Source organism: Tenrec ecaudatus, chromosome 9, assembly GCF_050624435.1.
Source record: "Tenrec ecaudatus isolate mTenEca1 chromosome 9, mTenEca1.hap1, whole genome shotgun sequence".
NCBI lineage: Eukaryota > Metazoa > Chordata > Mammalia > Afrosoricida > Tenrecidae > Tenrec > Tenrec ecaudatus.
In genome coordinates, this window is record NC_134538.1 from 62,468,142 (window position 1) to 62,756,499 (window position 288,358).

General features: G+C 46.8%; 2 protein-coding genes and 1 non-coding gene across 5 annotated transcripts; all 3 read right to left on the bottom strand.

Moving 5' to 3' along the window:
* Positions 1-25,157: 25,157 nt before the first annotated feature.
* Positions 25,158-154,770, bottom strand: VOPP1 (VOPP1 WW domain binding protein). The gene is made up of 5 exons (XM_075558158.1): positions 154,571-154,770; positions 89,147-89,205; positions 52,599-52,676; positions 43,798-43,934; positions 25,158-28,055 (listed from the first exon to the last, which is right to left on the bottom strand). Exons 1-5 carry the CDS (start codon positions 154,622-154,624, stop codon positions 27,865-27,867), a joined length of 519 nt encoding a protein of 172 aa, XP_075414273.1. The 5' UTR covers positions 154,625-154,770; the 3' UTR covers positions 25,158-27,864.
* On the bottom strand, positions 121,452-121,586 carry LOC142457657 (small Cajal body-specific RNA 14). The gene has a single exon (XR_012786355.1).
* A 72,354-nt stretch (positions 154,771-227,124) lies between the features above and the next one.
* Positions 227,125-271,028, bottom strand: BLVRA (biliverdin reductase A). 3 transcript variants are annotated; one of them, XM_075558161.1, is made up of 8 exons: positions 270,953-271,028; positions 251,023-251,055; positions 242,268-242,389; positions 241,383-241,502; positions 237,634-237,731; positions 231,237-231,344; positions 228,932-229,103; positions 227,126-227,428 (listed from the first exon to the last, which is right to left on the bottom strand). In XM_075558161.1, exons 2-8 carry the CDS (start codon positions 251,032-251,034, stop codon positions 227,170-227,172), a joined length of 891 nt encoding a protein of 296 aa, XP_075414276.1. In that variant the 5' UTR covers positions 251,035-251,055; positions 270,953-271,028; the 3' UTR covers positions 227,126-227,169. The 3 variants fall into 3 exon arrangements, with proteins under 3 accessions (XP_075414275.1, XP_075414276.1, XP_075414274.1); XM_075558159.1 differs by having other exon boundaries at positions 270,745-271,008; XM_075558160.1 differs by lacking the exon at positions 251,023-251,055 and having other exon boundaries at positions 227,125-227,428; positions 270,745-271,009.
* Positions 271,029-288,358: the final 17,330 nt, after the last annotated feature.

The window sequence follows — 288,358 nt, forward strand, 5'->3', positions numbered from 1 at the left end:
GTTTTGTTTTGTTTTTTAGTTACCATTGAGTTATGTCAAACAAAATAGCAGAGTCTAATGGAAGTTACAAGTGAAGAGCTTTTATTGAGAAGCAAGGCAATTTTCCTTTCTTTTTTGAGACTGGAACAGAAGGAGTGAGTTTACTGATGGGGGATAGTGTGGAACAAAAGTCCAAAGGGGGCTTACTCAAAAAACTCACTGCCACTGAGTCAATTCCATCGTGTCCCCATAGGGCAGAATAAACCTGCCCTGCTGCGTTCTAAGACTATAACTCTTTTTTATTTTATTGGGAGCCCTTACAGATGTCATAACATTCCATAATTCAAATAGATCACACATAGTTGTTTAGAAACTGATTGTAGTAGCAATGGTACATTTGTTTACTTCATGAACTCGTTCATATCAGCTCCCCTTTATCCCCTCCCTCCCCCACTCTTCCCCCTAGGAACCCTTAATATTGTTATTATTGTTGCTATTACTTATTATTATTACTATTTATTTAGTCATGTCTTACCCCATCCATTATATCCATTCACCCACAATTCTGTTATTCGCTCCCCTCGAGCGGGGTTATACAGTCATCACTGCTATCAGCTCCCCACCCCCTCTCTCCTACCTTCCGTATCCTCGGGGAATCCTTACTCCTGTTGCTGTTTCTGGAGGGTTATCCATCCTGGCTTTCCTACATCGAACGATCTTAATTATACACATGAGCATATGTAGGTCCAGCAAGATTAATGAGGTAAGACACAAACCTTAACAGTAGCGGGAGGAAATATTAAAGAACCAGAGTATAGGCATGTGCCTCAGCAGTACCACACCACACCCTGGATTCGCCATCCCCTCAGCATGGCCCTTCTGTGAGTGATTGTCCAGTTGTTTTACAGGTGGGTTTGGGGTCTCTACTTTGTCCACACTCCATCACATCAATTTGATTGCTTGTTTTTGAACTTCTGATACCCATTCCCATCAACACTTCATGATCACACAGGCTAGTGTGCTTCTTCCATGAGGCTTTGCTGCTTCCCTGCTAGATGACTACTTGTTTTAACTGCAAACCTTTAAGACCCCAAATGCTATGTCTTTTGATAGCCGGGCACCATGAGCTCTCTTCACCACATTTGCTTATGCACCCATTTTGCTTCAGTGCTCATGTCGGGAAGGTGAGTATCATACTGAAGCAAGGCAACTTTTGAATTGGGAATCATGAAGTCCAGGGGATTCTGAACTAAGTGGTCTGAGAAGAAGACCATCCCGGGAGTTTTTATAAGAAAATGCAGAGTTTTAATAAAATTTCAGTGATTTATTGACAGATGATGGTTATAAAATTTGGTCCACCTGGTCTCAAAACTAGACACCCTCCTTGGTTGACTGCGGGGAGGACGTGCTTAGATACAGGGTTGATCATGAGTAAGTAACTCTTCTGAGAATTGTTTTGAGCCCCAGTTTCCTGAACAGGACGTCTCCTTAAACAAGCAGAACTCTTAAGCAAACATAATCCATTCTTCTGGAAAATTATTTACTAAGAAATTTTATCAGTGGAATCACAAAAATGACAGTTTGCATGTCTTTGTACAGAAGTTGCTTTTAATTCAAATTGGAGTTTTTGGACTAAGCTCTTAGCTCAGCCACACATCCTGGTGGGAGCCCTCAGTTAATTTGGAATGCCCTGTTGAGTTCTGACTCATGGTGATATGTGTGTGTCAGAGTAGAGCTGTGGTCCACAGAATTTTCAAGGTCGTGACCTTTTGGAGGCAGATCACCAGGCTTTTATTCTGAGGCACCTAATGCCTAGGATCTACCTGCCACCTTTTAGTGTGTAGTCAAGGACTTAACCATCGTGCAACTCAGAGACTCGGAGAATTATGTGCCAGGTTGTGAACATTGACTGTCTCCTGTGGCCTTCTGAAAGCCTACACATAGCACAGTCTGTAGAGGCTGGGGCAGGCAGTTCTGTATAGCGTTCGTACTTCCAGGTTGCACACAATGATCCCGAATGCACAACAGAGTAGATGAGGATGGGAAACCTAGAAGAGGATCCGTGACTTGGTCTTAAGCCCTCGACTAGGAGATGGTGAAGCAGGAGTGTACACACAGCTCTTTCCCTCTGTTCCCGTCCACACTACTGCCCACTGCCGACTGCTGGGAAGTCACAACCACCATTCAAGGCATTTTTATGCCATTTTGAGCTCTGAAGTTCAGGGTCCCTATAACAGCCACTTAATCCTAGGCCCCTCACTCCCTCTTCTGGGCCTTTCCTCCAAAGGGCCTCCCAGCCTGGCATGAAGCTGGGCATGTAGAAATGGGGCCAGGGTGGTCTTCAAAAGACTGATGCCATCAGATTTTATGTGCACAAAAATATGGAAATTTATCGAGAGACGGCGTCTCACTTCATCAGCGTGTCAAAATGGTCTATGATCCCGAAAGGTGAAAGTCAAGTTTGGGAGTAGAAAGTAACGGGAACCGAGCATCCAGGTGGGGAACAAGGCATCCTGAGGAAGGTGCTCATGGCCTCGCTCAGGAGGCACCGGACTCAGGATGGCCTCTCCCACCCAAGAAGAGCTTTTCCTCCAGGTCTTAATGTTTCCACATCAGCACTTCCAAGATCTAGACTGCTCTTGGTTGCCATCCCAGAAGCCCGTGGCTGCTCCTTGGTGCCCAGCTGCTAGAGAGAGGACATGAGAAGAGTGGACATCCAGACTACAACCATGCAGCTGTCGGTGTGATCTGGCCAGTGACCCCTCACCTCAGAATGAGAGCAGAGATTCTTTTAAGGCCCAGGCTAAAGAAGACTTTGGCTCCCTGAAGTTAGCTCACCAGAGAAAAGTGGTGACTTAAGGTAGCTGGGGACATCACAAAACCTAGTCATCATCTTTGCAGATATCCTTTCCCCATATCCCTCTCCCACGTGGACATGGAAGGCCTGACTCGTTCATTCAACAAATGAGTGAGCACCCATCGAATGCCTGGCATTGTACGAAGTGCTGAGAGTGAAATGATTTAAAAAACAAAACAAAAACCACCTCATGGAGTCCGCCGTCCTGCAGCTAGCTCAGCTGTACACTGGGTGCAGCGGCCATAGGAGAGTAGTCTCGGCCCAGACTCCCAGCAGCGGCGGTCTCTCAGTGGCAGGGTCCCAGAGGCAGCAAGCCTCCGGGCAGGAGGAGGGGGAGGCTGCAAGCTAAGTGGTGTCAGACTGAAGCTTACAGTGTACAAGGAAGCAGGTAAACTTTGCCCTCTGAAATCTATGGAAAAGTCTCCATTTTACAGCCAGCCTGGTGTCTTTGCAGTGTTAGAAGGTTCAGAGTATAAACTCGGGGGTCAGAAAGCTGTGTTTTACCTTCCAACTCAATCACTTACTGTGTGAACTTGGGTAAGCAATTTTCTAAGCTCAGTTTCTAGTCTATAAAATAGGGCAACGATAACATCTACCGTATTTGGTTGGATGGTTAAAATGCAGTAATATATGGAAGGAGCGTTGAGCATGTGCCTGTACTCAGTAAATGAGGGACAGTGTAGGCGCTGGTGTGCTGCTTTTTATATAAAGAAACAAGCTTGCTGCTCATGGGTAGTGGAAAGTAGTGGATTGAAAACCCAGATCTGTGGGGCTAACAGTCTGAGACTTTCAGCCAGCCCTAGTTACTTTACAAACGAAGGCACAGGACCTTCCTCAGACGAAGCTTTTGGATGGTAGTGCTCGCCCCGTGTTGACAGGGAGCTTATCCAAATTTTAAATGATTGCCTATAGAAGAACAAGTGTGGAACAATGCACTCATTCATTCATTCATCTTTTATAGCAGCAATCTGCAGTTGCCCTCATCCCAACTGCTATAGTGAAATATCCCACTCAGTTTTGAAACTTTCATGAAAGGATTTATTCAGGAAAAAAGAAATAAGGCACATTCAAATGTAGGGACACAGCAGTTTATATAAGTGATAACTAATGACTTCAACTAGAGTACTTCTAACAAAGACAGAGTCCAGGGAACAAAGGAAACTATAAAACAGTCATTTGATGGGTAGTCTTGGTTGAAAGCAGGATGGGCTTCTATTGGATCATTGAGTATAGAGTGATTGATTTCAGGAACTTATTACACAGGTGTTCGATCATCATCATACATACTACAGGTAGGGTCATGAAAACTTGCTAGTGGATGTTTAAGCAGCTTTAACCTGGTGTCAAAAATGAAGACTACTCTGAGACCAGGACCTCGTTTCCTTGAAACAGATTGCCAAACAAAAACCCTTCAAGTTTTCTGGGAGATTTTAGACAAGGGTAGCTCCAAGCTTCCTTCAAATAATTCTCTTTATTACATCCTTTTAAACAGTTTCCTATTGGAGGCCACAGTGAGGGTGACAAACACTTCATAGTGGACAACTGGGAATCAGCTGTAATATCCCTGGTAAGGGAGAGGCTATGCATATTCTACCCAAGAAGAAGAACCCTGCTATCCTGGACCCCTCCTGAGCTGCCCTGCCCCAGCTCCTCCAGTTCTCTGGAGCAGGAGGAGGGGCCCTGTGTATCCCAAGAGTTCTGCTTCCTTTCTGCCACTGAGGTCAATTTTTTGAGATTTTGCATGCCTGAAAGATATCTTTATTTTACTCTGGAATTAAATTCATTCTTTGGCTATTTATAAAATTCGGGTTGAAATGGCTTCCTACTGACATTAGAAGGCATTATTGCTCTACTGTCCAACTTCTGTCTTGTCTTTGAGAAATCTACAGCCACTGTGATCCGTGTTTCCTTGAACGCTGTGTACGTGGTCACTGACAGTTGTAGGACTGTGTCTCCTCCCCTCTTGTGATGCTCGACCTAATCTGGGTGCTCAGTGGGACCTTTCACTTGGAAACAGTCTTTTCATTCTAGTAAATTTTCTTCAATGATTTCTTTAATGATTTCCTCCCATCTCTTTAAGGAACATCTATTATTTGGGTATTAAATCTCCTAATATGGTGCCCATTTTTCTTTTTTTCACCCCTTTGATTTTTGTTTCAGTTTGCTTTGCTTTCTAAGAGATTTCAACTTTACCTTCCAATCCTATTGTTTCATTTGTTTTTCTTTTAAAAATTTTTCCAAGGCACTTGGCAGAGTTTATCTTAAAAAGAAATATTGTTCTTACTTCTTGGCTGTAATATCTTATTTATCAATGAATGTTGATTCATTCAACACATTTTCATTAAGTGCCTATTCAGGAATTTGAGATTGAGTTGGACCTAGGTCTATGCTGGGGGTGGGGTTGGGGGAAGCTGATTCCTAGAGAAGAGAAACCTTTGAAATCCTGCCTTATTAGAGCAAGCCATTTCTGCATTCTCGTTTCTAGCCACTTAGGATCTTTCAGTGAACAAGACCTGGTAGACAGTGGTAAGCAATGGAGAAAAGGTAAAGACTGGCAGAGGAAGGGGTGCTGACAGTGGTAGAGGATGTAGGTGACTGTTTTAAACCGGATGAACAAGTTACAACTAGAGATGACGTTTGAGCCAAGACTAGAAGAAAGTGAGGGAGTTGGCCAAATAAATATTTTCTGAAAATTCCTCTCAAACAGGACATAGCTCCTGAAGGAACAAAGTTCTTATATTCAAGGAAACGTGGTGGAGCCAGTGCGAAGAGGAGAGGCGCACTACCCAGAGCAGGACGAGGCAGAGAGAGGTAAGGCATGGAAGACCATCATTAGTTTAGACTTAATGCCGGGAGAGGTTTAAGCAAAAGCAGGCAATCCTTGATTGTCTTTTAGAGGGATCCCTGGAAGCATGCGTGGCCGCAGGGAAACCAGAAGGCTCAGACAGGTAGGTAGGGAAGCAGAGGTGGTAGGACTGGTTGGACTCCAAATACATCTTGAAGCTAGAGCCAAGAGAACAGAGGATGAAAGGCTGGACAAATGGCCTCAGAGTTTGAGGCCTGAGCAACTGGAGAAAGCGAGTTACCAGAAGCTGGGATATGGAAGGCTAGGCTGCTGGTAGAGGGGGTCAAGCAGGAAGATCCAGGGCCTTGTGTTAAGCAGATTGAGTGGGGGTGGGTGGGGGGCGGTGTCTAGTGCACAAGGACTGAGCACAAATAGGCAGGCTGCTGGACAAGTTTGGGATTTGGAGAGACTGTTGGAGACAGCAATTTTGAGCCATTGGTGTATTGATAGTGCTTAAGCCCATGAGACAAGATGAGGTCGGAAAGGAAGTGGAGGGACACGCCAACATTAAGCAGTCGGGAAGATAAAGACCCAGCAACGACGGGAGCAGGAACAGCCACCAAGGTAAGAGGAGAGTCTCCCCAGAGCATGTTTTCCCAGAAGTGGAAGCCACCGGAAGGGAGTAGCCACTGATGTCGCCTGCTGCTACTAAGTAAGGTAAAACCAACTTACTGCCACTGAGTCCATTCCAGCTCAGCCAACCGAGAGGACAGGGTAGAACTGAGAGTTTCCGGGAGTGTAGCTTTTGTGGGAGTAGAAAGCCTCATCTCCCGTGGAGCAGCTGCTGATTTTGAATGGCTGGCCTTGAAGGTAGCAGCCCAACTCGTGACGCAGTATGCAAGGTTCTGAGAATTGACCACTGGATCTAGCAGCACGGTGGTCATTGGTGAATTTGCCACAGACATTTTGGCCGAGTGGTGAGATTGAAGGGCTGGTGAGGGGAAAACCAGAGGAACTGGGAGCAGCAGAGACACTGCTTCAGAGGAACCTTGCTGCAGAGGAGAGAGAAATGGAACCGCCGCCAATGAGAGAAGTGGGATCCAAAAAAGCCTGGTTCTTACCTGGTTCTTCCAGCTCTTCACGTGGTTCTTAGCCTGGTTCTTACCTGGGGAAAAGAACAGGATGTGTGTGGTGATGGGTGGTGAAAAATGCAGGGATGCTGCAGGCCAGGAAAAGGAGTTGGGGAGTGATGTCTTCAAGGAGAGAGCAGGAGTCCAAGCAGCGCAGGCTGAAGTGGAGCGTGGACTGCCCACCGTGGCTAAGACGTGGGTGCAGGTATTGGGGCGTGGCTAGTGTCGTGGGCATTGTGCAAGTTCTCATCTGATGATTTCCGCTTCCTCCGCAGAGTAGGAAGGCAGGCAGCATCTGCGGAGTGAAACTGGAGGGGGCAGGTGCTGGGATTTGAAAACGGGAAAGTGTGAAATATTGAGCCTAAGAGAGTGGATGGCCCAGCAGGGTTCCCAGCATGCTGCGGGCACAAGAAATGAGAAGCAGGCCTGGTTAGAATGCAGATGGCAGCGCAAGGGTCTGGTTCAGTGGGTCTGGGCAGGGCCTGAGGATCCGCGTTTCTACAAAGTTCCCGGTAATGCTGATGCAACGTTGCTGACACAACACGCGTGCAGGAAAACGTTATCTTGCTCCTCCTCCTGGTGTGTCTGGTTCCTCCTAACAGCAGAGGCTAGGAAGCATGAGGGGAGAGCCCTGCAGGACCCAGGCCAGGACTGTCAAAGGAGGCCACTGTGTGTGTGTGTGTGTGTGTGTGTGTGTGTGTGTGTGTGTGTGTGCTGTCACATCAGGTGTGTGTTTTTCAGAGTATTCACGTTGCTGTTTGCAGGCTGTACTTTGTGTTTTTCACGTTAAAGTGTCCGCAGAAGGCTGTCGGGGTAGCTGAGTACACCCCACGTGTGTGAGCTTGCTGGATAAACTTTGCTTGGTTTCCCTTTATAGGTAGTGTCTCTGGGGGCTACTGGGTCAGCCGCACCACTAGGTGAACACGCTATCATTTCCCCCAAATTAAAAAAAAAGGCTTTTCACTCAATCTACTTGTCTCACCAGTGATGGCCTCATTTATTTCTTTGGGTTTTTTGGCAACAAAACAGACTCCAGTTTCCTGCTGCCAATGGCAGCAGCCTGTGTGTCAGGGGAGAGTGAGACCCAGGCAGTGAGCTTTTCTAGACTGGGGAGGTCTGCTCACCCCTCTTGCACTGGCCTTCCTCATCCTGCCATGACCCTCAGTTTAGCTCTCCTGGAAAGGAGCCTTGACCTCTGACTGACTGATTATTGCATCGTGGCCCTCTAGAAGCGCTGGCTGCTGCTGACCCAGGCCGCTGATATTGTTCAGTGGCTTTGCTCTCTTTGTGGTGGGATCAGAGCTTGCTCTCTCTCCTCCTGTCTCCTCCTACCACTTAGTCATTATACCTGTTCATCTGCTTTCCAGCTTCCCGATCCGCGGGGCTGGTTTTTGTTTGGGGCCTCCCCTGATCTCCCAGTCCTCTGCAGTTATATGTGGGGCATAGGGGTAGAGGGGAGTGAGGGAGGAGGTCCCCTGTTCGGGGAGAGAGCCAAACTGTGCTGTTCTCTGGCTTTTATACCCATACTGACTAACTTTCCTGGGATCGCTGCAGTTCTTGTTTTTAGCATAAGACAGCTTTGGTCTCAGTAGTTTTTCTGGACTCATCCTGGAAAGTATTAAAGGCTGCCCAGTCATCATAGTCACAATACATTTACAAAATGTAAGCATCTCTTTACCCTAAGGAGACCTGGTGGCACAGTGGGTTAAGCACCAGGTTCCTAAATTCGAAGTCAAGGGTTCAAACCCTCCAGCCACTCTGAGGAAAACAAAGCTGAAGCTGTCTGCTCCTATAAAGATTAACAATCTTGGAAACCCTAAGGTTGAGGTTGGCCCACCCTACAGGGTGACTGTGAGTGGAAATCAACTCTATGGCAGTGGGTTTGTTTATTTAGGTTTTACTCCTGGTCACCAGTAGCAACATTACTGTAATACGTTCAGGGCCTATTGGCCTACTTAGTGTGTTTTTTGGCACACTAAATATATACTGTGATCCAAGGCCTAAAATGAGCATCCAATATTAATAGGAATGCTTCGATATCTGTGGTGAACCAGAAAAGCCCTAATCGCCTAGCTGCAAGGTCTCCTCCCGCTCTGCGCCTGCGGGGAGGCCCCTGTGTGAGTTCCCTGTGGCTGGCTGCCCTCCAGTCTGTTCTGATGCCCAACAGCACAGGAGACTGCCTGGTCCCGCACCATCTTCCCATCTCATCGCAGGAATTTGTGTTTGAGTGTTACTACCATACCATTTTACAAATGGGCTGGCTACTAGCACAGAGAGTTGTTTCTCCTACTTCCGGAGCCTCGAGTCCAACTCCGGGGTGTTGGTCGGGCCATGATCAATATCAGATCTCTCAAGGAGGAGCCAAAGGAAAATCCACTCTTCCAGCTTTGGGTAGCCCCAGGGAGCACACGGCACTCCTCGGGGGACATGCCTCATCACGTGGCCATTTTTCCTCTCTGTGGGACTCTTCTCTTTCATAAGAACATCACTCAGATGGGATTACAGCCCTCCCTGCATTAATATTATTCCTATGAATTGAAAAGATCTTTGAAGACTCTTTTTCTACCCAACACCACATTCACAGGTACCAGGGTTAGGACTTGAACATATTTTTTTTCCTTGAGGTGAAGTGGGGGAGGGTGCATTCCAATTATTAAAAGGACCAAGACAAATCCGAAGGACCAGGCTTCAATTCCCTTCTAGCCTGCGAAGTTATTCAAACAAGCCAGTCACATACGCCTTCTGGAACCAGGGCCACTTCCCCAAGCCCTTCCTGAGTGCAACCTCAGGGTGGCCCCGCAGGGCCTGTGGCGTCCTCCGTCCTCCATGTGAGGCTGGTGATCAGCCCTCCCAGAGCCCTAGCGCATGAAGGAGAGGCCTTCCAAATGCCACCAGGTCACTCTAAATTCTTAAAATAATCATCACACGTTGAATTATTCTGTTAATATCTGTTGTCTTATTTGGAAAGACTATTTTTGTCAGATGAAAAAAATTTCACCAATGCAGGCTGTGTAGTGTTTATAAGACATCCAAGTCCCCCTTGTGTTACCATCGCAACTGCAGATGGCTCTGTGCTGCTTCGGGAAGTCTGGAAGAAACGGACCTGGAGCAAGGTGGTAGTGAGGTTGTTGGAGGAGGGGGAAAGAGGAAGAAAATGGGACAGGGGAAGGGCAGTGACAGGTTTGTAAAAAATATTTAAAAGACCACCATTCCCTCCTTCTCCTGGCCTCCCCAACTAAAAAAAAATCAGGTCTCATATGCATACATATTCTGCTGATGTATGAAATTCCGTTATGAGGGAGCAAGGCCTTCATTCCATGTCCAGAGAGAAATGATAAGACCAAGGCAACTTGGGGAGATGAAAATGTGGTTTGATTAGTCGCTCAGTCCGTCTTTCTGTGTGCAAACGTTCACCTACCAGCTGCTCACCAAAAGGCTGGTGGCAGGCGTCCACCCAGAGATCGGTGAGAAGAACACCCGATGGAGCACAGGCCAATGCGCCCGGGTCAACTCGCGGGCAGTGGTGGCGTGTGCCAGGCGCCGAGGGGAGAAGAGTGAGTGCCGTCAGGCTTCCTGAGCCCCTCAGTGCTGCATTACAGGCTAACGGCGACGAGTTGATATGATCATCTGTGTAGCGTGTCCAGGACAGCATTGAGGAGCTGACTACAGTCCAATGCTAGGAAACAGGTTGGTGGTAAAGGCACTGGTTACTTCTGCGGGAAGTGCTCCCATAGAGAGCAACCCAGGCCCTAGCAGACACGGTTCTCTGTGCCAGCCCGGCCCCAATTCCCTGTTTCTCCTGGTAATGACAACTCTTTCTTCAGGGATCTGCCCCTCTCATCTAGAAGCTGCAACTTGAGCACACACACACCCGACATATGGTCCATTCTTCCTGAGGAAGATGCTATTTAATTTTAAATCAGCACATGTTGAGTCATCGGTAATGTTCCCAATGGCCTACTCAAGAGAAACAGCAAAAGGGATTCTTTAGTATCTTCATTTCAGGCTCTCAGATATTTAATGGGTTTAATCGCTCGGGTGCAGTTCATTTCTAACGTGTAATAAAAAAATTGACCATTTATTGAGCCAGGCATGGTACAAAGCACTTGACAAGCATCACCACATTCAATTATTCATGTGGCCCCTACAAAGGCCCGTGCCTGGGACTCCTCGCCACGTTTTGCCACAGGTGCGGCCACTGCGGGTGGAGAGAATGGTCTGGGATCCTTCAGCTAGTGAGCATGGAAGAGTGATCCAAACCAGTTCGGCTTTTACAAAAGTGGCATCCAACTCTAACAAGGCCAAGGGGGGAAATGGGATTAATCTGCATTCTCACTGAAAGGTTAGGATAGTGGGGAGCCGTCACCCTGAACCGTAGAGCAATCCCACAGCATCAGCAAGCATAGCAGGCGGAGACAACGAAGCATGTTCAAGGTCGAAGTGTTAGATCATTTACGGGAACTTGCTATTCTTATTTTTAAAAATTACGGCCTCAGTGCTTCAGCTCCACAATGTATTTGAAGGAATAGTAGAATGCATATATTATACATTTGTCCATTAATTAATGATTCAAAATTGGAATCAGTGATCACCAGGGGCTGTCTGGGGATAAATAGACAGTGTAGGCTTGCCTACTATTGGAAATGCACAACCCCACCTGAAACAGATCTTTAAATAAGTTAAAATCAAGTCTGAATAGGATTATGCTGCTCTGACTACCAATTTACAAGAAATATAGGGCAGAGATTAATTTTATACTGTATTTCTAACAACACGTAGCCCCAGTTAGAGTAGAGCGACTCCACAGTATTTTCTGGGAGAAAGAAGAGATTTTCCACCCCAGTAAAGGGTTACAGTCTTGGAAACCCACAGGAACAGTTCTGCCCTATCCTATAAGGTCTATCTGAGTCAGAGCCAAATTGACAGCAGCGAGTTTTTATAGAAGCAAATCCCCAGGCCTTGGCAGCACTGATGAATGGGTTCAAATCTCCAGCCTTTAAGGTGAGTCCAGGACAAAACATCTGTACCACCTGAGGACCAAGATAACACCACAGAGATGCAGGTCTTAGACCAATCTATAAGACTAACTTACTGCCATCATGCCAACTCCAACTCATAGTGACCCCACAGGACAGAGTAGAACTGCCCCTGGGGAGTTTCAAGGCCATCAGCCTTTTCAAAGGCAGAGAGCCTCATCTTTTTCCCTCAAAGTGACTGGTAGATTTGAACTGCAGACCTTGTGGTTAGCGACTCAACACGTCTTAACCCACTATGTCACCAGAGCACCTTAGACAAATTATTAGGTTTCTTGAAAAAGAAAAAGGCAAGGAGATAAATAAGATGGGGGTTGGGGGGAGAGCCGAATAGCTTCAGAGATGGAAATAATTTTCTCAATATGAATCCTCTTTAGATCCTGATATAAAACTATTTTTTAAAAATTGAGAGACATTCACAAGAAAGTGAACACTGATTAGGTCTGTAAAGATACTTCAGAGAATTACTGATAAGTATAATTAAGTCAACCCAGACACAGAAGTATCCAAAGTAAAACAGTAAGACTGAATAGGGAAACACAACAAGGCAATCAGAAAAATCAATTTGTAACAAAGACAATGATTAAGTACAAGGGGCTAGTAACAAAGACAATGATTAAGTACAAGGGGCAAGTAACAAAGACAATGATTAAGTATAAGGGGCATAGTTATAGAACTTTCAAATGAAGGGGAAGCCTAGTAGATTTAACTCAGGGGAGACCAAGTCTCAACCTGTTGCTGTTGAGTTGATCCTGACTCATAAACCACCAAATATAGGAGCTTTTAAGGATGCAAATCTTTATGGGATCAGATAGCCTCTTCTTTCTCCCAGGATCAGTTGTTGAATTTGAACAACCAGCCTTGTGGTTAGCAATCTGGTGCTTATGCAACAATGTCACCAGAGCTGAGGAAAGTCATAGACAAGAAGAGAGAGGTTGGCAAAAAAAAAAAAAAAGACAGAAGCAATGAAAGACACTGGGATTTGCAAGCATTAAAGGCAACAATGGTAAATATTGCTGGACACATACTTCTTCAATAGCAGGGTCTGCAATTACTGCAGGAGCAGCTGCATGGATGTGCCACGCAGCATGAACAAGGGTGGGAGGTAACCCCACAAAATACATATAGGTTTCACCTAGGCTATTTGCATGTGCATATTTACCTTTGCTGCAAATAGCTCCATGAATGTGGTAGAGCATACCGTGTGATTTACGAAAACTTTTTAGACGTCACCAAACCCTTGGAGGGAGCGAGTCACTGGGCCCGCATGTGGGGCGGTGAGGGCCATAGTCTTCCTTGACGTCCGTTTGAATAACATAGTTCACAAGACAGTGTTCTACATGCTTCTTGGGGGAGTAGCCACTGTAGTCTTAAATGCTTGTTAGCAGACATCTAAGGTCTGTCTCTCCCTGCTCACAGGGAAAAGAGTCATGGAAATGGAAAGACACCTGGACACAATTAGTCCAATGGACTAATGCACCTGACTCAACTCATAACTGAAATATCAGTCTTCACCACCCTGAGCCCTGAAGAACTAGATGGTGCCTGGCTGTGGTGTGAATTTGGGGGGAGCCAGCTCCCCACCACTAATCACAGGTTCAATAAGCACAATTGTACGGTTGAGATATATAAATATATTAAAGTCATTGAGAGCATGAGCGATAGAAGAGACATTACAATAATGCAGTCAGACACATTCCATGGGAGCATGCTCACCTCAGCCCTGCTTGGTGGTCCACGTGGAGAGAGTGGGAAGGGAAGGAGGACACAGGGAAAGGGAAACAGGGAAGGAGAGGGAGCCCACAAGAGAGGTGGCGGGGAGAGACCAGGGAGCAAGGGGGCAAGAGGAAGAGAGCTCTCTATTGCTAACCCCCGGCCTATATACCTTTGGGGGGGGGGGAGGCGTGCAAGCCCACTAATTACAGGTGGATATGCATCACAGGAAGGGGTTGCACTGCAGGTTCTCCAGCAATGAGGAGTGGTCTAGGGACATACAAGCATTAGGAAGAGGAGGGGTTGGGGTATACATGTGACAAGGTCTGCGGATCCTAGATTTGGGATGGCAGCTTAACCTTGACCTGTTCTCTGGATCTCCATAGGAACCATTAGCAGTAGGGTGTGAACTCCACCTAAAGGAACCAAATAGATGACTGCAGGTGTCCTTAACAGCAGGGAGTGAGACCTACTGCAGTCTGACAAGTGATTGCCCTCAGGGAGGATGCCTGTGAGCATCTGACCTCCACCACACCTGGTTACCACTACCAACTGCTCTTAAAGGAGTCACATGAAAAGATCTTCAATGGAGTGAAAGGAAAATAGGAATTCAAAACCATAAAACAGAACCGCACTCACTGGTTAGATAGCGGTTGCTGGGATCCCCAAGACTATACCCCTTAGTTGCCTTTCAGATTTGGAATTGAAATCACCCTAATTTTCCAACAGGATCCCTTCAGATCAAGGATATAAGCCGTCCTCCTGTATCTGACCTGGCATAGGGAGTTACACTGTACCCCGCAAGTTTAGGAGCATTGAGGTCCTCAGAATGCACTTGCAATTACAGCGCCAGCCCCAAGTTCAGCCGCTCTAGTCAACCAATGTGGCCAAAAGGTGTGATGCCTCTCAGCTTCTTAGGAGCTCGTGTGTTTACCTGAAGAATGACCTTACATTTTCTGGACTCTTAACTGAAGATTTTATTACCGCTCCCCCACACCACTCCCCACCCCATCCCTGTCTTCATCTTTATACCATCCTTTCCTGATGGTTCTTGCTTTGGTTGTTGCTAATTGCCCTTGAGTATATTTTAATGCAGGGTGCAATGAGCAAATGGCGTAGGGGCCATGTCTGACCTCCTCCGGCTACAGGAGAAAGAAAATGCAGCCCCCACCCCCCCGCAGCCCAAGGCCAGTCGTCACCAAGCAAAGGGCAGACTGACCTCAGCCCTCCATCCTTTGTGCAACGGTACCCTTCTCTTCCGCTACATCATTTATGTGTTGTGATAACGAAACAAAAAATACTCACAACTGTGGGGATTGATTATGGAAGTTAACAGGTTACCAAGTGGTGAGAATAATAAGTTCTTTTGTCTATAAGGCCTCTTCTTAGCCATACTGGCAGGTTTTCCCTCTCTGATTCTTAGCTTCTTAGCCATATGGTCCCTTGGTCTCAGTACAGATCCTCTGCCGTGCTTCATGGTCTGCCTGCTGCTCCTCGGCTGTGTCTCCGGATCTTAATGCTGTGCTCTCTGGGGCCTCTGCCCCTTCCGACAGGGTTCCCACACGGGCTCTGCTGGTGGCTCTTCTTCCTTGATGATCATGCGAGTCTTTCTTCCTGCATCTGAGATGCCACACTCTTCTACCCACTAATCCACGTGACTCGCATGCCCCTAGTCAATCATTTGATGAGAATTACAAAGACATGGGGAGACGAACCAAAGGCAACTCATTTCATTTCCCCACAGTGACCTTAGGAGCATGGATGTCATCCTTGCCGAGGTGCCATTTTGTTTTTATTTTACGCCAAGCACTTCATAAACAGTTCACTTGATATTTTTTGTTGTTAGGTGGTTGAGTTGTTTCACCCATAGCAACCGTATGTACAACAGAAAGAAACATTATTCTGTCCGGTGCCATCCGTACAAGCGTTACATTTAAGCCCATTGTTAAGCCACTCTCTCTTGTGCTTAGTCTCTCTCTCTCTCTCTCTCTCTCTCTCTCTCTCTATATATATATATATATATATATATATATATATATATATATATATACACACACACACACAGTATATACTTTAATATAAGCCGAGTTTTTCAGCACATTTTTAATGCAGTTTGTGTGGTAAAATTAGGTGCCTCAACTGATAGTCCAGTTGGGTTATGTTCGAGTATATACGGTGTATGTGTGTGTGTGTGTGTGTGTGTATATATATATATATATATCTTTGTTGTGAATTGGGTGAAGGTTTACACAGAAAATCATCTGTTTTATATCCACAGTTCGTTCACATTTTATATCCTCTCATTCACTGAAATCACCTCAATGACCCCTTACCCCTACTTTCTTCTTGTATTTCCTGCTCACTCACCCACCCATTCTCTCTCTCTATCTTTCTCTCTCACACACACATACACTTTCCTTTTCAGAAGAGGTACCATGAATGACATTACACACACACACACACACACACACACGCACACATACACACACTGGATGCACAGAACTAGGCTCACCGGCCTGTAATCTTCCTGCTTCCTGCCTCACCTGTGCCCTTGTCTCACTGGTTTGCACCTCCGTGACTCTGAGGGGCACTTAGGGACTAGTGTCAGATTTAAGGACTTGCGTCAGACTAGGCAGGGATTCCTTCTTGATGTGTAATCACTTCTTGATACAAAGCTCTTTCTTACACACATGTCAGTGCCACTGGATTTGTTTCTCCAGACCAGTGATCTCAACCTGTGTGTCGCTACCCCCTTGGGGGTTGAACGACCCTTTCACAGGGTCGCCCGATTCATAACAGCAGCAAAGTGACAGTGCTGAAGTAGCAACGAAAAGAATTGGATGGCTGAGGGGTCACCACACCTGAGGAACTGTATGAAAGGATTAGGAAGGTTGAGAACCACTGCTCTAGACCAAAGGTCGGCAAACCTTTGAGATGGAAGAGCCAATCCTGCCTCTCACAACAATTCAAAAAATATTTGAGAGCCATAAATATGCTTTTACAAACAAACGAAATCACCAGTGTATGAATAATATTCTTTAGAAAATTTCCATTTTATTTCAGAGCCACAGGTACATACATTGGCACTTTGCCATCCCCTGCTCTTCACCACCCCCGCCTAAGCCACTGGACCTCCAGAGGCCTTCCTCTGAGCCCTCTGTCCTCTCTGAAATCTCCCAAGCATGCTGGAGAGTAAGCACTCCCTCCTCCCTGACCACGGAGTCATGTAAGATACAAACAACCCGCATGAGATAATTCACTCATATTGCAATCCGTACCGCCCATCCGAAGAGAACAAGCTGAGAGCCAGATACACTGTCTGAAGCCTGTTGACGGAAGTTTTTCGACCGCTCCTGAGACTCCTTTTTTCCTTGCTTATAGCCCCTTACCTTTCTGCTGCTCCAGGGGGCAGGGTTTGTTCAACAAGATCGCTCTGTTTCCTAGAACAGTGGTACCCAACACTTAGGTTGGGTTCTTTAAAGAAGCAAAAAGAGTGACACATGTGTTTGTATACAAAACCAAAACCAAGCTCACTGCCATTGCGTCCACATCAATTCACAGCGACCCTCTAGGATGGGATAGAAATGGCTGTTACCTTTGTAGAAGTAGGTATGCCTGGGCCGGCTCAAGTCAGGCTTCTCCTGAGTCCTGTAGCTGTGGAAGCTGATGAGCAAGAAGCATGATGACAAAGTGGGGTGGTTGGGGGGCACACACAGCTTGTGGATGTAGACGTGGATGAGAACAAGGCTGGCTAAGTGACTCTATCATTGGTGGTAGTCCACTGAGGGTTTCTGGGATCGGCAAGCAATTCAACAGGACATCAAGGAACCAGATGCAGGATGCAGCTCCAGCAGAAGGTGAAGAACCAAAGAGAACTCGGTTCTGCTTATACAAAAGGCTGTGCCCCAAGGAGGTGTCATCAGACTGCCGCCTGACTGATAGGTTGGGCTCCACCCTACTTCACCCAGGAATGCCTCGCTGACATAGATTCATAACTATCACACTCTCCCGTTGGTCCCTGTCTCATGAACTCAGTTACTCATGACAGGCTGCTCAAACCACCCATGTTAGGTAAACACCTGGATAGTGTAGATGGATAGGAAATGAGCTACTAAGTAAAAATTTGCCCATTCAGATCCACATAGAAGTGCCTTGGAAATAAAGCTAACAACAACAGCTATGTCCCAAATAAAATCCAATTGTCGCAGTGGTGAAGGATTCTCCTACAAACCAAAAGTTTGTTGGTTCAAACCTACCAGTTGCTTCATGGGACAAAGATGTGGCAATCTGCTTCTGTACAGATTACAGTCATGGAAATCCTACGACAAATTTCCACTCTGTTCTGCAGGGTCTCTATGAGTCAGAATTCACATGCAAGGTCTCTATGAGTCAGAATTCACATGCAAGGTCTCTATGAGTCAGAATTCACATGCAGGGTCTCTATGAGTCAGAATTCACATGCAGGGTCTCTATGAGTCAGAATTCACATGCAGGGTCTCTATGAGTCAGAATTCACATGCAGGGTCTCTATGAGTCAGAATTCACATGCAAGGTCTCTATGAGTCAGAATTCACATGCAAGGTCTCTATGAGTCAGAATTCAATGGGGTAGGCTTGGTTTTTATGATTCAATTATGTGAGTGTAAGTTCAGAAGACAACATGAGTTGCTGTGCATTTTCTAGAGAGTGTGGTGAAGAAATGAGTTATCTCTATTTTCAGTAAAGAGCAGAGAAGCCAGGGACACCTGCCTGGAATACAAGATCATGGCCTAACAGCCAGGTGAGCAGAGAGGCTTACAAAGGAGTGGAGTGGGAAGCTGAGAACAAGGTAAATACCTGCGGAACGTACATCAAATGCACAGGCCCTGGGCTGGCTTAGGAAGAACTGGTGCTTGCCTCTCCTTGAAGAACATTGAAGAGTCTGCCCCCACAGCGACGCCGTGGCTAGGCATCTCCTGGATAATGAAGAGAATTCAGGAGGACGTTGACTGCAGAGAATCAACAGGTGTGGTCGGGAAGTGGCTACTTGACGACTTTCAATGTACTCCACTTTTCATATAGACAGAATGCTGTAGTTCTGTGTATAAGCTTACTGAAGTTATATGTGTCAAAGGCCTGGGGGGCAGGGGGGATGTACCTGTACAGGAAGTTAAATCTAAGATTTTATCTTGAAGAAACCAAGGTGGATGTGCACATAAAATAGCAACAGAAGACTCACTGCATTATTTATAATAGAGACAAATAAGCAACAAAATGAGGAAAGACAAATGTTTAAAAATCTGTGAATACTATAAAGCTCAAAGTGAAACACAACAAAATAAAATGAAACATCCTGATTCCAACTCAATAGGCAGCTTTATTGAGTCTGGAATAGTACTTCTAGAAGGTAGCACACAGCCTCATCGGTAACTTTCAACCGTCAATTTTGCAGTCAGTAGCCCAGTGCCAAACCCACAGCGCCACAGACAGTAAAACCACGGGGAAAAAAAAGCAAGAGGAGAGTAACCAAACTCAGAGGAATTGTGGTGGTGGGGACACGAGTCCATGTTATTACGTGGAGTCTTCATTACTCATGCCATGCTAACAAGCTCTGGCCACCACAGGAGTCGCAGTCTGAATGGGAACTGGCAGGAGATCGGGGCTCCACACAACCACCCAGCCGCAGCCTCTGCCATCTTCCACGTCTGGGCAAGGAGCGTCTTCTGGGGACGGTCCACTAAGGCTCTACTCGATCCTAAGGCTTCAGGCTCAGGCAAGGAAGGAGAGCCCCCACCACCTTGACCGGGGTTGTAGGACCAAGCCCCGGGGGGCTTAGGCCAACTGGTTTTCAGTCCAGCGCCCCGCAGAGCCCCACATTGTTGGTGGGGCGGAGAAGGTGAGGCTGCAGTACTGCCCAGACAGGAACTAGCTTCAGGTGTTAAGCATGGGATGATGGCCTCCAAAAATATTTCAGGGTGCAAACTCCTACACCTGTGACTCTAACCTGTTTGGGGAACAGACTTTTCTGTGTTAAGTGAACGAGGCCACTTCCAGGGTGAAGTGTTTTCTACACCTCATCCCTCCAAGAAGGAGTATCACAGACACAGAGAGAAGCAGCGGGGTCCAGGGACTCCGGGCCTTAGGGAGATTGCCACGGATGGAGAGCGGCTGGGGCTCGAGAGAGGAGCCTCTCCCAGCACCTGCCCCCACTCCCATCGGGTGAGGTCCCCAAGATCAAGATCGGGTGCCCTGATTTTGAACTTCAGCCATCAGGACTGAGTAAAGGCCTTTCTGTCCTTTAACTCCCCACCGTGCACTTTGAGAAAAGCAAGACACGAAGCATCTAACAGCCAGCATGTCTGACATCGCCTTCACACCCATGCTCAATGCAGACCCTGGTGTTCTAAACTGAAAAAGAAAGTGGAGGAACCAAGGCTAGTCACATACGGCGGGCACAGAGCACCGCGTGAGGGCCGCTAGTCGTCCTCAGCGGGAGAGTGTGGAAATGCCCTGGAATTGGGGGCGGAAAGGCCTACGGGGGGGGGGGGGGGGGTTGAGGGGGTGGGGTGTGTGTGTGTGTGTGTTTTCAAAGCAAGATTTCCTTTTTCTTCTTGCTTCTCTGGAGTCCACCACATTATCTGAAATGCGCATGTATTGCTTTCGTAACCAGATAGGAAAAACATCTGGGTTTTATTTTGTTTAGAATAAAGATTAGCGGAACCATGACTCAGTAGAGGTGCTGCTAAAGACGCCGCGCCCCTCCCCTTGTCCCCCGCCCTGTCTCTCCCCCCCCCCCCCCGAGGGCGGCCAGGTGGGCCTGCGCAGATGGCGGGCAAGAGGCGCCCACGGGGCAGAGCTGCCCCCTCCCGCCCTGCCCGGAAGTTTCCTGCGCCTGCGGGCCCTCCTGCTGGGCTGGCCGGGGGGGGGGGGGGGGGGGGCTCCCCGAGCTCCGCCCCCCCGCCCCCCCCCTCCGCAACCGCACAGCCAGGCAGCATCTCCAGGAACCTTTTGGGCATCTGCTTTACAGATCCATCTGCTTTACAGATCTGGAAAGGCGATTCAGAAAGCCCCCACCCCCTCCCGGGGCAGTTCTGACTGCGTCCCCTCCGCGGGTGTCAGCAGTGCTGCGGTGCCTGATTGTGTCCCCCTGGCCACTCGGGAGGCAGGTCGCAGGAGCAGGGAGGTGGAGGGGAAGAGTCCAGGGTGGGGGCAAACTTGGTTGGTGCCAGAAGGCGATAAAGAAAATGACACGGCCCCCAAGGTGTAAGATGGCCAGAAATGATGGACTCTTCGGGCTGGCTGCTGAGGGTATTGCCTGCAAGGTCCCGTGGAGCGTGCATCCTGGTCTGGAGACTCCGTGCCACGGAGGAGATGTGGGCTCCTCGATTCTAGGGGGGCAGGGTAGAACTGCCCTGTCGGTTTCAGAGACTGAGAACACAAAGCCCCGTCTTTTCTCCCACGGTGGTCTCGAATTGCAGACCTTGCATGTAACTACTCAGCCAGCCAGGGCCCAACTCCCTCAAATGAGCTTCTGGTCACTGACTTTCATCCAGCCCCTTCATGCAAAGGATCCTGTCACCCACCTACCTATATCCACTTCTCTTCTTGCCAAGCCCTAGGGAACAAAGGTGGTGGAAGAGGCCCTTGAGACCTTTGAGGTCCCCTTTGCCTGGAGAGTTGAGGCCAGATGACCGAGGGTTTGAGAGGCCTGATGAGACGGCGAGTCTGGGATCTGTGTCCTAGATCTCTTTGTTTGCCCAGATTGGGCCTGTGGCCAATAGGGTGTTAAGCTGATGAAGATGAGGAAGGCTGTTGTCACATACTCCCTTCAGTGTGCTGATAGCAACTTCCTCCTTCCGGGAACATCTGAGTTGCTTTGGAGACCTTGGTGCAGATCCAAGTAGTGACAGCCATATGGCTGGATTCACGTGGGGGACAGGTGACCACAGGATTGGCCCTGAGTTTAACAGACCCAAAGCACTTGCTCTCAGGAATGCGCCTGAGGCTACACTAGAGCAGCTGTCTCTTTTCTGGGGTGCTCCTGAGCAGCAGCAGATGCCACTTCCAAATTGACCACCTTTGGAAAGTGGAATGAATGCGGACCTGCACATGGAGTGCAGCCAGCCCTGGCTAAGGAGCGCCAGGAACTCACTCACTTTAACTCCAGGCACTGCGTGACCTTCAGACTCAGGATATGGGTTACAGGCATTTGACTGTTTAGAGACTTGTGTTGGTTCATTCGCTCAGTTGACGGGCATAGAGGGGGCGGGGGCATCAGGAAGTTTGAATGTTTTCCACAGTCTTTTTAGAATAGGCTGGATGGTGTTATAATTAACCCACAAGAAAGCTAAGTAATTTCTCACTCTAGATCTGCTGTCTCAAAAGTAACCAGTAGCCAGGAGGAGGTTTGTGTGCCTGAAATGACGTGCAACTGAGAAGAGCTCGTGAGCACAAAACATGCACTGGATTTTGGAGGCCATATGGACCAGAGGGAGCCCACAGGTGGGGCAAACAGAGGAGACGCTCAGCTGCTAATGGAAAGGGGGGCACTTTGAGTCTGTCCAGACACCTTGGCAGTAAAAGGCCTAGTGGTCTAGTTTTGCAGAACCACCCATTGACAGAGTGTTATCTTGACACACAAGGTCATCAGGAAATAGGGTTTGGCTTGGTGACAACTGGTGGTGATAGAAATAGGGTGGAAAGTCTTTCATGAACTATGGTTTACATTGTTTGCAGGTTGAAATGGTAGTGCTTTAGTACATTAGATTGAATAGGTTTAAAATACTTTTTTAAAATGTGGTTGATAAAAATTTTGAATGAACTAGCTACTCCTTGGAAGAAAGAGACGTTCTGCTCTCCCCAGGAGTTGCCGTCTTGGAAACCCTAGAGAGCAGTTCTCCTCTGCCCTGTCGGTCCAGATTGAGTTTGAATCCACTTGCTGGCAGTGGGTAGTGGATGCAGAGGGCCGAGTCCCTCAGTGGCACAAATGATTAAGTGCTTGATTACCAGCCAAAAGGATGGTGGCTCGAAGCCACCCAGAGGTCTGAACCCAGGTGCAGAAGGTCTGGGGATTTGCTTTCCAAACGCCACAGACGTGAAAAGTCTATGGAACAGTTCTGCTCTGCACCCACAGGTGAGTCAATGACACCGGTACAGGAAGGGAATAAGGTCCTGCCAGCACAGCCAAGCTGGAAGAGGAGCGGGGTAATACAAAGGTGAGTGTAAGCTTGGGATACTCACAGGTCTTGTCATGAAAAGATTATTCTCAAGCTGTGGTAGTTACATAATCTTGTGTCAATGTGAGGGTAGGGAGAGTAAAGGGGTGAAGTCTAGCCGTTCAATCAGGCCACAGCCTGATGATGTCTCCTTGTGGGCATGGCCTTCACATGAAGATTCTGGGAAGTTCCTCTCTGACTTTGTCTTCCTGTTGAAAAGCCACATGGAGACTTGATGAGACCTGCGAGAGGAAAGCTCTCTCTTTTACTTTCCTGTTGAGGAGCCACTTGGAGACCTGGAGGAGCCTTGGGGAGACCCGTGCCAGTGCCGAGGTGCTTTCACCACCACTGGATCCACAAGACTTTCCACCCACCGGCCTGTGATCTTCCTGCATTCGGCATCATTGCATGTGCTGCCTTAGTCTGAAGAGAAATTTATGGACTAGTATCAGACATATGCACTACTATTGGACTTATGGACCTGATCTGGACTGGGCTGTTTTCTAAATATACAACTGCTCTTTGATATAAAGCTCTCTCTTACACACTTATGAGTGTCTCTGGATTTGTTTCCCTAGTCAATCCGGACTAACACACAAGAGTGTCTCCTTTTCAGCTCTATAGGTTTAGCACCCACCACTGCAGGTTGCTCTGCGTCTGAACCCAGTTGACAGCACCTCACAGTACAGAGCGATGCACACCATGCTAGACTGGAAGCATGGTGAGGTGGTGGTGTGTGTGGTACCCACGGGTTTCCTTCTGTACACAATCCTGGTCTAAGAAGGCACTGTGTTTGGAGAATGTACTCAGAGGAAATCACTGCATTAGAACATGTCTAACCCATTGTAAGAAGTTAACTAGGCTAACAGCCCACCTTCCAGCACTTGTGCCAGGAGCTAACTCTGGGAGAAAGCCTGCTCTCATGTCATTCAGCCCTGCAGCCAGCTGCTCCGTGAACATGGGGGCAGGCATGGAGACACAGGCCACCACTGGCATTGCTGTCCCCGGAACTTGCAGATTGTCAGCTGGGAGCTTCTGAGTAGTTCTAATCTCTGTGGCCACCCCACTGTCCCCTCCCTCTTTGCCAGTCTGCTTCACCACAGCATTCCCACCTGCTCTCTGCATTTCAGAAGTCACTCCACTTCTCTGCTTGGGTACATTTTTATTTAACAAGCTGGTAAGAATTTTTTGGAGTTCAGGGAAACTTTGAAAGGACAAATAAAAGTGAGGGCTTATTTGCCATCTCCAGTCAAGAGCTAGACTTGTGACACAGCCAGCCATTTCACTGGGATCTGGGAATTGATTCCAACCTGACCACTGTTGTTGTCAGGTACTGTTGAGTCAGCTTTAACTCAGAGCAACAGCAGAAATACTGTGCACCATCTTCACGCCTGTTGTATTTGAGCCCGTGGCTGCAGCCACTATGTCACTCCATTGCATTAAGGGTCTCCCTATGCTTCGATGACCTTCTACTAGTATGTTGAGTGTCTTCCAGCCTGCCTTCCAGCACTGGATTGGACAGTGTTCTCTTGCAAGTCAGTTTTTAGTGGTGAACCCCTCAGAAGAGTAATATTGGGCAAGTTGACTGCTTCCATCTTGCACCCTGCTGCCACCAGGAGGATCTTGGCAAGTTCAGTATTGGCTTCCTGGGTGGTACAATGGTTACCATACTTGGCAGCTAGCCAGGTTGGCATTCACGCCAAAGGGTCTCGGGAGAAAGGCCTGGTGACCAGCTTCTACATAATCCACCAAGGAACGTCCCATGGTGCACAGTTCTCCTACCAACAGAGCCTCTGTCGGGAAGCTGGAGCCAATCTGACAGCAACCTGTTTTTGTGAGTTCTTTGGGGTAGGTATTGGGAGTGCCAGATTAAACAGCATGATGTTTCTCAGACGGCTGGACAGGGCAGTGTGTGCTAGGCCATCTCCCAGGATAGGTAGAAGGATGTCCTCAAGCTTGTGTCCACAGTAGGATGGCAGGGACCATTCCCTTGAACTAGGGTTTTAAGAAGGCAAAGTATAAAATGCTTCCTTACAAACTTCATCTCATTGAGTTAATTTATTTAAAATGCAGTGTAACGGGAGCAGCTGTGCCCTGCCATTCTGTCTATGGTAGAAATATCATTTCTGACCTAGCAGAGCTGGGCTGTAAAATGCAAGGTTCACCTACACACCAGAAAACAGATGGAGGCCTGGGTTCCCTAATGCCAGCGTGCATCATCTGCGAGTTTGCTTCTGTCCTTCTGTCGGCCTTCGTTGTTGCTTGTCCCTTCGCATCGTTTCTTACAATGCGAACAGGAAGTACTCTATGTTCTTCGATGCTATCTCACTTCCAGCATTCCAGCTTCCCTGAGAATGGACCAAACACTTGGCCCACTCCTCCCCACCCTCAGTGGACCGGATGCACTGCGAGTCCTCCTGCGGCGTCACCCCTCCTCCTTCCCCTCCCCGACAAAACAATCCAGGCACACGCCCAAATGTGTTTTATTTTGCATACATAGGAAACAGTACCCTATCAAAAGAACGAAAACTAAGGAAATGAGCCAGGGTTGCAGAGGGAGAACATGCACAGGTCAACTTCAAGTTTACTCCTGACCACAGCCCCCTTCGAGGGGGGACAGCCCACTGGGAACACACAGGAAACAAGAATGGCCAGGGAAGGTCACCAGAGGTGGGGTTTCAGTACACGGTACCAGTGTCCTCGGGAGCACATGTCTTTCACACAAACACGGGATATACAATGCCCAGCACTGCCCGGCACGCGGTCTCTGTGTATGATGTGCTTTCAAAATAAGGAGCACAATTCAGCCAGAGGCTTTGGGGCGCCTGCACAGCCAGACCCTGCGTCCCTCCTTCCGAGGGAGCGCTTCCCATGCTTCTTGATTTAAAAAGGAGGAGGGAGGAGGTGAAGTAAAAAACACAAAATAAACGGCCTGAAGGAAGGGGAATTGTGGGGCCCATGGAGTTGTTCCTTGGTGGTAAACAGCAAGACATTGTGCTTTGTTTTCTCACTTAACACAAGGAGCCGAGCATGGGGAGGTATTGCCATCAGTGACAAGAGGTCAGAGGTCACAATAAAAGTGGTCAAAGACACTGGCGGCATCTGTGTTCACAAACTTCATGCCCAAGGGGTGTCATCGCTGCCCCCACCCCCAACCCCACCCCAAGCGTCTCCCATGCAATTCTCTAGGAGACCCCAAGACGCTATGGTCAGGGGAGTCTGAGAGCAGTGGTGTCTGCCCCATCCCAAGCCCTCAATCCTCTCCTCTCACTAGAAGCCCCTGGGTGGTGCCCATGGTCGACGTGCTCAGCTGCTAACTGAAAGATGGGCGATTCAAGTCCACTCAGAGGCACGTTGGAAGAAAGGCCTGGCCATCTGCTTCTGAAAATGGACCTCTGAAAATGGCACGGGGCCCAGTTCTACTCTGACACCCCTGGGGTCGCGCTGACTCAAAGGCAATTGTGTTGTTACCCCATACAAATACCCCAGGGGAGCATGGACACCACCTGGTCCAGGGCAATGAGAACCCAGCATCCTACAGTGGACTGCTAGAGCTCACAGTCAGTGAGGAACAGCTCTTCCAGAGGCTCCACTTGGATCATTTCTCAAGGAAGTACCACCCCTCCCTTCCCACTACACTACACACACCACACATGGGCGTTCAGGGAGCCTGGCTACACAGTTTTGCCCTCACACTACATGACACATCAAGCCTACATCTGGGTAGACGTACACTATCAACACTACTCTCTACGTCGAGACACAGAACAGCCACCACGCTCACTGCCAGTGATTCCAGGTGAGTCAGGCTTCTTTGCCAGGGATTTGCATGTCTAAGCACCTCCTTTATTCTAATCCCATTACATGCTCAGGAACAATGACTTCAGTGGTTTTTGAAGAATTCTCTCTGCACCCCCAGATGTCTGCGTTCTTAGCTTGCTCCTGGTCCCCCAGGCCCCGCACACATGGCTGAGATTAGCTGCTGCCACCATTGCCCCAAAGGAGGCCTGGGGGTGCTGTGGATTAGGCACTGGTCTGCTAACCACAAAGTCAGTGGTTCAAATCCACCAGAGAAAGATGAGGCTGTCTTCTCCTATGAAGATTCACAGCCTCAGACACCCTATCTAGGGTCACTGTGAGTCGGAACAGAATAGATCGTGTGTTGTTTTTTTTTGGTGGGGGGAGGGTTCCCATTGCCCCAGGCTGAGCATGTTCAAATGTCCCTGCTCCCACAGAAACCCTCTCCTGCTCCCCCCACTAAAGTCTGCTCACGCCTCTGCTAAACATGCCCCGGAGGGGAGCAGCTATGCTCTGAGGGCGGCCAGCAAGTGAGCATCCCAGAAAGACACCCTCCTCCGCTGACCATCCAAGTGCTTCTTCAAGTGCTTCTGAGAGCGGGAAGCCTTTTCTCCAGAGTCCGACCAAATGCTCATCAAAGCAGCCTTCCTGCTTGGGCAGGGAGCGTGATTTCCAGTGCATGAAAGTCACACTCTGTAGTGGCTCTTGGGAACCTGTAGACACCCATTTCACTGCCCGGAGCTGGAAGCCGGGAACATCTGCTTTTCCCAGCTGTGGTGCAAGGGAGGCCCCGCTTCAGCAGGAGCCACTGCGGTGGCTCTGGGGACACAGAGGAGCTGAGGCGCGTCCTCTCTGCTGCGGGTCTCCCTCAGCATGTCCTAAAAGAGCAGCACGGCTCAGAGTCAGTGTCTGCAAGTCCCCCTGCACAAGCTGCTGGTCCACTTCACTGGAGAGCCAGGCTTCCAGTCCTCTGGAGGGAGGCTGGCCCAGGCCAGGGCGCCATGGGCTCGCCAGTCAGGTGGGCTCCCCCGGACCCTCCTCCTCCCAGCCTCTCTTTTGAAGATCTGGGTTTGCCACGTTCAGACCTGCAACCTTGGGGCGGTCACCACACTGGCAGAGAGCACAGATTACAGTAGAAGAGACACGAGAGAGGAGACACGGTGTGAATTCAAACACTGGTCCTCCGTGGAAAACTTGAAAGGGCGCTGTGCTTGCTTTGAAGAGATCAAAGAGAAAGTTGTCCTTAGTGGGCGCATCGGGCCACTCCTTACGGGAAATGTGACGGGGACAGCGAGGCCCGGGTGAGCCCTCCTGTCTACTGCAGTGGGGCCGTGTTGCTTCCCTCCTTCACACCTGCAGGTGTCGTCGACCCCCACTTACTTGGCCTTCACCACCTGTTCGTAGGGGGGTGGGGGGGTGTTGCAATAGGATGGGGGTGGTGGGTAGGCTGTACTGCCCTGGGGAGAATTGGGTTGGACCTGGAAAGCCATCGCCATGGGATTCCCGACGGGGTTCATGCCTGGTCCTCCGGGGTCGGTGTAATACGGTGGCCCTGGCTGCTGGATTCCTGAAAGATGGAAAGGCAAACAGATTTGAGCACAAAAGAGAACAGCCAGCCAGCACACCTAGGACCATGATGCCTAATCCAGTATTTAACTTGTATGTCTTGAGGGACTGGTGAACTCGGACACAATGGAGTCACGGGGTTATAGGGCCAAGCGAGAGCGACCCGCATGGTGCAGAGCAGTCCGTGCAGAGCACCCATTCTACGGGAGGGCGACAGCGAATGACAGCTGGGACCCAAAGTCACAGAAGGTGGCTACAGCAGGGAGGGAGAGTCCACAGGATCGGGGATGGTACGGGGCCTAAGGCTCAGCTGTCACCAGCCCCAAACCAGAGCACTGAAAAGAAAATGAGAGAGAGAGAGAGAGAGAGAGAGAGAGAGAGAGAGAGAGAGAGAGAGAGAGAGAGAGAGAGAGAGAGAGAGAGAAGGAAATCTGCAGCTCCTTGTTGGGAAAACTAGAAAGAGAACCACAATTTCCTGACTGACTGACTCATAGCCTAGAATTATCACTGGCAGCTCCGCCCCTGCTTTGAGAGCACAGTTGACAGGAGACAGGTTCAGAGGAACACGCTCATTCCCACCTGCTGAGCTAAGATAGACTAGGCCAGTTTTGTCAGGGCAGGGAGTACCTGTCCTCCAGGTGAGTGCCAGGTGAGTTCTAGTCCCCAGCGAGAAAACCTCCCTTGCTGGCAGGGCAGCACAGGGCTGGGTGGTCCCGTCCACAGAGCCTCTCCTGATCACTCCTGATCATTGACGTGCCTCTCCTCCGCTACACTCCCAGCTGCTGACCCCATAGCCTCCCACACATCCACTGGCCTATAAGCTGGCCTCCCCTGAGGCTCCTGGCTACCTGCAAGTCTCCTTTCATAGCACCTTCCCTGGTTCTTTCTTTCCAACCACCACCAGGTTGCTGGCATCCTGTTCATGCCGTTAGGCAAGGTCCTTCCTTTGCACTCAGGAGTAAACTGAGGCCAGCTTTACGGCGACAGACGATGCGTTCTTCCTGGAAGACCTTTGTCACCCACAACATCCTCTTCCCCAACTCATTTCTTCCTCAGTCACATTTGTCTTTCAGATCTCAGTTCAGAACCATCCCCTCGAAGATGCGACATCAGGTGACCTCGTTCCTGGCTGAACAAGACACTCTCTCCTCTTAGCATTGGGACCCATGCAAGTACCTCTGTATCCAGGCACTCCCCACAGGGAGAGCCGCTCTGCTGAGCTTTCTGTACATGGCGATAGGCTGTCATGTGGTTTATGGATACTGGTTTTCATCTGGGTTTGGTGTCTGCCATCTCATCTGGTGCAGGGCACATGCTGATTCCAGAGACTGGCCTTTAGCAAAAGGTGCTCCACCCACCAACCTATGTTAACGCCACCCAGCACTCTGGAGATCAGGTATAACAAGTCGACCTCAGCTCGCTCTTGCAGTGAGCTGCTCCAATCTTCTCCTGGGCAGGGGCAGTGAGGTACCACAGGCTGTGTCTGCCTTGTACAGCAGCCTGGACCAGCCCGCCCTGGAGAATGATAAGCAACACTGGCTAATGTGTACTACCAGTTAACAGTCATCACTCATGGCTACTGGCAGGAACTAGAGGAGAGAATTTAAATATTTGACCATGGAAATGAAGAGGCCTTTGGAATATAAGGAATAATACACAAGAGGTGGATCAATTCTATACTTGTTGAAATATAAGAAATGTAAGGTGTTGGAATATAAGAAATGTAAGCCTAGGTGAAATCACCTGGCAGCCACAGCGATGGAAATCTGTGATGGAGACCCCGGGAGAAAATGAGCCAAAGCTGGGTCTTGAGGGGGCAGCTCCTGGTGCCTCGGGCAGATGGAGGCAATGAGACAGAGCACAAGCAGCGCAGGCAGGGAAGCACCCCACAGAGCTGTCCATGGCCCAGACATCTGGCAGGCTTCTGCTTCTTTGGCTGAAAGTAGAACTCTGGCAAGATGTGGGCCGTGCTGAACTATTCCATCCCCCACAGGAAGGAGAAACAGGAGAACTGGCACGGCCAGCTTGATTCCTACTGCGGAGGGCAGGCTCCGAGAGTACAGAGAAAGCAGGGAGACTTCAGCACATGTGTAAACCCGTGAGGGTAGGGCCAGGCCAGGTCAGGTGGAGTCCAGTAGACATAAGCTGCCTGGAATCAAAAGCACCTTAACACTCGTAAGTCCCTGTAACAGAGACGTGTGTGGAAATCTGCCCTGCAGCATCATTCCCCATGCCGCACAGGTGGAAGCAATTGAGATGGCCACTGACGACTGGCTATGCAAAATGTGGTGTACATTGTGTGTACACACAGTGGAATAGTGCGCGGCCATAAAGAGAAACGAGGTCTTGAGAGATGCTACAACATGGATAACCTTTGTTAATGTGCTGAGTGAAATAAGCCAATCAGGACGAAGGTGGTGGAACTTCACAAATATGAAGTATATGGAGGCTCTGTCTCTGCTTCACACTGATGGTTTCCCTCACCTGAATGCCTGTCTTGTCTTTGTGCTGTTTAAAGCTTAATAAGAAGACTTCTATTTGGTATATTTGAATCTGGGGTCATTTATTTTTTAATCCCATAGAAAAAATTCACAATTTTAGTGGAATCCAAAGCTGTCTTAGGGTTCAAGGAATGGAATAGGTACCAAACAAAGGGGGGTTCAACTACCCAGCCATTTTTCATGGATCGCTGAGGGACTCCCAGAGGGAAGTGATCTTGGATGTTGCGCCCTATGTTTTGGGGTGACTCTATAAGTCTTGCTGTGTGAGTTTTCTGTGTATTTGTTGGCAATCACTACCTCCAGGTGCAGGTAAGGATGTCGTTCGTAATCTCTTAAAGAACTCTTGAAAAGACAGCAGTTTGGCTAAAACTGAAATTAGATTCTAAGATACAGCTTCTGCATCGGTCTCAAGATCATGTTTTATGTGGATTGAGTCTCCGATGACTCCCCTCTGAACATAGACCAGGGCTATGAACAGCCTGGCTACCAGGCAGAGCACACTGCAAAGTGGATTATGGCCGATGCAGCTCGGTTAAAACTTATTACTTTATCACTTGATTTTCCCTAGTTTGACCCATTTTAAAGTTCTTGTTTTTAACCTTTTGTGCTTTCTTTTCGATTGAGGTTTTTCTCTCTTTCATTAGTGCTGTTAGCTTTTCTGCCCCTTTGGGCATGTTTTCCATTAAAGGAAGTCCAAGATGGGTGACTCTACAGCGAGAGGAGATGGATTAAGGGTTTCTCACAGGTATGGAGGGGAGGTTGGGGTAATGAGCTAATAATGAGTAAAAGAAAGAAGAAAATGGTCCAAGATTGATTGTGCTAATGATTCTACAACTCTTCTCGATACGATTGAACTAATGAATTGTATGATCTATGAATCATGTCCTAATAAAACTGATTTTTTAAAATTGTGTTTTATCACCCATAGGAGTGCTTGAATGTATTTATAGATTTATAAATTTTAAAAGAAATTGCACATGCTGAATGAACTCTGCCCTTAAGTGTTGGTGTACCACCCCCACCTCCACCCCTTTTCTTTTCTTTCTCTCTACCTGACTGGCAATGGTCCTGATTTACCACTACTGATGGCACTGAGTGGGGTTCTGGTTCTACCTTTTGAAAAAGATTTGTCTCTGCTAGTGAGAAATCCAAAGCTCTGCATACATCACTCTCCTAAAAGATTTTGAGTTTGTGGATTTCTATGCTCTTTGAGTTTCAAGAAGTGGGTGGGGGTACAAAGCTGGGCTTTTCTCTGCAGTTGGGAAAATGCTACATCTGGAGACACTATAGTAGTCTGCCTGCTAAGTCCTTCCCAAGACACAAATAAACACAGTGCCCCCCCCCCCCCGCCACTGCTTTTACATAGCTGCTTGGCACAGTCTTATTACAAATAAATGAATGCAGTTATTTTTGAAATTCTCTACATAGATAAGAGATCTCAGATCGACTCTCCTAGGATTTTTATTTGTGGAAAATCAGAAAATCTAACCTAATTCTTAACAACTCTGATAAATGAGCCTAGACTTTCCTCTCTATGGTTTGGGTTTGGGGTTTCAATTGGATATACTGGCATTAATTTAGAACTTGAGGGATCACTTCAAGTAAATTGGTCTCTAACTGTACATTTTTTGGGAAAAGTTGTTTAATATTTGTACTGTGTGGTATTGCAAACTTAAGGGGAATTTGGCTTCTGCTTGTTCTATTTGCAAACACTGTAATCTGCTCTCTTGCAGAATTTCTTTTCTCCAGAACACCAGTTCGATGACCCAGGTTTTAGCATACCTTGGTAGGGGGTGTTACAAGGGATCTCAATCTTTTGGGCAATACACAAATATAAATGCACGTCTTCACTGTGGCCAAAGGTTGCCATTGGATTATGTTCATTTTGGGCAAAATAACCAAATTGTGCAAAAAATTTGCAGAAGGAGCTGAAACAATTCTGTCTATTTTGTGAAATCGAAAGAGTAAACCAACAGTTTCAAGCCTGCCTTACAGAAACTTTGATGTAAATCAGTCTGCTTGAAAAATGCACTGAATTCGGGAATTGCAACCCATCTGACCCCACCAAACCGGGGCAAAACTCTAAAGGTATGCAACAGAGCAGCCAGGGGAGCAAAGCAATGAAATCCCTGGGGAATACCCAAAATAGACTTTGGGCCCAGGGCATGGCATCCCATCAGACTCGACTGGAAAACATTCCTAAATTTCAACAAATAGACCTGGAACTATTTATAGGCTTTTTTTTTTTTTTTGTGGCCGCTGTTTATTTTGTTGTTGTTTATTTTGTTGCTTTGTTTTGTTCTGTCTTGTTTTTGTGCTTACTATTGTCTCTGCATGTCTACCTAGATAAGATGGGGGGGGGGTAAACAATCTAGAGGAGAAACCAACGGGACCGATGGTTCCAGGGGTACACAGGAGAAGGAGAGGCAGGGAAGCCAACCAACCCAGTGACAAGGGAACAAGTTAGCTAAAATAAATGTTGAGGAGGGTATAGGATGCCTGGTGGGGCTTGATCAAAGGCAATGTAGCCAAGAGGAATTAGTTAAACCCGAATGAAGGCCGAACATGATAGTAGGACAAGAGGAAAGTACAATAAGAGGAAAGAACTAGGAGGCAAAGGACATAGAGGTCTAAATACAGGCATGTACATATGTAAATATATTTATATATAATGATAGGAAAATAGATCTATGTACATTTACTTATATGTTAAGTATTAAGGTAGCAGATGGACATTGGGCCTCAACTCAAGTACTCACTCCCTCAACGCAAGAACACTTTGTTCTAATAAGCTGGCATTCCATGATGCTCACCTTCCTGACCCGATTGCTGAAGACAAAATGGGTGCATAAGCAAATGTGGTGAAGAAATCTAATGGTGTCTGGCTATCAAAAGATATAGCGTCTGGGGTCTTAAAGACTTGAAGATAAGCAGGCAGCCATCTAGCTCAGAAGCAACAAAGTCCACATGGAAGAAGCACACTAGCCTGTGTGATCATGAGGTGTTGATGGGATCAGATATCAAGCATCAAAGACCCAGAACAGAAAATCATATCATTGTTAATGAGGGGGAGTGTGGAGTGGAGACCCAAAGCCCATCTGTAGGAAACTGGACATCCCCTTACAGATTGGTCATGGGGAGGAGACAAGCCATAACAAACACCGACGAAACATACAACTTTCTTCTAGTTCTTTAATACTTCTTTCCCCCACCACTATCATGATCCCAATTCTACCTTACAAATCTGGTTAGACCAGAGGATGTACATGGATACAGATAAGAGCTGGAAACACATGACGTCCAGGTCAGATAAACCCCTCAGTGTAAGACATTAAAAAATAATAACAATTTATAAATTATCAAGGGTTCATGAGAGAGGGAGGGTGAAGGAGGGAGGGAAAAAATGAGGAGCTGATATCAAGGGCTCAAGTAGAAAGAAAACGTTTTGAGAATGATGATGGCAACAAATGCACAAATGTGATTGACACAATGGATGGATGTATGGATTGTGATAAGAGCTCTATGAGCCCCCAATAAAATGATTTTAAAAAAAAGAAAAATTCACTGAAAAAGATAAATTGGTTATTTTGCTTAGTATAAAAAAGGCCTTCACAAAAACAAATTATTCTAAAATTGTTTTCTCTAGAAAATATAATACAGCATATAAAATATAGGATTATGAAAATATAATTTTTTACCTCTGGATGGTATTATTAATTTAGTTGATAATATTTCTTCAAGAAATTCAAACTTATTTGGTGCTTATGAATTGGTTTTAGTATTGTAAATAATTGATTAATGAATTCATTTTCACAGAGTTTTGGTGTTTATGACAAGTTTGAAAATGAAGTCTTTCCCAGTAGCTTAAATTAGATTTTAGTGAATGTTACTCATTTAAGGAAGAGAATTTTGTCTTAAATTGAAACTAGTAGTTTCAGAGGCCTAGCCCCAGGAAATCCACTGCTATAGAATTCAGTCTGATCCATAGCACGCCATAAAGTGTTTCTGAGGCAGCAAATCTTTACTGAAGCAGATAACCTCATCTTTCTTCTTTGAAGAAGCTGGTGGATTTGAAGTGTTGACCTGTGGGTAGGAACCCAACATAACACCGAGATAGGAAAATCATAACAGATTTAAAAAAAAAAGGTAAAGAGAGAATTGGTCTAATTCTAACATTGCCATTAATATTTCTGTTCTATTTCCCAGTCTCCATCACTCCTTTGTCAGTTTGCCAGACCGGCTGGTTTCCATGTTGCTGGAAGCTATGCCTCCAGTATTTTAAGTTATAATAGCAGGATCACCCATGTAGCCTGACTTTAGCAAAGTCTCCAGAATAATTGGACAGACTGGGGAGAAGGAAGAGCCAGGTTGTTTCTGAAAAAGTAGCCACTGAAAAATCTTATAAATTGCCCTACTGGTGAAGTGGTTATGCATTGGGCTGCTAACTGCAAGGTCAACAATTCAGAAACCACCAGCCACTTCATGGGAGAAAGATAGGGCTTTCTACTCCCAGAAAGAGTTAGTCTTAGAAACGGACCAGCGCAGTTCTACAGTTGTACAGGGTCGCTATGAGTTGACATTGACTCGATGGCAGTGATTTTAGTTTGGGGTCTTTGAATCCTTATGAATGGCAGCCGAGCACTGTCTGGTATAGCACTGAAAGATGAGCCCTTCCAGGTTGAAAGGCCCTCACAATAGGAATGGGAGAGAGGTGGCTCTTAACAACATGGGTAGCTATGAGTCTGAAATAACTCAATGGCAGTGAGTTTGAGTTTTTGATAATGTGTTTGTTGCCTGACACTAAAGAAAAAACATAAGAGGAAACATAAACATCGGCATTTTTAACTCAAAAGAGAACCAGGCGCTTCTTTTCATGTAAATCCGTAACCTGTAAAAGGAAACCATTTCAGCAGTTTCCTTACAAACAGAAAAAGTCTTTTGTGACTTTTCTTGAAGCTTCAAATTGTCATTGGTAAGCAACACTTAAGTTATTTAACTAAAAATCTTAAAGGTAAAACCTTAGCTTTTGAGACCTTCATTTGCTGATGGGACATGACTCAAAAATGAAATGGCTGCAAATATCTATTAATAATTGGATTATGGAATGTACAAAGTATGAATCTATGAAAACTGGGAGTTGTCAAAAATTAAATAGAAAGCTACTTGGAGATCAGCATCTTATGCATTAATGAGTAAAAGTGGACTTTTATTGGCTATATTGAGTCAGACAAGTGTATTGTTTACTGTCCTAGCAATGACAAGTGGAAGAACAGTGCTACACTCACTCATTGTTGAAAAGAACACTTCAAGACCTCTCCTAGCATAGTATCCACACATCTACGCAAAGGCGGTTACTATGACTATTATTCACATTTACACCAGAGACTGGTTAGTTTTATTTTTATCCACTTCTATAGTATGAAATTGCTCAAACATTCAATCAAGATTTATTGATAATTACTGGTGATTGGAATGTGAAAGTTGGAGGGGAAAAAAAGGCATCATCAATTGCAAAATATGGCCTGGCTGACAGAATAACCCCAATTATATGAAGAATTTTGCAAGACCAATGACAATTAGCAAGACCTTTTTGAAACAACATAAATGGAGACTATATACGAGACTGTCACCAGATATAAAACACAGGAATCAAATCACTCTTTGAAAATGATGATAGGCTCAATACCATCAGCCAAAACAAGGCCAGGGGCCCACTCTGAAGCAGACCATCAATTGCTCATATGCAAGTTCAGTTGTACCTGCAGAAAATTAATGAGTATTTGGTGAATGGCTGAACGTCTTCATATCCATGCCCCTTGGCCTCTGCAACAAGGAGCCCTCCCCATCTAGTTCAGCCGGGATGTCTCCTTATTCCACCACCAGGAGGCACCAGTCAGAGCCATTCAATACATTTCGGGAGGACAGGTCACAAGGGCAGACTCAGATGGCAGGGTCGCTTTGAGACCTGAATTGGATGAGGAAAGCAATGGAGGGAAGGCCCCCTGCCTTGAATGGAGAAGAATGCAAAGGAGGTGGATGGGGGACAGTGTGTCAAGCTTTGCACTGACGAACACGAATGAGCCAGAGGCTTCAGCCTTGCATGACCTCCTGAGATAGCAGGATTTTCTATGGACGTGGAACCCCACTGGTAAAGGGCCCAGGCTCCATGTCCTTCCTCACCCACAGGCAAATCTGAAAACAGCCGAGGAGTTCAGAGACTTTCCTTTGCTAGAGGTTTCTGTTGCCAGGGATCAAAGAAGCCTACAGACGCCAAGGCTATTTGTTGTGATTAAATTAATAACACCAACTGCCTACCAAAGGGAGACACTGTCAAAAGTACCTTTCATGTTGAGATACGCTCATCATAAAGTGGGTTTATAGTGGCCAAGGACACGAAATGCCTTTACAAACAACAACCAAAACCTCACATTTTTATATGACGGAAGATTCTCAATATTTCTACGTGTGTACACTGGATAATGTAAGCCAAGAGAAATAGAGATTGCGCTACGTGAGAAAGGGAAACAGTAGCATTAGTGTAGAGAAGGGCCAGGAAAGAATGACAGAGGAGACGGGGGGGGGGGGGGGGGGGAAGAGAGAATAAGACAGTGACACACACTGAATTTTGTGGGCAGAAAATGTTCCAAGCCAGCAGAGGGGCATTCTTCTGCTGTGACCCAGTAGCGATTCTGGAGCAGCGCTCCATGAAACTGCTCTCAAATACCCCACCCGGAGTCACGCCCTAAGGACGTGGTCAACCAGTCAGTCAGTTACCTTTAGCTATCAGGATGAACTGGTACCGCATCTCCTGGTAGCAGGGAAGGTACATTAATAGACAGGTGTGTGTGACTATTGAATAAATCATCTTCCTTAATAAATATTTCCTGTGATTTTTCTTTCACTAGAACCGCACATTCCAATGTCCCTCCCTATCTTCACCTCTTGCTGAGGCTACGTGGGGAGCAGAGGCCAGAGAAAGGCTTTCCACAGGAGCACGGTCCCTAATCTGAAGCAGCCGGCATTCTGGGGCTCCCCCCAGGCTGCAGTCTCTTGAGAGGAAAACCAGAGGGACTCCACAGTGCGGGGGAGCGCCGGGCTGTCAAAGGGATGTTAGACGGCAGAAGAATACCATGTATTGCACAGCTCTGTAAACCAACTATCCTCACGACTGCGGCAGCCCTATTCGTGTTTCAGCTTTGATTACAGGCTCAGGACACCGGGAAAACATGTTCCCGACGGTTTCCATTTTCCCTGGGTGGCGGCGTTAGGCAGGCCAGTCTTCACTGGGGGCTGACAAGCTTGTCCTGGGATTGAGCCATCAGAGCAGCCGGAGAACCATACGGGACATCAGTACAAACCTACTGTGCGAAAAGAAGGCCGATGGACCTCCCACAGTGCGCGCCTCCTTCCCTTCCAACTACTGCATCAGAAAAAGTCCAACCGTGTCAGTCCCATGAAAGGAGACCTTGTAAAGAAGAGCTAGGTTCATCTAGCAGATTTCAACGTTGACGATGCTCTGCGTTCTGTCTCTAAGCGTGTGTTGGCTCCTGCGGTTGGAAGCAGGGCTGCCCACTGTGTTCTCATCACTAACAGGCTTTACAAGTACTTTGCCATATGGATTATGTGCCCTTAGTGATAAGGAGAATCCACTTCAGTGGGCTACACAATCTTCTACAGGGAAGAGCCCCTGCGGTTCCACCATTGACTTAAGCCCTCTGCCCACATTCAAGGTGATTCCTATGCAGCTCTGCCCTGAGGGGGCATCAGGGGAGGAGAGGCTGGTCCCCCTCAGCAGCATGACATGATTGAGGGCAGCGGTTCTCACCTCCCTAATGCCGCGACCCTTTCACACAGTTCCTCATGTTGGGGTGACCCCCAACCATAAAACTATTTTGTTGCTAGTTCATCACTGTAATGTTGCTACAGTTATGAATCATAATGGAAATATCTGATATGCAGGATGTATTTTCATTGTTACAAATTGAACATAATTAAAGCAGAGTGTCTAATCACAAAAGCAATATGTATGTGAAATTTTGTCTTGAAGCATGGTCTAGCAAGGGTAACAGTCTTCCTGCCGGGTGCTCCTATGTGGGTGTATCTGCATGCGGGTGGACCCACCTGGAGGTGGATAGAGGAGCGCTGTCTCGGTACCTAAGACCATCAGAAATATGTGTTTTCTGATGGTCTTACGCGACTCCTGTGAAAGGGTCGTTTGACCCCCAAAGGGGTTGCAACTCTCAGGTTGAGAACTGCTGATTGAAGGCATCGGTTCAAAACTTATGTGGACCCCTTTTCCAGAAAATAATGACTCGGCACCCCCCTGGTAATGAAACACTTTTCAACTCTAGCCAATAATCGAGGCCAAAGGGCACGTATCTGCTTTTGCAGCCCCTTCTGGGTCATTCCAGGCCCCCAGGAAGCACTACCACCCACTTTGGGAAGCACTGATTGGGAGGGATGCTAGAATGACCTAACCAGAGGTGTGACTTTCTCATGTCCTTCTGCAGACCCAGACCAAATGAGACAGGCTTTTCATCATCTGGTGTCATTTTCAGGTACATTCTGAGACCCCTCTAACGCTTGAGCACTCGGGGCCTCTGAGCTATGTGTCCTTGAGTTGCCGTGTGTTGCCCTGTGCCCCAGATGCTGGCTACTCAGCACAGGTGGCGTCCATCTTTGGCACACGCCCACCAAACGTGGGCCCAAGCCGGCTGAAGACCTTCAACCAGCGGCTTCTGGCTTTGTTCCTTTTGGATCCTGGGCTGAGCTCATGCCTATCTATGCAGAGTGTTGCTCCAACCACTAAGCACCCGACCCCTGAACTATCATCTTCCATATTCTGCCCTGGCCCCCAGTGGGAAGCATGTTTTACAATATGCAAATCCTGTGCTTTTCTGGACCTTTCAGGTGATGTTGGACTTGGAGTTGGTCTCAAGGCTAAGTAAGGGTGGATGCGCTCTCCATGGAGAAGGCCAGACCTACAGTGGACATCGGCCATCCAAATCCAGCCACGTGCTCTTTTTCATTCCTAAGCCAAGCTCCCCAGAACCCATCTCCATCCCACTGACAGGAAGAAAGGCATCATGGGGCACACTAGAAAATCCAAACACATATATCCATCCATACCATATGTCTGTACTGCTACTGGGGCGGGGGACAGGGGCAGTGGGCTAGCCTATCATCTTTAGGGCAGTAGGTTCCTCTCTTTCCTTAGACTGTAAACCTCCAAGAGGCATCTTCTTTAGTTCTGTCAGCCCCATGGGCACAGAATTCTGATTGTGACAACATTTCAATAAACATCTGTCAGTGATGAATCCACACAAGGATCAGGTATGTCTCCAGCACCTCACAGCTAGGGAAATCATTTGGAAAACAACAGACTCTAATTCCTTTTCAATGATGCTATTTCTATCTACTGAAATAAAAGCAATTAAACTCTTCCCAAACTTGGTGCTGTTCACAAAAGACACGGCTCTTGATGTGTAGTGAAATTATAGAAAGTCTAGCCTCATGGAACAAAGCCAGCTTTAATTTCCTATGACGCTCCGGTCTATTTTGGGATTGACTATGTCATACTTGCTACCAGAGGGTGAGAAGCATTAAAACAGACAGTGATGGAAAAGGAAGGCTATAGTTTGGCAGGAGAAATGGCCACGTTGGATACCAGAAGCCACTGTGATGGGACAAAGGGATGGCCGGGTGTACGGCCAGTGCCGCCCAGGGCTGTAGCTGGTGACATCATGCTGCCAGCCATGGCCTCTGCAGTGCAGACCATCTTGGAACCAAATAAAGGACACCCATTTTCCTGAGGGCTCTAAAAGTCCACCACAGTCAGGGGTCCATTGCCTGGTTCCCTCAGCCTCACGCCTCCCTTCTACCTCTTCCTCAGGAGTGTTCTAAAAGGCTTGGGCCTCTCACGGGCAGCATCACCTCTGGCTCCCCTCTGCGGTTCTCAGTGGTACTCAAGTGCACTAGAGACTCATATGTCTCCCCCATGAGCGGACCCTGCATTCAGTCCTGTGGCTGGTGTTAGGGCAGCTGCCTGGTGAGGAAGGCTGGCCAGGTTTTCCCAGCCAGGCCCCAGGTCACCCTCCCTCTCTCCAAGTTCTCCTCTCCTGCTCCAAGGAGCCTTGTGCAGGTGTTAGGGGCTGAACTATAGTCCAGAAAAGACGGGCTAAAGTCCGAATCCCTGTATCTATGAATGCCATCCAGGGTGGGAATAAGGTTATTCTTACCAGCTAATAGAAGTCAGGCACACCCGAGTAGGATGGTACTGATCTGAGCCATGTCTTACCAGCAGGGAAACCAATAGGTGGTCAGTCGCCTAGAGGGAAGCCAAGTGCCATGTGACGATGGACACCCAGATCAGCAGAAACTAGGAAAGGGGCAAGAATAGCTACTCTGTGAACCCGCACAAGGAACAGACATAGCTGGTCCTTGGATTTGGTGTTCTCCCCTTGGGATCACCCACTGCTGATCTTAAAAGCTAGTGCCCACTTTGGGGTGCTTTGCATGGCTGCCCTAGGAGACTCAGACAACGGGGAAGTCCCCCTTGCTTGGAAAGATCAAGTTTCCCTCTTTCCTGGTCTCCCAGCCTCGGGAGTATTCTCTCCACAGCTTTATGCTTCCATGGAGGTTGACAGCCTTGGAAACTCTGTGGAGCGGTTGTAGTTTCCCCTTTGCGTTACCACGAGTTGGAACCGACAGCAGGGGTTAAGGTGGGTGCTATCAAAACAGCAACCCACCATCTAAGTGCTGCCAATGCACCTGGCCGAGCACACAGCAGAGGGCGCTGGCTCCAGGATGGGGAAGGGAATGACCCATGTTGGTTCACTGTAGATGTAATACAGGGGGGCGGGACCTTGAAGGAGGGGCGGGGTTCCCAGGCACATGGAGCACACTTGGAAGGCACACCCTGGCAGGACTGCAGAGAGATAAGAGCAGGTAAGAGCAAGGCATCGGGCTCAGAGGCGCCTCTGAAGGACTCTGTGCACTTAGCCATGCTGCATGGGCTTGATTCTGTGAACCAGCTGCTCGCCAAGATCCTTAAGCAAAAGAATGACGTGAGCTGTGTGCTTTCTGGGGGCAATGTAGAGGCCAGAGATGAGTTGGAAACAACCAGTGACTGGGAAAACACTTAGTAATAGGCATGGCTCAGGCCAAGGGTCGAAAGTAAGACTTAGCAGGCTGTGATGACTCGTTTAAGGAGGCCTCATGATGCGAAGGATAAGCATGGGGCTGCTAGCCACGTGATCTGAAGTTCAAATATACCAGTCACTCTCTAAGGAGGGAAAAAAAGTAAGGCTGTCTACTCCCTCCAAAAGACTTACCGTCTCAGAAGCCCTACCAGGCAGTTCTACTCTGTCCTATAGGGTCCCAATGAGTTGGAATCAGCCTGATGGCAGAACTTTTATTTCTTTTGTTTTGTTGACCTATTTACTGGGTGTGGTTGATGAGGTGGCTTTCCACTGGGTTTGATGGGGCGGGCGCAGAAGAAGAGTGAGACAAGTGGTGAGTAGCTAACATTCTGGGAACAAAACAAGACAAGGTCCCTACAGGTCAGAGAGTTAGGAAGCCTGGGCTCTGGGGCCCTCCAGCAGGCCTCAGAACTTACCTGGAAAATGAAATCTTAAGAAAAATAAACAAACAAACCCCTCCTTATTTTAGCTTGTATATGCAGAGGGACAAGGCACATCAAGTGAAAGCCATAACTCTGGATATTGTATTAACGCCTGAGTCACCTCCCTTATCTACAGGGAGATCAGATACACAGCTATGCGGGAAAGAGAGACAAGGGACACGGAAAGGTAGCAGACAGGGGACGCTCACCTTGGTATAGAGATGCCCATAGGGCATGTTCACTGAATCTGGACACCTAATGAGGGGCAAAGTATGCCAATCGGCCAGTGTTAGGGGTCAGGGCACTTGGTAATCTAACCTGGTGGGTGCTGGAGGCTCAGGGGAGAGGGGAGGGTGTGCATGTCCCCTCTACACATACGCAAAGAAGGGGAGAAGACATGCAGGAACTGAAAACTCCTTTCTCTCTTTGCAACTGACTTTCCCCCCAATCAACTCTTTCCATCTGAGCTGAAAGAAAGCATAAATGCATAAGAAAATTGGTAATCCTCTGGTTCACTTTAGAGACATCATTCTCATTTAATGACCGGAAAATGATAAATCTCCCATGGGGCACAAGGGTCATTAATTTAGCCAATGGCACAGAATTTAAAATACTGCTGAGAAAAGGAAACTATACAAGTATAGGTCAGCTTCAGACTGCAAGGCATCTGTTTATGAATGGATTTGGGGTTTGCACTTAATTCTAGCCCCAAACTAAGAACAATAGTTCTTATGGTGTGGCCCTGCTCACTACTGGCCCTCAGTACTAGAGATCACTGAAGATGTGGCTGCTATACCAAAGTGCGGTACACAAACAAGACAGGGCCCACCTATCAGAAAGAATAGCATCTGGGGTCTTAAAAGGCTTGTCTAAAAACAAGCAGCCATCTAAATCTTCATGGAAGATGTACACCAGCCTGTGTGATCCAAGGGCTGTAAGTAACAAAATCCAAAGGAAGGAATGGTGTCAGAGCTTAAATTATAAACACTCAGTTTAAATTATAAACACCCAGTTTGCAGAAGGCTATGGATGACAAATGGAATCCCCAAATCCATTTTTAGGGTTCTCCCGTGGATTAAGGCTCAGTGAATCCCTTCTGGTCAAAGTCTATCAGACAGAGAGTATTGTAGCTAATTATGGAGGATGCAGCTAGGTGAAAATATAGCACCTTATCTAGGCTCCCCTTTGACCCATTCTAAAGTTGTCTCTTGTTTCCGTTTTTAATATTTTCTGCTTTCTGTTCACTTGAGTTTATTCTGTGTTGCCTAGTTATTGTTGGTGGTTTTTGTTTGTTTGTTTGCTTCCTGTTTGTGTTTCATTTGATTGTCTGTGGCACCTAGGGGCCTGGCCGGGGAGGCCCCGGAGAAACGGGGCACTAACAACAACAAGGACGAGAAGAAAGGCTCTGAGGTTGATTGTGGAGATGACTGCACAACTCTTCTTCAGATGTGGGCACGATGAAACTGTATGATATGTGACGCATCTACCAATAAAATTATTTTAGAAAGTTGATCCTCCTAACTTGAGTAAGCAGAGGCTCAGCACACAATGAAGTGGCTTGAATACTACATGTAACCAGTACGACGGATGAGAGACAAGGATGGAGGGGGCAAGCTGACCTGCAGCAGGATTGGGGGGCTGCCTGGTGTAGGACACGTTGAACGCGGGCTCCTCGATCAGTGGTGGGGGGTACATCCGCCTCCGGATGAAGAAGCCGGCGCCACAGCAGAAGAGCACACCCATCATCAAGAGGAACCTGAGTGAGAACACAGATGTGAGTGAGGCATGGAGCAGACAGGAGGTCAAATAGGTAGAAGAGACCCGAAGGTCAGCCTGGTGACCCAACGCCTATGCAGAGCCCTCTGCGATCCATCAGCTCAGACCCTGCAAAATCAAGTAACTCCTGAGAGGATGGGGCGTGTGATGTGTAACTTTTGTATCAGCTTAGCTGTACTATGATGTCCGCTGATTTTACCCAACACTAGACTACTTGCTATTCCATAATGGAATCTAATATGATGTAAGCACCTCTCACAACATAATCAATCAGTCAAAAGGGGGTTTCCTTCCACTGCTGTCCGCCCCCAGAGTATGAATAAATGTTTTTTCAGAACGCATACTCTCTGAATTCTGTATTCTTTTCATCACCTGACCTACAAGGTTTAGGATGCGAGGCTGTGTGAGTCTCCAGCCTGCTGCCCAAACTATAGAATGGGAACTTGTCAGCCCCCTACAATCCCAAGAGCCAGCCAAGGTCTCCCGCGTGCCACCTGACCGACAGATTTGGGACTTAGACGTCAATGGTGTGAGCCTACTCTGTGAAGTAAATCTGTGCTATGTATGTGCATGTGTATCTACACACATCTATATACATAGACATATACACATCTTGTCATCCATTTCCCCACTTGTTCCATTCTTCACTGTCAAGGCGACAAGAGTGAACACACGTACCCCTCCTAACAGCTCTCGCTCCACTATTCTGTGAGAACACATAAAGAAACAGGTGTCCTTTTCAAAGCATGCCTTCCCTATACAAAAATGACAGGAGCAGAGTGAGAGAATACTTACAATCAACACAAAGACTCCAGATTTATAAATCTCCAGTTGTTATGTCTAGCTGAGTATAGACTCCCACACTGTGACCTGAGGTCTAACAAACACTAGCACAGGATCTTTAGTTAATTCATCTAAGAATTCTCACTGATGATTACGTGAGTGGCATTTAATTCCTTATCAATGACTGAATAAATAGCCTCTTCTCATCTCACATTTGCACTAATGTTTTGTCACTAGGAAAAGCAGGTTTACTCTGAAAAGGACCACACTGGCTGTGTGACACAGACATAAGAGGAAGCTCTGGCCCATTTCAGAACTGGAACTATTATGGGATTTGTGGAAACCTCACAGAACTTCACACAAAAATATTCACTCAGTGTGTGGGTTACACAGTCTCTTATGAACCATAAGCACACACCACAATGGGTTACGTCATGACCAAAGGCACTTGTACACATGTAAAAAAACTTAGGGAAAAAGCAGATGATAAAGTCATCAAGAAGATTCAAATTTCAACATTAGTAAGCTAAGAATTCAAGTCTATCAATAAGTGTTTACTGACATGTTTGGAAATGTTAAGCAGGAGAAAGGTCAGAGGCACAAGAAAGGAAATAACTCAGTGCAGGGCTAAAAGTATGTCCCTTCTGGTTTGCCTTCCAGTTCACTGTTTATTCCACGATTGACTCTGAAGTACTTGGTATGCTACCAGCAACGGGTAACAAGACAGCTGTCGCCGTCTCTGCTGATTACATAGCCAACTTACATGAGACAAAGTCTCGCCATCCTTGCCTCTAAGGAACTCTCTGGCTGTACTTCTTCCAAGACAGATTTGTTTGCTCCTTTCGATATTTTTCAAAAATACCACAGCTCAAATGTGATCCTCTTCTTCAGTCTTGCTGATTCAATGTCCTAATTTCCTAGGCTGAAGAGGAGATTTTAAACACCATGGCTTGGGTCCACGGTGCTGGCGTCCTTAAAGCACCATCCTTGTCCTTGAACACTTTCCTTTAAAGAGGTGTGGTGCCGTGGTTTCACCCAAAAGAATGGGTCTGAACTCTGCCTGCTGCTTCTGTGAGCATGCATGGTGCATGCAAGCAAGATGAAGTCTGCGAGGTCAATCTTTTCTCCGTTTATCATGATGTTACCTCCCGGTCCAGTTGGGGGGAGTTTTGCTTTCTTCTCATTGAGCGGTCACCCACCTTGAAGGCCTCGGTCCTTGATCTTCAACAGCAGTGCTCCCAGCCTTCCGCCCTTTCAGCTGGCAAGGTTTCATCATCCGCATATCGAAGAGTGTTAATAAGTCTTCCTTCAATTCTGACAGCACATTCTTATTCATATAACTCAGCTTCTCTGATTATTTTCTCAGCATACAGATTGAATAGGTATGGTGAGAGGATACCACCCTTTCATACACCTTTCCTGATGGTAAACCATCAACAGTTCAGTCCCTTGTTCTGTGGCCACAACTGCCATGTAAAAGTTCTGCATAAGCACAATGGAGTGTTCTGGAATTCCCATTCTTCTCAAAACTATCTACAGTTTGCCATGAGCCACACAATCAAATGATTTTGCATAGTCAATGAAACACAAGTAAAACTTCTTTCCAGTAGGCTCACTTCCAGCCCAGCTCCATCTGACATCAGCAATGATATCCCTTGTTCCGTGACCGCTTCTGAATCCAGCCTGAACATCTAGCAGCTCCCTGTTAATGTACTGTTGAAACCGTTGTTGGATGATCCTCGGCAAAATTTTACTGGCACGTGAGATGATACTGTTCTCTGATTTGCCTACCTGATGAGTCATCTTTCTCTGGAATGGGCACAAAGATGGATCTCTTTCAGTCCGTTGGCCAAGTAGCTTTCATCCAAATGTCCTGGCATAGATGAGTCAGTGCTTTCAGTGCTTCATCGGCTTGTTAAGGCGTTGTAATTCACATTCCATCAATTCCTGGAACCTTGATTTTTGGCTAATATGTTCAGTGCAGCTTGGACTTGTTCCTTCAGTACCATTGGTTCTTGATCACATTCTATCACTTGAAATGGTGGAATGTCGACTACATCTGGGGACAGTGACTACGTTCATTCTTTCTGTATTTTTCTTTAATGCTCTCTACATCATTCAATATTTTACCCATAGGATCTTCCAATATCACAACTCAAGGCTTGAATATTAACTTTAGTTATTTCAGTTTAAGATATGCTGAGCTAGTTCTTCCTTTTCTAGTTTTCTAATTCTAGGTCTTTGTACATTTCATTACATTAGTTTACTTTGTCTTCTCAAGTTGTCCTTTGACATTTTCTTTTAAACACTTTGACTTTAGGGAAATAGAGGAAAGAGCTGGGAGGCAAAGGTCGTTTATAGAGGTCTAGATAAAGACATGGACCTATGCAAATATATTTATATATGAGGATGGGGAAATAGGAGCTATGTGCCTATATTTATAGGTTTAGTATTAAGGTAGCAGAAGGACATTGGACCTCCACTCAAGTACTCTCTAAATGCAAGAATACTTTCTTCTATTAAATTGTCACTCTATGATGCTCACCTTCCGAACACAACCACTGAAGACAAAGCGGGTGAATAAGCAAATGTGGTGAAGAAAGCTGATGGTGCCCGGCTATCAAAAGACATAGTGTCTGGGGTCTTAAAAGCTTGAGGGTAAGCAAGCAGCTATCTAGCTCAGAAGAAAGCCCACCAGCCTGTGAGACCACGAGGTGTCGAAGGGATCAGGTATAAAGCATCATCAGGACAAAAATATCTTACCATAGTGAATGGGGGGTGGGGGGGAGGGCAGAGTGGAAACCCAAAGCCCATTTAGGGGCCACTGGAGATCCCCTTGCAGAGGGGTCTAGGGGAGGAGACTAGCCAGTCAAGGTGCGATGTAGCAATGATGAAAAACACAACTTTCCTCTAGTTCCTAAATGCTTCCTCTCCCCACTCCCCACTCTCATGATCCCAATTCTCCCTTGCAAGTCTGGCTAGACCAGAGGATGTACACTGGTACAGATAGGAACTGGAAACACAGGGAATCCAGGCGGATACTCCCGTCAGGACCAGTGGTGTGAGTGGCGATACTGGGAGGGTAGAAGGAGAGTGGGTTGGAAAGGGGGACCCGATTACAAGGATCTACATGTGACCTCCTCCCTGGGGGATGGACAACAGAAAAGTGGGTGAAGGGAGACATTGGACAGGGCAAGATATGACAAAATAATAATTTATAAATTATCAAGGGCTCATGAGGGAGGGGGGAGCAGGGAGGGAGGGGAAAAATAAGGACCTGATGCCAGGGACTTAAGTGGAGAGCAAACGTTTTGCGAATAATGAGGGCAATGAATGTACAGATGTGTTTTACACAACTGATGCATGTATGGATTCTGATAAGAGTTGTATAAGCCCCTAATATAACGATTAAAAAAAACCACTTTGACATTATCATTTCTTACAAGTCCTTTGCTATTTTACAATTAAGAACAATTTTCAGAGTCTTATCTGACATCCACTTTTTTTTTTTCCTTCCATCCTGCCTTCTACCTGCTCTTGTTTCCCTCCTGCTATCATCCCACAGCTCATCAGGTCTTCTATAATTAATGTTTAATAGATCAAATCTGTTAAATCTGTTCTTGAGATTTTTCTCAAAATTAGGGTGGCATGGACTCAAAGTCCTATTTGGGCTCTGAAAGACTTGTTTTTATTTTCTTCAACTTCACCCCAAACTCATGTAGGAGTCATTCATTGATGGTCTGTTCCATCGTGAACCCTTGGCGGGATTTTAGCTGCTACTATTGAGCTTCTCCATCGTGTCTTCCCACAGATGTCATCAATTTGATTTCTGGGTATTCCATCTGGGAAGACCATACATATAGTCGTTGAAAAAAAGGTATTTTCTATGAAAAAAATCATTGGTGTTGCTACATTGTCATGCAATCTACAGTTTTATTTCTATCACTGAGACTATATTTTCCAACTACTGTTCCTTCCTGTTTGTTTCCAATTTTTGCATACTAGCAGCCAACAATTATCAATGCATCTTAATTGTATGTTTGATTAACTTCAGACTGAAGACATTAGAATTCTTCAATTTCTGCATAAGTAATTTCTTCTTTGAAATCTTAGTCTGGAAGCTTTGCTGAAACCTGTTCACTGTGGGTGACCCTGATAATATTTGAAACCCCAGTGACGTGGCTTCCAGCATCACAACAAACAAGCCACCACAGTGCAATGCATTGACAGCCACACGGTGATACAACTCTAGTCAGTGCTAAGAAAGAAAAGGGAGGAATTCAAGAGGAAGCTTTAAAAGGGTGTGATAGGTAGGTTTACTGTGCCAACCTGGCCAATAGGAACATGTGGATTAATTAGGTTGCAGTTTGATTGGAGGGCAAAGAGAGAAATGGCTCTGCAAGGCCCCCGCTCCCCACGCGATCTTTTGCTCTCTGTTAATAGGAACAGGGTCTGTCTCAACCCGTGTGCTACACTACCTTGGGGCCAAGTCAACACATGGATCCTGTCGCTAGAGTTTGAGGCAACTTCCAGACCTGCTTCACCACACTGCTGGTGCATACATCTCTTGAGCCTGAGGCTGGTGGATCCTGTCACCTTGCATTGCTTGAGTTTGATATCTCATCTGGACCTGCATTGGTAAGCAACCAAGTTACTATTACTGACCCACCATGCTGTTTACTGTCTGTGGGCAAACTCTGCCTGCCTTTTGTGAGACTCAGCTGTCTGCTTCCTTGACTTGAACCCAGCATCCCACGTGAGTTGAAGGACTTCCAGCATATTAACTGTTGCACAAAAGTGAGTTGAACTGAGACCTCTGTACTGCTGTATGGACTTATTAGCTGTCATACTCCTTCTCGATATATATGTGTGTGTGTGTATGTGTATATATATACACACAAACACATACATGTATATATATATACATACACACACTTATGATTATATATATATTTGGTTTTGTTTCTCTAGAAAACTCTGCCTAACATGATTAATTCATAATTAATGTGAGGTACATAAAGCAATTTGGCCTTTTGTTTTAGGTTTCTGGGAACAAGAATACATGTGAGACTAGTGAATGGAAACTAGTAAGACCAAAAGGGACCACCTACGGACATGATGCTGAATAACTTCATTACGTGTGATGTAATTTATCATAGGCCTATAAGGAGGCTGACAAGAATCCTGAGTTCTGAGGCTTAGCTGGAGCTTCCTGATTGGTTAGGGTAGCATATTATGTTGGAAAATGAAAGCTACACACTGGGAGCCCTCCTGGACCTCACTCTCTGCATCTTCATTTGTAACCTTATTTTGCTACATTAAGTGGTTATTTCATTTAGGGCTTTTCTTGTGTCTTTTGAGAGTGAATCCAGTTAATTTTAGCAGTGAATTTTGAATAGGGAGGCTTGGATGATCTGAAATGGAGGGAGTTGTATATATCCCCAAGTACCCTGAGGAGGTAGAAAAATGTGTGGCTGATTTGTCTAAAATGAAATAATCACGTGGACTAGTACCAAGCTTGAGGTCAGAACCTGCTGATCCAGGCCTCGGTGACTAGGAATGAGAAGGGCAAGGGGTATGTGTGCTGCTGGGATCTGAACTGAACGGTGAGCGGAAGCAGAGATTTCCACAGGGTACAGGGGGGGTTGCTGTCAACCATACAAATCGGGTCAGAAGTGGGAGATCTCAGTCTCCCTGGACTGGTGTGTGCAATTGGTAGAGCTGGCGAGATTCACTAGTGGCCCAGCTCTGTGAGGAAGATGGGGAATGCTTCTTCTCCTTCAAAGTGACATCTGAGCAGAGCGCTGGAGGATGGGAAGGATGCGAGCAGCTGCAGGGGAAGAATAGAACATGCTAAGTGGAAAATCAGCACAGGTCCTTTATCATAGGCATAGGAGCCCGATGCTGGTGTGGCTGGAGTCAGCGGAGGGAGGACGGCAAGGGTACCATCTCTGAGATCTCCAAAGATCCAGATTGTGCAGGGCGTGGCCAAGGAAGGCGACTCTCAGCAATGCATGCTGTAAACGCAAAAGGAACAGCTCAGGCTCTTAAAGCTAATTTTTCTAGGATGAACCCAGTCATGTCTTACACCAGCCCTGGCCCCAACACACATATACTAGTAGAAATAGAAATATTAGCAGGCTTTCTCAAAAATGTTATTGGTTACTCCAAGTAGTCTGGCCTGGAATAGGTAGAAGTTATCTGAGATCTTGGCTCAATGCCCAAGATAAGCTAAAATGTTGGTTTATAACAAATAATACTTTTTCTTGAACTTATCAAAATGGCACCACTGCAGAGGCGCAGAGGCAGGTAGCTTATATTCAAGCTCCCTGTGTGTACCTAGCCTTATCCCGACAGAGAGCAAGGAAGGGCAGAGCAGTCCCATAGAAACAACTTACCACCTGCTCAGGTTATCAGTCAATAGACCCATTCAGTATTGAGGTACGGGCCTGAAAGGAGCCTATTTTACAAGATAAGATCTGATGGTGGAAGGGAACGAGCTTATTACAAGGAAAATGAGGACCTGGCTGTCAGCTCAGGGAGCGCTGATAAAAGCTCCTTGAACACGTGATCAGGAGAGACCAGGCCTTGGAGAAGGAGATCATGCTAGGGAGAGAGGCAGTAGAAAAGAGGAGGTCCCTCAATGAGACAGACTGACCCAGCAGCTGCAACAATGTGGTTAAACGTAGCAGCGTTTGTGACCATGAGAGAGGAGCAGGCAGTTTTCCTGCTCTTGTACACAGGGGTCAAGATGAATGTGAGCCAACTCAATGGTGAACAAGCTCCTAAAAGGGCGATGAGCTACACACGAATTGTTCCCCTTTGTCGCTCCGGTTTCTTGCTCAGTGGGTTGGGGATGTTTTCCAAGGATTACAAGAAACAAATATCTGGGACGTAGTTTGACTTTTCAGTGCTCTCGCTCCCTCTCTCTCTCCAGGACTTGGAGTGAAACCAGGGCACACCCAATCACCTGTGGAAAGGACACTCTCAGAGTCCCTGGCAACTGGAAAGTTCACAGTAATCATTAACCGAGAAGGTCAGCTATCCCAATCTGGGCGCCAACACCAGGAGTACAGCAGGTTGCCTAGGAGAGCCCCGGGCAGAGATGGAGACACAGGGAGAGAGAAGGAAGCCTGCAGTGCCGGGGCCGCTCTAGGGCTCCGACCCCACAGGTCTCAGGCACTTTAACAGTGGATGCGCACGTGAGTTGACCATGTTAAGGAAACCCTTTCCTACACATCCACATCATCCCTGACATCATCTCCATCAACTACTGAGTCTAATCAATTTTAAAGACACACCCCAACACAATATGCATTTGTCCTAAGTGTAAATTCTGGACCACATGCTTTCTGAGGGATTCTTCCTGCATCGTGCTCTGGTGCCTTTTCAGAGTCTGGTTTTAGAGCGTTCTGAAAAGTCACTGGACTTGCTTTGCGGCCGTGGGAGGTGGACCGAGGCTGAGGCTGCCGACTGGAACGTTAGCACCCGGTTGAAATAGCCGCAAAGGGAAGACTTTCCAAAAGAGAAATCGTATTACAGGCCTGCATTTTTGAAGACTGGTTCTGTAGGACGGCGGCTTCAACTCCAGGTCAGCACTTACTCAAGAGCTGATGAAGGAGGAAGTCAACTCACTCTTCTTGCCTAGCTCCACACCCGAGGAAATGGGGATGAAGTGATGGCAAAAGCCACCATCGCCTTCCCTGCAGCCGACCTCAATATGCTCATGTTCAAGACCAAAGCTGTCCCCAAACCACAGTCCCAGGGGTCTGCCTGAGGTTAGTGATGCTAGCAAAGGTTACAGGGAGAGCCCTCCGGGGGCAGAGAGGGGCATCCAAGAACAAGCCGATGTGGGACGTACCAGAAATACCACAGCCTCTGGATGGAGAGAGCCCGCACACAGCACTTGGACCCGCAGCAGTCCTCGAAGGAGCGGCATCTGTGGAGAGAAGGCACAGGGGTGACACTTGGGCCTGGAAAGGAAGCCACTGGGCCAGGCTAGGTTGTGTAAATGATGTCGTTCCTAAACCCGAAGTGGTCCAGCCAACGCCACCTCTCTGCACCTCCATGCAGTTCACCTGGTACCCCCCCCCCCCCCGTGCGAGGGTGGCAGTGTGCTCCATAGGGGCTTTCACGGGCTGGTTTCTTGGAAGTAGATAGCCAGGTCTTTCTTCTGAGGAGCCCCCTGGTACCAATCTGCAACTTTGGGACTAGCAGCCAAGTAGGCAAGCCATTTACCCCATCCAGGGACTCCCTTCTTGGGTATGTGTGGGGCGGGGGCGGGCATGTGGAGGAGACGCCAGAGTGGAAGCTGGTGGGGGTGGGTGGTGACCACGAAGATGACTGGTCACCACTGCATCCCACAAAACTAGCAGAACTGACCACTGCCAATCTCGTGACCCAAACGGGAGAGGCTAAGGTGGATAAAGTCACTTCAAACATGGTTTGTGCCCCAGTTTTAAACGGGCATCTTCCTCTGCATGCATCATGGCAAAGACAAGTGTGAGACTTGTCAGTGCTGCAGTGGGAAGGAAGGCCCATGACACTGATCCTTACAGGGTCTGTCTCCAGTCTCCCCGGCCCCCACCCCTGGTCTCAAGATGAAAACGCTGGAGCTGGTTCCCTAGGGTGCTGGAACTGCAGGTTCCCCCAATCCTGGCTACACAGGTCCCATGCCTATACTTTTCCCAGGAGCAGGTAAGCAGAGACTGTGAGATAAGGTCAGTGTCCGATATGGGGGGCCCTACTGGGTCTAGGCTGCTCAGACAGCACTCTGTGAAAACAGTACAGAAATATCGTCAACAGCAACCCCTTGGGTTCTCCTCCTCCAGGAGAATGTGAATGGTCCTGGAGAACTGGTATTCCCGTGTGTGAAGGTGCAGAGGAGGGCGGGGGGAGACTCAAGGGAGAGATAATGGACTTCTTCATTTTAGGGTACATGGAGCACAAATGAGGTCCCTGTGTGGTGAAATGATTTGAGCTCCTCTATTAACCTAAAGCAGTGCAACCGCGACCCTTTCGTATAGTCCCTCATGTTGTGGTGACCCCCAACCATAAAGTGAATTTCGTTGCTACTTCATCACTGTGATTTTGCTACTGTTATGAATTGGGCAATCCCTGTGAGAGGGTCATTCAACCCCCAAAGGGGTCATGACCATAGGTTAAGAACCACTGCCCTGAAGGCTGATAGTTCAAACCCGCCCAGAAGTGCTGGGAATAAGGCTGGGCAATCATTCTTTGTACAGATTACAGCCAAAGAGAACCCCATTGTGGTAGTTATATAATTGTCAATTTAAGAATTAAGCATTTAGGGGTGGAGTCTAGCCTGTCAATCAGATCATAGCCAATGAGGCCTCTCTGTGGGCATGACCTTCTCCTGAGAATTCTGGGAAATCCTGATTTTCCTCCTTGGAGGTGGGAGACTCTCTGCCACTCCCTGGGAGACATTGCAGCTTACAAGACACATGGAACTACACTAGTGCCCTGAGCTGGAGAAGCTGCATGGACCTACCCTGATACAACCAGACCTCTGGAGCTGGAGAAGCCCCATAGAGACCCCTGTGAGTGCTGAGATGCTTACAGCGCCACTGGATCCAAACATTTTCTACCCACATTGCCTGTGTTTCATGAGTCTGAAGAGGACTTTATAGATTGGTATCAGACATATGAGCTAATATTGGACTTACAGACTTGATCTGGACCAGGATGTTTTCTCAATGTTCATTTGCTCTTGAATATAAATCTCTTTCTTATACATAGATGTGTGTCCACTGATTTATTTCTCTAGTCTACCCAGACCAACACATCCATGAAGCAGAAACCCATAGCTTATTATGAATCAGAACTGACTAGGCAATAATGGGTTTGGTTTTCAGTTGGAGTTTAGGGAATTAATAGAAAACTAGACGAGAAGGGACAGTTTCCCTTCAGGAATTTGCAAAGAGTCTTTAGCATTTACGTTATATTCAGGGTGCGATGATGTGGTTGGCACAATTCAGAGATGACCCCCAAGATTTACGTTCCCTTGTATACATCACATACTCTATACAATTCCCTTCCTTTAACATGTGAAGGGCACTGCCAATAGGTTGATGGTTGCTCTCTTGATTAGGCTACTCCTCAATGCAAAGCTGATGGGACAGTCACTTCCATGCCTACAGAACATTATCTCAGGCTAAGTCACAAAACATTTCTCTTAGGATTCCAGTCCACACAGTCATCCTTTTATGGTACACAACATGTTTGCACATGTCTCTGGGATCAGTTCCATCAATAATATACTTGTCTTGGTCTTGACAGGGTCCCTTTAAAAATAAGATCCAATCAGAACAGTGGTTTCCAGAGATCTCTGCCTTTTAACTTAGGCAGAGAGGTCAGCTCTCAAAGTTATGCTGACTTTGGGGGGGGGGGGAGATTCCAATGAGGTACTCTTGGTAGATTTTCTCCAAGGGCCCAGAGTGATCAGAGGGACTTACGAAGAACAAAAAAGTTTAAGAAAGAGGAAACTGCTTTGGTGAGAAAAGAGCCAGGACAGTTGCACCAAGAATTTTTTTCCCATTGTGACAACACACTTGCTCATTCTTCGAGGGCAGCGAGGACTGTCCTTGGATCATTTCACTGGGAACCCTCACATCCCGAAGCCCTGATCTGTTGTTCCATTCAGTGTTCGTTGTGTGCCCTAAACTCAAAGCACACTGAAATTCAACACAATGTTGAGTCTCCTGAGAATACCCAAACCCCCTCCTCACAGAATTCTACAGGAAGAGTTAGAGATGGAAATGCTGTCTTCAGAAACGTACAGACCGAGACAGAGGGCATGCTGATAAACAGAGAGATTCACATTTTGATTGTTATTTAATGAAAGGCTCTATAATGTTGTCGCAATGCCTTTTGACTTACACTCGTGTAAGTACTTTCTATGAAACTGCTGTCTCGAGCTGGAGATGCTCTGCTGGGTTTGAAGAGTCAGCGGCCAGGCAAGGGGAGCCCCAAGTCAAGCACCTGAGGTGGTCTCTAGGAGCTGAGCCTGATCTGATCCTCGGCTGGCCAACCAGAGCACAAACCTTGGCCGTACAGCACATGGAGCTGAATTCTGCCACCTGAAGGAACCCCAAGAGAGCCTGAAGCTTCAGATAAGCATGCGGCCCAACCAACACCTGCTGTTAGCCTTGTGAGACCCTGAGAAGAGGCCTCTGTGTTTAGATACCTGACCTAGAGGGACTAGAGAGTAATACAGTGTGTCATTTTAATTTCCTAAGTTTGTGGTGATTTGTTACAAGGCAATAAAATGTATGCAGATGAGAGCAGCGTGTACAGGCTATGAGCACTGGCTGCCTCTGTTCCAGACATAGGTGAAGAGCTTCACAAATACTCCGTGAATATTCAAGGCCTCCTGATAGGAGGTAAGCAATATTACCTCCACGTCTGAAATAAGCTTAGAAAATAAGACAGCTCTATTGCTGTGCCTCCTCCCAGCCCAGGGCAGTTGGCTGCAACCAGGAATGGACTCAGCCAGCATTTCAGGGGTGCATTTGACAGGCAGCACTCTGGCAACTAGGTCTTTTGCTATTAAAATGCAACTTGCTCTATCTCCACTTGATTCTGCTATTTTTCCTTGGCCTGCTCTTATACATCGGTGCGGGCCAAGTCTCTGGAGCAATCTGCTAGGAGTGTGTTGTGATTGCACTCGTTAGCAGCCATCCGTGTAAGGCTCCAATAACCATTTGGCATGTGCTGAAGACCCCACTGGAGAAGACAGCACTGGAGGAATGACAAAGAACAACAAAGAGGCGTGTGTGTGTGTGTGTGTGTGTACACAGACAAGGACAGGGGGTTGGGATTGGGGCAGGGATTTAAGGCAACCATAAAGGAAGGAGCAAGGGGTGGGGGGAGGGGCAGTGGGGGGGGGTGTAGGGGTGTAGACAGGTGTTGGGATTAGCTTCTCATGAGAAGGCTGGAGGTTGAGTTTACCTAGAGGTACCTTGGCAGAAAGGCCTTGTAATCTTCATCTGAGAACACCTGCCATTGAAAGTCTGTGGAGCACCAAGCAACTGTGACATATATGACATTGCCAGGAACCCAGAATCAACTGGAAAGAAGCTGGTTTTCATATTTGGGGGCTATGTGTTATTTTTTTCATAATGGACATGATATGAAGAATGCACAGCGATTCCTTGGGCAAATGGCAGGGCGGTGCATTCCTCCACTTACACACAGTGCAGTCCCTACAACAGTCCACAAGCAACCATCCCCCACGTTCAGAGAGGTTCTTTGTTGTTTAAATGGGAGTTTTGCATGGGCCATAAAGATGTCCAGAAGAGCCTATGTCCTTTTGTGTTAGTAATTCAAAACAGGAAGCAGACAATTTAATCCAAAAAAGACAAATAATACAGTAAGACATGACAATAGGCAAGAGTATTGGGTTGATTTAGAGTGGTGTTTTCCAAAGTGGGCAATATTGCCTACTGGAGAATGCTACAATGATCCAAAGTCAAGATAATCAATCTCACTGCCATCAAGTTGATGCTGACTCACAGTGACCCTATAGAACAAGACAGAACTAACCTTGTGTGTTTAAATACTGTAATTCTTCATAGGAGTAGAGCACCCCATCTTTCTCCTGGGGGAAATGAGGTAGTTACATAATCTGGTGTTAATTTGGGACTTGAGAGGATTAAGAGTGAAGGGGTGGACTCTCTGAGTCATAGCCAATGAAGCCTCTGTGTGGGGCTGGCTCCTTCTCTTGAGGATTCTGGGAATTCCTATATTTCCTCCTTGGAGGTGACTCTCTCTCTCTCAGCTCACTCCCTGAGAGACGCTCTACTGACAAGACATGGGGGACTATGCTGATAGACCCCATGCCCTGGGAACTGGAGGAACCACATGAAGACCCCTGCCAGTGCTGAGATGTTTCTACCACCACTGGATCCGCAAGAGTTTACACCCACTGTCCTATGATCTTCTTGCATTCAGCGTCATTGCATGTGTTTCATGAGTCTGAAGAGGACTTTATAGATTGGTATTGGACATATGGGCTAATATCTGGACTTGATCCATAAATTATGGACTTGATCTGGACTGGGCTGGGATGTTTTCTCAATATTCAACTGTTCTCGTATATAAAACTCTTTCATATATGCATATGAGTGTCTATGAATTTGTTTCTCTAGTCTGCTGACCAGGCTATCACAGGAAAGAACCAAGGGCCTGCAAAAGCAGCTATCTAAACTTTATCCTGGATTATGGGCGATAGTGCAAAAGATTTGAATTGCCAAAGGAGTGCTGAGTCATATCTTTAAATACAGAGTGGTAGGCCACATAAGTTTGAGAATCCATGATTTAGAATAAAGGGCCAGTCATTGCCACTACAATATTATAAAGAGCAACAGTGTTCTTAACTATTGTGAGTCACTGGTGCGTTGTGAAATCAAATTATTTATTCATTTTATAAAGGTCAACACTGACTTTGAAAAATTAGATGGTATCACACATAACTACGCTTCCGGGAGCTTGTTTCAGTTGTACATACAAATACATGTATACAAATGTGGATTATACAGTTTGCTCTCAACCACTAACCTAAAGGTTAAACATCCATCGAGAACAGTGGTTCTCAACCTTCCGAATGCCACAACCCTTTAGTTCCTTCTGTTGTGGTGAACACCACCCCCCCAACCATAAAATTATTTTTGTTGATACTTCATAACTATAATTTTGCTACTATTATGAATTGGGTGACCCCTGTGAAAGGGTCATTCAACCCCCCCAAAGGGCTCGTGACCCATAGGGTGAAAATCACTGATCTAGAAGGTCTGATGGTTTCATTCTGTAAGATTCCAGTCATAAACATTGGGGGATGCAAAGCCTCCAGGAATTGGCAGAATAGGAATTAAAATGTTTCAACAAATGGATTCAATACCAGTAGTACTCAGTTGTCTATAACAAGAACTATAGAAGACAGCTACCTGGTCAACCCAGTGGATTAGGTTCATATTTGTGTCTATTCCAAAGAAAGGTCATCTAACTGAATAGGTTTTCACCTATCAAATACTATCAACATGAAATGTAAGTAAAATATAGCTGAAGCTATTTTAAAATTGATTGCTGTACTACATCAACAGGGAACTACCAGAAATTCAAGATGATTTAGAAAGGCTATGGGATTAAAGGTACACCTGCTGATGTCAGATGGATCTTGGCTGAAAGCAGAGAATACCAGAAAGATGTTTACTTGTGTCTCACTGACTATGCAAACCATTCAACTGTGTGCATGAGAACAAAGGAAAGGTAACATTGCAAAGAACACAAGTTCCAGAATATTTCATGGTGGTCATGTGGAACCTGTACATAATCCAGGCATAAAGCAAAGTGATACTGCATGGTTTAAAATTAGAAAGAAGTACATCTGGGTTGTATGTCTTCCCAATAGTTACTTAACCTACAGAGCAAATAACGAGAGAAGGTGGGCTATAAGAAGGAGGATAGGGCATCAGGGTGAAAGAAAGACTCATTAACAAGCTGTGATACACACGTGGAACAACCTTGCTTGCTTTGAGTGAAGAGGACTTGAAGCGCCTGAGCAAAGCGAACACTTTGAAGATACGCCCTACTCAAGCCATGGTACTTTCAATGCCTTCACACAAAGAGGAGTCGATGCATTTGAACTAGAGGTTGGTGACGAATATTAAATATACCACGAACGTCCACAAGAATGAACAAATCTGTCTTGGCAGAAGTACAGCCAGGCTGCTCTTTAGTAGGGAGCCTACTTAGTAGTGAACCTACTATCTGGATAAGGCCGTCTCTGGAGCATGCCATGCTGGGGCAAGGAGAGGGTGAGCGGAAACAAAACGGGAAGACTGCGAGATAGAATCACATACTGGCTACAGTAATAGGGTCAAACAGAGCAACAAGTCCAGGAAGGGGCAGGCCCAGGCAGTGCTTCTTTCGTTGTACACAGGGTTGTCCTGATGTGGAACTGACGCGATGGCACCTAACAACAACACCGTCATTGAGCTGCAACCGCCAATCTCAAGCACATGCTGTCTGTGCCATGAGTCAGACCCAACAAAACCACAACCAACAGTGTTGTGCTCTGTCTACTCTGATTCACGGTGCCCTGTGCGTGTGAAAGTACAACTGTGCTCTATAGAGTTTCGGTGGTTGTATTTTTTAAATGAAGTATATTGTCAAGATTTCTTCTGAGGTGTCTCTGAATGAATTTGAACTACCAAGCTGAGCGCTTAACCATTTGTGCCACCAAGTACTCTGAGGTGTGCACTAGGCTGCACTACAGAACGTACTTCTCCAGAGTCACGGTTGTGGGCACACTAAGTCCAAAGGGATGATGAGTTATCAAAGTTCTGGGTCCACACAGGATCACGACCAGGGCAGTTGGCAGTGGGCAGTTGGCAAGAGGAAGATCTTTGGTGAGATTGATTGACATGGCGGCTGCTTGCAGCAGTGGGCTCAAACCTAAGAACAATCGTGAGGGCGGCACAGGCCCATGTGGTGTTTCTTTCTGTTGTGCATAGGGTCGCTTCGGTTGGGACCGATTCAATGTCACTTTATAACAACAACAACAACAACGTGAGGACTGCGACGGCTGCTCTTTAATGAGGCATGTGATATGAGCTGGTATGGCTGATCTTGCAGCCCTATAAGGCCCGTGGGGTGGACGTTCTCCTCCCATCTTAGGTAAAGTAGGAGAAAAGGGTGAAACAAAACTCATAGTCATAAAAGAGACAAAACTTACTAGTCAGACAAAAGCTGGTGGAATCTCCCAAGACCTTAGTATCCCATTGGCTCAATTTTCATCCAAATAATAGAGAGTTTATAAGAGGAACAATAGTGCTAGTGATGTGTTCACAGCTTAGCATAATCAACCATTTGAGATCAAAAGAGCAGCATTTACCCCGGGACCCAGTTCCAAAGGCCTAGGGAAACATCGGAAACGGAAAAGAAAAGGAGGAAGCAGTGGAACAAGGCATGTCACATTGAGGGAGTCGCAATGAATGAGATGAAACCAAATATGTATGAACATGTGGAATGTAGAGCTAATGATCTAATCAGCAAACTTACACCCAATTTACGATAAAAAGATTTTAAACAAGAAAAAGATTTACAGCCTTCAAAATTCTGTGAAGCAGTTCTACTTTGTCTTACAGGGTAAGTATCAGCTGGAATTGATTAGACAGCAATGAATTTGGGAGGGGTTATCACTGTGAATGAAATCCTGTTTGCAAATAGTATATTCTATCTTCTATTAATGGGCTATACCAATGTAGGTATGCCCAAAATCTTATAACTTCTGTGCTATAAAAAGAGCAGATTATTCACATTCACACAAATGCTTGCACATGGGGAAGACAGATGCTATGTGAGGATGGTCTATAAGCCAAGAAACCAAGGAATGCCTAAGGCCACCGACAAGGAAGGAGCAGATGTGGCTAAGACTCTGATTTGCACTTTCAACCTCCTGAATAAATGCGTGTTTTTTTTCTAAGCTGTTACTTGTGGTATTTCTATTGCAGATGGAAAAAAATTACTAAGATACCAACTTTTTAATATAAAGTTTATGGGTGCCAGAGTTGGCAGACCTGTTCAGCCTTGGCAGTGGTTAGGGAAGCTGTGGCCCATCGTGGTGGGCGATAGGGTGGAGGAGATGGGAGAAAACCAGTGCTTGGCTGGTAAGCTCAGAGCCTGGGTCCTCAAGCCACACTGTCTGTCATCTGCATTTCCCAACTCTCTTCAGCTACCTGCACCCTCAGTCTACACCCCCGAGGTAGGGACTACTTGTGAGTTGTGAGGTCATCGGGGGCACCTGATGAGAGGCTCTTTTTGAGTTATACCTAGAGTCTGATATTGCAGGACAATATACCGTGGCATTGGGAGCAGGATAAGCCAGAGCTGGCACTAGACGCTCATGCAAGCAGATGGCGGAGGACTTGAAAGAAGCTTTAGTCTTGCTCACTGATAGCAGAAAGCGACTTCCTTGTCTGAGCTTGGCCCTTAGGTCACCCAGAACCATGCAGAGGATTAAAATGAAAACAAAACAAAACACAAGCTCACGGCCATCAAGTCAATTCCAATTCGTGGCGACCCTATAGCACAGAGTAGAACTTCCCCCATGGGTTTCTGAGATTGTAAATCTTTACAGGAGTAGAAAGCTTAATCTTTCTCCCAACAAGCAGCTGGTGGATTTGAACAGCTAGCAGCCCTACAGGCACTTGTAAGAAGATATGGGTTGCAGAGTAATCTCATTTGGAGGTACCACTGAGATAAATGGCTCTCTGGAGGTGGGACACCCTCCCTCTCTGCCTTCACCTTCCTACTGGAGAGCCACCCTGGGGCCTACCAGAGCCCTGGAGATGTGTCCACACTGCAATTGGATCCACGGGACTTTGCATCCACCAGCCTGTGATCTTCCTGCATTCTGCAACATTGCATGTAGCAGTGAGAGTCCGAAGAGGGATTTATGGACTAGTATCATACTTATGGACTAGTATCAGTCTTATGGACTTGATTGGGATTGGGTGGGGAGGCTCTCCTGACATATAATCACTTCTTGATATAAAGTTCTCTCTTACATATATATGAGTGTCTCTGGATTTGTTCCTCCAGTCAACCCGGCCTACCACAGGGTGAGTTCATAAATGTTTGACTAGTATAACCTGTAAATAATATTATCCATATCCAAATGGGCCTTGGCAGGAAAAAATTCCCCACCCCTGATCCAAGATTTTTAATGTGATTCCATTCAGAGCAGTTGGCAGTGGTACCCAAGCACCATCTTTTTGTCTTAGGGGCATGGAGAGGGTTTGAAGGGTCCATTAGTCTTTGGATTAATTGTTTCCATGTGTCTTCAATTTTCATTACGCTGCTTTCTTCTGGACAGGAAGAGACCAATAGATGACCACTTTTATGACCTCAGTTACTACTCAATAAAGTGGGCTGTAGAACTTTGATTTGAGGCCAGTATTATAAAAACCTGTAAATTTTTATGGAAGCAGACAGCCACATCCTTCTCCACAGAGCATCTGGTGAACTTGAACCACTGACTTCGCAGTGAGTAGCTGAGCACCTAACCACTACAGGACCAGGGTTGGACTGTAGCACGCATTTTGAAGGGGACACATTCGATTGTAACCTCCACAGAATTTACATCTTTCTGATGTGCAAAGCAAGTTGACCCTATCACATTCTCTCCAAAGGTTCATCCGACTCCAGCATCAATCTTAATAATAAAATCTCAAGCTCCAAATGATCTAAATCAAGTCAACAGTGAGACTGGATGCATTCCCTTCTGGCACATAATTTCTTTCTATCTGTGGACCTGCGAAACCTAGAACACTTGCTATCTGCTTCCCAAGTACAATGGTGGGACAGACACAGGATGGACATTTCATTCAGAAGGAAGGGAATCAGAGGAAGAGATGTGGCCCGGCGTTGCTGCAGCACTAGGAAACTAAGACTGTAGCTATAAACAAACAAAATCCAAGCTCACGGCCAGTAAATCGTTCCAACTCATAGCGATCCTGCAGGACCAAGTAGAACTACGTCTTGGGCTTGGAGACTGTGAATCGTTACAGGAGTGGAAAGCCTTCCTTCTCCTGAGAAGTGTTACTGACTTCAAACTGCTGAAGTTTGGTTCCACCCCTTTCTCCTACTTGTGGTTAGTAAGCCACTCCTCCACCAGGCTCTTAAGACAGCAGGTAAAGGGATGAAATTTAGTGACTTTTCAGGAGCTGAATCCGCTGCATACTTGCACTTGAATTACAACGGAAGGAAATCCTGCTGCTTTGATGTGTTAGAGGGGCCAAAGAAACAAGAAAATCTGTGGACGGCAAACCAATCAGGCCTCCTTTAGGATTCGGGGCTGTAGAGATACACGTCTCAGCCCGCACGCACATCTGCCCTACCAGATGGGGAGGGTAATGGATTGGGCATTCTTAATTCAGACGGCTGTCGCCAAGAGTCAGCATCCGAGCAGCCTCACTCCCTTTGCAGGGTCCAAGTCTGGAACAAAGCAGCCCGCGCGCCCTGTCCGTGGATCTCTGCTCTTTGCTCTCCACACACAGAGCGTCCTTTATGCTCCCATCTTGAGCCGAAGACCCTTCACTTCAGGCACCCTTGTCACTCATCTGCCCATCTGGCCGGGCTCCAGAGTGCTTGCCTCTTGAGTTGTGTGCAATTACCCACAGCGTGACACTCAGCTGCTTTCTTCCAGTGACCCTGCTGGTAAACGGGAACCCTATTACATACCCACTGACATTCCAAAGAGCAGTGATCATTAAAAGGCCACTTAATATAACGTCGAGCTTAATTAAAAGTAGTAAACATTAACAGGTAGTCCAGCACAGTAAATAAGGGCATTCATTGTCCACTGATATGCCAGGTCTGGTGCTTGCCATGCTCCGGGTTGGAAATGTCATAGGCATTCCGGAGGATGCCAACAAGACTAAGCCGTGACCTTTATTGTGCTGGAAGCAGATCCACAGGGATGGAGAGAACAGAACAGGATTTCCCCTTCCGGTTCCACTCCGTGGGCCAGATGTGTAAATTCTCAGAGGCTCGGTAGATGGAAACAAGTATCGCTCTTAACAAAATGCACCCTTCAGTACATCTAATGATAATCCTGGGACTCAGGAACACAACAATCTCCTCAAGGAAGTGAAAAGACCGGGTTCCCCAATGGCCAGGCAGTGATGGAGTTCTTCCCTGTTGGCCAAGCATCCATCACCATGTCCAAGGAACCAGACACAGGCTTCCCCGAAAGATCAGAGGATGGGAGATCCCTCTCCCAGCAGGCTCTAACTTACAATTAAGTGCATAATAGGGATGAAATCAGCACACTTACTTCCCCCAGTCAGCAACGGGCGCTCTGGTCTTGGAATGCACGACACAATAGGGAGCATAGGTTTGGAAGGATATCTGCCACATGTGAGAAAGATGCCAGTGCAGTGATTAACTGCAAATACAACCGTGATGGTGCCTCCTGGGGTTCTGGGGGGGGGGTGTCTAAGAAGTAATCCTGTGTCATGCTCTGTCTAGGAGGGGAGAGCATTAGCACTGGGGGTCACATCAATCTCAAGCATAGAAATGATTCACGTCAGAGGTCAGGGAGTGTTCGGTGTGTCTGAAGTCACAAAGCACTTTCTAATAGCCAGATGGTGGCATGTAAATAAATGTGTGGCGTCAGATGGAATGTTCTGTTCAAACTGAATTGTGGGGAATCATCTCTGTGGCTGGTAAAGCAACAGAAATATCAGTGGAGCACCCGGGATGAAGGTCTACAGATGGAGGTCAGTGGGGCTGAGACAAACACTAGGACATGGCTTTAAGAAAGAAAGGAGGGGGAGGAGGAAGGGAGAGAGAACGTTCAGCATTTTAAATGAACTCCTACCAGTCCAGCAGTATGAAGTGGTTAAAAAGCCAACCACTGCCCCTCCTACAAGGATGACAACTCCTCATTCTTTCTCTACCTGTCCATACAATGCTTCCCCTTCCTATCCAATCCAACCTTGTCGATTTTGATGGGCTGGTCCAGTCTCCTCAACATAAAGATGGATTCCCTGAGATCAGGACCTGCTTCCCACAGGATGCACTGCCATCCTCTGTAGGCAGCCGGGGGTCCACAGATCCTTCAGGAGTCCAGACCTCTGGATTCCAGGGAGGGGAAAGTCGTTGGTGAGCCACCTGGGAAGAAGAGCTGGGATCCTCACAAAGAGGAAACCCAGAGCCCGTGAGGTTCCTTCCACCAGAACACTCTAAGGGGGACGTAAAACTCAAGCTTGGTTCTCAGCCCCCACCCACGGGCCTCTCCTTGTAACACGTGGACAACAATGTGTTGGTTTTTTTTTTTAATATATCCACCACTTCACCCTTACTACCTGCAGTGACTGGGTCACCCTCCCAACCTTCCCACCAGAAGCTATCTGACTCGATGCTATCTGCAGAGGTAGGACCTGCCGCCCTCCTTTCCACGAATCAGGAGCATCTTCCAGGGGAAGAATCCAAGTCTGGACCCGGCTGTCCTTACTCCCAACTTGTGGGCCACCACCAAGCCAATCAACTCTTTGTGTGCCAAGGGCTCTTATACCTTCCCGGATTTCCTCTTATCCAGGAAAGCAACACAGTTTATATACAATCTTGGTTGCCCTTCATCAGAAAGAATTACCAGTTACTCTCATTTCCACACCTAAGTCTAAGACAGAATGAACTCTTTGCAGCCGTCCAAACACCGCTGACTCATGATGAACTTTCAGTCTAAGAAAACTTCCAAGCTTCCCTGTCAGCGCAGCTGTCTTCTCTCTATCTTCCCATCCCACACAGCTACAGTGGGGCTCTAGAATTTAAATACAGGGTCCTATGTGTTTTCATCTTAAAATTTCATCTTGTGAAATCTGGCCAGTCTGTCTGGAGCTTCTGGAGCCTCATCTATCACTCCCAGCACTCATTCTGCCTTGTTGTTTTTTGCCGCACACATGAAGAATGTGAGTCAGATCTGGTTGGGACCCAGGATGTCAAGTAGTCCCTGGTCCTCCTCTCGGCAATGACCATGATAGTTGACTTTAGGAGCAGCAGCCCATGGCAATGTGCAATTGCCCCACAATCACATCAGGTGGAGCACGACCTTGGGGCCCTAGACCTAAAGGGAAGCCCTAAAACCGCAACCCAATACTTGAGACATTATCTAAGCTGGGCAGGCTGCCCAGAGTGTGAAAATCAAAAGAGAAAGAGAGAGATGGTCACACACCTTGTGAGCCCTAGGCTAGGGGCCCATCTACCTGCCCGGTGTGGGAGGCAATGCCGCCGGAGTGAGAAGGAAACCAGGTATATGGATGGGGAGGGAGGAAAGCCAGGAAAAGGGAGAATGAGAACTCTGGTGCTGAGGCACAAGGCACAGCTTACTACTGAAAACAAACAAACAAACAAACAAACTCGTTCCATAGATTCCAACTCATGGTGGCCACAGGTGCATCCGAGTGAAAGTCTACTCCGTAGGGTTTAGTGCTGTGATTATTCTGGAACCAGACAGCTAGGCCTTTCCTCTGCACTTCTTGGTAGATGGTTTGAACCATCAACTTTTAGGTTCATAGGTGAGTACAGATCATTTTTACCACCTAGGGATCAATCCACACTGGCTAGCTTCTAGTCAGTGACTGGGACTCTGAACAATCAGATCTGCTCCCTGCCCTGTGTATGGGACAGTTATTCTATCTCAATTAAGGTGTGGGGGGGGGGGGTAGGGGTGGATCAAGACTTCATCTCCCTATAAATTGTAAATATAAACATCTTCCATATTTTTATTCAAATTGATGAAGAAGCCAACAGTGAATTCCACTGGTGACCTTCCTTTCATGTTGGAAATATTTTACTCATCATGATTTTATAGGTACAATTACTATGCCAAGTCTACTACCTATCACTTTGCTGTGCTTGGATGGCTTACATGCTTCAGCTAAAAGCTGTGCTACCCGACATTCAAATACTAGCAGGGTCACTCCTGGTGGGCAGATTTCAGTAGAGCTCCCAGACTAAGACAGAATAGGAAGAAAGGCCTGGTGATTGGTTGGTTTTTGAACATTACAAATGAGAGCCTTATAGATCACACACAATGGAGCATTGGCCAATGACTCATGGGGGGCTCAACTGCTGAAGGAGGACATCAAATTTGGCAGAGCAGAGGGCGGACAGGGTGAGAGCGCCCCTCCGTGGGGTGAAATGGCACAATAGCCACTGTGGACTCAAACATCCTGGTGACTGTGAGACCGACACAAGACGAAGCAAGATTCCGTTCTGTTTCCATGCGGTTGCTATGTGTTGGGGTTAACTGAACGGCAGCTGTTACAAAACCACCTGAAGAACTATTTGCTGAAAACTGAATTCCTTATCTTATCAGCTGATACACTGGGAAGCTATGAGGGGTCTCCATGTGCACACAGGCACGTCACAGACCCTACTGTCCCATTAAAAAAAAATAGATGGAGGTAAACCCGACAATTCCATACACAGTAAACTTTTAACTAGTCCCAAATGAACACACGGCATCAGCCTAATAATCTAGTAATCTATTCTAGCTAGTTCTCTGGAAGGTACTGATTTTATCACTGTCTTCCACAAAGTACCTAATCCATTTTCAAATCTGTAAAAGATGACAAAATTGTACCGACCCACTTTAGAGCTTCCCCAAAGGATCCAATATGAAAATGCTTTGTAAACTACAAAAACATTATCACTCTCTTCTTTGACAGCGATCCTTTTCCTCTTCATCTCCACAATCCCCCCGTTTGTCCTCACTACCTGATGAATAAGAGCTCTAAGAAACTGAGGCATGACTACTGGGGGGGGGGGCTGCCAAACTTCTCACTCTCCTCCCAGCCCATACCTGCTGTCATCCGCATAACATTCCCTCCTATTTCAGTCTACACAACCCTGGTGTACTGGTTATGGTTTGCACTGCAATCCACATGGCCAACAGTTCAAAACCAGCAGCAGCTCCAAGGGAGGAAGACCGGGCATTCCATTCCCTTAACAGTTATAGTCTTGGAACCCCCCTGGGAGTTGGTGTGAGTCAGCACTGATGTCATGGCAGTGAGTTAGAGTGTACGTATTTTGGTCTACAGGAGTCCTGGCAATGCAGGGTTAAGCTCTGTGACATTAACTGAAAAATCAACAGTTCGAACCCACCAGCTGGTCTACAGAAAAAAGCTGTTGTGATATGTGTTATAATCTGCTTCCATGAAGGTCACAATCTTCGCAACCCTCCAGGGCCACTGTATTCTGTTTTGTAGGATTGCTATGAGTTGGAATCCACTTGATGACAATGGATTTTTTGGTGGTGGCGGTTGTCAACTTTAGGCGAAGGTGCAAGTGGTGTTTGCCGTAGCTGCTGACCTGAAGGTTGGTGATTTGAGATCATCCCACAATACTGCAGTCAAAGGCGTAGCAATCTGATTTCGTGGAGATTAAAAGCCCACTGACACTGAGTCAATCCTGACTCACAGAACCTTATAGAGCAAAGTGGAACGCCCTCTTTCTCAATGAGGCTGACCCCACACCCCCGACCCGCATTCCCATCTGCCCTACCAGGGATCCTTCGGTAAAGACGACAGCTAAGAACACCTGGTGGAGCTCAGGTCGACTCTGAAACACCTGGGGCCACCCTGATTTGCAATCAACTCCACACATTGTGTTTGGTTTGGGTTTCAGCGGAGACAGGAGGAAAGCCATGGCGAGACGTTCTGATGTGATTTCCGTTGATTGTGCACCAACATTCCAGCAGTTCTCTTATGTACTGGTCCACTTTTTTTTTTTCTCTCAAAACATCACTTCCAAACTGTACAAGCCCTGTTTGGTCCTGTGAACAATTTCCCTCTTGAACCCTTAGTTCATTGGTGGCATCGCTGGATAAATGCTGAGCTGCTACTAGCACCTTCTGCAGTTCAAATCCACCAGCTGCTCCACAGGAGAAAGATGGGACCGAGTGTGCCTGTAACAGTCAGTCTTCGAAACCCTATGTAGGCAGGGTCACTATGAGTCAAAATTGACTCAATGGCAGTGGGTTTGGCTTGCCTTCGTACAGGCCTTCACAGAGGCCACCGGCATGCTCGGGATGACGTGGATGATGACCCGACTTCTCCTCACTCATGTATGTCCGTTTAACATCTGAGTGCTGGATGATGACCCGACTTCTCCTCACTCATGTATGTCCGTTTAACATCTGAGCGTGGGGGGCCATTTGCTTCCAGGCAATAGTAACTTGCTGGGCATCCCTGGCTCCTCCCTCCTAAAGAGGGTCATTTGTGATCATCATGGCACAGGAGAGAGTTTCCCATGAAGCCCTCCATCTTCCCTTTCAGATGCAGTGCAACTGATTTATGCCAACGCTTTCCCAACACTGAACTCTCTCTCTGACTTACCACCAATTTTGCCTATATGGAATAAGTTTTAAGAGAATTATTTCTTTCTAGCCTTATTATGAAATAACCTGCCATAGTATCTCCAGCCTTTGGCAGAAAAAAAGTTCTTTTCCTTTAAACACATGGGCACAAATCCCGCCCTTGCCAGGATTCCTTATATGCAGGCATGCCAGTTCTATGGAAGGAGGAGGCCCAACAGGAGGATGCCTGCCCCTTCTAGTGGTCCCTGTCTGGGATACAAATGCTCTGGAGGGCACTGACTACACATTACAATCACAAGAGCTTTCCACCAAGACTGGGGCCTGAGGCCCACCAGCCTCCAGAGATTCAGATTGAATTTGGTCCGGATTTCTTTCTCTTTTTTAATTCATCCTCTTTTAGAGGTTGAATTATGACCTAACAACAGTCAGGCTGAAGTCCTAATGCAAGTACCTGGGACTGTGACCTTGTTTTGGAGAGATGAGGTATTTCTTATCCAGTAAATTAGCAGATCCGACCAGGGCAGAGTATACCTAGTCTCCATCCCTTCTGAGTGGTGTCTTATAAAAGCTGAGGAGAGACACAGTGACTCACACAGGGGGGAGGAAGGCACCATGTGGAGATGCATCTAAATGCTAAAGGACACCAAGAAGTGCCCAAGGCTAGGAGACCCTGGAGGAGACAAAGAAGCAGACAGGGAGAGCATGGTCCTGGCCACACCTGGAATTTAGAACTGAGAGAACAAGTCACTTGTTTGTCGTGGCAGGTATAGGACAATAAGACAAGCTCTGGGTTGATTATAGTGCACAGCCTACTCGGCCCTGATTGACCTGAATTTGAAACCCCTTGCCTATTGTGTGTGTGTGTGTGTGTGTGTGTGTGTGTGTGTGTGTGTGTGAGAGAGAGAGAGAGAGAGAGAGAGAGAGAGAGAGAGAGAGAGAGAGAGAGAGAGAGAGAGAAGGGGGGAGGGGAGAGGGAGACAGTGATTGAGATTGTTTTGGACCTTCTGATCAGTTTTAATACTGTATACTTGCAAGAAAACTGTCTCTCATCTCTCTAAAGTGCAAGCATTTGGACTTGTCATTTGTCTGGTTGTCAAATCAGAAGCTTCACCGACTAAAGGTGGATGAATAATGCTTCTCTTCTGTCAAGCTCACTTGATAATTCATACATCAGAGTCTCTTCCTTCCTGCTCCGACTTGATTTCCAGGTGGGCGGGGATCTCTGAATGTTGATTTGGTCTGCCCACTACATGGAAAAATCAAACACCTCTGGAATCCAAGAGAGGGGACTGCAGGGCTCCGTGTGTCTTGACTTCAGGATGAAGAAAACGGCTGCCCTGAAGGTCAGCCCTTCAGAGGCGCGTCTATTCGTAGAGAGCAGTATCGGAAACTAGGCAAAAGGCACACTGGCTGCACTGGGCGGTGCCGCAAAGGACTGAGGGCAGATATCTTACTTTTATTTCTTCAATCAGGAAAGCATTATACACGTACAGTGTAATCCTCAAATTGATCTAGGCAGGTGTGTGTATATGTGTGTGTGTACATGTGTATATTCCAATACAAGGTCAAATATATATTGATGGCCAAATAGAGTCCAAAATTTCTCAAGTATTTGTCACTTTAACTCTTGAGTAGCAGAATCCAGCCACATCCAAAGCTGTGGTAACCGGATGAGGTGTAAACACGGAGGGCTCTGAAACCACTGCGGATATTTGCCAACTGCAGGGGTTTGGAAAGCCGGCCCTTGTGTTTCAGGGTAGAGACTCCTTCTCCTTTCTCTGACTCACTTAAAATCCGTCTGCTCGAGGCTACCTTGGTAAGGAAGGGGCTCGCCCTCTAGCTTGGGGCTAACTGTAAGATCACACACAAAACAAATCCGTGTGAGAACAGTGAGGCGGTATGAAAAATGAGAAGCAGGCGTCCTTTTCATTATCTCATGGACTTTAATGTGAAAGTAAACTTTATCTCCCTGAAATAACATAGGCAAGAGACACACAAATGGGATGATAAGAGTGGATCAGGGAAGGAGACGGCTGGCATGCCCATTACTTCAGAAACCCAGAAATTTATCAGAAAGTCCATCATTATTCTAAAGCAAAGATGAGGAGAAAGATAAGGGGCAGGACTTTAAGAGCACAGGAAACCCAACAACCGGAACACAATGAAAGAGAATGTTGACACGGTGTGAAAAAGGTTCCCGCTGCCACGAAAATCTTGTACAGAAATTGCCAAATGGTACTGCGTCCACATTCACCAAAGACACAGTGAAATGTTCTTATCTTTTTCGTCTGGAAACAAAATTGAGGCTGGCACTTGGCTGACTTTCTCTCAGCTTTACTTTTCCTTGACTTGCTTAATTGTCATTGATAAGCTCCCGCCTACTTCCATTGAGCTGATGCTGACTCACACCAAGCGGACTCTCTGGGTTTCTGAGGCTGTAAATCTCCATGGAAGCAGATAAGCCTCCTCTTTCTTCCTCAGAGCAGCTGGTGCAGTTAGCAACCCAATGCTCATAAATTCTTGGTAGGGCATAAATTCACACCATCTTTTTGACAGTCAATTTAGAAGTATCTATTAAAATCTGAAATATCGAGAAAGCTACAGCCCCACCAGGGTTCCTTATCTATAAACTCAGGATTCTTAAATCTACATCCTAGCCCTGGTCACCCTCCTGAGGTCCCAAAACACACTCCACACCATCTACACTTCCTGTGTGTCCTGCAAGAACTTGACACTCAACATATGCCCATCGGACTTTCTCCACTCACCCTTCCACTAAATGGTTGCCTAATCCATCTTTTCAGAATCTCTCTCAGCTTAGCGGCAGCATTGTTATTTGACTCCTTTATGCCACTTCAATTCTGTGACTCCTTTTCAAGTTCATTTACTGCCTGCCCTCTCTGTTCCCATTGAAAGGGCCAGACTCGGCACACCTGTCCTCTCTCCAGCAACAGGCTCCTCACCTCATCTCTAGGTCCCCTTTAAGACCCATACTGCTGCCTGGCCTCTTGGCAGCACCTAGCTTTTTGCCTATACAATCTCAGCTCCTTCAAGGTCTTTTCAAAACCTTTCACATTAAGCTTCAACTGACTTTGTCTATCTTCTCTCTTGCCATCTGCCAGATACCCTAAACTCTAGCCTTGTGGTTCCCCGCAAATAGTGGGCGCCTTCGTTCTTCCATGCTGTTTGCTCTCAAATGGCTCTCACCCTTCAAAAGTCAGCTATAACTAGTATCCTCTCAGTGAGTTCTCACTCTCTTCATACCATCTTTCCTCAAGTGCCGGAGTTCTCGCTTAGCTGGGCCTAGAGTACACAGTGAATTGTCAAACGCCTCTATCACCCACAGCAGATCATGAGCTTCGGACAATTCTACCCCGTTCAGCTGGGCATCCTGATCAGGGTTCCTGGCACTTCCTAAGCGTTTCGCACTAAACCGAAGTGATGCTGTAGTCGGAAGGAAATCCACCAGAGATGAGAACAACACATTAAGTCATCTAAGCTCTGAGAGTACATTTTCATCACTTTGGTGAAAATGCTAGCATTTGGTGAAAACCCAGTGCTCCCGAGGGTGCTCTGAATCAGCTGCTCTCACCCACTGCTGGCTGGACTGCAACCGTTGGGGAGAGTCTTTATGGAAACACAGAAGAAGTATAGCTTTTGATCCAGCAAGTCTACTTCTGCAAATTCAGCCCATGTCACAAATTAGCTCAAATACATAAAATTATGCATAGAAAACATTCATCCCCAACACTGAGGCAGGTCTGCAATTCCTTATCCAAAAATCCTGGGACCAGATATGTGGGGAATTCAAAATTTTCGGGATTCTTGAAAATGAGATACCACACAATATGTATTACATATTGATGCCAGCAGTACTGGAATTGAAATCCACAACACATCATATTAAATAGAAATTTTAAAAGAATATAAATAGCTTCCTGTCTGTTCAAATCACTCCTCGCTGCCAAGTGAATGATTAAAACATGCACTTTCCAGAATTGCAGATAAGGACCTCCAACAGTAAACAAACCAAACTGGGTGCTCCCTAATATGAAGGCGCTCCCACTACTCCTGGGTGATCCCGTTCTTGTTCAACTCCATTCCCCCCATGCGCCTTTGAAGCGCGCATATGTAATGATCACAGGGCTGCTTCGTGAATGACGATGGTCCATCCGATGGTCCATCCTAACAGCTGACGCTAGGACTAGTCTTAAAGACTAGGTTGATCTATATACTTCTTTAGAGGAATATTTACACTCCATAGTTAATGAAACCAAACAGGTAACTGATGAGACATGGGAAGATTACATTAGGAACCTAGAGCTCTTAGGTGGAGTATTTCCATTTCCCAAGGAGACAGGAAAAATCCTCCCACTGACAGCAGACATGGTCACTGATAACTCCAAAACAAGAATCCGGGGAGAACCCACTTTCTGCCTTTGAGTTTGTCCCCAGATGGATGGCCTCTCCCACCAGGGGGCTAGCTTCAGGGGTCCCCTCCCAGGAGAAAAGCAATGCTTGGGAAAGGGTGGGTGGAGGAATCCTCCTCCTCCGTGAAAACGTGCTCTAGTGCCCCCGCCCCCCACCCCCAGAGTCTGTTGCTCAAATCCCACCTTCCACCCTTAAGAAATGCTTGGCAGACGGAGTTCAGCCACTCTCTGCACACAAGGAACCCATAGGAACCCATGTCAGGTCCCGAGTCTGACTAGAGAAGAAAGGGGTGGGGGGTACGTCCACACCACACCTGCGCCTGCTAGTGGCCTGGGCTGTGTCTTGCTGACCCTGGCCCTTGAGCTCTAGTGCACAGGCTGGCCAAGGGGCCTGAGGACACTGGATCTGGCTAGCTTGTCTCGGCGATCTCCATCTGACACCTGTGGACAGTGGTGCACTCCCTCAAGGCATTAATCATTCACAAATGATCACAGAGAGAGACAATAACACAGTAATCCAAGTACTTTACAAGCAGCTACGAAGTCTGAGGGAACATTTGGGAATTGTGGCTGAAATTGGCTGAGCTAAATCTGATAGCCAAAAAGAAAAAAAGAAATAGCAGTGTCGGGAAGAAGGACCCCTGCCTGGTGCTGGGTCCACCCTGCTGCTGGACATGCCAAGGGCTGTGGGCTTGGAGGGCAGGCACTTACCTCCTTCTGCTGTGACTTTATGTGGTCCCTGAATGTGGATCCCTCCCCCTTCAATCTAGTTAGGGACTCAGGAACAACCTGGCAGGTGGAACTGTCCTTTCTCAGGGCTGCGGGGTTTGCTGAGAACAGAGTCCTGGCTCGATGCACAAACAGAACATGCTAGGGGGCTATGTTCTCCCTGCACGGCTCTAGGGGAAGCTGCTTCCTTGTCGCATGCAGCCTCAGACAGTCCCAGCTGTTCCTGGCTTATAGATGTGTCTTCACAAGGCCACCTTCCCTCTCTGTTTGCGTCACTGTGTCTTCCTTCAGAAGCACATCATTCGGACGGGTTAAAACCCACACTTTGCAGTCATTTCAATATAACATCTGTAAAGCCCCTACTTCTTGACAAGTCCACATTCATAGGCAGGAAGGTAATTTAACATCTGAACATTGTTTGTTTGTTTGTTTGTTTTTCTGTGTGAGGGGCAGGGGGCATAGTTCAGGTCATAGAAGGTGGTATTCACAAAAAAAGGTTAATGAGGGAGGCCCTACTAGCTTAAAAAAATTGATTCAGATTCATGGTCACCCCATGTTTCAGAGCAGACCTGTGCTCCACAGTGTTGTTGGTGGTGATGATCTTCCTAAAGCAGATCACCAGGCCTTCCTTCTAGATGGATTTTAATGGCCATCTTTTCCATAAATCGCTGAACACTTAACCATTTGTACCACCCAGGGTCTCATGCATACATATCTACCACCCTCTCTTATCATATCAAGATGCTTTCCGCCCCTGGGCCCCAGATAGTGGGGATTCAGTTCAGTTTCAGTGGAGCTGATTTCAGAAAGGTTCTCCTACCTCCTTTCATCCAGTGGTACTTAGATGTGAACCAGTAGCTAACATAGCCCAGCAAACCACCCAAGCCTCTGCATCTCTGTTCCACTCATGGGGTAGCTGATGGTGTGACCCAGTTAAGGAAAGACGATGCCCACCCCTCCCCCTGAAGGTCTCGCGTGTCCTTGGTGGATGGATGAAGGTCTCGAGGTGAATGTGGCATCATCTGTAAAGCTGTGGATAATCTTAGGCTTTTCTCGCCATTCTAAGACATGGCAGGTCAATCAAGGACCATTCCTGGGGATCTAACTTTCCCACCTACCGGCTGTTCAGAGGCCCACTGGTTCTGTTTGCCTTTAAATAATTGGTATCTAAGCCTAGCTGCTCACTTCTAACCCCCCTCAGTGTTCTGAGGGGAAGAGCAGGTTTGTTTTTATTTGTAAAGAACAGACGGCCTGCTAAAGACAGTCCTTTGCTACCTGTGTAAACACACAAGAAGAAAGCCCTTGTCGGGGTAAGCATCCACGGACCTCACCGGGCAAAAGCACAGCTTAGCACTTAACAAGCTGGTCCCCTGGTCCCCTTGCCTGCTTGAGTGATCAACACTGCTTTAGACTGTCAGGTGAATGCCAAGGCCCGCGGAAGAAGATCAACGTGCTGCTTTGGAAGGAAATATTATGTGCTTGCTTTGTGCTTGGCCAGCAGGTTGGACCTTTAATGAGCTAAAATTCATCTCACATTTGTATGCCTGTCTCTAGCTGCAACACATGAGCCTGCTGTGCAGGCCATTTATTCTCTATACTATAAATTATTCTCAGCAGCCAGCTGAGTCACATCATGGAAGATGAAGGATGACACCATAAAGATTCGAGCCCCAAGTAAGAGATGTGCCTAAGGTCACAGAGAGACCTAATGGTAAACCCAGGGTCAGGCAAGCTCTCCTGCCTTCCGGTCTCTCAAACACTTTCTATCACCCAAGAATGTTGTCAGCATCATGCCTTCGTTGTGTAAGGCAACAAATGTGTACCTAGCACAGGTGTACAAAGGAAGGCTCGGATGTGCTCCGCACTGTCACCGCAGAAGACAGCAAAGGCCCTATGACAAAACCATTCCCTCCATTCACTCAGCAGTCTGGGATGGGGGCGGGGGGAAAGAACAGTATGGAACACAGTAGAAACCAGTGCATTGATGGACTACAGTACTGGAGTAGGAAAGAGGGGCACATCAGCTGAAAGAGGGGGATAAAGGAGCGGAAGTGAGGCGTCATTACCTGAAGCTTTCCGAAGGAAATAACACTGCGTTTTTAAAAGTCATGCAGGCCTATATGGGAAGAGGGTTGCAGAGGAAGGAGACACCTCTCGAGGAGGAGGGCACTTGCGAGGCCAAGCACCAGAGAGCCTTGCGTTTCCAGCACAGAGGCATGCAGATAAGAGGGCAGGAACCAGCAGCAGATGTAAGTCCAGAGCCTTGTGTGCTGGGTCAGGAGCCTGAGCCTCTTCAGCAGACAATGCAGCTGAAGGGGTTGCTGAAGGGAAATGAGAGCGATCCATTCCTGTGTTTGATTGGATTCCTCTGGCCTCGGGTGGAGACCAATTTGATAGAGGAGAAGGGGAAAAAAAGACTAGGGGAGGAATGGGTCAGAATATTTACCAAGGTGAGAGAGAAGAGTGGCTCCTAAAATTGAGATGAAGAACGAGACAGCTAAAAAATCTGCAGGAAGTAAAATTCGCAGGGGGTGGTAAATGCTTGAAGAGGAAGGTGAAGTCAAGACAGAGTCTGAGAGTCCGGAAGGATCTCTAGGTGCTGGGCTTGAAGGACTGCGTCGCAGGAGGTTCCCCTTGCGAAGACATAGGGTGGGGCATTGCAGGTGTACCTCTGTGTGTGAAGAGCGATTGCACTATAGACCCACAAGGCGGAGGAATCTGTGGGATATCCAACGCACAGTATTTTTAGCAGCTGCTTTGGCGACCGAATGACCTTACGAAGCTTAAAATGTGCTCCTCCGCGGCAAAGGCCACTGTTGTGGGCAGCACTTTCCGGACTCGAAAGAGACAGGGAAGCAGAAATGTTCCTTCGGGTCTGTACAGTCCTGTGCTTGTCCAGTCCCGGGATGTGTTCCTTAGCCTGGTTCGTGCCACCCTCTCCTCCCCTCTGCCCGTGTCACCACTCACGCTGTGACCCAACACCAGCCGGCACAGTGAGTTGATTGAGCAACTGCCCAAAGTTGTTGCTAAGAACAGCTCAAGTAGAGAATGATATCAAGGGAATCAACCGCGCTTGGGAGGCTCCTTTGAATCCACACTGCTGCTCCCGGAGATGCGTGGAGGCCTTGACCCAAGGTACAAAACAGGCACCTTTTAATAGGAGCTTTGGAGAGAGCAGCCTGTGGATTGGAATGGCAGGGGGTGAGGGGCAGGGGGAGTGCAGGAGGACTGGGAGAGGGGCTTGAATTCCACGCTGCTGCTTCCCTGTTCAGATTCCAAAGGCATGTTTTCTTCAAAAGAAGGAGCTTTGTTGTTCGTATATGCACATATGCCACCTTCTAGTTCAAGACAGAGAGGAAAAATTAAGGAACCGAAAGGGAAAAAAAAATCCCACCTTGACAAAGGGAGAGGGCAGAAAGAGAGTTATCACTGAGCATTTTAAAAAGGGGGACAGGTGGGAGTGATTCTGTATGCCTAGGTAACCGAATCCAATGATTTTTTAAAATTAGGTTCTATTAGCTGAATAATGATAATGCTGGAATGAGATTCAGGGACACGGAGAAAGGCAAGACGATGAGGAGGAGGGCCAGATGGGATTTCTGGTGAGACACAATGAAATTAGATTTTCAAATATAAGGATAAAATCTCTGACACAAGTTTGCCAGCTACATGCTGTCTCCCCAGTGCCTTCTTCCAGGGAAGTTTGCATCGCAAAACGAAGGTAGTATTTGAAATAGAATTTATGTTGGGGGGAGAAGAATTCTGTTACCGAAGAAAAGGATGCCATCTTGATTCAACCTTACCTTCAAGAAACAATCTATTTTGAAGAACGTGGCAGAGAGCTCGGTGCCCAGAAAGAATGAAAGGGAGTGTGTTCTGCACCTGTGTTTCTACGGAGATCTGTTGTGACTCAATGTTAATATTTTTTTCAAACTTGACATTGAAGGTGCTTCATAAGTACCAGGTTAGTCCCACCATCCTCATACAGCAGCTCCATGAGGCACGGAGACCTTCTCTGCCCTGTACACCTGGGCAGCAGACATGGAAATTACTCAGCAAGCATCTGTGAAACGAATGACTGAACGACAACTGTCACAGGCCCCGGGGCAGCCCTTGGTACACTCAGGATTTGTCAGTTCAGAGACACTGTATCCCTGAACCTGAGTGCTGGATCTCTCCCCAGCTCCAAGCAGCAGGGTAAACTTGAGCTGGACAGATACATTCTTATCTGCACTCCAGCCAGTGCCAACACCACGAAAATCCTAACACAAGCTGCCCATAGGGAGAAACAGTGAGGCTCCCAAGAGATTAACTCGCAGGGCAACCATGTCTTCCAGAAGCTTCCAAAATGGGAGGTGACCCCTCCATGGCTCCCATCTGGCAGGCAGCAAATCTATCCTTGAGCAAGACAGCTGGAAGGAAGAGGATACAGCCGACTATGTTCTCCTTATGTCCCTTGGAAAAGCATGCATCATTATCTCAACTTGACTGAAAGAAGCATTCCCTGGGGACCTTGCCACTCCGTTCCTTTGCTGTTCTGTTGCACCCCCTTAGTGTTTTGCCTTGGTGTGGTGGGATCAGATCGGGCGTAATTCCCACACTGTGTCTCCAGTGTTGTCCCCTGTAGGGCTATGAGTCAGTGAGGGACGTTGTATCTCATAGTGGGGCCAGCCATGTGGTCCTCTCTGTGGACTGGCTGCACTGAGCGGGAACATTGCCCTCAGGGCCTGGTGGGCCAGGATGTACTCCACTCTCTCCTCCTTCCCCTTCATCTGCTCCGTATTCTCCAATAAGATATGTCCCTCTCCCGGAGCTGCAGCTTCAGTGCTGTACTCTGAAATAAATTATTCTGGGGGGAGGGGTAGGTGTCCACATAGTTGGGATTGGGGCCGGCCCCCCCAGACCTCTCCACTGGTTCCCTACTCCGCTGGCATGTTCCATTCTATGTCCCCGTTTTTGAGAGAAAGAAACCACCATATGCACTCAAGTGTAAGCTAAAGCACCTAATTTTACCACAAAAAAGTGGGAGGCTTTTTCAGCATCAAAAATGTGCTGGAACAACTCGGTTTCTACTCGAGTATATACAACAGTTGACCTGGTATGAGATCTAATCTATACGAGAGCACGTATTTGGATTGTAATCTTTTAGACTCTGGAACCCACACACTAAACCCAATTCCTAAGGAAAGGGGGAGTCAGAGGATACGAATTAAAACCGGGAGAGAGCCGGTAGGAAATAAAGTGCACAGTCTGTCAGGTGAACTAAGAGCATGCATGCTGTTCATCACCCACCCACACCCCAACCAAGTTACAGATGTGTACAAACCACCGTGTTTCCCCGAAAGTAAGACATCCCGAAAATAAGACCCACTTACAGTTTTGCCTCTCGCTGAAATATAAGGCACCCCCAAAAATAAGACCTCCCCGAACATAAGGCCTCCCCAATAATGAGGCCCCTCGAAGCTACTGTAACTCTGGACTCTGGACCGTAGCGGCAGGCACCTCACAGCTCACTAATGACCACAGTGCAGCTGGAGCAGACAGGAAATGAGAGTAAATGAACCATAGATTATGAGTAAATGTACCATAGATTGTTGTACATGGAAATAATGGTAGTAACAAGAAATTCTCTATACTGCAGGATTCACAGTTTGTCTGGTTATGCTGGTTTGTGATGACAGCTACTACTGTACCATATACAGGTAATAAACTTCCTTTTATTTTTGGTTCTATAATAAATGTGTACCATATTCTTCTTCATGGAAAAATAAGATATCCCCTGAAAATAAGACCTAGCAAATCTTTGGGAGCAAAAATTAATATAAGACACTGTCTTATTTTGGGGGAAACAGGGCATATACCATTGTGCTTTCAGCCAAGAATACAAGGTGCTCTATCAGAGATATGATGAGGGAGTTACAAATTCTAAAAGGAGGAATTTAGTCAAAGTCAGCTACCCAGAGAATGTAGACCAGGAAGAGAAATGGGATTGGACCAGGCACGTCGGCTGTGCAGTGGGACCAGAAGAGAATACTAGGGCATTTGCTCAACACTAAAGAATTACTACTGGATGTGAGTTACCGTTCCAGGCATGAGAATTCAAACATGTATAAGGCCTGGCCTTTGCCCTCTTGGGATTCCACTCAGAAAGGAAATAAAGTCAACACATATCCTGGAAGCCTCCTACTAAAGAAGTTAGGCTTGCTTCTTTATAATTTAAGCTGATGAGCAACATAGTAGTTTAATTCATTCATGAGGAAGTGAGAACTGGATGGAGAAGGGAATGAAAAAGGCCCAGAAAAAGTTACCTAGGCGAGCAAGTCCTGAAAGAGTCCCCAAGTGGGACAAGGATTCCGTGTTTGACTCCTCCCTGAAAGCTCAGCAATTCAACTGCACCCTGAAGTACCTCAGAAAACAAGGTAGGTGATCTGCTTTCCAAAGGTCACAGCCTTGAAAACCCCATGGAGCAGTCGTACTCTGCACACGTGGGGTCATCCTAAATTGGGACCGAATTTACAAACGAACACTAACAACACCTGTGGCAGATATGTCTTTATAAATAAGGCCGAGATGCAGGTGAAGGCAGTAGGAACAGAGAGGAGACACACAAAGGCAGGAGGTAGAATCAAGAATACTAGTCCATGTGGTTCATGTTTTCCCACAAGATGGACGGACACAGTGGCTGCATCACTGGGCTCAAATGCGAGAATAATTGTGTGGATGGCCCAGGAACTGTTTCATTGTTGCACATACAGTCACTGTGAATTGGCACTGACTCAATGGCACCAAATCACAATAACAACATGAGGTCAGATGACATGAATTCCCAAAGGGGACATGCAACACCGCCTGGACCCTAGTGCCTGCTGAAGGAGGATTGCTTGCTGTTATTTTTATGTGGTTTTTAGTTTTAACTTTTCAGGACAGTACACCCGGGAGACTCTGGACCACGCCCCTCACCATATGATGTACACGTTGCTATGATGCTGGAAGTTAAGCCATCACTGTTTCAAAAACCAGCAGTGTCACCCAGAATGGCTAGGTTTTAGGGGAGCTTCCAGATTAAGATAGAGTAGCAAGAACGACTTTACTACTTCTGAAAATTAGCCAGTGCAAACTCAATGGGTCACAACAGAATATTGTCAGAGGGCTGGAAAATGAGCCCCCTGGGTTGGGAGGCACTCCAAACACACAGTGGCCGCAATGATGGCTCAAGCATGTCCAGGACCGTGAGGATGGCCCAAGGCCAGGCACGGTTCCGGAAGTCACAGGGTGCTGTACGCCGGGCCACCAGGAGCTGGAACCCACTCGACGGCAGCTGACCCACACACAACAGCTCGGTGAATGCAGAAACGAAGTAGCTGCTCTAGAAATAGTTACTGAGTGCTTATTAAATGAATGAGTAAATACAGGGACACCAATGAGCCCTAGCTCCAAACCTCTGGAAAAAAAGCAGTAGAAAGTGAATCATCAGCTGATCTACAAAATGACTTAAGACACATTCATTTTTCAAGGATTAACACAAAGAAGACATGGCTGATCTATATTTGAGAAAGAAGCTGAGTCAAGGAAATTCAGCTTACCGATAAAAATGCATTGTAGAGAGGAGAATGGAAATATTTTCTCTCCCTGCTACCCCATGATCATTTTTCTCCAACCTGACAACTCTGTAAGTAGCATCAACATCTTTATGCTGCTGCTTTATTTTCCAAGTGGGCTTTGTCCTTTTGCAGCTGCAGAGGCTTTGGGCCAGAACTCCTGCCGTGTGGGGCATTAAGGATCCCTGCTTATGGAACCAAGGCAAAGAAAGCCTTCCATTTCCATGCCCGGACCCTCACTCACCAGCAGACAACCCTCCTCCTTCTACACAGGTTGTGTCAGGATCAGAATCTCCTCAAACGTGACCGTTGAACCCTACAACGTGAACGAGTACCAAGAGAAAAAAAGCAGCAAAAGATGCTGAGGTAGTTAGTTTATTGTGGCAACCTGGCCAATAAACACATGTGGGGTTAATTGAAGGGCAGAGGGATAAATGGCTCAGTGAGTCTCGCCTTTCTAGTTCTCGGATCTCTTGCTTTGGGATGGTTGGACCAGGGTGCAACTGCCTTAGCCGTTTCATGCTTCAGCTTGCAAGGCTCACTTCCTGCGAGACATCCCGAGGAGAAGCTGCATGGATCTACCCCGATGCAGCCCTGGGTGCTGGAGCAGCCGTGTGGAGACCCCTGCCAGCCCAGAGATGTTTGCACCTTCACTGACACGGTTTTCTTCCTGCAGTCGGCATCACTGTATCTGTTTTGTGAGATGGAGGAGGACTTTGTGGACTGGGGTTGGACTTCTGGGTTAATGGGTTAATGCTGGACTTGTGGGCTTGCGCAGCACTGGGTTGGGATGTTTTCTTGATGTGCACTTATATTTATATAAAATCTTTTATATACACGAGTTTCTGTGGATTTGTTTCTCTAATGTACCCAGACTAACACAGATGCCCTGGCACCAGAAGACAGGAAATCACAAAGATGACAGCAGAAATAAATGAGAATAGGAAAAAACAACAACAAAGAATCAATGAAGCCAGAAATTGGTTCTTTGTGAGGATCAATAGCCTTGAGAAACCACCAGCTATACTGACAAAGAAAAGAAGTATAAAACTAATGAAGAAATGTGATTGGTGATATTATAATAAAGCTCATGGAAATCAAGAAGAACATTAACAGAATTCTATGAAAAATCTGTACCTTCTGAAGGGCCAACCCCAATCGCAACTATGTGGACAGCCTCCCCTGCCCCCAGAAGAATTTAATTCAGAGGACAGCACTGAAGCTGCAGCTCAGGGGAAGGGACATGTCTGATCAGAGCACACCGGAGCAGATGAAGGGGGAGGAAGAGAGAGTAGAGCACATCCTGGCCCACCAGGCCTTGAAGATGATATCTCTGCTCAGAGCAGCCAGTGCACCGAGAGGACCATAGGGCTGGCCCCACTATGAGACACAACATCCTTCACTGACCCATAGCCTTACAGGGGACAACATTGGAGACACAGTGTGGGAATTGCACCCAATCTGACCCCACCACACCGCGGCAAAACACTAAGGGTGTAAAACAGAACAGCAAGGGGAGCAGAGCAAGGAAGTCCCCAGGGAATACCAAAAATAGACTTTGGGGCCAAGTTCTAACACCCCATCAGACTCTACCAGAAAATACCACTAAAGGTCAACAAACAGACCTTGAATTATTTACAGGCTTTTCTTTTATTTGTCATTGTATTTTGTTGTTGTTGTTTTGTTTTCTTTTGCTGCTCCGTTTTGCTCTGTCTTTTTTTGTGCATACTAGTATTTCTGGAGGTCTATCAAGATAAGATGGGGGATAAACAATCTGGAGGAGAAAACAATGGGCCGAAGGTTAGGGGAGGCAGGGGGGTTATGGGGGAGGGAGATGCATGGAAAAGGAAGTGGCGTTAACAAACCCAGGGGCAAGGTAACAACAAGTAACCCAAAATCGGTGGCAAGGAGGGTATAAGAGGCCTGGTAGAACTTGATCAAGGGCAATGCAATTACTGAAACCCAAATGAAGGAGATAAAGGGGCTTCAGATTTGTGAAAAAGTAAAACTATCTTCAGTCAAGTTACTGAAATTAATCTACCGACTTAGCAAAGTAGCAGGATGCAGGTTTGGCATAGAAACTAAGTTCAGTTGCACTCTTCTACAACATACCATCCCAAACTGTATTGGCCTACAACCTCTTTCCAGAAGCAAAAAAAATATTCAGCATCCTCCTGGTAATTAAAAGCTTTTCCACTCTAGGCAATAATTCAGGATAACATGTAGCTATCTGTTTTTGCAAAACCCCTGTATTGTTCCAGCATTCTCCAGGGAGCAGCATCACTCACTTTAAGAAAAAACCAACAAGCAAAGAAAACTTAAAAAAAGAAATCAAGAAAACCATACCATTTACCATTGCCCACCCAAAGTTAAAACACATCGGAATAAATCTAACCAGGAATGTAAACAATGTCCCCCAAAACATTATGTATAAAACACTACTCTGAAGAACCAAAAGAGATCTGCAAAAATGGAAATTATAACCATGCTTATGGATAGGAAGACATATTAACACTGTGAAAATGTGGATATTACCCAAAGTGATATAAAATCATCCCAATCCAAACTGGAACAGTATTCTTTAACAACATAGAAAAATGAATCACCAATTTTATACAGAAAGAAAGAAGTCTTAGATAAGGAAAGCATTACTGAAGAACAAAGTAGGAGACCTGACACTCATGATCTACAAACCTCCTATATAACCATGGTAGTCAAAACAGTTCAGTACAACTGGTACAACGACAGACACATAGACCAGTGGTACATAATTAAAAATGCAGATGTAAGTATATCTACTGATGGACAGCTGACCTCTGACAAAGGGCCAAAGTTCATTAAGTGGGGAAAAGGCGGTCTCTTTAATAAATGTTTGATTAAACTGAATAGCTGGCTATAAATAAATGATGTAGGATCCATACCTCATACTGTATACAAAAGCTAACCCAAAATGAACACAAGATCTAATATAAAATCTAAAACTGTGAAGATCATAGAAGGAAAAGTGGGAGCAATACTCAGGACCCTAGTATATGACCTAAATAGAACACCCAGTATAACTAAAAATGCACCAACAGAAGATGAGTTAATTAAATGGGATCCCTTAAAAATTAAATACTTAACACTCATCAACAGAAATAGGTAAAGCTATAGAGACAGAAACTGGATTGGGGGTATGGCAGGGAAAATTGGGGGGAAATGGGGACCTAATAATAATGAGTACAAGAATGAAGAAAATGGTCTAAAATTGACTGTGTGATGATCGTACAACTCTTATTATGATTGAACTATTGACTTACATGATATATGAATTATATGCCAATAAAATGGTTAAAATAAGTTAAAAAACAACACAGAGAGTAGGTGAATAAAGTTGTTACTACAACAGATCTGGTAAGGTTCTAATCTCTAAAATATATAGAAAATGGCAACACCTCAACAACAAGAAGATAAACAATCTAATTTAAAGAATGGGCAAAGACATTTAATCAAAAAAGAGATTCAGGCAGCTAACAAACACATGAAGAAACACTCGGGGTCATTAGTCATGAAAGAGATGAGAATCAATCTATCAGGAGGAACTATCTCATTTCACCCTAATAATAATGATACTATTTTTTTTAAAAGAACAGAAAATAATAAATGTTGGTGATAGCAGAACTTTTCTACACTGTTGGTGGGAATGTAAAATGGTACAAGCACTGTGGAAACAGCATGGCACTTCTTTAAAAGAAGCTAGAGAGAGAAATACCATGTTATCCAGCAACCTCACTCCTAAGGATAAACCCTGAAAAGTAAGAGCGGTGCACGAAGAGGTACGTACAGACTCAGGGGCACTGAAGTGTAATTCACAAGAGAAAAAGAGAGAAACCATCTAGTGCCCATGGATGGATAAACGGATAAACTGTGGTATCTACACACAAGGGAATACTACACAATGATAAACAGTTACAATTCCTCCACAGAACATTTGATAACATGATCAAATTGGGAGGGCATTATGCTGAGTGAAATATATATATGAAAACACTATTTACAAAAAGAGGGAGAAAGTCCTTTGGTGGTTATCAGGGATGAGAGTTGGGGGGTTTGGCTATATATATTTCTGCATTCATAATTTTACATGCTGCATATACGCTGGTGTTCTGAGGCCGGGGTTGGTTATGCCTTGGGCTGCTAACCACAAAGTCAGCAGTTCACAACCACCAGCTGATCCACAGGGGAAACATGAGACGTTCGATTCCCAGGAAGACGGACCTTAAAAGCCCACAATTCGACCCTGTCCTGTAATGACTCAATGGCAGTGAGTTTTTAACATGTATATTCGTTTAGACTATACATCCCACAAGGGCTACAGTCATGGAACTTTCTTAAACATAACCAAACCCAGGATGAAGTGCCTAGGCTAGGAGTCAAATTACCCTAGACTTGGGAAATGCCCGTCAATTGGCACAAGTTTATAAAGAAAGTATTCTGCATCCTCCTTTGGTGAGTAGCATCTGAGGTTTTCAACTCTTGCAAGTAGCCTTAGAAGATACAATGATGGGCTTCTTCTCATCCCGAGCAACGAAGAGCGAAGAAACAAAAGACTCAAAGTACCAGTTAATCCAGGGGACAAATGAATCACAGGAAACACAGGCTGCAGGACTCCAGGACCAACACCACAGTGCCCAGCTACAATGTCCAACTGCTCAGACTGGGATCACAACAGATAGTCCCAGAGAGTGGGAGAAAAAGGTAGGGGGAAAAAAAACTATTAAAGTTACACAAAAGACCAAACTAGGGTGACAGAAACTAGAGGAAGCCCCAAGACAATAATCTTCTGACACCCTTTGGAACCGAAGCCATTCCTGTAGACTGCCTTTCAGACAAACAACAGAGAGAGTCCCATAAAATAAATCATTACACCAAAGAAAAGAGTGCTCCTTCTATGAGATCACAGAGAAAACAGGAAGGGCTAGAAAATGCAGAGGAAAGGAAACAGGAGACAGAGAGGAAATGGGAGAGTGTTGACACATGGTGGGGAATGCAACCAATGTCATGGGTAACGTTATGCCCTCGTGAATGATGCATTGGGCTGTGAATTTCAAGGTCGGTGGTTCAAAGCCAGCAGCCGCTCCTTGGGAGAAAGCTGAGGCTTTATTCTCCTGTAGAGATGTACAGCTTTGGAAACCCATGGGGGCAGTTGTACGATGCCCTCGAGGGTCAATAGGAGTTGAAAGCAACTTGGTGGCAGTGAGTTTGGTTTTTTAGCTTATCAAATGGGAAAACAATTTGCTTTGTAAGCTTTCGCCTAATGCGCAATTTTTTTAAAAAGGCAGATAAGAAAAATGTGCATGCTGGTCAATTAAGAAATAACCCTCAGTGATCTCTCTTTGCTATTAATAATGCACTTACTGTCCCACTCCCATAGATGCTAAACGCATTTTGTAAACACCCATATGCTAGAATAATTGTGTTACTGCTATAATAGGTCCTGTGCATTCCCGAACGATTTCATATTTTACAAAAGTCTATCCTAACCACACATATCTTTTTGTGGGGGGTGGGGACAGGGAGAAGGTTTGTTGGGGGCATTCCATTCAAAACCCATGGAACTACAAAACAAACTGAGGTAACCTGGATAGGGAATCTGGCCACAAAGCAGGTGGCTCAGCATAGCTCAGGTCTACCACAGTGGTTATTAAAAATACATACAAACAACTGAGGGGAAATGCTGGCTGGGCTTTATTTAGAATAAGGCTGGCAGAGCCAAGGAGGATACAGGAAGAAATAGAACCTGCTGAGAGCTGCGCCAGGCTCTCACTGCACCTCTCCTCAAAGGGACCCCTGGGAAAGTGATGACAATGACTTTACACACACACACAAGAACACATGCATACTAACCCACATACACATATGTTGCGGTGTACCCAATTCCAACCGAAAGTGACCCTATAGCAGCAGTTCTCAACCTGTGGGTCACAACCCCTCGGGGGTCAAATGACCTCTTCACAGGGGTCTCCCAATTCATAACAGTAGCAGAATTACCGTTATGAAGTAGCAACAGAAATCATGTTATGTTTGGGGGTCCCCACCACATGAAGAACTGTATGAAAGGGTCACGGCATTAGGAAGGTTGAGGACCACTGTGCTAGAGGAAAGAGCAGAAATGCTGCGGAAGACTCCCTAGGCTGCACTCAACGGACTGTCAGCCAGCTCTTTGCGGCTAAAGAGCTATAGGGTGTGTTTGAACCTCCAACCTGTTGGTAAACCGCTGAGCACTTAACCACTACACCACCAGGGCTCCTTTATATATGCAAACCCATGCATACATGCATACAAACACATGCAGGCATGCAAAAATACACATATACCTACACACAATTCATTTGCATGCATACACATGCACTCACATATGTAAGCACACATACACACAAGGACATACTCGCAGCACCACCACCTCAGCAGCTGAGCTGAGAGCTTTCTCCTGTCCTGCTTAAGGTCACCATTCCACTTCTATAACCTCACTGCCTTTGCTTCAAAAATATTGTGCCTAAGCCAGGCTCACTTCAGCCTTACTCAGCCACCTTGCCCCTTGCTGTGAGCCAGGCCAGAGGTAATCTACACTACGGGACAGTGCACACAGTCCTCAGAGCTGGGTGGACCAAAGCCTGTCACCCAGACCAGTCCTGTGCCCAGCAATGACAGAACTCCAGACCAAGATGTGGCCGCCGAGTCAAACAAGTAGCAGCAGGAAAGCACTCACGTATAATAGGTTGGATACAGTCCTTCAAAATACCAGCAATGCTTCTTGGCATCTGTGCCCTGGAATGAGAAGAAAGAGTAACTTCGTCAGTGGGCAACACCAGCATGTTGTTGAAAAGGCTTCTCAACATACCCAGGACGGCTAAGTAATTGTAAATTCAGTGTGTGACACTCGGGGGCAGAGATGACACTAGGAAGTAGAGAGAGGGGGTTTATTTATATTTATATGTTTAACAGGGAAGAAAATAGAGCAAAATATATACATTCCCACAGATTTCCCCAGAATACACTGAGCACGCATAATGAAAGGCAATCCACCTTTAAAAACCAGCTGACAAGACAACTTCAGGTGTCTAAAGGATGCTAGAAATACAGTACTATAAAGATCTCTACTTCCTCCGGATCTTCATGCGTAAAAGGCTCTGATTTCTGCTGTTTTAACACGTCTAGATCTCTACCATCAGGATCCTCTCAGCAGGCTCCCCTATCCTCTCGCCAGTGCAGGGGTGAGTAAGAGGAAAAGGGGAACCAGGATGCCCCTCTTGGAGCTGGCATCTGCCACTGCAGAGGAGGACACTGAGGCAAGGAGGGTGGCAGGGCCGTGCACACCCACTGAGGAGGAGGCTCCATGTGCTCCCTGCTATCTCCATCACGTGCCAGCAAGTGCAGGGCCAGCACCTTGCCAGTGAGTGGAATTGCTTGTAAAATTCTCTGACCTACCTAGACAAGGCCCCCCTCCTCCAATTATTTTACTCACATTCTCACACTGTTTAAATTTTCGCTTCCTACCTCCACGATCCACTTTTATGGACTCATTACGTGTAAATAAAAGCTTTGAACGATAATGGCTTCAAAGCTACCTGCACACAGACAACTGGCAAGGAGCACAGTGTAAACCAGATTTGGGGGAGTGAAACCAGTGGCCAGGTGCCATCAAGCTGGCTCTGACGTCAGGTGGCCGGTTTCAGAGCTGCGTCAGAGAATTGTGCTCTAAAAGATTTTCAACAGCTGGGGTGTGTGTTTTTTTTTGGAAGTAGATTGCCAGGCCTTTCTTCCAAGGTGCCTTTGGACAAACTTGAACATACAACCTTTTGCTTTGCAGCCATGAACATTAACCATTTGCACTACCCAGGGATTCCTTTGGGCAAAGCATGGGTGGATTATCAAGTCCACGTTCAAGTTGCCTGCCCAGGGCACAGGCACAGAGGTGGGGCTGGACAGAGAGCTGTGGTCTGCCAGCTCCCTGTGCCTGCCCCCTGGCACCCTTCCGAGGGCTCTGAGCAGTGCATGGTGGTGTGCACTAACCCTGGCAGGGGATCCAAAACATATGCCACCGCAAGGAGGAAAGACCTGCTTCTGTTGAGATTTCGGTTCTACTCTGCCACGCGTGGGGCAGCTCCATCAACTGGATGGCCGCAGTTTGGGTTTGGGATTATTGTAGTGCCGGACAGGCCCTCCCACCACGGCATAGCAGAAGCACATGGTCGTCCAGGCAGTGTTGACAATATTCAGAAGCAGCCAAATGCTGACACGCAGGGAGCCACCAATTGCATCACAACCGCAAACGACACACTACGCAGACCTCACGACACGGGCTGCGAACATACAGGAGAGGGCGTGGAGGGCTCTCTGTGCGCTACAAGGAACCACAGAAAGGCACTCCTGAAGCGACTGACCCACTTTTACTGATGGAAACTGAATTTCATTTAGGCGAGGTTAGCTCCTGTCCAGTTCAAGAAATGAAGTTCAGACAACCGAGGAAATGCATTTATTTCAGCAGGAAAGAGAACGTCCAGCTCTCTGCCCCAAATTACAGTGCAGTTCACCAGTCTTCAGGCAAAGACTGAGAACCTGGCGCCACCCCCGCCACCCTCACCCACGTGTACTTAAAACATTTCTTCCTTCACTGTCTTTCCACTCACACTCTGTGAAATCCAGAAACGGGTTTCCCTAGCTCTACTGAGCTCCAAAGCCCCTTGGTGCCCCTGCACTCTGGCCTGAAAGACCTCCTGCCCAGTTGCTCCTGCAGGTGTCTCCATAGGATTTCCCAGGATCCCCAGGCCCAGAAGCAAGTGATCCTGGGGAGTAAAGAATGCCTCCCGTTGGAATTTCCCTTAACACGTTCCTCAACAGCAACAACAAAAGCAAGTCCATTACCAACTCACAGTGGCTGGCTAGCAGAGAAGAGCTGCCCCACAATGCTTCCAAGACTGCAAACCTTTCCTGGAGCAACCCACCTCATCTCTGGGTGGCAACTACTTGGCTGTGAGCAAACCAATGCTTGACCCGCTGCACTTACTTCAAAAGAGCTCCGGTACCCTAATGCCACCTACTTGAATTCTTCAGGCAGCACCAGGGCCTCTCTTACATTGCTGTTGGAGAGAAAGGGAATTGAGCAGTATCTGGAAAACCACAAATGCATTTCCTCTCGAATCACTGAAGAGCTGCCTGCACAAATATGAAACCCCCGTGTACAAGGCTGCTTACTGTGGCATTCTTTCCAAGAGCAAATCCTGGAAAAATATAAATGCCTATTCGTGGAAGGCCATTTAAATAAAGGTTAGTGCATCTATACAAATGAGTAATAGGTAGCCAAAAAGAATGCACATCCGAACTGAAACAGAATGATTTCTTGGGTATTGGGCTAAGTGACAAAGTACTGTCCATAAGGATTCTACCTTTCATGGAACAGGAAAATGGTACATTTGGGCTAGACTTTTGCTTATTTGTTTTTAATAAAAAGAACCTTAGGAAAGGTAATGATTCATGAAAATGATCCCCCTGAGGGACATGGGCAGTAGAGCAGGGTGTTAAAAAAGAGAGAGGGATGCGTGTTTGTAAGGACGCTTTTCCACAGTCTGAGGCTGAACTAAGCCCATGGTTTCCGCCCGTTTTGTGGCGGCGTGCGTTGCTGCGATGCTGGAAGCGATGTCACCAGGGTCTCGATACCAGCAAGGTCACCCAGAGTGACCCACAGACTATGACAGACGAAGAAGAAAAGACTGTTGATCTACTTCAGAATGTCAGCCAATGAGCACCTGGTGGGTCACCGCAAATCAAGCGCGGTCCCCCTCGCGAGCCGTGGACACGTCATCAGGAGGAACTAACTGATCGTGGGAGAGGCACAGCATGTCTGGTGCAGGGCGGGGCAGCTGGCAACACCACCGTAAAGATGGCCTCAATGCGCTGACCTCATGAGAAGCCACGGGCGAGGCCTTATGTGCTTCCTTTGTGTTAAAGTTGCCAGGGTTGATTGAGTAATAGGTAGCTCTCCATTCATCCATCCATTTAAATGTTTTTCATATTAAGAAATAAAATTTACAAAACGTTTAAATCACCACCACCACATTCCTCCCAGACCCAAGACTTTCAGAACACTATTACACACATCGCTTCTTCTCCAGGTGCACCCAAGCAGGGCAGGTACCCGGGAAATCAGTGCTCACAAGAACTCCCTTTTGGTGCCTGCAGAGACTCAGGGCACCATTACCATTCTATTCTTCGTAGTCCGCTATTTTTCTGAGTGTTAGTCATGTCAGAGGTGCCTACTTGCTTGGTTATTTACTAACGTTTCATTAAGTTACATCCCCCCCCCCCATGAAATGTATGTTGAAAAATTTCAACCCCTAAAACCATTTGTTCCTTTATAAGAGATGCCCTTAAGGAAAGGTTACATCGACACTTTAAGCAACAGAAGAGAAAAAGGCCTTTTAAAATGAACTTAGCAGAACAAACAAACTTAGAGCTGAAATGCAGATTCACTAATTACCACGAAACTAGTGGAAGCTTTTGAAGTCTGTCTTCATTTTTATGGCTGCAGAATAAGAGCTTTCTTCCGAGGGACTTCAACAGGATAATAATTGACACACGGTCTCCCTGAAGTTAACACATAACATTAGTGCACTTTACAGTTAGAGATGATGAGAAGCTCAGAGCTCAGAGTCGCATGTCCCATGAAGCAAATGAAAACACTGAATGGAGACCCGGAGAATGGTCTCCCAAGATGATATCCATATAGCTTGTGCAAACATCTTTTTTCTCACTGTTTCTGAGTGAGGGCTTTTATCAGTACTCCATTTCAATTTTCAAATATACATCTAATTTTTCTGTCTATATCAACTTTATTTTATCCCCCCTCTCCAGAAATAGTTTATTTTATTTCTATTTTTAATAAATCATTTTATTTTATTGAGGGATCGTATAGTACTTCTAACACTTTTTGTGTCAAACTTGAGTAGAGGCAAAACGTCCATGTGCGACCTTATTCACGTATAAATATATTTTCATAGGTCTATAGCCCTATTGTTATATAAAAATATATTTACATTAAAAAATAAAAGAAAAGAACTATCTGCTAACTGAACAGCAGGTATCAATCAACCTGCAAAACCAGTCGTGAGGGCTTGGCCTTATAGAAAGACTGGGGATGTGCTGGCCGTACCAAGAGTCCTGCTGGAAATAACCCAAGGAAGGAGGCCAGAGACCACCGAGTCATAACGGAACCCTCACATCCAAACACCTACCCTCGTGATAGCCCCAGGATGCAGTGTGGAGCCAGATGTTGGAATAGGTGGAGCTATGATCAAAAGGGAAACTTGAAAGGGTGGAGCAATGGGGATTTCCTGAATACCCTCAAATACTGGCAGGCTCTCTGAGCTGGCCCCCGTAAGCATGCAGGTACGTGGTAGGTAGTGGGGGACAGTAGAACACGGTCACTGTACTGTTGTTGGTATTGCTGACTCATGGGGAGTTCACGTGTGCACAGAACTGCTCCAGGGGGTTTTAGAAGCTGTGACCTTTTCAACACAGATCCCGAGGTCTCCCTCCTGAGACATCTCTGGGTGGGTTCAACTGACTAAACTTTCAGCTAGTAATATGTGCTTAAACATTTTCACCACCCAAGGAACTTGACACTGAATTTCACAATATAAACAAGCCGGTTGTTGTCAAGCTGATTCTACCTCATAATGAGCCTGAAGGGCAGAATAAAACTTTCCCATCGGGTTTCCAAGTTGTCAATCTTTATGGAAGCAGACTCCCACATCTTTCTTCCATAAATCAGCTGGTCCTTATTTCTAAAATAAGAACGATGCTATTATTAATTTATTAGGTGCTTAATTTAGAAGTGAGATCATAGGTATCATGATGTCCACCCAGGTGAAGGCACATGTGACCAAATCACATAGTCAGCTACATCCCTGCTCCCAATTGTTATCATGAAGCCAGTTTTCTTATCTCTCTGCAACAAAGACTTCCAACGATCCTTTTACCGTGAGCAGCTACCATCTGAGCAGAAACAATGCTTCCAAACCTCTGGAGAACACATTTTCTAAATATGAAAATACCTGGCATTTGTGTAGTATTCCATTTTTTAAAATATCCCTTAAAAAACAGGTCAACTTAAAAATAAAATTTTAAACTAGACCTTTCATGAAATGTTAGCTGTTTATAGTATGAGAGGGCCATCAAAAAAGGTCATGGACAAATTGAATGAAAAGACAATGGAATTTTCCCTCCAAGTTTTTGATGCTCCCGCTTATGGATGGAACAGCCTCCGTATTCGAGACCTTGAGTTCTAGGCAAATGGGTCCTTTCCATGTGCATGGTGGAGACCAAGACAAATGTTGAAGCCTAGGCAACCGCTTCTTGAAAACAGCATAAAATCTAGCCACATAAAAAATTTTAAATTAACAAAGCAGAGAATGCACGTGAGGAATTACTACTATCAGGATTATATCTGAGATTTAAACTGGAAAGACCTGTAAGAAGTCTGTACTCAGAGAAGAACTGTCTATTAATTGGAGGTTCAAAGTCACCAGGTAGCTCTTTGTGAGAAAGATGGGGCTGTCTACTTCTACGAAGACTGACAAGTCTAGGAAGCCCAAAGAGGCAGTTTTACTTTGTCATATAGGGCCACTGTGAATCAGAATCCACTCAATGGCAGTGGGTTTATTTAGGAGGGCAGGGAGGCTGTGGAAGTCACATAATCTTTTGTCACCTGGAGCGAAGAATTGGAGTCGAGCCTGTCAATCAGGTCATAGGCAACGCGGCCTCTGGGTGGGCATGGCCTTCTCCTGAGGATTCTGGGAACTCCCATCTTTGTCCCTGGAGGACACCCTCTCTCCTTGACATTCCTGATGACAAGCCACATGGATCTACACTGATAGAGCTGGAGCCCCGGAGCTGGAGGAGCCATGTGGAGACCCCTGCCAGCATTGAAATGTTTCTACCACCACTGCATCCACAAGACCTTCCACCCACTAGCCTTTGAACTTCCTGCATTCGGTGTCATTGCATGTGTGTGTGAGTCTGAAGAGGAATTTATAGACTGGTATTGGACATATGGGTTATACCAGACATATGGGCTAATATCAGACTTATGGGCTTGATCTGAACTAGGCTGGAATTGGTTTCTTAATATACAATTACTCTTTGATAAAAAAAACACACTCTCTCATATACATGAGTGTCTCTAGAGACTGATGATTATATAGGCAGTTAAACCTGCTAAATACAGTTATTCAGAGTTATCCAGGATCTAAATAAATCCCCAAGAATTAACCCTTGCCAACCTCCTCTAGGAGTCTTCATATTGAGGTCAATGAGTCTGCATCTCCCTGTACTGAGGAGGGGAGGCGCAGGTCGTCTTGGTAGAATGAGATGATGACTTTTTTGAAAGGACAGTTTAGGACACAGACACGGCTTTGAGAAAACCGAGTCTGTGGTTTTGGATATCAGAAAGTAAAGAGGAAGGCTGTCTGGGGATTCAAAACAACGTGGGACTAAACTCCTGCTCCTCCTTGTGTTCAGTGAGGAGGTAGAGATCTTTAGAGGAAAAGCAGACAAACTAGCAAGCTATTCCTTCAGAAACAAAACAAGTCCCACTGACACACAGAGTACGGATCCTGATTTTACTATGGCAGGTAGAGTTTTAGCCGGCCTGTTTCAGCCCACAATTTGCTCCAGGGTGATGGGAAGACCTGGGAGGATCAGCCTGTGGGGGAGGAGAGGCCCCCTGCTGTGCCTCGGTGCTGTGTTCACATTCATCAAAAGCTGAACTTGACACAGGAGGCAAGGAGATCCTGGCTGTTTTCAGTTCCTGCCCAATTAAAGTGACCCTTTACACTAGACACAGACTGAACAAAGCGAGCCTTGTGGCTGATGGCAGGTTTGATGCTCAGGACCATGGACAGAAGCAGAGGGCAGTTCAAAGCAGGACAAGGATTTCCAGAGGTATGACAAGTAATTATTATCTCACGATTTCTGAACGTCAAGTAATAAATGAGAAAGATCAGGCCTTAAATTACTGTATTGGAATTTTAATTGATCCCCTAAGTGTTCATTACTGAATCCCTAGATTTTTGGACATTGTGTTTTTCTAGGAACACCTCATCTCCATGGAACTGATTTTTTTTTTTTTTTTTTACAATTGGGAACAGGATTGCTAAATCTGAATCAGCTCAGTGATGGCAGGTTTGGATTGAGGTTGAGGACGGGATAGAAGAAATCACATCATAAATTCATACACTGCCAGCAAGTGACCATCAGGGAGCCAACACTGCCTGCTGACATTTTGAAGATTCTGTGAAAAATGTAGACTTCAAGACACCATGAGTCCTAAGTGTGTATGCCTGGGAAACCCTGTGGACGCCCATCACTCACTCAGAATATGATCTCTTTGTTTGCTTGCTTTGGTTTTAATAAACAAAATGTAGAGGGAAATATAATTCCTAAAGGCTCTAAATTCAAGCCAGTTCAGATGTTCACCCTCCCAGAAGTGAAATCAATAGCCAACATTAAAAGGCAAACCACGGAGAAAAGCATTCAAATACAAGAAGGTTGATAACTTTCAATACTAAAGTATGCACACAAATAAATGACAAGATCGAAATCCCAATAGGGAAAAATAGTGAAGGTGAAAATTCCTCAGAGAAGACATACATACAAAAGGCCAATAATCAAGACATTGCAAAAGGTAAAATTCATTCCTAATCCAAGAACTATAAACTGCAGTGGTATGGTTTCTCTCCACTTGGCAATTTAAAAAAGGAAATCAATTGATGACGGCGTGAAGAATGAAAGTGTCAGGTAATGCTTTGGGGCTATGAACGTTATCTCAGGAGGGCAGTTTGTTCAACTGAAACGTACGAGGGTAAGTAGAAAGCGGTGCTACGGGGACTCCAGGTCCGAGATGATTATTACAAATAAAACAGGCGTAAACATGTTTTTGCAGTCACCGAATGGCCTGAGGCAAATTCTCTCAGTAAGATACTTGGTCTTAGTCCCATTGGGGTGCCTTATGAAAAGCTAGTAGGGTCAAAAACTGGTTTCTCGGGAAGTATGCTGGGCCCCTTACATACGAGGCAGAGAGCAGAGAAGTCAGCTCACTCGTTTATGACTGTGTGTGTGTGTGTGTGTGCAGATTTCAAAGGTATAACCTTGATAGATTTTCTTGAAGGACACAGGACAATGACAAGAGCTTATTAGGAAGAAGTTTTAAGAAAACTGAAACCTGCTTTGGTGAGGAAAAGGCCGGGAACACTGCACGGAGGCATTTCTTTTTCATCATGACAATGCACCTGTTAGCGGGCTGTCCTCTGAGAAACCTTACTCCATCCACTGACAGCCCCGATCTTCCCCTTCAGTTCTTTTTGTTCCCAAATTCAAAGAACGCTGAAAGGGATTCCAGAGTGCCAATTTTATGTGGTGTGCACTGACGGAGCGCAAAATTCTTTGGGAGAAGGGCTAGACAAAGGAATTCATAAAACATTTTAACCGTGTGCTTCTATGTAAAATTCAATCTATATTCATAGGAAAAAGAATGGAAAAACATAATTCTAAATTTATAGTTATATTTGGATAATGCGATTTATCTTGGGTTACCATATAAACACCTCTCTGCATGAGTCTTACATTCCTCTAATAACAATCAGAAGTTGTTTGGCATGAAAAATGGGGCATGTACGAACTCCAGGTCAGTGCAAAGGATAGGTCACATGCAAAGACTCAAAGCACTCTCCACGGGCACTCAGCTACTTCTCACACCCATCTGAACGGAGGCTTCCAAAACCATGACCTTTTCAAAAACACAGCTCTCAATCTGGAGTGCCTTCAATCATGCAGGGCTGGTTTGTTTGTTTGTTTTCCCCCCTCTAACCTCTAGATTTATTTCAATAGCTGTTTGTTTTGTTTTTTTTACATTTTATTAGGGGCTCATACAACTCTTATCACAATCCATACATATACATACATCAATGGTATAAAGCACATCCGTACATTGTACATTCTTTGCCCTCATCATTTTCAAAGCATTTGCTCTCCACTTAAGCCCTTTGCATCAGGTCCTCTTTTTTTTCCCTCCCTCCCCGCTACCCCCTCCCTCATGAGCCCTTGATAATTTATAGATTATTATTTTGTCATATCTTGCCCTATCTGGAGTCTCCCTTCCCCACCCTTCTTGCCGTCCCTCTCCCAGGGAGGAGGTCACATGTGGATCCTTGTAATCAGTTCCCCCTTTCCAACCCACTCACCCTCCACTCTCCCAGTATCGCCCCTCACACCCTTGGTCCTGAAGGTATCATCCACCCTGGATTCCCTGTGCCTCCAGCTCCCATATGCACCAGCGTACAACCTCTGCCCTATCCAGTCCTGCAAGGTAGAATTTGGATCATGGTAGTTGGGGGGAGGAAGCATCCAGGATCTGGGGGAAAGCTGTGTTCTTCATTGGTACTACATCGCACCCTGACTGACCCATCTCCTCTCCTAAACCCCTCTGTGAGGGGATCTCCAGTGCCCGACAAATGGGCTTTGGGTCTCCACTCTGCACTTCCCCTTTCATTCACTATGGTATGTATATATATATATATTTTTTTTGCATGATTCCTTATACCTGGTCCCTTTGGCACCTCGTGATCACACCAGCTGGTGTGCTTCTTCCATGTGGGCTTTATTGCTTCTGAGCTAGATGGACACTTGTTCGCCTTCAAGCCTTTAAGACCCTAGACACTATCTCTTTTGATGGCCAGGCACCATCAGCTTTCTTCACCACATTTACTTGTTCACCCGCTTTGGCTTCAGCAGTTGTGTCGGGAGGGTGAGCATCGTAGAGTGCCAATTTAATAAAAGAAAGTATTCATGCATTGAGGGAGTGCTTGAGTAGAGGCCCAAGGTATGCAGGGCTAGTTTTGTAAGTCTAAGTCTCCTTCCCCATGATGTGTCAGAGACCAGCAGCTCATGTCTCTTTACTGTTGAGTAAAGAGACGTTGCGTGGGATATGGAGTTTCATCCATTCGACAGCTGATGGACACTGGAATTATGTCTAAGTCATCTGGTGCTGCTACCGCAGAAATTCCCCATGTGGGTGGCTCTAACAAAGAAATGTGTCTTTTCTCACAGTTTAGGAGGTGACAAGTCCAAATTCAAAGTGCCTGCTCTAGGTGACGGCTCAATTTGTTTCTCTCTGTATGTTCTCAAGAAGATCTGCGTCTCTTTTCACCTTCTGTTCCTTGGTCCTGTACTGTTCTTCATGTGGGCTGGGATCCATCTCCCCTAGCCCTGCTTGCTCCGTCCCATCATGCTCCATTCTTCTACCCCGTGAGCAAGGCAAATCACCACATCTGTTCAGAGGTGCAGCCCCTCGTTCATTTGCTTTTGTTATGGCTGCCTTGTCCCCTCAGCTTTGGGTGGTGACCCAAAGTCCCTTGATATACCTGAAAGATGGCCCTCCAATCTGGACCCCAGTTGGGAGATCTCCTGAAACCTAGGAGGCTGTGGATCAACCCTGATGGCTCAATCCTTTGAAACCAAGGCAGCTCAGTTTCCCCATGCTTCTTCCGGGAGGGCTGCGATCTCCATGCCCTTCCAGGGAAGGTTCTTTTCTTTTCGTGGAACACAACAGATGCAGCTCCTTTGGCCTGCTGCCTGCCTGTAAAATTCCAAGAAACAATGTTCTTTTCTTTCATTCTTTCTCTGCCTCCTTCGGTCTAAGCTGCTGGGTTTTCTGCTGTGGTTGTTGATCAGGCCCATCAGTCACAGGCCTCATCCCTTCAACCAAAGGCTGTGTAGCCACATCCCTGGTGAAGCTTCTAGAGTAAGTGTCCTTAGTTCGTACAACAGAATTTTCCACACCTCTGAGTTCTGTTTTCATTTTCAAGTCCATCTTTTGCACCTCACATTTTGCTACCTGGCCCCCCACCTTAAGCCCTTGCTTAGATATGTGTCAGATACCTAAGTTCATCACTGATAGATTTTCCCTCCCATCACACGTGTGGACATAATTCAGGCACATTCTTTGCCTATGTATAAACGCATCACCCTTCTTCCATTTTCTAATCACATGTTCATCTTTTTTCCTCTTTAAATTTTTATTGTGATTGGGATAGCAGTTTTCTTCGTTTTCATTTACAGTCTTACCAGAACATTCCATGCCCACGTTTCTAGCAAGATGCTGTTGATGACGCCACAATGCAAGAGGAAAAAGACTTTCTCTAAAATGTTCCTCAATTCCTTCTGAACCTTCATCAGAGAATTGTCTTCGATGGCCCTCGTTCCATGAACAGTCTTTTCAAGGCAACCTTGAGCCTTACTATGAAGCACACCAAACCTCGGCAGAACCACTTCCACATTGACTCACCTGTCAGGGCAGCAGCCTAACTCTCCAACACCCCATTCTGTTTCAATTACCTCGTCCTGCTAGAACAGAAATGCCAGAAGTGGGGAGCGGGGGTTATCAAACAGAAATTGATTTCTCTCACAGTTTAGTAGATTAGATATCCAAATTCAGACTGCCAGCTCTGGGGATATGGTATTTTTTGTTTGTTTGTTTCTTGTGTTTTGTTAAAGCCCAATAATATCTTTGCTGCCTCTGTCCCTTGAAGATCTTTGCAGGCCTGGTATCTCTCTTCCTCCATTTTCTCTTGCCGCTTACTCAATTGGCTGTTTGATGTCGCAAAAGAGATTACCTTAAGGCACACCCTGCACTGACGCTGTCTCCTTAAGATAAAAAAATCTCATTTCCAAATGGTACTACAATCTACCGCGCACATATTTTAGGGGGCACCATTTAAAGCATTACAGATTGGTTCCTCGATTTGGATACTATGAATAATATTGCTATGAACATTTATGTAAAATTCTTTATGTGGGCATATGTTCTCAATTCTTGAATACATAACTAGGCGTGGAATTGCCAGATCGCAATTGTAACTCTACTTTTCGCTTTTAAAAATCTGCTAAACTGTTTTTCAAAGCAGCTGTACTATTTTGCATTTCCAGTGGAAACACATGAGAATTTCACATGCTCCATAACCTCATCAACAATTACTACCCAGCTTCTTGATATTAACCATTTTAGTGAGTATGCACTGGGACTTTATTTTGCACTTCCCTCCTAAAGATGTAGACGATCTTTTCACTCTAGCTCAATGAAAGCATAGTGAAACACAACAAACAAACATAAAATCCACTTCAGGAATACCTTTTATCCACCAGGTGTTTTTCTTCTGAAATGTTCATTTACCACCATAAACCTGGGAGTTAAGGTGCTGTGCCCTTTTCCAAATGAGCAAAGGCTTAGAGAGGTAGGTGATATGGCCAAGGTAATACAGGAGGCAAGCAGAAAGTTGCAATTTGACCCAATTGCCACCTTAATTCACAATTCTAGCCCCTGGAATAGTTGTCCACTCTTCCACTGGGAACTGGAGTGAGCATTCATTCATTGTCTAAGAAATCACTAAGATGCTCACTGAATGAACAAGGAAGACTGCACAAAATAAACTCTAATGGGCTAATAAGAACCATACCTGCCAGCACGGCTCAGTTCCAAACACTACTATTGACTCTATCTCCAAGCACAAAACCATGACACCAGAGTCTAACAGCCTTACTAAGCACACTGTGCCTTTCTGTGCTCAGAATGGCTAACCCACGAAAAACAATGAATTCGCAAAGCAGAGGAGCCCACAGGACAAAGCATGAAACCTTCCTCTTTCCGTTTCTTTTTTAAAAAAAGTTTTAAGCTGCTAAAAATACTTAGAGGTGCAACTTTCAGTCTGAGCAACATGAAATGAATGCATGAACCACAGCCAAAAAGGTTTAGGTGACAAATTTTTCAAATGCCATAAAACATCATTCATTCAAAAACTGATGACTGAGAGATTTAATTAGAATCGTCTGAAAGCAGTGATAACAGATGGAAGTAGCAACACTGCTCCTGCTCTGTGCTTGTGGCAAATGAATACAATCAACCTTGCTATCGGACCAATTCCAACAAAAGCACCAAACAAGAGATGAACCCGTCAGGAGCGTTCCCTAATCCAAAAAGCCCCCCTTGTTAATGTGCTTCCCAGAATGCAAGAGCTGTATTTGGGGGGAAATAGTAAACAGAATCGCTCTGCAGCCCCCTGATATTTAACTTGGGCACTCTGCTTTGAAGACATCATAGAGATACGATTTGAAAATGTGTGTTGGAAGCCGAAGTCCTACATATACAGATGTGATTATGTTTGAGAATAGAGCTTTCTTTATAATTTCAATGAGGCCATGGCAATGCAGGGTGGGTCCTGGACCTAATCTCCTCTGAGTGAGTGACAGAAGTAGCACAGACACGGAGACAGGCGGGCACAGAAGGATGGTAGAAGCCATAGGAAGACTGCCAAGGACTGAGGAACGCCGGAGCTATAGAAGCTGAAACAGACAAGCATCCTTCCCCAGATCCAAAGGCAAGAGACCCATCCCTACAGCCATCACCCTAGCCAGCTCCTGTGATGGCTGGTGTGTACCTTCTAATTGACTTGAACTCATGGCAACCATTTAGGGCAAAATAGCACTGCCCTGTAGGGTTTCCTACCTTTTATTTTTCTTCTCCTATAGCCTGGTTGGTGGGTTTGAACTGCTGACATTTCAGTAAGTTTAGCTATTGTACAACAAGAACTCCTTTCTACACTCCTAAAAACAAAGAGGGAGACCGAAATTCTTTTCTCTAAAACACCCATTTATATTTGTGTTACAGCAGTGCCAAGTAACGAAGATACTCCCACTGTCCAGCGCTCTTCCCTAGAGGAAGATAACTGAGCCGTAGATGAGGGCTATTCAAATGCCCTTCTCTAGACAGACCTCAATCTTTGCCAGCATATCCAACACTTAACCATCAATCTAAGGAGAAAATGTCCATTTCTGCCTAAAAGGATGAAAAACCACTGCAGGTCCGAGAATAAAAGGACAGGGGAATGGATTTCCTAACATAGCCTTTCCATACTGTCCCTCCTCCCCCCGGCTTATATTTCAGGAAGAAAATGTGTTGGATCTCTGATGACTCATAACTTTCTGGTAGTGGATTCTAACTGTAATGGGCACAGGAGTCGATAAGAGCTGAGACTTGACTAAAACACGAATAAATGGTGGCATGGCCCACACTCAAGAGACTCGATGTAACTTACTAGAATTGAATGTATCAAACTGACAGTCTCAGCCCTGGTCGGTACATGCCCCTGGTTCAGAACAATGACACAACTGAACTTTAGCTCTCCCTCTAGAACACGGAGAGAAGAGTACCTGCCTCCTCAGCGTTTAAATGAAATGACACCAGCAAACTGCCCAGCACATCACAACTACAACCCTGCCACCTGATGGACTATCCCATTCTGCAGTATGTGGGTTTACCCTTGAGACTCATGGTCAAGTGAAGCGCACTCTAAAGATCCAGTGGTTCGATTGTACAGCAACCTCTGTGTATGTCTCTGTGGACAGTGGGCTGTGGGGAAGTCAAATTTCTTAAGACAGTTCTTCTGTCCAGGTCTCTGTGACCCCCACCAAAGGTCTGGGCAGGTATAACACTAAGAGAGGTTTGGTCAGCTTTAGTAGCCATTCCCCAGGCTCAAAGGATGAGTCATCAAAAGTAAGAACCAAGAAGAATCTCAGGAGATTCAAAGAAGAGGAGCTACTATCAGGGAATGTTTCAGATCTCCATCTCAAGTGGCCAAGACTTAGACCAGAGACACCAGAAGCTGAGACTAGGAGACTGTGTGGCAGGGCAGGAACTGGCTTCCAAACTCATTGACAGAGAGACCAAGGAACGACATGGCCAAAAGTTTGAGGACAAGAGGGAGACTTGGTTATTGGCTGAGGAGATTTGTTGCTTAGGGCCATGACTGTGTCCTTATTGTTTATTGATCCTGATTGTGGTAACCTGTTAATTTCCCCTAATCAGCACTCATAGTCATGAGTGTTGTCTGAGCTCCAGGTGGTCATTGAAATGAATTAGCAAACCCAGCAGAGAGAGGTATGGCTGGCGTCAGAATAGTATAAAGAAGGATGGGTGTCATGGCCTGGGCGTCATGGCAACAGGACTTGGGCTGGTGAGAGGCGTTGGGTTCTCCCGGTCCATACTGAAATCAGAACCAACTAGAAGTTTAGGGACAGCCTTAGTTACTGCCACTGCTAGCACTGGATGGCATTGGTTGACATGGTAAGCTGTTAATCAAAATGTTGGAGATTCTAGTTTATCTCCGGGCAGCCTGGGAGAAGAAAAAGGCCTTCCAATCTATCATGGAGATAAACAAACAAAACCACAAACAAATCAGACACTGAAGCCCACATAGAGCCCAGTTTGCTGTAACATTCACATCGTTGGCATACGCAGTAGACTTGACCACGACTGGCATTTGATGAGAGTAATGGACCCCAAGAAATCTTGAGGGAAACTATTTCCTTTTCAATGAAACTTACTTTATAGTTTAACTTTTTCCCATTTTGTTTCCAGAGAATAGTAATAAAGACGGCCATAGTATACATCCCTCATTCTTTCTTAAACTGCCAAATTTCACACAGCCTCAATTCTGATCACACAAATTTCCATTAGATCTGGCATCATGAAGTGATATAACTATAACTCTTCATGGTCTAGTGGTTATGAGTTGGGCTGCGATTTCGAAACCACCAATCACTCTGAGGGTAAAAGAGGCCCCTTTCGACTCCCAGATATAGTCACCATCTTGGAAACGCATGAGCAGTTCTACCCTGTCCTGTAGGGTCACTATGAGGCTATGAGCTAGTATTGACTTGATAGTAGTTTGTTTTGTTTGAGACTTTTAAAAGAAATCATTTTACTGGGGGCTCATACAACTTTTATCACCACCCATCCATCCAGCCATCTCTCCATCTATCCATCCATCCATCCATCCATCCATCCATCCATCCATCCATCCATCCATCTATCCATTCATCCATCCATTGTGCCATGCACATTTGTACATTTGTTACCATCATCATCTCTAAAACATTTTCTTTCTACTTGAGCCCTTGGTATCAGCTCCTCAATTTCTTCCCTCCCTCAAGAACCCTTGATAATTTATAAATTATTTTTTCATGTCTTACACTGGCCCATGTCTCCCTTCACACACTTTTCTGTTGTCCATTCCCCTGGGAGGGAGGTTGTATATAGATCATCGTGATTGGTTCCCCTTTTCTACCCCACCTTCCCTTTCCCCTTCCCCTCCTAATATAGCTACTCTCAATATTGGTCCTGAGGGGTATATCTGTCCTGAATTCCCTGTGTTACAAGCTCTTATCTATACCAGTGTCCATGCTCTGGTCTAGCTAGATTTGTAAGGTAGAATTGGGGTCATGATAGTGGTGGTGGGGGGGGGAGGGGAAACATTGAAGAACTATAGGAAAGTTGTATGTTTCATCAAGGCTACGCTGCACCCTGACTGGCTCATCTCCTCCCTGTGACCCTTCTGTAAGGGGATGTTCAGTTACTTACAGATGGGCTTTGGGTCTCCACTTCGCACTTCCCCACCTGATTCACAATGATATGATTTTTTTGTTCTGGGTCTTTGATGCCTGATACCTGATCCTAGCGAAATCTCAGGAACACACAGGCTAGTGTGCTTCTTCCATGTGGGCTTTGTTGCTTCTTAGCTAGATGGTCACGTGTTTATCTTTAAGCCTTTAAGACCCCAGATGCTATAGCTTTTGATAGCCGGGCACCATCAGCTTTATTCATCACATTTGCTTATGCACTCGCTTTGTCTTGGGGATCATGTCGGGAAGGTTAACATCATGGAATGCCAGGTTGATAGAACAAAGTGTTCTTGCATTGAGGGAGTACGAGTAGAGGCCCAATGTCCATCTGTCTCAATACTAAACCTATAAATACATGTACATAGATCTATTTCCCCATAATCGTATACAAATATATTTACATATATATGTACATGCCTGTATTTAGACTTTTAAGACAAAATTTCAGAAGAAAAGGGGTGGCTATTCCATGCTGCCACCACATACTACATCTATACAAACGACCTCCTCCTTTTGTGATGGTCATTAGTGTACACTGCACCACCACCACCAATACACATATAAGTAGCTTCTAGATGGGATTTCCAGAGCCTTGAGTATAATACTTCTCTCGTTTTGATTGCCCTGTACCAAGCCTGCAATCCCTTGGAGTGGCAAACAGTCCACACTCTTCCAAAAGGTGGGAAATTCGAGTCTGCCTAAAAGCACCTCAGAAGAGAGGTCTGACAACCTCTAATTTCTGAAAAATTAGTGATTGGAGACCTGATGGGCCACAGTCTGCTCTGACACACATGGGGGCACCAAGAGTTGGAACCATCTTGGTGACACCTGGAACCAGAAAGGTTCCTCTCCCCAGAGTCAGCCTTGAGAACCATGACTATTGATCGTGTGCTGGCAGGCTTCTGCTCGTAGCCACAAAAGGGGAAGTGGGAGGACTCTAAGTCATGATAACAGAAAGCCTCCGCCCTCGCCCCCCCCCCCCGCACCCCACCCAGACTGCCTGGGAAATTCCTAAGCTTCAGCTTCCACAGACCGCGGGGTACCTGTTGACTCAGAGTCCTCACCACTCCACACAAGGACATTCCCACAAAGTGAGATTAAACAGTTGGGAAGTGCGTGCAGACTACATAACGACGGCAGCAACGTGCTCTGTCTGCATGCAGGTGGTGCTCAGTGTAATGCCAAGTCCACGTCTTCTCTTCTCAATCATTAAAAACAGTAATGACGGTGATGGTACACAAGCTTGATATGCAAACGGAGGCTAATGTATCATATTGCAATTCAATGCAGGTGTTTCAGAATCACAAATCCCATTCACACACACACACACACACACACACACACACATCTAGATGTCTCTTCTTGCCTCCCAGCGCGGCCTTGGAAGTGGCCAGGGTCTGGGTCTACCTCATTACAAGCCATCACGGATGCCCCGCTGAGTACTTCTCGCCACCTATGTGGTCCTGTTTCCTGGGGTTGAAATTTATCAGAGCATCTTAAATGGAGCAGTCATACTTTTCATTCCAGAATCGATAGATGAGAATTTAGTCCCAGAACCTGAGAGATGACTGTAACAAATATTTGAAATATGGAAGTAATTTTAGAATTGGGTAGTGGATGGAGGCTGAAACAATTTTAAGGTACCTAAAAGCTCAGAATGCCTCAAAGGGACTGTTGATAGAATTATGGTCATCGAAGGCAATTTTGGTGATGGCCTAGAAAGAAGCAAGGAGAGGCCCAGCGAAATCCTCCCTCATTGCAAGAGTATACATATGCTGCCATCAACTGAATGCTGCTAGGCATATGGGCATTGCATGTGCTTCTGGTAAGGCTTTAAAAGAACATGATCAAGCGCTTAACCAGTGGAGGGAGGGTGACACATTATGAAGTTGTAAAGAACTTGCTGCGTCACATTCAAAATGTGGTGGAAGGAAACTTGCAAGTGACGAGGTTGGGATACCTGATTAGATTCTAGCAAGATCTTAAAGGGCAGTACGGTTTCTCCTTGCCACTTATGGTAAAACGTGAGGGATGGGGTAACCATCACCACTTGTGGGGCCAGGAGAACAGGCCAGGGGAAACTGGGTGAGGTTCACATCCCGATGGGCCTAGAGCAGTGGTTCTCAATCTTCCTCAGGCCGTGATCCTTTAATATAGTTTGTCATGTTGTGGTGACCCCCCAACCATAAAATTATTTTCTTTTTTTTTTCCAGTTTCTGGAAAGACTTTAATTTGGGGGTGGGGAGAGGGGGGCACGGCACTCAGTCCTTCTTGGCAGCGGCCTTCCTCATGGCGGCCAGCACCGTTGCTCAGCTCCTCTCTCTTCCTCTTGGCCCGGATATGTGTGCCCACCCACTTCTTGATGAACTTCACTGCCCGCTTGTCCTTGGAGACCTTGAGCAGCTCCATGGCCCTTCGCTCGTAGGGTGCGAAGCCGCACACCTCCCGGATCATGTCCCGCACGAACTTGGTGTGCTTGGTGAGGCGCCCGCGGCGGCGGCTGTGCCTCGGCTTGCTCACGTTCTTGGTCACCTTGTGGCCCTTGTCGAGGCCCACGGCCACAGGGGAGCGCACAGCCATGGCTGTGACTCTTCGATGGCTGCTGCGGTGGAAGGCCATAAAATTATTTTCATTGCTACTTCATAACTGTCATTTTGCTACTGTTATGAATCAGGCGACCCCTGTGAAAGGGTCATTCAACCGCTAAAGGGGTCTCGACCCACAGGCTGAGAACCGCTGGCCTAGAAGGTGGGACTGCCACTGGAGGATAAGAGGGCTCCAGCCAACATCCAGAAAGCATGGCTAATACCCAGGAATTGTGAGAAAATGTATTTCTGCTCAATAAAGCTATTCACTCGTGGTATTTCTGTTATAACTCTGACAGTAGCCGCCTCCCAACCCAACCCAACCCAACCCAAAGTAACCCAAGTTTACTTAACTGCCCGCTGTCTTCAAGGATCGATGATGGCGCTGCTGGGGAAGCACTGGACTGTTACTCACAAGGTCTGGGTCAAACCTCCAGTCACTCCCAGGAGCAGGATGGGGCTACCTGTTCCTGCACAGGAATGCAAGGCCGGGAAACCCTGGGAAGGGTCACTGGGACTCGGAAGCGACTCAGTGGCAGTGGGTTTGGCTCCCCAGCCTCAGCTAAAATGTGGCTTTCTCAGGGAAGACTCGGCTCACCACTCTGCCCTCCTCTAAGTACATCCACCCTCTACCATTTAGATGCTCTAAATCAGCGGTTCTCAACCTGTGGGTCACGACCCTTTGGGGGTCAAATAACCCTTTCACAGGGGTCGCCTAATACATCCTGCATATCAGATATTTACATGACGATTTGTAACAGTAGCAAAGTGACAGTTATGAAGTAGCAACAAAAATAATTTTATGGTTGGAGGGTCACCACAACATGAGGAACTGTAGTAAAGGGTCGCGGCATTAGGGGGGTTGAGAACCACTGCTCTAGCCTCTCAGAGAGATGGACTAGCATAACAGCCCCAATGGACTCTCACATACCAACGATCATAAACATGGCCCAGAACTGAGGTCACCAGGAGTCGGAGTCTATTTAACAGCAACTGAGAGGGACAACAGCTTAGCCTTTGTGGGGGTTCCCTTGGTAACCCTGCTGTAAGGAAACAGACTGCACAAAAGAATGTGTGCTGCTGCTGGGTGCTGATGGCTGCCTGCCTCTCCTTCTTCAGGAAGCTGGGACACACTGCTGGGACTCACATCATGTCCCCTGTGTCAGCGCACCATCATGCACAACAGTAGCCCCAACAACCCTATACCTCAAAGGGAAATACACACGTAAGGCCATCCCTGGGCACATGGCTTACTTACGGAGCCTTGCTTCCCAACCTCTGATGTGGCGCTCAAGCTGAAGTTGGCCCAATTCTGGCCTCACCGCAAGGCCAGGAACTCGATACCAAAACCCAAACTCACTACCCTTGTGTCCACTCTGACTCATGGCAGTTCCACGGAACAGTGTATAGCTGTCCCCTAGGGTTTATGAGGAGGAAATTGCCTTCTCTCTTCTTCAGAGTAGCTGGTGGAATCAAACTGCTGGTGGAATCAAGTATGCCAGGGGCTGTGTATAGTTCCCCATATTTCTGCAACTGGCGCCCTTCAGCAGGGGGCCCTGCTCACGCCCCCAGATCAAGATGCCAGACTATGGCCCTCTGCTAAGCTCCGACCACCTCTAGCCTGCTAGTACTCCCACAACTATGTGCTGAGCAGACAGCCACACACAAGACCCCATGGTCCCTCTATTCGCTTTCTCACACCTGCCCTCCCTGCTCCAACCGAGCCTAAAACTGTGCTTCTCTTCAGCACTCGCTTGTCCCTCTGTCAAGAAAGCCAAATCCTTGCTGACATCCAAAAACACACCCCAAACTCAGAGCCGCCTGGTCAATGCTGACTCAAAGCGACCCTACAGAAGAAGGTACAACTAAATGAGCAGAGCTCCGGTCTGGGTTTGTTGGGGAGGGGGTAGGAAAAAGCAAGGGAAACGATAGAGGCAAGAGGGCCAAACCCCATGTTTGCAGGGTCCCAGAATTTTCACTGGCCTTCCAGGGAGACCACATCTCTCAGAGAGTCCTAAATGAGCCCCACACCCTGGGAGCCCCAGCCTGGCAGCTGGTGACAATGTACACACCTCCTGTTTCTCTACGCAACATTACAATGCTCAGGCGGCTGAACAGGCTCCACCAAAGACACCTGAAATAACCTAGAACAGCACATCAATGACCCCATTTAAAAATTCCAATAACAAGTACTCCCTCAACATAAGAACACTTTGTTCTAACAATTTGGCAGTCTGAGATGCTCACCTTCCTGGCACGATCACTGAAGAGAATGGGTGCACAAGCAAATGTGGTGAAGAAAGCTGATGGTGCCCAGTTATCAAAAGATATAGTATCTGGGGTCTTAAAGGTTTGAAGATAAATAGGCGGTCATCTAGCTGAGAAACAACAAAGCCCACATGGAAGAAGCACACCAGCCTACCCCAACATGATTGCTGAAGACAAAGTGGGTGCATAAGCAAATGCAGTGAAGAAAGCTGATGGTGCTCAGCTATCAAAAGATATAGAATCTGGGTCCTATAGGTTGGAAGATAAACAAGGGGCCATCTAACTGAGAAACAGCAAAGCCCACAAGGAAGAAGCGTACCAGCCTCCGAGATCACAAGGCATCGAAGGGATCAGGTATCAGGCATCAAAGACAAAAAAAAAAAAATCATACCATTGTGAATGAGGGGTTGTGCGGAGTGGGAACCCAGGGCCCATCCATGGGAAATTGGACATCCTCTTGCAGAAGGGCCACAAGGAGGAGACGAGCCAGTGTAGCAATGATGAAACATACAATTTTCCTCTAGTTCTTGAATACTTCCTCCCCGCCCCCCACTATCATGATCCCAATTCTGCCTTACAAATCCGGCTGGACAGGAGGATGTACACTGGTACAGATAGGAACTGGAAACACAGGGAATCCAGGACAGATGAACCCTTCAAGACCAGTGGTGAGAGTGGCTACACCAGGAGGGTGGAGGGAAGGTGAGGGAAGAAGAGGGAACAGATTATAAGGATCTATATATAACCTCCTCCTTGGGGGATGGGCAGCAGAGAAGTGGGTGAAGGGAGACATCAGATGGTGTGAGATATGACAAAATATTAATACTTTATAAATTATTGAGGGCTCATGGGGGATGGGGGAGTAGAGAGGGAGGGGAAAATGAGGAGCTGATACCAAGGGCTCTAGTAGAAAGCAAATGTTTTGAGAATGATGAGGGAAACAAATGTACAAAAGTGCTTGACACTTGGATGTATGGATGGATCGTGATAAGAGTTGTATAAGCCCCTAATAAAATGATTTTTTTTAAGAAAAGAAAATTAGGAAGGTTAAAAACTCCAATAAACAAAAGTTCAGTGTCACTGACCCAAGAGTGGCAGACACAGGGTTTCCAAGGCCATTCATCTTAAGGGAGAAGATATTATCTCCATTCTCCCAGGGAGCAGAGCCGTGGGAGTCTGGATGGTGGCCTTGCAGCTAGAAGCCCAGTGCTTACGCAGCAGCACCACTTTCCCAGCGTGGGTCTGCTGTTGGGTTTGGTGGATTTACTGTTGTTTTGTTACTGTTGTAGTTAAGCGTCCTTGGATGGTACAAATGGCTAACTCGGCTGCTGAGGTAAGGTTGGAGGTTCAAAGCACCTCAGAAGAAAGTCCTAGTGATCTACTTCCCCAAAGCCAGTTATTGAAAACCCTATGGATACTCAGCGAATGTTACTGAGCATTTTGATCAAAGATTCTCTGTCATCATGACAGGGCCAGGGAGAGTAGAAACAATGTTAAGTTCTCAAGGAATCTCAATTGCCTGGAGCCATGGAAGATGATCTTTAAACCTAATTTAAAAAATCATTGCCTGAATTAGTTTAAAACCAAGCAATAGTTTAGCTGACCTAGTAAAGAGTTCTGGACTAAGCACTGTGTCCTTATAAGTCCTTTTGATACGGGAACAAATGAACACCAACAAACTGAAAGATTAGATAGACCCTTGGGTGGGGGGGTGGTAAATTTATGAAAATGGGGAACAAAAAAGGAGGACAGATGATCCCTGACTCAAAGAATGTAACCAATGCCACAGGATTACACACTCTGAAACTGTTCAATTGGTATCCGCTCTGCCCTGTCTTCTCTCATCAACAACAAAAACGGGATACGTTAGGAACTTATCGAATTGGGATTGGTGGAGCTGGAACACGTCTCTGACATAAGTACGCTCACCATGAGTCCAACCCAGTTGACTTGACAGCAATTTATTTGATTTCTTGTTGAAGTCGCAAAACCTCTTCTTCCAAATAGTCTCGTGCAAGACTCGCTGACACAAACAAAGGACCACTCGGGACGAGGAAGGCTCTGGCTGAGGGGAGGAGAGCTCAGAGAGGTCGGGGCACCTGGCAGCACAGGCTGCTTTTGAAACAGGTGGCCCGGGGCTGGTGAAAACCCAGACTCAGTGCCAGAGCACAGCCTGCCTGAGTCTGGCCACACCCCATTCTCCATAGCACCCCCATGCTTCTCATACCCCCAAGCTCCACCTTCTCTCCTGCTGCCAGGGACTGCAGGCTCCACAGAGTCTCATATATCCTTCCCCACCATTTCCACCTGGCTGGTATAAAAATGAGCTTGTCAACAAGGACCACAGGACAGGGCAGCTCTGACAATTGCTCAGGCAGGGAAAGGCAGCGTTAGCCCCTTCAAGGCGGCTTGATCTAGCTTCACTCTCATGGGAAATTCACCAAGACTACCCAGAATTTCACTAGAAAGTGTACAGGATGGGATTCAGACACTGGGACATCAGAGCCCTTGCTGCAGAACCAGGGGAAGGAGGCTCTTGGGTCTCCCTAGAAGCAAAAGCTCTGATTAAACGTTATGCACACAAAGTCTGGAGGAGTCAGAAGATTCTGGGGGGATTGAGCGTGTCAGAGGGAGGGGGCCGGCCCAAGCTTTGAACCATGGTGTTGGCGCAGAGCACTGGACTGGCAAACAACGAACGGCCGACTGAGAAGAAAGATATTCAGAATGCTCCTGACTCTTTCCGATGGCGAGACTGTGACTCGCTTACTTTGGTCACGTCCTCAGGAAAGACCCAGGGTTAGAAAAGTGCACCAGGGTTGGTAAAGTGAGGGTCCCTAAAAGAAAATAAGCAAACCCCTCAAGGAGATGGGCAAACCCAACTGCCACAACAGCAGACTCCAATATGCCCATTACCATGAAGATCGCATCGGACAGAGCCACGTTCCATTCTGTTCTACTAAGGCCACCACGGGATGGCACTATCTCAGCAGCAACAGCAAGTCTTCCTCACCTGGATTCTAACATGAGTCTGCTAGGAACCACCTGCTGGACCGAAGTGGGCCTGATAGAAAGGCTGTTTCGTCCTTCTTGGAGGATTCATTGAACTACATCTTGATCTTTGCTTCTGTCCTCCCAACACCTGGTCTCTGCTTTTCTTGGTCTCTGCTGCTTTTCTTAGGTCAGACAGACATCGTTTTGTATCCAGAGCAACACGGAACACGCAGCAACTTCATTAATGGTGGAGCTAAGTATCTCATGTAAGACTCTCAACAAGTCAATTGGGCACTTTGGGTCGTATGATGGGATCCCATTTATAGATGGGATATTTTTTGCTCTGAGAAAATCTACATGAACCAAACATAACAGAAATCAGATACCATGCCATTGCATTGACATTTTAGCAAGCATAAGCATTTAACTCAGGTATAGAAACGTGTCCCCTTTTTCTGAAAGATAATGCATTAATAGCCCAACAGGGCTCTCCTTTCTGAGAACGGAAATCCAAGCTTTGGGTTATGCTTCTGCAAATTCAACTCTCAGCCTACCAATTCCCTAAACGGGATAACAATAGTCTGGTGTGCAAGGCCGGATTTAGAGGACATTATACTGAATGAAGTTAGTCAATCACCAAGGGCAAATATTGCACGAAACCACTGTTTTAACAGAAAAAAAAATCAAGATACAGGTTTTCTATAACCAAAAAACGAATAGCCTTGTTCAGACTTCAACACTACAGTCAATGCTAAGACAGATGAAAGGCGGAGCAGCACAGTCCAGGGATTTTCCCTCTACCAACCTGCCACTGACTGGGCCATGTCAACTACACCGATCACAGAATGGAGAATCATAGAGTTCACAGACTCGGCTTGAATCGCTCTCTCTGCTAATATCCTCATCGGTGACATGGAGATGATAGTATCTGCCTCACAGAGGTAGGAATGATAAAACTGCAATGAGCTTCCGTGCATGAAAGCATGAAAAATGGAACTTGTGCTCCCTTTCCCATGTCATTAAGAAATCATTCTCTTCCAACAACTCCCACTTCTTCCCCCTTCAAATACATCAAAACATTTCAACAAAAATCCAGCTATCAAACCACCTACGAAGGTTCATTGTCCCCCAAACCACTGATTAAATACTCTGTTCTTGGGTACCACGGAGCCAGCTTCACTCATCTCAACCTTCTGTACAACAATGAAAAATACTGCCAGCCCTGCCCCGTTCTCTCAATCACTGCTGTGAGCCCATTGTGGCAGGGACTATGTCAAGTCATCTAGTTAAGGGATTCCTTTTGGCTGAACTTCTGCTTTACCAAGCAAGACATCCTTTGAACTCAGATGGAACAGGTTCAAGGTCACATTTTCCTCCCCCCCCCCCTTCCCCCCCCCCGCCCAGTTTCAAATGGAACTTGCCTATGGGCAGTTGGTGGTCTGTTCTGCAGTTGGTCCCGGGCCTTATTTTAATATTAGGTTTCTCTGTGGTCTCTTTCCACAGATGTAGTTTATTTGGTTGCTCTTTATTCCACCTAACATGTTTCGTTGCTATTTTTAGTGTAGTGTTGGAAAACATTTTTGCTAATTGACAGTTCTTTAATCTTGCAAAATTCTATCCAGTGCTCTCTGGCATCATCTCTATCACCATGGTCATGCTTTCCAACTACTGAACCTTCATTTTGAACATTTGAGTTCCAATCACAAGCAAGGTATACAGCTTGATTGCATGTTACATATGAGTCGATGCCGACTCACAGTCTAAGGCAGGGTAGAACTGCCCCCCCTGAGTTTCTGAGACTGTATGTGCTTACTAGAGTAGAAAGTCCCATCTTTCTGCCCCCAGAGAAGCAGGTGTTTTTGAACTGCCAACCTTGTGGGTCGCAGCCCACCATGTAACCACTGTGATTGATAGGCACATTGAAGGGGTCATTCACATTGAAGGTACCCTATAGGGTTATAAGTCAGTGCAACTCAATGGCAGGGAGTTTGGTTGGGGCCTGGCAATTTGTCATAGTGTGTTGGCTTGTGTGTTGCTGTGATGCTTCTGAAATTATACCAGCAGTATTTCAAACACTAGTTGGGTCACCCACACTGAATACATTTCAGCAGGTTCCAGACTAACAAATCTATCAGTGGTGAAGACACTGCAGGACCCAGCCATGGTTCCTCCTATGAGGTGCCCAGGTGTAGGAGCTGACGCAATGGCAGCTAATAACATCCGCACTCAGACAATCAACAACTACCTGTCTCCTGCTGGAAACTCCCCTTCCAACTAGAAGCTGTCTCTTGGTCTCTCTCCATGTGCAAAGAAATCCTTCATTACCATGCATCTGCCACCAAAGATGATAATGTTCAGAAGAATAATAGTCAAACGTCTAAGGAAATGCACAAGTATCTCTTCAAAATCAGAATCATGAGCCTTTCATACCTTGCTGAACCTGTACTACATGAAAAACCACAGGACAATTCAAAGCCTCACGATCCCACACTAAGAATCATTCTCTACAGTTCAAACACAGCTCTTTCATGGTTTAAAGTAAAAAATAATTATCTAGTCATTCCATATCAGCAAACATGTAGAGACCATTGAAATGGTGCATGTTTTGGGGTGCATGTTCTCAACACCCCAAAAAATCTTTTTAAAAGATAGATAAGATTAGTACTCATCTATAAATTTTTATGGACACTTTATAAAGCAAAAGGCTCAAAATGATCTCATGCCCACGAGGAGAGAACCAATGATAATCATGATGCATTCATATGAAATGGCACATAACTAAACAGACATTGCAGGTTTCTGAGTGTTTTCATGGAAATGTAAGGAGAAAGCAAGATGAAGAGCAATGTGTATAAAATGATCCTTTCAAGAAGCTTTTTAAAAAATCATGCACTTTGTACTTTTTTTTTTTAATGAAAAGGAAACAGATGGACAGTGGGCCCCTGCTCAAGTACTCCCTCAACACAAGAACACTTTGTTCTAACAATTCAGCAGTCTGAGATGCTCACCTGCCTGACATGATCACTGATGACAACGGGTGCACAGGCAAATGTGGTGAAGAAAGCTGATGGTGCCCAGCTACCAAAAGATATAGCACGTGAAGTCTTAAAGACCTGAAGATAAACAAGCAGCCATCTAGCTGAGAGACAACAAAACCCACATGGAAGAAGCACACCGGCCTGTCCCGACTAGATCGCTGAGGACAAAGTGGGTGCATAAGCAAAAGTTGCGAACAAAGCTAATGGTGCCCGGCTATCAAATGATATAGCATCAGGGGTATAAAAGGCTTGAAGACAATCGGGGGTCCATCTAGCTAAGAAACAACAAAGCCCACAAGGAAGAAGCACACCAGCCTACCCCAACACGAACGCTGAAGACAAAGCAGGTGCATGGGCAAGTGCGGTGAAGAAAGCTGATGGTGCTCGGTTATCAAAATATATAGAATCTGGGATCCCATAGGCTGGAAGATAAACAAGGGGCCATCTAACTGAAAAACAACAAAGCCCACATGGAAAATACACACCAGCCTCTGAGATGACAAAGCATCGAAGGGATCAGGTATCAGGCATCAAAGACAAAAAAAAAATCATAGCATTGTGAATGAGGGGAAGTGCAGAATGGGGACCCAGGGCCCATCTGGGGAAAATTGGACATCCCTAGCAGAAGGGATGTGGGGAGGTGACGAACCAGTCAGAGTGCAGTGGAGCAACGATGAAACATACAATTTCATCTAGTTCTTGAATACTTCCTCCCCCCCACTATCATGATCCCAGTTCTACCTTACATAACCAGCTGAACCGGAAGATGTACACTGGCACGGATAGGAACTGGAAATACAGGGAATCCAGGAGAGATGAGCCCCTCAGGTACAGTGGTGAGAGTGGCGATATAGGGAAGGTGGAGGGAGGGTAAGGGAGAAAGGGGAAACAGATGACAAGGTCTACATGTAACCTCCTCCCTGGAGGACGGACAGCGGAGAACTGGGTGAGGAAGATGTTGGATGGTGTAAGATATGATAAAATAATAATTATTTATAAATTATCAAGGTTCAGGGGAAGGGGGAGTGGGGAGGGAGGGGAAAAATGAGGAGCTGATACCAAGGGCTCAAGTAGAAAGCAGGCGTTTTGAGAATGATGATGGCAACATATGTATGAATGTACTAGACACAAATGACGTATGTACGGATTGTAAAAAGAGTTGTATGAGCCCCTAATAAAATGATTTTTTTTAAAAAAGGAAAAGAAAAGGAGTTCAAGCAGAAGAGAATGTTTTGAAACTGACTGTGGTAGCCATTGCACACTACTGCTTGATGTGAGTGGACTATGGGATGATATAATATCTGTATCAGCTCCCAATAAACTGATTTGGGGGGGAAATTTTAAGCAAAAATTTAGAAGTACCAGCCACTTCTACAGAGAGACCACATGCTGGGGAGATAATAAATAGGATGAAAGACCTTCATGTATGGTTTCAGAAGTTAGATAGTTTACATTTTTTAAAATCATTTTATTAGGGGCTTATACAGCTCTTATCACAAGCCATCCATACATCCATTGTGTCAAGCACATTTGTACATATGTTGCCATCATTATTTTCAAAACATTTTCTTTCTACTTGAGCCCCTGGTATCAGTTCCTCATTCCCCCCCCCCATTTTTATCCCCTCTCCCTCCCTCCCTCATGAATCCTTGATAATTTATAAGTCATTGTTATTTTTGATGTCTTACACTGACTGATGTCTCCCTTCACCAACTTTTCTGTTGTCCATCCTCCTGGGAGAGGGTTATATGTGATCGGTTCCCCCTCCCCCCACCCTTTACATTTTTTTTTTGCCATGCACATTCATTCTTTTTGTTTAAAAAATTTTAAACCATCAATTATCTATGGAAACGAGAACAAGATCAACATAAACACAATCCACAGATGATTTAAGCGCACAATTTCAATGGGTATTCTCCCTTCTATCAAAGCTCCATACAAACTGAATTGACTTCCTCCTCTTTCTGCCCAGCCTCTAAAACAAAACTAATGAGCTGCGAAACGGCCAAATGTGAGGCTGAAAGGAGGGGAAACAACGGATCTGAGTAATTCACAACGGGATCATGGGCTCTTCCAGGAGTACAAGCTCACAACCCCACACAGACAGGGACTCGGCTGGAGTTCATGTTCTCCCCCCACAGACACCGGGGTCCTGGAGCCCAGAGGCACCAGAACGGTCGGTCGGCTGGCAGCCCTCACACTAGGATGATGTCCACAGACAGGCGCCATGCAGGAACCGGTGCAGTGGGGGGAGCATGGATGCTAACGAAAAGGTTGTCGGTTCAAGCCCACCAGCTGCTCCTCGGGAGAAAGCTGTAGCAGTGTGCTTTCCTAAAGATTTACAGCCTCAGAAACCCTATAAAGCAGTTCTACCCTGAGAGCATTTATATGAAATGTCCAGGATGGGAAAACTCATAACGAGAAAATAAATTAGTGGGTACTTAGGGCTAGGGGCAGGAATGAGGAGCAGACTGGGCAGCAGCTGTTAGTAAGTTCAGAGATTCTTTTAGAGAAAATGAAAATATTCTAAAACTGGATCATGGAGACGGCTGCATAACATTATGATTACAGGTAGTCCCCAGCTTAAATCAGGGTCTGTTCTGGCAGCTCAGTATTGACCAAGCCAAATACCTCTTTTCGGGTTTGCTTCTATTATTAATGACTTTTATTATCAGCATCCTTTAAAATCTATTCTTTATTTGTATTTGGGTGTTAGAAAGATTATATAAAAACATACAGATACATTTTAACATTATATGTAGTACATATTACTAACAATGACGTATATATAAAAAAATTCAGTCATCCCAACATTAAGTATGGGTTCATCGTAAACATGAACCTACCGGTAAGTCCTAAGTCAGGAACTATCTGTATCCTAAAAAATAAGAGTTTTACAGTTTGAATGGATGAAGTGTGTGGTATGTAAATTGTCTTAATAAAGCTGTTTAAAAATACAAGGAAAACCTATCACAAATAGTTATGTATTAATTTGTTTTATTTTAAAAAATACACTTTTTAAGCGATGACAGATGATCAAAATGGAATTACGAGTAGGAAAATATGGTAAAACTGAAATAAAACACATCCAGTAAGACCACATGGTATTTGTTGATGGTCCAGGGCAAGAGGACTAGTGAGCAGGGGAAGTAGGGGACCGTGAACTTGACTACAAGGCATAGGGACAGGGGGAAAGCTAAAAACATGACTGTCGATCTGTTCGATTAAAAAAAACAACAATTCCAGAATAGTCTTTCTGATATAACAGAAATTCTAATATAACGGGAATTTTAGAAAACACAGTCCGAGAGAACGGAAAATTCCAGGAAGGACGGCACCACAGGAAGAAACTGGGCTGGCAGGTACAATCGCCAACACGGAACTGTGGGAAATGTTCTTAAAGGGCGTTGTGAAGCTCATAGGGACTTGGGAACTTAGCTGACAGTCTCAGTAAACTAAGCAAATGGAAACCTGAGGTCATTTTGAAGTGGAGGGAAAACAAGTGTCACGCAAGCAAAGAAATGGAATGGTCACACACGATAAAGGTCAGCAAAACCTAAAAGATACGGGATCTGAAGTCAATGAAATATTGTAATAGAAACTATCTTTGCTATTTTCTATTTCTGGGAGGGGGGCGGAAAAGATAATGTCTAACATTAAGGTACCATTTCAATGACTATGGTGGACCTACCCCTAGTCATGGTCTTTTAGATGGTCTCAAATGCATGTTGGACAACAACAAAAATGGCTAACGAAAGAATGGCTGCACTCCTCTAGTTACGGTGTTGGGGGATTCTGCTGAATACACAGTGATTGACAAAAGAATGAATGAATCGACTGTACAGGAAACCCAACCAGAACACTCCTAAGAAGAGGACCAATGATCATGAAGACGGGGCGGGGCAGGGCCAAGCTTCATTCTCTGCCACATCAGCTCCCCATGTGCCAGAGACAACGCCTCAGCAACCAGTGACAACAGTGCTGAAACAAGAGTGGGTCATCAGAAAAAGAAGCCAGTCATGGGCACTGGCGCCTGAAAGGTGTGTGTCTTTACTTATCTTTAGCATTGCTACCATTAAACTGTTCAACTGACATGCATCCTTAAAATATCTTTAAAAAATAAACAGGTTGCATAAAGCAAAATTAAGTTATGGCCCGTATGACCCAAGTCCAGGTTTGTTTTGTTCGCTGATTGTGGGAAACAGAAAGATTTCTCCCAAGTTGTCTCCCCCAAATCGATGCCAAACCTAGCTGCTGGCTACACATGGCAAATGACTACACTTGGAGGTCAATGAAAGTAGGTCAGAGGTTATTCTCCCTAAGGGTTATCAGCCATCTAGAGCAATCAGACTGTATAATCTGACCCGCCCTAAATGGGGCCCACTCCCTTCTGATAAGGATAGTAGTAGATTGTTTCCTTGTAGGAGAGCCCAGGGAGGTCAAGCCCACTCAAGGGTGACCAAGGTGAGGGTGCCATCATGAATCTAGGGTCCACCCTTCTCGTCGCATGTATACCCCTAGCACCTCCCCTTCCTGTTACACTTATGCCCATTGTATATCCCCTCCTATTACTTGTATTGCCTAATGTACAATCCCCTCCTGTGACATATGTCTTTTTTTAAAATATGTATGGAACCATTGCACAGAAAATCTGATCACTATACAGACCCTGTCGGCAGGAACCACGTGTTTTGATGTGAGTGACTCTCCACGGTTGCGCTGTACAACTGACAAGGCAATCAATACCAGGATCAGTCACTGACGTATGTCTTTACCTGTAATTAGGAAGCATGCACACCCCCAAAGATATATAACTCCTGCCGTCTCATCCTCCATCTCCACATAGACCACCAAGCCGGGCTGACGTGAGCATGCCACCCTGAAATGTGTCGGACTCCATTATTTCAATCTCTCTTCCATCTCTCTTATTCTCTATGACTTTACTATAATATTTACTCATCACTGTACAATTGTGCCTACCGGACCCGTGATGATTTGTTAGGGGCTGGCTCCCCTGGCAGTTGATGCAGCACCAGGGGAGGCCATGTTAGGAGAAAGCTTATCTTTGATCAATAGAGTCATCCGCTGAGCTGTCCCAGCTCATACTGATGTAGGCAGCTGCTCCCAGCCTGTCCCTGTCCCACCAGCTTCCCTTGGTCCCAGGATCCCATCACCTCAGTGAGGAGCTGGACTACCTTCTCTTTGACACAAAGTAGCACACTGTCAGAAATGAGCCTGGCCAAAGGCCCAGCAGCTGAAAAGGAGGAAGGATGCCTCTCATTGGGCCCAGCATTCTGAGTTGAATTGCCTTTAAGATAAACACAGCGTTGGTTACACCTGGTCTAAGTGGAAAAACAAATGCAGCGCACAGGACTGCAGCTGGATTCCCAGCTGTGGGTTGTGCTTGCAGGTCACAATGGAGAGAGTTTAAGGATGGGTGTGAGGTAGCTAAACACCATCAGCTCTCATTCTGATTCATCCATTCATTCATTTCAGACTAGTAGTCTGAAAAGCCCTAGCAAACAGATCTACCTCCATCTCGAGGTGTAAAGATCTATCATTTAGTGGAAGCTGAGGCTCTTGTTTTTAAGAAGTGAAGTGAGCTCACAGATATTTACTGAATACTACGGGAGGCCAGCGATGGTGCAAATGGGAAATGTACTTGGCTGCTAGTTCTGAGTTTCAAGGTTGATACACTGGAGGTGCCTCAGAAGAGAAGCCTGGTAATCTGGGAGGGAAAATTAGCCCTTGAAAGCCTTGTGGCACACCATTCCACTCTGACCCAGGCATCTCCCTGAGTTGGAATTGACTCAACGGCAACTTGTGAGTGGGCAGAATCCTGGGCCAGCACTAGAGACTGAGGTTACACTTTGGCAAAGTTGAAATGGTTGTCCAAGGAGAACACTAAGGGGAAATGGAAAAGCATAATTCACCGTATGAACAGACCAGTAGCAAACAGGAAGCTTTGTCAAACTGAATTACATGTAAATTCCATGTGGTGTCCTGGAATGGGCCCCGGGACAGAAGAGAGGATATTCATGAAGAAGCTGGTGACTGCTGAATAAAATGTCGATAGTCCTAGAGGAAGGTGTCCGTGGTTGAATTTCTACCAAAACGCCAGCATCTGTAGCCAGTAGTCTAGCAAAAGCGGAGGAATAAAGCATCATTTTGGGGACCAGGACCGGGACTGGGACTCAATATTTTCAGTCCTTTTCCCTTTCTTTCCACCCTCAGGAACAGTGTCTGCTCCCACTTGACCCTCTAGAGCCCCAGGGTGAGTGGGTGCGCGGCAGTGGGGCATTGAGAAGGGGGCCATCCACTGTCTCTTGTAGTGACCCTTTCCCCTGGAGGCCACAACAAAGGGAGGAAGCATGTGCTGGGGAGCAATGGCCTACATCTATCTCCCTCCTTCACTCTGCAGCAGCGGGTATCCACCTTGCTCATGCCGCAACCCTTTCAGACAGCTCCTCAGGTGGTGGTGACCCTTGCCCATAAAATTATTTTTGTTGCTAGATCATAACTGTCATTTTGCTATTGTTATGAATCAGGTGACCCGTGTGAAAGGGTCGTTCGATCCCCAAAGAGGGGGGGGGACCCACAGGTTGAGAACCGCGGCTCTAGAGATTGGATCTTAAACATCCACACGTTCAATTCACTTCTTAATGAGGCACACCTAATCTTTTCAAATAGGAGAGGATGGAAATTTGATAATAAAATAGCTTTCAAAAATCTCACATATCTGAAAACCTGCCAAGAATATCCACCAGAGTATTTTGGAACCCACTTCCTGGCAGCTGGTCTTGGGCTGGAAAGAACAGCGTCCTCTAGCATCAGAAACAGGCTTTGCTCTGTCGTTTCCCCCGTGCTCTTCATGGTCACCGCAGGTACTGACTGTCCAAACCAGGAAAATAGTTCTAATGCCCTGGGCTACACCAGGTGAGAATTGGGCCACTTCCCAAAGAGTCTCCATTGTCCATGAGCACAGTTGCTTGATTGCTGCAAAGCCAGGTCCAAGGAGCCCAAGACCATATGGTGAGGCTCACTCCTTGGAATGAGGAGTGAAAAAGAGCCACCAGTCACCCTAAAGTCAGTCCTGACTCACAGCAGCCCCACATGTGTCAGAGTAGAGCCACGCCATAGAGTGGTCACAGGGGGATCCTTCAGAAACAGATTCCCATGCCTTTTCTCCAAGGTGTCTCTGGGTGGAGTCGAACCAGCAACCATTCAGTCAGTATTGGAGTGCTTAACGGTTTGTGCCACCCGGGGACCAGAAATGAGGGAAGACGCTGAGAAACATCAGGCTTGAGAGAAGGATCTGTTCCATTTACTCCATCGGTCCATGAACCCGACAGCATCCAGTGTTCCAGCACACCATAACTCACCACGCTCAGAGGAGGAGGCCTAGCACCAAAGACCTCGTCTTCAGGCTTGGGCACCCAGATAAGGCAAGGGAATGATCCCCCTTCTCAATGAGAGAACAAACATGTCAGCACTAGGTCTTAAACCTCGGTAGTCAATAAACTGGGAAAAGCAAGCAAAGATATAGTCTTCTACTCTGAGACTGCATACTACTGGAGGGAGCATGAATTTGTTGTTTTTTTAATTTTCTGAAACCAGTCTCGCCAAACATATCAAATGTCTTTAAACCTATCACTATTTAATTATTGACACCTCTCAAATCTACCCTTTAAAAAAGTACCAAAAGCGGGTGGAGGGAGACGCCAGATAAGGCAGGATATGACAAAATAATAATCTATGAATTATCAAGGGCTCATGGGGGAGGGGGAGGGGAGAGGGAGGGGGCTGGAAAAAGAGGACCTGATGCAAAGGGCTTAAGTGGAGAGCAAATGCTTTGAAAGTGATTAGGACAAAGAATGTACTGATATGCTTTATACAACTGATGTATGTATATGTATGGATTGTGATAAGAGTTGTATGAGCCCCTAATAAAATGTTTTAAAAAATGAAGAAAATAAATAAATAAATAAAACGGTACCAAATGCCCCCAGGGGTGTTCACCTTACGGCTCTTTACATTGGGAAAATCAGAAACAACCTCCATATTCAACATCAGGACAACCAATGAGTCAATGCTTGCCTATTTGTAGTATGAAATACTATAATGCCCCTAAGATTTACTGGGAGCACTGGTGGTGTAATGGTTAAGCATTTGGCTACTAGACAAAGGGTTGGTGGTTCAAACCCACCAGAGGTTCCACAGGGTAAGGGAAGGGATGTTACCATAACGATAAATGTTTTTTTTAAAAACCCTATGGGGTGGCAGTTCTACTCTGTCATACAAGGTCCCTGTGAGTTACAAGTGACTCTAACATGATGTTGACAGGAAATTTCCTTTAACTTTATTATGATAAAATATATACCGTATTACCAAAAAAAGGTTAATTTAACGCTTTAAGGACAGAATGCCATGGCATTACTACGTTTACCAGGCTTTGAGACCATCGCTACTCTTACCAGAAGGGTTCCCTCACTCCACATGGAAACTTTGTAGCCCTTCTACCATCTCGCTCCCTCGTGGAGCTCTCTCATGAACTCTTCTCTCGGCAAGTGCCCATTCTCGGGCACTTCACATTAATGGAATCATGCAAGTTGTGTCAGTTTGCACCTGACTTATTCTATTGAGCATATTATGCACCAACACTTTATTTTAAAATTCATTTTATTGGGGTCTCTTACAGCTCTTATCACAATCCATCCATCCATCCATCGTGTCAAGCACCTTTGTACATATGCTGCCAACATCATTTTCAACGCATTTTCTTTCTACTTGAGCCCTTGGCATCAGCTCCTCATTGTCCCCTCCCCCACCCTCACTTTATGTCTTTTTGTGGATGGGCAGCATTCCCTCTAGCGACGTACCACATTTCACATATCTTCTGATGGACACTCGAGTCAGTTCTTCCTGTGGCCGCTGTGAACACTGCGGTGCATCCATCTGTTTGGGTTCCTGCTTTCCTGTCTTTGGGGAATGTACTCATGAGTGGCGTTGCTGAGCCACATGGTAAATCTATGTTTAATTTTCTGAGGAACCGCATGGGTAATCGCTAATAGCATGAAAGAGCTCAGCAGAACATAGCACTGTAATGTATGCGATGACCAGGGTACGGAAAACGCTAGGAAAGGTTCCTTGTGGCTGTTGTAGAGCACATCCTGCGGGGACAACAATGGGCATACCCACCACCACACTCTCCCACAGCCCACGTCACTTATCAGTCACAATATCCTTTCAGACTTCACTCCAACACAGCAGACCCGCCTGTCGCTACCAATGCGATTAGCAGGATTCCAACAAGGTGAAGCCTATGTGGCATGCTGGCTGTATTCTGATCGCATTTAGAGTCATGACACTTTTTCTGGAGATGGACGTAACGCCCCATAACACTAGGACACGCGCCATCAGGAGCCAGATGGTAGATAAAGTGCACCCTTCTCCGCACCAGCCCGGGAGAACACATGCCCCTGAGTGGAAACTGCACACAAGGCTTTCAGCCCAGCATGACATTCTGCATGCTTCCCAAGTGCATCTTGAAAGTCAATTCCCCATCCTGGGTCAATGTCTACATGCCCAACACAGAGGGAAAAGCAAAGCTTCCTCATCCCTCCTGGGGGAAACACTGAGTGGGGAAAGGGTCAGCTAACTGACAGTCCAGAGTGGAAGCAGAGGAAGAAAGCCTTGCCCTTGGTGAACCGGAGAGCAACCAGAAAGCATGCAGGAGAAAATGACCATGGGTGCAGAAGAACGCAGGCAGAATGGGTTCTGAGACGACAGTGGGTGCAGGCAGAGGAGGAGACGACCAGGGAGAACATTGTGACCCACGTGAAAGGCCAGTGAAATGGAGGACAGGAAGTGGGGAACCAAGTATGCCCCAGGTCTGTGCCTTGACCTGGGTACTAAGATACTCTGCGGGTAAACCCACAAAACCAGAGGATGAATTGTCATGAGTAGATCCCCCAGCTGGCCTTCCAAGATCTCTAGACATTGCACACTTGGACACCCCTCCCTCCCCAAGGCAGTCCACGTAACCGCTAGAAGATCACTGACACGTGTCTTTGGGATTAGAATCCGCCATGAGAGAAAAACACAAGGTAATGCTCTAACTGCTCTAGCAAAATGCCTCTTCTCCCAAGGCACTCGGGTGGCCTTAAAAGGTTCTTTATTCCCTTCACACTGCCTCTAAGAAAACACTCAGATCTGTTCTCATTGCCCTTTGGTAATAAATGGCTGTCCCTATCAGCGAGGAGATGACACATACTAAGAACAGTCGCTACGACTTATTAGACATTAACTGTTTGTTAGATCCACGCACTCACACGAAGTCTCTAGGTTCACATAACTCTTCCAATTGACGTGGGGTTTCTCTGATGTCACAGGACAGCTAAGTGACATACCTACCCTAAGAGATCTGGAAACACAGGGAATCCCAGACAGACAACCCCTCAGGAGCAGTATTGAGAGTAGACATACCAGGAGGGGAAGGGGATGGGGAAGGTGGGGGGAGAGAGGGGGAACTAATCACAAGGATCTACCTATAACCCCCTCCCGGGGGGTGGCCAACAGAAAGTGGGTGAAGGGAGACATTGATCAGTGTAAGAAATGAAAAAATAATCATTTATAAACTATCAAGGGTCCATGACGGAGGGAAGTGGGTGGGAGACGGAGGGGGAAAATGAGGAGCTGATACCAAGGGTTCAAATAGAAAGAAAATGTTTTGAGAATGATAATGGCAACAAATGTACAAATGTGCTTGACACAATGGATGCATGGATGGATGGTGATAAAAGCCCCCAATAAAATGATATTTTTTAAAGTGAGAGAGAGAAACCAATGGGTCTGTCACTAAAGCTGCCCTCTTTCTCCTGTATTACAGACAGAAAGCTCCCATGTGGATCTCGCTAACTCCAACCCACGACAGCCTTATGGGGCTCCAAACGCGGATCCCTCCTGATGGCATGTGCAAAACAAGCATGCCATGCAACGTTCTGTCGTCATCCATGGGATTTCCAACCTAGGCCGCGGATGTACAGTCACTGGCTCACAGAAGGCAGGAAGAACTGGAGCCCTGCTCTCCCCAGAGACTACCCTGCACCAAATTCAACCCTATCACACACGGAGAGGTGATGAGATCGCTATGGAAACAAGACCTGGAGTCCCTGGACTGTACCCTTGAACCCACATGGAAAAAATATGCATACTGCTGGCTGCAAATTGCTGATGCGTGCTCAGAGACTTCAGGAAAGGCAGGCAACCCAGATTGTGACCGCACATGCACTATTCTCATCAAAGTCAAGTTGGAGCTTTTTGTCTGGGTGTCAATGTTGTTGCTACAGCAAAAATGACAAATGCTTGACAACACAATTACAACTGCCAATCTTCCTAAAAGAAATTAAACTTAGAAACATTCAGGGAGCAACAGTCTAGGCACACTAGTTAATTATATCTTCAAAACCTCATTCCCCATATATGTGTTACCCTAGCAGGAGGCACTGTTAGAAAGGAAGTGCAGTTCATCTGTTACTTGGGTTATTTTTAACTTTTGGTTTCAGGAATCTTTCCCTGTCCTCGCCTCCACCCCACACAAACACACAAAGGATGGCTTTAAGGACTGTTTTAACAGGGTTCCTAATCATCAGTTCCACCAGAGAACTAATTTTTATTCGTTTTATTGGGGATGAATTCATTCCACAGCACCTGGGAAGGGCTGTCTGCTGTAAGCCTTGGGGGCCTCAGAAAGGATGCTCAGCAGTCAAAGTATCTGTAAGGGGCCTGCTCATGAAGTGGACATAATAAAGCCCAGCCTAGGAAAGGTCCATGGTGGAGCAAGCAGTTTGCACTTTGCTACTGACCTAAAGTAAAGGAGGCCTGAACCAGGGAAGAAAATCTTGCTGATATGCTTCCATAAAGATGACAGCCAAGGGGAGTTAGCTGACATCATTAGGGTGCGTCTCTGTGTTTCAGACATAAAGATAAGAGTATTGGGTTTGGCTGCAAGCTCCAATTCCTTTATTACTTCAACACACATAGTATTCAAGAGTATAAATGTAGGCCTAACGATGTTGGCTCTGACAATTTTGGTTTAGGTTAAATATTTCCTTTAAAGAAAACAACCAGACAAACTGGGGACCAAGGTAGGCACTTCAGTTAACATCATCAGAAGTCGAATCTCTTTGTTTTCACCCCCAACACCTCCTGGACACACATTAACACAAGAGCCAGCCATTACCTTCTAGAAGCCAAAGCACTACCTAAGGACTCCAACCTGATTCTACCGGGATCACTGTCCTCTCCGTCCTCTCAATTGTTCACAAGCACACGGGAATGCACATTCTTCTTGGACCTGGAGGCCAAGCACAATGCCCCTCAAGATCCAAACTCCTCAAGATCGAAACTCCACAGAACAGGGCTGCTCTCATGGAGCCCAGCTTCATGGGCCACGCATAGCACAATTCAGGGCCCATTTATAAAACGGAAGGAGGGGCTGGCCATGTCCTAGAAGGTGGCACCGCAGTAGCCTTGGCTGCTACCCTCTCCTCATTCAAACATTTCCAGGCTTGGATCTCTTTGTCCCTTGTGATTTTCAGAATGCAAAACTTATCCCAAAATGTGATTGCTAGCAAAAAGCAGAGCTAGAGAAGACTACTTACACAAAGGCCTTCCTCCCCCTCCCCACTGGCTACAATAATTGCTGCAGTGCTGTCCTTCAGTGGGTCTTCCACAGCTGGTCTTCTCAGAAGTAGACCCACCAGTCTTTCTACCCAGGCCCTGCTGGGTGCACTAGAACTTCCAACCTTTCAGAGAGAAGCTACTGCATCAGCCATGTGTACCATCCAGGGACCCTTTACATCAACAGGGCACCAGTAATGATATGCAAGTAGCTAAATGACAGGATAAATCAGGGGTCCCCCCCCCCAAAAAAATCCCACAAGCATGCCTTGGACAATGGCAAGTAGAAAGAAAGGATGGGGACCTAGGAGGGGCACATTTCAGAGACATGGAGGAGACATGATTAGCTTGATCTGAAACCCAAAGAGGACACTCAAGATCAAGGGCTGGAATAGTCAGAGGTTTCTGGAGAGCGCGTCCCCAGGGTGATGGTACTAGACGGGCTCAAACAGAAACCATGGGTGGGGCCGGGGTGACTTGTTTCAAAGATAGTGTCTGAGCTGCTTCTAGGTCACCTGGAGACAAGGAGATCAATAGGATCTGGGGCTCAGCAGAAAATTCTTGGGCTAGAAATATAGATGTTTGTTAGAGACCTTAGCATAAATACTGCCACTGGAAAGGCAGATGCGGATGCAATTTCCCAGAATCGTACATGGAATGAGAAGAAGGAGGAAGTTTTCCAACAGCCGAGCAGACATCAACATGCAAAGTGGTAATGAGGAAACTGGAAAATCAATGGAGAAGAGCAGCCTTCTCCTCTTTGCTACACCTCCTGAGAAGAAGGTCAGGTGCAAGGCCATCTTCTCCACCTGCTCCCTAATGGAATCCATACATTAACATGGGCTTCTACACTGAAAGGAAGATGTGCAGAGAAATGCACCTTTAAAAAGGAGCCAGTCGGATAGAAAGCAGCTTAGAGGGGGTCAGGGACTAGGAAAAAGGGAAGATGCAGAGTAAGGGATTTAATGGACCTGGGGGTCTCCTCTGTGGGGAAGTGAAAATATTTTGAAAGGAGACAGAAATGCTGGTGGCACTCCGTACATTCAGAGTGCTCCTGAAGACTTACAAGGGAGCTCGCCTTTAAAAATAAATCACCATCTATCCGCAGACTTTGGAGAAATGGTACACCGAGGGGGGATGAAAGAAACAAGAGGCAGGAGCCAGAGGAGAGAGGCCCATGCAAACCTGCTGCTCAGCTGCCTCAATATCCCACCAAGAGCTGCTGCTCCTCCCTGCTCTCCAATCCAAACACTGGCCCCTGAAGGATAACACGCAGAGCGTGAAAGTCAAAGTGCTGACTGACCGTCACCAGCCTCTAGAGCCTCCGTTTACCCACATACCAAAGACACCAAGCATAACTCCTACCACCCCGGCACTGGGCGGGTCACCTTTGATCCATCACTGAACTCCTCAATCTCCATTTGCACTTCTGGAAGATGGGGTAATGACCCTTACAGGGTGACCATGGAGGGATTGCGATGAGGTATACCACTAGGTCAGTGCTCAGCACACTTCAGGTTCAGATAAAATGTAGCTCCTATGAGTGGCATTGTCAGTGTGATTCGAGAGTGTACTAGATACTACTTCGACCCATACAAAGAAGCAAAGGCTCAGCAGGAGCCTGGGCCTCCCTCCTTACTCCTATCTCATTATTAAATATAGTACTAATGCTCAGTTACTTTTAACATAGGCAGCATGGCCTGGGCTGGGAACATAAATCTTCATGATAGCAAGTTTTAAACAGAAAATCAAATTTCACTTACATTCACTTCTACTTGCAAAGACCTTTCAAGGTCTATAATCTTACAGATAAAAATGACTGCCTGCAGTGGATCAGACCGTAAATAACTTTTAGTTATTGTTTATTTTTTAAAGTTTTCTCAGCAAGCTTTGCCAATGAAAGAAAAATACAGCAAATACATACAAATGATGAATAACCCTAAATACTGCATGAACCCAAATCCACCCATTTTCTTTTAATATGAATGCTCTCTAAGATTTACCCAGGAAAATTCACATCCCTAGTCATTTGGGTAAGGAGCCCGGTGGTGCTGTCAGGTAAGCATTGAACTGCTAACCACAAGGTCAGTGGTTCAAACCCACCAGCTGCTCCAAGAGAGAAAGTTGACATAATCTGTTCCCATAAAAGATGTAAAGCTTTGCCAACACTCTATTGGATGACTATGAGTCAAAATCACTCAATATTAAGTTTAATTTGTTTAAGAAGACCTTAAATGTTTTGAGAATGAAGATGGCAACAAGTGTACAAATATGCTTGACACAATAGATGGATGTATGGATTGTGATAAGGGTTGTACAAGTCCCCAATAAAATGATTTTTTTTAAAAAAAGAAGAAGCCGTCTTGGTATAGTAGGTTACATGTTGAGCTGCTAAACTCGAGGTTAGTAGTTCAATCCCACAAACCAATGAGACTGTTCCTGTAAAGATTTACAGCCTAGGAAACCCAAGGGGTCAGTTCTATTCGATCCTATAGAGTCACTGTGATTCAATGGCAGTTGGTTTACTCATTTGTGTATGATTAATTAGACAGTAGATTTGCATGCGGGGGACCAAGTATTCACACAGGAGAGGGCTACTGTACTCAACAGATTCTGCAGGTCTTTTCTGAGTTGTCCTCTCATAGCCTATGCGCCGCCTCTGAAATCTTTGCTGAATCCAGAGGATCAACCCGAACTGCAGGCTAACTGAGGAAAAGGGAGGCGGTGGGCCCACCAGACCTGCCGTTACTGCAGGCTAAGCAAAGAGGAGGCAGGTAACGGGAGCAGCGCCTCGGCCCTGACTGCAGACTCATCAGAGAGAAGGGACTGTCCAGGGGGAAGTGACAGTTCAGACCAGGACTCCAAGACACATATTCAATCCACAGATCTGTGTGGTTCCTGAACCACCTCCTAGTTCTCCAATCTGTTCAGTGTTCAGGTAGATGTTGCTATCTTCAGCTATCCACATTGTATGTACAACAAAAGTTGGAATCGAACAAAGCAGCATACAACGACAACAACACTGGTTCAGAGGAAGAGTTCTCATGTGGCATGCAAGAGAACCAAGTTTGATCCCAGCCAAAGCACCCATCAGTGGAGGCCAATGAAGTGGAATAGGTTACAGGAGAGCTGCCAGACTAAGTGACACTAGGAAGAAAAGCATGGCAGTCCATTTCCAAAAGCCAGTCAATGAAAGACCCATAGAATGTGTCCAATCTATAACCAATCATGGAGATGGCTCAGGAGCAGGAAATACTTTGTTCCATTAGGTATAGATACATCACTGTGAGTTGCGGGGCTGACTCAATACTGGCTAAGAGTATAATGTACAATAAAGACTCATCAAGTGCCTACCACAAGCAGAAACTTCGCTGGCACACTAGGATGGACCCTCATGCAAGACAGAGCTGAGACTGGTGCACTCACAGACTTAGGGGGTAACGGGGAACTGTGGGAGGGATGAAACACGGCATTGAACAACATGGATGCGGAAATCATCTGCAGGGATCTCGATCTTAGTTCTTTCTACTTCCAGCTAGAAGATCTCAAGCAAGATCCTTAATCGTTTTGCACCTCAGTCTGCTTAAGTGAGATAAGAACTCCGCTCCGGTACTAGACTCAGAGGGAGTTTGAGCTAAACATTAAAATGATGTTTGGCACATGTGTTCGTGGATACATGCCATAGGGAATCATAGCAACCCTATGGACAGCAGAGTGAAACACTGCTCGGTCCTGCACCGTCCTCACAATGCTTAGGTTTGACCCTTCTGCTGCAGCCGTGGGGTCAATCCCTGTCATTGGAGGTAAGCAGTAAGAAAGTGCTCGTATGGCACCATTTCAAGGTCTCTGCAAAACCAGGGGGCACTGGAAAGAGGAAATAATTTAAGATAGTCTAAACTCATGCATGCACACAAATACAAACTGTTTCAGGGAATACTGAAAAACAAGGACGGAAAGTTCACCTCTATCATTAAGGCTCCTACGTCTGGGTTCACCTGAATGACTAGCGTGGTTGCCATTTTGAAACGATGGATCCGTAAGAACCTAGGTAACACCATCCCCACTCAAAATGAGTATCCCATTTGAAAAGATGGCAGAGGGAGACTGAGGGTGGAGAATCAAGTAATGCTGCTGGGCCTTAACAGAAAATGTATCATGTCCTTAGAGACACAGACACTGAGCAAAACACATTCTCTTCTCCCCCTGGACAATGACACATTTGCACATTTCAGGAACTGCCACAGCCCATAAAGTAACCACAAGATACGACCAATCACAGGATGGCAGAATGAAGCAGTAGGAAGAACCTGGCAACATTCGGAGCCACAGAATAGACGAAAGCTGGAACAGCGTCACATCTGGATTCCCCCCAGCTTGGATAATACATGTTCTTACCATTTACAGCACTTGGATTGTGGTTCTCACTGTTGTTATTTCTATCACATACCACTGAATTGACTCTGACTCATAGCGATCCTATGTACAACAGTACGAAACACCGCCAAGTCCTGCGCCTGCTATCCTCACAATCATTCTTAGGTTTCAGACCGCTGTTGAGAGTCTTCCTCCTTTTCTTGGACCCTTTATTTTCCAAGCCTGAGGTCCTCCTCCGGGGACTGGTGACTCCTGACAACGTGTCTCAAATATGTAAGAGGAGCCTCAACATCCTATCATTCTGGCTGTACTTCTTTCAGGACAGATGTGTTTGTTTTCATGACCGTCTATGGTACATTTAATATTCTTCACAGTGCTGTATTTGAAAGACGTTGATTCTTCTGTCTTCTTTGAGGCAACTGGAAAATGCCTTGGTGTGGATCAGGTGCACCTTAGTTCTCAAAGTGATTTCTTTGCTTTTTAACACATTAAAGAGATCTTTTACAGATGATATGCCCAAGCATTGCCTGCTTTTCCGGCTGCTTCCATGGGCACTGATGGTGGATCCAAATAAAATGAAATCTTTGACAAATTCCATGCTTTTTCCATGTAACATGACATTGCTTACTAATCCATTTTTGAGGATGTGGGTGTAATACTTATTTAAGGTGTTTTATTGTTTGTTTGTTTTTAATCCTACCAGTAAGGGCTTCAAGTCCTCTTTAATTTCAGCAAGCAAGGTTGCATCATTTGCATATCACACATTATTCATGAGCCTTCCTCCAACCCTGATACCACATACATTTTTCATAAGTATAGTGAATGGATACCGCCTTTTCAGATTTAAAACCACACAATTTTCCCTTGTTCTTTCAGAACTGTCTCTTGGGCTGACAACAGGTTCTGCATGAGCACAAGTAAGCATTCCTGAATCCCCGTGTTTTGCAATTTGTTATGATCCACGCAGTTGAATGCCTTTGCAGAGTCAGTAAGAAACAGGTAAGTATCTTTGTGGTGTTCTGTGCTTTCAGTCAAGATCTACCTGACGTCAGCAACAATATCCCTCCTTGCACATCCTCTTTTGAATCTGATTTGAATTTCTGGCAGCTCTGCCCATGTACTGCTGCAATAATTTTTTAGTTATCTTCAGTAAAAATTTACTTGCATGTGAAATTAATGATGCTGCTTGATAAATCCCACTGTTGGATCATCTTTCTGTGGAACAGGCACAAACATCGATCTTTTCTAATGAGTGGGCCAGGTGCTGTCTTCTCAATTTCTTGGCAGAAACAAGTGAGCAAATCCTGTACTACACATCCATCTGGTGAAACGTTCCCGTTGGTATTCCATCAGTTCCTGCAGCCTTGTTTTTCACAAATGCATTCTGTGCTGCTTCAAATTCTTCCTGCAATACAATTTTTCTTGATAAGCTAGTGAAATGGCAAGGGCGTTTGGATGTCTAACTCCAGGTATTTACACATCTCATTGTACTAGTTTACTTAGTCTTATCAAGTCGCCCTTTGAAGTCCTCCATTCGGGTGCCTTACTTCTCTTTTGGTTTAGTTTCTCTACAATCCAAAGCATGATGCGGCATCTCTTCTGACACCCATCTTAGTCTCTTCTTTCCCTCTTGTCTTCTGAATGACGTTTCCCTTCTTCACGGGTGATGATCTTGATGTCATCGCACAACTTGTCTGGTCTTCGGGCATGAGTATTCAATGTGCCCAGTCTGTTCTGAGATGGTCCTGACATTCAGGTAGGATATATTCAGGTTTGTATTTTACATCTCATGGACTTATTTCCCTTTTCTTCTGCTTCAACTCTAACTTGCCTGTGTGCAATTGATAGTCTGTAATCAATCCACAGTCTTGTTCTAGTTGATGTTATTAAACTTCTCTTTGCAAAAATGCAGTTGATTTGAATCCTGTGTATTCCGTCCAGCAAGGTCCACATGTATAATAACCATTTATGTTGTTGAAAAAAAGTATTTTCAAGGAATAAGCCATTGATCTTGAAATTCTATCGTGCAATCTCTAGTGTAGTCTCCCTAAGCAAGGCCATATTCCAAGGACCAATTCTTCTTCTGTGTACAACTTTTGTATTCCAAACCAATGCATCTCGATTGTATGTTTGACCCATTTCAGGTGGCAGAAACTGGTTTAAAAAAATCTTTAATCTCCTCATCCTTGGCATGAGCAGTTGGTGCGTCCACTTGAATAATAGTTGCATTAACTAGTTGTCCTTATAGCTGTGTGGATGTGCTATTACTACCAGTGCTGTGCACTCCAAGAGAGATCTTGAACTCTTCCTTTCATTAGTGAATATGATGCCACTCTTCAATTTGTCATTCCCAACATAGACCATATTACTGTCCAACTCAAAATGGCCAATACCATTCCATTCAGCTCACTCGTGCCTAGTCTAGTAATCTTTATGCATTCCATTTATTTTTTGATGACCCAACTTTCCTAGATTCAAACTTCATACATTCCACATTCCAATTATTAATGGATATTACAGCTATATTTTTCTTACTTTGAGTCATGTCTCATCTGCAAACTAAGGGTCTCAAGGTCCATCCCCATCATTATGGTGAACTCTCCTTTGAAGAGGCAGCCTTTCCCCAGTCGTATTTTAAGTGCCTTTAAACATGAGGGCTCATCTTCTTACACTACCACCAGACAATGCTCCCTGGCTATTCATTTCACTGGCAATTTTTTTCAGAACTGGATCGTCTAGTCTTTCGTCTTACTCTGTCTTTGTCTTGAAGCGCCACAGAAATGCGCCTATGGGGGGACACTACTGACCTTTAAATACTGGTGGCACAGCTTCCAGCATCAGAGCTACATGTAAGCCAACATGATGCAAGAGAATGACAATCCACAAACTGTCTCATAAGTATACTACGGATCATTAAAGCTGAGAAATTAAAAAACCTTCCATTATTTTTTGGCTTACTTTATCTTACTTAAAACTTCACCCCCAGAGAATTAATTAATTAGAGACTTGGAAGAACTCTGGATACTGTAACACTATGATATCCTTTTTAACTTGGAAATGAAGCCACTCCCAGAGGTCACCTCTCAGCCAAGAAAGAGACTGGTCTACAAACAAGATCACCCATGAAGAATGTGCTTCTTAGAAAAATCAACTACACTAAACCAAAGGCAAAAACTACATCACAGAAGAGAAAGTGGAGGGGTGGAAATGGGGGTGGGGGGGTGTTGACACATTACGGTGAAACAGTAACTAATGTCATGAAGCAATATGGGTATGGGTATGAAACTCTTAAATGGGAAACTAGTTTGTTGGATAAACGTCCACCTGAAACACAATAAAATGAGCAAAACGATAATGCCTCTGTGATAGGATAATCAACCATTTAGCATGAACATGACGCATTTATCCAAACACATAGTTCAGACAGTTGGGAATGGAAATAGGGAGTGCAGGGAGGAAATGGGATAAGTGGCAATACCTTGACGGAATGGCTTCGGAGGAGTTAAATCAGAACGTGTATGAAGTGTTGAATGTGAAATTAGGCTCTGCTTTGCAGACCTTCAAGTAATTCACATTAACGATTTTTATTTTTAAAAGATAATAAAAAAGCCTACGGAGAACAGCACATCATGAGTCACCCGTCAAATCCATGGTCCACCCCATCGGCACTGGATGGACTTCAGGCTGGAAACGAAAATGGTGCTAGGATAATGGATGGCGGGAAAGCCTGACTTCCTTACTGCAGCTGACTGACAAAGGAAGAACTAGTTTGGTGTTCTGACACCTCTTCGGCAGTTATCATGCAGATTCACTAGACACCAAAGAGAGCAAGGAAAGGTCAAGTGTTCAAAGGTAGAGCAGAGCTAACCTCCCAGGAGAGCTTCATACTCCTTTTCTTCTGAAGGCTGACTACACTAATTACACTTGAGCTCAAGCAACAGACACAACTTATTCAGATCAATGATGGTTGTGGAGCAAAAGGGCTACTACTCATCTGGACCACTGCATTCAGCATCCCAGAGGGCCTCAACCAGCCCTCAGACCAAGGCATCTGGGGTCTGGGACGCTGGTTTCAGTAAGTGATGCTGAGGCAGCTATCCAGAAGGGAATGATAATGGGTACCGAGTTTAAGTTGGGGGTGATGAAAAAGAGTGGTAAATAGATAGTGGTAATGGTTGCACAACATAGTGAATGTAATTGATGTCATGGAAATGCATGACTTCAATGATTAAAATGGTCAAGTTCATGTAGTATCCACTTAACCACAATAATTAGGGAGGGCGAAACAATAGACGGACCTATAAGGGGAACAGTCATGTGGGCACACTTCAGAATAACCACAAATTTGAAGAGGACTAAGTTCAGAAGGGTTAGGGAAGCAGGAAGACTGGAGACAGGAAACTCGGGGAGGAGGTGAGATAAGTCATGGTGCACTGAAGATACACCATTGAATGAGATGACACAAAAGGTGTATGAATCATTGAAGGGAAAGGTGATCTGTAAACCTTCACCAGCTTACAACAGAAATTTTAAAAAAGAAAGGAGGGAATTATACTCCGGCTGATTTAAATGAAAAAGGGGTGAGCCAAAAAGATCGTGATTCTAGTTGTAAGAATCATCAGCAAATACATCCACCTGCACTTTGCACATCATCACTAAATGCAGCATCAGGTCATGACCCTTTGGAAGGGACCGGCTCTATCGCTCACCCAGAAGTCAGCCCTGCCGGTCATCTGGGAGGAGTATGAGTTGTGCTGTCGGGTAGGACAGGGCAGCGCTGCTGCCTCAGCACTGGGAGGGCCTGACACACCCAGCTCAGCTGACCAGAGTCAGCTGTACTGCTTAGAGCACTTGGTTCCTTTCTGCAAGGCAGCGGCTAAAAACACCAAGTGAATTAAGTAACCAATGGCTTCAACTCAGCCTAAGACTTCCAGTAGAAGTGAAATCATCTTAGCTACGATTTATCTGCTTCTCACTTCAGAGAACTTGAAGGTGAACAGAGCTTCCACTGGGGTGGCTGGCTATTAATAAAACCTTCCCATATTCTTACTGGGTCTTTCTATCCAGAACTCAAAGCATGAGCCAGACCTAAGACCCATATTAATCAATCTACCCCACGAGCAGCTGCAGTAAATTATGACACTCACTCACCTCCACACCACTGTCCCTCTCAACAAGGCTGTGAACTTGAACTACACAGTTCAGTGTCTAAAAGATCATCCCATCATGTGCTCATCAGCGGGAAGAACCTTCACCCACAGTGATTTAGTCACTATATTTGTTGTAAGCAACATTGTTTCAAGCTTGTGATAGTGCACTCCACTACTAAGGCTGGTGGTTCGATCACACCCAGCAGAGCTATTATTTTAAAAATGGTCCAGCATTCTGCTTCCATGAAGATCGCAGCCAAGGAATGGGTGTGGAATGGAAAGTAGGATTATAATTGCAAAATCTCACATCTAGTGGGTTTGCCCCACCTCACTCCTATCTCTTGCCATCGTGTGCCCAGCCACTCCCTCTGACTTCACCCACTCCAGCAATGACCCAAATTAGCCATTGCAACAATCCCAGAACACTAGATTCTGCTCTTACTGCCATACGTGCCGTATCAATTCCCTGAGCTAGTCCTCTGTCTTCATGGTGCTAGGAGACTCAGCTGGATTCAAAGGACAACTAGCAGCTCTCACTCTATGCTTCCGCCCAGGGGCTCTAATGTACACAACCTGGCTGCAGACCACGGCTGCTCTCTCAGGTCTTAGCTGCCACTTGAAATTCAGACCCTTCCCAGCACACCCTCATGGCTTGTTTTAACGGAAAGGTCTCAGGCATTCCACAGGAGCTGCATCAATCTCTTTCCCCAGAACCCCACTTACATCTGCACCTGCCTTCTTGCTCACCCTCCACACATTCCAGAAGAGGAAGCCTTCTCCCTTTTTCTGAGTCTGGCATCTGTTACCATGCTCTTGATCTCACTCCTTCCCACGTCTAGCAAAATCCTCGTTCTGACCATTAAAACACCTGCACCAAGAATTTTGAGAGTGCCTGGGGCGCCGACCTCAGAGTGCCCCGAGTCCTTCCGAGACATCACCTGTGAGTCTTGAAGGTGAGCTGCCAAAATCAAAGCCAGGAACAGGCAGAGAAAGCAGGATGGCGACCGGGGCCTAGAATATGTGATGCACTGCATTTTAGAAAATGCAGACTGAGGGATCCCGTCCCAGAGATTTGGATGCAATTGGCCTGAGCTGGCTCAGGTGTACATAATCTTTAAAGATGCCCCACTCATTCTGAAGAGTAGACAGGCTGGGTGAGGGTAGTCCCCAGGGGGTACCATGGTCTTTGTCAGAGGCATTCCTCTACAATGTTAAGGGACTCAAATTCCAGACCTTCAAGTCTTGCTAGTCCTCTTTCTTAACACCAATGGGCCTAAGAACACTGGGCCCAGTTAAGATAAAGATAGATAACAATCAAGTAGCTGTCACCCTTCTCCCACACGTTCGTAACCTTACCTAGGATGCACTGGGTCAGAACAGAAAACTGTCTGGTTTCCATCCAAGGTCATTGCACATATGAAAGAGAGTTGACACAAACCTCTACATCGCAGGTAGTTTCAAATTCTCTGCTTTCAGTGCCAATGAAAGATGTCTGAATCACAAATGACCATGAGGTTGGAGCTTAAAGTGGTCAACAGTTACAGTCTCGGAAACCCACGGGGGTCACTATGAGTCAGCACTGACTCAATGGCAGGGAGTCTGTTGTTTTTTGTTGTTGTTATACTATATGTTTTATATGTGTTATGCATGCATTATATATTTGCCCACAAAAGAAGGAAAGAACATTTTAATAATATTTAATCTGTTAAAACACATGGGTGAGCCTATAGGTTTTGAAAATTCATTCACAGCATGAAGGCAAGAAATATGACAAGTTCTGAGTTACAGGAAAGTGCTAAAGCAGAAAACCAGAGAAGTCGCTGAGTCGATCCCTCCTCAGCGACCCTCAGGACAGAGTAGAACTGCCCCGAGGTTTCCAAGGCAGGGGATCTTCATGAAAGCGGACTGCCACAGCTTTCTGCTAGCACGAACACTTAACCGCTGTGCCACCAGGGCTCCCCATTCACAGAAAGACAGGGGGAATAACAGAGGGAGAGACAGGAATAAAGAAAAGAAGAATAGATTGACATCTGCTGGATTTACCTGGAGGGCAGCTACAGCATCTGGGAGTTCGGGGAGGGGGGAGGGGGGGTTCCCCTGAAGTTGCAGAGAGCTCCCAGAGTGCTGCAGGGCCTTTGCTTCAGTCCCTTCCTACTCCCACCCCTGCAACCCCTGGGTTTGGGGTGGGGGTGGGGGGTGTCCTAGCCAAATAAAAGTATGAAGCATCAGAAATGACACCAGGGACTTTTCCAAAGGTCATTTCATCTGCCCTCGCACCCATACGCCCACCCTCCCCAACACTGTAAAGGTTTATGATCTTCTCAATTCTCTTCACAAGACCATACTTTTACTCTTTGGATCAAACAAAGAAACAAGCGAATGATAAGGCTGGGTAAAGCTGCCCCAGTCAATTGCCAAGCCGGTAGCTCTTTAATTGGAGTAGGAAGGCACTTCTCCCTAGGTGGTTTTGAACTGCTGGTCTTTCAGATTGCAGCCCAGCTTGTAACCATTACACCATCAGGTCTACTCAAATCACCACACACCAAGAGATTGAGGGCTTCACAGAGAGCTATAGGGTTTTAATCAGAAATCTGAAGTTCAAGTCTGCCTAGAGGTACCTCAGAAGAAAGGCCTGGTGGCGATCTGCTTTCCAAGACACAGCCACTGAAACCCATGCATAGTTCATACTCAGTCAGACACTCAAGTGCTTTGGAGCCAGAGCCGGTCAGTAGCACAGGGATTTTTGTGTTTCTTCTCTTCTTCTAAATCCATGCATACATACTCTATAAATGCCAAAGAAGCACAATATCTAAACAAAAGAATAAATTGGTCCCCTCCACCTTGGCAAGTGTGCTGTCTCCATCTTGGCAGGAGACTGTGGGCACGGGAACTTTGCTTAGGAACACCTAACAATATTCACAATCTGCTAATCCAAGCCATGCCAGAGAGCTAAATGCCAAGCGTGGGACTTTCCTGAGGGTGCCCTTCATTGGTGCACATATTATTACTTCTCTTTTTATAGGTGAATCAATGGGGGCGTAGTAATTTAATCAATGATTTCCAGCCAAAACGCGGGTGGTCTATAAAACATGACCGTGTCCCCATCCAAACAAGCAACTGAACTACCACCAGGTTCCCCACTATGTTTAACGCATGTAATCGATCAATTTCAAACCAGATTTATAAGATCATACCTCTTTGTTCTGGTCTCAGGAACTTGTTCACTTGTCAATAGCTTTGAAGTGCCCAGCTGGGCTTCCTGGAATAATCCATATATATTCATTTCCCCCACATCTCCACTGGCTACTTGACCCTTAACCCTGTAAGTAAAGGTTGCTACATTCTAAACACCAAACACAATGGCTTTTCCCAAGTCACCCTCCTCTTGAAGCACTCACTCAATGCCACCGGTTGATGCTGACTTAAACTGACACCCTATATGACAGGGGAGAATTGTCCCCATGAGTTTCCAAGACTGTCCTTCGTTACGGAAGTAGAAAGCCCCGTCTTCCTCCTGAAGAGCAGCGGGCGGTTTGGAACTGGGGATAGAAGCCCTATGCACAACCGCTACGGCACCCAGGCTCCTTGACCGCTGCAATGTGTTTAAGAAGAACCGGTCAGTCTATCAGGTACTACTATTATTCATTGCTTCTGAGTTCTACACGCTCATTTATTGGATGTCTCCTTACCAAAACAAACAAACAAATAAACCCATGGCCATCAAGTTGATTGCCACCCAGAGTGAGTCTACACAGGGTTTCCGAGGCTGTATTTTACAGGAGCAGATAGACAGCCTTCACTTCAAGAGCAACGTCTGAAACTGAGTTCTGACTTTTTCAAATTAAGGTTATCACCCTTCTCCAAATCAGACTCTCAGTAACTGAGATCATTAAAGTTTATTGTGCCACGCTGGCTGAAAAACACTTGTGGGGTTAATTGAAGGGCAGAGGGATAAATGGCTCAATGAGCCTCAACTTTGGAGTTCTCGGGTCTCTTGCTTTCTGATGGTCGGACCAGGGTGCAGCTGCCTTAGCCAGTTCCCTGCTTCAGATGACAAGGCTCACTTCCTGCAAGAAATCCCCAAGGAGAAGCTGCATGGACCTACCCTCGTGCAGCCCTGGGTGCTGGAGCAGCCGTGTGGAGACCCCTGCCAACGCTGAGATACTTACATGTTCATTGATTTGGCTTTCTTCCTGCAGTCGGCATCATTGCGTGTGTTTTGTGAGACGGAGGAGGACTTTGTGGATTTGGTGTCGGACATATGGGTTAATAATGTTGGACTTGTGGACTTGGACAGCACTGGGTTGGGATGTTTTCTTGATGTGCACTTACCCTTTATATAAAACTCTCTCTTATATAAAACTCTCTTTCTGTGGATTTGTTTCTCTAATGGACCCAGACTAACACAGTAACCTAACTTGGCCCAGACGGATATCTTCACCTTGGACTCCACTCTGTGCAACACTTGGATTAGTTAGAGAAAGTCAACAACGTCAAGACGATCGGATCTTTACATAGCACAAACCAGAAAGGAACCAAGAACTCGGCACTGAGACAAACCACCCCTACCAAAATTGGGGGAGAGGGCCTACAGATGCTGATACTGACTAGGCCGAGCCAGCCATCTCCTCAGACAAGTTCCCTTGGTTTGAGGCCGGGGGGATAATCCCATGGGACAATCCCGTGGGACAATCCAGCCAACTGGCAAAATAAAATTCTTAAAGTTCACGTTCCACCTCCCACTATGGTGACTAGTGTCTGGGGTCTTAAAACTTATTCGCAGCCATCTGAGACATGGATACTGGCCTTGGTTCACTGGGAAGGAAAGAGAATGAAGGAAAGCCAGCAATCAGAGGACTGGGCTATGGGCCTACCTGCCTACGCGAAGAGCTGCCTCCTACACCTGGAAACCAGAACTAGATGGAGCCTGGCTACCACTACTGATGGGTGTTCTGATCAGGAGAAGAGCTACAGAGTTCTCATTAAAAAGGCAGAAAAACAGGGAACAGACTTCAAATCCTTAATGAATCAACACTTCCTGGAACTACTGAGGCTGGAAGAGTCCCTGAGATTATGGCCCATAGATGATGATCTTCAAGCAATGAATTAAAATTACACACACACATGTATTTTCATTTATACATAGACATATATTTATATATACATACATACATATGCATGCATATAAACTCACTGCCGTGAAGTTGAATCCAAATCACAGTATCCCCTAGAGGATGTAAAAGAACTGGCCCCTGGGTTTCCTGAGACTGTACATCTTCACAGGAAAATGTAAACCTCACCTTTCTCCCTCAGAGTGGCTGGTGGGTTCAAGCTGCTGAGCTTGTGGCTAGCAGCCCACCTTGTAACCCACGACACCACCAGGGCTCCACATATATAATGCACCTATCTATTAATATTATACAATGTAGATAAGAAGGTTGCAGGGCAGGAAAATTGCGTAAGTGAAAGCAAAACAACCAGAACAGAAATCACAAGAATGTTGACACAATGCTTAAGAGTATAACCAATGTCATTAATCATTATATCCAGAGACTGAAATGGGGACAAGTTTTGCTTTGTGTATTTTCTCCAGAAATAAAAAGTTAAGATCTTAGGGAAAGAAGCGTATATATATATACATATATAATAAAGAACATTCAGACAAATAGACTTAAAGTAAGGGAGATAAATATAAGCTATAGCTAAGATGAATATTACATAGTCCACAACTTAAGTCTTAAACAGCTCCACAATTTTCACAGAGAGCAGTAGTGCATATGAAAAAGTCTTAAGAGTCACCACAAAACTGCAAACTGAATGTGACACTTTCAGCTGCAGGGCAGGGGTGGACTCAGTAATCTCATGTGAACAACAGAGATGGCCCCAACAAGGGTTGTCATGGTGCCAGTCAGACCACACCTGTAGAATAGAGTGTCCTTATTGTTCAATTAAGTCCCCATGGGGAAGGGAAGGGAGACAAGCCAAGGCCGTCATGACAAAAAGGTATTTGTTACTGAACTCATTCCTTCTAACACCGTGCGCAAACACGGCAGCCCATCTCCCATTAGCAGCTCCCTAATCAATCTCTACTTAAAAGATCACAGGAGAGGACAACTCAACCCCCCACAAATGGACAGGAAACGCCTCCCAAAGATCCAGCATCTCATGAAGGCAGTGTAAGTGTCAAAAGAGAGTCTGCCAATTAGTGGCCCAACAGGTGCCCAGGGAGAATGGCTTACAGATATAAAGCACCTCAGGGAGGGGCGAGGAGGAATTGATGCCCACAGCAAATATTTCTGGTGGGGAGGAGGGCATAGGAGACAGCCTCATTATTGATCATGTCACTGAAGTCCATGTCAAATGAAGAATTCTGTCAGGAAAAAACTAGTCTCCCCTCCCCCGCCAAAAAATGTATGCATAATTCTAAAAATGAGTGCTTTAGATAAAATGAACTCGTCTCAATAACATGGACTTTGGTTTTCAAAATAACGTTTCATTCGAAACCCCCCCCCAATCATAACTGAACTTTTGGTGCCCATTTTGAGTGGATTCATTCTGACCTTTTGCAGGGCCAATCCTTCTCAGATAATGAGGACTTCCGCCAAGTAAAATGCCAGCGTAGCACATTTTCAAAAGGCCGCTGTGAGGTGGTAAAAGAAGGCAAACCCACAGAAAAGAAGCCTGGGAAAGAGCACAAAGAGGGCGAGTAACAGCTATGCCCAAGCGTGAGAGGGGCTGTCACGGTGATTCCTTCCTTCTCAAGAGACCAAGAGTACAGAACCACGACCAGGTAGAAGCAATAGGGACATGGCTCCTCAAGATAACAGAAACATATCCATCAAAGCTCCAAAAAGTTTTGTCTTGAGACAGTGACTTTCCCTCACATAAAATACTCAAACACAGAGCAGATCAGAAGTGCCAAGTACAGGTGCCCTTCTTCCGTCCACAGCCCATCACTAACTAATTAGGATCCCCTCTCCTGCCATTGACCGCTCAGCTCCTTCTCCCCAGGTCATCACTCACGAACTGATTGATTCAGATACCAGACTTCCTTCTATTCCGGGAAGGGGAGTGCTGACTCAGTGGTATAATTCTCACCTTCCACATGGTAGGAGACGCCGATGGAGTCCTGGCCCAACTGCACAGCCTCTGCCGGCTGTCGGTGGACGGCTGGCTCTTGCTGTGGTTCTGAAAAGGTTTCATGGAAGTCTAGACTAAGGCCTGCTGGTCTCCTTTTAAAAACCTGCTCACGAAAACCCTGGGTCACACTCAACAGTCCAGTCGCACAGTCTATGGGATGACCATGGGGGACACTACTATTCTTACAACTTGGAATATTTCAATTAATAAAATGGAGCAAACTGTCTCTTCCCCCCCTTCCCCCTCAATGTAGTTCTTGGATGGTGGGAGGTAAATTTATTCCACCAGCTTTTGACAGGTATAGGGAGAGCAGATGGGTCAAAGGTTGATCAGATTCAGATGTGCTGGAAGGATAAGGAGCTGCAATTTACAAGGCAGTGGTTGAAACTCAAAAACTCTCTGCCATCACGATGATTCAGGCTCAACACTTGTAGTGGGTTATACAAGGGGGGGATGCTTTTTGTCCAAAACAACCCTATCACCTTCAAAGTACTCTCCATTACACTTAATACATTTGTCAAATCTACGATTCCATTCTTGGAAACATTTTTCAACCTCCTCTGTTTAGATGGCTGACAGCGCCTCCCTCATTTTTTTTCTGCACCTCTTCTACAATGTCAAATCATTGTCCATTCATGTCCCCCTTCATTTGTGGAAACAAATGAAAGTCACACTGAGCGAGGTCAGGTGAATAAAGTGTGGGGGGCAAGAGAGGCATGCTGTTTTTGGCCAAAACTGATGCACCGAGATGGCTGTGTGAGCAGGTACGTTGTTGTGGTGGCAGAAACAGTCCGTCTGCCACAAATCAGGACTTTAATGTCATACACTGTTATGCTATCTTTTCAGAACCTCTAAATCAGCGGTTCTCAACCTGTGAGTCACGACCCCTTTGGAGGGGTTAAACGACCCTTTCACAGGGGTCACCTGACTCATAACAGTAGCAAAATGACAGTGATGAAGTAGCAACCAAAATAATTTTATAGTTGGGGGGTCACCACAACATGTGGAACTGTATGAAAGGATCACGACATTAGGAAGGTTGAGAACCACTGCTCTAAATAGAAAGCTTGATTAACAGTCTGACTTGGTGGAATGAACTCCAAATGCACTGCAAGTCGACATTTTCACTGTTCTGGACGTTGACAGACGTCCAGAATGAGGTTTGTCATCCATAGACATTTCGCCCTTTTGAAATGAGGCAACTACTTGTACACGTGTTTTTCCTGTCGTATTGTCCTTGTAAGCTGTGTTCAACACCACAACAGTTCTGCGCTATTTTTCCTGAGCAGCAGGAAACAAAATCGCACAGCCTTACACTGTTCTCTGAAATCGGCCATCACAAAACATGAGGTTCGAACTGCTATCACAAAAAATTCACTCTGACCAGAAAACCTTCCTAAGCAATGCCACTGAGTGTACTAACTCAGAGCGAGTTGCTCGATGCTTGTTTAGTTGGGGGGGGGGGGGGAATGCATATTATGAATGCGCTAACCAGCAGAGCCTTTTCCCGTGGGTTTTTTGTTTGTTTGTTTGGGGGGGGGGGGAGTATCTCCTCGATCATTGAGCTGCTAACCACCAAGGCCATCAGTTCAAACTCATCAGCCACTCTGAGGAGGGAAAATGAGGCTGCTACTCCTGTAAAGCTTTAAAGTCTCTGAAACTCAAAGAGGCAGCTCTTCTCTGTCTTGTGGAGTCACTATGTCGGAATTGACTCAAAGCAGTGAGTTCGGAGGGTGGTTGAGAGGGTGCTATTTGAGAGGCTTCGTTGAGAAGAGATGAAAAAAAAGATAATTCTCTGAAAACTATCTGCTATACCGAGTGGCTAATCTGGTAGCCACGACCCTCGGCTGGTCTTTGTGCTGTGTTTCTGGACTTGCTTCTCCCCAATGAATCACTGTGCTTGTGCACAAGCCAAAAGAAAATTAAGGCCAAGTAGAGCCCAGGCCTAGATCAGGTCTCCCCACATCTGCAGCCCTAGCCACTCATCTCTGCCACTTTTGAACCATCAGCCCCCAGCCTCCCAAGGAGCTTCCAGAGATAAGCAACTCCCTACAGGCTTCTTTCTCATTCAAACCGCATGTTGCTCATATTCTAAAAACTCTAAAGAGTGGGAGGGTTGAAAAGGTTTATTTCAGAAAATTGGCAGCAAGGGGCTGCTGCCACATTCACGAATTTCAGAGCACTAAAAATATTTGGCAAATGGCAAAAAAAAAAAAAAAAACAGCTCTTAAGCCTAACTTGGTTCTAATTTTGAGACTCCCAAGACTCCAAATACATGGAGTTTAAAAAAAATTCCATAATTCTCATCATTTCCAGTTTCCTGAGCTAAGGTTCACTTTCTGCTCCTTGCTAAAGGATGGACCCTCCTGCTTCTAGCCCACCACGGGCTGTCCTCTGGCCCTGTGACGCACACAGCAGCCTGAGAGAACCAGAGGCTAAGGCCAGGCCCTGCGATAAAACGTTCACGTTTGCAGAGCTCTCGGCAAAGGGAAGCAGCAGAACCCGCAGCGCTACATAGAAAGAAGCTAGCACCCGTGCTGAGTTCACTTTCCAATATGGGTCAAACCGTTCCACCTCACAGTGATCCTGCAGAACAGAGCAGAACTTGCCCCACAGGGTTTCCATGGCGGTCATCTTAATGATGGGCTCAGACTGAACAACTCTGAGGATGGTGTAAGACTCGGCAGTGTTTGGTTTCCTTGTAAACAGGGCTGCTAGGAGCTGAAGCAACTCAATGGCACCTAACGTCGCCACAATCTTTACGGAAACAGACTGTCACATCTTTCTCTGGTAGCTTCAAACTGCTGACCTTTCCTTGCCATTTGCTGAATGCTTACCACTGTATAAGTAGGGCTCTTTATAATAAAGGCTCAAACAATCTAACCTCTGGAAAGAGACTTCAGGCACAGTCAGTAGAAAGCCCGTGGGAGCAGTTCCTGGAAACTCCCAGGACTGGTGGGGACATCGTCATAAAGGTCAGCAGACAGACCTGGAATTAGGTAGGCTTTTTCCTTTTTAATTTTTCTTTCTGTTATTGTTGTTTTGCCTACCGATCTAAGCTAGGCATGGGAAGCAAGCCCAGGGAGAAAGCAGCGTGACTGAAGGTTCCAGAGGGACACGGGGGAAGGAGGAGGCAGGGAAAGGAGCGGTGAGCAAACAATGCCACAGACTGGGGACGCAGGAGGGAGTTAAAAGCAACAAGGAGGAGGACGTAGAGATCTGAGGGGTGTTGGAGCAACAGCAGTCTAGCTGAGAGGAATTACTACGAGGCAGGAGGCTGGTAAAAGGGAACAGAGGAAAGATCCAGGAAGCAAAGCTATGGCTAGAAGTATAAACATAGGTGTGCACTTAGGTAAATATATTAATTCATAAAAATAGAGGTATTAGCCTATGTCTATATATTTATATGGCAATACATTGAGAAAGTGGACTGACTTTGGGTCTCTGCTCAAGCCCTCCTTCAATGCAAGAACACTTTTTTCTAACAACCAGGCATTCTGTGATGCTCACCCTCCTGACCAGATCACTGAAGACAAAATAGATGCATAAGCAAATGTGGTGAAGAGAGGGGATGGTGCCTGACTACCAAAAGATATAGCATCTAAGGTCTTAAAGGTCTGAAGTTAAACAAGCAGCCATCTAGCAGAGAAGCAAAAAGCTCACATGGAAGAAACCATGTGCAATCATGAGGTGTCAGCTCAATCAGGTAACAACCACCATAAGACCCAAAACAAAAAAATATTGTTGAGAATGAGGAGGGTCGGAGCAGAGACCTAAAACCCATCTGTAAACAATAGGACACCTCCTTACAGAAGGGTCACAAGGAAGGGATGAGTCAACCAGGGTGCAGTATAGCACTGATGAAATACACAATATTCCTCTGGTTCTTTGAGGCTTCCTCACCTCCCTCTAACATGACCCCAGTCCTGCCTTTCAGTTCTGGCTACACCCGAACATGGACACTGGTACAGATAAGAGCTCACAACACAGAGAATCCAGGTCAGCTATAACTCCTCAGGAATAGGAACGGGAGTAGCGATACCAGGAAGAAAAGGAGAAGGTTGGGGAGGAGGAGAGGAAGGGGGGACCACTGCAGTGATCGATGCATAATTTCCCCCTACCCAGGGGGATGAACAACAGAAACATAGGTGAAGAGAGAAAAGCGGTCAGTCTAAGATACGAAAATAATAATTTATCATTTATCAAAGGTCACGAGGGGGGAGAAGTGAGGAGGGAAGGAGAAAAAGAGGAGCTGATACCAAGGGCTCAAATAGAACGTAAATGTTTAGAAAATGATGACAGCAACATATGCACAAATATGCTTGATACAACTGATGTATGGAATGTTATAAGAGCTGTAAGAGCTCCCAATAAAGTGACTTAAAAAAAAGAAAGAAAGAAAGCCCGTGGGACGTGCATGCACTCTGGGCCTAATTATACCCCAAGCTGGACCTACAGTGCAGTCAGGCGTAAGCTCTTCTTCTCCACCGGTTTCTAGGGTGCTGCTTCGGCCCAGTGAAGGCCATGGGGAATTATTTCTAGCAAGCTACTAGGAGATGGCTTAGTGCCTTTACTACCATTGCCTGCAACTGCCACAGAATCTCAAGTAGGCCACCTGGCAGAAGAGATGCAGAGAACCTTGGAGTTGGAAACGCAGAGGCTCTGAGGTGCCCCTGCTCCTAAGAACTAGAGCCTGGAGCCACTTTTTCACATCCTGCTGTAAAACCGCTGACACAAAGGGTGATCATAGGCGGGATAACGATGAAGTTAGTGTGTGTCTGGGATGGGGTGTCATTGGCTTTTCCTTAGAGGTGCTGTGAGTTAGAGATTGGGCTGCTAACCTCAAGGTCAGCAGTTCTAACCCTTCAGCTGCCCCTTAAAAGATGAGGCCATTTGCTCTCATAAAGATTTACAACCATGGATATCCTATATAAGGTCACTGTTACTCAGGATCCACTCAATTACAGTGAGTTTGGGTTTTTACGATCTAACAGAAAGGAAGAGTGATGTCAGTAACGATCTTCCCAGAAGCTTTCTAGGGAAGTGATGGAGCTGTCATACCTGCTCTATTTGAAGCCCTGGCTTACGGTGTGGAATGAGCACCCCAGGGGGTTCCTAGACTGTCCTATCGATTCTGGTGGTCCAGATACATGTAAGGACAGGACCCAGCTTCACTCTCCATCATGCCATCATTTGAATACCTGTGTGTGTTTCTCCGAGGAATGAATGACAGAGTTCCTAGAGAGTACTGTATGGGCTGGCCTGTTTCATGGGATGCCCAATCCTCAGAGCCCCTGCTTCCAGGTGTCCTATGTGCAGACCCTTGATATAGGGGCCAGAGGGGCTGCTCAGCAGCCTGGGGGAGGCAAGGGGCTACAAACACACAGTCAGGGTCTAGATCACAAACCACTCACACTCCGAATTATTTAACAGCTCTCATTTACATAAAAGTGGGACAAAGGTAAAGTGTAAAATGCTTTTAAAAAATTAAAAAACAGGGCCTGGCCCAGGGTAAGCACGCTGTAATCTGCCAAGCCACGCCAGCAGCTGCGACAGAGTAAATCTCCACTGGTAACTAGCCCACGTGGGCAGGGCTGGACTTCCCACTAGGGTTTGCAAGACAGGGCCCTTGCAGAAGCAAGGCCAAGCTTTTCTTTAGAGGCATGTTGGGGAGAGGGGAGGCTTTCCCTGGCTCAGTTAACCATCTGTGCCACCATCCATGGCAAAGAGGAGCCTATCTGCTCCCACCAGAGGGCCTACACATAGTCACTATGAATCAGAACTGAGTCAATGGCAGTGGGTTTGGTGTGAGTGGTTTGGGATAGGGTCTCCAAGCACTGAGCCATATCTAACATGGAGTGAATGTCCAGCCAAGAGGAGTGGTACAGAGGCGGAGAAGTTTTCAGATTTTCAGTTTTCAGATTCTCTCCCCTCTCCAGGACCTCTCACTGGCATCGAAACTCCATGCTGGGTGGGGCAGGTGGGCAAGGGGACTGTAAGGACCACTGCCGTAGACCTCCCTGGATTCCAGGTGGTTTCAGATCACCCCCACCAGAAACTCCCACACTGAAGCCAGCTCAAGCAGAACAAAGAAACAAAGGCAAACATCCCAGGCTACAGCTGGCAGTTAGAAGCCCTCAAACACCCTCCCACGTGGTTTCATGTTTTGTTTTCTCACCTTTCGCCCCTCACAACTGTAACTGCACATTTATGTAAGTGACTTGGTACTTCAAAAGCATCCAAGGTGTTCTGATAACATAGGAGCCAAGCAGCCCATTTCAGATGAAAACATCTCAGATTCCCATCTCACCTATGAAACACGTGTGATAAATGATAAGAAAATGCCCCTTATTCCTCAAAGAGACAGCTCCCCACCACCAAGCAAACAGTGCTTAGGCAAATCATGTAAAGGGGGATGCCCACAGCCTTCTAGTTAAAAACAACAGGCGCCAATCACCCAGCAATTGGACTTGGTAAAACTTCTTAGTCATTTAGGTTTCAGTTTTATATCTCGGTTCTGCCTTTAGGATTGTCTCCAATCTTTGCAGACATGATTCGAATGCACTATTAAAGATGATAAAACCCCGGAGTGGCTCAAATGGTCAGGAGCTCAATTACCAGCCTGAGAACTGGCCGTGTGAACCAGCTCTGCACAATGCCAGAGACAGGCTGGAGAACTATTCTCCAAAGGTCACAACCGGAAAAGTCTGTGGAGCAGCTCTAGGATACACACGCGGGTGGGGAGCATTGAGGGGGGGGGGGGTGTCACACTAAGTCCAAATGAACTCGGAATGAAACAGATGGCAACTCACAGCACAAATCAAGATGATCACTTCCTAGCCAATAAAACAGCTCCGCTGGAAAGAACGGAATTCCTTAAGCAGTATAGGTTCCATATGTGTGCAGGGATCAGGACCACACAGCAGACAAAAGACCTGGGAAAAGTTACAGGGCGGCACAAACGAAGGGAATGCTACACAATTTCCCCCAGCACTCCTTCTTTAAGAAAGGGCCGCGCGAGGTGGTGCAGAAGCATGAAGGTATGCACACAGTTAGTTTACATCAATCGTGCACTCCTGTGGGTCTCCCTAGGGAGGCATCAAGGCAATGTGAGTCCCAAGGCTTTCAAATTCTGAGCAAATGGAAAGAATGCAAGTGAGGAGGCACTCCATTAAGACACACACACACACACACACACACACTCACTCACTCACTCACTCACTAAATGCCAGGCCAGGGGTATAGTTTAAACAAAAACAGGAAGCCTTTCCTATGAGCCAATCCGTACAACGGTAAACTTTTCCATCGCCACTCCGTCAGTCCAGTTGACCTAAGACTTCTCCACCCTACCCCCAACAATTTGTAACAATTACTTTTAAGAACTAGAGAAAACAAGTAGCCATTTCCAGTGGTAATCCCCAAGGAAGGAGTTTTACAACCCTTCAAAACAGAAAGCGTGGGAAGAGAGACCTAAGTAACTGCATTCCCCTTGTACTTTGATTACACTAATCTGATGGAGCTTTCCCTTTAAAACTAATGAAGCTCCGCTGGACTGGACCGAGTCCTAAATCACGCCCTACACCCCAGAACCGGACGCGCTCTTTTGAAGGAGTCCTTTTGCGTCGCAGTGGGTGGGCCCGGTGCAACTTCCCAGCTAGAGGCAGCCTGCTGTCCCCAAGAGGGCTTGTACTCCCTGCTTCCACCCTCAATGGACTCAACAAGTTCCCCTTGGGCGCCAGCTTCTCACACCCACCACCCGAGTTCCACGAGGAATTTTCCTCTGGCATGCGAAGACTTTCCGCTTTATTTTCACAGCCGGGATCGCTCTTCCTTTTGCTCACCCCTGTGATTTCCCTGGTATTCCCGTGACATTTCCGCACAACTTCACCTCCGCCCACTTGTTCCCTCCCCAGCCCCACCCCCGCCCCCTCCAGCTAACCGACTCCCAACTCCAAGCCACCCGGCGCCCCAGAGCCTCCCACCTGCGCGGCTCCCCAAGGGACCCCACACCGTGCTGCTCGACCCCCGGGCCCGCCGCGAGGGGGTGGGAGGGGACAGCGCACAAAGGTCACTGACGAGTCCTCCTGGACTGAAGCAAAACGCAAGAGAAATAAGCGCCCCGGAGAGGACGCGGTGGGTAGGTGGGGGCGGGGGGCGGTAGAAGAGGATGAGGTGGGAGGAAAGGGTTGGTCCTGGGAAGCCTCCCTGTCACCAGCGTCCCCAACACCTTCCCAATCACTAGGACGTAAGCAGTCCGTGGGGCTGCGGTTCCAGCTACCCCACCACTGGGCTCTCCCAGACGGGGCTCCAGAGGCGCCCCGGAACTGCGACGCCCCCTCGGCGCCCGGCATTGTTCGCGCTCCAGGAGCACACATCTGGAAGGCGCCCCGGCCCCTACCTCCGCCAGCAGCGCCAGCAGCAGCGCCGCGAGCGTCCCGGGCAGGCGGCTCATCTCGCCTCCGCGTCTTCTCCGGGCGCGCCGGACTCTCGCGGTCACCGACGCCGGTCAACGGCGCGTCCCACACATGGCGGGGCGGGCGGGCGCGGCGAGCGTCCACAAGGAGCCCACGAGCACTGGGGCGCGCGGCGGCGGGCAGCGAGCGGGGTGTGCAGCTTAGCCCGGCCGCCGCTCCGCCCCGCGCTCCGCCCCGGGCAGCCCCGCCCGCCTGGGCGCGCTCCCCGCCACGGCACACCCGCCTGGACGCGCGCCCGCGGGCTCCGGGAGCGGGAGGCCGGGCCGCGCGCGCTGCCGGGGCACCGAGACCCGGCTCCACCAGCCACGGCGCAGGGGACAGCGATCCCCAGAGGGGCCTCAAGGCCAGGCCAAGTGGGAAGAGTTCCCTGGCGACCTGTCCACTGTGGGGACCGTCCCATCACCTAGGATGGACCAGGGTTGTTTGGGTATTTTTTAGAAAGAAGCCAAGTCCCCTTCCCCCCGCCCCCCCTCCCACCAAGAGGTAAGATGTGTTTGCAAGGAGATGGCTGTAGAGAAATCCACTTCTCAATCTTGCCGCCTAATCTTGCCTCTGGTTCCTGTAAACTGCTGGGTTCGTGCGCCCTACCCATGTTTGATTGACTGAGGACACCCAAAGGGCAAGGCTGACTGCAAACCGAAGGCTCCCTGCACTTCATCAGTCTCCTTAGCTACAGGAGCAGTTTGGACCTACAGGGCCTTTTAGGACAATGCCCTGCCCCCTGGCCCTGCCTGGACCCCCCTGCAGTGCCCTCCATCCACTGAGATCTTGCCTCTGCCCCTTTCCTGCCCACTGATTCACGGCCACTCTTTTTTTGTCTTTCTTTCTTTCTTTCTTTCTTTTTCACACCATGGCTCATGCCCCATTTCATTCATGCTGTTATTCAACCAGCATCTTTTGACTGTGGGAGATGGTCCAGGGCTGGAGTTGGCAGCCGAGGACTCAGGCATGGACAAGAAAACTGCTCCTGGAATGGAGATAGTTCTTTCGGTACATGCTGTGATCCAACGCGCTGAGTGCAGAGACAAGGAGGTGACAGGATCAGCGCAGGGCAGAGAGAGCATGGCCCCACCCAGGACTGGGGGCAGGGGAGCAGGGCACACAAGGGATGGATGGTCCCTGAGCTCTAACCTTCAACCGAGCATTCATTTGATGGAAAGTCCACCCCACACTCCAAGAAAGGCCAAAAAAGACGCCTGTGGCCTTCACTGCCATGGTTGGTTTCTAACAAGTCCACCAAAGCTCACTGGACCTTAAAATTAGGTTGACTTAATCATTTACAATAATTAAACATTTTATAGCTTTTTAAGGGTGAAGTTTAATTGGTAGAATAAACCAAACCAAGCTCACTGCCATTGAGTCAAATTGGCCTCGCAGGGACCCTATGGGAGAGAGTAGAACTTCCCATGTGGGTTTTATGTGAGTAGAAAGCCTCCTCTTTCTCCAGAGGAGCAGCTGGTGGGTTTTAACTGCTGACCTTGCAGTTAGCAGCCTAACACGTAACCTAGTATGTCACTATGGTACTACATAATTGTTTGGGGATTAAAGAATGCAACTGTTTCAGGTTCCTTCCCACCACCCCCTCCCACCCTCCACTCCCCACCCCCAATGGCAATGCAAATGATCTTACCCACGGAGTTGATTCCAATTCTTAACAAAAATGCAAATGAGCTATGCCAGCACTATGCCAGTTTTCTATCTAATTTATCCATCTCATTCCAAGATGTCTCCTTCTGTCGCTGGCTAGAGGAGGACATCATATCTGATGAAATAGAAGGCCAAAGAAGGTGTGTGGGGCAGTTACATAATCTGTCAACTTGAGTGAGGGGCTGGAGTCTAGCCTCAGGACGCACCATGAGGACCTCATTTGGAGGCAAGATGTAGATAAATAGCTCACTAGAGACCAGACCCTTTCTCTCTGTCTTCCCTTTCCTGCTGTTGAGACACTCAGAGCTAGAGACACATGGAGACCCGCACCAGCACTGAGATGCTTCCACTACCACTGGACCCACAAGATCTTCTACCCACTGGCCTGTGATCTTCCTGCATTCGGCATCATCGCATGTACTGCAGGAGTCTAAAGAGGAATTTATGGACTAGTATCAGACATATGGGTTGATATCAGTCTTATGGACTTGATCTGGACTGGGCTGGGATGTTTTCTCAATATATAATTACTCTTTTATATAAAGCTTTTCCTTAAACACATGAGTGTCTATGAATTGATTCCTCTAGTCAATCCAGACTAACACGGTGTGGTTTCAAAGGTTGAATGGAACTTGCTCTATAGACTTTCCCTTAAACCACAATTTTTTTTAAAGGAGGCAGCATGGGAGACCCACAGCATAACAACCATAATGAGGAGCAAGCTAACAGTGCTTTGCTCTATTGTATATAAGGTCACCATGTGTCAGTCCATTCCATGGTACCTAGCAGTAACATACATTGATACATCAGTCGCCTGTATTTTCCTCTTATGCAACTTTGTGCCTTTAATAATGAGCTAACATAAAACTTTGGCATGTGTACACATTATATTTTGTGTGCAAAGTGGCTTATGCCCTTTGAACATTTTCAAAATCATACTACTGTCATGGCAAAGTCTCACTCCTGCCTCTAGCTCCACTAGAAAACATTGGGTGGCTACTTTTAACTTTATGTGATTGCGTTAAAAAATTTTTCCATGGGAGAAGCACACCGGCCAGTGCGATCACGAGGTGCCAAAGGGACCAGGTATAAGGCATCATGCAAAATATATATATATGTGTGTGTGTGTATATGCATATATATGTGTGTGTGTATGTATGGGTATATGTATGTATGTGTGTGTGTGTGTGTGTATATATATATACCATATTGGTATATATATATACACCAATATGTACCATATTGAATGAAGGGGGAAGTGCAGAGTGGAGACCCAAGGTCCAAGTGTCTGCCAATGGAGATCCCCTCATAGAGGGGTTTAGGAGAGGAGATGGGTTAATTAGGGTGCGAGGTAGTACCGATGAAGAACACAGCTTTCCCCCAGATCCTGGATGCTTCCTCCCCCCAACTACCATGATCTGAATTCTACCTTGCAGGGCTGGATAGGGCAGAGGTTGTACACTGGTACATATGAGGGCTGGAGGCACAGGGAATCCAGGGTGGATGATACGTTCAGGACCAAGGGTGTGAGGGGCGATGTTGGGAGAGTGGAGGGTGAGTGGGTTGGAAAGGGGGAACTGATTACAGGGATCCACATGTGACCTCCTCCCTGGGAGAGGGACGGCAGAGAAGGGGCAGAAGGGAGACTCCAAATAGGGCAAGATATGACAAAATAACGATGTATAAATTACCAAGGGCACATGAGGGAGGGGGGAGCGGGGAGGGAGGGGGAAAAAAAAGAGGACCTGATGCAAAGGGCTTAAGTGGAGAGCAAATGCTTTGAGAATGATTGGGGCAGGGAATGTATGGATGTGCTTTATACAATTGATGTATGTATATGTATGGATTGTGATAAGAGTCGTATGAGTCCCTAATAAAATGTAAAAAAAGAAAAGAGGAGAAAAAAGAGAAAATGATTAGGGCAAAGAATGTACAGATGTGCTTTATATAATTGATGTATGTATATGTATGGACTGTGATAAGAGTTGTATGAGCCCCTAATAAATTGCTTTAAAAAAAATTTTCAAAATAGGAGAGTGGGGGAATGAGGTGCTGATTCCAAGGGCTCAAGTAGAAAGCAAATGTTTTGAGAATGATGATGGCAACAGATGTACAAATGTGCTTGACACACCAGATGTATGTATGGGTTGTGATAAGAGTTATACAAACCCCCAATAAAATGATTAAACAGAAAACAAACAAAAATTTTTCAAAATAATAAATCATGGCATCAATGATGCCTCTTCAAACATGTGCCCCCTTGTCTATATCGTGTCTCCTTTGTGAGCCCTCCGCCTTTGTCGCATGAAGGTTGGGAAGCTGGGCAGTTGATGGACATAATACAGAACAGGGTGAGGGGCTGGTCAGCCAGGCTGTTTCCTTAAACACAATTCATATAGACATGCGAGATACATTGAAAGGTAACAAGAGAAGTTTGTCCTTGCTGGAATAACTCTCAGGGAGAGTATTACTTGGGTTTGGAACAAATTCGGATACTCTGTTTGAAGCAGTACTGGACAAGTCTCTGGCCTGCTCTACTGCCCTTCCACAGGGAGGGCTTTGAACCTATATGGCTTTTGTGTTGCCAAAGGAAGCAAATCAAGGAGAGGCTGGACTTGACCCTTCCTTCCATCCCCTTCTCTTCCTTTGCAGAATTCAGCACCTCTCCCTGGTGAAATCTATATGAAGGATGTGCATGCAGCTCATTTACTCAGCAAATAAATTCAGTTATCTACCAGGGGGATTCAAAAAGTCCATGGAAAAATGGAATAAATAGGTGGTGGGTTTTTCCCATAAAATTTTGAAGCCCCCTCATATACCAACCATGGACACTGTTATGAGCATAAAGCAGTAAACAAAATAGACAACATAGTTCCATGTATATAATTTCAATCTAGTGTAGAATTACAGAAAATGAGGAAAGTAAATGGGAAGTCCCAGAAAGAGAAATAAATTGAATAAAGCAATGAGAGGTGGGCCTATTTGGAATAGGAAGGTCAGTCCACATCCCGCAGGTGGATTGCCATTAGCTGAAACCTAAAGAGTAGGAAGAAGCCTAATGGGACTATTTACTAAACACCCTAGGGCAGGGACCAATGTCCCTGGGTTGTAAAAATTGTTTACATTGAACTAGTCGTGTAAAAACCAGCAATTTGAACCCCACACCCACACACCAGCAGTGCCGCAGGAGAGAAAGGCCTGGTGAACCTGCTTCTATAGGGATTACGTGCAGACACAGGTGAATCTTGTCACACGCACAATCCCACACTAGCTGTGATCTGTGAGAACATGCATTTTGTATATGTACCTACCTTAGCTTCAAATAAAACCATGAACGTGGTGGAATATACAGGGGGTGGAAAGCTATGAAAACTTCTTAGCTATAACCAAACACTGAGAAAATGAGTCACTGGGCCTGGGAGTTCAAGAGCACAGTGTCAGGGAAAACCAAGGTCAATTGTCTTCCCAAAGACACTGTTCTAAATCCTGGTTTGGTAGGTAAATAGGGATCGGAGTCTGAAAACATCATTAAGATGGAACTGTCTGCCTCTTAATGAAGAGTCAAGAAAATGGAAAGACTCATAGAAATTATTATTCTCATGGACTAATGGCCCACACAGGCGCCACTCTTCCCAAACCTGAAACCAGGTGAGCTAGATGGTATGCAGCCGCTAAAGGAGGATACTGGAAGGCCCTGGGAAGAGTAGGAGAGAAATGTGGAACAAAAATAAAAATCATGAAGGAGACTAGACTTAGCAGTCTTGTGGAGACCAGTTGGAATATCCCAGACTCCTATCAATCTCCCTTCATGCCTGCAACTGAACTCACCCTCATGTGAGAATCATCCAAATAATTGACCATTTGAGGTCAAAAGGGCAACATTTACCTAAGGACAATGTTCAGAGCAAAAAAAAGGAATGGAAACATGAAACGCAGAGAGGAAGTGGGACGAGTGATGATATATTAAGGGAACTGCAGTGGTGAGCTGATACAAAATGTGTATGAATTGTGAAAGTAAAACCAATCAACTGTTCTGTAAACCTTCACCTACTTCACAATAAAACATGTCAAAACCAGCTGCCCCCCCCCCCAAAGAATTTATTTCAGAAGACAGCACTGAAGCTACCAACAGCTCAGGGAGAGGGACATGTCTGATTACAGCACATGGGAGCAAATGAAGGGGGAGGAAGAGAGAGTGGAGCACATCCTTGCCCACCAAGCCTGGAGGACGAGATTCCAACTCAGAGCAGCCAATGCAGAGAGGACCATATGACCGGCCCCGCTACGAGATACGACATCCCTCACTGACTCATAGCCCTATAGGCGACAACACTGGAGACACAGTGTGGGAATTGATCTCACCATACCGAGGCAAAACACTAAGGATGTGCAACAGAACAGCAAGGGGAACAAAGCAATGAAGCCCCCAGGGAATACCAAAAATACACTTTGGGGCCAAGGATTGGCACACCACCAGACCCAACTGCAAAACACTCCTAAAGACCAACAAACAGTCCTTGAACTAATTACAAGTTTTTCTTTTTGGTCATTGTTGTGTTATGTTGTTTTGGTTTTTGTCATTGGCTTTTTATTGTTGTTGTTTTGTTTTCTTTTGTTGCTTGGTTTTGCTCTATCTTGTTTTTGTGCATGTTATTATCTCCGAAGGTTTGTCTAAATAAAATAGGCTGGATGAACAATCTGGCGGAGAAAACAGCAGGACTGACAGTTTAAGTGGGTGGGGGAAGACATGAGAGAGGGGAAGGTGGGGGAAAAGAAAGTGGTGTTAACAAACCCAGGGACAAGGGAACAACAAGTGATCCAAATCAGTGGTGAGGAGGGTGTAGGAGGCCTGGTAGGGTGTGATCAAGGGTAAGTAAACCGAGAGGAATTACTGAAACCCAAATGAAGTCTGAGCATAGTAGTGGGACAAGAGGAAAATAAAAGGAAATAGAGAAAAGAACTAGGAGGCAAAGGGCATTTATACAGGTCTAAATACAGGCATGTACATATGTAAATATAGTTATATATGAGGATGGGGAAATGGATTTCTGAGCACAATTTATAGTATTAAGGTAGCAGATGGACATTGGGCCTCTACTCAAGTACTCCCTCAATACAAGAATACTTTGTTGTACTAAATTGACATTCCATGATGCTCACCTTCCAGGCACGATGGCTGAAGACAAAGCAGATGCATAAGCAAATGTGGTGAAGAAAGTTGATGGAGACTGGCTATCAGAAGATATAGCTTCCTGAGTTGAGTAGGAGAAAAAAAAAAGAAAAGATACAGCTTCTAGGGCCTTAAAGACTTGAAGGTAAACAAGTGACCATCTAGCTCAGAAGCTACAAAGCCTACATGGAAGAAGCACACCAGCCTATGTGATCACGAGGTGCAAAGGGATCAGTTATCAGGCATCAAAGAACAAAAAATCATATCATTGTGAATAAGCGGAAGTGTGGAGTGGGAACTCAAAGCCCATCTGTAGACAACTGGACAGCCCCTTACGAAAGGGTCACAGGGAGGAGACTAGCCAGTCAGGATGCAGTGTAGCAACAATAAGACATGCAACTTTCCTCTAGTTCCTAAATGCTTCCTCCCCTCCCCCCCATCATGATCCCAATTCTACCTTAAAATCTGGCTAGACCAGAGGATGTACACTGGTACAGATAGGAACTGGAAACACAGGGAATCCAGGACAGATGATCCCTTCAGGACCAGGAGTGAGAGTGGCGATACTGGGAGAGTGGAGGGAGGGTGGGGTGGAGAGGGGGAACTGATTACAGGGATCTACATATAACCTCCTCCCTGGGAGATGGACAACAGAAAAGTGGGTGAAGGGAGACAACAGACAGTGTAAGATATGACAAAATAATAATTTATAAATTATCAAGGGTTCATGGGAGAGGGAGCAGGCAGAGAGTGGGGAAAAATTAGGAGTGGATGCAGGGGTTTACGTGGACAGCAAATGTTTTGAGAATGATGAAGGCAATGAATGTACAGATGTGCTTTACACCATTGATGCATGTATGGATTGTGATAAGAGTTATATGAACCCCCAATAAAATGGTTAAAAAACATTTAAAAAATATTACAGCCAAGAAAACCCCAAGCAACAGTTCTGCTCTGATGCCCAGGACGTCACCATGAGTCAGAACCAACTCCAGGGCAATTGGTTTGGTTTCCTTTGGGGATTGTGGGACGGGGTCAGCGGAGTGGCTGGGAAGCCTCAAGGCAGGATCCACGCGGACCTGAAGGCTGAGAGAAAGTAGAAACTAGATTCGTAGTTCTTTGTAAGGGCTCCGTGCAGAGAGCGGTGGGCTGTCATTTGTGTATTCTGAGCTGAGGAGTCTCACGACCTGGCATGTGCTTGAGAAGGCTCACTGAGCACTGCGCAGAAAACACGGGGCCAGAGAGGGGAAGGGGTGAGGGGAGGGCACAGAGGGTGACAGAGCATGGAGAAGAGGGATGTGGGGAAATCCAGGCCAGAAGTGACACGATATGTTCTTAGGGTGGAGGTGGTGAGAAGTGGTCTAGAAACATCTGGATACATCCAGTGGACAAGCGTGGAACACTGCGTACAGGGCTGTTCTGAGAAAGGTTAAAATAAGCCTCCGGCAAGGCATGAACACAGCACACCTGGAAGAGGCTGCCAGGGGGTTAACCGGAACTGGATATCAGGGAGCCTGTGCCAGGTGAAGGGCAAGAAGGGTGTGACCCCTTTAGGTAAACAAAAGGACAAGCCCAGAGACAACTTAATAAAAAATTAATGGCGCCTGTCAGAACCAGATTGGTCATCTTAAATACTCTCTAAAGTGATAGGGGTGGGGGTTGTTGGGGGCGGGGAACTGACAAATATGCTGAAAGATTTCCTGATGAAACAGTTAACCGCACAAATATGCCACCTGAACGATTATGACTCTGCTCCTTCCTTCAGTAGCTGGTACACTTGAAGCAGGCACCTTAGTTTGCTCATCATTAAAACGGGGATGCGGCTGTCTTCAGGGCAGGGTGACTGTGTGGTGAAGGACTTAGAGATGAGAGGTGGCATTAAGGGTTGGCATGAGCGTGATCTTCCCACACTTTCAATATTTCCATTCAGCTAGCTACCGCTTATGAGCCAAGAGAGAAGAAAACCACAGACTGAAATCTCACTGTGTTCCTGACACGTGTTCCTGACACATCACCTGGGGCTCTCGTCTGTGGATACATTGGTGATGCCTGGGCTGAGGGAAAAAGAGAACTGGCTGACGCACGAAGAGAATTTGGAAATGCAAGTTGACAAGACTTGGGGAGGATACAAGAATCCTGGTGGCACAGGGGTTAAGTGCTCGGCTGCCAGTGAAAGGCCCGGTGGTTTGAGCCCACCAGCCATGACATGGGTGTTGTTGTTGGGTGCCATGGATTCCATTTTGACTTACCACGACAATGCAATAGGACAAAGCACTGCCTGCTCCTGTGCCATCCTCTCTCTCATTGTGACTCTTGAGCCACTGTCTCAAGCCGTCTCGTTCGGTCTTCCTCTGTTTTGTTCACGCTCTGCTTTAGCGAGCACAGGGCTGGTCTATGCTGATAACATGCCCCAAGTACCTGCAGTGAAATCTCAGCAAGCTCACTTCTAAGGAGCATTCTGGCTGTACTTCTTCCAAGGCAGATAGATCTGTTTGTTTTTCTGGAAGTCTTTGGGAGAAAGCTGGAGAATTCTAATTTTGTACAGATTGACAGCCTTGAAAAGCCTATGCAGTGATTTTACTCTTTTGTATGGGGTCTCTATGAGTTGAAATTAGACACGACAGCAATGGGTTCAGGTTTGGGTTTTGAGAAAGGAATGGACCACTTTGGAGGTAAAGGTTTTCATCAAGACTATTTCCAACATTTTAATCATCAGAAAACTTAGAAGTGTCCCTGGGAAATTCACACAGCTAAGCACTAGCCTACTACTAACCAAAAGATTGTTGGTTCACAGGGTGCTGGGGGAAATGGGCTGTCTACTGAAGAACAGTCCAGAGGCATCCTTCCCCCAAATGAAAACAAACACAATAAACCCATTGCCACTGAGTTCATTCCAACTCAGAGCTGATCTGTAGGGTTCTTTTGGCCTGTGATCTGACCCTCAGGTCTTTCTTCTGTAGCACGCCTGGGTGACTTGGAGCCGCCAACCTTCCCTTTAGCAGTTGATGACAACTTATTTGCTCAACCAAGCCTTGAAAACCCTACGGAGCATGGTTCTATGGTGCAACTCATGGAGTTGGGTTTTTCATATTCCATAGATCGGTTTTGCAAGACTACTTTTATTGCATGGCCCAAAGTCAATTTTGACTCATATCAACCCCACATGACAGAGAACTAGCTGCGTGGGCGTGAAGTGCCAACTGTAGGTGAGTGGGAATGTGTTTAATCTTCGCACCAAGAGTTTCATTTTTTTTTCTTCACTCAGTGTGACTTGATCACTGTTTTAAAAAACTGAAGAGAAAGAAAATCACTAACATCAACATCAGCTGCTCAAAGCCACTTCCTGTGATGCTGAGGTCAGACCTGCCTCCACCCACCAACCTTCTTACAAACTCTGAAACTAAATATACCCCGTGCTCCTCACCTCCCCAACCCCACACCCCACACCACACACCACACACCACACACCCCTCTCCATTTCTGAGTTTGATCATTCATTTCAATGACCACACAGAATTCATGGAACATACCCACAACTATGGGGTTTATGAGGGGAGTCAACAGATTACAAATTAGAATCAGAAATGCGCAAGATACAATTCTCTGGTCAGCACAGCCTCTTCTTAGCCATGTCCACTGGCAGACTTCTCCCAAGTCCTTGACCTTTTAGCGTCATGGCCCCTTGGTTTTGCCCTGCTCAGGAAATACTACAAAGCTCCTCTAACTCTATTGATAAACACCCCAAGGGCAAGCCTCCACCTGAAGGCACTCAGCACTAGCACCATGAGTCACCAAACCTCGCTCCCCCAGTTAAGTGCTTCGTGCCACCTGATTCTCAAGCGAACGTCCTGCCCTTGACATTCAGCTGTACTCATTCTGTGGACCAGTAAGCCCACCAACCGATCTCACACTCTAGCTCTATGGCTGCTCCCCTGCCACTCCTCTGGTGGTTCCCCGATGATGTCACGGCTTTCTGCACCTACAAGAAGGCTCCGTTTGCAGGTCCTTGAGATTCATTTCTAGCTCTTCTTTCTTGATGGTTGTGAGACTACTCCTCCTCCTCCTCTTCCCTGCTTCTAGGATGACTCCTTTGAAACCCAGCAGGATGGCAAAACTGGCCAATCGCTTCGTTAGATTTCCCAATTTTTACAATGACAATGAACCCTGTTAGCAATCACAATCGAATCACATAATCCTACCAATGTCTTCCCTCCATCCTCTTACCCAGACCTAGCAGGATCAGAGTTCCTTTTGTGGGAGTTACAATAACTATGGCTAGAAGAGCCATATTAAGTAACCCACGGCAATCACAATGCCATATTATGCCATTTCTCTTTAAAATAAAAAAAAAACTTCAAAAAATAGCTTATTGTATATGAAGCACTAGGGACTCAAGGAAGCTTGTGGTAATTGATCACACCCCAAAAGTCCCCCTGCGTTGATTGTGACTCATAGCGATCTTTAGAGATGGCTTCTGAGGCTGAAAGTGTTGCCCGAAGCAGAGAGCAGGATCGTCTTTCCTAAGGAGCACTTTTGGTTTGAACCACTGACGTTGTGATTCACAGTCGAATGCTTACCAGACGGTGCTACCGCAGCTCTTTAACTTATCATGCCAAAACAAAACAAACAACAAAGAAAACCCAGACTCATTGCCATCGAGAGAACTCTAACTCCCAGCAACAGGGTAGAACTGTCCCTCTGGGTTTCTGAGCTGTAGTCTTTATGGCAGCAGAAGCCTTGTCTTTGTCCCAGGGAGCGGCCATGGCTTCAACGGCTGCACAGCTTACCACTCTGCCACCAGGCCTCCTCAGCTGATCGTGCAGTGTGCTATACATACCTTAAAGACACGGTCTTCTCAGCAGAGAACAGCCCCTGGAAGAAGATTTCATGCTTGGTAAAATGGAGAGTCAGCACAAAAGAGGAAGGCCCTCAACAAGATGGATTGATAGGGTGCTGGAGCAAGGCCCTCAAACATGACAGCGAGTGGGGAGGAGCGTACAGTAAGAGGTAGCGTGTCATTCTGATGCACGTAGGGTCACCATGACTTGGAACTGGTTCAAGGGCACCTAGCAACAGACACTAGCAGATACAAGATGAAGTTTCATTATTGAGCGACGCTGAAAAAGTAGATAACATTATGCTTTTTGCACACATTTGGCACAACATTTCAGGACAAAAAGAAACCTTCCCAAATCTTCCTATAGTAGAAAATGGAGCTGAATTGGAACCAAACTTTCTCTGACTCCAAAGCCCCATACATCTTTTTGCACTAAGAAATTCACTAAGATTTTTGCAGGTCTGTGGGGCTGGCCCCAGTCCCAACTATGGGGAGCTCCCTCCCCTGAAGAATGCATTACAGGGGACAGCACTGAAAACACAGCATGGGGAGAGGGATGGGTCTGCTCAGAACATACAGGAGCAAACTCAGAGGGAAGGAGAGAGAAGAGAACCACATCCTGGCGCACCAAGCCCCAAGAACAATATTACTGCTCAGACCAACAACTGCACAGAGAGGACTGTAAGGCCAGTCTCACCATAAGACCTAGCAACCCCTCACTGGCCCTCAGTGCTATGGGGGACAACACTGGAGACGTGATGCAGGAGTTGTGTCTGGTCTGGCACCCACCCGTCATCCTGGGGCAACACACGAAAAGAGTGGTAAGAGCAGCAAGGGAGCAAAGCGATGCATTTCCAAAGAATCAAAAATATAGACTTCAGGGACAGGGCTTGGCACCTCATCAGACTCGATTGGAAAACATTCATAAAGGTCCACAGTCAGACCTGGAACTATTTATAGGCTTTAAAAAATGACTATCTATATAAGATAGGCAGGATAAACTATCCCAAGGAGAAAACAATGGGACAGATAATTCCAGGGGGGAAATGGGAGAGGGGAAGGTGAGGAGAAGGAAGGGAGAGCCAATAAACCTAGAGACAAGGTGTATTAGACAGGGTTCTCTAGAGAGACATGCTAGTAATTTTCTATATCTATTTATAAAGATAGATATATAATACAAGAAATGAACAGTTTAATTATAAAGCAGTACAAATGACTTGGTGCAACTCACTCCCGTGAGAGAGTTGTGCGACACTAGCAATCCTTTAAGTCTTGAGAGCCACCAGTTCCTCCTCTGTAGAGAGAGCTGGGCTATATATACCCAGGCAGCAAACAGCAAGGCAGGTCACCAACTGTCAGTCCCCAGCTCCAGAGATGTACATTCCAATTGTGTGGGCTTAAAGTACAGCAACACAGTCCACCGGCTGGGTGTCCCACAGGTAGTGTAATCTCTAAATTGAGGCACAGAACAAACAAGGCAGCCGCACACTGGTCTGATGATCAAAGAGCAAGAGACAAGAAAGGTGAGGCTCACTGAGCTATTTACCTCTCTGCCCTTCAATTAATCCCACTTGTGTTTTTCAGCCAGGCTGAAACTATTTCACGAGGGAACAAGAAGTGATTTAAAATTGATGGCAAGGAGGGTGCAGAATGCCTGGTGAGGGTTGACCAAGTGCAGTGTATCTGAGGGGAAATACTGAAAACTGAATGAAGGTCAAACATGACAGTGGGACAAGAGGAAAGTGAAAGGAAATAGATGAAAGTATTTGAAGGCAAAGAATATTTATAGAGGTATTAATACAGGCATGTACATATGTAAATATATATATAATGATAGGGACACAGATCTAGATACATATATTTATATGTTAAGTATTAGGGTAGCCCATGGACATTAGGCCTCTACTCAAGTACTTCCTCAACACAGAACACTATTCTAATAAACTGGCATACTGTAATGCTCACCTTCCCAACACGATCACTGATGACAAAATGGGTGCATAAGCAAATGCGAAGAAAGCTCATGGTGCCCAGCTATTAAAAGATACAGCATCTGGGGCCTTAAAGGCTTGAAGATAAACAAGCGACCATCTAGCTAGGAAGCATCAAAGCCCACATGGAAGAAGCACACCAGCCTGTCTGACCACAAGGTGTAGAAGGGATCAGTAATCAGACATCAAAGAACTAAAAATCATATCAGTGGGTGCCCACTTTCCTGATACAATCACTGAAGACAAACATGTGCATAAGCAAATGTGGTGAAGAAAGCTGATGGCACCCAGCTATCAAAAGATATAGCGTCTGGAGTCTTAAAGGCTCAAAGATAAACAAGTGGCCATCTAGGTCAGAAGCAACAATGCCCACATGGAAGAAACACACCAGCCTGTGTGACCACGAGCTGTCGAAGGGATCAGGTATGAAACATCAAGGAACAAAAAATCATATCATTGTAAATGTGGGTGAGTGCAGAGTGGAGACTCAAAGCCCATCGGTAGTCAACCGGACACCCCCTTACTGAAGGGTTGTGGGGAGGAGATGAGCCAGTCAGGGTGCAGGGTAGCAACAATGAAACATATAACTTTCTTCCCCACCAATTCTACCTTACAAATCTGGCTAGACCAGAGGATGTACATAGGTACCGATAGCAACTGGAAACACAGGGAACCCAGGACAGATGATCTCTTCAGGACCAGTGGTGAGAGTTGCGATGCCTGGAGGGTGGAGGGAATGTGGGGTAGAAAGGGGGAACCGATGATAAGAATCTATGTATAGCCCCCTCCCTGGGGGATGGACAGCAGAGAAGAGGGCGGGGGAGGGTAGACATCTGACAGTTTAACATATGACAAAATAATAATTTATGAAGGGTTCATGAGATAGTGGGGAGTGGGGAGGGAGTGGGAAAATGAGCAGCCGATATTAAGGGCTCAAGTAGAAAGCAGATGTTTTGAGAATGATGAGGGCAACAAACGTACAAATGTGCTTGACATAATGGATGGATGTACGGATTATGATAAGAATTGTACGAGCCCCCAATAAAATGATTTTGAAAAAAGAATCGTGTTAGAATCATAAGGAGGACGGCCGGCGGTGCTTCCCTGCACTTTGCTCTGCTTCACAAGTGAGGCTTGTTGCAAAATTTATGTTTGGTGCCAAAGGCCTCCGATTTCTACCTGGCCAGACAAGCTATCACAGCACACCGGGCGGGAGCCTGTCCCTCTGGCTCTGCTCCTGGGAGGGAGGGGCCCTCTTTCATCCAGGTGTCCTGGTGGCACCTGCAGCCAGCTGCTGGGAGGCCAGACTGCTCAGCTTCATCAGTGACGTCCCCTCAGGTGCTTCAAGGGGTAGAAGGCAGAGCGGGTAAGTGGTGCTTCTCTCTCTCATAGCTCGGGACTACTACAGCCTTGGCATGCCCCTTTTCTGCAACCTCTGTGTCCTTCCGCCCGCTGAGAACTAAGTTGCGCCCCCTCTGAGAGCATTCAAACGTCTGCTTCCCTTTTGCGGCCGTGGTGCTGGAGAACATATGGTAAAACATACAGGAATTCAATTGTTCCAGCAGTTTGGTCATGTTGATCGCATCCTTCAAATCATTTCAGACATCTGGCCCTCCTTTTCGGAGTGATTTCTCCACCACTAACGCAAGCTCACTGCCCCCTCAGCCTCCTACCTAATCTCTCACATTCCTGTTGTCCACTTGATTTCATATAGTTCTTGAAAGAATCATGCTGAAGCGAGACCTTTCTAACTAGCTAAGACAGACTGTTGTTTAGGTTTTTGTTTTTATTGTTGGTTAGTTTTAAGAAGACTTCCTGGACTATTTGGGGAGTATGGATTTCAAGATATCTCAGAGCAATAGTTTTAGGGGTTTGTCTAGGCTCATGGCTCCAGAAAGTTCTATTCACTCTTGTACCCCTAAAGCTTGGATAATGTCCAGCCCACGAAGACACAGTATGCAAATAGAAGGCATAGAAAGGACATCTCTGAAGTGAAAGGAGGAGAGGGAATTTGGGGTATGGTTCAGAGTATGGTGTATGTGACATACATGTACAGCTAAATTCTCTCCTAACACATCTCTTGGCTAAATTTTGCCATTTTAGTGAAATGCATGCCAATATTATGACTTTGGACCCAAGTTTCAGGTGCTGAGAAAGTTCTGGTGGCTGTGAGGGCCTTTGAAACAACCCAGCAAATCAAGTTCATCTCAAGGACGCACTAAAATTGTGATTTTAAAAGTGACAGACCCTAGATCTGCCATCCCTTTGACGGCTCCTGACAAGACCACCCACATCCTGACCCTCCTCAAAGCCCTGTCCCCTCCGTGAGTTACCTGAGGAGGTGAGAACATTTGGCCCATGTATTCCTTGGCCCCTTGCCTTGATTTAATTATTGTGTCCCTAAATTTTCTCTATCCCTTTATTTTTTAAAGAAGCCCTGGTGGTGGAGTGGCTACAAATTGGCTGCTAATCACAAGGTTGGTAGTTCGAAACCACCAGCTGCTCTGCAGTAGAAAAGTTTGCCTTTCTACTCCTATAAAGAATTACAGTTCTGGAAACCCACAGGGGCAGTTCTGTCCCATCCTACAAGATCACTATGAGTCAGAACCCACTCAAAAACAGTGAGTTTGGAGTCTGGGGTTTTGTTTTTCAGTTCTTAATGCTGTTTTCTCCTTTCCCAGAGTCCCACAATAGCTTAGAAAGGCCATTTTGCGGAAGATCTACCACTCATTTTCTCTCTTTGTATGCTTTGGAAACCTGTTCTGATTAAGGTCATAACCTTTTAGGACAGGGTCCATTCATTAACGGCAAGGAAAGGAGCCAGGTGGAGGGGAGCACTGGTGGGGGTGAGTTGGAGCTCTGGGAAGATCCAGCCAACCTCTTCCCCTGTTGTTAGGCTTTGGTTGTTAGGTTAGGTTGGATTTTTGCATCCAGGGAGCGCCAATGCAAGGAGCAAGGCCCACATGTGTAGCAGTGGCTTCCGCATGAAGCAGTCAGTGAAAGACAGTCGGGAGGGTTGAGCGCTCCAGCCGAAGGTCCACTAATTGATTCTTAGAACACTCACCTGGTCAAATTGAACACATGATCACTCCTGTGGACAGCGTTCAGTTGGTGACCCCTGGCCTGTATAATAAAGCCTGGTCTATATGTAATCCCAGCTGTGAAGGACTGTCTGGCTGTCTTCTCACTAAATTCTCAGCAGCTGTCTCAAGGAACCCAGTGGTGTTGTGGGTTAGGCATGGGCTTGCTAACTGGAAATGTTGTCCTTCAAACCCGCGAAGTGCCCCAGTGGGGAAAGATGAAGCTGCCTGCTTGTGGAAATATTTATAGTCTTGGAAACCCTTTTTAGGGTCACGATGAGTCAGAATCAGCTCAATGATCTGAGTTTAGTTGTGGCTATCTTGAGTTTTTGGTTTGTGGGTGGTGGCAGCAGTTTTTGCTTGACTGTGAACCTCAACAATGGCAGCTGGGACCCGTCCAGCAGTGCCATCAAAGGAAGCCCCGCGATCTGCTTGCATAAAGATGGTGGTTGTTGCTTTCGTTGTCATCAAAGTGATTCTGACTCATGGCAGTCCCGTGGGTGTGGAGCGGAGCTATTCCACAGGGTTTTCAAGGCTGTGACTGTGGGGAAGCAAGTCACACGGGCTGTCTTTGGAGGGCTATCTTTGGAGGCCTCTCGGAGTGAGTTGGAGCCATTACCCTTTTAGCCAGTAGTCAAAGCGCTTCCGTGTTACTTGCTGCCCAGGGCCAAAGAAGCCTTCCGGAGCAGAGCCAAGAAAACCCGGACTCAACCTGATGACAACAGGTCTACAGCTGTTTGTCTTGTTTTTGCTTGTTTATCCCAGTTTTGAATCTTATGAAGGGGGCAATTCACACTCATTTTTACCCAGCTACTCCAGGACTGGCCTAAGTGAAACAGCAGACATTGAATTATTATTGACTAAACAGTAGAAACCATGAGCTCTTGAAGCACTTCTGAGTCTCTGTGGCCTAATTTAATCCTTCACTATAGAATCTTCTCCAGTTCACTGTTTCCCGATGCTAACTAATATTGAGACCCTTTTTAAAACATTCTGCTCAGCTTCTAGAATCGCCAAAGAATTTGAAGAAGTCCAAAAGCGAGTCCACACTATCAGTTCTCTCTGCATAAAAAAATTCTCCAATCTCTGTTGCGTTGCATGTTTCCAGGTGACACACCATTAGGATATAAACAGGAAGGTCTTGTGGTATCATCTAAGACTCTTCCTTAAGTGACAGCCGGCTAGAACTAGCAAATATACCAAGTGTACATGCATAGAAGATCTAACTCTCAATGATAAGAATCATCGCCCTTTGGGGAAGCTGCTTTGGGGGCCTAATTATCACCTTACATGTTACTTAAAAACTTTACTATGTCAAGTGGACCTTTTTAATAGGGAGAGATCATGAACAACTGACATATAGGGTCACGCTCTGTATCACTAATAGGGAGTGTCCGACCAGATGTCATGAGATTTCTGATGAGGTGCCATGGCAAGCATAGCACACCACCTACGAAGAATCCTTCTAAGAACTCTGGCACGTTTCTACGTCAAACGTCTTCTCTCTGAAATACAGAGACACAGGAACAAATTAACACAACCGCAGGAAACCATCAGACAATTCCAAAAGTTAGGACATCATGCAAAGAAACTGCTATGAAATCTTTAAAAAGATAATGTCTTGGGGGCGGAAATGAGAACTATTCTAGGTTACCAGAGATTGAAGAGACATAACAAGTAAATGTAGTTTGTGAACCATGATAGAAACAACTGAAAAATCTTGAAAATGAACAGGATAGCAGATGACTTTATGAAATTGGTAATTTTCTGAGCTGTGACTATTGTGTTTTGAGTAAAAGTTGTGTTTTTAATTATTATTATTTTCAAAAGCATTTTATTATTTTTTTCAAAACCATCTAATTGATATTATTTGTGTGGGATTCCAAATAAACATTTAAGGGTCAACTACAATGTCTACAACTTATTCCACAGTTATTTGAGAGAGTAAGGATGTAAATGACTGTTGATTCTAGATGAAAACTATAGGATTCTCATTGCTTTTGCTTTTCCCCAATCTTTGTGAAAATGCTTACCATAAAAGCTGGCTCATGCTCTTTTTCTTTATGTGTTTCTTCGTTTAGAAGCGGTCTGGGACATAGATGCTGCCGTCTTGAACCATAAAGGGGAGGATAATACCGTTCTTTAGGAACAGAAGCAGTGAGCTTGTAAGAACCTAGTGTCCAGATCATTTATGGATGTAGAACTGTCTTTCCAGCCATTGCTTTCCTATCGCTGGTCTTTTCTTTGAGAGGGGGCCCAGGGAGGGTGGGGGAGATGGGGCGAGAGAATCTTCCAAACCTTCCCTTCTTGTTTCAACTGCAATTATTTTGAATCTCCATTCCTTGTAGCCAATCCCAATCCTTACCAATATATTCATTCAAGACAATAAAGTTTTATTCTATAAAAATATTTTCTAATTGTGAATTGTTTTGGTAAAACATAACTTTTTTTAAGGGTTAAACAGTGCATGATTTTTATTCTCTTACTCTACGAGCTTATATTGTTTTTTTAAAAGTTAAGCCAAGGAAAAGAATGGAAGATTTGCTATGTTTTTTATGCTTCATATATATATATATATATATATATATATATATATATATTTAAAGTAGCCATTAGTTTGCTTGGGTACAGCAAGATTAGTGGTCTATACTTTGAAGTTTATTTAAGAATGGTTTTTAAAGTATGGAGAGAGTCAAAAAATCACTACCCAATTTCAGAATTTAAGCAGAGGACAGCAGACAGTTACATACTTTACATGTACATGTATTATTTCCTTAACATGTACATGTATTATTTTCTTAACATGGTTAGGACTTTTAGCAACGCTAACACACTAAGTTATATCTAAATACATTTTTAATGTACAAAACACAAACAGAAAATTTGGGATTTTCCCATTGAAGTCAAATATTAATGTTATTAAATACACAAATATATGAATTGGAATACCCAAACCTAGTTGTTATATCTAAAACACACATTGCAAACACAAATATCTGTTTTATCCACATGTCAGCACCAATTCTCTCTCTCTTAAAAAAATCATTTTATTGGGGGCTTTTACAGCTGTTACACCATTCCATACATCAATTGTATTGAGAATATTTGTACGTCTGTTGCCATCATCATTTCCAAAACTTGAGCCCTTGGTATAGGTTCCTCTTTCCCCCCTCCCTCCCACACCTTCCCATCCTTGTGGATTCTTATACTGTCTGTTATCTTATACTGTCTGTTATCTGCCTTCACCCATATTTCTGTTATTTGTCCCCTTCGGGCAGGAGAGGGGATCTATATATCCAACCTAGTGATGGGTTCCCCCTTTGTCCCTCTTCCCCTTCCTTGACCTCCCCCTACCTTTATGATATTGCTACTCCCTCCCACTACTGTTCTGAGGGGTTTATCTGTCCTGAATTTCAATCTGTACAAATGTACCAATTCCAATCTGTACCAATGTACATTCTCCAGCCTAGCCAGATTTGTAAGGTAGAACTGGGTCATGGTAGTGGGAGGGAGGAAGCATTCCGGAACTAGAAGAATGATGTATGTTTTTTCGGAGCTATACTGCACCTTGGTTGAATTATTCCTTCCTTATAACCCTTCTGTGGGGGGTTATGCAATTGTCTACCGATGGGCTTTGGGTCTCCACTCTAACACCCCTCATTTGAATCACTATACTTGTTTGTTTGGGATCTTTTGATACCTGATACCTGATCCGATTGACACCTCATGATCACACAGGCTGGTGTACTTCTTCCATGTGGGCTATTTGCTTCCCTGCTAGATGGCTCCTTGTTTAACTTTAAGCCTTTAAGAACCCAGATTCTATATCTTTTAATAGCTGGGCACCGCCTTCTCTCTTCACCATATTTGTTTATACACCCATTTTTGTCTTCAGCGATCATGTCAGGAAGGTGAGTGAGTATCAAAGAGTACCAGGCTATTAGAATAAAATGTTCTCGTGTTTAGGGAGGCTTTGAGTAAAGGCCTAAGTCCCTCTGCTATCTTAATACTTAGCATATAAGTTTATGTACATTGGCCTCTATACCTTTTATTTTAGATTAATACATTTATATATTCATATATGGCTATAGCTATACCTCTATAAATAGCTGTTACCTCCTATTTCTTTCTCTTTTTTTCTTTTTGCTTCCTATTTCCTTCCTCTATTTCTTTTCACCTTCCTCCTATTCCACTATCATGCTCACCCTCCATTTGGCTCTCAGTAATTCCTCTCAGACACATTACACTTGACTAACCCTCATCAGGCTTTACACATTGTCCTTGCCATCATTTTAGCTCTCTTATTCCTTTATCCTTGAGTTTGTTGGCTCCCCACTCCCCTACCCCACCCCCACTCCCACCTCCCCATGTCCACCCTGGAACCATGGGTCCTGTTGTTTTCTCTTGGGATTTTTCATCCGATCTCTCATATATAGATAGAGATAGGCTGAAAGAAAAAGAAAAACAAACAAAACAAAACAATAGATAGTTCCAGGTCTGTCTGTTGACCCTATGTATGTATTCCAATCAAGTTTGATGACGTCAGCACCAATTCTTATCACGATTTCCAAATGGTGCTTCTTTACAGTTACATTTAGCAATATTTATACAAAATAATAATTAATACTGATCTTCTTGGTTTTACTTTTATCTTCTTGTTAACTCACAAGGAAACACCTTCAAAACTCCATTTTTGCATTCCAATTGCTAATAATTATACATATTGATTACATGTTTGATCAATTTCAGACTGAAGACATAGAATTCTTCAACTTCTTCAGCATGATTTCCTCAAATATGCATATGTATGAAAAGACAGGGGTAACCCCAGAATGCTGAAAAGCTCCACTGGGCAGAGCTTTCCTAGTACATATTTTCCCACTAGGCGAGCATTGCACATCCAGTGGTGTTGCCTTGGAAGGCTCTCTCTAGTCACAATGAGCTTTTTTTAAAGGAAGGTTTGCTCAAATTCTGCTTTTTGTGATGGCTGATTTAAGAGAACAGCGTGAGGCTGTGGAATTTTCTTTCCTGCTCGGGAAAAATACCCTAGGAAAACTGCAGCGATTTTGAACACAGCTTACAAAGACAGCACTACGAGAAAAACTCAAGTGTATGTTCTCATTTCAAAAAAGGTGAAATATTGATTAATGACAAACCTCAATCTGGACGTCCATCCATCAACTTCCTGAACCTACGAAATTGTTGACTTATAGTGCATTTGGAGTTAGTTCTACCAGAGTTCCACCAGCATCTCTGAATAGAAAGCTGTTAATTAAGCTTTCTCTTTAGAGGTTCTGAAAAGACAGCATAACAGTGTGCAACCAAAAGGGCCTGATTTGTGGCAGAGGGGGGACTGGTTTTGCCCCCATGACAATGTACCTGCTCATGCAGCCATCTCAATGGGCCAGTTTTTAGCAAAAAAAGTAGAATGCCTCTCTTTCCCCACGCACCTTACTCACTTGACCTTGCTCAGTGTGACTTCTTTTTGTTTCCACAAATGCAGAGGGACATGAAAGGACAGTGATTTGACGACTTAGAAGAGGTGAACAAAAGAGAGGGAGGTGTTGTCCACTATGCAAACAGATGAGTTTGAAAAATGTTTCCAAGAATGGAATCACAGATTTGAAAAATGGATTAAGTACAATGGAGGGTACTGTGAAGGTGATAGGGTTGTTTTCTAAAAAATTTTAAATGCATAGCTTTGAAAAAAAATTCTTTTCGAGTACCCTATCCTGTGTGTGTGTGTGTGTGCACGCGCACGCACACACACTCTGTGATGGTTAGGGATTATGTCAACTAGATATTCCTGGCTAAGAGTAGGGGTGGAATCCAACCTATCAATGAGGTCAAAGCCTGATGACACGTTGAGAGTGTGGCCTTTTGTATAGAGAGACTGAGGAAAGCTGATTTATTTTGTTTGGGCTCTTTGCCCAAATTGGAGCTGGATCCTGAGTCTGGTTCATAGGTTTTCTGTTGTGTCTCAAGTTGACAAAAGATTATGTAACTACCACACCACCACTTTGCTCAAGTTGACAGGAGATTATGTAACTGCCACAGTACCCATACATGACAGGGTATAACATCCACCTTAGGATTTCGAAAATTTGTATCTAAAGATTTGTCATTTTCCAGAAGCAGTCTTCTACAGAGCAGTCAATGGGCTCAAACAGTTGACCTTTCATTTAGCAGTGGAGTGCTTAATCACCATGCCACCAGAGCCCCCTTCCATTACCTTAGTGACTATGGAAAGAGATTTCCTAAAGTTCCTGAAACCAATAACTCCCACCCCTCATCACGTTGGAGTACAACTTCAATGTTCTGCAAAGCAGTTTAAAATCTTACCTTAACCTTCACTTCCTACTGCACAGACTCTCTAGGTCATCCACAGAGTGTCATTTAGGGTACAAGTGGAGCTGCTAACTGCAAGGTCAGCAGTTCTCTTCCTAAAGAGTTACAATCTCAGAAATGCAGAGGGGTAGCTCTAGCCTGTTCTATAGGGTCTCTAGGAGTTGGAATTGCCTTGTTGGCAGTGAATTTGGTCTAGTCTTTGCTGAGCATGCATAGAGCCTAATCATACATCAGCTCTATTCAAGCACATGACCTTCTAGAAACTCAGAAATGTGTTAGACCTTTTAAAGGCCCTTATAAACACCTCATCCCCTAGTTTTCCTTGATTGGTCTATTATTTGTCCCTCATGCAGCCGTGAATTAAACACTTGTCTGTGGCTGTTTTACAACCCTCCCCTTCCTCCCCCCCACTGGGTGACCAGTGCATTTTATTGCAGAGGTGATTTCTGATTCCCTTTATCCCAGACTGCCTTAAAAGCAGAGTCTTTCCGAGAACACTCGCTCACTCACTGCCTTCCAGTTGATTCCAATTCCTAGCTACCCTGTAGGACAAGGTAGAACTGCACCTCTGTGTTTCCAAGACTGTAACTATTTACGGGAGTAGAAAGCCTTATCTTTCTCACCCTGAATGGCTGGTAGATTCAAACTGCTGACCTTGTTGTTAGAAGCCCAACACCTAGAACACATTAAGATGCTTCAAAGGCCACTGATAATAACACGATTCAGTGATTTTCTTGAATAAACACCCTTCTGGATTTCTTTATTAATCTCCAGAGGTCTCAATATAGTTCCGATCATGCATGCCAGTTTTCTAATCACCCACTCTTTTCTCTGAAGTCACCTTGCAAATCCAGTTTGAGAGCCACTGCTCTGATGGTCCCTGTATGTTTACTCAAGGTGCCTGCCCAGTACACATTTATTTTTCAAAACACAGCTCCCTTACTTGCTAGTTTCCTATACATTCTATACCAGTTATTTACTTGCCCACACTATATATGAAACATGCTGCAATTTATAGTCCTTAGCCAGATTATGCTCAAGTTCAGGGAAAGAGTGTGTTTGTCTTTGACCTTGAAAGGTGGAAAATAAGACCTGATCTCAGTGTCTTCAGATGAATCTGCCACAAAGGCAGCAGAGTATGGTTAAAAAAAAAGAAATGTAACCCCTGGTTCCAGAAATACCTGGGTTTGACTTCTCTCCAGCTCTGTTCAAAACTGCTAACACAATTACAAAGCCCACACCATCTCTCTATCTTTTATCCCCCTTATCTCAGAGGGTGGTTAGAGGGATTAAATGATATATGAATCATTTCATTTGGTAGGGGATCAGCAAACGGCAAGCACAATTTTTATTGAACTGCCCCCTAGCAAGAAGCAGGACACTGCTAAATAAGTGTGTCTCCTTTCCTTGCTTATAAAGAAGAGCTCCTTCAGTAAAAGCACTTTGCAGGTGTTCAGGAAGGGATTTGTGTGCGTCTGATTTATTGACTAGAGTTTTTAAAAATTATCTCTGAAATGTATCAAACTATAACTCTACCAAATAAAAAGGTCCACAGTAAATAAATGTAATTCTTATGGCACCAGGATGCTGATCCTGAATTTTGACTCTCCTCTAAATCCCCTTTCCATTTTTTCCCCCACCAAAATAAAATTCCATGGTTTAGAATTCCATCATTTTCACAGTTGAGATATTGACTTGGTATATATAAATTTTGAATTCCATTTGACAACATATCGGCTTCATCAGCTCAACTTTTCCCCCTTTTTTCTTGTATATAAACTAACCCTAACCCTAATCCTAACCTTAACCAACTTTTGTTTTTCATAGGCTCATGATATTATAATTTTATTTAATTTGAGATAATATCTGTATAATGAAAACATCATCCCTACTTGTCTCCCAACATACATTTCTCATGTTTAAATGTCCTTTTGTTAACTAATAAGGGTTTCAGTAGAGGGTTATGAAAAGAAATTAAACTCTGCGTGTGTGATTTAATATTTGTGGGGATATAATTCATGTGAAAGATACAAATTGTCTTATTTGAAAGGTCAGGAGGAAGTAGTTTTAAAAATGAGTTTCCTGGATATACTGTGACCAAGAGCTGATGGCAGGTTGATGATCAAGTTGGAAAATAATTAGTAAATCAGTAACTGGCCCTTGATGCGATGGAAATTGTACCGGGCTGAGATTGAGGCCTGGTTTTCCAGGCCTCCTGGTACTGTCACTAATTAGCTATGAGACTAATTAGCTATGGTCATTTTCAGTCTCTTCAGGCCTTTACTTATACATGGAAGGCATTGGGATTACGAGTGGTTCTCAAATTTACTAGACCTAAACCTTCATACACTTTCCCTCAGGTATGATGTAAGACCTTTTTCTGATCTTGAGATAAAATGATTAAAACATATTACCTCTTGACATCCATAAATTAAAATATGAAAATAACAAGACATAAAAGTCCCCACAATCACCTCATTACAACAAAACAAGGAACCGGTTGCCATCAATTTAGCGCCAAACCAAGGCAAGTTCACGTGCATCAAAGCAGAACTGTGCCTGCAGGGTTTTCAGCGGATGCTTCTCAGAAGAAGATCGCCATGACGTTCTTCCACCATCCCTCTGGGGGGACTTGAATTTTCAATCTGTCAGCTAGCAACTGAGTGCATTAACTGCACCACCCAGGGACACCAATTAAAAAATAAAGAGAAAATTGAAAGAAAGCTATTGATAGTAAAACATTTTCGTGTGAAAATATTGAGCATTGGTTTATGCAAGATTAAATGTTTGTATTTAAATAGAGAATTGCCCATGAACACAAAGACCATTAACGTAGATTGACCCAGTTTTATTGGCATTGTTGATGGAAACTCTTAGTTGGGTTATAAATGAAACACGTTCAGTGTTCCCTCATATTTACATAGTGGTTTCATTCCTAGAAAATTCCGTATATATTAGATGATATAAGACTACTTTGCATTCACATGTAAAACAGTTTGGTTCTTACCTAAGATAATTGTAAGCAAGTTTTTCACCACATGGATATCCATGGGACATACTCAAACAACAGAGTTCTTTGTCAAGTGATATTGTAGGACACAACCTCTAACTGACCAATCAACAACCCCCAACTTCTGATGCCCCTAACCACCAACATTTACAGTGTACCTAACATGATACAACTGACACATGTACAACCCAGAATTTACAACTTATATTTTATATATGCCTTCATACAGTTACAGTCCTCATTTCTGCAACTGATCACATGTTTGTAGCTGAGGTTTAAAATTATCTTCTTCCGTCACTCATTCAGTATTCTGTTGATCTTGGTAAGTAACTTAGCTGGTTCTGGTTCTTTGCCAATTGAGGTGACCTAAATCTTCTTTCCTGAATTAGCTTCATTCCTGGATCATTAGCAACCACGTCTTACCACTACAGACCATTGCAGAAATGGAAACTTCTAAGATTTTCCTAAATCCCTTGCCCCTTGTACATTCTAGGAAGATAGCCATCAGCCACGTGGAGTAGTTATATAATCTGTTGTCAATTTGAGAGGATTCAGAGTGAAGGAGTGGAGTCTAGCCTGTCAATCAAGTCATAGCTTGATGACCTCATGTGGAGGAACTAAGGAGATAAATAGCTCTCTGGAGGCGGGATACATGCTCACTCCCTTGGAGACTCTCTACTGACAAGGCTGATTCCCTATGAGACATTTCTGAGGCGAAGCTTCATGAAGCTACCCTGATACAGTGAGAGTTGTGGGAGCAGGAGGAGCCACGTGGATACCCCTGTCAGTGCCAAGATGCTTACAATGCCACTGGATCCACATGACTTCCCACCCACTGACCTGTGCTCTTCCTGCATTCAGTGTCATTGCATGTGTTTTGTGAGTCTGAAGATGACTTTATAGATTGGTACCGGACATATGGGCTAATATTAGACTTATGGACTTGACCTGGACTGGGCTGGGATGTTTTCTCAATATTCAATTGCTCTTGTATATAAAGCTCTTTCCTATACAAATATGAGTGTCTATGAGTTTGTTTCTCTAGTCTACCCAACTAACACACTTTGGAGTTCTTGAACTCTCCCATTCTCACTGGGGTGTTTCTAAAGTCCTAAAAGACCTCCAAAGAATGAAGGTAGATGAGAATGTACCATCTGACCAGCTTGTTCTTCTCCTGACCCACTTCTTTCATGGCCATCTCTTATTCTAGAACGGAAAAAATTTCTTTTCATCCCTGTCATATTCCCCTTCAACCATAGGGAAGCAAGTCTCACAACTAAGCTATCACAATGGAAAACATAGCCTTGCTTCAGACAAAAGAACTCTTGAATCTTCATGACATCACTCTTTATCGTGTAGTTTGGAACTAAAATTTCCAGAGGTAAAAAATACGTTAGCTTAAAATCCCGATATTATACTCAACCTATATGCATTATCTAGTCAATCCTCATCATAACAATTAGAGTAGTATCCTCCAGCAAGGAAATCAAAATAGAGAAATTAAAGATCTCAAATCCAAGTGTTTCCGGATCCTGGTTTATAACTACCTCTTGGTACAATATTTCAGAAAATAATGGAAACCATGTTTATTGAATCCAGCACAAAGAGCTAGAACAAGTCCATTTTGTTAAAATATAGGCATAAAACTTTGAAGCAGGAAGTGGTAGCACTGCCATCAACGGAAAGGCTAAAACAATGTCCCCAAAAGAAAGGGAATAGGAACAATGTTCCCAATATTTTAGGTGAAGAAAATTTTGAGACACTAATTTGGGTTTTGTGCTTAATGTTATGAGGATTGAAACCAAAAATTCTTTGTCTCATTGTGTCTGGCAAGGGGATGACGGTTGGTACCTGCAAAGATGAAGTCCTATCACATGGAAGACAAGAACCCACTCTACGGTTGCAGGTGTTGGGGTTGTCGACAAAGGCGTTCTTCACATACAGGCACCGAATAGAACAATGCTTTGCTCACATAGGAAAGAGACACAGCCAGGTTAGCTTCATGCACCCCTCTTGTGACACAGGAGAAGGATTCTGTTGTGGTGGTTAGATTTTATGTCAACTTGCACCTGTGGAAGATTTTATGTCAACTTGCACCTGTAGGGGTGGAGTCCAACCTACCAATCAGGTCACAATGCCTCCTTGCTACTGTGACCTAAGTATAGGAGAGGTACTGGGAATTTCTCCTTTCTCTTGCCTCTTAGCTTTTCTCCTTGCTGGGACTCAGGGACATCCCCATGTGGGCTACTGACCCTTGGAGCCAACCGCTGAGTTCTAGGTACCGTGTAATGTGTTCACTGACTTTGGATCCAAGAGACTGTCCTTGCATGGCACATGAGCTCCCTGCTTCCCATTTCACCTTTCTGCTTCATCGACCTGCAGCTACATGAGTCTAAAGAGGGCTCTGCACTTGAATTGGACTGGTGTGGGATGCCTTATTGTATAAAATTACTTCTTGATATAAAGTTGTTTCTTATACATATATGAGCATCACTGGATTTTGTTTGTTTTTTGGTTTTTAGCCCTTTCCAAGTGGGGTTGACCAGATTCCATATAATGTACATGAAGCAATTACTATTAATGTTGATATTTGCTTAAGGCAAGATGGGAGGGATATGTTTGGGTCAAATGTCCCAGTAAAGGGAGTCTGCTCATACTTTCATCCCATCCAAGAAGCCACTACAAAACATCTGGTCCTGAACACAAGGTTCATTCCTGGGTTACAAGAAAGGGCAACAGGCTATGCTTAGATTTCCCCCTTTCAATAAAAAGTTCTGGCAAAACAAATTTGAAACAAGCAAATAAAACCTTAGATATTTTCTGTAGGAAATACTATTCAAAAAGATAATATTATAAAACTAAAATAGTTTGGTTATCAGATATAATGGCTTATTCATCAAGATTTGGTTCAACTCCCTAATTTGTTTTTCCCACAAATCCTAGTCCTGTGGTACACATATTACAATCATGCTAAACCCTAAAACCTGTGTCTACCTTCCCCTGACTTTTCCTTTATGAAATTTTGCCCAGGTCATGTTCTCTCCTACTGAATTACATCTAATAAACTTAGTTTTGCATGACAAATAGGTTTTTCTGGTGATCTTTGAGAGAGTCAATCATGAACAGCTTCTCTGATTTGAGACCCCTTGATTCTGGCTTTTTCTGTCACTAAGGAAGAAAACAGAAGATTCTCTAGACTAGCAGATGCACAGTACTCTCTCTTGTAGAAATCCGAGTCTCTAGGCCTGGGGGAAGCAGGACATGTATTTGGGAACACAATTAGAGCCAAAGAGAGGAAGAGGCTGGAGGTTTAAGCTCCACGCCCATGCAGAATCTAATGTTGGCATGATGTCCTGAAGATGCGTCCTGGGGTCTTGGAAGCCCAGAATAAATAAGAGTTTAGAGAATGAACTTTTCAGCAGTTCTGATGCCGGACAAAGACCTCAGGACACGCTTCAATTTCTGGGCATCGCATTAAACCAGAGGAAAGGATCTCTTAAGACAGAACCTTGATTGCATTTCCTCCAATGTGGGAAGAGGGAATTCAGATCTATATTTAATTTTCTCCTCCATATAATATTTTATATATTTTCATGTTTAAATAGGCACAGTGATGGTTAGGTTTTGTGCCAACATAGCTAGGTCAGGTATTCTCTGTAGCTTGGCAGTTGAGGTCTCCCCCAAGATGTGATCCAACATAATCATCTCCATCATAGACTCTGCTATGAACACTCAAGCAGTTTTGGGAACATTAGGGTGGAGCGCAGCACCTTACTCAGGTCACAGTTGCTGGGAAGTTTCCTCAGAGGTGACGCCTACTTGGTTTATAAGTAGTTGCTCTAGAGAACTTCTTTGTTTTTTCTGCTGTGTTTGGATCCTGCTTCTTGTTTGTCAAACTCCTGGTCTTTGGACTTGAGCCACTGGCCTGCACCTTGCCTATTGATTCTGGGAACCATCAGTGGCCTGTCATCTGACCATTTGAACTGTTGATCTTGGATTCATTCAACTCTACAGCCACAAGTCTGACCTGCTGACATTCACTAGCCTCTGCAATCCCTAGTTCATCTTCCTACTTCCTGGTTTGCCACCCTTATACCTGGTTCATCAGTCCCTGAAGCTACTTGAGTCATGAGAAGCCTCCAGCTTAACATCTGACCCACAACTTGAACTGGACTTGACTTGCCTGCTTTTTAACTGTATGAGTCATTTTCTATATATATATATATATATATATATATATATATATATATATATATATATATATATATATATATATATATATATATAAAGTTTTACTTCCATGCTTTTGACCCAAAGTAAGAGTGTGATTTGAAAGGTGGTCCAATTACTAATGGAAAGCCCTTGCTCTGTCTATACCAAGATAAAAGACTATTTCATGTCACTTAATGTTTCTTTGGCTTTGTCCTTCTGGGAGAAATCTGTTTGCCCTTAAATGAATAAACTTAAATAACACTCATAACTTTTCTGGTCTCAAGCTTTCTCAACTTTCTGTGGGTAAGAAATTGGGGAATGGCTTATGTTTAGGGTCACGCATAAAGTGGCATTCAAGATGTCATCTGGAGCTATAGTTGTCTGAAGGTTTAGCTGGGGCTGGAGCATTCACATGCAAGATGGTTCATTCACATGACTATAAAATTGGTGACTGGTATTGGTGAGAGACTTCAGTTTCTCTACATCTAGGTTTCTCCAAAAAGTTGCTTGTGTGGCCTCACACCATGGAGGCTGACTCCCAGAGTAAGTGATCTATGAAACCAGACTTAATTCTAATTCAGAAAAAAAAGAATAAGTAATGTCACTTTCTTTGCATTTGAGTGTTATAGAGCAAATACCTATCTGCTACCCCATCTAAATTACTGTGTTCTAAAGTGTCCTGGTGGTACTCTTGGATAAGCATGGGACTCATAATCACATGGTTGGAGTGTAGGTCAAACCCACAAACCACTCTGCAGGCGAAAGTTGAGGATACCTGATTATGTATAGATTTATAGACTAATAAACCTGAAATAGGGTTGATTTGAGGAGGATTTTTTGTTTTGGTGCCAAAGTACTGATATTAGTGGATATTCAAATTTCACCACCTTTTTATGTTGAGACTGCCAGAAGTGACCTGTAAATTGTTCTCATTTGATTCCGAATAGAAATCCAATGCTGAAATTGATTAATCAAATCACGTATTTCACATCTATCTTTTCAGAAATAACTGGCAAAGCAGGGAGTAATTTCTGGTGCCAATGCTGCTTCAATGACCATTATTCAGATGGGCAATCACTTGCCCTTTCTGTGGCAGTCAAAGAGTTTTTACATACCAAGAGATACTTTCATTTACTGCCCTTCCCTACTTCTGGACCTCAGAAGTTGAAATAAGCCAGTGTGGTGCCTCTTTGACATTTCAATGGGTGAAGGTTGTTTGCTGCAAATGCAGGTGGGCTGTATTTGAAATGAATGATTAGGTGCTCTGCTCTTTGATCCACTCACCACTGGCATCCTGTGCACTCTCCTGGTTGCTATATGCCTAATTTCTTGTTCCTGAAACAGTGTTTCATTACATCCTCGATTCTAAACATACACCAGACCGCCTTGATCATAAACACGAAGGCTCCTTCCTACCCTGGGTATTTTCACCCCTACGTTTCAAAAAGAGAGAAAAGAAATCACTTGATTCCCTTGACTAATTTTGTCATTTCAGTCCTAGGAGGAATGAAAACTCATGAATTGCAGGCTATGTTATGAAAAAAGAGAAAAAGAAGCATCAATAATAAATGAGAAGTTATTTATTAGGATGTATAGGATGCACAGCTTCCCAAGGGGTTTTAACCTGCACCTCATAATTATCCACTTCTATGAATTTTACAATGGTCTCCACAAAATTACACTTGGAAAGACATTCTCTCTTTGAATCATGACAGCTCCCCACAGTCACTGTCATCTGAGTCCTAGAGACCTGAGAGGACGGAGTAGAAGTGCCCCAGAGGGTGTGGGAGCAGACAACGTGATCTCTGGCCCCAATGGCTTTGAATAGTTGACCTTGAGGTTAGCAGTCCAACCCCTAACCGAAGCTACCATCAGCCCGCCCGCTTTATTTTAGCATAAGTATTTTCAATTATGCAGAAGACAAGGAAGAATGGTGCACCTCGGGCACACTAACAATGGTAAGGATCAGAACCATGACAGGGCTTGCTCGAGATTACCTTCACAGGTCAGAAAAGTTACGCAAGACTTGATGAAAGTATCTTATTCCTTGTGGGCTCCTCAGACTTTGCTTAATCACCAGAACCTTGAAAAACTTTCATTAAAGGCTTATTGGATGAAGGCAGGAATAAATTGAATTTTCAAAGGGCCACTTACCCTTACTTTTACTCACGTATCAGAACATTATAATGTCATTTTAAAGGACTGGCAACCACCACAGAAAGCGCTGCTCAGGTGAAGTGAGAAGGGCTGGCAGGTTGGCCCTTCTAGAAGGACAGACAAAAGTGTCGATGCTTAGTTGGACTTGATGCCATGCAGTAGAAAGTCAGCGTATTTATCTCACATTTGCCACTGGGAGACTCTCTGTGCACAACTAGAAGCAATGACCATTTAAATGGTTCTTATACCTTCCTCCCCAGAAATAGAGTGAGATTAAGATAGAGTGGACCAGTCCCAGGCCCCCGAGAATAAAACCAAAGGCCCAATATATCCCCAAGCTGATTATTGTCCAGAGAATCCAAGAGGGTCTAGCCTACCAATCCACTAAGCACTTTAAAAGGTCTTTGAATGGGTGTACCTGATTGCTCCCTATGAAGAAAGGAAGGCAGATTAATTTCACAGATGTTTTTAAAGCTACATAGCAAGGAGGTAGGTATGGCAGAAAGGACATCTGAGTACTCCTCCACTGGTTTCTCCATTTTCCTGGGTGTAAGCCTTGGCATAGTGGATGAAGCATTGTGGTTATCAACTGCATACCACCAGCCAGGTGATGAGCCTTTCTATTTCCATAGAGTCACAGTCTTGGAGGCCCACAAGGACATTTCTACTCTGTCCATATACATTAGAATGGACTTGAAGGCAGTGAATTTGATTTGGCTTTGGAAGTGTTTTTGAGCCAAAGGCGGAAGCAAAGGTAGGACTCAAAACACAACTGAGACCCAAACCCTGGTCATGAAACCGTGCTTTTCTTAGTTGCTTTGGAGTGAGTTCCAACTCGTGGAGACATTAAGTGTAACAGAACCAAACGTGCTTGGTTCTGCCCCATCCTCACAATCTTTGGTATGGTTCCATCTATTGTTGCAACCACCATGTCTGTCTGTCTCATAGATGGTCCCTCTCATTTTCACTGACTCTCTATTTGACAATCCTTTTCTAGTGATTAGTCACCGGATGAGACCAGCAAACAGGACGCCAATCTCACCATCTTCACTTCAAAGGAGCATCCTAGCTGTCTTTTCCCCAATTTTGATTTATTTGCTCTTCTGGAAGTTCAAATAGATTCAATATTCTTTACTAACACAATACAATTATTTTAGTTCTCCCATGAATTTTTTTTACTGTGCAGTGTTCACATGCCCGTGAAAAGCTAAACCAGGTGATTACAGAAACATTAGTTTATCTCGTTTGAAAAGATATTTTGAAAAAATACCGTAGGGTTTTTCTTTAATTGATTTATTACCAGGTTCATTGGCATATAATCCACATATTATACAAGTCAGTACAAATGTATAATTGAATGTACAAGTATACAATTCAGTTCAACGATATAAAGAAGAGCTGTACAATTTTAAAAAGAGTGGTACAATCTTTATTACAATTTTAGAATATTTTTTTGCTTTCTTGTACTCATTGTTATGAATTCTCCATTTCTACCCAACCTCCCCCACAATACTCCCAAGAAACCATTAATCCAGTTACTGTCTCTATAGATTTAATTATCCTGGCTGTCATATACCAAAAAACAAAACAAAATTCAAAAACATTAACAACCCAAAGAAAAACAGAAACCCACCAATTGAAAGTAGAACATTAAAATCTAGAACAAATTTTAAATGGGTAAAAAGGAAGAGCAAATAATACAGTGTTGACTTTTAATTCAATTAAAGCTATAATTTGAAAGGGTGCCTCCAAAAAAAAACAGATAACAGCTTCTCTGGACAAAACTTTCAGAGTATGCATTTTATCCCCTCCTAGGTGAGCATTGAGCAATGCAGTCTGAGGTAGTACACCCAGTGGCATCACCTGGAAAGGTTCTCTCTGGCCACAGTGAATTTTTTTTGTAAAAGCAGTTTTGCTTGAACCTCATTTTTTGTAATGGCTGATTTAAGAGAGCGGTGTGAGGCTGTGAAATGTTTCCTACTAAGGAAAAATGTTTCCTTCTCAGGGAAAATGCCACGGAAACTGTTGGGATGTTGAGCACAGATTACAAGAACAGCGCTATGGAAAAAATTCAAGTGTCTGAGTGGCTTTCTCGTTTCAAAAAAGATGAAATGTCTATTGATAATAGACCTCATTCTGGATGTCTGTCAACTTCCCCAAATGGATGAAAATGTCAACTTCTAGTGAATTTGGAGTTAGTTCCTCCAGGTCAGACTATAATCAAGCTTTCTATTTAAGGGTTCTGAAAAGATAATGTAACCATGTGTGACAAAAAAGGTCTGATATGTGGCAGACAGGGGACTGGTTTTCCCATCATGACAATGCACCTACTCACATCATCTCAGTGTTGCCAGTTTTGGGGAAAAAAACCCCAAAAACCCCAGCATGGCTCCCTTGCCCCATGTACCTGACTGACCTAACCTTGCCCTGTGAGGCTTCTCTTTGTTTCTGTGAAGGAAGAGGGACACAAAAGGACAGCAATTTGGTGATGAAGAAGATGTGATGAAAAAAGAGTGAGGTGCTATCAGTCATCCAAACAGATAAACTCAAAAAAGTTTCAAAGAATAGAATTGCAGATTTGAAACATGTATTAAGTGTAATGGAGAGGACTTTGAGGGTAATGTGTTAGTCTGGGTAGACTAGAGAAACAAATCCATAGAAACTCATATGTGTATAAGAGAGAGTTTTATATAAAGCGTAACTGTACATTAAGAAAGGATCCGAACCCAGTTCAGTCCATACCTGTAAGTCTGATATTTGCTCATATGTCTGATACCAATCTATACAGTCTTCTTCAGACTCACAAAACACACGCAATGATTCCAAATGCAGGACGATCACAGGCCAGTGGGTAGAAAGTCTTTGGATCCAGTGATGTTGTAAGCATCTCAGTGCTGGCAGGGTCTCCTGGGGAAAAAAAAAACAGGATTTCCCAGAATTCTCAGGAGAAGGCCATGCCTATACAGAGGCCTCATTGGTTATATCTTGATTGACAGGCCAGGCTCCACCCCTTCATTCATAATCCTCTCAAATTGACACCAGATTATGTAACCACAGACCACCCCTTGTCAAGTTGACACTTTCACATAACTTTTTAGTCATATAAAGTTTCAAACAAACAATAATAGAATCATACCTGTACTTAACAGGATAAAATGAAAATGCATACAATTCAATATATGCCATTCCTGTCAGCCAGATGACAGGATCCAACAGTCCCAAGTGCAAGTGATGTATGCACCAGCAACGTGGCAAAGTAGGTCTTGAAGGAACCTCAAGCTCTAGCAACACAATCCAGAGGCTAGGTGTCCCACAGACAGTATAGCTCACAGGTTGAGGCAGAGAACTAGCTAAGACAACTGCACACTGATCACCAGAGAGCAAGAGAGAGAGAGGCGGTGCTCACTGAACCATTTACCTCTTTGCCCTCCAATCAAACTGTGACCTCATTAATCCCATATGTTCTTATTGGCCAGGTTGGCACAATAAACCTACCAATCACAGGTGATAAGGGTTTTTTTGTAAAAAAAAAATTAAATACATAGCTTTGAGGGGTGGTGGTGGAATCCATTTGAGGGGGTAGAGTGTTATCCCCTCATAATCCTCTTTCCAATGCTTTCTCCATGATAGAAAGGCTATTCCAAATTTTGCATGCAAAAGAACTGCCTTAAATTCTCATTAAAACTACAAATCAGAGACTCAGATTTTAGTTGCTACATGATAAAATCCAGAAATTCGAACTTTTAAAAAGTATGGATTGCAACTCAGTATAAAGGAGACCAAAATCCACATAACTGGATCAGTAAATAACATCATAGTAAACAGAGAAGGGGTTAAAGCTGTCAAGTATTTTTTCTTGCTTGTATTCACAATCAATGTTCATGGAAGAAGCAGTCAAGAGAGCCAGTGACTCCTTGCATTGGGTAAAGCTGCTACAGAAGGCCATTTTAGGGTATAGAAAAGCAAGAATGTTATTTTGAGGACTATGCTGTGCCTTAAAGGACAAACTGATATGTCTTTAAAGAAGTAAGGCCAGAGTGCTCCTTAGAGGCAAGGATAGCAAGACTTCATCTTACATACTCTGGACATGTTGTCAGGAGAGATAAGTTCCTGGAGAAGGACATCATGCCTGGTAAAGTGGAGGGGCAGTGCAAATGAGGAAGGCCCTTAAGGAGATGGATTGACACCATGGCCGCAACAATGAGCTCAGGCATAGGATCAAGTGTGTGGATGGTGCAGAACCAGGCAGTGTTTTGTTCTGCTTTGCATAGGATCACTGTGGGTGGGAGCCAACTCAACGGCACAACAGCAGCAACATAATTGCATAGCATTGTAAGTCGTGCAATTACTAAACTCACTGAATTTTTCACTTTAAAATAGCCAACATGATGACTTCATAAGTTAATTTTTATTTCAATTTTTCAAAAGTTACTGGCTGCCACTTTTAGTAATAACAATGGGTGACCTAAAAGCGCAGCCAGAACATGGCTGCTATTTCCACCTATCATTTTAGGAGACACCTGTTTTCCCTGTCATACCTAATACCTGGTCACATCCCCTGATTCTCTAGAGACCCATATTTGTGTGCAGTCAGCTTGACCTGCTGCTAATGAGTGCAGGCTGACAAGACCAAGAGGGATCCCCGGGGGACCTGATGTTGACTTACCTTCAGAAGCATCATGTTCATATCTATCTTGGACATATGGGGAACATGATAAGAGTCCTCATCCTGGAGGCTCAGATGAGCTTCCTGGTTGTTGCTAAGCATGCACAGGCAAGGGCACTATGTCCCTCTTGGAGCACAGAAGCTTAGTACTGTGATCTCTTCCAGACCTGGCCCTGTGGGTGTCTTCATTTTATCCTTTTTATGATAATGAAGTTGTTAGTGTGTTTACGGTATCCTTTTCATGAATTCTCTGAGCTGTTTTGTTCATTAACATACCCAGAAGGGCAGGGGGGATTGTGAGGGAAACCATCCCTTAACACTATCACGGGTTCGTAGGCACAGCTGCATAGTTAAGATATATAAAGGTTATAGTAAAGTCATAGAGAATAAGAGAAATACAAGAGAGTAAAATAAAGGAGTCAGGCACATTTCATAGTGGCATGCTCACCTCAGCCTTTTTTGATGGTCCACATGGAGGTGTGGGAGGAGAGGGCAGGAGATGGGTGGGGGAAGGAGGGGAGCCTGGAAAGGAGAAAGTCTTTATTGTTTGGGGGCTTTTATAGGTAGCCATTAGTCACGCATATTCAGGAGTTAACATGGTGGGCGCTAATCACAGTAAAGTCTCTGGGGTCACAGGTGAGGAAACCCCAATACCTGCTTAGGGGAAGGCATGAGGGCGGATGGGTTCCTAGGTAGGAGGAGATAATCAAAGAATGTCTGCTTCTACAGGGAGACAGAATCAACCATGTACTCTGGGAATACATTTAAAGCAAGGCAATGTGCTTAGACTTTATCTCTAATCTAACTTTCCAGATGCCCTGTTATAAATTAGGGAATGTAGTCCTGGTCATATTTTCCTCAGTTAGTTTCCCACAGTGAGTTACTCTATCAGAGGTGGAGGAAATCATATGAACCCTTGAGCTTGTAGCTGGTGTTCACGGAGCTAGCCTGAGTGGCAGAGGATAAGCAAGAGGTGGCGGAATGGACAGCTAGCGTCTGAAGGGAATGCAGCAGGGATGCTGAGCTTTCTTAGGGATGTCTGAAGTGGGATTGGCTATCCACCACACATCTGGTGTCAGAGGGGGGTGATCATACACTCCCTGGATTGCTCCCTCACAGAAGCTAATATGTAAAGGTAGTAAACATGTCTAGGTTCAGATGGAGGCAGAGCTCAGTGAGCCTGGCTCCCCACTTCCCTTCCTGCCCCTTGCCCCACTTCTCCTAAAGTCCTGCTGGCTGAGACTCTAGATGAGAATACACCAACAGATAGGTTTGCAAGGTTAACAAAATATTTTGATTTGCATTTTATTTTAAGCTGTTTACACCTGAGCCATGAATGCTTTGCTCTTAAGCTTCTTGTGGTATCTTTTTTCTTTTGTGCAACTTCCTCTTATGGTTTAGAAACAATCTGTACTTTTTCAGTAAGAATGATCTATCTCAATAGGGCAGGGCAGTAACATGCATGGATTGCTCTGACTAAGAACTCTGTTAATTAGGTGCATCTTGGGAGCTTTGCTCACCTGAATGTGCTCACTGATCAGAAAATCTACCTCTAAACCTTAAGTTCAGCATTGTTATGCAAGTGTAGCAAAAATTCAGCACTCTGTGGCCACCAGGCCTGTATGCGGCCTTCCCTACTGTTTAACCTGGGTGCACCTACCAAGTCCAATGTCAGAACTTTGCATATGCTCCGTAAAGAGACATTTTTCACATTTCTGGTGCCTTTGGGGGTATTCCTAACCCATAGTGGCCTAGTCAATTTCACAGGAGTTCTTAAAATGGACTCAAAGATTTGGACCTCCTAACTTGTATGATTCTGAGGGTTTTCTGGGTCAAGCAAGTAGCAAACCATCTTGAGAGATCATCTGAAGTCATTTACTTGAAGAGGAATAGTGCCTCCTTTATGTTATTTTAACATTTTTCTAAGTTAATAGAGGACTGAAAAAGCATACATGTATATGTATACATGTGTGTGTGTATTTTTTCCCAAACCATAAACTTTACACAAACTTTGGGACATAGATACATGTATTACTTTTAGAAATTTATCTCATTTGTCAAAAAAAAAATTCACTTGCTCTTTAAAAAAATCCCTAGGAAAATTATAATTCTCCAAGTCAATTATAAGGAAAATTGAAAAACTAAAGATGAGAACAAAATACTGGTATAAAGCATAGGAAAATTTTTTTCTAGAATCAGATATATATCCCCCATTTATGCAGAAAAGAAGCAACGAAATTATTTCGACAATTATGAAGAAACAAAGATTCATATTTAATGCATTTACTTTAGAAATCAAATTGATCCTTTTCTCACTCATTTCTCTATAGTTAAAAAATAATATAATTTCAAGAAAAATTTCCCGAGAGCTTGTCTTTTAAAAAATTCTCTATGATTACATGCATTATAATTATTTATTCTAAACAATGCTTTCCTGATCAAGTTTCTAAACACTTGGACTAAAACCCAGCTCCAAAAGTGGCACTCTGACTTGTCTCCTCGCTGCTTTCATGGGGTGGTGCGTTCAAATGGGCGCTGCTCCAAGTGTTCAGGGTGCAGTTGTGATAAGAGCACTCTGTTGGGTATATCACAGTCTCTGAGGGGTGCAAATGGTTTAATATTTGCTACTAACTGGAAGTTGGGCATTGTAAACCCAGAGAGGTACCTTGGAAGAATGGCCTGGCCTGACTATCCCAAAACACAGTCACTGAAAACCCGATGGAGTGAAGCCTTACCCTGACACCCATAAAGTCCACGTGACTGGGCTTGACTCCATGGCAACTGGTTTGGTCTTGGGTTTGTGTTGGACAATTGTACTTGCTCCTCTGTCTTGGAGGAACGACAGCCAGAATGCCCCTTAGAAGTGAGGATGGTGAGACTTAATCTGATGTACTTCGGACATGTTAGCTGGAGAAACCAATCTGGAATAAGGACTTCATGTTTGGCATCATGTTTGGTCAATGAAGAAAAGAAGGCTGTCAACACAATGAATTGACACGATGGCTACAAAAATAGGCTCAAACATAATGGGTTTAAACCATGGCTTCAAAAATATCATGACTATGACACAGGATGGGGCAAGGTTTCCTTTTGTTGTACGGAGGGTTGCTATGAGCTATAACGGCCTCAAGGGCATATGCCAAGGATAACAACAACCCTGATTCTATTCACACCCCATCATACCCCAGACGGCTGGTCTTTGTCGATTCTTGGCAACAGAATTCTTACCTTCTGCTTTTAGTTGGGTTTGGGGGTTGGAAGGAGGACAAAGGGAGACAGTAGAGGTACGACCTGGTGTACATTCCCTACTCCTGCCCTGCAAGGCACTGCAGGGTGTCACATGCCATTATTCCAGCCAGGTAGCCATTACCTTAGCTGAGAAGTTGGAGACGGAGGTGCAGAACAGAGATAGAATTTAGCTAGGAATGTGGAGTTGAGAAAGATTTTATTGAGACAGGGAAAGAACTTCCAGGAGGGAAGGGCAAGCAGAGAAAGGGATAGGGGCATCTTGCGCCCTGGGTGGGTTCCAAGACCCAACGAGTTAGGTCAGGGAAATCGCACCTGGCAGTGAGGCAGTGGGGCATATATGTGCTGATAAGAGGAAGGAAGGCCTTCTGGTGCTACAGTTGCAGGGTCTGAGTCAGGATGTGGTCTGTGAGTCAATCGTCCCGGAACACTGAGGGAAGGAGCCATACAGACCTGGTCTGGTGAGATAAGCAACTTGGAACGCTGGAGGCAGGGACTGCACAGTCCAGCTCTGGCCTTGAGAGGCGGGGGGAAGGGGCCGCACAGTGCAGCAGGCTATCTTTCAGGAGAGCTAGGGGAGGCAGCTGCGTGGTCCGGCCCTGGCCCAAACATTAGGGTCCTTTTTATGTGCAACCTCTGTCCCTGCCTGGTTAGGCTGGCAGTACTCTCAGGGCACTGCTAGCCCAGAGTACTACATCACCCCTGCGGGTATCACTCCCTCTATTCTAAACTTATGATGATATATACTCAAGGTTAAATTTCTCATATTAACACTTTTCAGGTGTGCAATCCTATGGCATTACTCCTTCTCTCTATGTTATGCAACCATCACCACTATCTGTTTCCCAAGCTCCTTCATCACCTCAAACAGAAGTTAAGTGCCTCTTAAGCAATACCTTCCCATCCTTCTTCAACGTTTCCAGCCCCTGGTAAGTAACCACCAACCTACTTTCTGTCATTATGCATTTGTCTACTTTAGACTTTTGTTCTAAGTGGGATCATACGATCTTTGTCTTTTGGTATCAATCAGGCTTATTTTAACTCAGCACAAAGTTTTCAAGGTTCATCCATATTATAATAGAGTATGATTTCCCTTTACTATATCTGTCATCTTTTATCTATTTATCTACTGATGGACACATGGATTGTTTCCACCGTTTGGCAATTCTTAATCATGCTGCAATGAACATTGGTACATTCTTGTTGGTATCTCTAAATTCTCAGTGGAAATGTCCTGGAAGAAAATGGGAGGAGGTGTTACAAGGCCAATAAATGGTACACGAACGTGAAACTACACCACAATAAGCAAAGCACAGATCTAGGTGAGGCCTTTTATTAGAACCCTGCAGCGCCTTGAGGCAATATTATCTAGTTGATGATGACCCATGAAAGAAGAAAGACTTGGCCTAAATATGAATTTTAGACTGTTCCTTGGTGGAGGGTAGGTTGATAAGGGCAAGAATAGGTCCCTGAGAGACCTTTGGGCAACCTATCTAAATACTACCCACAGATAAAATAAAACAAAACAAGGAGGTGTCAACTTGGGTATTGAAGATAGAAATGAGAAAAATTGGCCTGGCAGTTTCTCCAATGATTAAACACAGAATCATCATATGACCCAACAGTTTCACCTGGGAACAACTCAAATGGTCAGGGTTGCTCAGGGGAATGGGGTATCCCCCAGATGGGTAAAAGAAGGAAGACAATGGTCCAAAGTTGATCGGGGTGATGGTTATACAGCCCTTCTTAATAGGATTGAACTACTGAATTGTATGATGTGTTCACTACAGCTCAAGAAAAGTAATGTTTGAAAATCCAAATGGTCACCAATTGATGAAGAGGTAAATAAAATGGGGCCTATTTGGGCCACAAACCAGATTGAAGTGCTGGTCTGTGCTACAACATGACAGAGCCTCAGGTACAATTGACCTAAATGCAAGGAGCTGGTTACAAAGGCACACACGGTATTTGGTTGCGTTCATATGAACTGCCAAGACTTGGCAAATACGTAGAGACAGAAAGCAGACCATGAATGGTTACTTTGGTTTTGGAATGAGGAGACTGATGATGGCAGTTATGCTAAAGCGCCGGGAAGAGGGTTTCTTCCGATGTGATGGAATGCTCCGAAATCGACTGGCCATTGTGGCAAACACCTGTGAGTATGCTAAGAACCCCTGGATTGATTAATATAAATGGACGGGTTGCATGGGATATGAATTATAGTTCAATAAAGCTTTTCCTCCCTTTTAATGTAGGAGCGAAAACAGCAAGATTCCGGATTGATTAGATTTAGGATCTAGTTTTAATAGTTTTCTCTTGCTATGTCAGCGATAAGAGGCAGGAGACCAGCAGGGGAGGGTGTAGTAGACTTTCCAGGCAACGAGGTGGATTGACACAGAGGCTACAATGGCCGGCTCACGCAGAGGAACAATTGTGAGGAGGATGCAGGACCAGGCAGTGCTTTGTTCTGTGGCGCATAGGGTCGCTATGTGCCAGAAGCTGCTGGATGGCACCTAACAACCACAACATGGAAGTAATTGACCAATCACCAGAAAGTGGCCTGTGCATATGGACAAGTGGGTATGGCATTTGGTTTTGGGGGACTCTAACTCACCCTCCTGTTTTGTCACACTGAGTCCAAAGAAGAGCACAGAATCAGACTCTGACTCGCAAATACTTACAGCAAACACAAACAGAGCTCCTCGGGTTGGCTGATCAAAGGTAGTTATTGAAATCTGAAGCATGCAGAAAAACCGGAGCATCCAACTTCTGGTTTCTTTGATTCCATGGATGCATTTCGCGCTTCCCCTTGGGTGTGCTGTGGTGCAATGGATCATTTTTATGTGGCCTTTCTCACGGTTGTCTTAGAACTCCCACTGGGCACGTGCTGTTCTATGGCCACAGCAGATTGGATAGTGTGCTTATAAGGTGATTCAGGTGACTTAGAGGTTTGAGACCAGGCAGATAAGTTGTTTGAAACCCCAAGGAGAGAATTGGTCATTTGTGCCATCTCACTTGGCTTCCAAGAAGCCATCCTAGCTAGAGGCAGACGGGAGGATCTCAACACCATGGAGAAAGAACAGCTAGGCGTGGAGTACATTTTTTTGTATCCATGATCCTGTGAGAATCCCCTAGATCCAAGAGCCACGCAGAGAAAGAACTGTACCACCCAAGAAGGAGAGCGAGTGAGGAGTCATAGCAGAGAGAGGGCAACAGCAGGTGAGGGGTAGAGTAGAGGAGCGTCCTCGGAACACCTTCGGGCCAGAAATCTGCTACAAGAATGGGGTGCTTTGGACAATTCAGGAAGCTAGGTTCCCTGACGTAAGGAGCTTTGAGCCAAGGCTTACTGGCAGAATGGAGTGCCTCTTGGGCAGCTAAAAAGCTTTAGAACCTTTGCCAAGCGAGGCAGCTATGGGGCTGAACCCAGCGTGTGGCGCTGAGAACTGGAAGCCTATGAAGGGGTCTGCCTATGGCAGAGCTGAGATGCTGTTCTGACTGAAGAACCGTATCCGGCATCATTTGTGATCCTCATTATCCCGTTATCTCCCTAATAGACTCCATCATGGTGAGTGTTTTTGACACATTCTGTGTGATCATTGCAATGAATTCTTACGCTCAGCAGAGAAGTCGAGAAAGCCATGGCAATTGCTGCTCGTGTTAGAACTGGCTAAAGGTTGGAGAAAAGAGGTGCGTCTGACCTCGGCTTCCTCGGGATCGGCCTCGGACCGAAGCCGATAGGAATTCTCTGTCCTTCTTGTGAAGCTGGAGGAGGTCAGACGCTGCCGCCACACCATTTTTACCGGTGCTCTAAGTGCCGGCCTTCCTCTGCGGGGGGCCCAGGGGTAGCATTTCCAGCACATTTCCAGCGTTCACTTTCACTCGATGAGCTCTCTATTCTCGCAGCTCAGGTTTCATAAAAGAGTACCTATTTAAAGCAAAGGTCGCCAGTGAGATTTCAGTCATCCCGTAATCCACCGGTGGCACATCCTGAGCCTTTATTTCCAGAGAGACAACAGCAACCGCCAGAAGAAATCCTGGGCATTCAGTATTTCTGCTACCCCTCAGTTCGATGTGAAAATAGTAGATGTATACTTCTAGACTTGGTATGCACCCTCCCACATTTGATCGTCCAAATGGCAAATAGGTTTTTAGTTTTATACTTTTGGAATGTGGGAGGCAAAGAAACACTTGAGAGAAGTTGTCTTGGTGCTCCATGTCACAAGACTGGACTGTATCTCTTGGATTGAGATTGGCCGTTGGTAAATCACCCGCCTCCTCAAGACTCCTGCTACAGGGGTCTCATTGTACCAAGTTTTCTGGGTACTATGAGGATTAGAGAGGATTACTGTAAAAACATGTTTTCAATACACTAAGTGTTCAGTACCAATGCAAGTAAGAATAATGTTCAATAGTGTCTTGATCAATGTTCGGCTAAGCATGAATTTCAAGAATGCTGTGTGCGTTAGGAAGGAACTCCACATATAATTTAGGGTTTATGATGATACAAATCCATGTTTATGAAAAACTTGTGTAAATCTCCCCTGGGTGGTCTTTGTGGGTCCCTGTGATCACACAAGGCAGTTGTTTATAGTCATATGCTTTCTAAGTCCCCACTGAGGTTCCAACAACCTTCAGGGGGTCCCCTGAGTTTCTATGAACCCTACAATTCCTTACTACTCCAGGGAAATAATTTCACATTGCCCAAGCCTTCCCTAGTCTTTGTGTGGAGACACTCGATTTGTCTTCTCAAGGTTGCCAAACCACCTCCTGTGCTCGTTTTCCAGCCAAATAAGAGCTTTACTATTTTCCCCATCAAAGTAGAAGCTGGGGACATGAAGCCTGCTGAGAAAAGCTGATAAATAATGGGTACCAGAGGCCTCAGTGCTGGCAGTTTCGATGAGTTTCCTGTGTCTTTAATAAGTATTTGCATTTTGAAATGAATTATGCAAATATGCGTTCCCTCTGACAGAATTCTCAGGGAATGTGGAGATGACAGTGCTGTTGCCAGAGAGGTCATACAGTTAAAAAAAAATTTTTTTTAGTGAAGTTAGTGTATTCAGAATAGCATATAACTCAGAGAAGTAGGTACTCCACATTCCCTCTAGGCAAAGTTGTTCATTTTTAGTCCAGTTTTTTTTCCTAGTTCTTTCACTTCAATCAAATAGCACTCTATTTTGGTAACATGTGGGGTTAAGGTATATAGGAAAGGTAGACAGAATTAATTGGGACAGTTTAACGCTGGGGTTACTTGACAAGCAAATTATTCACATTGACTCTCAACTGCCAGTCGCAGGGTTTTGGGAAAAGCATATGGAGAACAAATGGAATGCGTCCTTCCAGGGAGGCCCTGACTGCATTCCCTTCGCCTGCAACCTGTCTCCAGAAGCCCAGGGCCCGCAGAGGGGTCTTTCAATGCTCCACTTAGAAAATTCTTTGGGGGAAGCCTCTTCCCAATTCTCCTCTAAAGAGCTTCCTGTGGAGAGAGCATGATGAAAACCATGTAAGTCAAAGGGAAAAATCACTTACTTCAGGAGAGTGAGTCCTGAGTAGAGGATTGCAGGAGAGAGGAACTGGCTTGTGATGATCACAGTACAGACTTTTGTGGTACTGGAATTACTTAAAACAATACAAGGCAGCAGATGAACACAGGAGGGCAAGCTATATGTTCTCACATGGAACAGTTTTCAAGTTATATTATTTTAATTTTTTGAGCAAATGTCACAAAAGAAATACAGCTTGTTAGCATTTGTATAATTTAGAAATAACAGACAGACCACAAATGCAGATGGTGTTTCCATATATGCACAGATGTAAAATAAATGCATGCATAAATGCATAGAAAGAGACCTGTGTGGACATAGGTCAAACTGACTACATTGATGGCTGCTTGGGAGAGGAGTGGAGTGTGGAAGGAGGAAGCAAAATATTATATTAATCTGTATCATTTAGGTCTATACCCCAATAATGTCTAATGTATAATCTTCATAATTAATTTTAAAATGAATAAAACTAGAAAAATAAAGCATATGATATTTTTCTATAAGAAAAAAATAAAACTTTCTAACAGAAAGAAACCTTACAAAGCAATTACAAGTAAAATTCAACAAAATAAGTGAACCCAGAAAAAATTCTCCAAGGAGTGTTTAATATGAAGTGTTTCAATAGGAAGGTTTCTTGTGCACCAGGCATGTTATAGCAATTATCATTGAGGCCACATAACAGATTTACAAAGGGGTTACTAGACAAAATCAGAGCCCAATCCACTGACACTCAGTCAATTTAGGGTTTCTGAGGCTCCATAAATCTTTACTGGAGCAGACAGCCTCATTTTTCTCTTGAGGAATAGCTACTGAGTTTGAACTGCTGACCTCCCAATCAGCAGTCAACCTTCACCCAAACAGCACTTCCAGGGTTCCTTGGTTACTATATCCATCAATTCAAACCAAACCCACTTCCCTCTAGTTAATTCCCTCATAGCAGCCCTACATAATTTTCCAAAATATAAATCCTGATGGGAGCAGAAAGCTGCACCTCTCTCCCATGAACAGGAAAGCAGCAGCAGGGAAGGCCACATCCAGCTCTTTCAGAATCGCCTGTCACCTCGTGTTAGGTTGTTCAGGTGCTTACAGGGGCTGCTTTTCAGAGTGCTCAGAAAAAATGGTAAACTTGCGTAATGTAGGATAGACAGAACTAGGCCAACATTGATCTCATCACCTCAGAACAACCCTGTATCAGACGGAGTAGAATTGCCCTTGTTGGTTTCTGAGACTGTAACTCATTAGAAAGCCCCAGGAATCAACATCGATTCGATGACAATGACTTTGTTGTTTTTTTTTGATATCTGGTCAAGTGATTTTCAATGAAGAAGGCAGTGCAATTTACTTGGAGAAAGCAGAGTCTTACCCACAAATCCATTATGAATAATAATTCAAACCTTGGCTCCTACCTCACACCATACACAAAAATTAAGATAGATTGAAGAGCTAAGCCTTAAAGCAAAAGTATTCAGGTTCCAGGCTCAAATGTAAGAGAAAATCTTTGTGAGCTTGGGTAGGCAGTTGTCTTACACGACGCAAGAACCATCAAAAAAGATTTAATGAAAGCCACGAATGATCAAAGTTTTCGCTACTCAAAATACACAGGTAAGAAAATGATAAAGCCAGCCCTTGACCAAGAGAAAATGCCAATAATACACAAATGTATGACAATTGCATCTTGAGTGGCAGCTGTAACTTCATCCAACTGGGACAACTGAGACCTTCATTGTGTGGGGTTATTTGAGGACCGGTGGGGCTATAACTGGTACTGAGAAGACCTGGCTTTCACTCTAGGAATGGAGAGGCAACGGAGTCTCTGGAATTTAGACCTGATACCCTTTTAGGGAAGCAGGGCATCAAGGGCTTTGACTTCTACAGTTCCTGGAGCTTGGCTCATGGTAAGAGCCATCCAGAGAGGGGCTCTTGAAATCTGTGACTTCAGGGCCGTAGCATACCTGAGAACCAAAGGGAAATGTCCTTGAAAGTCCTGCCTAAAGGGGTATTTAGCTGAGTGGAAGAAAGAAAGTGCACGACAGGGCCATTGGGTTCAGGAGAGTAGGCATTGCCCAAGACCAGGGAGGGAGCTGCTTAAAGCATCGGAGCTCCAAGGGACTCCGGACAGAAACCGCTGTGGAAAGCAAGGCCACAGAGCATCTCTTCTCTATTCAGTCATCCGTTTTATAATGTTCCCTGAGTGTTTGGCTTTTAATAAATGCAAGATGTCACTGACACCTGGTAAGGCTCTTCTTTATACACCTACAGGATTTTGTTCACTTGTTACACAGGCAGGAAGCACACTGGATTGTTGTTTTCTGTTTGCAGGTGACAGTCCCCCATCAGAGTGTGCATCTCCAGGACAGGGACCCGCCTACTCTCTGTAACCTTGGCAACTACCAGGGCCGGCACACAGATCACTCAGGGATGTGTGAGGAATATGTGGGCAGGTAGGTGAAGTTGTAGTTGCCACTCACGATGCAGAATTATAAATGTAATGACTAATGCTTGGGGGTGACAGAAAGGTCTGGATGACAATGACTCAAGGGATGACTTGAGCCTAACTTGGCAAACATTTAACGCCTCAGTAGAATAATAACAGGTAGTTTCTTAGAACCTGTCAGGGTCAAATACCCAGCTTTCCCATAGAGGGTATTGGAATTTTATACTGATTCATCTGGAAAGCAGGGAAACTTTGTTTTCCCTCTTTTCTGAATTAGAATTCAATTTTCTCCAGGTTCAAAGGCGAGACACCAAGCATTCTAAATTTTTATATAGTTAAATGCTAGCAGATATGTTAATAAGAATATCACAACTGCAAGGGAATGTTTCTACCTGGCTTTTTGTTGAGCAATAATAGTATTATTTTGCAGCATTTCTCTATTTTCAGGGTTAAAAAAGCAATTGTAAGAAAGTGCCACTTAGATGTTGTGTTAGTCCAGGTTGACTAGAGAAACAAATTCATAGACACTTATGTGTATAAGAAAGAGCTTTATATGAAAGAGAAATTGTATATTAAGAAAACATCCCAGCCCAGTCCAGATCAAGCCCTTAAGTCCAATATCAGCCCATATGTCTGATACTAGTCCATAAAATCCTCTTTAGATCCACGCAGCACATGCAATGATGCCGAATGCAGGAAGATCACATGCCAGTGGGTAGAAGGTCTTGTGGATCCAGTGGCAGTGGAAGCATCTCAGTGCTGATGCCGGTCTCCACGTGTCTCCAACTGTCAACAACAGGAAAGGGAAGACAGAGAGCAGTGTGTTTGGGCCTCCAGTGTCTCATCTTGAAATTAGGTCATCAAACTGTGACCTGATTGACAGAGACTGGATTCCACCCCTTCACCCAAGTTGACTGGTGATTATGTAACTGCCACAGATGTTTTTGTGACTTCATGGTTCAATAGACAGACATTGAACACCTGCTGTGTTTTTGTTGTTGTAGGCATTGTACTAGTCCTTACAATAAAGCACAGAGCAGGACCCAACTTTTGCCCTTGATATTTTTCATGGCCAAATGCCCAATTGTTATCAAAGGTGCAGAATTCAGAGCCTTTGTCAACATGCTGGAGACCCGAGTAGAAAGTTTCTTGGTGGCATCTTATGAGTCTTCATTTCTACGGACACCTGGCACTGTACTTGGTATTGCTTAGGGTTCACTCAGGGTTCGCCTAATGTGGAAACTAGATTCTATTCTTGTTTGTTAACTATGAGGGGGCTTCAAAAAGCTTGTGAAAAATTCCATTACCTTCCAATCCCATCTTTCCACAGATTTTTGAGGCCCCTCACCTTCGTGTTCGTTATCTAGTAATAGAGATATCACAAGTGGATGACTTTAGCAAAGAGATTTCTTCCCTCCCAGCTTAGGAGGCTAGAAATTAGAATTCAGGGCACCCACTTTTACAGGAGTTTTCTCTCTCCATCAGTCTTTTGGAGATTTCCAGGTATGGTGTGGCATAAATCTTCCTGTGAGCCTTGGAGATTTCCATGTGTATTGGCATCTATCCTTCTTTGAGTCTGGAAGGTTCTCAGCACAGGGACCTCAGGTCCACAGGATGGGCTCTGCTCTCCTTTCTTGGTGCCATTAGATTCCTCTGCTATCTTCTCACTTGCTTAATTGCTTTTATATTTCAAAGGAAATTGACCCAAGATACAACTTAATCCTGTAGAGGGTTATTTCTTATTAATAATCTGTTTCTGTAGCATCGTGGAGGTTAGGATTTACATCATTACATCACAAAATGAAGGGAAAGGACATAATACTGAGAACCATGCTCTATCCAAGTTGACACATGTTTGGGGAACGCGATTTGCACTACAGCACTCCTCTCTGCACTGGCCCCTCAATGACCACTGCTCAATGCAGCCTTTTTAGAAAGAAGATGGTGTGGATGCCCAGTAGGACCACCATAGCCTCAAAACAACAAACTCTTGTTTCAATGTTAAGGCTTTTACTTCCCTCCCACGGTTAGCATCTCTAGAATGGGATGTAGCATGTATTCATTCAGTGGAATCTTACCTTTGTAGTAGGAACATGATTTTTTTTCTTTCTCTAAATCATGGTGCACCTTATAATCAATGAGGTCTTAGCTTTGATGGACTGTGTTCACTTCCAAAGTCATGCCAATTCTGACTTTTCAACAGGGTCTCAATGGAAGATTGGGTTAATCTTCAAGGCTCACCTTGAAGAAAACACCTCCATTACTTAGCCAAGGCAGCCTGGAGCAATGAGGTGAAAGGCGTGCCCCAGAGTTGCGACTGTCCTCACTCCTTCCTTAAACCTGGGAGGGAGAGCCTTCTGTAGGAAGCCAGAAGGGCTCATCGTTCCTCCTTTTCTTTACTCACCCAGAGCCTCATTGGATGAGGCCTTTTGAGCGATGCGGCAGCATTCTACTTTAGCAGACCTTGGATGGCCAGCATGATGGATCGCAGAAAGGGACTCCCAGTGCTGGCTTTAAGAAGATGGAGTGAAGGGAGACCTAGCCCAGAATAAACGGGGCTTTTCTAAGAAAAGTCTTGTTTGTGTCTTAGGAAGTAAGTGCTCGGGTAAGAAAATGGAGACGGTGGTGACTTGGCCGACAGGAATTTTAACAACACTGGTTTTTGCAGTACCTTTCAAGTGCTTGATTTCTCTTTATAACATAGGCACACAAGACTGATAGACTTTTGTTTCTTGAGTTTCTGTGACGATTCCAGGGAATGAATTGAAAGGTGGTTCTACCGATTGTAAGTCACCAGGTACGTATATGGAGGATCCCTGGTGGTGCAGTGGGTAATACTATGGGCTGCCAACTTGAAGGAGAGCCGTTTGAAACCACCAGTCATTCTGTGGGAGAAAGATGAGGCTTTCTACTCACATGAAGATTAACAGCCTTGGAAACCCACAAGGGCAGTTCGACTCTGTCCTATAGGGTTGCTACGAGTTAGTATGCAAATCCAAACCGAACTATTGCCACAGAGTCCATCGGACTCACAGCAGCCTGTCAGACCAAGGAGAGCTGCCCAGGCAGGCTTCCAGTGCCGGGGTTCTTCATGGGAACAGGAAGCTTGGGGACTCCTGGGGTTCAGTCTGTTGATTCAGGAATTAGCAGCCCGCTGTGCCACCAGGAGTGTTTGTGCATGCATATAACGTGGTGTTATTTAAGTAAACAATGGGCTTTAGAACTGAGGGACCCAAGTGGATATTCAACTTCTCATTTACTAATCAGAGAAGGAAATGGATCTTTTTACACACTCACACACACACCTGAAGAAAAAGTACAATTTCAGTCTGCCCCCCAAGTCTGGCTTCCTGGAGTCTGGCCTGGGTCGGCACATGTCTGAAATTCCTGTGGAAGTTTCACTGAAGGACAAAGAGCTCACCTGGGAGAGATTTACCATGTAGCTATAAACACACACGCTCGGCTGTGTTTATCTGATTAGCCCCGGGATCAGAGACAACTCCATCAGAAAGGCTCTCGGTGGCCAGGGTCAGGCACGAGGAAGCAGGGTCCTTGGCTGGGGACATTGAAGGTACCAGGGTCAATCACCATCCCATTACTTAACTTCTGCTAGATACGGGAGGTGGTACCCAGGCTTTAGGTTACCTTCAGGCTGCAAGCAAAAAGGCTGGGTCATGCCAATTATGTGCATTTTTATACGCACTTTCGCTGAAGCTGTCAAATCTTCTGTTCAGTGATTCCCCTCTTAATAATAATAATTCACATTGTGCCTGTGTCTTTTCCTTCAATCACCTGAAGACACAACTGACCGAGGACTATGCAGATCTCAGAGAGAGCATTATGCTTCAGTGGATCTTCTGAGTTCGGTTGATGGAATCCCAGCAAAGGAGTCGCTCCTTGCCAGCAAACTGGTTTAGGCACCAAAGGGAGGAGACGAGAGCCCTAGTTCATCTGGGCAAGAATTAGAAAAGGGGCAGTAGGAAATGATGCCAAGTCTCTCTTCAGGACCTCAAGTCTCCTGTGGGGACCAGCGAGAGAGGGTAAAGAGCATGGTAGCAGAAGACCTGGCCAGAGCTTCTCAAGAACCGAGGTATATCTCAGGCATTCTGTATTTCCAATAACAAACTTGGTGTCCAGTCGCTGCCTTGTGTTCACCAGACAAAGAGATAAGGAAGTAAAAAAGTACTGCTGCCATGCTCGGATAGTCATAGTGGTCAGGTACCATCAAGTCAGTTCTACCACACAGCGACCCTGTGTGACACAGAATGACACGCTGCTCGGTCCCGTGCCATCCTCACAATTGCTCCTGTCCGGGTCCTTCAGTGCAGCCATTGCGTCTGTGATTCTTGTCGAGGGTCTTCGTCTGTTGGGTTGCCCCAAGCACGGTGTCCTTTTCCAGAGGCGGGTCTCTCCTGACAACGTGTCTGAAGTGCATGAGGCACAGTCTCAGGATCATCATTTCTAAGGAGCATTCTGGCTGTACTTCTTCCAGGACAGATTTGTTTGTTCCTTGGGCCGTCCGTAGTACTTTCCAGATTCTTTGCCAGCATCGTAATTTAAGTGCTTCAATTCCTCTCCAGTCTTCCTTTCTCAATATCTAATTTGCACATACATTTGAGGAGATTGGAAGTACCAAGGTTTGGGTTAGGCATTTTAGGTCTCAAAGCATCATCCTTGCTTTTCAGCACGTGAGAGAGGCCCTGTGCCACAGAGTTCCTCAAGGAAGTGTATCATTTGCAGTCTGCACTGTTGCTTCCATGAGCCTTGATTATGGATCCACGCAAGACGAAACCCTTGACAACCTCAACCTTTTCTCCATTGACCATGATGTTACCTCTTGGTTCAGTTGTGAGGATCCCGGCCTTCTATGCTTTGAGCTGCAGTCCATGGGGAAGGTTGCCATCCTGATCTCTTTCTTCCAAGTACCAACCCTCTCACACGGTCTGTTTGAAACATTCCTGATCTAGGAAAGTCAGGTCTTTTCAGGAGTTTCTGTCAGGGGAAGCCAGCCCCTAACACATCATTATGGGTCCAGTAGGTGCAATTGTACAGCGATAATAAGTAAAGATCATAGTAAAGCCATAGAGAGCATGAGAGATAGAGATATTGAAATAAATGGGAGTCAGACAACGATTCATGGTAGCATGCTCACCTCTGCCCCACTCGATGGTCCACGTGGAAGGGGAGAGAGAGAGTTTCATGGTAGCCCGGGCCCCTTTTATATTCTCTGGGGACATGCAAGCCCCCTAATTACAGGTGAGGACATACGTCACTGGAAGGGGCTGTCCTAAAGGTAATACAATAATCAGAAGGGGTGGTCTAGGGACATACACGCAATAGGAAGGGGAGGGATTGGGGTTATACATGTGACAAGATGGGCGGACCCCAGATACAAGATAGCGACCTAACCTTGATCATCCTTGGACGGGTTTGACCTCAGGGGTCTCCTACAAGGAAACAGACAACTACTATCCTTATCAGAAGGGAGTGGGCCCTATTTGTTGTGGGATAAACAGTGGTAACTACTTGCTCTAGATGGCTGATAGCTCTCAGGGAGAATAACCCCTGACCTACTTCTGATGACCTCCAAGTATAGACATTCCCAAGCAGCTGGCTGGCATATATTTTGGGGAGACAGCTTGGGAGAAATCCTTCTGTATCCCACAAGTTTCCCCCCAAGGCTGTTTCTTTTTATGTCCAGGATGAGGAAAGAAAGGAGGAAAGGAGAAAGGCAGAAGAGGGAAAGAGGGGGTGGGTGGGAAGAACCATGAAAAGGAAGGGAAAAGGCACCCCCTGTCACGTCTCCATTTTGAAGGTGAGGAAGGACCTTGGCAAGTCTTCCTGAGGGTTAGATTTTGCAAGATCCTACCATTCATCCGAGGCACACTCCGGCCTCCATTGCAGGTGACTCCTGACCTTGCTCTTCCCATGGGTGGTCTCTTTGATCTTTCCCAGACACTGGACCGCCAACTGAGATTTCCTCCTGTGTCCCCACTTTAGCGAAGTCCCTCCCCCTCAGTCCCTCCCCCTTAGTCCCTCAGATTTTATCTGCAGCAGAGGAATGCAGGGGCAAGCTACCCTGAACAGGACCTTTGTTCTCACCTGCCAGGAGAGTCCCTCTCTGCCATTCTTGGGGGAGTGGCCCATTGTAAACCTTTCAGATTTGACATAGTGCATTCAATGTTCCCTGTGTGTCTGCTTGTTTTTTCTGTCTCATCTTTACCAGCAGCCATGGGGAATTTTTTCTGTTTGACATTCCACTCGAGTCCCCTTCCCCTGCCCAGGCAAACACCCCCTCCTAGGGGGCAGGTCTTTTTGGTCTGATTGGGCTGTTGTGGGTTAGAATAAACTCAACTCCATGGGGCGCAGCAACAGCTCAGTAAATATTTGTTGAGCACCTACTACGGCAGCCAGGTATTGTATAAAACTGTCAAAGGATTGTTTTCAAAATGTTAAATATATGACTCTGCCTACAAATATGAACTGAGCGTCTGTCAGAGATGTACTTAATTGTTAGTTAAGGAACTGGAGGCGTGGCACAATTGTGAAAGTCCACCCACCATAATACAGCCCTTTCTTAGAGAGCTGACACGATCACAGCATGCTTTGCTGAGGGGCGTCAGGGGGATACTACTGAACCAGTAGACTTGTCAAGCTGGTGTGTTAGTCCGGGCTGACTAAAGAAATAAATACATTGACTCTCATATGTGTGTAAGAGAGAAGTTGATATCAAAGAGCAATAGTATATTAAGAAATATCCCAGCCCAGTCCAGATCAGGTCCATAAGTCAGATATTAGTTCATATGCCCGATACTAGTTCATAAATTCCTCTTTAAACTCACGTAGTTATGCAACGATGCCGAATGCAGGAAGATCACAGGCCAGTGGATTGGAAGTCTTGTGGATCCAGTGGCATTGTAAGCATCTCAGCACTGGCAGGGGTCTCTATGTGGCTTCGGTTCCAGAGGTCTGATCGCATCAGGGTAGGTCCATGTGGCTTCTCCAGCTCCCAGGGTGTAGTGTCATGTGTCTTGTCAGTTGAGAGTCTTTCAGGGAGTGAGCAGAGAGAGAGATGTCTCTTGCCTCCAAGGAAGAAATACAAGAGTTCCCAGAATACTCATGGGGAAGGCAATGCCCACCAAGAGGCCTCATTGACTATGACCCAATTGACAGACTAGACTCCACCCCTTCATTTATAATCCTCTCAAATCGACACCAGATTATGTAACTTTTACACTCCTCCAGTTCCAGGACTCTGGCTCTATCAGTGTGTCTCCATGCGGCTTGTCAACAGGAATGTGTAGCAGAGAGAAAGGGGGCCTGGCTTCCAGTGAGCTATTTATCTCTGTAGCGCCTCCAGATGAGGCCATCAAGCTGCGACTTGATTGACAGGCTAAATTTTACCCCTTCACTTTTAGTAGTCTCAAGTTGACACCAGATTCTGTAACTACAGAATTCTGGTACAAATATGAAAATATCCCCCATCTGAGCGGGACTTCCACATCTTGAGAGGAGAGTCCAGCCCAGAGCATCAAGGATTCCTTTTTTCCCTGGAGACTGATTCCTTCAGGCCTGGGCCTGCCCAGCCCTGCTTCCCTCTACCGTGGTGGCTTAGGGGGTTACATGTCCACCTGCTAATATTTAAAAAAAATTTTATTAAAAGATCATTTTATTGGTGATTCTTATAACAATTGATACATCAATTGTATCAGCATATTTACGTATATGTTGTCATTATTATTTTCTAAACATTTCATTTCTATTTGAGCCCTTGGTATCAGCTCCTCTCGTTTTCCTCCCTCCCCCCTCCCACCTTTGTGACCCCTTGGTAAATTATAAATTATTAATATTTTCATCTCTTACACTGACCACTGTCCCCCTTCCCCCACAGTTCTGCTGTTTGTCCCCCTGGTGGGGTGTGTGGAGATGTGGTTATGTGTTGATCATTGTGATCAGTTCCCCTTTCCTCCCCACCCTCCCCTTCCCCTCATTTCCTGGTATCGCTATCCCCATTCCTGTTCTTGGATTCTGTGTGTCATGAGCTCTTATCTGTCTCTGTGTACATGCTCTTGTCTAGCCAGAACTGAAAGGCAGGACTGGGGTCATGATTGGGAGTGAGGTGGGCTGAAGAAGCCTCAAGAAACCAGAGGAATATCGTGTGTTTCATCGCCACCTGCTCATCTTCCCATTAACAGCCCGAGCCCATCAGCTACTCCCAGAGAGAAAGAGGAGGCTCTGTTCCTACAAAGGTCTATAACCTTGGACTCCCCAAAGGGGCAGTTTTACCCAACTTATAGTGTCGCATACTTTGGACACAGTCGAGAGCCCATCCCTAAAGAAGGACATTATACTTGGTAGAGGGGCAGTGCAAAGAGGAAGATGCTCCAGGCGATGGATTGATATAGAAGGGGCAACAATGGGCTCAAACAATTGTGAGGTTGGCGCGGGACCAGGTACTGTTTTGTTCTGTTGTCTACAGGGTCTCCATGGGTCGGAGCTGACTCGATGCCACCTAAAAACAGCACGGTGTCCCTGTGAGTCACAATTGCCTGGATGGCAGAGAGTGAGCCCTAGTGATCAGGAGTCCTAGTGGTATCGTAGGTCAGGGGTTGGGCTGCTAACCACAACACTACTGCCAACAGTTCGAACACACCAGTGGCTCCGGGAAAGAAAGATAAGACGTCTGTTCCCTTAAAGAGGTGCCGCCTCCGAAACCCAAGGGGCAGTGCTACTCTATTCCATCAAGACTCGGTCCTGACTCGGGGGCTGTGAGTTTGGTTTGGGCTTTATTTATCTGGTGTTGCTATGATAGAATTACCCCTAGTGATCGCGCTAACAAACAAAGGCATTCTCTCATAGCTTAGGAGGCTAGAAGTCCAAACTCAGGAGACCGGCCTTAGAGGACAGCTAGTATCATGTCTTGTCTGGTACCCCTTGGAGAGATCCATGTTTCTTGGCAACAAAATCTCTCCCTGGATCTAGAAAATTCTCAGTACAGGGACCTTGCGGTGAACTGATGCAATCCAGCCTAGCTCTTCATGCTTGGTAATAGTCTGGCCCCTCCCTCTCTGCTTACTTCTCTGTCTTTCTGATCACAGGAAGACAAAGGTCACGCTGGGTATACTTCCAGAAAACCTCTCTGAAATCCGAACAGGGCTGTAATTGTGCCAGATTCTACCCCAATGGTCTTACACTTGATCGGTTGATCACATACATCAGGCCATATCATGGAGGGTGATTGCGTAATTCCATAACTACCAAACCACCGAGAATCATTCCCCAACCCAGTTAACACGTATTTGTCGGAAACAATTCAATCCATGACACTTCATAACGCAGCATTTCTCAGAGTGTAAACTTCCAGACCTCTGGGAGATCTGAGCCTTTCGGGTTCTCGGTGAGGTCAAAAGTTGTTGATGAGGCCCCATCGATTCGATTCCGACTCATAGCGGCCCTGCGTGCAGCAGAATGAAAGAGCTCAGTTCTGCACCAGCCTCACAATTGTGGCTGTGTTCGAGTTGTTTGCCTAATTTCTTGGCATAGACTAGTGAGCGCATTCAGGGCTGCATCCGTTTGTTGAAACATTTCAATGGTATTCGGTCAATTCTTAGAGTCGTGCTTTCCCTACTTCCTTCAGTACAGCTTGGACTTTGGTCAAAAGGTCTTTTACAATAATATTCAGAGTTATTTGCCTTTTCCTCTCTGTTGACATTTGCACTGACTGTGAAAAGCAATCACTCATAGACCTTCCGGTAGCGTCTCAGGAAATAAAGCAGAGGGTCAAACAGTACAAGAGGACACCGCAGGCTCTGTTGTCACGACACGCTCGGAGTAAAAAACAAAAGCCAACACCATGTAAGAATGTGCCTACTTCACCAGTAAAGGGTATCATACCTCAACCCTGGAGGACCAGCGCATCTTGAAGATTTTTGTGGCGGAAAGGAAGTCTCTATCCTCACGGTGCATCGCCATGTAGCTGCTGTTTCCCAAAGCACCACAGTAGGTGTCCCAAGGAAAGGTACTTGTCCCATTGCGTAAATGCAAGCTGAGGTTTTCATGACAGCATTTTCACTTGATAAAGGAAAAAGTTTGACAAACTAGAGTCACTTCGGTTATTTCAATGAAATGCCGAGGTTAATGAAATTGGCGTGGTTAAGTAGATCTTAAGGTTGCAGAATTGGCGACCATGCTCGCTTGGCTTTTATGGCAATAAAGATAAAGCTATAGCTTCAAAGGAATAGTGAAAAACTTGTTGCCATCATACATTTCAAGAATTTGAGCAAAAAATACTCAAATGGAAACTTAATGAGAGAATCTGTCAATTTAGTCATCCGGCTCATCTTAAAACGTAGTCACTGTCAAGTATAGAGAGGAGACTGCACTACCATCGAGGAAGAAGAAGCAGGAGTGTAACGTGTCCTGTAGACCAGGGGCCCTGCCCTGAGAACTTCTTAGCTCCAGAGAGAGAGTTGTAACAAAGGAGACAGAAGTGTTGGCCTAGCAATGGCAGTTGGAGCTGTTACTTCCCTAGTGAACCCCAGGATTTTGAATCTTGTTTGGGAGTTCTGTGTGGCCACTGCAACGGATTATCACAGTCGGCAGAGAACTCAAGTGGTGACCACAGGTCAGAGTGGGGAGAACGGAGGTGTGTCTGAGCTCCACTTCATAGCAACCAGCCTTCGGTTGCTGATCTTGATTCCAGCTGCCCTCTCCATCTCTGCCTTCTCTTTGGGGGAGGGTAAACTTGACCACCCAGTGTCTTTTACATCTCGCTTCCCTGCCCCCTAATAGCCTTCTCATCTTTCCTTTGGGGCAAATATTGATTGCTCTGTCTTCTGTAGTTGATTGGTTAAGAGCACCCATTTCTCAGGAGTGGTTGTTTATGTTATAGTTGCCTAAGTCTATTATTTTGCTAAAAGAAGACTCCCCGGGAGTGGCTTCAGTTCCACATTTTAAGTTTCTTAGGGAGAGTCTTAGGCATTCCTCTAGTTTCTATCAGTCCAATAACTAGTCCATTTTTCCAGATAATCCTCTCAGGAACAATAATGGGAATAGCAATACTATGAGGGTAGGAGAAGAAGGGGGGGACCAATCATAGTGATCAATGTATAACACCCTCCTACCTCCCAAGGGGCATGAACAACAGAAACATGGGTGAAGGGAGCCAGTGGATGGTGTAAGATATGACAAAACAAATTATCAAGAGGTCACAAGGGTAGGGGAAGGAGGGTAAAAAGAGGAGCAGATACCAAGGGCTCAAGTAGAAAGAAAATGATTTGAAAAGGATGATGGTAACATATGTACAAATGTGCTTGATACAATTAATGTATAGATTGTTATAAGAGCTGTAAGAGCCCCCTATAAGATGATTTTTTAAATTCTAATCCTTTTAAACTTTTGAGTTTTGTTCTATACTTGACTTCCATTCTGTCCAGGACCTGCTGTTGTGTCCTTCGTTAGCATGATCCCTGGTGGCCAGGCACCCATCTCAGGCTGGAGCAGATCATAGTTTAGGCAGGTCATCAGTCCGGTCCATGAATTTTTTCTTGGAGTCTTTGTTTTCCTTCATTCTCTCTTTCCCCGGATGGGAAGGAACTAACAGTTATCTCGTACATGGACTTGTTAAAGCACGTTTCCCTTTTAGCCAGGAAAAAGAAAGTTTATGGTGAATTAGGTGAACCTTTGCGAAGGTGACCATCTATTTCATGTTCAACAATTTTTACACAGTTTCTTTCAACTCATTCATTTCAATCCCCTCAATGCATAATTGCTGATTTCCCCCCCTGCTTACATCTCTCTTTCTTTCCTAACCCTGAGTGTTTTGTAAATGCTGTTTTTTTAAAAATCTGAAATAATTGATGATTCTAACATAGAAGGAGCCCAATTCTAGACCTGAAAGGTGTCCCGCCTGTCTTGATCCATGATCCACTTTTGAGTTTGGATCCACACTTTTTACTCACTCTCTTTGGGTCCATGCCTCCTGCAATCCTTTTCAGAGTTGTTGGTAGCAATAGCCTGGCACCTTCTTGTTCTTCTGGCGTTGGGGTTGTGGGGAATAATGTTTGTGTGTCCGTCAGTGTGCTCATTGAACGGATGCTTCCACGCATCTGCCGGTTACATTGCTCTTCGTGCCTCTGGACGGGGAGAGACCGATAGTTGCACCTTAGATGCATTTCAAAAGCACTTAAGACTCAGACACTATTCCCTGAACTAAGTTGTAGAACATTTGAACTGTGCTGTATCAACTGACCGAGTTGTCTCATGAGATTACAGGCCCATGAAACGAACCCAGTACGCTGACTTCAGGAGTGTATATATAGCTTATTCTATAAGATAGTGGGGAGTCCACATATTCTGACATTTCTTAAAAAATATCTTCAAAAACTTATAAAGTCCATTTCCCTCTGGAATCAGCTATTGGCAGGGTCAGTGGTGGTTTGGTGATAGAGTTCCCACTTTCACACACACACACACACACACACACACAGACACACACACACACACACACACAGACCCAGCCACAGTTCCATTCCCGGACAGCACATCTCACGGGCAGCCACCACACGTCTGCCAGCTGGGTGTGGCTATCAGGCTGAAAAACGTTTCCGTGGAGATTTTAGAAGGAGCTAAATTAAGAATGGCCAGGCAACTGGCTTCTGAAAATCAGCCAGTGGAAGCGTTGGGGTGACAATGGTCCAGGCTATGACGGATCATCAGGATGGTGCCAGAACGAGCAGGCTTTCGTGCCACTGTGCATGGAGTCGCCACCAGGTAGGGGCTGACTCAATGCCAACTAACCGTCACTGACTTACACCTTAACACCAAGGCTTCTGTAGGTGAGGACAAGAGCAGTTCTCCCTACACGAGTAGGTCGGGCATTATCCATTCCCCTCTCCACACCCCCATGCCCCCAAAGCCAATTGCTCTCAAGCTCAAATTATGGAGATAGCACTTTGTTAATAGATCTCCAAGCTGTTCAAGGTTTTTCTTCTGGGTTTGCTTGAACTGCCCACGGGGCTGTGAGTTCAGCACTTCGCTGCCTGTGCCACCCAGCGACTCCAGAAGAAACCTTTCTGAAGGATTCCTCTCCCCTGACTCTCCTCCCTGGTGGGGGATGAGACTGATGGAGGGGTGGTTGGGCTTTGCTGAGGGCCTGCGGGGTGACACCGTTCCCCTCCAGGACACACACACACACACACACACACTCCCATGTGACATGCAACGAGCACTATTCCCTGTGGGGAGTGTCCCTCTTCAGACTTACAGCCTATTTCAGCCGCGAGTCCGAGCTTCACCCTCCAGCCCAGCTTCCCTACATGCGGAGTCCCTGTCTCTGTCCCAGTGGTGTAGAATTCTGATCCCAGATGGCGGCGAATCATCAGCACCTGCAAACCCCACCTGCTGCGCTCCTTGGGCAGCATCCTATTTCACTATGCAAAAGTTTCATTCATTCCCTGCACAGGAGAAAGAAATGTAAAAAACTTCATGGACATTCATTGAAACTAGGGCTCAGATTCCCATGGCAAACTCCCCCGGGTAAAACCACAGGCTTCCTCCCCCTGGGAGAAAAGCTGCCCAGCTGCCAGCCCAGGAGCTTGGGTGAAGGTGCCAGGCAGACCAGACCGACTTGACAGCCCATTAGCTCTGCGCGGAAACGAATGGCTGTCTTGCAGGGTGAGCAGACACATGGGGCGATGAGGTTTCGCATCAATCGCCTGGCAGCTAATGTGTGACCGGCAGCTGTAGCTGCTTCCCTGGGGAGAGCTGCCAGCACGGGCCTCTCTGCTGCTGCAGATCCCAGGCCCTCACCGCCACGAGCCTAGCACTGACATAATTGCCATAATGGACCTGCCCATAACCCTGTCTGCATCGCAGATGTTCCTGCGATTCCTTTTCTGAGCTGGATCAGTAGAACTCACTCCCTTGAGAGCGGAGACACATATGGGGAAGGAATGTACACAGAAGGATGGGAAGGAGAGGTCCCAGTTTCCTTGGTGGTGGGGGGAGGGGGTGTTGTGAGACGCCACACTTTATCTACTTGATCTTATGGACCGGTCCTCATTTTGAATGTCCCTTCTGTCCATTTTCCTGGCGAGGAAACTGAAGGGCAGAGCGAGATGAGAGAACAGGCTCAAGGTCACACAGGTAAAGGACAGCGGCAGGTCTCTAAGTCACGCCGCTCATGCGTTCTGCTTCTCTTGAGACCTCAGAAAGACCAGACTAGCTGAATCTGAAGCCCCCGCTACCATCCACGCTGCCCCACTCCTCACCAGGTTTCTCGGCATTCCTTTTCACAGTCTATTTGTCTTCTAGGCCTTCGAGCTAGATATAATTTGCTGTTATCACTGGGTGGGCTGGTACGTTTCTATTTTAATCTGCTTAGCTAAATTACACATTCTCTTTATCGGTTCTACAGAAAGGGTTTTCTGGAATCAGTGCTGATAGCTTGGTGGAGGCAAACACTGGGTATGGTCGCAGTGCTCTAAGAGACCCCCGCCCTCTTCACCCTGACTCCATCCCATCTCCAGCCACAACTGCTGGGCCACCTCCTTCTGAAGAGGTGGGGGTGAGAGTGCACTGGCACAGAGGTGACCCTGCCAGTCCAGAAAGCGGGCAGTAAAAGAGCCTGAACTTCAAACATTGGCAGACGGGCCTGGATGGGAGCCCTTCACCCTCCATCTGTTGTTTACAGTGCGATCCTGAGTTGTTCTCGCTCTTGTGTCTTCAATGCCTTCTCTTGATCCGGAGGCAAGAATAAGTACCCAAGAGCCATGACAGCTCCAAGCCCAAGGAGGTGCTGACACAGTTGGTTGTCATTCATTCTATTTAACATAATGCATACAAGGTCATTTGCGTGTGATTTAATTACCTAGGCCTTATTAGAACCCAACTCAACCCATGACCTTCTAGGAGGTCAGTGATCCTCAGTGATCCTAAGGGGCGGAGTAGAGCTTCCCCATAAAGTTTCGACAGCTGTAATCTTTTCAGAGAGGCTGGCGAATTCAAACCGCTAACCACAGCACCACAAAGGTGACACATGCACACGCGTGCCCGTACACACACACACACACACACACACAGTGCCCACACACACACACACACACACACAGACCCGTCTTTTGTAATCCCTACCCAGATTACAGTTTACATCCTTGTCATACATAAACACACATAAATCCATGGTCAATCCAACTGTTGTACATACAACATTTAAAAAAAATCATAAACTTTGGTTTAGAATAGTTTTAAGTTTACAGAAAAATAATGCGAAAGGTCCAGGGTTCCCATGGCCTCCCCCCCTGCCCTCCGCACCCCGCACTGCAGTTCCTGCATTGATCGGCACCTGTTGGACGTGGTGAGTCAGTCTTGGTCCATTATGATGAGCCCGAGTGCTTCATTGGCAATGTCATTCACTCTTTGTGTTATGTATGCGTGCTTCTACGGGTTTTGACAAATGCATGCCATGCACCCACCTTTCCAGTCTCATAGAGAATAGTTCCACTACCTTAAAAATGCTGGGGCTCCATCTGCTCATCCTCCTGCAGGGGCAGGCCAGTATTGAATGTGCCTCAAGACCTTGGAAGGTGGGGAGAAGATGCTAGTGAAATTCACCTGTGAGTAATTGTGAGCACAGGGTCCTGGAACGCCATCCTGCTGAGTATAAAAAGAACCCTCTGAGACCCGCAGGAGGAGGGGTCATGGAATTACCTGTACGAGCCAGGAATGGAGCGAATCCTCTGGACCTAAGATCACTGTGCAGTGAACTGCTGGATCTAGAAGGCAGTTATAATAGGAGAGCAGCAGCAGAACCCGGCGCCAGAGCACGGGATGGAGTGATGACTTCCCGACCCAGAGAGAAGCACCCCAGCGTGTTTGTGCAGGAGGCCGGCTTGTGGAACGGGTGCCTCCAGAGCCTGAATTGGGGAAGTTGCGCTTTGCTGACCCACAGCCACGGAGGTGAGAGCCTTCAGGCTGAAGCTCACTGGAATGGGGTGCCTCTGGGCACTTAATTCAGGAGTCTGGGTTTGCGGACCCAAGGAGCTTGAGCTGAATGCCTTCAGGCTGAGACGACCAGTGGAGTCGTATGCCTCTTTGGGCATTTATTGGCTGAGATGGCCAGTGGAGTTGTATGCCTCTTTGGGCATTTATTGGCTGAGACGGCCAGTGGAGTCGTATGCCTCTTTGGGCATTTATTGGCTGAGACAACCAGTGGAGTCGTATGCCTCTTTGGGCATTTATTGGCTGAGATGGCTAGTGGAGTTGTATGCCTCTTTGGGCATTTATTGGCTGAGATGGCTAGTGGAGTCGTATGCCTCTTTGGGCATTTATTGGCTGAGACGGCCAGTGGAGTTGTATGCCTCTTTGGGCATTTATTGGCTGAGACAACCAGTGGAGTCGTATGCCTCTTTGGGCATTTATTGGCTGAGACGGCCAGTGGAGTCGTATGCCTCTTTGGGCATTTATTGGCTGAGACAACCAGTGGAGTTGTATGCCTCTTTGGGCATTTATTGGCTGAGACGGCCAGTGGAGTCGTATGCCTCTTTGGGCATTTATTGGCTGAGACGGCCAGTGGAGTCGTATGCCTCTTTGGGCATTTATTGGCTGAGACGGCCAGTGGAGTCGTATGCCTCTTTGGGTATTTATTGGCTGAGACGGCCAGTGGAGTCGTATGCCTCTTTGGGCATTTATTGGCTGAGATGGCTAGTGGAGTTGTATGCCTCTTTGGGCATTTATGAGCAGATTTGAAAGCAATTTGTAACATATCATGATACACTACTCTTCCCTGATTAGTTATCACTGCCCTTATGGTTAACTTCTTTAATAAACCTTTTTATCATGAACTTTTGTCTGAGTTCTGTGTGGCTTTTGTAATGGCTATTAGAACTGAGAGGTAAAATAGAAAACATTAAGCCAACCTCCCTCCCTCACCCCCCTAAACCCCTAGTAAAGGCTGATCTTTATATTGTCAATTGATTTTTGTTTTTTTTTTTTCCTCCCCCAGAATATCATTATACAGCAGGGACACACCGCAGACTGACTTCTTTCCTTTGCAATATGCATTTAAGTCTCCTGCATTCTTTTTCATACCCTTGAAAGTAATTAAATTACCTCCTTTCCTAATCTGCCAAGCTGCATCTGTAACTCTGAACACCTGGGCAGTTCATTCCGTTCCCTTCTGGTCTTGCTCCCTTGATACTAATCACCTGGCTAGACGTCTGCGCTGCATGGATCCAGGCTCTGCCCGTGTTTGAGAGATCTGGAAACGAGGTAAAGAGCACTGTGGTGCAGTAGGGAAGCACTTTACTGTCGATGAAAACGCAGTGGTTGGTCCAAATGAGTAGCCATCTAAGTGTGATGTCCATAAAGGCCACATGGAGGAAGCCCACCAACATCAGTGACTCAAGGATTGTAACTCGTATAATCCGAAGCCAAAGAGGGACTAGGATGAGAGCCTAACTTGTGAGATTCTGGTTTGCAGAAGGCTATGGATAACAGTGGAAGCTTGAGACATTAGGGAGTTCTTTGTGGGAAATAAATGTCCAGTGACTTCTCTCTATCTACAATGGAAGGCCAGGAATAAACTGGTTACCAAACAGAATACTGGAGAAGCGACTATAGGAGATCAAATCAATAAATCTGGCTTGGACTGTTAAAACCTTGTCCCTTGATTCCCCCGAGACACACGTTGGGCCTGACTGACCTGGTTTACAACCTTTTTTTCCCCTTCCATATGGGAGTTTATCTCTGATGCATTTTGTCATTGTGGGTAACCCTCTTGAATTCCTGTTATAGATTTTTCTGATTTTAGGGATATGAAACCCAGGATTGATTAACCTATAGACAAGTAGAAAAAGGGGTCCTGGGGTGGGGGTGGGGTGGTAAAGGGGAGCTGATATCAAGGAGTTTAAGACGGAAGAGAACATTTTGAAATTCATTGTGGTAGCAATTGTACAATTCTGCTTGTTGTGAACTATGGAATGGTATGGTATCTGTATTCGCTCCCAATAACATGGTTTAAAAAAAAAACCCCGAAAACTCGGTTGTTTGACCACGTCACCGTGGCAGTCTGCTTCTGTAAAGATTACAGCCTCGGGAATCTCCTGCTCGGTAGGGTCCTTGTGGGTGGGAATGGACATCATGGGCGCACAGCAACAACGTCGTGCGGATTCTGGGTGGTGCAAATGTCAGAAGCATGCGGCTTCCAGAGATTTGAGTCCACCCAGAGAGACCTAGGAAGGTGTCTTCACTGAGCCATGAATACAAAACGGGAATCTTAGGTGAGGACACCACTAGTTTTGGGGACACCTTTGTGCAAATTAGCTGAAGGTGCCACTCCCTCCAGGCTTACAGGGTTCTGCCCAGCACCCTGCCTGGTAAGCACAATGTAGCTCGACTTCAACTCTTTGTCAGATGTTACTGTGCAGGGCACCAGTATGCCAGTACACCTTAGTTCGGTAACATTTACATGAATGCTTTAATTTTGTTGATTAGATGGGAAGTAGCCCGCTATAGTACACAAACCAGCCTCTCTTCATTTTGCTCCCTCTACAGGTTGTACACTCACCTCCTTCTTACTCCTTCCCCAACACCCCCACACAGAAACATGCAAATCCATGCAAAATGCTGGGGGCTGCTGGCTCCACCTCTTCCCCTTTCCCACAGCTCAACCCCCTGTGAAACAAACCACATTCTGATCGAGTAGAATTGCTCCTGTGTGTTTTCAAGGCCGCAGGCTGCAAATCTTCACCGAAGCAATCCCTCTCATGTCAGGACTGGTGGGTTCAAATCACCAACTTCGGGTTAGCAGGTGAATGTTTCAAACACTGTGGCATCCCCAGAACGCCCTTCCTGAAACTCAGCTGAAGGGAATTTACTCTGCAGCGAACACCTTAAGCTCCAAGGTCACTCGCCTGCTGTGAAGGCATGTGAGGGCACAGCCTAGCAATGAGGTAGGTCACTTGGACATACACTTCTGTAAAATTAGGACTGCCTTCTCTCCCTGACGGCTTCCCTTCTACATTTTGTCACATATGGGAAGGCATTGGAATGTCGTTATTTGGGAGCTACAGCTCAGGGTAAGTTGAGTCTGTGATATGTCTCCTCAAAGGAAAACAATAAAAATGAAGACAAATTTAAAATGGGCCAAAAGGGAGAACCAATGGGGACGCGTTAAATTTCAACCTAACTCTATCTGCATTTGTTCCTTTTCCAGTGTACTCTGTTTGATAGTAAGGCCATTCAGCTCCCTGGCCAAGGGTCAGAAGGGACTCACCGGAGGTTTAATTCCTGTGAATTTCTCTCTGAAAATGGAGATTGGTCATCCCTAGCCTTGTGCAAACTGCCTGCTCAGAATTTAAACCCTAATAAGGTCCGCTCCTCCAAAGTTGCTTTCCACTGCTTTGTTCGAGGTGGAAATCATCAACTTCCTAAACCAGACATTTTAAAAGAACTTTATTATGAGAAAATACTTATAACAAAGCTTTTGCCATTTCAACCATTCATTCTTCAGTGTGAAAATCTGTGGCATTCGTTGAACTTATGGTAACAACTGTTGAGAGCATTTGTTACCAAAACTTTTCCATCACCTCAAACAAACTGTAAGGGCCAGCAGTTTTAGCTATCGCCCTGTGCAAAGCAGCTGGTGATTTTTGCATCCTTTGGAAATCAGAGTTGGTCCTCTGCAATTCAGTGTCTGCGAGGTCCAGAAACTTGTTACGGCGTCCTCACTATACACCGCAGAGAGCTAGCGCCCTCGCAGAGTCAGCGCAGACACCACCGCTTTTAAAAACCACCTCTCTATGGGGCAGGCGACCCACAGGAGGCGGTTCCAGTTCTCGTTGGAGCTCCCATCGCTCGTGTGAATCTCTGGCGCCACCCGCCGGCAAAAATGAGAATAGGCCTGGTACCGTCATGAAGTTGATTCTGACCCCTGAGTATATAGGTTTGTGAAGCCATAAATCTTTCTGAGCACAGACAGCCTCCTCTTTCTCCTGTGGATGGACCAGTGGGTTTGAACTATTGATTTTTCGCTTACCCACCAGCACCAGGGCCTCTTCCTTGTTGTCCAAGTAGATTCCTGGTCACAGAGAACCATTGTGTCTCTGTAGAACTTTGCCCCATGTGCTTTCCAATGCCTGATTTTTCATTAGTAGATTGTCTTCCGAGGTACTCCTAGATGGAATCAAACCTCCCACCTTTGGGTTAGAATAGACTACCTGAGCGTGAGCATATAGGAATTCTAGACTTGCCTTTGTTTCTAGCTGCAGTTTCCATTTAGGGCCCAGGGCCTGTCCCATCGGCACAGGCTCCCAAAGTGAACAGACCCTGTCAAACAAGTCTGCCCACTGGCATTCTTTTAAAAAAATCATTTTATTTGGGGAGTCTCTAACAAATCTTACAACAATCCATCATTCAATGGTATTAAGCACACTTGTATATATGTTGCCACCAAAATTTCCCAATTTCCTTCTATTTGAGCACGTAGTATCAGCTCTCTTTTCCCCCTTCCCTCTCCCACCCTCCAATCCTCATGAAATCTTGATCAATTATATATTATTGTTCTTTCGTGCCTTATACTATCCGATGCCTCCCTCTACCCACCTGTGATGGGTTTCTCCCTTTCTCCTTCTTCCCTTTCCCCACCATCGCCCTAACCTCATGATAGCACTATTCCCACTACTGTTCCTGAGGGTTTCATCTGTCCTGAAGTCCATGTGTCCAGAGCTCTTATCTGTACCAGTGTGTGTACTCCAGCCCAGCTGGCCTTGTAAAGCAGAACTGCATCAAGGTAGTGGGGGTGTGGATGGTAGTTACATAATCTGTTGTCAACCGGAGACTCAAGAGTGAAGGGGTGGAGTTTAGCCTGTCAACCAGGTCGCAGCTTGTAGACCTCATTTGAAGGAGCTAAGTAGATAAATAGCTCGCTGGAGGCGGGACACACACACTCTCTGCTTCATATTCCTGAAGACAAGACACATGGAGCTACGCTAGATCCCTGGAGCTGCAAGAGCCATGTGGAAGTGCTAAGATGCTACCACCACCAACTGGATCCACAAGATTTTCTACCCACTGGCCTGTGATCTTCCTGAATTCAGCATCATTGTATGTGCTGTGTGAGTCAGAAGAAAAATTTATAGACTGGAAATGGACTTACAGGTTAATATAGGATTTATGGACTTAACCTGGATTGGGCTCGGATGTTTTCTTAATGTATGAATTATATAATAAAGCTCTTTCTTATATACAATGACTGTCTATAAATTTGTTTCTCTAATCAACCTGGACTAACACAGGGGGTAGGAAGTATTCAGGAACTAGAGGGATTATGTGTTTTGTCAGTGCTCTACTGTACTCTGGTTGAATCTTCTCCTCCTTGTAACCCTTCTGTGTGTGTGTGTGTGTGTGTGTGTGTGTGTATGTCCAACTGTCTACAGATGGGCTTTGGGTCTCCATGCTAACCCCCCTCTTTCACATTGATGTAATTGTTTGTTTTGGATCTTTTGATACCTACCTGATCCTGTCGACGATGCCTCATGATCACACAGGCTGGCGTGCTTCTTCACATGGACTTGCTTCCCTGCTAGATGGCTGCTTGTTTAACTTCAAGCCTTTAAGATCCTAGATGCTGTATCTTTTGAAAGCCAGGCACCATCTGATTTCTTCACATTTGCTTATGCACCCATATTGTCTTTAATGGTCATGTCGGGAAGGTGAGTTTAAAAGAGCTCCAGGTTATTAGAACAGTGTTCCTGTGTATAGGAAGGCCTTGAGTAGAGGCCCAAAGTCCATCTGCTATCTTAATACTTAACATATAAATACATGTAAATTGGCCTCTATCCCTTTATTGTAAATTAATGTATTTACATGCCTATAGCTATACCTCTATAAATAGCTTTTGCCTCCTACTTCTCCATTTCACCTTCCTCCTCTCCCACTACCATGCTCACTCTCCACTCAGCTCTCAGTAATTCCTCTCGGACACGCTGCCCTTGATCACACCCTACCAGGCAGTATACACCCTCCTCACCATCCATTTTAGATCTCTTGTTGTTCCCTGATTCCTGAGTTTGTTGGCTTCACTACCACCACCACTAAGCGCCCCCCCACCGTCTTTCCCATGTCCCCCTCCCTCCCCACCCAGACCTGCCAGTCCCGTTTTTTCCCCCTCGAAATATTCATCCTGCCTGTCTTATATAGAGAGACATAGGGCAAAATAAAAAACAAACAAAAGACCAAAAAAAGCAAAAATCAAAACCATTAGTTAGTTCCAGGTCTGTCTGCTGACCCTTATGTTCGTTTTCCCATCAAGTGTGATGAGGTGCCAAGCCATGTTCCCCAAGTCAGAAATCTAGTTTCAGAATTCCTCCGGGGTTTGGTTATTTTGCTTCTTTGGGAATTCTTGTGTGACCTTCTCCACTCCTACCTCACCCCTAGTTTGAGCTTCTGTATTCCCAGAGGGAACAAGCAAGCACACAAACAAACAAACAAAAACCAGACAAAACTCCACATTGCTGCTGAGGCCCAAGTTCCAGCCCCTGAACTTGGATCAAAAGTGTTTCTCCTGGATCCTGCATACGTATTTTAATTCTTCCCATAGAGATGTCTTGAATAACAACAGTCCCATTTGGAGCCCATTCTCTTCATCAAGAAGCATCAGGAAGAAGTGTCTGAAGTCCTTCCCCAGAGAGGCCATTTTACAGCTTGTTTTACAGGCTGAGGGCTCTCTTACTTGGCCACTTTCTCTGCGGTCACAGCTCTTTCAGCCACCCACCTGGGGAGGGGCCCCTGGGCACCTTCTCTTCCTGGCAGCAGCTCTCATTATTTTTCTTGCTCCAAACCTTCCTGAAAGTCCCCTGAAGGTCATCCGGATGTCCTACCTCTTTCAAAGGGAGGAAACAGAATCCCCAGACAGTTGAGAAGGTTGCAAACAATTTAGCAGTCCACTGAGCCAGCAGCAGGGCCCCGCATACTTCCCTGTGCGTCCTGGGGTCTGCTTGCCTCTGTCTTGTCTCCTCCGTGCTGTCTGAATTGCACTGCTTTCATTTTACTCCTTGTCCAGGTTCCCTGTCTTCGTGTCTGCTCCAGTTCTCACAATATCCACTTGGCTGGCCCACCCAGAGGCCACTGCTCCTGCCCTCATGACCACACAGGTGTCGCCTCTCCAAGTGGAAGTGCTCTCGGAGGCCGTCCTCTCTTGCAGGTGTGAAGGTTGCTCCAAGCACCAGGAGCAACCCAGGTCCTGCCAGTGTTTGTAGGGGTTCTGCTGGTATCTGGAGGGATGACCCCACCCATCTTAAACAAAACCAGTGAAGCAATGCTGTTCTTTACTACCAGTGACTTGATTCCAACCCCTAGTGAGCCCAGGTAGGGATTCGGGGGATGGAAATCTTTCTAGGAGCAAACAGCCTCATCTTTCTGCCCCAGAGAAGCTGGTGGGTTCGAATCACCCACCTTCCAGGTGGAATCCCACACTTACCCAATAGCACCACGGGGGCTCCTTCATTGTCGTTAGCTTGATGGACTAAGTCTCTGGCTTAGTGCCACAGCCGTGATTAGCTTTGGCTCTCACTGTTGGGATCCGCAGGGTTGCCAGTCACTGGATCCCAGAAGGAGATTGCCAGCTTTCTTCTGAGCCTTAGTCTGGATGGTCCAGTATCATAGCAACATCTATGCCCCACTGAGACACAGTGGTGGCTTCTACACAGTGCACTGGCTGAGACGCACACCAGGGGGGCCTCAGGAAGATGAGCCCTCCATCACTGAACCAACCATCAATGTCCCCCTCATGGGTGGTGGTAGGAAAAAGCAAATGAAACCAGGCAGATGAGCAGCTACCCACTCTGTAAGGAAGTAAGGTCAACTTCCGCACACACCCCTACCTTTAAGTATCAACACATGCGTACACACACACACACACACACACACACACACACACCACCACTACCACCTCACGACCATAAGCAAACTGTTACCTAAGAAAATGTGTTTAATTATCAATACACAAGACACACAAGACACACACATGAACCACCACCACCAACTCATGACCATAAGCAAACTGTTACCCAAGAAACTGCGTTTTAATTGTCAGCATAAAGAGGAAAGGTCAGGTTTTGTTATAACAAACCCCCCTCCCCCCCCCCGTGGTAGAAACGGTGCCACCCTCATCGTCCCCCAAGCCCATCTTAATTGTTTGGACGGCACAACTTCTGGATTTCCTCGGCGAGCCCCAGGCAGTGCAGGATGCGCTTCTTCTCGGCAGCCAGCTCCTTCTCAGAGAACTGGCCCAAGAGTTTTTGGACGAATATATTTTGGTCTTTCAGGAAAATGTTCTTATTGATTCCGACATTGGGCATGTTCTCCAGGGACCCGGATTTGAAATGGAAGCTCAGATATCGGTTCCGCTTTAGGCCGGGCCCTTTCTCTTCAGTCCACGTCAGCGGGCTGCAGAGGAGACACAAGGTAGTGGCCACTCAGGTGCCTGCTCTTCCTGGCTCGGCCCACACCAGATGCTCACCCCCCCCCCCCGCTCCGCCCCCGGCCCTGCCCCGTCCCCCAGGCATGCAGCTAGTGCTCAACGTGGGACTGTGTGTTCCTACCTTTCCTGTCAACCTTAAATTTATCCAATTGTGTCACCAAGCAGCAAAACAAGCCCAATGATGATGGTGCACAAATATCAGTTTGTTATTCTGTGGTTTTTACCCTGAGTCTCGTAAATCCCTCCCAGGGAATCAGGCCACAAGGCACCTCCATGTGGACGTGGACTTACAAGCGACAGAAATACCAAACTCCCACCCCTGGTTCAAGTCAGCACTCTGAACAGACAGACATCTAAACTCTGTCCTTCTCAGGGCGGGCACCACTCTTGCCTCCTAGCAGGCAAGAACTCTGCTACCAGCTTGATGAAAACTAGAGAAATCTCCCGAACAGCCGCTGATGCCGGAAAGACGCTTGGTTAATTAGATTGCATGGGTATAAAACCTGTTTCCTTCCGGTCTGAAAACAAAACAGCATTGATTTAAAGGCTGTTTAAATCAGAAACAAAAGCTACAGATTTTTTTGCACCTAAATAAGAGTATCTTCCGTTGGAGAATACTCCTTCCAATACGTGCTGATATGTAGGCCGCAGGTTAGCTTTGTATTTGAGACCTCTGAACAAGTTACATCCTGGTAACACTGAACTCAAAGAGCTCTGCGGGTAACAACTGCTGCCCCCCCTTGGCCCCAGGGGAAAGACGGGCCTTCCGCTCCCCAAGTCCCACTCGGCACCCTCCCGGGCACCTGCAGAACTGACTCGACGACAGTGAGTTTAAGTTTTGAGAATGATCAGGTATAAGTTATCATACTTGTTTTGTGGACTTTATTTTCAAATATTTTACAATCTTCTAAATGTTGCCGTGTTAATTATTGTTGTTTGTATGCCATATCTGATTATATGAATTTAATCTTTTCTTACTGTCAAATAGCTGAAGCTCTTTCCAGGCCCTTAGTGAATGCAGCACCCTGGTTGCAGTCAATCTCGTCACATGCTTATATATCAGCTAATATAGTGTGTGTGGGTGTCCACATACTCTTCTTCCTAGAACCAAGGCTCTTGGCTTCCAGATGCCTCTCTGCTTTCTCTTTCCTTCACTACCCCCACTGGGTGGACCAGTGTCAAGGAGAAGGCGTGTGCTACGCAGTAGTGCTTAGAAAGCCTCTTGGCGCCCATAAGGCCTTTCAGCCTTAGAACCCTTCAGAGAGCAGTTCCCGTGTGTCCTGGAGGGCTGCTGAGTCCGAGCAGACTCCATGGCAGTGGGCTTTTGGGCGGCTTTGGCCTGTCTGAAGAGGCAGAGAGCTCGCTCGGGGGTGGAGGGCCAGCCCCTGTACCCCTCTGCCTTCTGTCTTCCTCCTTGCTAACACTCAGCCCCAGGCCTCCTTGCCTACAGTCTCTCCCAACGGCCTCACCTCTTCTGTTCCGTCTCCAAGCACACAGTCATCTTCATAGACTGCTCTTCCTTTCGCTCCACCAAGGTGGCAGACACAACGGAAAGCTCCCCAAAGAGGGCGACCAGCCAGGTCAGGCGAGAGATGCCACTGAATGCCGGGAAGCCGAACTGCTCTTCCTTCAGAGGGGCAGCTGGGGGCGGGGGGGGGGGTCGCAAACATGGTGAGAACAGGAAGCCAGGGGAGACAAGCCAGGGGATCGGGAGGGGGCGAACAAAGACACACAGGGCTAACCTGATCTCTTCCTTTAAAGCCGCGCCCATTCTCTGTGCCTTAAGTTCCATCCTGTTAGTAAAAGTATACTGAAGTGTTTTCTGGGACATCGGCGCCAGCACTGACTCCGTGGCAGTGAGAGTGAAGGGTCAGAAGCGTGAGCTCACCTCTGGCGCTGCCACCTGAGTGCTTTGTGAACGTGGGAAGCCACGAGTGTCTGTAAGCCACCGTGTCTCTCTCTGTGGGAGGGCTCTCATAAGGGCCTACATTACACGCTGCTTTCCCCAGGTTCACCTACTCAGCACAGGTCCTGCTACAGAGTAGTTGCCACGACTCATATCATCATTTTAAAAGATGAACATGGATTCTGAAAGGAACTGATGAGGTTCCACTATGCTTTCTGGAAGCTCATGGAACACGCATGGGACGTGCCCTGTGGATAGTGGCATACTCTGGAGTCTTCCTCTGGACCCACTCACCAGTGGTGTTTGCCCTTGTCGGAATGCTAACTACAAGGTCAGAAGCTTGAAACCACAGTGCTTCTCAAGAGAAAGACGGGACTGCCTGTCCCCGTAAAAAGTTAGTCTCAGAAACTCACAAGTGCAGTTCTACCCTGTCCTATAGGGTCACAGTGAGTTGGCATTGACTCGAGGGTGGTGAGTTTGGGGGTTTGGGGTACTGAAAACCCGTAGGAGAAAAGTAGCCCCAATACACTGTAGGGGAGCCAGGGAAAGCTACAAGGGTCGAGTTCTTCCAGTGGTGCCCTCAGGAGCAGGGCCCACCAGGACACCTTCTTTCTCAGGAGTCCTAGTAGTGCAGGGGGTTAAGCACCAGGCTGCTAACCACAAGGTGAGCAGTTCAAACCCATCAGCTGCTCCATAGGAGAAAGATGAGACAGTCTGATTCTTTAAAGATTCGCCGTCTCGGAAACCCCACAGAGCAGGTCTATCCAGTCCTTCCGGGTTACCAGGAGCCAGTTCAAGGCCAAAGCACTGGTTTTAACGGAGCTGCTCAGAGAAGGCCTGGCATCAAAGAAGCAGCCTAATATGCATGAATCAAGCAATAAGGTGCTAGTGGGGGGCTGTGTGTATACTGTGATAGGTAGGTTTATTGTGCCAACCTGGCCAGTGAACACATGGGATTAATTGAAGGGCAGAGAGATAAATGGCTCGCCGAGCCTCAACTTTCTTGTCTCTTATTCTCTGATGATTGGACCAGTGTGTGGCTGTCTTAGCTTGTTCCCTGCCTCGACTTGCGAGCTACACTACCTGTGGGACACCTAACCCGTGGACTGTGTTGCTGTAATTTGAGGTTCTTTCAAGACCTGCGTCGTCACACCATTGGAATTTACATCTCTTGAGCTGGGGACTGTCGGACCCTGTCATCTGGCTGACTGCTGGTGACCTGCCTTGCTGTTTGCTGCCTGTTCCCGGATAGCCCGGATTGCTCTACAGAGGACTACCCAGTGGCCCTCAAGACTTGAAGGACTGCCAGGGTCTCACAGGAGTGAGTTGCACTGAGCCATTTGTACTGATTTATAGATTAGTTAACTGTTTATTTCTTATGCTATCTATCTATCTAAATATATATAAAATCATTAGTATCCTGGTTTTGTTTCTCTAGAGAACCCTAATATTCTGTTTGTTCTCAAAGAACGCATAAACCCTTTTTTCATCAGGAATCCACCTCCCCTGCCTTATAAAAAGACCCACAGAACGATGCGCAATGTCCTGCGGAGAAAAGCTACAACCGGGAAGATTTCAGGAGGGAGCACTTGGCCTCAGAGACTGGCGCGGAAGCATCGATGTGCTCTTGATTTTGCACACGCCTTGTTACCCAAGGTCCACCGAGGAAATAAGTCTCATTTGGAGGAAGAATCAAAACAGCTATTTTCATTACTCATTGAAGCACAGGAAAATTAAATAAAATCAGCCCCGGGTCTGAGAGTCATTAGCAGAAAGGAGTCCCAAAGCGCGTTCTAGGAACCTGGGATGGGACCGGAAAGGCCTTCTGGCCCCTCCACTGGGGAGACCTGCAGCCCCCTAGAACTGACCTGTGAAGAGGAGCGATCCCTTCAGCAGGTCCTTCCCCACCACTTCCTTTTTCAGGAATGCAAACTCTTCCATCAAGAGTTCAACATGCTCCTCGTGTAGGATTTTTCCTGTCGCGAAGTAAGAAAGGCGATTATTCAGGGACTCCAACAGAAAGTTGAACACCAATGCTGGTCACAGAATTCCTCGGTCGTCAGAAGGGACGAACAACCCGGGCAGATGCATGGATAACAAAGTGTGGTCCATGCAAACCCTGGCACCCTACTGAGCCACACAGAGAAACACACGCCACAACATGGATGAAACCTTCAGCTCAGAGAAATCGGTCACCAAAGGACACACACCATTTGAGCTGTCATTTGAAATATCTAGAACAGAAAAATGCACAAAGAAAGTTATTAGTTGTTTTTGGGGTGTGCATGGGAGGAGAAAATGGAGAGTCATAGTTTAAGGGCCACTGAGTTTCTGTTAAAAGTGATGTAAGATTTGGGGAATGGACACTGGCGACAGTAGTACAATATGGTGAATGCAGTTAATGTCCATGGAGTGTAACTTAAAGCTGGTTAAAATGGCAGACTTCTAGTTATGTATCGTTTAGGCAGTCATGGTGACTTCTGGATAGTGGAGGTACATTCTGGAGTCTCCTTCTAGAACAGCAGAACCCACTGGTGACATTCTGATACACCCCAGCACAAGTTCTAAGCACCAACAGAGGGGAAACCTGAGAAAGAGGGGTCCACTTGTCCCTAAAGGCAAGATGATCAAGCCAAGTGTTAGCTCCAGCCCTGGAAAGAAGGGGGCAGTACAGCACCAAGAGCTAGAGCCCAGGTAGACACTGGACCATCTGGATTAAAAGAAGGTGCTACAATTGAGGGGAGGGGGAGGGGGAGGGTAAAGGGGAGCCGAAGTCAAGGAGGTCACGAACAAAGAGAATGGTTTGACACTGATTGTGGTAACAATTGTCCAACGCTGCTTCACATGATTGAACTATGGAATGTTATAGTATCTGTACCAGCTCTCAATAAAATGGTTTTGAAAAACAAAATCAGACTTCATTTCAAAACACTGGAAGAATCAGATGATTAAAAAACAAAACAAAGCAAGTGTTAGAGGGAGGATACAGCCTTAATATTAATAACTAAAACTGATTATAAGAAAAAGTTAAAATATTTTGCTTTTGTGCTTGTTTTTTACATCTGGACCAGAAGCTTCATGAACTACTGTGTGATTAAGCACACCTGAAGTACACAATCTTCTATGTTTGCTGAAATGATGGTCACCTGGGCTGATCCAAATTTCTTCTGGAACTCACATCTCTGCAGTTTACCGTATGTAAGTGACAGCTCAATTTAAAAAGACAAGGGTCATGCCATTCAAGGTGTTCTCTGGGTGGAGAAGATGTCATCGAAACTCAAGTTTCTTGAAGGGTCTTTAGAGCTGCTTTTTTAGAAGAAAAGGGACTCGTTCCTTAGCCACTCTCCTGACAAAGCGTGCCGGGTCACTAGTTTAGTCAACAATGCTCAAGTGCTAGCAACATTTGTACCACTTGTTGTTATAAACATGGCAAGTGTCTGGGGTGAAGCATGGCGCTGGAGAAACACATCTTCTAGTTCTGAGAAGGCCCAGGGGCAGAACAAAGGCCAGCCCACGGCTGTTGACAGTGACTCATTTAAGGTTGTGTCTTAATTTTATGAAAAGGGAACTGTCAATTTTGCTCCACCTGTGATACTTAAAATGCCGAAAGGACCCTAACCATGCATCAGTCAACCACGTAGCACCCCATGCTGGGAGTGTGCTCTCCAAGTGAAAATGCCAAGACAGCACAGGTCTCGGAAAGTTCTTCATGAAATTGAGACCTTGATTCCTACAATCGACTTCCTACCCCTGGAGCAGTACAGCATTTTCCCTTCCCGTGGAGAGATTTTGGAATCCTTCAACATGGTTGGCATGCTTGGCTGCTAACCTAAAGGTTGGAGGTTTTAGTCTAGCTGCAGGAAGACCGTCCTGGTAACCAACTTCTGCACTTGCCACTGAAAACCCCAGGGGATGCAGTCTACTCTGACAAGCATGCCACTGTCCTGAGTCAGAGCTGACTTGACGGAAACTAGTTTGACCGGAGAGCTTTCCAGCCATCTGTGTGATCCATTAGACTTGAAGTCAACGACTCACACATCTAATGGGCTGCAACCTAGGACTGGACAGGGGTTTGTTCTACTTGCACGCCGTGAGTCTGGCTCCTAACGCAACAACGGCAGCTCTGGAAGACTTGGCAGGTTAGCAATTAGGCTGCTAACTGCAAGGGGGGCGGGGGCAGTTAGAAACCACCAGCAGCTCTTGGGGAGAACGAGGAGACTTTCTGTGCTCCCACAGAGTCACAGTTTTATCACCCCACAGGAGCAGGTATAGGGTTACTATGAGTCTGAATAGACTCATTGGCAGTTTTTTGGGGGGGAAAGAAACAGTCATAATTAGACTATTGGGCCTTGCTTTATTTATTCAATGACCTTTGCCATTCCACAAAAAGCTCCTTTTGGTAAGTATGCAGGATTGAATACGGTGGTTATCTCCTGGGCTCTGCCTTCACTTGCAGCAGGCCCTGTGGGGCGGTTTGTGGTCGTCTGGCAGCTTGAACTTCTCAAGGACAGGGTATCTCTTTGGCTCCATAGCACTGAGCACACCATCCATCTCACACTGGGAGAACCGTCATGCACAGGTGCTAGGCCTGCTTCCAGAAGGAGCATGAATACCTTCCTAGAGCACAAGTCATTCTTTGGTGAAGAGGTCCCTTCCTCGTTTTAAAAAGTCCATTCATGATCCGAACACATCCACCCGGTTATGCTGGTTTAAGGGACAACTTACAAAGCCCCAGTGTAACAATGGTCTTTGGTAGTTTCTTGTTTTTTGAAAAAATAACTAAAGCCATACTTAATTCAGATTTCCTGCACTCTTCCCAAGTGCCCCAGAATCCCACGCAGGACACATCACATTTGGTTGTGGTGTCTCCCGAGGGTCTGCTTGGAAGGGTGAAAAGTTGTCCAGACTCTTCTTGTTCATGAAGCTGGCGGCTCTGAGAAAGGCTAGTCAGGTTATTTTGTAGAATGTGCTTAACTAGATCTTGTCTCGTGTTTTTCTGCGGAAGAATGTCCCTCAATTTGATTGTGTCTCATGTTTTTATTCGGACTACGACGGTGTTGGCAAAGAAAAGCACAGAGGCCAAGAGCCAGACTCAGCGCATCGCGGTGGGGCTACAAGCTGTCAACAAGACCCATCCCGCGCACCTGGTGAAGGTAGTGCCTGGCTGGCTGCTCCACTGCGAGGTGGCTCGTGGCCCGCTCCCCACTGCTCTCTTCGGAAGGAAGTCGCGAGGCACAGCACTTTCTCTCTTTGAAAGAACAGCCTGTATAGTACCCATATTCGAAGGAGCTTGATTTGTCAAATTGGCGTCCTTTCATTAATCTCTCTGCCCCTGGATGAAATTCCTGTACTTAGAATTGTGTCCAAAAATCCAAGTGTCCTCAAGAAAATGTGTCCCACGGGTGCTCCTGTGCCCTTCCCATTGCACTGCACGGAAAGGCTCGTGAAGCCGGCCGGCTGATGCTCACCATCATCTGGGCACTACGGCGGCCAGCAGAGCTCTCCCTTGGCCACATTCCTTTTCCCTTTGCAATTCACGAGACTTCTGTGGGCTTTCCTTTGCAATCTTGTACTTACTGCACAGACATCCATGTCTCGAGGGACATATAGGAGTAAGTCAAAATATATTGCTGTTGGGGTCCCGGCTCTTACATACACCAGTTGTTGCCAACAAGATGGCATTAAACCATGCCGCTGCCAGCAGTGAATGGCTTCAGACAAGTTCCCTCAGGTATGTGTTTGCCTTAGTACCTTAAAAAAAAATAGGTCCAATCAAAATGATGGTTGCTGAAGGGGTCTGCTGTGGAAGCTAAGTTCAAGTGGGCCGAACAGTCCTTTCTTAAGGTTATGGTATCTCTAGGGATTGCGAAGGAGTAGTTTCGATACATCTTTTCAAAGAATGATGCTGGGGACTTCCCAGTTGACATTTTAAGAAAATGGGAAATTGCATCAGTGAGGACAAGATCAGGGAAGCGGTGCCAAGAAGATTGTTCCATCATGACAATACATCTTCTCATTCTTCGAGGGTAGCGAAATGCAACCTAGGCACCCTCCAGCCCCGTTACTTCCCCGTCAGGCTTCTTTTTGTTCCTCAAACTCAAATAACATTGAAAAGGAACTCAATTTGCTTCTCATGAGGATGCCAAGCGGCCATTTGCTGGGTGCAAATCAAAGACTACAGCAATCTTCATGGAGGAATTAGAGGGCTGGAAACACCAGCCTTAGAGGATATGGTGGGAAACAACAAGTTAGCATTTTGGTATTTTTGTTGAATAAAAAACAAAATATAACTCACTGCTATCAAGTCAATTCTGGACTGGACCATAGTGACCCTAGGGGCCAGGGTAAAGTTGACCCTGTGAGTTTCCAAGACTCTAATTCTTTTTTAAAAAAATCATTATATCAGGGGCTCGTACAAGTCTTATCACAATCTATATATATATATATATATATATATATATATATATATATATATATGTATATATATATATATTGTGTCAAGCACATTTGTTGTCATCATCATTCTCAAAACATTCTCTTTCTACTTGAGCTCTTGGTATCAGCAACTCATTTTCCCCCTCCCTTCCCAAGCCCCCCTCCCTCATGAACCCTTGATAATTTATAAATTATTATCACTTTGTCATATCTTACACTGTCCAACATGTCCCATCACCCACTTTTCTGTTGTCCATCCCCCAGGGAGGAAGTTATATGTAGATCCTTGTTATCAGTTCCCCCTTTCTACCCCACCCTCCCATCACCCTCCCGGTATTGCCACTCTCACCACTGGTCCTGAAGGGATCATCCATCCTGGATTCCCTATGTTTCCAGTTCCTATCTGTACCAGTGTACACTCTCTGGTCTAGCTGGATTTGTAAGGTAGAATTGGGATCATGATAGGGGGTGGGAGGAAGCATTTAAGAACTAGAAGAAAGTTGTATGTTTTATCATTGGTACACTGCACCCTGACTGACTCGTCTCCTCCCCGTGACCCTTCTGTAAGGGGGTGTCCAGTTTTCCATAGATGGGTTTTGGGTCTCAACTCTGTACTCCCCCTCATTTACAATGATATGATTTTTTGTTCTTTGATGCCTGATACCTGATCCCTTCGACCCCTCGCGGTCACACAGGCTGGTGTGCTTCTTCCATGTGGGCTTTGTTACTTCTGAGCTAGATGTTTATCTTCAAGCCTTTAAGACCCCAGACGCTATATCTTTTGATAGCCGGGCACCATCTTTACAGTAGAACGTGTCTTTCTCCCAAAGAGTGGCCCGTGGTTTAGAACTGCTGACCTTGAAGTTAACAAACGTCTCTCTGTGATTTTGCAGCAATAATTTTGACTTGCCCTCGTACAAAGATGAGGACTTTAGAGTTCCCCAAACTCTGCATCTCTTCATCTATGTTTTCACTCAACAACCACCTACTGGAGAACTGCCTGGATTTCTGGCCAGATGAGAAAAGTGGACCTGGAGCACAGCCCAATGCTGCAGAGAAGGGAGGGTGACTTCCGCAAGATCAGTCTGTGTTGCTGATGAGCACAAGGTACTTTCTTTGGTGGTTTTCATTCGGGCTGTTCACATACATTGTTCACATAGCTAAGATCTTCAATAGCCAACGCTGAAACAGACAGTTTATGATTTAAGCTTCGTTTGATTCGCTTCTTCAATCCCTACCCATTCTAGCTCATCCCAGTGGCCTCCACAGAGGGGCTGCCCAGGTATTACACACCATGAAGACCTCAGGAGGGCAGTGTGGCTTCATGGAAAAGGTGTGCACTTCAGAGCTCAACGGGGAAACATCTCTCACCAAGGATTTCTAGATTTATTCAAAGCACGTGCGTGATGTACTTATTAGCAGGGTTCCCAACTCCTGGAATGTAGCCGATATTTAATACACGATTGTTCCCCTGGAGACACCACAAAGCATGTCTAAAAGATAATACGTTACTTTGATTTGAGCATTTTTACATTTGTAATACAAACATCACATCAACAAAACCAGAATCCCATCAAGACACTCGCATATTCGAAGCTAAGTCATAGGCTGCTTCAAAGTAACAGAACACAGGCTTGCAAATTCCCACCCACTCTTTCGCCTTGCCACCCCAGACACAGTCCCTTGGTACCCAGAGCACAGGGTGGAAGGGGATGTGGAGGAGGAGTCCAGTGTAATCAGGGCAATGTATCTGAAATGGGAGTTGCATTCTAAAGGGATACAGGATGGTACCAAAGCAACCCTGCAGACAGGAGACAGAACATCCATCACCTTTCTCCTCAGCCAGCTCCCAGAGTCCCTGGGCTGCCGCCCGCGACAGTGTCATGGGGTATTCCACAAGGACATGCTTGCCAGCATTTAGGAACTGCCTTTGGGAAAGAAAAAAAAATTCAGCATAAGGACAACTTGAAATAATCTTCACTAAAATTCCCTGCACCACTTATAACAGATTGCTAAAAATACCCAGGAGCTTTACAGGCTGCCCCCCACTGCCCCCATTTGTGTACAAATATTTCATGAAGAAATCTCAGTGGCAAAGAGTATTGAGGAAATCACTGCCATTATGCTCTCTTTGTAAGGGAAAGAAGATGGAAACATTTCTATGTGCTATTACATCTATGAAAATGACTTTCTAGTTATGTTTTTACTTTTATTCAACTGTTTACCAGGCTTTCTACTCCCCCAAAGAACCATAGTCTCGGAAACCCACAGGGGCAGTTCTCACCGGTCCTGTAGGGGTGCTATGAATTGGAATTGACTAGATGACCGTGAGTGATGGTGAGTGGCCACTTCAGGAGCGCTGACGGTGCAGTGGCTGAGTGCTCAGCTGATAACTGAAAGGTTGGGGTTCAAGACCATCCACTGTTCTCCAGGAAAAAGATGTGGTGTGGCATTTACAGTCATGGAAACCCCATGGGGCAGTTCTATACTGTCCTTTAGGGGCACTATGAGTCAGAATGTATTAAGACATAAATTATGATACCACATGGAGCTTTAAATAAAGACTGGGGCAGCCAGCTTACCCTGGAGAAAGGCAAGACTATTTCACTGAGGATATTTGAACTGGGTTTTGAAGTATGCCTAGGGGTTTTCTAGGTACAGCAGGTTGAGAGGTGTTTTATAGGGCTCTGTCCATTCGGAAGGGAGAGTGAATTTCAGTATGGCAGGAAAGTGAGCTACAGGGAGTCGTAGGATGAGGCTGTATAAAAGTTGATGGTGTCTGACTTATGGTCAGGACTTTGGATTTTATTCTACAGATAACAAATACCATCTAACCAGAAAGAGTCGGCATTCACTCGGACTCCGGGAACCCCATGTGTGCCACAGTTAGAGCTGTACGCCATAGACTTTACTTTCTTTCCTCTGTATCGGAACGGATGGCCAGTTTCACTGGCATTAAGAACTGCCAGGTATACAAGTCTGGCTTGACCAGAGGATGTACATTGGTACAGATGGCAACTGGAAACACAGGGAATCCAGGACAGATGACTCCTCCAGGACCAGTGGTGAGAGTGGCGATGCCTGGAGGGTAGAGAGAATGTGGGGTACAAAGGGGGAACTGACTACAAGAATCTATGTATAGCCTCCTCCCTGGGGAGGGGAAGCAGAGAAGAAGGTGGGAAAGACATCAGACAGTGTAACATATGACAAAATAATAATAATTTATGAATGATGAAGGGTTCATGAGGTAGGGGGAGTGGGGAGGGAGGGGGAAAATGAGCAGCAGCTATTAAGGGCTCAAGTAGAAGGCAAATGTTTTGAGAATGATGATGGCAACAAATGTAAATATGTTCCTGACACAATGGATGTGTGTGTGTATGGACTGTGATAAGAATTGTACGAGGCCCCCAAAAAATGATTTTTAAAAATTAAATAAAGATACATTTTTAATCCTAAAAAAAGAACTGCAAGATGCATGATTAAAAAATAATTTCCCATACTATAGAAATACACATCAAACTCCGTTGAGACATGTACTGCCTCCCCACACTGCAATTTCAAATAAAGCGTAGAAGAGGGTGTGCACTTCAATGACAGGCTCAGCTCCTGGCAAACTTTGAAGTACTCAAAGAGTATCAACTTAACATTCTTTTTTATTTTTATCTTTCAGGTGAGTTATAAGGTTTCCAATGGCTGATATTTTGGAAGAAACTCACCAGGCTTTTCTTCCAAGGCAGGTCGGGTGGTCTCAAACCTTCCAGCTTTGGTCTGGGAGCCCCCATATTAACTACTTGCCTCACCTAGGACTCCATTATATAGATAACATGGTTCCAATACTTACAATCATGAGAGTTATGGGGTCACCTTTTTTTTTGAGGGGAAAAAAGTTCTGGTGCCAAGAAGGTTAAGGAACTTCAAGCAGAGCCAATAATGTCTATCCCCACTGGAGCTGGAGTAAGCCTCAACCTCCACACCTCATTGGCATTGTGTTGATGGCAACTCACAGTGACCCTATAGGGCTGCCTGTGTGGGTTTCCAAGGCTGTAACTCTTTATGGGAGTAGAAAGTCTTCTCTTTTGCCTGCAGAGTAGCTGGTGGTTTGGAACTGTTGACCTTGCGGCTAGCAGCATAATGCACTAGGGCCCCTAATGAAGTGGTCAGGGCAGCTCACGTTAGGAGTAGGCTCAGAGAAAGGAAAGCAGCCATGTTAAAGGAGGGAGCCTGTACTGCTGGGTCAGCAGCTACACATGGCCTGGGGCTCCTCCTCCCATTTCTCGGGGGTGGGGAGACACTTCTTCCTTTCTCCCCCAGGTCCACAGGCAATGCCATTTCCCCCTTTCCATTCTACCACTACTTCCTCACTAGCTCATCTTGTGGCTGACAGAGCCTTCACAGTAAGGGAGCGTAGAGATGTTTCACAATACTGCCATTGCAGAAGATCCAATGTTGTAAGAAGATCCCTAGAAAGGAATGATGGTGTTTTTTGCCAAGCCACAGAACATCTCGTCGTGTGCCCAGAAGCAGCAAGCACTGTTCCAACTGCTTCGGACAGGTGTTTATCCAGAAATGAAACACGTCAATGCTTAATGTCCGCAGTGCTTTCTGGGACACCGAACTGAAGAACTCTTAAAGGGCAGTGGAGATCTCAGGGGAGAATTCTCGCCCTCCACATAAGAAACCTGGATTCCATTTTCAACCCAAACTGCTCATGAGCAGCCACCCCCATCTGTCAGTGAACGCCTGGGTGTTTCTAGAATGCTAAACAGGTTTAGACAGCGCTCCCAGACTAAGAGAGGCTAGCAGACCTGGCAATCTAGTTTTGAAAACCATCGCAGGGAAACGATGGCTCACCAGGGCCCCATCCTGTTATGCACTGGACAGCCATGAGTCAGCAAATAACACAAGAACAAACACCGTATATACTCTAGTATGAGCTGACCTGAATATCAGCCTGGGCACCTAATTTTACCACAAAGACTGCATAAAAAATGTGCAGAAAAACTCAGCTTATACACAAGTATATATGGTAAATAGTTTTAACATTTGGGCTATTTTTAATGGGAAGTAAGAGCATTTCTAAGGTTTTCTAGGAAGAATTTAAAGTAGACCCCATGATAGGAGAGGGCTTCAGAAGTCAGGGGAAAAATCCATTAGCTTGAAACAAACTTTAACGGTTTTATTGACACATAATTCACATAGGACGCAGTAGTTTAAACGCATGGAAAAGAGGTGTGCAAGCATCGCTACAGTCCAGTTGTGTCCAGTTTTTTGTCTTGGACTCATCTTAGCCCCGCTTTCCGCCAACTCTCCCCGCAAACTCTTAATCCACTCACTGTCTCTATAGATTTACCTACCCTGGGTTTCATATAAAGAAACACATACCAAATCCCCCACCCACCAAAACCCCAACCCAATAGCACACCAAATAAAACGGGGAAACCTCAGTTGGAAAGCCTGTATCTAAAATCGCTGAGGCGCCCTGCTGACTGAGGTAGCTGTGTGCAGCTTCGGCTGGCACAGCGTCTCCAGGGGCCTGCTCAGCTGGGTGCAGGGAGGCCCACGCGCGCACTGAGACAGACCTGATGTAGTCCTCGTGGCTGGCGCTCTCGCTGCAGACAAAGGCCACCTCGACCTCCTCGCTGGAAAGGGCATCTTCCAGAGAAATCTGCGGGACTCCATTAATGCTTCCAAGCTCCCGCCTATTGGAGAAATAACAGAAACACGACCCACAAAAAAGTAGGCAGAAGATGTGCTTACAATACACGACACGACCCTTCTGCCTTCTGCCCAACAATGTCTTAATAAGCAACTTTTGTAAATAAAAAAATGATTAATCTCCACCCCTTCCCCACCTTTAGGGTTATTTTCCACTGTGGTATAAGGAAAGGGGCTGAGGCAGGAGTCAGGAGACCAGGCACTACCGCTAGCAGGGTGTATGACCCTATTATGAGTTTCTTCAGGACCCCTGGTCATAGATGACTCCTTGGGGGCAAAAAGGGGGAGCTTAAAATTTTCAAGGTAAAGGAAAGCTTGTAACCTTTCCACCTGAGTGTCCTGGGACAAGCTATGTCACCTCTCTATGGTGGTGTTCTTATCTGTAACTCGGGTAGCTTTTGTACATCTGCCCAATGTGGGTGGTGCTAAAGTGATGGTCCCGCAGAGGATGTTGCTATGACAACTGATGCAGCATGCAGAAACCAGCCTCATTCAGGCCAGTCCTTCCTATGCCCACTGGGTCGACCCACCCCCATCCTTCCCACCTATGCCTTCACAGACTAGCAGGGCTCTGCACACTCCAGCTTCTGTCCTGGCCCTCGACAGTCCCAGACCCAGCCAGGCCTGTGGGGGCTGATCCTCAATACAGTCCTCTGGAATGACGCTGGACCTGTCTACCCTCCTCTGAGAGATCCCCGTGTCCTACTGGGCTTCCCATGAATTATGAGGCAGAAAGCGGGTTGAGGCACCTGGACACGAAGCCAATCAGGTTCAGGAACGCCGAGGAAGCATGTGAGTCCCGCAAGTCCCTCATCCGCACTGAGCCGGCTCTGCCGACGCCAACCACCACCACGCCAAACTTCTTCTCGGGCTGAAACAGAGGGGACCAAGTAGGGGGCTGAATGAGCCAAGCCCCTAGCAGAGAATGGCAGAATCAGACGATGTAAGTGCAGCCGGGAGTCGGGCTGGTAAAGAAAGGTGCCAGGGCAGAACAACCACTGAGCTGGCTTCTTCCCTGGGCCACACGGTGCTCCCCAAAGTGAGGGCTCAGAGAAGAGTCAGCTGCACCCCAAAGGGAGCTGTTCTTTCTAAGCCATGCCACTCGGGGTCACTGAGTCCCTCCTCCAGCGGATGGGTGAACCAACATGGCTAGGAGTCCTTCAGGTTCTATAAGCACCTAAATGCCCAACCCACGAGATGTCCATTTACTCAGGATTCCCATAGGCTAATCCCTCTCTGGGGCTTTTTCCCTCAGTGGTGGTCCCTGGGGGGTGCTCCAGGCAGCTGGAGCACTGGGCTGCTACTGAAAGCTTGGTTTGAGCCTGCCCAGGGACATTATTGAAGAAAGGTGGGAGATCTGATGCAGTGGGTACAGGGACTGAAAACCACAAAATCAGCAGCTGAAAACCACAAATCAGTTCCTGGGAGGAAGAGGAGACCTTCTAGTCTCATAAAGATTTATAGTCTCAAATAAGCACTACACATGTTCATGACAGCACTGTTCATCACAGCAAGAAGCTGGAAAGAGCCCCAAAGCCCATCAGTGGAAGAATGGATAGAGAGACATTGGCACACCCACACAGTGGAATACTGTGCATCACTGACAAACAAGGATGGAAGCACAAAGCATCTCACAACATGGATGGACTTGGAGAACATTATGCTGAGCGGTGTTAGTCAATCACAAAAGGACAAAGAGCACATGAGACCACTACACTAAGGATCAATACCAGGGTCATTATGGATCAGAGTCCACCCGATGACACCTAACAACAACAACAACATGATGAAATCTGGTATAATGTAGTCACTTCCAAGTTGAGATCTGCTGTGAACAGCCAACGAATGGAGAGGACATTTCCTCTGGGGATCGGGTGGCTGCTCCCGGTATGCAGACTTGCTAGAGACGCTTGCATTTTGCTACTGATATGGCTCCGTGTGGCTCATCATCTGCCCTCCTGCAGGGAAGCGGAATTACATGGCATGGCTTCTCTACCCAGTCTGTGGAACTCTCCAGGAAAAGGACCGTAGGAGCCTGTGAATAAAGTTTACAGGGCTTTAATGAGGGGATGGCCAGTTGTGCCATCCTGCTAGGTATAAAACAGCCATCTCAGAAGCAGGAACAGAGAATCTCAAAACCATCAAGAAAAAAAAAAAAGTCATGAGTACGGAGTATAGTAGCGAACTTCTCAGCCCAGAGAACAAGTAACGCTGAGTGTCTTCCGGCAGGAGGCGGGTTTGCAGAGCAGGAGGCGGGTTTGCAGAGTAGGGTGCTCTTCGGGTGTTTATCACAGCTAAAGGAGCTTTGTAACTCTTGCCTGAGCAGGGAAGATGCCAAGGGCAACATGGCTGAGAATTAGGACCGGAGAGAAACACACCTGCCTACCTGGCTGAGATAAAATACTTCAGACAAACGAATTTTATCCTTAATGCTTCTGACCCTGATATGTTACAACCTGTTACAACGTATGAGTGTTATCGGTGAGTTCTTTGTCGGCACTGCGATAGATTCTTGAACCTGGTAGTGAGGAGTGTTTTGAAGGGATGGTCGGTCAGTGTAGAGTAAAAGTTGGAGAGTGGAGGTATTTGTGAACTCTGTCTCACCAGTATAATCCTTGGGCAGAAGTAGAGTTGGAGTCTCCATCTCCCTCCAGCAGAAGAAGTTGGACGTGGCACCCATGCCGTTTCATCACCTCCAGTTCTTTGGTTTGATCCATGGCCTGTCATCTTGCCTGCTCACCCTGGGAGCCACCAGTCACCTGCCTTCTTACATGCCACCTTGCACGCATTCATTTCTGAAGTCAGAAGTCTGCCGTGTAACCTCCTCTATCTTCATTTCATCAGCGCCTGCAGCTGTGTGAGTCCGGAGAAGCCTGGCACCTGATGCATGGACTTGGAACTTGCTCACCTCTACAACTGGGTGAGCCACTTCCTTGAGCGAAATCTCTTTGTATAGATACATACTTTCAAGCATCGCTGGTTTCGCTTCTCGAGAGAATGCAGCTTGAGGCAAAACATACAACTTTGGCTTGGGCCGTGTGGAAGAGTCAGTGATGAATCCCTTTAGGGTTTGGCTTAGAAGTGGTTAAAATCAAGCCCTAAAGGTATTGTTCCCTTGAAAAGTCAATATGCATTGACCAGATTTGAGTTTAAAAACTCTGGTATCATAGCAACTGGGCTCCTTTTGGGAACACACGGACATATTTTTGAATAAAATCACATCCTGGATCACTGCGTAAGCCTCGTGGCCTCTCTGTGGCATGTCCAAAGAAAACTGTAAATTACATGGTTCTGTTACGCAGTTGTTAACCCCACGTGTGACAGAGAAATGAGTTCTGCAGGCTTCTCAATGAAGTGTTTTAGGCAATGGATCACCATAGCAACTGGTATGTTAACTCCTTACACGCTGCTGAAGACTCCTAACCTGCTCTGTAGGTACTGGTAAAACCTTGGGGGTGGAAACCACAAGAATCAGGGGGAAAGAGGGAGAAAGATGACCAGGAAGAGAGGGCCTGCAACTTGTGGGGAGGCTGGTAAGACAGGCACAGGAGCAGGGCAGTGTAGTCAATGGATTGCGTAAAAGCAGCGAGAAGCAATGTGTACTTCAGGAGAGTGAGCCTGTGGAGTGTGCCCTGGGGAGGGCCAGCCTGGAGGGAGCAGAGAGAGCAAAGCCCAGAGGAGAGCATCTGAGAAGGGACCAGAGAGACAGGCAGAACATCGCGCTGTCCGGGGGGCACGTTTAGGAAGGGAGAAGTCAGAGTACCAAACACTTCAAGGAGAACATTTATACCAAATCTGGCAATACTGAGACTCCCGGTGAACTCTGCCTGAGACGTTTTCTTCCCAGAAAGAACAAAAGTCAGACCCCAGTGGGATTAGGCATTAAAGGCAGGTGTGAAGGTAATCATACTGAAGGACATGTGGTGAAGGGATAAGAGAAAAGAGACAGAAGGGGAACTGGATCTAGGAGTGTTTTACAAATGTTTACATGTGGAGAGGGAAAAGCCAACAGTGATGAGCGGATGGAGTGACATTCTAGGGCAGAAGCGTGGATTGATGGACTAGGTTGGATCAGCTTAATGTGAACACAAATGTTTTATTGTTTCGTTAGAACGCAAACTACCAGGAGATTTGGAGTGAACCACAAAGCCTTGAGCTAGGGAGATCAGAGGCAAAGGGAAGTGGTGAACGGAGGTTCGTAACAGGTAGCAGAGGGCTGGCGAGGATAAGACAGTGAGGAGACCACACAGGGGAGACTTGACTGTGGACCACTCTGTAGCTTTTGAGTTTCGGGGCCACATACATATATTTCTGTGGTGATGAAACTAAAACTTGAAAGACAAAGTTCCTGGGTGACCCTAACAAAAGGATGAGGATGTCTGCTGGTTCCAGCCGACTCTGACTCCAGGGGACCCTGCCGACAACAGAGCAGAAGGCTCTGGGTCCCACACATCTTCTGAGTCTCCTTTCGCAGCCAGTGCCGTCTGTGTATCTGAACGCCCTCCAGCAAGGGGGCTCATGTTCGCACGGTGTCGGATAACACACTACTGTGGCCCACACCGTTTCACTAGCTAATTTTGGGAAGGAGACCAGGCTTTCCTTCTTAGTCTGCCTTGGTGTAGAAGGTCCACTGAAACCTGTGCACCTAGGGTGAGTCTGCAGAAATATTGGTAGCAGAGCCTCCAGCATCACAGAAACACAGCAGCGCCCCCAGTACTCTTGCCGACAGGGGGAAATGGAAAAGTTCAATGCAGCCATGTATTTCAAGAAGCATATCTCTAACGGCAATGTGGACAGCCAGAAGATCAACAGATCTTGGAAGAAGTACAACCAGAACGCTCCTTTGAAGTCAGGATGGTGAGACTCGGTTTCACATACTTCGGACATGTTATCAGGAGGAACTAGTTCTTGGAGAAGGACGTCATGCTTGGTAAGGTCGAGGAGCAGTGAGAAAACTATGAGTTGAAAAAAATTCAACTTACGGAGTTGAGTTGACACAAGGGCTGCAACAATAGGCTCCAACACAACAACTGCGATGCTGGCACAAGACTGGGCAGTGTTTCCTTCTTTTACACAGAGGGTTGCTGTGAGTTGGGACTGACTCCACAGCCACCAACAATAACAAACCTTTAAAGGAAGAAGGAAGATGACAGGACAATAGTAGCTTGACAGAATATAATGTCAAGAGGAATGCTGTTTTGTCCTGAAGAAGGGAGAGCCTAGAGCATTTAACGAGGGACGAAAAAGAGCTAGTGGGAATGAGAATGTGAGTGACGCAGCGAGTCAATGAGATCACTGAGGCGGTAGCTCTGCTGGCATAGGGGTTACGCAGTGGGTTGCAGTCCCGAAGGTCGGCAGTTTGAAACCACCAGTCAGCTCCACGGGAGACAGACGGTCCTTTGCCCTCCCATAAAGAGTCACAGTCTTGGAAACTCACAGGGGCAGTTCTACCCTGTCCGATAGGGTCGCTGTGAGTCAACATGGACTCAATCAATGGCCGTGACTAAGGAGGCAGAGAAAGCTGTGAGCAGGCACACAAGGATACAGCTTTCACCTTCCCAACACCCAGTGCCCCTGCCCCTGCCATGCCCAGCCCAGCTCCCAAGAGAAGCTGCTTCTGGGGTGTCCCGAGTAGTCAGTTAGTAAAGTCTCTGCTCCTTTGACACTGTAGTCAGCATGCAATGGGGCGTTTTTTTTTTTTTTCCAGGGAGGCTGAGTCTGCTTTATTAGGAAACTTCGAATTGGGCTTGGGTTGTCCAGCATTCCCAGAATCTCAGCCCACCCCAGTTGCATGGGAATGCAAAGTCTCTCCTGGCCGGCGTAGTGCCCCAACAGACTGGACTGGAAAACACTCCTAAGGGTCAACAAACGATCCTTGAACTACAAGCTTTTCTTTCTTGATGTGTTTTGTTTTGTTCTTTGTCAGTGGTTTGTTGTTGTTTTGTTGTCTGGTTGTATACTGTTGCTTTGTTTTCCTCTGTCTTGTTTCCGTGCATGTTATTGTTTCCACAGGTCTGTCTAAATAAGACAGGCTAGATGAACTATCTGGAGGAAAAACAACAGGACTGACAGTTCCGGGGGGACTTGGGATAGGAGGGTGTGGGGGGGGGGTAAGGAAGTGGTGTTAACAAACACAAGGACAAGGGAACAACATGGGACCCAAAATGGTAGTGAGGGGGGAGTGGCAGGCCTGGTAGGGAATGATCAAGGGTAAGGTTACGTAAAGAAGTGGTATAGCTGTAACCCAGGTGGGGACGGAGCATGGTAGTGGGGCAGGAGGAAAGTCAAGGGAGAAGGAGGAAAGAGCTAGGAGTCAAAGGGCATTTATAGAGGTCTAGACAAAGACATGTAAATATGCAAATATATATATGAGGATGGGGAAATAGATCTATGTGTCTATATTTATAGGTTTAGTATTAAGGTGGCAGAAGGACCTTGGGCCTCTACTCAAGCACTCCCTCAATGCATGAATATTTTCTTTTATTAAATTGGCACTCTATGATGCTCACCCTCCTGACACAACTGCTGAAGCCAAAGCAGGTGAACAAGTAAATGTGGTGAAGAAAGCTGATGGTGCCCGGCTATCAAAAGAGATAGTGTCTGGGGTCTTAAAGGCTTGAAGATAAACAAGCGGCCATCTAGCTCAGAAGCAACAAAGCCCACATGGAAGAATACACCAGCCTGTGTGATCGCGTGGTCCCGAAGGGATCAGTTATCAGGCATCAAAGAACAAAAAACCTTATCATTCGCTGCACACCTCCATGATACGATCACCAAAGACAAACAGGTGCATAAGCAAATGTGGCGAAGAAAGCTGATGATGCCCGGCTATCAAAAGTGATAGTGTCTGGGGTCTTAAAGGCTTGAAGGTGAACAAGTGGCCATCTAGCTGAGACGCAATAAAGCCCACATGGGAGAAGCACACCAGCCTGCGCGATCACGAGGTGCCAAAGGGACCAGGTATAAGGCATCATGCAAAAAAAAATATATTTATATATATTACCATAATGAATGAAGGGGAAGTGCAGAGTGGAGACCCAAAGCCCATTTGTCGGCCACTGGAGATCCCCTCATAGAGGGGTTTAGGAGAGGAGATGGGTCAGTCAGGGTGTGATGTAGTACCAATGAAGAACACAGCTTTCCCCCAGATCCTGGATGCTTCCTCCCCCCAACTACCATGATCTGCATTCTACCTTGCAGGACTGGATAGGGCAGAGGTTGTGCACTGGTGCATATGGGAGCTGGAGGCACAGGGAATCCAGGGTGGATGATACCTTCAGGACCAGGGGTGTGAGGGGTGATACTGGGAGAGTAGAGGGTGAGTGGGTTGGAAAGGGGGAACTGATTACAAGGATCCACGTGTGACCTCCTCCCTGGGAGACAGACGGCAGAGAAGGGGGGAAGGGAGACTCCAGATAGGGCAAGATATGACAAAATAACAATCTATAAATTATCAAGAGCTCATGAGGGAGGGGGAAGCGGGGAGGGAGGGGATAAAAAGAGGACCTGATGCAAAGGGCTTAAGTGGAGAGCAAATGCTTTGAAAATGATTAGGGCAAAGAATGTACGGATGTGCTTTATATAATTGATGTATGTATATGTATGGATTGTGATAAGAGTTGTATCAGCCCCTAATAAAATATAAGAAAAAAATTCTCTCCTGGCCGACCAAGTTTCTAGAACTTCTCCGAGTCCAGAACAAACTGAAGTTCGGGACAGCAAACAGCCCCCCATGAACTCCCCCAGGAACAGACAAACCTGCCTGTTCCTAATCCGGGTGCCTGGCCGTTCCTGCGCTTTGGAGCTGGGTGGCGTGTACCGTGCTGTCTTCCTGGCCCCTGAGCCTGGGTGCCCCTTGCTGCCCACACCCTCAGTCCTGCAGAGAACGGGCAACGTGGGCCCAGCCCCCTGCCTTGCCTCTGCAGGAGTCGCTTTTCCCAGCCCGAGTGGTCTATGACCTCCTGTTCTTCTTCATCGTCATCATCATCGTGCTGAACCTCATCTTTGGGGTGATTATCGACACCTTCGCTGACTTAGGGCCGTGGGTGAGACAAGGACCTCGCCCAGGCCTTGTGCTTCTCCTCGGGACTCTTGGGGGCAAACTTCCCCTGCAGTGTCTTCCACATGCCTTTATTCATTTCCTTCCATTCTTCCAAGGTGTCTGTGGACAGGACGAGCCTGTGCTCTGCCAAGCACAGGCCACTGAAGCTTGTGTCTCTGGGGCCAGGGGGCCTGGGTTTGTAATAGTTTGAATGGAGCCGTGCTGAGCTCTCGTACATCTGATCACAGGCTTCAGGCTCTGCGATCTGCGTGTTCTCTCCCTCCCGAAAGGCCTGGGCTTCCCGCTGCCACAGGTAAGCACCCAAGTACAAGCCCCATTTGGTCTCGTCTAAGGGCCATTCCTCACCAAGGTGGGGCTTTAAGAGAGGAAGTTGCCCGGTCTTCTGCTAACTGTGAATGAGGCAGTGTGTGGCCATCTGCTGCTGGTGGTCCCCTAAAAGTCACAGGGGATGCAGCCAACCGGCAGATGGAGAGCAGAGAAGAAAACGTCCTGGGTCCTGATGTGCTTACTGAGCTGCCTGGTCCTCCTCAAAGCCCGAAACCCGTCATCTGCCTGGACTTCCAGGAGAAAAGCCGGCCAAGTTGGGCGTCCTCATGCTTGCAGTCCAGAGAGCATGCGCTGGGAACTAACTCTTCCACACAGACCAGAAGAACCAGACAAGCGGGCAGGCAGGGACTCAGGGAGACGGTGTCTGTTGCTTCTATTTTTTTTCCTCTCTTAAAGCAAAAGGTAAACCAGATGCCAAGAGTGAGGAAGAAGACGAGGGGGCATGTGGAGCACAGGGAGACAGTGGCTTAAAATCCTTACTGAGGAACATGAAAGTGGTTTGGTGGGACCCTGGCAGGCAGACAGAGCGGAAAGCCCAGGTGAGGGCTGCAGACCTCTCTCTGTCAACTGCAGCCAGCAGAAAGCTGTGCCTTTCACCTCAGATCCTCACATCCTGTGGGATTTGCCCACAGGATGGGGAGAAGAGTTGGAATTACCAGCCCAAAGGCACTGAAGTGCAGGGACTGGGCTGAGCTTAGGAGTGAAAACGGGATGGCGTTGCTGGGGCACGAAAATCCAAAGGGACCCAGAGGCTCAGTATAGATGACTGAACAGTCGTAGTGGAAGGGACAGAAGCTACAGTCAAGTCCTCATAACCAAGTGTCCCCAGAATAAGACAAGGCAGGGCTCACAGTCCCGCACCCTCACCCCATCCGTGAGTGCTGGTTCAGGATTAGCTCCGGAGGGTAAATTCTAATCTCACTGAAGCTGCAAGCTCACAGATAGGAACGCGCAGGGGCTGAATGCTTCTCTATCACCTAGACCATGTGGCCAACAGCACGCTTATGGCGAAATGTGTTTCAAGCTCTGTGGGAGGAAGGGCACTGCGTGCAGGGAGAACAAGGGTCCCTTCGAGGAAAGTATACCTTAGACAGATCTTGGGAGAGAAAACTCACCTCTGCGTTCATCTTGGCCTGTCCCTGCAGTGGCTGTGAATACAAGAGAAGAGGGTCAGGACTCTGGTGGTGTGAGCCCAAACTCCAGGCAGATGCCGCCTTTCCCCCCCCCCCCCCTCCAACCTGGCTTTCTGTCCTGCAACTTCCTGTCCCACCTGCCTCGTTGCCCTAAGTCCCAGCCAACTAGGGCACCTGGGCCAGTCCCGGCTCCCAGGGGCTGCTGGGGCTGGCTTCCTGCAGCTTCTCCAGTAAAGGGACTTCCAGCTACCCAGGCCCATCTCCTGTCTTGTGCAACAATGTCAATGTCTGTGCCTTTAAAGAGCTACAGTCTCAGGCACCCGCGAGGGACGTTCTGCCCAGTCCTTCCTGCAAGGTTGCTATGAACTGGAATGAACTCGATGGCAGTGAGTTCAGTTTGGGTTTATCTTTTAATGGAACAAGCGAGGCAGTAAGAAATAATGGAGCAAAAGGGTGGTGGCAGTTCCCCAGTGGAATTCTCACATTCCATATAGGAGACTTAGGAGCCCTGGTGGGGTAGTGGTTACATACGCACAAAGCCACTAACCTCAAGATCAGCAGTTCAAAACCACCAGCTGCTCTGTGGGAGAAAGAGGAGGCTTTCTACTCCCGTGAAGAGTCGCTTTCTACTCCCGTGAAGAGTCACAGTCTTAGAAACCCAGAAGGGCAGTTCTACCTTGCCTTATAGAGCTTTTCTGAGTAGGCGTCGGCCAGATGGCAGTGAGATGTCGGAGACCTGGCCTTGAAACCTGGCCACTGCTTGTCAGTCAGGGGAAGCTGTGCGTGGGTACATGTGGCTGGACAGGTTTTCAGTGGAGCTTCCAACCCAAGACAGACTAGAAAGAAAGGGCTGGCAGTCTACCCGGGAAGCCAAGCATCAAAAACTCTATGTATCACGACAGTCTGAAGCATAATTGATCCTGGGGACAGCCAGGACTAGAAAATAGCAATTGTGCTTTCTGGGGCTGAGCCCATGGAAGTTCACAACTGAGGAAACGAACTCCTCTTTACCCTCCGCCCCTTTCGATGAGCTTTCAGAGGGTTTTCGTTTATTATGCGAACATTTTGCTGGACTGTGAGCACTCAGGAGAAGTAAGGTGTGAGGACAGGTGAGCAGGAGTGAAGGGATGAAGGGGTCATGAGGAGCAGGGACACGAGCAGGCAGTGGGGCCTAACAGGGGTTCCCAGGTTAATGGACTCCTGAGACTGCTGGTTGGAAATGCTGATTTCTGGGCTTCAGTCCCTGAGACTCTGATTCTGGAGATCTGGAGTGGAGGCTAAGAACCCGCGTGGGCTACAGCATCGGTTCTCAACCTGTGGGTCGCGACCCCTTTGGGGGTCAAATGACCTTTTCACAGGGGTCGCCTGATTCATGACAATAGCAAAATGACAGTGATGAAGTAGCAATGAAAACAATTTTATGGTTGGGGGGTCACCACCACATAAGGAACTGTATGAAAGGGTCGCGGCATCAGGAAGGTGGAGAACCACTGCTCCATAGGCATCTGGGAGTTCTGTGCATGTGGTCAGAAAACCATATTCAAGAGGCTCAGATGGATGAGCCTGCGCCTGCCCAGTCATGTCTCCATGTGGCTGGAATTGTCTCTGTTTCTTTTTCCCTAGCACACATCCTGGGCAAGGAAGGCCTGGGCCAAGGGTCAGTGAGAGGCAACTGCAGGGATTAATCTGGGCCAAGCCCAGCAAGCGACTGCTCTAAACTTACAGGGAATTGGACATTCCCTCCCAGAAGGGTCATAAGGAAGGGACGCATCAGCCAGTATAGCACCGGTGCAGTATAGCACTGACAAAACATATAGCACTCCTCTAGTTCTGTAATGTTTCCTCCCCCCACTATCATAACCCCAGTTCTATCTTAGCCATCTGGCTAGACTGAAACATGTACACTGGTACAGATAAGAGCTCTAGACAACACAGAATCTAGGGCAGATAAATCCCTCAGGAACAGTAATGGGAGTAGCGATATCATGAGGGTGGGGAAGGTGGGGGAAAAGGGGAGACTGATCACAATGATAGACTTATTATGACCCCCCCCCCCAGGGGACAAACAACAGAAACATGGGTGAAGGGAGACAATGGACAGTATAAGATAAGAAAAAAAGTAATTTATAATTTATCAAGGTTTCACAAGGGTGGGAGAGTTGGGGGGTGGGGGAGAGGAGCTGATACCAAGGGCTCAAATAGAAAGTAAATGTTCTGAAAATGATGATGGCAGTATATACACAAATGTGCTTGATACAACGGGTGTATGGGTTGTTATAAGAGCTGTAAGAGCCCCCAGTAAAATGATTTATAAATCAATCAATAAACTCACAGGGAGGGAAGCCCCCCTCCCCCCCCCCCACGGTTGAGGACCACAGTTGTGGGAGCCCTGGTCCCTGAACCTGACCCTACAACTGCCCTTCTTCTCTGTCAAAGCCTAGGAAGAGGGAAGCATCAGGGGCATAACCACAATAGTAAAATTACCAGCTGCCACCAAGCCAGCTCATGGTGACCCCACATGCGCCTGGTAGGCTGGGGTATAGTTTGGGGATTCATATTATAATGGCTTTCAGAAGTAGATCACCAGGCCTTTCTTCCGAGGCCCTGGGTGGATTTGAACCCCCAGCCTTTCAGTTAGTAGCCAAGACTAACTATTTGCACCGCCCCCAGAGAGTCCAGTAAGATAACCAGAAAACCCCTGTTGGGTCAATTCTGACTCACGGCAAACCAACAGGGCAGAGCAGACCTTTCCCGGAGGGCTTCGTCCCAGGCTTTCTCTGGAGGAGCTGACTGGCAGGCTGCTGGGTTAGCAGCGGAGGGCTCGGGGACAAAGCTGGCCGATCTTCTGTGCTGTGAGAGAGGTTTCCAGCTGTTCCCCTCCCACCTCGCCCTAGTCCTTCCTCCTTTGTAAGTGGGTCTCGTGACCCAATCTGGTGAGCACATGCGCTATGTTTCCTTCTGTAATTTAGAGGTTGGTTCTTTTTTTTGGTTTGTTTTTGGTCAGGTTTCCCGAAAACCTAAAAATGAGAACTTGCTAGAAGGGAGACCCTAAAAAGCAGAGGGTGACGGAGGCAGCAGTCTTTATCTCCAGGTGACCCAGAGTCAGTAGGGACGGATGCATGTTGGCGCAGGCGGGATCTTGGAAGGAAGATAAAGACCCGCAGAGCTAACCTGGGGAAGAAGAGTCCGATTGCAGGCCAGGACAAGCGTTGGCAAAGGGTCCCTGGGAGCAGACTTGGCCTGGCTCCGCTTGTGATCTGGGAGTCCTTCATGGATAGGACCCCACCCTGCTCTGTGCTTTAGCGATTTGGTTTAAGTCTCCATTGGAGAGCACACATGGGTGGAAGCGTCAGATAACAAAATGCACAAATACGAGACGAATGATCAAACCATGCACGTACTGTGTTAAGTCCTCTATAATACGGCCCCTCAACTACCAAGCACACTGCCTTCATAATGACCCTATAGGACCACGACAGAGGGCTTTGACGGCTGTTTGTACGGAAGCAGAGTGCTCGATCTTTCTCCCGGAGAGCATCTAGTGAGTGTGAGTGGAGTGTTTTAACCACTGTGCCATCCAGGCTCCTAACCCACAAACCTTTGCAGAAAAATGAAAAGCAGTGGCCATCCCACTTTAGATGATGTAGGACAAGTTCAGGGACACGTAACAGCTCAGGGCTCAGGCCGCATAGCCACATTGTGATGGCACTGGCTGTAAGTTCTAGATTTTCCTGTTCCAGAGCAAACGCTGGATGGTACCACAGACCCTTTCCAGGCCTGACTCTGACCCAGGGGAGGTTTGTTTGCGCCTGCGAAGAACTAGCCAAGTGACCAAGCTCCTCATCTGTAGGTTAAAGGGGTTGGACTGGATCTCCGAGGACTCTTCCAGTTCTAAAACCCTTTCTATTTCCCAGAAAAGGAAATTTTAGGGGCTCTTGAAAGAGCAGAAATGATGCTCAACCATATACATGGCCTGAAAAATCCAAACCCACAAGGCCATCCGGACCGTAACAACCATACCTAGAGTTTGTGAGGCTGTAAATCTTTACAGAAGCCGAAGGTCTCCTGTGACTCCAAGGAGTGGGACTGCTGACCTTGACTCCACAGGACCAACCACCAAGGTAGGGCTTGCTCCCAAGAACCACTCTCACTGCAGCTGTCAATGATGACTCACAGCAATTCCCAGGGATTTCCTGAGACTAACTGTTTACGGGAGTAGAAAAGCCCAGTCTTTCTTCTGGTGGTTTTGAACTGCTGACCATGTAAATCACAGCCCAACTCATAACCATTATACCACGAGGACTCCTCTAGGGCAAGATAACAGAGGGCACACTAAGTCTTCCCAAGATGCCCCACAGACAGACCTGAGGTGTCTGACACAGGTATTGGAGGAAGTGGGGGAGGGAATACACTTTCTGACATTATTGGAGGGGCTACAAATGCAGGGGGGTCTCAAAAGAAGGACATTTACCAATTATCTGTTAAAATTGAATGCATTCCCTGACCTAGTGACCCCACTCCTTCCTGATTCTGTCCTCATCCCTGTCCTCCCAGCAAAGATAAGTCCTCGGGGATTGTGTCCCCAAGCAAAATTCATTACACTGCTGAGCCATTGGCCCTTCTTCTTCTTTTTATTTAAAGTAACTGCTTGCTTGTTTTCCTTAAAGAAAAAAAAAACAGGGTAATTTTTCAATAAAGTATTACTTTGGGACTTCAATGTTCTCCCATAGGACCTGGGGAAAAGAAAGCCAAGGGAAATAAACAGAATCTGTAGGCAGGCGAAGAAGCCTTGGTGGTGCTGTGGGTTAAGGACAGCATTGGTGGGTCACAACCCACCAGCTGCTCTGAGGAAAAACGATGCCGCTGTCTACTCCCCAGATTTACAGCGTCGGAAATTCTAAGGAGCAGTTCTGTCTTATAAGGTTATGCTGAGTTGGAATTGACTTGATGGGAGTGGATTGAGTGTGTGTTTGTTTTTAACCCTAAGAAAGAATCACTCCTAGAAATCCTATCACAGAAGGGTCTGACTTCCTTGTTTATGAAAAGCTTCCACCGAGTTAGCCTAGCTGGTGCTCCCGGCACTTGGAGGCTCACCAGGCCCTTTTCCTGCTGTTCCCCTTTGAGGTTTCAACTCTTCTTATTGGAAGGTGATGTTGGGGGAGGAGGCACGCCCAGGCCACAGGTGATGTGACCCCACCTGTGAACACTTGGCCATCCTGCAACTAACTCCTCCCGGTACCCTGCGTGCCAAGGCCAGTAAAGCTCAGAAGAGGCTGTGGAGGAGAACTGTACTCTATGTTTTACATTAGACCTAATCCTGTAACAATCTTAGTTGTACCTCTCAGAGGGATTTGTCAAACACTAAGAAGCTTTAGGTTTTCTGACCTTTTTGCTATTATTTGTATTACGGTTACAAAAGTGTTTCCAGAACACTTACAGGCATTTTTATTGACTTTCAGATTAGAAAAAAAATTTAATTTTTAGGTTTAAAATCAGTCTCAGTTGTGTTTGCCAGGGGGTTGGAGTGGGGGTGTTGGGGTGAGGTGTGGTGTGTGTGTGTAAAATGAAGGCTATAATTGCTGAAGTAAGGTGGATCTTGGCTGAAAGTAGAGAATACCAGAAAGATGTTTACTATGTCTTACTGACTATGTAAAGGTATTCCACTGTGTGTGTGTGTGTATTCTAACAAATTATGGAGAACACTGTGAATACTAATTCAGGGTACTGGATTAGACTCACATGGAAACCTATACACAGACCAAGAGGCAGTTGTTCAAAGAAATCAAGGGGATGCTGCGTGGTTTAAAATGAGGAGGTGTGTGTGTCCGGGTTGTATCCCTCCACCATACTTATTCAATCTGTGTGTTCAGCAAAGAATCCAAAAAGGTGGACTATGAAAAGCAAAACCCAGGAACTGGCCAAGAGGGAGGCTCCTTAACCATCCACATTTTCAGAGGACACAGCCTTGTTTGCTAAAAGCAAGAGGCCTTAAAGTCCTTATTCCTACAAATCAAACACAATAGGATTCAGTATGGATGACACAGCAACTTAAAAAGGTTTTCAAAAAACCCTCAACACTGGGCAAATAAATAACAACATGACCAATGGAGAGACAAATAAATAACAACATGACCAATGGAGAGACAAATAAATAACAACATGACCAATGGAGAGACAATTGAAGTTGTCAAGGGTCTCATTTTAATTGACTCCACAAGCACGCCCATGAAAGTTGTAGTCAAGAAATGCAGAAACGTACTGCATTGGGCAAATTGGGTGCAAAAAGATCCCTTAAGAAGCAAAGATGTCACTTTGAGGACAAAGATGAGCAAGACACAAGACGCAGGGCTCTCAATTGCTTCACCTGTAGGGGAAATTCACCAAACCAGACTCATTGCCACTCAGTCAATGCCGACTCAAGGCAAACTGTGGGTTTTCGAGACTGTTAACTGTTTACAGGAATAGAAAGCTACCATCCTGCTCTTTTTCTCTGGACAGTGAGTAAGGAAGATGGGAGAGGGGGTGATTCATTTGAATTGTGGTGCTGGTAAGGAATACAGACTACACGAAGAAAGAGCTAATGTGTGCTTGGAAGTACAGTCAAAATGCTCCTTAGGAGAGAGGATGATGTGGCTTCACCTCATGTCCTTTGGGCAGGTTGAGGGACCGTTTCTGGAGAAAGACATCATGCCTACTAAGGTAGAAGGCCAGGGTAAAAGAAGAAAACCTTCAACAAGATGGACCGACATAGCGGTTACAACAACGGGCTTACACATAGGAAGGATCGGGAGCATGGTGCAGGGTAGGGCAATGCTTTCCTGTTGGACCTGGGGGTGCTACCTAACCCGGTCCAATTGTACCAGGAGACTTAACAGGGTTCATGGAGCAATGGGATGAAAAGAATATCAAATCAAATCTTTCCAGGAACTTTTTGAATCCCCCTCCCATCTGGGCTAGGACATGAAATAAGAATCTTTGTTCTTCCCAAATAGTTACTGAATTGTTTCTGCATAATTCATGGAATGTTTCATCCTTTCCTCAATGAGGTCATTAAAAACAAAAACAAAGCCAACCTGCTGCCACGGAGTCCATTCTGACTCAGAGAGACCTGATAGCACAGAGGAGAACTGGTTTGAAGGATGGAATCTTAAGGAGGAAGCAGGCTGCCACATCTTCCTCCTGCAGCCTGGCTGGCGGGTTCTAATTCCTGAACTTTGGGTGTGCAGTCAAATGCTTAATCAGTGCACCCCAGGGTGCCTCGTGAGTCCATTCCCACTGCTTCCAAGTTGATTCTGGCTCAAAAGGACCCTACTGGACAAAGTCGAACTGCTCCACGGGTGGCTATAAATCTTGACACAAGTATACTGCCTCGTGTGTGAAGCAGCTGGTTGAGTCACACCTCTGCCCTTTTGTTCGCAGCCCCACACATAACCCATCGCACCACCAGGTGTCCTGGCCCTGAGTTCAGGTGGAGACGAAATTCCTATGCCCACGTTTATTCCGGTTCTCTTCTGCGGTATCCAACCCTATCCTCGTGCTCAGAACATGTCGTTTATATTGCTGTCATTTTATATCGGTTGCTATCTGCTAGTTCAACTTTAGGTCGATCTCTCCCTAAAAGTTGCAATGTTCTCTTACCTATAATTAGTTGCTTAGGCTTCCAGACGATTTGTGTTAACATTGTTGAGTTTAAAAAAAAATCTCGTGGGACTTGCATGGTGACTGCATCACACTTATAAGTTAAATGGAGGTGAATAACCTCAGTCTCTGCAGAACCAGCGCCTTCTTATAAAAATGAATTTTGTTATTATCCCCCTTCCCCCCCCAAATCTTAGATTATCCAATGTATCTGTTCACGTACCATTCTGTTATTCGTTCCCATCAAGTGGGGTTAATACAGTTATCCTTACTATCAGTTTCCCCTCCCCTCCCCCTCTCTTTCTGAACCCTCAGGGAATCATTACTCCCATTACTATTTCTGAAGGGTCTCTCTCTCTTGGATTTCATGCATTGAATGCTCTTAATTATACAAATGAACATATGCAGGTCTAACAGGATTAATCAGGTAAAACTAAGACCAAAATAGTAGGGGGAGGAAATATTAAAGAAGTAGAGGATAGTTGTGTGTTTCAACGGGGCTATATTGCAACCTGGACATATCATCCCTTCCATGGGCCCTTCTGTGAGGGACTGTCCCATAATCTTACAGATGTTTTCTGGGTCTCCACTTTGTCTATGTTCTTTCCTGTCAATTTGATTGCTTGCTTTCAACTTCTGATACCTATTCACGTCAACCCCTCATGATCACACAGGCTTGTGTGCTTCTTCCATGTGGACTTTGCTGCTTCCCTGCTAGATGACTGTTAGTTTAAGTACAAGCCTTTAAGACCCCAGATGCTATATCTTAACAACAACAATAATAGTATTTAATATAATAACAAGGGATCCAGGGGGTAGGGTTCGGGGAGGGCAGGGAATAAAGGGGAGCTGATATCAAAGAGTGCAGGAAGAAAATGTTTTGAAAACAATGGTGGCAGCATTTGTACAATCATGCTTGCTTGAATTGAACTGTGGATTGTTTTAATATCTGTCAGAGCTCCCAATAAAATAGGGAGTAAAAAAAAAATTCACTCCGTTCTGGACAAATGGCAGAGGTGATTCCCTAGAAAGTGAATGGGGTGAGGGTAGGGGACGGGTGGTATTCAACACCTGTGCACAAATAGCCACTTTTGAAAGTGATTCAAAGGACGTGTGGCCTTCCCCATATCTACTGCCGCAGCACGCCTGCTAAGCTGTGCTGGAGTTTGACCCTTATTTCCGTGACCCTGAAGCACAATATGCTCAAATGCACACAGACCAGCTGTCCTGGTGGGGATCGTGAGCCTGCCTGGATTCAAGAAGCCAGAAATCTAGATTTGGTGTGGAGTCCCACTACCTGCGTGACCCAGGCCAGAGTGCAGGGCTCTCATGCTTTGCTTTGTGCAACATTCAGAAGCAGAGGTGGGGACATTTAGAGGACCCCCGGGCACTCCTTCCGTCCCGATAGGCTATGATTGCAATCCTTTAGATTTAGCTTTCTTGAATGTTTGACTCCCTTGTTCTCCGGGGAGGAGACAGGTCAAGCAAAGCAGGGCGAGGTGCAGGTTCCCGAGCTGCTGCCATGGAGGGCGGCCCTCAGCAGGCACAGGACTGCCAACAGATCGGGCTGTCCTGGCATCCTGCGAGAATAAACACCACTGTCTTCTTCTGACTGCACTCCGTGCTCCTCCTTCCTCCTCCTTGTGTCACCATGGTCAAACGCGCTACATTCCACGGAGAGTGATCTTAGCACACAGGAGAGATAGGGGATCCTGTGAGCCCAGGTAATTACAGTCGAAAGAGCTGGTATACTGGAACCTGGAGGAGGACAGCCATATCTTACAAGAGCAGCAACGGAGTACACCTAAGGCGCAACCCCATTTCAAAACTGGGTTGGGAGCAAGGCAAGCTCCTAGGCACTGACCCTAAACGCTCAGGGCATAACCTGAGTCTGCTTTTGAACTATCCACTCTTCCTGGCCGAGGCCTACTGCTGAGGGAGACTGAACTACTGCAGTCGGCGAGGGTACCATGACTCACAGTGAGACCTGAAGGAATATGAGGGGACTTCAAAAAGTTCAAGGGGAAATGGAATGGAAAGATAATGGAATAATTTGGCCAGTGGAAGAAGAGCGGTTCTGGGGTATTCACTCAAGTACCCGGCCGTGGCTGCACTCTGGGCTGCCCACAGCCATGCTGAATAGCAGGCCCTCTTCCAGAGCGCCAGTTCCTGTCGAGCTCTGGAACCACAGCTCCCTCCCTTGGCCCTTCAGACCGAGGAGCAACCAATGGCTTCCCACTGTTACTCACCCTTAGGCGCCCCCACCATCACCTGTCAGTTATTGAACTCCAGTATCAGTACCCAGTTCCCATCAAGTGGATTGACTCTCAGTGATTCCTTGTGTGTCAGCGTAGATCTGTGCTCGATGGGGGGTGCTCAATGGCCCATTTCTTTGAAGTAAACCAGGCATTTCTTCTAAGATACCTTTGAGTGGACTTCAACTTCCAAATTTCCACTTAGCAGCTGACTGTGCTCCCATTTGGACCACACAAGGGTTGCTCCTTTATACTCACTGCCATTGAGTCTGTGTGGTCTCAAAGCAACCACAAAGGGCAGAGCAGAACTGCCCTTGGGGGTTTCCCAGGCTATACTTCTATACAGGAGCAGACTGCCATCTTTTGCCCTTGTAGCAGCTGGTAGGTTTGAACCACCAACCTTGTGGTTAGCAGCCCAATACTTACCACATTCTACAGCCCCCTCAAAAAATTTCCTTTTCTGTGTTTTTTTTCCCTATCAGGATCCTGGCTGATATACAATTGTATACTTGCCTATCAACCTTTCAGAGAAAAGGAGTGTTACAGCCAGTACTAAACCCTTAGCTTCTCTCTGTCTTACTCATTCTCCCACATTCACACTGGAATTTGAATCCCATTAGAGCATGTCAGCAATAATTTAGTCATTTTCATTAACTCAGTGGACATTTCTGATATCTCAGCTGGGGCAGGGAGGGGAGCGGTGTGCTCCCAGTAAGACCAGGAATGCTGTTAGCTCTCCTGTACTGCACAGCGTAGCCCCCACAACAAAAATGTACGGTACCACCCCCAACTGTCAATAGTGCCTGAGGTGAGAAACCCTGAGTCAACTACAGCTCTCATCCTCCTCCTATCTCCGTGAAAGTCTTGAAAGGCTTCCTCAGAGGCCGCTCATCGTGACTCCAAAGCCAGGCCACGGAAAGTATGAGGAAGGGTGAGAGAGAAGGTGACCTTGCTAGAGTCCACAGGGAGTCCTGTGTGACCATAGTTGAGGAATGTGAATAACCGTGTGATGAGACAGAAAGACTGCAAAATTAATCATGGCAAGCATCGCATCATCTGATCTCCCCGGTGACTCATTTGAAAGTTGTTTCTCATTTTACAGTTGTTTCCGTCAAAAAAAAAAGTGAAAGGAAATACATGTGAAGTAAGCCCCTGGTGAAGCCCTCTGTCCATGGATGGGGATGTGTACAGCCTGGCTAACATGCAGAATGCATTAGAAAGTGGTTCCTAGCCTTGGTATCATGCAGAATACATTGCAAATTGGATAACTGCAGATGCAGTTAGTGAAAATTTAGCATATTATCATTTGCTCATATGGTCATAAAATGGATCATATGATCCATTTAAAATTTATCCTATATTTTAATATTTTCCTCTTTCAGTCGCTGGATTAATGGTTCCTTGGGGACATGGAGGGAAGGTTGGGGAAAATGAGGAGCTAATAACAATGAGTACAAGAATGAAGAAAATGCTCTAAAATTTATTATGTTGATGACTGTACATTTTTTCTTGGTGTGACTGAACTATTGAATTGTGTGATATGTGAATTATATGCCAATAAAGCTGCTAAAAAATCTGTACTATAAAAGTGAAGAGACAACTGATTGGTCGAGTATCTTCAAATACGATCAGATACTATCAGATAGAATCAAATAACCAAATATATATGAGTATAAAAAGACAACCCAATCATAATACAGGGAAAGAACTTGAGTCAACTTATCATTAAAAAGGACACTCAAATGGCTATGAAACCCATTAAAAGATGTTCAATATAATTCGCCAGCAAAACCAAAAATAAACTCATTGCTGTCCAGGCAATTTCTAGGATAGGGTGGAAGAGCCCTGCGGGTTTCCAAGACTGTAACTCTTTAATAGAGTAGAAAGCCTTGCCTTTTCCCTTGGAGGGCAGTGGTTTTTAACTACTGACTTGAAGTTAGCGGCCCAACACTTAACCCCTATGCCACCAGACTCCTCCATTAGCCAGCAGAGAGACCCAAATCAAAAGCACAATGAGATACCATTTCACTCTCATTAGGATGTCTGATATGAAACAAACAAACAAAGCCAACCCAAACAAATAAACCAGCAAAACAACAACAGAAATACCAAATGCTAGTGAGAATGTGGGGAAATTAAAACCCGTATCCATTGGTAGGAGGACTTCAAAGTGGGGCAGCTGTTGTAGAAAACAATATGCTGGTTCCTTAAAAAAAAAGAAAAAGGACAGCGAAAGAACCCAGCTATTCTATCTTTGGTATAGGCTCCAAGCAGACTGTGAGACTCACATTTCAGTGCTCCTTGTAGCTTATTCACAATAGCCAAAAGTTGGGAACAAGCTAATGCCCATGAAGAGATGAATGGATAAACAAAACGTGGGGCACATGTACAAAGGAATAGTGCTTAGCCAGTAGAAGCAGCAAAGTCTTGATAAAGGCGAGGCTATAACATGGAGAGTTTGAAGACATCATGCTGAAGAAAATAAGTAGAGCCCAAAAGGGCATATACTTTGTGATCTTGCTGATGCAAGAAGCCAGGAAAAGGCAAATGTTTTGAGATCCAAGATTACCACTGGGTACCAGGCAGGGTAGAGATGAGCTGGAAGTGAGTCTTTGGCAGTGAGTTAACATTTTTTTGAGGGGTTGGAGGGAAGGAGAAAGAGGAAGCTCTCTTTTTTTGTTGTTCACAGTGATTAAAAAAAATAAACTGATTAAGGGCAAGGTTCCATAGTTGATTATTGTTAAGTATTGCCAATAAATCTTACACTTATAAAAACTTACAAAAATTGTGGAAAATATTTACAACAATGATAAAAAAACAAGAGTAGCTTCTGTGGTTGTTTATGTATCAATTGCACTATGGAATTTGGTTTCTTGGTGTGGAAGTTTAGGGTTGCAGTTTCATAGGCCACCTCAGGTAACTGGGCTAAAAACAAGTTGAGTACTTTTGTTCTAACTCCTAGCTTATTGTATAGTGCTTGGTATATGAAAAGCCAGAACATGGCCATGCAAGGCACAAGACTTGATCGCTATTCACCTGGAGCAACAATGGAAGGAGAGTCAAGAAGAGAAGGGAGGATTTGGGCTGTCTGGTTAATTACCTCCATGAACAACTACCTCCTTTGCATGAGACTAGAACTTTATGATGCCCAGTTTCCACTATTAAACATTTTGCTTAAAAAAAAAACCTCTAAATGAAACCTGAACAAAAGTGGGAGAATGCTGAACATAACTGCAAATTCTCCTGAAATTATTGCCCCCCCCCCGTCTTTAAACCTTAAGCCAAAAACATTCCCAGAAATCTTAAAAGCAGATCATATGTGGCCTGACGCAATACCTGTCTTCATGTAGAGGTCATTGCAGACATGAATGCTATAGCAAAGTGTGGTGAAGAAACCAGATGGTGCCTAGTTATTAGAAAGCATAGCATCTAATGTCTTAAAGGCTTATCTTAAAGCAGTCGGCTAAGTGAGGCATCAACTAAGTCCACATAAAAGAAGCACATGAGCCTGTGTGATCTAAGGATTGTACATAATAAAATCCAAATCCAGAAGAGGGAGGGAGGGAGGGATATCAGAACTTAATATCTGAACACCGGCTTTGCAGAAGACTATGGCTGACCCAAAACCCATTCGCAAGAGGCCCGCTTAGAGCAAGCCTTCAGAGAGTCCTGTCTGATGGCAGGTCATGGATGTGACTAGCCCTGCGATCAGACAGACAGCACTGTAACGCCAATATGGCACTCCCTTTGACCCATTTTAAAGTTGTTTCAGTGCTTAATATTTTCTACTTTCTTTCCAATGAGGTTTTTCTCAATTTTGTTTTGTTATTGTTTGTTTCTTGTTTTGTATAATTTTCTGTATATGAAATCAAGGCCAGATCAATTTATAGTCAGTAAGTAGATTAATTTTCTAGGGGCGTGACAAGGGACCCTGGGGGGAAATGGGTGCGAACAGTAAAGAGCCCAAGAAAGAGGAAAATGTTCTGAAATCGATGCGGTGATGACGACACAACTCTTCTTGAGATGACTGAAAGATTAAATTGTATGATACGTGAAAGATATGCCAAACACACTATTAAAAAGAAATCCAAGTCATAGTTTACTTAACTGATAAAAATGTGGGCTACGAGCATCGTGCTTTCTTAAGAACACTTTGTAAAGGACCAACGTGATGATAGCAACTTGAAGGGTTAGATAGGAATCTTAGGGCAGGCACTCAAACCAGTGGGAACCTGTTCAGTCACGACCGCTGGAGCAAACACAATGCTCAGCAACCAAACCCCTTGCAGGTGGGATTTTGGCCAGAGTAGGAGAGAGGCAGTGGTGCCCTACTCAAACATGGTGCTCAACACACGTTCAGAACAGTATAACTGGCTGTCCTCTTGAGTGGGACATCCCTGCCTGTTCCCTAAAACGAATAAACAAACAAATAAACCCCCTGCCATTGAATTACTCCGACTCATAGCAACCCTATGTAGCATTTCAGACACTGTAGATATTTACAGGAGTACACAGTCTCATCTTTCCCCTTAAGAGTGGCTGATGGTTTGAACTGCCGTCCTTGGGGTTAGCAGCACTTGGGTCAAAAGCCCACTCACGAGAGGCACTGTAAAGCCTCTGACAGTTGTAATTGAACTGGTCAGATGCCCTGTTTAGAGACAATTAATTTATGTTAACGGCAATGGAATAACTCAGAAAAGGAGAATGAGAATTGTCATCAAAAGCCATCAAGTCGATTTCAAATTACAGAGATCCTAGATAGGGTTTCTGAGACTACAAATCCTTAGGTGGGGGGGGGGGGAGAGGGGGAATCCTTAGGGGAGCAAATAGCCTCCTCTTCCTCCTGCTGAGTTACTGGTAAGTTTGAAGTGTCAACCGTGTAGTTAGCTATCCAACGCTTCCCTGACGTTACCAGTAGGTCACACGGTCCAATCAATGTAATCGGTGTTAGTGAGTTGGACATGCAGAAACTGCTAAGTGGTGTATGCTTTATTGGGTATATTCTCCAGAACAAAATAAATGTATCATTTTGTTCATTGAAAAAGATCATAGAGCGATCCAAAAAGTCAAGAAATGAAAAAAACATCTATGTGCTGGAAACTAATACTCATTGTTATCAGATTAAAATGAATTGGAAGGGACATTAAGAGAGCTCTCTGAATATTAATAATGCCCCTTTAAATTCCATAATGGGTGTGCCTGAATATATTAGAATATGTATAAAGTCATAGCTATATCCCATGGTCAGTCCCACTTGTCACTTTGAAGTATGTGATCAGGCAGAACAGCGGAGGACTGGATACATGCATAGCCTCCATCTCCTAGGAAGTAGGACCGAAGCGCTCCAACACCGTCTTAGCAAAGCCAGAGTGGCCTGGGGAAGGTGCGCATACCAGACCATTGAAGCCTGGAAGCCACACATTCAGGAGTTCCCAGATATTTCTACCTGATTATTGTGTCTTGAGGATGACATTTGACTAGTCAACAACAGAAGCACAGCCTGCCAACATCACATGTCTCATAGTTACTCGATCCAGGCCTGAAAAAATCTTCTGTCCTGAGAAGACCTCTGGCTGCTGATAAGGCTAGAGATGGTGCTTTGGTGATATAAGTGACTGTACCGACCACATTGTCCCAAGGCAAAGCACAGGTGGCAAAGGAGTACAAACTGAATTTAACCCCTTGCTTCCTGACTTTCTAGACAGGTGGGCTGGATAGGTGAATGCCCTTTTCCTAACCTGCTCCATAGGTGTGGCAAAGACAATTATAAACAAGTGCCCCTTCATCCAGAAACCATGCATTGCACTGCACACCAACAATATTCCTAGCACTCAGGTAGACATATAGCACATTCAAATAACCAAAAGTGCTGGTGTAGCTACTGTGTAGAGGGAGAGAGTGACATATTTGACACGTTCCTGACGGTGACCTTCAAAGAGAGGAAATATTTCTATGCAACTGTACAACCGCACCTCTTGTCCTAAGCCAGGCTTGTATACTATTTAGGTATTAGTGTGCTTTTTGTTTTTTTAAAAATAATTTTATTGAGGCTCATACAGGTCTTATCACAATCCATACATCCATACATTGTGTCAAGCACACTTGTACATTCGGTGCCTACATCATTCTCAAAACATTTGCTTTCCACTTAAGCCCTTGGTATCAACTCATTTTTTCACCTTCCCTTCTCCCCTCCCCCTCCTTCATGAACCCTTGATAATTTATAAATTATTATTATTTTGTCATGTCTTAAACTGTCCGATGTCTCCTTCCTTTCCCCCACTTTTCTGTTGTCCATCCCCCAGGGAGGAGGCTATATGTAGAGCTTTATAATTGGTTCCCCCTTTCTCCCCCTCCTTCCCTCTACCCTCCCAGTATGGCCACTCTCACCACTGGTCCTGAAGGGATCATCTGTCCTGGATTCTCTGTTTTTCCGGTTCCTATCTGTACCAGTGTACATCCTCTGGTCTAGCCAGATTTGTAAGGTAGAATTGGGATCATGAGAGTGGGTGGGAGGAAGCATTTAAGAATTAGAGGAAAGTTGTATGTTTCATTGTTGCTACTCTGCACCCTGACTGACTTGTCTCCTCCCCAAGACCCTTCTGTAAGGGGATGTACTGTTACCTACAGATGGGCTTTGAGTCTCTACTCTGCACTCCCCCTCATTTACAATGATATGATTTTTGGTTCTTTGATGCCTGATACCTGACCCCTTAGACCCCCTAGGTCACACAGGCTGGTGTGCTTCTTCCATGTGGGCTTTGTTGCTTCTGAGCTAGATGGCCTCTTGTTTATCTTCAAGCCTTTAAGACCCCAGACGCTTTATCTTTTGATAGCCGGGCACCATCAGCTTTCTTCACCACATTTGCTTATGCACCCGCTTTGTCTTCAGCAGTTGTGTCGGGATGGTGAGCATCATGGAATGCCCATTTAATAGAACAAAGTGTTCTTCTTGCATTGAGGATGTACTTGAGTGGAGGCCCGATGTCCATCTGCTGCCTTAATACGAAACCTATAAATATATACATGTAGATCTATTTCCCTATCATTATATAGAAATATATTTACAAATGGACATGCCCGTATTTAGACCCCTATAAATGCCCTTTGTTTCCTAGTTCTTTTCTCTATTTCCTTTTACTTTGCTTTTGTCCCACTATCATGCTCAGACTTCATTTGGGTTTCAGTAATTCCTCTAGGTTACATCGCCCTTGCTGAATCCCTACCAGGCCTCTCATACCCTCCTTGCCACTAATTTTGGATCACTTGTTGATCCCTTGTCCCTGGGTTGATCAACACCACCTCCTTTCCCCCACCTCCCGTGTCCCGTGTCCCCCGGAACCATCAGTCCAGTTGATTTCTCCTCCAGACTGTTCATCCAACCTATCTTATCTAGATAGACCTGCAGAGATAAAAATATGCACCCACCACAAAACAAGGCATAGCAAGACAAAAGACAAAAGAAAACAGAACAAAGACAACAACAAAGGAAACCAATGACCAGTAAATAAAGTTGAAGAAAAAAAAAAAGGAAAAACCTGTAAATAGTTCAAGGTTCTGTTTGTTGACCTCTAGGGGTGTCCTCTAGTCTAGTCTGATGGAGTGCCACGCCCTAGCCCCAAAGTCTATCCTTTGCACTCCCTACTGGGAGCAGGAGGGAACTAAGGCATATGAAACTTTTAACTGTCTTTTGAAGTCTTGGTCCCCAAATCTATGGGAGTATTTTTTACAAGCAAGAGAGAGAAGAAAAAAGGGGTGCGTGTCATTCTTCAGATTATTTCATCTTTGTACAAAGATACTAGTTAATGTTTAATCCTGGCGATTTACTGTTCAGCAAGTAGCTGACCTTAAGAAAAGTCTGTCAATAACAAACAGAAATGTTTGTAATATCAAGTTAGTAGGAAAAAATTCAAGCATGCTGTCTTAATCAAGGGTGCCATACAACACCCACATTCTACTGAAAGTAAGCACCACAAAGTCTATTTTGTCTTCTCACCTCTGCGCCAGCCCTTCAGACATCCCACAGTGACCCTGCTAAAGGGCTTCCTGAATCAAGCTGGGGCTGTGGTGGAGCTAGAGGAGCAATCACTGCCCGCTTGCACATGGTGGGACCCCCGTGAGTCAAAAGTGCTAGCACAGAGAAGCCCTCTGCTCAGCAGAGTGCAATTTGAGAACTTTACCCCATTTTACACTTATGTTACAAAAATGATAACATCGACCTGGGTAGATCTCAGAAACAAAACGCAATTAGAACGAAGATGGAAATGAACAGATAGGCCCTAACGTGGCAAATTTGCCTTCAATCACATCCTAATTGGACGGCCTGTAATTTAAAAAATTATAGAAATTGAACGTGCATGCCATCCTTGGCAGATATTGAAGATCGTTTCTAAAGTTGAAACATAATCGGAAAACTGTTTCTCTCTAAAGCAACTCTCTGGTTACGTATGAGTACGCTGCGAGAGTTCAGTTCTTGTTTTTCTGGAATGCTTCATAAAAGGAAAGTTATGTACCGTGGCAATCCTGACTCTCAGCAACTCTGTAAGACAGACCTGTCCCATTTGGTCTTCGAGTGGGTGACTCTGGAGAGAAGCACTCCATGGAGTGGCTGGGGGTTCACATGACCCATAGTTTTGATTTGGTGACACCAAGACTCCATGTAAGGAAAGTAAGTGTCTCCATAGTCATTATTACAACCTTTTAGGGAAAATTTAGCACTACTTATCAATAGCCTTGCTTTCAATATTGTAGTTCTTTCAATTAAGATTAAGGAAATTTCATTCATTATGGAAATGATGCTTCACCAAGGGGGATTACTTTATAAACGATGATACCACAAAAAACAAACTCACCGCATGGGACTGATTCAGCTTTCAGTAACCCTGTAGGGCAGGGCAGAACTGTCCTTGTGGGTTTCCAAGACTACAACTCCTTATGGGAGAAGAAAGTCTTGTGTTTCTCCCACGGACTGAGTGACTGACTGGTCGTTTCAATCCGGTGACCTTGTGGTTAGCATTTGTAACCACTACTCCTGTAAATGATGATAGCTAACTTTTATTGAATGAATCTTTACCATGCCGAAAGGCCTGTTCTACGCTAATCTCCACAACCCTCCTACCAGGAGGATTATCATCTCCATTTTCCAAATGAGAAAACCAAAGCGCTAACAGAAGGTTGGGCAATGTGCCCAAGATCATATAACAAGTATATGATGAAAACTAACCAAAACGGTATATGCCATGACGCCCCAGATCTTTGTGTAATTTAAGAAAGATCTAAATAAACTAATTGTCAGCCTCATTTCCAGCCCTTTAATACAGAGTGCACCTCACAGAATGTTAATTCAGTTCCTTCTCAAAAGGCTGTCTCTGAAATACGTACATTTTTACACCTTTCCGAAGAGGAAAGGAGGAAAGTAAAACTAAAAGAGATTAAGTAACTTGTAAGGGTGGAAATGAATTCGACAACAGGGTTGCCAGGGCCCAGGCGCCGCCGCACCCCCACCCACCCACCCCTGCGACTTAATTACGGAAAATTGAACCACTTGCTCACCGGTCGCCTAAACTACAATGGAAATAAATGGCCCAGTTAGGAAAGAAACACCAAATTCCAGGCGTCAAGACGGAAGCCATGCATCTTTTGAAAAGCAAGTACATCTATAATTTTACGTGGGAAGAAGGACCCAGGAGAGGCACTGCCTGGGAAACTCACTCGGGCCATTCTATCCTGTCCTAGAGGGTCGCCAAGCGTCGGAACCCACTCGATGTGGTGAGTGTTTCATTTCATAAAATACTCGCATGTGTTTGCTTACATGAGCAATCCCTCGCTGGGCTGGGCCGCTCACGCCGTGGTCCTCGGCCCGCGGAGCCTGCAGACCGCGTCCGCCGCGCGCCCGGCCCGCAGCTCTGCGCTGACGAGCCGGCCTCCGACTTCCCTTTGGCATCGGGCCTTTAAGCTCGGTCCAGACAGAGGGTTTTCTAGAAGGCGCTCGAAGCCCCTGTTTCCAGCGCCCTCCTTACCTGAACCTGAGCACCCAGCTCCAGGACTCTGCGAAGCCTCTGGGTGGGGCTGCGCGGCCGGGCCTGCGGGCGGGGCGAGGGCGGGCGAGGGCGGGGCGCGGCGGAGGCGAGGCGCTGATTGGCCGCCTCGCTCGCTGGGCGGGTCCCCCGCTAGGTGCGCCCAGGCCCGGGCGCTCCGAAGGGGGGTGTGGCTTGGGTTTTGGGGCCTAAAGTCGGCGACCCTGACCCGGTGCCCAGCGCTCCGCTATGGGGTGCGCTTGGCCGGGCCGTGCACGGGCGGAAAGGGAGGAGATCCTATTGCGGACCCAGGGGACCGGGAAGCCGAAGGGGGTTCCCCCGGGTCAGCAAGTTCGGAGCGGTGATGGTTTCCGGACCGTCGCCGCAGCTGCGCACCCTGCTTGGGGGCTGTGGTGCCCGGAGAGTCGCGTGCGGAGGGGAAAGGCGACCAATGAGCACGGGGCAGAGGGCGCCCGGTTTGGGGTGGGGTGGTGGGCATTCGCCCTTGGGAAGAATGGATGGGGCGCTGCGGCCTGCTGAGGCCCTGGGCACCTCGCCGCGCTGGCCTAGCCTGGGAGAGGGTGCACACGGCCCGATGGGATGAGGCTCCGGCGCCGCGGCCTGCTTCAGTCTCAGGGCACTCACACTGCATTCTGGGGGTACCTGGAGGAGAGGGGGCGCTGTAGTCTGCAGGTGCACTGCTGCTACTGGGCTGGTGAGCATCACAGCCTTCTCTTTGTACTATCCCGTCATGCTGTGACACCAGCAGGGTCCCTTTGGGGTTAGTGACCCCAGCTCTATAAACAATGGTAACGCTTATTTTTGCCTTTAGTGTAAATGTGAGTAGGTGGTCAGTGTCAGAGACTTCCTGATCTGGGGTTGCTAGGAAGTGAACTCTCCTAAAGAACAGCCAACGCTTTTATCCTGCTGGAGGGAGGGCTGGGTGTGGGCACCGAATCCCAACAGCCCAGCAGTGTGGATTATAGTTCACTGGGGCAGGAAAAGCCCATTAAATTGAAGGCAACTTAGACTGTCAGGTGATCCTCAAAATAACTGGCCAAATTGACTGGCATCTCCCCCTGCAGAGCCCTGCCCTTAATCCTAGAACCTGAGAAGAATGTTTACCTAAGTAAAATTTAAAATAAAATTAATTTGGATGAATGCATATATCAAATCCTTCTATAGTTCAATCACATCCACCAGAATGTTACATTTGCCACCAGGATCAGAAACAGGAGGCAGGCCTCTTTTTATCTTGACTTTACATTTTTACCCCCAGTACAGACTGTATCCTGAACCTCTTGCTCCTTTATTGAGCTGCTTATGTACCATCACCTTAAAATTCACATCTATCAATCCCAGAGAAAAACTTCAAAAGAAAGAAAAGATGAAAAACCGAAACAACTTTAAAATGGGTCAAAAGGGAGATCAAAGGATAAGATGTTACATTATAGCCTAACAGTTTCGGCCATCATCCACTTTACAGTGCCCTGATGGCAAAGTTCATCACATCTCTGGCCTATGACCAGAGGGGATTCGCTGGAAGATCCATCCAGATGGGAAGCCCTGTAAATAGGGTTTGGGCTTTCACCGTTATCTTGGGCTTTCTGCAAATTGTGTGCTCAGAATTTAAGCTGTACTACGGTTCCCTCCTTTGGATTGGGATTTTATTATTTACAGGCTTTGAGTCCCACCAATGGTGTGCTGCTTCTGTGTTGGTACCTTACTTAGATGGCTACTTATTGTTAGACAAACCTTCAAGGCCACAGATGCCATTCTTTCTGATAGCTAGGCACCATCTGATTTCTTCACCACATTTTGCTATAGCAACTATATCTTCAATGATATATGTATGAGGGCCAATATTGAGTATGGCTATGCCATAAAAATTCACTGTTCTTAGATTGGGGTTCCGTTTAAGTTTAGCTCAAAATCCATTCATGTATCTATGGCTATATATGTTCCCTGGATCACATTGATGGTTATCATTAACTTGGAGAGCATTAAAAAATCATTCCCATGGGGCATATGGTTATTCTATTGATAGTATCATTAATTTAGTCATTGTGCATGTAATTTAAAAAATACTTTAGGAAGGGCAAGTATGCATGTATACTCAAAAAAAACCAAAAAACCCCACATGAGTTGATTTAGACTCTTTGTGACCCTGTAGGACAGGGTCGAACTGCCCCTGTGGGTTTCCAAGACTGTCACTCTTCACTGGAGTAGAAAGCCTTGTCTTTTTCTTGATGAGTGGCTGATGGTTTTGAAGTGCTGGGCTTTTTGTTAGCAGCCCAACATGTAACCACTGCACTCCCACGGCTCCTTACATGACCGTTTTTTAGATCAAAATACTTGGATTGCTGACTTGTACAGATTAAAAGCTTAAGTGACTGGACACTTCACACAGCCATGAAGGTTGGAGATAGGGCAAAACTGTCAATAACACTCATGCACGAAGGCAGAGGAGCCACGTCTGCCAGGGGAACACATAATGATATCACTTCTGAGCGGTGTCTCTTAAAAAAGCAAAATCAACTCAGAGACACAAATGGGGAAAACAAATGTCACGTGTCTCAGTAGAGTTTAACCACAGAGATCTTGCATATAGGAGAGATCCACCGTATGCACTAGTGAAAGAAAATCACATCTAGCCAACAGACACCATCAAAGTCCCACATAGACCAGAACCACAAAACAACAACCATTACAATATTATAAAGGAAGACATTCCTATGTGAAGGAGAAGAATTAAAGCTCTGGATGCATCAAAATAACAACAAATTAGAACAAAACAAACACACATTCAATCAATAAACATAATATATAAAATATGTTTTAAAAAATCTTTAATATCTCAAATATAGAAGACAATAACAAATGATATGGAGAAACAGGATAAGATGGTTTTAGCAAGTCAGAGAATAAAAGGGCAGAATGTGTTCCTAAGGAGGAAATAGAAATAGAGCTGCCTCATAAGGAATTCAAGGGACTTATATATTGGTTCCTCAAAGAAATCAAGGAAAAAAATGATAGAACTTAGGAAAATCGATACAAGAACAAAATGACAAGATAAACCGATAACTACAAGCCGCACAAAAACTACAATTAGAAATCCTGATGCTTAACAATAAAATATCATAAATATGTAACTCAAAGGAAGAACATGGAAATAGAGTTGAATTCATGGAGGAATCAGAAACAGAGGACAGATTTTTCTATATGAATTTGTTTGGGAACAACCCTAAAGAATGAAGAGACTTGAGAGAGCTTGAGTTATGTGGGACACAATCAGGAGGAACCGTTTACACATAGTAAGAATTCCAGAATAGGAAAAGGGAAGCATAGGGGGATTTTTGAAGATCCACTGTCAGAATATCATGAAAGATGAACACATTTTCATCCAAGAAGCTCAACACATCTCATACAGTATGGGCGTCAAAAGAAAGTTACGAAGGCATCCTAAGTAAACATTCCAAAACCAAAGAAAACGGAGGAATTCTGATAGCGTGTGTAAAATGAAATAGCACCCACACAGGACACCAATAAGATCAAGTGCTGCTTTTTTGGCAGAAACCACACAGGCAAGAAGACGATGAGCTGACATAGCAAAGCCCTAAAAGAAAAGACTTGCGGATAAAGAACAATATATCCAGTCTTTTAACATGATGTAAAACTACGCCTTTCCCAGAAAAATTAAAATCATTCTAGGGACCATCATGACCCTGATACCAAAAGCACCCCTAAATATGAAGATGAGCTTGGAAAGGAGAAAAACAGCTGAATTTGCTTACGCAAAGGAGACGGGATTTGGTGTTTCTCACTGTGTCTCTGAGCAAGAGGGAGGGGATTTTCAGAGATGAAGGAAAAAGAGAGCCTTGAGAAAAGGTGACCAGCCTGGCGTTTTCATCCCAGGACATTGTCAACAAACGTCACACCCACACTCAGCCCACCCTGACGGTCAGCGGTTACAGCACTTTAGAAATACCCACACTCAGCCCACCCTGACGGTCAGCGGTTACAGCACTTTAGAAATACCACGACAAACAGAAATAGAGAAATACAGCAGCAGCTTATCTCGTTCCTTTAGAACTCAAAGAAATAAGCCTCCGTTTGCGAGTGTTTTTTATCTCAGGGTCATGATTAAACTCTATGTGCCCTTGGGACTGACTCATTGCTAAGGACAGCTTTATGGCTGAGGGGGGCCCCCCGCCAGTGATAGAGAAGTAAAGGCTTGAAATGTTTAAGATTTTAACCAATAATAGGATGTGGGGCATGATAAGGAGTATGTATGTCAGCTTGAGACAACTTCTACCAAAGCCACATTCATTCAGAATGTAAAGATAAAAGGACCTTCAGCCTTTGCTCTGGGTCCCTCCTGCTAAGAAATTTCATAATCTCATGAGGGAACATAAGCAGAAGTTTCTCCCCCTTTTTTTTTTTGGGTAGCTTCTCCAAGCTGGCACAGGGTCATATTCATACCAGAGTAGAAATCCGGGTTTATAATCTCAAACTATTCATTCGTTTTAATTCTTACTACTTTGAGAACTAAAACAAACCATTTTGAAACCAAACTTTTCAGTAACGTTTTCACTCCCTTCTCAGGCCTTTACTGAAAATCTAGTTAGCTTTTTGTCCTTAAGTCATTTCAATAATAATTACCTTAATAAATTAAGGGAAGACAGTGTATGCGGTTCCAGCAGCTCACTAAGGCCTAACACAGCTTTACAATTATAGACTAACCTCCCTGATTATCAAAATAAATGCAAAAATGTTAAACATAATTTTACCCAATAAATTTCAATAGCATATATATGTGTGCATATCAGATGGCCTTCATAGCAGAGATGTCAGGACAGTTCAGCAATAGATACTTAACTAAGGGCTGGGGCGCCCCGGGTGGGGCTCCAAAAGCCTAAGGGCTCGGGCGCCCAAGGCATGGGGCTCCCAAAGCCTAAGGGCTCGGGCGCCCCAGGCCTGGGGCTCCCCAAGCCTAAGGGCTGGGGCGCCCAAGGCCTGGGGCCCTTATGGCTAAGGGCGGGGCGCCCCAGGCCTAGGGCTCTCAAAGCCTAAGTGCTGGGGCGCCCCTGGCAAGGGGCTACCTAAGCCTAAGGGCTGTGGCGCCCCAGCCCTGGGGCTCCCTAAGCCTAAGGGCTGGGGCGCCCCAGTTCTGGGGCTCCCTAAACCTAAGGGCTGGGGCTCCCCAGGCCTGGGGCTCCCTACGCCTAAGGGCTGGGGCGCCCCAGGCCTGGGCTCCCAAAGCCTATGGGCTGGGGCACCCCAGGCCTGCGGCTCCCTAAGCCTAAGGGCTGTGGCGCCCCAGCCCTGGGGCTCCCTAAGCCTAAGGGCTGGGGCGCCCCAGTTCTGGGGCTCCCTAAACCTAAGGGCTGGGGCTCCCCAGGCCTGGGGCTCCCTACGCCTAAGGGCTGGGGCGCCCCAGGCCTGGGCTCCCAAAGCCTATGGGCTGGGGCACCCCAGGCCTGCGGCTCCCTAAGCCTAAGGGCTGTGGCGCCCCAGCCCTGGGGCTCCCTACGCCTAAGGGCTGTGGCGCCCCAGGCCTGGGCTCCCAAGCCTAAGGGCAGGTGCCCCTCAGGCCTGGGGCTCCCAAAGCATAAGGGCTTGGGCGCCCCAGGCTGGGGGTCCCAAAGAATAAGGGCAGGTGCGCCCCAGGCCTGGGGCTCACAAAACCTAAGGGCTGGGGCGCCCAGGCCTGCGGCGCCCAAAGCCTAAGGGCTGGGGTGCCCCAGGCCTAGGGCTCCCTATGGGTAAGGGCTGCGGCGCCCCAGGCCTGGGGCTCCCTAAGCCGAAGGGCTGGGCGCCCCAAGCCTGGGGCTCCCTAAGCCAAAGGGCTGTGGGGCCCCAGGCTTGGGGTTCCCAAAGCCTAAGGGATGGGCACCCCAGGACTGGGGCTCCCTAAGACTAAGGGCTGTGGCGCCCCAGGCCTGGCACTCCCAAAACCTTAGGGCTGGGGGGCCCCTGGCCTGGGGTTCCCAAAGCCCAAGGGCTGGAGTGACCCAGGCCTGGGGCTCCCAAAGCCTATGGGATGGGGTGCCCCGGCCTGGGGCTCCCAAATCCTAAGGGCTGGGGCACACCGGGCATGGGTTCCCAAAGCCTAAGGGCTGGGGCGCCCCGGTTGGGGCTGCCAAAGTCTAAGGGCTGGGGCGCCCCAGGCCTGGGGCTCCCTAAACCTAAGGGCTGGGGCTCCCCAGGCCTGGGGATCCCTAAGCCTAAGGGCTGGGGCGAGCCAGGCCTGGGGCTCCCTAAGCCTAAGGGCTGGCTCTCCCCAGGCCACGGGCTAGTTAAGCCTAAGTGCTGGGGCGCCCCAGGCATGGGGCTCCCTAAGCATAAGGTCTGGGGCGCCCCAGGCCTGGGGCTCCCAAAGCCTAAGGGCTGGGACTTCACAGGCCTGAGGCTCCCTAAACCTAAGAGCTGGGGCGAGCCAGGCCTGGGGCTCCCAAATCCTAAGGGCTGGGGCGCCCCAGGCCTGGGGCTCCCAAAGCCTAATGACTGGGGCGCCCCACGCCTGGGGCTCCCAAAGCATAAGGGCTGGGCGCCCCAGGACTGTGGCTCCCTAATCCTAAGGGCTGGGGCGCACCAGGTCTGTTGTGCCCTAAGCCTAAGGGCTGGGGCGACCCAGGCCTGGGGATCCCTAAGCCTAAGTGCTTGGGCGCCCGAGACCAGGGGCTACCTAAGCCTAATGGCGGGGGGGCCCCCAACCTGGGGCTCCCTAAGCTTAAGGGCGGGGACGGCCCAGGACTGGGGCTCCCAAAGGCTAAGGTCTGGGGCGCCCCAGGCCTTGGGCTCTCAAAGGCTAAGGGCTGGGGTGCCCCAAGACTGGGGCTCCCTAAGCCTAATTGCTGTGGTGCCCCAGGCCTGGGGCTCCCGAAGCCTAAGGGCTGGGTCGCCCCAGGCCTCGGGCTCCCTAAGCCTAAGGGCTGGGGAGCCCCAGTCCTGGGGCTCCCTAAGGCTATGGGCTGGGGCGCCCCAGGCCTGGGGCTCCCTAAGCCTAAGGGCAGGGGCGCCCCAGGCCTGGGGCTCCCTAAGCCTAAGGCCTGGGGCGCCCCAGGCCTGAGGCTCCCTCAGACTAAGGGCTGGGGCGCCCCAGGCCAGGGGCTACCTAAGCCTAAGGCGGGGTCGCCCCAGGCCTGGGGCTCCCAAAGCCTAATGGCTGGGGCGCCCCATACCTGGGGCTCCCAAAGCTTAAGGGCTGGGCGCCCCAACCCTGCGGCACCCTAAGACTAAGGGCTGGGGCGCCCCAGGCCTGGGGCTCCCAAAACCTAAGAGCTGGGGCGGCCAAAGCCTGGGGCTCCCAAAGCCTAAGGGCTGGGGCGCCCCAGGCTAGGGGCTCCCTAAGCCTAAGGGCTGGGGCGACCCAGGCCTGGGTCTCCCTAAGATTAAGGGTGGGGTCGCCCCAGGCCAGGGGTTCCCAAAGCCTAAGGGCTGGGGCACCCCAGGTATGGGGCTCCCAAAGGCTAATGGCTGGGGCGCCCCATGTCTGGGGCTCTCAAATCTTAAGGGCTGGGGCGCCCCAACGCTGCGGCACGCTAAGACTAAGGGCTGGGGCGCCCCAGGCCTGGGGCTCCCAAAACCTAATGGCTGGGGCGGCCCAGGCCAGGGGCTCCCTAAGCCTAAGGGCTGGGGCGCCCCAGGCATGGGGCTCCCAAAGGCTAATGGCTGGGGTGCCCCATGCCTTGGGCTCCCAAAACTTAAGGGATGGGGCGCCCCAACCCTGCGGCACCTTAAGACTAAGGGCTCTGTGCCCCAGGCCTGGGGCTCCCAAAACCTAAGGGCTGGGGCGGCCCAGGCCTGGGGCTCCCTAAGCCTAAGGGCTGGGGCACCCAAGGCCTGGGGCTTTTAAGCCTAAGGGTTGGGGCGCTCCAGGCCAGGGGCTCCCTAAGTTTAAGGGCTGGGGGTCACCTGGCCTGGGGCTCCCTAAGCCTAAGGGCTGGGGCGGATCAGGACTGGGGCACCCAAAGCCTAAGGGAGGGGGCGCCCCAGGCCTGGGGCTCCAAAAGCCTAAGGGCTGGGGCACCTCAGGCATGGGGCTCCTTAAGCCTAAGTGCTGGGGCGCCCCAGGCTTGTGGCTACCTAAGCCTAAGGGCTAGGGCGCCCCAGGCCTGGAGCTCCCTAAGCCTAAGGGTTGGGGCGACCCAGGCATGGGGCTCCCTAAGCCTAAGGGCTGGGGCGCCCCAGGCCTGGGGGTCCCCAAGCCTAAGGGCTGGGCGCCCCAGGCCTCGGGCTCCCAAAGCCTAAGGGCTGGGGCGCCCCAGGCCTGGGGGTCCCGAAGCCTATGGCCTGGGGCACCCCAGGCCTGGGCTCCCTAAGCCTAAGGGCTGGGGCGCCCCAGGCCTGGGGCTCCCAAAGCCTAAGGGCTGGGGCGCCCCAGGCCTGGGGGTCCCGAAGCCTATGGCCTGGGGCACCCCAGGCCTGGGGCTCCCAAAGCATAAGGGCTGGGCGCCCCAGGATAGGGTCTCCCTAAGGCTAAGGGCTGGGGCGCCCCAGGCCTGGGGCTACCTAAGCCAAAGGGCTGGGGCGCTACTGGCCGGGGCGCCCTAAGCGTAAGGGGTGGGGCGCCCCAGGCCTGGGGCTACCTAAGCCTAAGGGCTGGGGCGCTCCAGGCCTGGTGCGCCCTAAACGTAAGGGCTGGGGCTTCACAGGTCTGAGGCTCCCTAAGCCTAAGGGCTGGGGCGAGCCAGGCCTGGGACTCCCTAAGCCTAAGGACTGGGGCACCGCAGGCCTGGGGCTCCCAAATCCTAAGGGCTGGGGTGCCCCAGCCTGGGGCTCCCAAAGCCTAAGGGCTGGGGCAACCCAGGCCTGGGGCTCCCAAAGCATAAGGGCTGGGGCGACCCAGGCCTGGGGATACCTAAGCCTAAGTGCTTGGGTGCCCGAGGCCAGGGGCAACCTAAGCCTAAAGGCCGACGCGCCCAAACCTGGGGCTCCCTAAGCCTAAGGGCGGGGACGGCCCAGGCCTGGGGCTCCCAAAGGCTAAGGGCTGGGGCGCCCAATGCCTTGGGCTCTCAAAGGCTAAGGGTTGGGGTGCCCCAATCCTGGGGCTCCCTAAGCCTAAGTGCTGGGGCGCCCCAGGCCTGGGGCTCCCCAAGCCTAAGGGCTGGGGCGCCACAGGCTTGGGGCTCCCAAAGCCTAAGGGCTGGGGCGCCCCAGGTCTGGGGCTCCGAAAGCATAAGGGCTGGGTCGCCCCAGGCTTGTGGCTCCCAAAGCCTAAGAGCTAGGGTGCCCCAGGCCTGGGGCTCCCAAAGCATAAGGGCTAGGCGCCCCAGGACTGGGCTCCCTAAGGCTAAGGGCTGCGGCGCCTCAGGCCTGGGGATCCCTAAACCTATCGCCTGGGGCTTCCCAGGCCTGGGGCCCCCTAAGCCTAAGGCCTGGGGCGCCCCATGCCTTGGGCTTCAAAGGCTAAGGGTTGGGGTGCCCCAAGCCTGCGGCTCCCAAATCCTAAGGGCTGGGGCGCCCCAGGCCTGGGGCTACCAAAGCCTAAGGGCTTGCGCGCCCCAGTCCTGGATTTCCCAAAGGAGAATGGCTGGGGCGCCCTAGACTTGGGGCTCCCAAAGCCTAAGGGCTTGGGCGGCCTAGGCCTGGGACTCCCTAAGCCTAAGGGCTTGGGCTCCCTAGGCTTGGGGCTCCCTACGCCTAAGGGCTTGGGTCCCAGGCTTCGGCTCCCAAAGCCTAAGGGCTGGGGCGCCCCAGCCTGGGGCTCCCTAAGCCGAAGGTCTGGGCGCCCCAATCCTGGGGCTCCCTAAGCGAAAGGGCTGAGGGACCCCAGGCTTGTGGTTCCCAAAGCCTAAGGGATGGGGCGCCCTGGTATGGGGCTCCCAAAGCCTAAGAGCTGAGGCGCTCAAGGCCTAGGGCTGCCAAAGCCTAAGGGATGGGCGCCCCAGGTCTGGGGCTCCCTAAGCCTAAGGGCTGGGGCGCCCCAGGTCTGGCACTCCCATAACCTTATGGCTGGGGCACCCCTGGCCTGGGGTTCCCAAAGCCTAAGGACTGGGGTGCCCCAGGCCTGGGGCTCCCAAAGCCTATGGGATGGGGTGCCCCGGCCTGGGGCTCCCTAAGGGAAAGGGCTGAGGGACCCCAGGCTTGGGGTTCCCAAAGCCTAAGGGATGGGGCGCCCCTGGTATGAGGCTCCCAAAGCCTAAGAGCTGAGGCGCTCCAGGCCTAGGGCTGCCTAAGCCTAAGGGATGGGAGCCCCAGGTCTGGGGCTCCCTAAGTCTAAGGGCTGGGGCGCCCCAGGACTGGGGCTCCCTAAGACTAAGGGCTGTGGCGCCCCAGGCCTGGCACTCCCAAAACCTTAGGGCTGGGGGGCCCCTGGCCTGGGGTTCCCAAAGCCCAAGGGCTGGAGTTACCCAGGCCTGGGGCTCCCAAAGCCTATGGGATGGGGTGCCCCGGCCTGGGGCTCCCAAATCCTAAGGGCTGGGGCACACCGGGCATGGGTTCCCAAAGCCTAAGGGCTGGGGCGCCCCGGGTGGGGCTCCCAAAGTCTAAGGGATGGGGCGCTCCAGGCCTGGGGCTCCCTAAACCTAAGGGCTGGGGCTCCCCAGGCCTGGGGATCCCTAAGCCTAAGGGCTGGGGCGAGCCAGGCCGGGGGCTCCCTAAGCCTAAGGGCTGGCTCTCCCCAGGCCACGGGCTAGTTAAGCCTAAGTGCTGGGGCGCCCCAGGCATGGGGCTCCCTAAGCATAAGGTCTGGGGCGCCCCAGGCCTGGGGCTCCCAAAGCCTAAGGGCTGGGACTTCACAGGCCTGAGGCTCCCTAAGCCTAAGAGCTGGGGCGAGCCAGGCCTGGGGCTCCCTAAACTTAAGGGCTGGGGCGCCTCAGGCCTGGGGCTCCCAAATCCTAAGGGCTGGGGCGCCCCAGGCAGGGGCTCCCAAAGCCTAATGACTGGGGCGCCCCACGCCTGGGGCTCCCAAAGCATAAGGGCTGGGCGCCCCAGGACTGTGGCTCCCTAATCCTAAGGGCTGGGGCGCACCAGGTCTGTTGTGCCCTAAGCCTAAGGGTTGGGCGACCCAGGCCTGGGGATCCCTAAGCCTAAGTGCTTGGGCGCCCGAGGCCAGGGGCTACCTAAGCCTAATGGTGGGGGCGCCCCCAACCTGGGGCTCCCTAAGCCTAAGGGCGGGGAGGGCCCAGGCCTGGGGCGCCAAAAGCCTAAGGGCTGGGGCACCCCAGGCATGGGGCTCCTTAAGCCTAAGTGCTGGGGCGCCCCAGGCTTGTGGCTACCTAAGCCTAAGGGCTAGGGCGCCCCAGGCCTGGAGCTCCCTAGGCCTAAGTGTTGGGGCGACCCTGGCATGGGGCTCCCTAAGCCTAAGGGCAGGGGCGCCCCAGGCCTGGGGGTCCCCAAGCCTAAGGGCTGGGCGCCCCAGGCCTCGGGCTCCCAAAGCCTAAGGGCTGGGGCGCCCCAGGCCTGGGGGTCCCGAAGCCTATGGCCTGGGGCACTCCAGGCCTGGGCTCCCTAAGCCTAAGGGCTGGGGCGCCCCAGGCCTGGGGGTCCACAAACCTAAGGGCTGGGGCGCCCAAGGCCTCGGGCTCCCAAAGCCTAAGGGCTGGGGCGCCCCAGGCCTAGGGGTCCCGAAGCCTATGGCCTGGGGCACCCCAGGCCTGGGCTCCCTAAGCCTAAGGGCTGGGGCGCCCCAGGCCTGGGGCTCCCAAAGTCTAAGGGCTGGGGCGCCCCAGGCCTGGGGGTCCCGAAGCCTATGGCCTGGGGCACCCCAGGCCTGGGGCTCCCAAAGCATAAGGACTGGGGCGCCCCAGGCCTGGGGCTACCTAAGCCTAAGGGCTGGGGCGCTACTGGCCGGGGCGCCCTAAGCGTAAGGGCTGGGGCGCCCCAGGCCTGGGGCTACTTAAGCCTAATGGCTGGGGCGCTCCAGGCCTGGTGCGCCCTAAGCGTAAGGGCTGGGGCTTCACAGGCCTGAGGCTCCCTAAGCCTAAGGGCTGGGGCGAGCCAGGCCTGGGACTCCCTAAGCCTAAGGGCTGGGGCGCCGCAGGCCTGGGGTTCCCAAATCCTAAGGGCTGGGGTGCCCCAGCCTGGGGCTCCTAAAGCCTAAAGGCTGGGGCGACCCAGGCCTGGGGCTCCCAAAGCATAAGGGCTGGGGTGACCCAGGCCTGGGGATACCTAAGCCTAAGTGCTTGGGCGCCCGAGGCCAGGGGCTACCAAAGCCTAATGGCGGGGGCGCCCCCAACCTGGGGCTCCCTAAGCCTAAGGGCGGGGACAGCCCAGGCCTGGGGCTCCCAAAGGCTAAGGTCTGGGGCGCCCCATGCCTTGGGCTCTCAAAGGCTAAGGGCTGGGGTGCCCCAAGACTGGGGCTCCCTAAGCCTAATTGCTGTGGTGCCCCAGGCCTGGGGCTCCCGAAGCCTAAGGGCTGGGGCGCCCCAGGCCTCGGGCTCCCTAAGCCTAAGGGCTGGGGCGCCCCAGTCCTGGGGCTCCCAAAGCCTAAGGGCTGGGGAGACCCAGGCTTGTGGCTCCCAAAGCCTAAGAGCTAGGATGCCCCAGGCCTGGGGCTCCCAAAGCATAAGGGCTGGGGCGCCCCAACGCTGCGGCACGCTAAGACTAAGGGCTGGGGCGCCCCAGGCCTGGGGCTCCCAAAACCTAATGGCTGGGGCGGCCCAGGCCAGGGGCTCCCTAAGCCTAAGGGCTGGGGCGCCCCAGGCATGAGGCTCCCAAAGGCTAATGGCTGGGGCACCCTTGACTTGGGGCTCCCAAAGCCTAAGGGCTTGGGCGGCCTAGGCCTGGGACTCCCTAAGCCTAAGGGCTTGAGCTCCCTAGGCTTGGGGCTCCCTACGCCTAAGGGCTTGGGTCCCAGGCTTCGGCTCCCAAAGCCTAAGGGCTGGGGCGCCCCAGCCTGGGGCTCCCTAAGCCGAAGGTCTGGGCGCCCCAATCCTGGGGCTCCCTAAGCGAAAGGGCTGAGGGACCCCAGGCTTGGGGTTCCCAAAGCCTAAGGGATGGGGCGCCCCTGGTATGGGGCTCCCAAAGCCTAAGAGCTGAGGCGCTCCAGGCCTAGGGCTGCCTAAGCCTAAGGGATGGGCGCCCCAGGTCTGGGGCTCCCTAAGCCTAAGGGCTGGGGCGCCCCAGGTCTGGCACTCCCATAACCTTATGGCTGGGGCACCCCTGGCCTGGGGTTCCCAAAGCCTAAGGGCTGGGTTGCCCCAGGCCTGGGGCTCCCAAAGTCTATAGGATGGGGTGCCCCGGCCTGGGGCTCCCAAATCCTAAGGGCTGGGGCGCACCTGGCATGGGTTCCCAAAGCCTAAGGGCTGGGGCGCCCCGGGTGGGGCTCCCAAAGCCTAAGGGCTGGGGCGCCCCAGGCCTGGGGCTCCCTAAGCCTAAGGGCTTGGTCGTCACAGGGCTGGGGCTCCTTAAGCCTAAGGGCAGGGGCACATCAGGCCTGGGGCTCACTAAGCCTAAGGGCTGGGGCTCCCCAGGCCTGGGGCTCCCAAAGCCTAAGGGCTGGGTCGCCCCAAGACTGGGGCTCCCAAAACCTAAAGGCTTTTGCGCCCCAGGCCAGGGGCTCCCTAAGCCTAAGGGCTGCGGCGCACAAGGCCCGTGGCTCCGTAAGGCTAAGGGCTGGGCGCCTCAGGCCTAGGGCTCTCTATGCCTAAGTGCTGGGGCATCCCAGGCCACGGGCTACCTAAGCCTAAGGGCGGGGGCACCCCATGCCTGGTGCTCCCAAAACCTAAAGGCTGGGGCGCCCAAGGCCTGGGGCTCCCTAAGGCTAAGCGTTGGGGCGCCCCAGGCCTGGAGCTCCCTAAGCATAAGGGTTGGGGCGACCCAGGCCTGGGGCTCCCTAAGCCTAAGGGCTGGGGCGCCCAAGGCCTGGGGCTTTTAAGCCTAAGGGCTGAGGCGCCCCAGGCCTCGGGCTCCCTCAGCATAAGGGCTGGGGCGCCCCAGGCCTGGGTCTCCCTAAGCCTATGAGTTGGGGCGACCCAGGCCAGGAGCTCCCTAAGCCTAAGGGCTGGGGCACCTCAGGCCAGGGGCTCCCTAAGCCTAAGGGCTGCGGCGCACAAGGCCCGTGGCTCCGTAAGGCTAAGGGCTGGGCGCCTCAGGCCTAGGGCTCTCTATGCCTAAGTGCTGGGGCATCCCAGGCCACGGGCTACCTAAGCCTAAGGGCGGGGGCACCCCATGCCTGGTGCTCCCAAAACCTAAAGGCTGGGGCGCCCAAGGCCTGGGGCTCCCTAAGGCTAAGCGTTGGGGCGCCCCAGGCCTGGAGCTCCCTAAGCATAAGGGTTGGGGCGACCCAGGCCTGGGGCTCCCTAAGCCTAAGGGCTGGGGCGCCCAAGGCCTGGGGCTTTTAAGCCTAAGGGCTGAGGCGCCCCAGGCCTCGGGCTCCCTCAGCATAAGGGCTGGGGCGCCCCAGGCCTGGGTCTCCCTAAGCCTATGAGTTGGGGCGACCCAGGCCAGGGGCTCCCTACGCCTAAGGGCTGGGGCGCCCAAGGCCTGGGGCTTTTACGCCTAAGGGCTTGGGCGCTCCAGGCCAGGGGCTCCCTAAGTCTAAGGGCTGGGGGTCACCTGGCCTGGGGCTCCCAAAGCCTAAGGGCGGGGGCGCCCCAGGCCTGGGGCTCCAAAAGTCTAAGGGCTGGGGCGACCCAGGCCTGGGGATCCCTAATCCTAATTGCTTGGGCGCCCGAAGCCAGGGGATACCTAAGCTTAAGGACGGGGGCGCTCCAAACCTGGGGCTCCCTAAGCCTAAGGGCGGGGATGGGCCAGGCCTGTGGCTCCCAAAGGCTAAGGGCTGGGGCGCCCCTGGCCTTGGGCTCTGAAAGGATAAGGGCTGGGGTGCCCCAAGCCTGGGGCTCCCTAAGCCTAAGTGCTGGGGCGCCCCAGGTCTGGGGCTTCCTAAGCCTAAGGGCTGGGGCTCCCCAGGCCTGGGGCTCCCTAAGCCTAAGGGCTGGGCACCCCAGGCCTGGGGCTCCCAGAGCCTAAGGGCTGGGGCGTCCCAGGCTTGTGGCTCCCAAAGCTTAAGAGCTAGGGTGCCCCAGGCCTGGTGCTCCCATAGCATAAGTGCTGGGCGCCCCAGGACTGGGGCTCCCTAAGGCTAAGGGCTGGGGCGCCCCAGGCCTGGGGCTCCTAAAGCCTAAGGGCTGGGGCACCCCAGGCATGGGGCTCCCAAAGGCTAATGGCTGGGGCGCCACATGCCTGGGGCTCCCAAAATATAAGGGCTGGGGCACCCCAAGACTGGGGCACCCTAAGACTAAGGGCTGGGGCACCCCAGGACTGGTGCTCCCTAAGCCTAACGGCTGGGGCGCCCAGTCCTGGGGCTCCCAAAGCCTAAGGGCTGGGGCGCCCCAGGCTAGGGGCTCCCTAAGCCTATGAGTTGGGGTGATCCAGGCCAGGGGCTCCCTAAGCCTAAGGGCTGGGGCGCTCCAGGCCAGGGGCTCCCTAAGTCTAAGGGCTGGGCGTCACCTGGCCTGGGGCTCCCTAAGCCTAAGGGCGGGGGCGCCCCAGACCTGGGGCTCCAAAAGCCTAAGGGCTTGGGCGCCCCAGGCCTGGGGCTCCCTAAGTTAAGGGCTGGGGATCCCCAGGCCTTAGGTTCCCAAAGCCTAAGGGCTCGGGGGCCCAAGGCCTGGGGCTCCCTGAGCCTAAGGGCTTGGTCGCCTCAGGCCTGGGGCTCCTTAAGCCTAAGGGCTGGGGCACATCAGGCCTAGGGCTCACTAAGCCTAAGGGCTGGGGCTCTCCAGGCCTGGGGCTCCCAAAGCCTAAGGGCTGGGGTGCCCCACCTGGGGATCCCAAAGCCTAAGGGCTGGGGCTTCCCAGGCCTGGGGCTCCCTAAGACTAAGGGCTAGGTTGCCCCAGGACTGGGGCTCCCAAAACCTAAAGGCTGTGGCGCCCCAGGCCAGGGGCTCCCTAAGGCTAAGGGTTGGTGCGCCCCAGGCCAGGGGCTCCCTAAGCCTAAGGGCTGGGGCACCTCAGGCCAGGGGCTCCCTAAGCCTAAGGGCTGCGGCGCACAAGGCCCGTGGCTCCGTAAGGCTAAGGGCTGGGCGCCTCAGGCCTAGGGCTCTCTATGCCTAAGTGCTGGGGCATCCCAGGCCACGGGCTACCTAAGCCTAAGGGCGGGGGCACCCCATGCCTGGTGCTCCCAAAACCTAAAGGCTGGGGCGCCCAAGGCCTGGGGCTCCCTAAGGCTAAGCGTTGGGGCGCCCCAGGCCTGGAGCTCCCTAAGCATAAGGGTTGGGGCGACCCAGGCCTGGGGCTCCCTAAGCCTAAGGGCTGGGGCGCCCAAGGCCTGGGGCTTTTAAGCCTAAGGGCTGAGGCGCCCCAGGCCTCGGGCTCCCTCAGCATAAGGGCTGGGGCGCCCCAGGCCTGGGTCTCCCTAAGCCTATGAGTTGGGGCGACCCAGGCCAGGGGCTCCCTACGCCTAAGGGCTGGGGCGCCCAAGGCCTGGGGCTTTTACGCCTAAGGGCTTGGGCGCTCCAGGCCAGGGGCTCCCTAAGTCTAAGGGCTGGGGGTCACCTGGCCTGGGGCTCCCAAAGCCTAAGGGCGGGGGCGCCCCAGGCCTGGGGCTCCAAAAGTCTAAGGGCTGGGGCGACCCAGGCCTGGGGATCCCTAATCCTAATTGCTTGGGCGCCCGAAGCCAGGGGATACCTAAGCTTAAGGACGGGGGCGCTCCAAACCTGGGGCTCCCTAAGCCTAAGGGCGGGGATGGGCCAGGCCTGTGGCTCCCAAAGGCTAAGGGCTGGGGCGCCCCTGGCCTTGGGCTCTGAAAGGATAAGGGCTGGGGTGCCCCAAGCCTGGGGCTCCCTAAGCCTAAGTGCTGGGGCGCCCCAGGTCTGGGGCTTCCTAAGCCTAAGGGCTGGGGCTCCCCAGGCCTGGGGCTCCCTAAGCCTAAGGGCTGGGCACCCCAGGCCTGGGGCTCCCAGAGCCTAAGGGCTGGGGCGTCCCAGGCTTGTGGCTCCCAAAGCTTAAGAGCTAGGGTGCCCCAGGCCTGGTGCTCCCATAGCATAAGTGCTGGGCGCCCCAGGACTGGGGCTCCCTAAGGCTAAGGGCTGGGGCGCCCCAGGCCTGGGGCTCCTAAAGCCTAAGGGCTGGGGCACCCCAGGCATGGGGCTCCCAAAGGCTAATGGCTGGGGCGCCACATGCCTGGGGCTCCCAAAATATAAGGGCTGGGGCACCCCAAGACTGGGGCACCCTAAGACTAAGGGCTGGGGCACCCCAGGACTGGTGCTCCCTAAGCCTAACGGCTGGGGCGCCCAGTCCTGGGGCTCCCAAAGCCTAAGGGCTGGGGCGCCCCAGGCTAGGGGCTCCCTAAGCCTATGAGTTGGGGTGATCCAGGCCAGGGGCTCCCTAAGCCTAAGGGCTGGGGCGCTCCAGGCCAGGGGCTCCCTAAGTCTAAGGGCTGGGCGTCACCTGGCCTGGGGCTCCCTAAGCCTAAGGGCGGGGGCGCCCCAGACCTGGGGCTCCAAAAGCCTAAGGGCTTGG

Bases quoted from the DNA above. Each gene is read 5' to 3' on its own strand.
- VOPP1 (XM_075558158.1), bottom strand. From the start codon at position 154,624: ATGAGCCGCCTGCCCGGGACGCTCGCGGCGCTGCTGCTGGCGCTGCTG. The intron at 89,206-154,570 runs GTAGGGGCCGGG...TTCTCATTCCAG, and splicing joins TGCTGGCGCTGCTGGCGGAG to GGCACAGATGCCAAGAAGCA. The intron at 52,677-89,146 runs GTGAGTGCTTTC...TTCTCTCCACAG, and splicing joins CTGTATCCAACCTATTATAC to ATGCCGCTCCTTCGAGGACT.
- BLVRA (XM_075558159.1), bottom strand. From the start codon at position 270,876: ATGCCAAAGGGAAGTCGGAGGCCGGCTCGTCAGCGCAGAGCTGCGGGC. The intron at 251,056-270,744 runs GTAAGCAAACAC...TTGTATTCACAG, and splicing joins CCCAGCGAGGGATTGCTCAT to CCACTGCAGGGACAGGCCAA. The intron at 237,732-241,382 runs GTCTGTCTCAGT...TCTTTCCCAAAG, and splicing joins AGCCACGAGGACTACATCAG to GCAGTTCCTAAATGCTGGCA.